General features: G+C 33.8%; 30 protein-coding genes across 39 annotated transcripts; 19 read left to right on the top strand and 11 right to left on the bottom strand.

Moving 5' to 3' along the window:
- Positions 1-3,792: 3,792 nt before the first annotated feature.
- On the top strand, positions 3,793-22,422 carry LOC120766279. Its single transcript, XM_040091681.1, has 8 exons — positions 3,793-3,868; positions 14,450-14,698; positions 16,744-17,819; positions 18,149-18,377; positions 18,451-18,645; positions 18,708-20,165; positions 20,256-20,444; positions 20,535-22,422. The coding sequence occupies exons 2-8, from the start codon at positions 14,596-14,598 to the stop codon at positions 21,953-21,955; spliced, it is 4,671 nt and encodes a 1,556-aa protein (XP_039947615.1). The 5' UTR covers positions 3,793-3,868; positions 14,450-14,595; the 3' UTR covers positions 21,956-22,422.
- Positions 22,423-23,543: 1,121 nt separating this feature from the next.
- On the bottom strand, positions 23,544-27,000 carry LOC120782832 (G-protein-signaling modulator 2). The gene is made up of 3 exons (XM_040115353.1): positions 26,009-27,000; positions 25,348-25,934; positions 23,544-25,284 (listed from the first exon to the last, which is right to left on the bottom strand). Exons 1-3 carry the CDS (start codon positions 26,673-26,675, stop codon positions 24,478-24,480), a joined length of 2,061 nt encoding a protein of 686 aa, XP_039971287.1. The 5' UTR covers positions 26,676-27,000; the 3' UTR covers positions 23,544-24,477.
- Positions 27,001-27,245: 245 nt separating this feature from the next.
- Positions 27,246-37,204, top strand: LOC120782833 (serine/threonine-protein phosphatase 2A 56 kDa regulatory subunit epsilon isoform). Of its 2 annotated transcripts, none has more exons than XM_040115355.1 (11): positions 27,246-27,945; positions 32,257-32,436; positions 32,496-32,830; positions 32,898-33,130; positions 33,273-33,473; positions 33,799-33,998; positions 34,060-34,254; positions 35,060-35,250; positions 35,319-35,652; positions 35,731-35,960; positions 36,034-37,204. In XM_040115355.1, the coding sequence occupies exons 5-11, from the start codon at positions 33,335-33,337 to the stop codon at positions 36,368-36,370; spliced, it is 1,626 nt and encodes a 541-aa protein (XP_039971289.1). In that variant the 5' UTR covers positions 27,246-27,945; positions 32,257-32,436; positions 32,496-32,830; positions 32,898-33,130; positions 33,273-33,334; the 3' UTR covers positions 36,371-37,204. The 2 variants fall into 2 exon arrangements, with proteins under 2 accessions (XP_039971289.1, XP_039971288.1); XM_040115354.1 differs by lacking the exon at positions 27,246-27,945 and adding an exon at positions 29,648-29,833 and having other exon boundaries at positions 36,034-36,370.
- A 7,530-nt stretch (positions 37,205-44,734) lies between these two features.
- Positions 44,735-51,156, top strand: LOC120766641 (solute carrier family 25 member 45). Of its 2 annotated transcripts, XM_040092260.1 has the most exons (6): positions 44,735-45,028; positions 49,973-50,085; positions 50,200-50,440; positions 50,512-50,626; positions 50,686-50,947; positions 51,014-51,156. In XM_040092260.1, the coding sequence occupies exons 1-6, from the start codon at positions 44,992-44,994 to the stop codon at positions 51,146-51,148; spliced, it is 903 nt and encodes a 300-aa protein (XP_039948194.1). In that variant the 5' UTR covers positions 44,735-44,991; the 3' UTR covers positions 51,149-51,156. The 2 variants fall into 2 exon arrangements, with proteins under 2 accessions (XP_039948194.1, XP_039948195.1); XM_040092261.1 differs by lacking the exon at positions 44,735-45,028 and having other exon boundaries at positions 50,000-50,085; positions 50,217-50,440.
- Positions 51,157-53,457: 2,301 nt separating this feature from the next.
- LOC120768750 (kinesin-like protein Klp98A) lies at positions 53,458-64,809 on the top strand. The gene is made up of 14 exons (XM_040095524.1): positions 53,458-54,323; positions 55,881-56,104; positions 58,661-58,974; positions 59,438-59,607; positions 59,675-60,095; positions 60,155-60,391; positions 60,444-60,956; positions 61,055-61,228; positions 62,583-62,705; positions 62,854-62,967; positions 63,035-63,219; positions 63,295-64,142; positions 64,224-64,399; positions 64,468-64,809. Exons 1-14 carry the CDS (start codon positions 54,277-54,279, stop codon positions 64,708-64,710), a joined length of 3,789 nt encoding a protein of 1,262 aa, XP_039951458.1. The 5' UTR covers positions 53,458-54,276; the 3' UTR covers positions 64,711-64,809.
- A 3,616-nt stretch (positions 64,810-68,425) lies between these two features.
- On the top strand, positions 68,426-71,816 carry LOC120778680 (putative gustatory receptor 98b). 2 transcript variants are annotated; one of them, XM_040110617.1, is made up of 5 exons: positions 68,426-69,019; positions 69,091-70,007; positions 70,495-70,571; positions 71,428-71,586; positions 71,654-71,752. In XM_040110617.1, exons 2-5 carry the CDS (start codon positions 69,125-69,127, stop codon positions 71,750-71,752), a joined length of 1,218 nt encoding a protein of 405 aa, XP_039966551.1. In that variant the 5' UTR covers positions 68,426-69,019; positions 69,091-69,124. The 2 variants fall into 2 exon arrangements, with proteins under 2 accessions (XP_039966551.1, XP_039966560.1); XM_040110626.1 differs by having other exon boundaries at positions 68,426-70,007; positions 71,654-71,816.
- Positions 71,817-77,042: 5,226 nt separating this feature from the next.
- LOC120766788 (putative gustatory receptor 98b) lies at positions 77,043-78,606 on the top strand. The gene is made up of 4 exons (XM_040092485.1): positions 77,043-77,913; positions 78,114-78,190; positions 78,274-78,432; positions 78,501-78,606. Exons 1-4 carry the CDS (start codon positions 77,043-77,045, stop codon positions 78,597-78,599), a joined length of 1,206 nt encoding a protein of 401 aa, XP_039948419.1. The 3' UTR covers positions 78,600-78,606.
- Positions 78,607-80,873: 2,267 nt separating this feature from the next.
- LOC120767030 (putative gustatory receptor 98b) lies at positions 80,874-82,873 on the top strand. The gene is made up of 4 exons (XM_040092876.1): positions 80,874-81,756; positions 81,809-81,885; positions 82,426-82,584; positions 82,654-82,873. Exons 1-4 carry the CDS (start codon positions 80,874-80,876, stop codon positions 82,750-82,752), a joined length of 1,218 nt encoding a protein of 405 aa, XP_039948810.1. The 3' UTR covers positions 82,753-82,873.
- A 248-nt stretch (positions 82,874-83,121) lies between these two features.
- Positions 83,122-85,434, top strand: LOC120776157 (putative gustatory receptor 98a). The gene is made up of 3 exons (XM_040106770.1): positions 83,122-83,973; positions 84,179-84,337; positions 85,429-85,434. Exons 1-3 carry the CDS (start codon positions 83,122-83,124, stop codon positions 85,432-85,434), a joined length of 1,017 nt encoding a protein of 338 aa, XP_039962704.1.
- Positions 85,260-86,715, top strand: LOC120768274 (mitogen-activated protein kinase p38a-like). Its single transcript, XM_040094877.1, has 2 exons — positions 85,260-85,363; positions 85,429-86,715. The coding sequence occupies exon 2, from the start codon at positions 85,550-85,552 to the stop codon at positions 86,636-86,638; it is 1,089 nt and encodes a 362-aa protein (XP_039950811.1). The 5' UTR covers positions 85,260-85,363; positions 85,429-85,549; the 3' UTR covers positions 86,639-86,715.
- A 558-nt stretch (positions 86,716-87,273) lies between these two features.
- Positions 87,274-92,172, bottom strand: LOC120768283 (NPC intracellular cholesterol transporter 2). The gene is made up of 4 exons (XM_040094889.1): positions 91,768-92,172; positions 88,340-88,447; positions 87,506-87,675; positions 87,274-87,418 (listed from the first exon to the last, which is right to left on the bottom strand). Exons 1-4 carry the CDS (start codon positions 91,919-91,921, stop codon positions 87,326-87,328), a joined length of 525 nt encoding a protein of 174 aa, XP_039950823.1. The 5' UTR covers positions 91,922-92,172; the 3' UTR covers positions 87,274-87,325.
- Positions 92,173-92,341: 169 nt separating this feature from the next.
- Positions 92,342-100,446, bottom strand: LOC120768265 (exocyst complex component 5). Its single transcript, XM_040094865.1, has 7 exons — positions 100,331-100,446; positions 99,577-100,272; positions 99,297-99,514; positions 98,081-98,674; positions 97,828-98,017; positions 97,330-97,647; positions 92,342-92,443 (listed from the first exon to the last, which is right to left on the bottom strand). The coding sequence occupies exons 1-7, from the start codon at positions 100,361-100,363 to the stop codon at positions 92,345-92,347; spliced, it is 2,148 nt and encodes a 715-aa protein (XP_039950799.1). The 5' UTR covers positions 100,364-100,446; the 3' UTR covers positions 92,342-92,344.
- Positions 100,447-100,787: 341 nt separating this feature from the next.
- LOC120776688 (hamartin) lies at positions 100,788-105,721 on the bottom strand. Its single transcript, XM_040107572.1, has 10 exons — positions 105,587-105,721; positions 105,313-105,503; positions 104,991-105,247; positions 104,477-104,920; positions 103,707-104,406; positions 102,820-103,637; positions 102,155-102,752; positions 101,932-102,089; positions 101,318-101,447; positions 100,788-101,259 (listed from the first exon to the last, which is right to left on the bottom strand). Exons 2-10 carry the CDS (start codon positions 105,404-105,406, stop codon positions 100,859-100,861), a joined length of 3,600 nt encoding a protein of 1,199 aa, XP_039963506.1. The 5' UTR covers positions 105,407-105,503; positions 105,587-105,721; the 3' UTR covers positions 100,788-100,858.
- Positions 105,722-106,119: 398 nt separating this feature from the next.
- LOC120769262 (glutamyl-tRNA(Gln) amidotransferase subunit B, mitochondrial) lies at positions 106,120-108,994 on the top strand. Its single transcript, XM_040096170.1, has 9 exons — positions 106,120-106,260; positions 106,324-106,468; positions 106,539-106,652; positions 106,711-106,877; positions 106,943-107,091; positions 107,156-107,580; positions 107,648-107,784; positions 107,870-107,993; positions 108,755-108,994. Exons 1-9 carry the CDS (start codon positions 106,181-106,183, stop codon positions 108,974-108,976), a joined length of 1,563 nt encoding a protein of 520 aa, XP_039952104.1. The 5' UTR covers positions 106,120-106,180; the 3' UTR covers positions 108,977-108,994.
- LOC120769237 (rootletin) lies at positions 108,995-134,695 on the bottom strand. 2 transcript variants are annotated; one of them, XM_040096140.1, is made up of 14 exons: positions 134,652-134,695; positions 117,638-118,135; positions 117,272-117,580; positions 116,265-117,185; positions 115,699-115,850; positions 114,955-115,636; positions 113,881-114,391; positions 113,619-113,802; positions 113,331-113,506; positions 112,839-113,269; positions 111,915-112,763; positions 110,619-111,746; positions 109,736-109,911; positions 108,995-109,673 (listed from the first exon to the last, which is right to left on the bottom strand). In XM_040096140.1, the coding sequence occupies exons 2-14, from the start codon at positions 118,133-118,135 to the stop codon at positions 109,613-109,615; spliced, it is 6,078 nt and encodes a 2,025-aa protein (XP_039952074.1). In that variant the 5' UTR covers positions 134,652-134,695; the 3' UTR covers positions 108,995-109,612. The 2 variants fall into 2 exon arrangements, with proteins under 2 accessions (XP_039952074.1, XP_039952082.1); XM_040096148.1 differs by lacking the exon at positions 134,652-134,695 and adding an exon at positions 120,749-120,777.
- On the top strand, positions 130,160-132,687 carry LOC120769255. Its single transcript, XM_040096159.1, has one exon. It carries the CDS (start codon positions 130,408-130,410, stop codon positions 132,058-132,060), a length of 1,653 nt encoding a protein of 550 aa, XP_039952093.1. The 5' UTR covers positions 130,160-130,407; the 3' UTR covers positions 132,061-132,687.
- Positions 134,696-136,266: 1,571 nt separating the features above from the next.
- On the top strand, positions 136,267-138,464 carry LOC120782513 (E3 ubiquitin-protein ligase RNFT1). The gene is made up of 4 exons (XM_040114821.1): positions 136,267-137,723; positions 137,790-137,897; positions 137,973-138,080; positions 138,140-138,464. The coding sequence occupies exons 1-4, from the start codon at positions 136,383-136,385 to the stop codon at positions 138,371-138,373; spliced, it is 1,791 nt and encodes a 596-aa protein (XP_039970755.1). The 5' UTR covers positions 136,267-136,382; the 3' UTR covers positions 138,374-138,464.
- Positions 138,465-138,489: 25 nt separating this feature from the next.
- Positions 138,490-138,948, bottom strand: LOC120782514 (ADP-ribosylation factor-like protein 6-interacting protein 4). The gene has a single exon (XM_040114822.1). It carries the CDS (start codon positions 138,899-138,901, stop codon positions 138,497-138,499), a length of 405 nt encoding a protein of 134 aa, XP_039970756.1. The 5' UTR covers positions 138,902-138,948; the 3' UTR covers positions 138,490-138,496.
- A 1,037-nt stretch (positions 138,949-139,985) lies between these two features.
- LOC120773848 (nucleolysin TIAR) lies at positions 139,986-144,144 on the top strand. Its single transcript, XM_040102989.1, has 5 exons — positions 139,986-140,195; positions 140,882-141,748; positions 141,814-142,707; positions 142,769-142,871; positions 142,935-144,144. Exons 2-5 carry the CDS (start codon positions 141,512-141,514, stop codon positions 143,096-143,098), a joined length of 1,398 nt encoding a protein of 465 aa, XP_039958923.1. The 5' UTR covers positions 139,986-140,195; positions 140,882-141,511; the 3' UTR covers positions 143,099-144,144.
- A 1,179-nt stretch (positions 144,145-145,323) lies between these two features.
- LOC120778184 (spastin) lies at positions 145,324-149,932 on the bottom strand. 2 transcript variants are annotated; one of them, XM_040109925.1, is made up of 6 exons: positions 148,917-149,932; positions 148,642-148,812; positions 148,147-148,419; positions 147,515-147,684; positions 147,121-147,385; positions 145,324-147,050 (listed from the first exon to the last, which is right to left on the bottom strand). In XM_040109925.1, the coding sequence occupies exons 1-6, from the start codon at positions 149,731-149,733 to the stop codon at positions 146,305-146,307; spliced, it is 2,442 nt and encodes an 813-aa protein (XP_039965859.1). In that variant the 5' UTR covers positions 149,734-149,932; the 3' UTR covers positions 145,324-146,304. The 2 variants fall into 2 exon arrangements, with proteins under 2 accessions (XP_039965859.1, XP_039965867.1); XM_040109933.1 differs by lacking the exon at positions 148,147-148,419.
- A 306-nt stretch (positions 149,933-150,238) lies between these two features.
- On the top strand, positions 150,239-151,029 carry LOC120766346 (39S ribosomal protein L11, mitochondrial). Its single transcript, XM_040091773.1, has 3 exons — positions 150,239-150,435; positions 150,490-150,774; positions 150,847-151,029. Exons 1-3 carry the CDS (start codon positions 150,301-150,303, stop codon positions 151,015-151,017), a joined length of 591 nt encoding a protein of 196 aa, XP_039947707.1. The 5' UTR covers positions 150,239-150,300; the 3' UTR covers positions 151,018-151,029.
- On the bottom strand, positions 151,003-152,218 carry LOC120766345 (ribosomal RNA processing protein 36 homolog). The gene is made up of 3 exons (XM_040091772.1): positions 151,911-152,218; positions 151,268-151,811; positions 151,003-151,207 (listed from the first exon to the last, which is right to left on the bottom strand). Exons 1-3 carry the CDS (start codon positions 151,962-151,964, stop codon positions 151,077-151,079), a joined length of 729 nt encoding a protein of 242 aa, XP_039947706.1. The 5' UTR covers positions 151,965-152,218; the 3' UTR covers positions 151,003-151,076.
- A 272-nt stretch (positions 152,219-152,490) lies between these two features.
- LOC120771545 (replication stress response regulator SDE2) lies at positions 152,491-153,485 on the top strand. Its single transcript, XM_040099604.1, has 2 exons — positions 152,491-152,691; positions 152,753-153,485. The coding sequence occupies exons 1-2, from the start codon at positions 152,602-152,604 to the stop codon at positions 153,386-153,388; spliced, it is 726 nt and encodes a 241-aa protein (XP_039955538.1). The 5' UTR covers positions 152,491-152,601; the 3' UTR covers positions 153,389-153,485.
- On the bottom strand, positions 153,400-155,030 carry LOC120771533 (beclin-1-like protein). The gene is made up of 3 exons (XM_040099592.1): positions 154,814-155,030; positions 153,709-154,753; positions 153,400-153,648 (listed from the first exon to the last, which is right to left on the bottom strand). Exons 1-3 carry the CDS (start codon positions 154,926-154,928, stop codon positions 153,543-153,545), a joined length of 1,266 nt encoding a protein of 421 aa, XP_039955526.1. The 5' UTR covers positions 154,929-155,030; the 3' UTR covers positions 153,400-153,542.
- A 603-nt stretch (positions 155,031-155,633) lies between these two features.
- On the top strand, positions 155,634-157,562 carry LOC120771523 (phosphatidylserine decarboxylase proenzyme, mitochondrial). Its single transcript, XM_040099584.1, has one exon. The coding sequence runs from the start codon at positions 155,872-155,874 to the stop codon at positions 157,189-157,191; it is 1,320 nt and encodes a 439-aa protein (XP_039955518.1). The 5' UTR covers positions 155,634-155,871; the 3' UTR covers positions 157,192-157,562.
- Positions 157,563-160,314: 2,752 nt separating this feature from the next.
- Positions 160,315-161,496, top strand: LOC120766587 (rhodanese domain-containing protein CG4456). Its single transcript, XM_040092191.1, has 2 exons — positions 160,315-160,463; positions 160,532-161,496. Exons 1-2 carry the CDS (start codon positions 160,418-160,420, stop codon positions 161,035-161,037), a joined length of 552 nt encoding a protein of 183 aa, XP_039948125.1. The 5' UTR covers positions 160,315-160,417; the 3' UTR covers positions 161,038-161,496.
- A 989-nt stretch (positions 161,497-162,485) lies between these two features.
- LOC120766329 (4-coumarate--CoA ligase 1) lies at positions 162,486-165,719 on the top strand. The gene is made up of 6 exons (XM_040091757.1): positions 162,486-162,776; positions 163,232-163,577; positions 163,658-163,985; positions 164,064-164,223; positions 164,373-164,527; positions 164,589-165,719. Exons 2-6 carry the CDS (start codon positions 163,241-163,243, stop codon positions 165,235-165,237), a joined length of 1,629 nt encoding a protein of 542 aa, XP_039947691.1. The 5' UTR covers positions 162,486-162,776; positions 163,232-163,240; the 3' UTR covers positions 165,238-165,719.
- A 160-nt stretch (positions 165,720-165,879) lies between these two features.
- LOC120766307 (unconventional myosin-Ia) lies at positions 165,880-174,352 on the bottom strand. 3 transcript variants are annotated; one of them, XM_040091728.1, is made up of 21 exons: positions 174,229-174,352; positions 173,859-174,127; positions 173,672-173,787; positions 173,548-173,618; positions 172,457-173,493; positions 172,321-172,384; positions 172,140-172,153; positions 172,001-172,085; positions 171,694-171,788; positions 171,477-171,624; positions 171,303-171,401; positions 170,960-171,183; positions 170,533-170,780; positions 170,338-170,474; positions 169,534-170,120; positions 168,840-168,899; positions 168,416-168,747; positions 167,829-167,964; positions 167,608-167,760; positions 167,426-167,553; positions 165,880-167,361 (listed from the first exon to the last, which is right to left on the bottom strand). In XM_040091728.1, the coding sequence occupies exons 2-21, from the start codon at positions 173,961-173,963 to the stop codon at positions 167,238-167,240; spliced, it is 3,963 nt and encodes a 1,320-aa protein (XP_039947662.1). In that variant the 5' UTR covers positions 173,964-174,127; positions 174,229-174,352; the 3' UTR covers positions 165,880-167,237. The 3 variants fall into 3 exon arrangements, with proteins under 3 accessions (XP_039947662.1, XP_039947670.1, XP_039947679.1); XM_040091736.1 differs by lacking the exon at positions 168,840-168,899; XM_040091745.1 differs by lacking the exons at positions 165,880-167,361; positions 167,426-167,553; positions 167,608-167,760; ... (8 more) ...; positions 171,477-171,624; positions 172,140-172,153 and having other exon boundaries at positions 171,744-171,788.
- A 537-nt stretch (positions 174,353-174,889) lies between these two features.
- LOC120770030 (leishmanolysin-like peptidase) lies at positions 174,890-203,553 on the top strand. 3 transcript variants are annotated; one of them, XM_040097153.1, is made up of 13 exons: positions 174,890-175,377; positions 175,498-175,720; positions 187,988-188,124; positions 199,006-199,036; positions 199,100-199,182; positions 199,257-199,368; positions 199,562-199,947; positions 200,010-200,235; positions 200,302-200,489; positions 201,325-201,354; positions 201,427-201,559; positions 201,650-201,809; positions 201,878-203,553. In XM_040097153.1, exons 2-13 carry the CDS (start codon positions 175,544-175,546, stop codon positions 202,363-202,365), a joined length of 2,151 nt encoding a protein of 716 aa, XP_039953087.1. In that variant the 5' UTR covers positions 174,890-175,377; positions 175,498-175,543; the 3' UTR covers positions 202,366-203,553. The 3 variants fall into 3 exon arrangements, with proteins under 3 accessions (XP_039953087.1, XP_039953079.1, XP_039953096.1); XM_040097145.1 differs by having other exon boundaries at positions 174,890-175,720; XM_040097162.1 differs by lacking the exon at positions 201,325-201,354 and having other exon boundaries at positions 174,892-175,720.
- Positions 203,554-209,267: 5,714 nt separating this feature from the next.
- LOC120782385 (protein hedgehog) lies at positions 209,268-248,424 on the bottom strand. Its single transcript, XM_040114628.1, has 3 exons — positions 247,779-248,424; positions 218,941-219,202; positions 209,268-210,355 (listed from the first exon to the last, which is right to left on the bottom strand). Exons 1-3 carry the CDS (start codon positions 248,403-248,405, stop codon positions 209,664-209,666), a joined length of 1,581 nt encoding a protein of 526 aa, XP_039970562.1. The 5' UTR covers positions 248,406-248,424; the 3' UTR covers positions 209,268-209,663.
- Positions 248,425-272,355: the final 23,931 nt, after the last annotated feature.

Raw genomic sequence — 272,355 nt, forward strand, 5'->3', positions numbered from 1 at the left:
AACGGCGGTTTAAAGAAGTTAGGCCAAGTGTACCGACCTAAAGATTGACTATGTTGAGAGAGAAATTGTTAAAAAAAAAATTTTTTTTATTTTTTAACTCTCCGCAGTTGAAGCTCGTGAGCTCGGCGACATTTGTTTTCAGACAGCGCCTCTTCCCACACATCGCATCAATCAATGGATTTATTGAGAGATTACTTTAGTGAGCAAATAATTTCACATTTTGGGGCGGGCGATTGGCCGCCAAGATCTGTGATAACACACCGTTAAACTTTTTCCTGTGGGGTTGTGTAAAGACTAAAGTCTGTGCGGACAATCCCGCTTCGATTCAGGCCTTGGAACATCACGCGTGCCTGTCAAACTTAATAAACGACAAAGAAAATTGATCTCAACGGATGGACCATCAAAAAGAGATAAACAAAATTACCCATTAAATGTGGAGTTTCTGTTTATTCTTTAAAAAAAGCAGGAAACCTCGAAAAAAATGTACTTTTTATTTAATACACTATGATTCATTTTGGATTTCCTGTATCTCGTAGTTGATTTACAGAAAGATCCTTGAAAATAGGTATCAGGCGGTGAGAAATGAGGCAGTCGAAAAACTCTTTTCGTATTTTGTCAATAGATGTCGTTGCAGTCGTATATCTCTAGTCCAACCAATCACATTGTGTCATACCATAAAGTGTTGGAAAAGTGAGATTTTAAACTTCATTTAACCAAAAAAAATAAATTCGGAGAAGTTGAAAAAAGTTACAGCTGTTCAAAAATGAGAGAAAATAATGAAGAAATCCGCTATATTTTGAAATTTTTGTATTAAAAAGGTAAAAATGCCACGCAAGCCACCAATGAAATTTGAGAAGCTTACGGAGACGATGCTGTATCAGTTCGGGTAGCACAACAATGGTTCGCTCGCTTCCGTTCTGGAAATTTCGAAATTCCAAATGGCAAAAAGTTGTCGACCAAAATGGTACATATTTGTCTATTTATATATTAGTATAAGTTTGGTTTTTGACAAAATGGCGGCATCCCAAAATAAAGTCGTTTTTTTCGTGAAAAAATTTACATTTCAGAGAGGCTTAAAAAATTTAAATTATTTTTCAAAGTTTTATTCCTTTGATCATTACCGTACAAAATTATTTAAACCGGTCGATCGGCCCAAATGTCCCACACCGACACTGAAGACAGTATTTCGAGAAAACGCGTTTAAAGTTTTTCTCGTTATTTCTTACAAATACGCTCATATCTCCGAAACTGTTTTGCTGATCAACTTCAAATCATAATATTCCCAAATTAATGTACATCCGATATACAAGTATAAGCAAAATCTCGTTTTTTTTAAATCAGAAGTGTACGAATCATATAGATATTCATAAATATTATATAATATCGTGTTAATATATTCATGTCTGTTTTATTGCTTCTTGGTCATCGAGGTGAAAACGAAAGTTTTTTCTATTTGTTTTTGTTTTTATTCTCTTTCACACTCAGAAGCTAATTTCGTTATGATTGGGAGCTTTATTTAAATAAACTTCGCTTTCATTTGGCTCACGAAGAGGTATGTAAATATATGTATATGCATACATATGTATGTAAATTTCAATATGTATGTGCCTGATTATTCAATATATAAATAAATATTTTGGCTATACATGTGTCGCCTAAAAATTCAAATACATATAAATCACTTTAAGGTAAGTAAGCTTACAAGCTCCGCACTGCTCTTTAGAGCCCTCGTGATTCACTTGCAAAGCCCCAAATCAAAAACCGGATTGTATTTATTCATTGGTTGCGTCTCGTAAGTAAACAACGGATATTTACTTTACTCATTATTAAAAAATTCATTGAAAATATTTTGGCATTGATTTGGCGGTATTTCAGAGGGTTATTTGTGGAGACATACATACATATATAAACAGATTTCTGTATTTCTATATATGCACATAAATATGTTTGAACATAATAGAGTCATTAGGAGTGACGAGGAAAAATAAACTTCTATCCAAACCTTCTATAAATGGCAGGCAAAATGCTTAATGCATACAAAATTATTAACTTACACACATAGATAACTAATCGTACATTCGTTATATTCATATGGACAGAATAAGCTTTTTTCTATTGGCCCAAAAGTATTTTTAAAACATACATATGTTTTTTTCAAATATGAATATGATATGAATAAAACTATTATTTCATGTGTCTTTTATTATTATTAGTAATAAAACAACTCTAGAAAAAAATATTACTTGCCCGAGAGAAGTATTTTTGAACCTTTAAATTGTAAAAGATTTGAAATCATAATAAAATTTATATACTGGCGCTTAAACCTATGTTAACCAAGACTTGTGCTAAGTCTAAATCTAAATATGCTTCTTCGTGCCAAAATTTCCATGGGTTCCATGTCATGTCATAACAGCGTGTCGACTGACTGGTGTAGACATCACGAATCCTTAATTGCTTTTCCTGCGGAATTCTGACAGAATTTCAATAAAAATGAGGAGAAACTGATAGTGATTCTTCTCGTGACTGGTGATTCAGATTTCAGCGATGATTATTTAAAAATTTAGCTTTACGTCACCACTTAACACCCAAAGAGTGTAGAGAGTATATAAGGGGTAGTGGAAAATTAAAAAAGAAAAATCGATTTTTTCCTATTTCGTTAGATTATAAATTAAAAGTAATATATACAAATTTACGTTGAACCGCAAGGTTCAATCAACTTTAGCAGTATACTATTAAACGGGTTTTTCTCAAAACAACAATTTCCGAATTTTTTCTATGAGACAAATGATCCCATCCATATCAAATTTTTTTTGCATTTTCTGTTTATATTTCTCCATACAATCTTCTACCTGTTTTTTGATCTGTTCAAAAATCTAAAGTCGAGCCAAATTTTGGCTAAAGTTGAACTTTTTTATGCCCCTTATGCTGATGAAAGTGGCTTTGAAGTCAAGAAGTTTTTTATAAGCAGGAAATAACGCATATTATCAAAGAACATAAGTTGGGAGACCACGCCCTTTTTAAAGGAAGTCAGTGGTCGGAAATAGAATAAAGGTACATCGATGTCAAATAAAAGTTTTAATCAATTTTCAAAACCGAGGCTGCTTAATTCGAAAAGTTATACTATAAACCAATAGATCCGAACAATCGTTTATGCTATAGTCGTCCAAACTCTTGGTTTGCACCAGATTCCCACCAGATATTTCTAAAACTGATAAACAACATTGTGAATGCGCTGTAGTTATTTGCTGCTTATTGGGCTTACAAACTTCGGACCGAGGTTATAGTTGGGGTCATATCATGTTTATGAGTTGCGCAATGTTAATTATTTTTGTTGTTGCTTTATAAGTTGTTTTATATTTGGGGTAAACCATAATCTCTTAAGTGACTCATTTAAAGGAAAAGAATAAAATCTGTGCACTCTATCCATGTAGATATGGACAAGAGCTATCAATCAAAGATTTGTGTACAACAATAACTCACTACAAAAACATTTTAAATTTACCTTAACTCTGTGAAATATATCAAGCCAACTGTTGCATAGCTTCAGTATATTTTTAAACTCCGTACGGCACGGTTGTCAACGCGCGCTAATGTAAAAATAAAATACAAAAAAGACAACGGAAATTAACTGCGGTGAAAGAAAACTGCAGCATCGTGTAAAGAAAGTAAAGTTCGGAGAGCTGAAAAAGCGCCAAGTGTTTGAGACGAACTCACAACTCAAACCGACGAAAAATTTACGAATTTTTTCTACTCACATCGAAATTGGCCAACGGTTTCACAGCGCTGTGTGTCGGGCATTCATTTATGAGTTGCGCGTTAAAGTGAGAGTTTGTGTCTTAAGTCTTTTGATTTCCCAACAGAGCTGCGGGTAGGTGCTTTCATACAAAATTAACGTTGATATAAATATATACATATATGTACATATATTTTAAATTTAAGTGAGAAAAAATTAAATAAATTTGTGTGAAAATGTGTTTAAAATTGTGCCTGCGAACGAATTGCTGTTTTTTTTAATATATTTGTTATGAAAAATTGCAAACTAATGTAAATAAGCTTTAAAAGTTAATGTGCGCAAAAGATATTTTATATAATAAAAGTGATTTGTATATTTTTTAAACAATAATAAAAAAGGTATTGAAGACGGTAAGAGTTTTGTAATAGCAAACGAATGTCTCAAAGCGTGAAAGTTTCAAATATGCATGTACATAAGTATGTATGTATGTACATATACATATTTAAAGTTGATTATGTATGCATAAATTTCGTAAGAAATGCAAATAAATTTCTTCGTCAAAGCATCGGATGTTCAATTTTAAAGCAATATTTGAAATTTTGTGTGTTTTTTCTAATATGTATGTATATATTTTATATGTACACAAATTTATAGATGATATGTCTTTGTGCTAAAGTGTGAGTGTATGCCTGTGTGTGCTCCAGCGAAAGTGGTTTTTATAATTGTAAATGTATACAGGCTTATGTTTGCCAGACATATACACCCTGATGTTAATGTATCGTATGTGTGTATATCTACTATTTTTAGATTGATATATAACAAAAAAAATTAAATAATTTATGCAAATTTTGATAGATAGATAATTTTTTTACAATTCTTTGAATTTCAATGCCTTTGAAGTGATGTGACTGTTTTGGCAGTCATTTGATGTTTTTGAGTAATAAAAAAATTACTTAAGTCGATTTAAGCCAGTTCAGCTCTTTTGAATTCTGGAATATTATTTATTTATAATTGGCCACAGTTTAAAAAAAGTTGCATTGAAACGTGTTCAAAATTTTGCTGTAAATTCGAAACTATTATTATTATTTCGAAATTATAAATTTATATATGCCTTCTATATGTAACAAGTACATGCAATATTATTATAAAAAAATAAATTTTAAATTGGTCAAAATGTAGTAGCAAAAAATGCATTAAAAATAATTGAAGTAACATTTAAATCAACTTTATTTTGTTTTGTAATCCTTGAAATCTTTATTAAAAATAATTTTCAAATTTGAATTCCAAATTTCGGATTGAACTGATTGAATAAAAAATGTTTACCCCAAGTTTATTATTTATAATTACAATGAAAAAAGTGTACTTGATATATTTTCGCGTTTCTGTACTTCGTTTTTAGCATTTTGAACTAAAACTCTCACATAGCCATATTCTTCAGTAGTAAATCAAAAATTAAAATTCTAATTTTTATTCAAAAATTTTCAATTAAAATATTCGCAACTCTGGCTATAAATGTATACATATAATAATAAATAAATATATATTTATATATACTTAATATATGCTTATTTATAGAAGAGATTTCTTTATTCGCAAGTGAGCGTGTATTGCATTATTTTCTAAGTTTTCGGAGCAAGAAAGTTTGGTTCATGAATATAAATACATATGTATGTACGAGTATATGGCTAAGATTGGTCTTTTTTAAAGCAAGTGTTAAAAAATGCCTGATGAAATAAAAAATTCGCTGAAAATATTCAAAAAGTTCGCTAACATCTGAGATTTCAAATATTAGCAATTTTTTGTTGGTTACTATTTTATTGAAAATTTTTGTTGAATTTACTAAAATTATTTAAAAATTGTGTTTTACATAATTTTCACAACTATATACGTAAAGTCATCTAGTTATTAACACACCTCGCTGAACTCGATATAAAAGTAGCCAAGTTTATGTAGTTGTTTTTCATACATTTTGCTTTTTAAACTAGTGTTTTTGCCACTCGCTCAATGAGAATGAGACAGAACTCAAATTATGTTATTCTTTTACTATTATACCATGAACAGGGTATATTAAGTTTGTCACGAAGTTTGCAATACCCAAAAGGAAGCGTCGGAGACCCTATAAAGTATATATATAAATTGAGCTGAGACGATTTAGCCATGTCCGTCTGTCTGTCTGTCCCTCTGTCCGTCCATCCGTCTGTCTGTATATATACGAACTCGTCCCTCAGTTTTTAGGATATCGTTTTGAAATTTTGCAAACGTCAATTTCTCTTCAAGAAGCTGCTTATTTGTTGGAACTGCCGATATCGGACCTCTATAACATATAGCTGCTATACAAACTGAACGATCGGAATCAAGTTCTTATATGGAAAACTTTCACATTTGACAATGTATCTTCACAAAAGTTGGCACAGGTTATTTTCTAAGGCAACAATGTAATCTCCGAAGAAATTGTTCAGATCGGATTACTATAGCATATAGCTGCCATACAAACTGAGTGATCGGAATCAAATGCTTGCATGGGAAACTTCCTCATTTGACGACATATCTTCACGCAATTGGACATGAATTACTGCTTAAGGTAATAATGTAATATACGAAGAAATTGTTCAGATCGGTTTACTATAGCATATAGCTTCCATACAAACTGAATAGGGTATATTAGCTTAGGTGCAGCCGAAGTTAACGTTTTTTCTTGTTTTTGTTTGTTATTTATTAAAAATCCCATAGCTTATTGAGAAATAATATAATAATGCATGCAAACATTTGTAGTTAATTCATGCGTAAGCGCTTTTTAACGGACCTCTACTAAAAATGAGTATATTAAAATTTAAAAATACATATTCCTTATACATACATACATATATGTATACCATATTTTCTTCGTTTAAACTAAATGAGTATGTCTTTTCTGCCTCATAAAAGTTGTCTTAACCAGCGAAAAAATATAACATAACGGTATTTTGGCTAACTGCCACTAAACCAGGAGTACACGATCCACTCACATGACGCAAACACACCGATGAACATACATACATATGGCGTACCTAGTGCATATTTGTTTGTCTCTTCATTCCGGTGGCATTGGTCAAAATATTAACGGCATGTCTTTTTTCTGAAACGCATGCCGCCCGTAAGCAGAAGACTAAAAGTTGCAAAATTTTTATTTTATTAACGTTAACTCTTCAAAGTTTAAACTACACATATTTACGCGTATGTTCACATGTGTACATACATACATATACCGCAAGTGTACTCAGCGTTGTAACGAAATTAAATGGAAATCCTATGACCATCATCTAACGTGGACTGCCACACATGCCTGCACATATATGTATGTATATACATATATATTTCTGCATACGCACATTTAAGACAAACATGCGAGTGCAAAAATACACACTTAAACACACACACATATGTACGTATACATAAGCGTCAAGACAAATTTACTTTTAGTGTTGGTCTTCTCTAATATGTTATTTTTGTTTTCTGAAACTACATACATATGTGTATGTAGTATGTAAGAAAAATGTTTCTCAATGCTTTTTGCAGACTCTAATGGAACGCTGTCACAGCAATATATACTCGTATACGAGTGAAAAGTCTAATGCCGTCAACTACACCACTTGAAGACGGTATTTTCTCCGCGTGTGTACCTGTGTCTGTGTTTCTTTCACTATACATTTCCTCAATTTTACTTCCTAGTTTGTAATTGCAAAATGAAGCTATTGTTTACTTCACTTTTGCATGGGACAAGGCGAAATCGGGGTCACTCAGCTGCTATACCGTTTGCATAGCCAAATAGCAAGTGACAGTAGATGTTGTCGAAAATAACGCGAAATAATAGTCGGTTGTGTGCCTTTATTTATTGAGTTCGCTTCTTCATCTAATTGATTTGTTGATTTTTTTGTTTTGATATTAGTATGGTCCGAAAACCAAACTGATTCACGTTTCTGAGAAAACCCATTGATTGCTGGTTTTTCATATAGCTTCACTTTAAGCTAAATCCATCATTAATACATAATTACTATTTAATATACTCTTCTTTAATTATAAGCTCTTAAAAGCTTTAATACTGATTATATACATTTTAAAATACCTGGATTCAATATTCTGGCAAATATTTCACGTTAGTCATTAAGTTGATTTATTATTAACAGGATTTGATAATAATATTTTGGCGTATATACCATAAATTTACGATAGTGCTGAACTCCTCTAAGCGATCGACAAAAGAACTACCAAGCATTCATAAATAAAAAACATTTACATAAAAACAAGAAAAAATGTCAGTTTCATCTACCCAGTCGCTATAATACCTTCATTTGTGTATTTTGGGTATAAAAAGATCTATATTTATACCCTGAACAGGGTATATTAAGTTTGTCACGAAGTTTGTAACACCCAGAAGGAAGCGGAGACCCTATAAAGTATATATATAAATGATAAGTATGTTGAGCTGAGTCGATTAAGCCATGTCCGTCTGTTTGTCTGTGCGTCCGTCCGTCTGTCTATATTTATACGAACTAGTCCCTCAGTTTTTAAGATATCATTTTGAAATTTTGCAAACGTCATTTTCTCTTCAAGAAGCTGCTCATTTGTCGGAACGGCCGATATCGGACCACTATAACATATAGCTGCCATACAAACTGAACGATCGGAATCGAGTTCTTGTATGGAAAACATTTGACTATGTATCTTCACAAAAGTTGGCACAGGTTATTTTCTAAGATAACTATGTAATATGCGAAGAAATTGTTCATATCGGATTACTATAGCATATAGCTGCCATACAAACTGAACGATCGGAAAAAAGTTCTTGTATGGAAAACTTTTGCATTTGACAAGATATATTCACGAAATTTGGTATGGATTATTTTCTACGGCTACAATGTAATTTCCGTTGAAATTGTTCAGATCGGTTAACTATAGCATATAGCTGCCATACAAACTGAATGATCGAAATCAAATGCTTGCACGAGAAACTTCCTCATTTGACAATATATCTTCACGAAATTTGGTATGAGTTATTGTTCATAGAAATAATGTAATATCGAAAAAAATTGTTCAGATCGGCTTACTAGATTGTTGACGCTGTCCTGGACGCTGGATATGTAAAGTAAAACCTTGCAACTGTAACTGCGTATTTAGAACCTAATGTATATCCGATTAAACTACAGAGCGGCATTCTGTGAAAGCTTTAAGAGGAAAGCTCCATATCGTATAGAAATAAACTAGCCGAAATCGGTTTAACGAGTATGATGTCAGTCGCAAAGAGGAGATTTTGCTTATTCAGTGTGTTATAATAGTATATAATGAATGAAGTACTGAATAAACACATGCAAATAAATTTAAGAGGAAGTGCTGTAGTGTTTCGCATAAAAGTAAAGCGCTGAACGCCAAATGATATGATGCTAATTGAATATTAATCGCACGACATATTTTGTACGTAATTAAAATAACATGTCATGAATACAAAAGCTTTATTGTGATTCGCAATAGGATTTTTTATAACAATTTTCTTATCAAAATATTCAATAAATTTAATTTTGGGAATTTAATTAAATTGAAACTTTGTATAGAAAAAGTTTAGAAAATTTATTTAAATTTATATGGGTTTGATTTATTCATACCTGAATTCGACTGTTATTGATGTAAGTTATGCTGGTTTGTCATTATTCTTATACTCTTGTCTGTCCGTCCGTCCGTCCGTGCAAGCTGCAACTTCAGTAAAAATTGAGATATCTTGATGAAACTTGGTACGCGATATAAGATATAGAACTGTTATTTGGCACAGGGAATCGCAGTAGTAAGGGGTACCTGTGGGCAAAAAGTTTTGACAAAGTGGGCGTGGCGTCGCAGTTTTATAAGTTTAAGGTAGATATCTCTTAAAACACTTAAGCTACAACAACCTAATTCATCTAGCGGAAATATTATAAGAACTCCTAACGACAGTGTGAAAATAGTTGAAATCGGATGCCCATTTTTAGGTGAAAACACATATTTCGAGACTCGCCCGACCGATTTCAATCTAATATGGTATGTGGCATTATTCTGACTTTGTTATATTCTTTACTGGCGTAGACACCGTTTAAGCGGTTATAGCCGAGTTTCGTCCATTCGGACGACATGACCTAGCCAGCTAAATCGCTGTTTTTTAATTCGCTGAACTATGTCAATGTCGTCGTATAACTCGTACAGGTCATCGTTCTATCGACTACGGTATTCACCGTTGTCAATATGCAAAGGATCATAAATTCTTTCGCAGAACCTTGCTCTCGAAAATTCATAGTGCCGCTTCATCGGATATTGTCATCGTGCACCATATACCATAGCAGGACGGGAATAATGAGTGACCTGTAGAGTTTGGCTCGTCGAGAGAGCACTTTACTTCTCAATTGCCTACTCAGTCCAAAGTAGCACCTATGTCTGTCTATATAAATGGTTTGAATAGAGTCAATACTGTCTTTAGCTCGCATATACCTAATATAAGTCATTGTAGGTGATTTAATACCGCATATAAGGCCAATATGTGAGTTCTTCTTCTTCTTTACTGGCGTAGACACCGCTTACGCGATTATAGCCGAGTTAACAACACCAGCGCCAGTCGTTATCTTAAGGTGTTATATACAGTTAGGAGGTCGAAAAAAAGGCATTTTTCAAGAATTTGTTCTAAGAAAACTATTTCGTTTATTGATTTGAAACTTGGCAGGTATATTACGACAACCTTAAACTATATTCACATATTTTTTATTGCCAAAAATAATGATCGGTAACGTTGATATTGCCAATTTTGCAGAGGTCCGCAAAAAAAAGGCCTCTTGCGGTGAGCACGATATCTCTGGACTGGATCATCTAAAATGCAAAAACCAAATAAAGTTCATTAATATAATAAATAATCTAGTGATTGATCGAAGGAATTAGCAAAAAATGGCGGCTACTCAAAGCAAAAGCTTCGATTTTCGATCAAAATTCGGGTTTTAATTGTTTATAAAAATAAGAAATTTTCATTGGATGAGCAAATCCTTCGATTAATTACAAAAAAATATAGTTAAGAAGCTTGTGTAAAAATTTCAGACCGATCGGTTAAGCCGTAAGAAATCTTGCTCACCGACTTTGAAAACACCGTTTCGAGAAAAAGCACTTTACATGTAGTCGGCGCGCCATCACTAATGTGTCTATAACTTCGAAAATATTCGTCGGATCGACTTGAAATTTTGTACGTGCATACTCAGATATATATATATTAAGAAAACGCAAAAAAAAAAATCGATTTTTTGAAAATCCTAACTGTATATAACCCCTTAATAAAATTGAGAGAGCGTATTTTTCTTATAACTATGGATATTTGTGCATAAAATCAGCTGAAAACTGGTCCTAGACAACATATAATTAACAGGACTTATGTACCTGGAAGTACTTTCCTGGCTTTCATTCTTGCAAGTTTCAAAAATATGAAATGTTCGATATACCCGAATTCAGCACTTCCTAACTTGTTCTTTTAAAATTTCTATATTTAATATTAAAAAAGAATTATTTTTCTGAAATAACATTTTTGTCGTTATAAGTTTATTTTTGTTAGTTTTATTTAACAGTAATGAGAAAGATTAAAGCTCTGAACTAAACTTGGCAATAAAAATAACAAATCCATATGGTATTTTTAGATCGTAACTGTTTATATGGGTTTATTAAGTTGTAACAAATACTAAAACAAATATTTTAAAATTATAACAAAATCAAGAAAAAAATATTAAGTACGCTAGTTTTTGTTCACACTTGACTGAGAGCTGCTGTAAGTATGTTTTTGTGTATGTATTTGAAATGCCGAAGTTGGTTACTGGCCAAAAACACCGTAATTTGGCATCGAGTTGCTTGATGCGTCTTTCGTATGTGGGGCAACTAACCGCAGACATTTCGGGCATTGATGATTTTTACCAACTTTGTTAGCGAACCGCTAAGTACATACACGTAAACATAATATCTATGTAATGTTGAGACACAACCACCCACACGCGATATAAGCTCATAAGCTCTTAAATTTAAAGCTATTACATACATTTGTACATGTATTAGGGTGGTAAAATCAAGTGTTGGATAACAATTTCACAACGAAATAGTAAACGCGAAAATTTGTCTGGCACCTTTAGTGGCTTTTTAAGTTGCAAGGAAAATATTTTTAAGTATTTAGCACAATAATATTTTATTTTTATATACCCAACAAAATTCTTAAAAATAAAGGGCACACCTAGTCTGTATAAAGGGAATTTTTGGAATTTTGTTTAAAGAAAATTATTGCATGAAATAATTCGAAATTTTGAGGATATATTTATATAAAATTAATGAATATACACAACTTCAAAAAAAAAAAAGTTTGCCAGTTATTAATTTTTTACCAAGTTACTGAAAAAAAGTTCTCCACTTCTGTAGTAATTGCGGCCTTCGCTGTGGATGAAAGCAAACCGACATGTTTCACATAATCGAAACACTGGAGGGTCATTGCAAAAAGAAACAAATATTTGTACAAAATAAGCAAATAACAAGAAAAAACGTTAACTTCGGCTACACCGAAGCTAAATACCCTTCACAGGTGCATTTCTGTTAGTAACTATGTGTTCAGTTTGGATGGAAGCATATGCTAAAGGAATCGGTTCTGAACAATTTTTTTGGAGATTATATTGTTACCTTAAGCAATAATCCTTGCCAAATTTCGTGGAGATACCACGTCAAATGCGAAAGTTTTCCATACAAGCCCTTGATTCCGATCGTTCGGTTTGTATGGCAGCTATATGCTATAGTTAACAATTTCTTCGGAGATTATATTGTTACCTTAAGCAGTAATCCATGTCAAATTTCGTGGAGATACCACGTCAAATGTGAAAGTTTTCCACACAAGAACTTGATTCCGATCGTTCAGTTTGTATGGCAGCTATATGTTATAGTGGTCCGATATCAGCAGTTCCGACAAATGAGCAGCTTCTTGAAGAGAAAATGGCGTTTGCAAAATTTCAAAATGATATCTTAAAAACTGAGGGACTAGTTCGTATATATACAAACCCTGTTCAGGGTATAAAAATAAAGGCGATTAGTTGGTTTGGCTTCGAGTTACAAATTTCGAAAAACTTGCCACCCCAAAAATTATATTCATGCAATATATTATGTGCATACATAGGGATATATATATAATTTAATACTAAATACGCTTATGTAAAAGTACTTAAAAAATATTTACTGCACATTTACGCATACTTAAGTGACAAAGTTAATGGAGTGTCAAGTTAAACGATTGATGAAAGGTCAAGACAACTGTCAATATATACATATACACACTCATAGGAGTTAGTAGCACAAGGTGCTCTCTTCAATAAAAATCAAGAACCTTAAAAATTATTGCGTATAAAGAAACCAATTTAGGTTAGAGCTTCATTATATTCTAGTATAAATTTTAAAGCTCGTATAACCTTAAGCCATAAAAGTAACTGGAGCGTAACACTATTTGGTTTCAGTACTTAAACATTTAAATTGAGAATGCATTTGCATAAAAAAACTCAATGAACACCCACTATGTACTTTTATACAGAAAATTTTTGAAATGATTATTTTTTTTTTTCAAAATGAGATTTTAAGTATATGTACATATGTACATATGATTTAGAAAAGGCTATACTGTTACCGTTCCCACAAAGGTCGGGTCTACGTAACCGGAACGGATTCAGATTTTTATCCGGCCAAGGTCTGTCAACTCGGCAGGTTTCTGCCTACACAACAACAACAGGAATAAGGTTTGGCACAATAAGATATTTTCCGTTCAATGATCCACGTTCGACAAATATAAAGAATTTAAAAAATGGCGTGGTTTAAAAAAAACACTGATAATTTTTCCACCGAGTAATCACTCAAGCTTATTTGAAAATTGTAGTTTTTGTACTACAAGTATTAATCATACATTTTCAGTCATAATGCCTGGCTCTTATAGAAACCCCTATATGTCAAACTAGCTTATAAATCGTCTACCGATTCCAAAATAGGTAGTTAATAGTAATAGTATTTGACAATTTGGTTTTACTCAATTTTAAATCGCAAACTGTTTTCACAAGTTCTTCTTCGCAGTGTATTGTGTGTGATCAACTGAATTCCGCTGTTAAAGTGAAAGCGATCTCTGCTCTCACTGATTAATCATCGCTTGCAATATATGTATGTATGTATGTATATCTTTATGTAAGTATGCAAGCAGTGGTGGAAGCGCTCAAGCCACTTATGGACACAAATTTGCACCTCTAAGACGCATGTATGGATATCTCTGAAGTTGTGGCCGAATATTTTTTTATTTCTAGGCATATCACTTACTATATACATAAGTATGTATATTTGTACATGCTAACATATGTACGTGCTTCCATTAAGGTGCCCACAATGGTAATTTGCGTAACCAAATTGTTTTTATTGGCCGCTTCGGCATTACGAAAATTTCTTGTAGTTTCCGAATTATTGTTTACTTTAAGTGTGAAAATAAATTTATATCTAATTTTTTATTCAGTTATTAAAATTGGTTATAAATTAATTTTCTTTTTATGTAATGTATTTTTAAGACACTAAGATAATACTGCTGATTTTAAGTATAATTTTCATTAAAAAATCTTTAAAAATTTTTATGATCTTTTGAATAAAAAAAAAAATATTTTTTAATAATTTTATTTCTTCTCATTGTATTTGTAGCTCAAAACTAAACAACTGTAAAGCGATTTTAGAGCAAAGTTGGTGGTTTCTCATTCACTCTGCCGACATAAAAACTGTGTACAAAAGCGAAAAACTTGTCTGCCGCTGTGGTTTCATGCTGTTGCCAAATTTTGAGTTTAACGAAAATGGCGCAGGTGAATGAACGAAAGCTGCTGCTTCAACTTGCACTCCTCACTGCATGTATTTGCGCATGCGCATTCAATGAAGTCGAGTCAAAACGATTGAATGGTGAGTACTAAATGCATGTGCATTAAATACCTGCACCTATGTACTAGGAGCATGCCTACATAAATATTTAGGGATTCATACAGTCTCATAAAGTTATAATTTACAACGAACCGAAAACAGCGTTAAAAATTGTAATTGTAATTGTAATTGTGTAAAATAATTTTTGTATGTAATCCAACAACAATTTTTTTCAACAAGTGTAAACATTTATGATTTTACATACATACACACATACATATGAATTTCCACCTAAGAGATCATCTTTACTTTTCACCAAGCATTTAACTCGAAGTGTGTACACTAATTGGCATACTCGTATGTATATTCAAAGTAGATTTTGCATTTCTCAAACGTGTTTGTTTTCCGCTGGCTGAACGAACATGTTGGGACTGCAGCGAAAAAGCGAGCATAAAAGATTGTGAGCAAAACATCTCACCCAACTGTGGATGTATCTGTAGCCATTTCCGTTATAATAAACTGTTAAGATTTTGGCTAAAAACATATACATACGTATGTATGTATGTACCCACTGTCAGCAATGAAAGAACGCAAGCAAAAAGAAACAATGAGATAGCACTGTGTCAGTCGGTCAATGGGCAAAAGTAGTAATATCACCTAGCATGCGCAGTGGTAGATGCTTCGGGTGTCGTTCGTTTTAACAACGTCGCAACGATACGCTTGACTTCCCATACAACAATTCTAGCAATTTTCGCTTTCATTTCAGGTGAGCTATGTTGGCTATGATATATGTATGTATGTACATATGCACGTAGTACATATATATTTAATATGAATACGTGTATGTATGTGAATAGTTTTGCATGTTTATATATTTCTTGGTCAATAGATCTTTCTGAAAACTGATCTTTCTGAAAATGGTTATATACATATGTACATATACATATACACAATGAATATACGAAAAAGTATTGTGCAGTGAATTAGATCCTAATTCGTGGTTCAACCAATAACGAATATGGCTATAATGTACACAATCTTTCAGAAGCTGAGACCCACTTTCCGTAGAGTGCATCTCGGTGCCTAGAGCAGACCTTTTACTGAGACTATCATTCAATCTGTGAGATGTGTTGTTGAAACTCACAAAGAATATTTTCCCAATAATAATATTCTTCTCTCATCAATACTTCCCCTAGTCCCCATATACCGACTATGTACCTTTCGAATTTCTAGTTGACTCTATACCGCGTACATCGGTCAATATACAGACAGAACGTAATTTGTGGTAATAATACGTCTTGGTGCCAAAAATAAAATAAAGTAAATAAAATCAGGTTCAAGTTGGCTTGATATCGAATATTTTGTTCAATAAATATATAGAGAGGACGTGATTTTATGGTAATAATACACACATATGTATGTACGTCTTGGTGCCAAAAATTGATAAAATCAAATTTCGGTTAGCTTTATACCGAATATTACGTTCAATACTCAGGTAAACGCATAATCTATATTTTTATTATGAGGAAGGATTTGATTGTTTGAATCGAATATACGTAGCCTCCGAAACTACATGACGGGTTTGAAAAATTATTCCACCGTTGGGAAGCTACATTATCTCCTTTGAACATAGACCGCTCGGCTATAAGCGTTATTGAGGCAAGAGAGTCAATGCAAAGAAATAAATTGCAGCGCGACTCGCTCGCCCAGTTGGCTACCTACTAAACGGTCGTGTGCGGAATTGAATAAAAATACATACATAATATTAAAAGTTCGAAGGTCATCGTCTATATTATATGAGGTCATCTTTAATTAAGTGGGATGGCAAATGGAGTGCTCTGCTAGTATTGAATATATAATTTAATGGCGAACATGTATGAAAGTAGTTTTATCAAGCTCTTAGCAGACTATGCTGAATTTGTCGAACAGTGTGTAAGGTATTTTCTTAAAATTGCATGCAAAATATTTTTTAACTTAAAAAGGGAATTTGTCATCCCCTTCAAAATGCGAAAGTATAATATGTTCGATTACACCTTAGATCTTCTTTAAAGTATAAAAATATAACTCTATCTATATTTTCTTTTCAGCAAACCTTACAGCTTGCCAGCATCTACGACGTGTTGAGACCAGGCGTGCCAAAGCTTTATTTCCCAATGAAAGGGCCCTTGCCATTCGTATACCACGCTGTAGCAAAAATGGAGATTTTGAGCAGATCCAGTGTCGGAACGAAAGAGCCGGTCTAGATTGTTGGTGTATTGATGAGTATGGCGTGGAAATACCCGGCACTCATAACGAATCGAAATCGGGAGTGCGTTGTGCCGAACCGTCTCATTGTCCAGCTTCTGCCTGTCGTATGTTCTGTCCAGCCGGTTTTGCGCGTGATCTCGACACAGGATGTAGTGTCTGTCGTTGCCGTGATCCATGCGAAAATGTGGTTTGTCCCAATGGTCAATCGTGCCAACCACAAGAGGTGAAATGTAAAGTTGAACCGTGTCCACCAGTCCCGACATGCAAAAAAGCACGATCTATGTCCACATATTGTCCCGCTGGCATGCCACTTGCCATTGAGGAGAGCATACGACCGTTCCTCTGTGGCAATGATTTGGGAAAGCCTCAATGTCCGCCGCTTTATCAGTGTATGGTGGAGACTGGTAATGAATATGGTGTTTGTTGTCCCAGCACGGTGAAATTCTCAAAACCGGGTATTTGTCCGGCGCAAGATAAAGTTGAATACAGTGAGCGTACTGGTTATATGTGCGGTTCCCCTTGCAATAGCGATCTTGAATGTGGTAATATGGACAAATGCTGTTTCACGAAAGGTTGCCAATTCAATTGTCAACAGCCATTCAATGTGACCACATGTCATCAAGCTCGCGCACTCTCCGATTTAATAGCGATTAACGAACGTGAGGGTCGCGGTTATCAACCAGATTGCAGCGGTCCCGGAGGCTTATTCTCACCTCGTCAATGCTCCCGAAACGGTTTAGTGTGTTGGTGTGTAGATCCACGTACTGGTCATAAAATTCAAGGAACAATGGGTCCAGCAAACGAAATCAATTGTGATGGTTGGGAGAATATGATTAGTCATTCACTGGCTAGAAGTTTCAATATGGAAAAATGTGATACGAATATTTGTGCAGCCGTCTGTGAATATGGTTTTAAGGTAGATAAAGATTTTTATGATCTCGTTGTTCTTTAATATGCTATGGTTCTATTGGACTTTAATATTAAATTTACATTAGAACATTGCATTTTTCAAAGCGGTTGTCATTTACTATATTTTCTAGCACCAGCTTGTGTAGTCGCTTTATGTTTGCTTTCCTAATGAAAACACAGACGATATTGTATTTTGAACTTAGATTAATGAATTTAAAATCCTTAGAAAACATACTTAATAAATTAGAGTATAATCATGGGTTCATAAGAGGTTGCAAGAGTAGTTTAGATTTGAAAATTTGAAAATCATCTATGTTTTTTTTTTCTTTTTTTTAGAACGATCACAATGGCTGTCCATCATGTGAGTGCTCCGAACCTTGTGAAGGCTTCAAGTGTGCAATCGGTTCGCACTGTGAAGTTGCCACGGATCCATTATGTGAGTCTGGTTCGGCTTTGTGTGCCTCTTGGCCTGTTTGTAAACCGGATTTAGTGTATTCCAATCCTTGCGACGTGGGTGCTCCACTAGCAGATAATATAACCGGCGAAGTTATGTATTGTTTTGAAGGTGCTTACATATATAGTCAATTACTTAGAATTTAATTTCAAAAAATATATAAATTTTGATTTTTCATCGGCAGAGCGGCAATCCCGAGCATTTCAGCCAACAGCGTTCTTCGAACAGGGACCAGAAATCAAGCAGTCACGTTCCATGACAAATCGCATTACGTGTCCGAACAACTATAAATGTTCGAAATTACCACGCGACACAGAAAGTGTTTGCTGTCCAATCCCAGAAGAGGTTCTCAGCAAGGATGAGCAGCACCAGCAAACCAGTAAGTATACCTACTTCATTCGTAATTCGTTTGAAAACTTGTTTGACTTACAAATTTCTTAGTGTGTGAGTATTTGAGAGACTTTTCCGAGCGTATGGAAGGTACCGAAGAAGGTATGCAATTGGCTATGCCAGCACCGCGCTGTACGGACGATGGCTACTATTTGGAGCGCCAGTGCACGATGAAGAAAATTCGAGTTACACGCGCTGAGCAGCGCCAGATTCTCGAAGAGAACACAATAAGACGGATGCGAATGCTGCTGAAGAGTGCGAATGAAAGGCAAATTCGTGAGAAACGACAAGTGGAGCGCTTGAAATTGTACCGTGTTAACGACGACGCGCTAAAAGTGCACATCGCAGCGCCCATACAGAGTCGTAATGCCAAAGTGATTGATGTTGGTGCTGATCGGGCACAAAGTTTGGGTCAACTCTTTGAGGTGGAGTTCAAAAAAGTTATGCCAGCACCGAAACAATCGTTATCGGACAATGAATTGGTGAACATCGAAGTAGAGGAATGTTGGTGTGTCGACAGTTTTGGTACTGAAATACCAAATACCCGAGGCTATAATTTAACCGACACCGAATGTGGAAGAGTACGCGAATCTATTGACTGTTTGGATCTGACTTGCCGTATGGGATGTGAGTATGGTTTTACACTGGATCCCAACACACGGTGCCCAGCATGTCAATGTCGTGATCCATGCGATGGTATTGTTTGTGGCGATGGAAAGGAGTGTCGCATTGTCGATGTGTCTTGTGACGAAGAGTACTGTCCACCAGTACCCGCTTGCTTACCACGTAAACCCGGTCAATGCCCATTCCTCGTACCACCAGGTCCCGACAATTTGGACGCCAATACTTGTGCTTATGAATGTCGTACCGACTCTCATTGTGAGGGTCATAAACGTTGCTGCTCGAATGGCTGTGGTACGCAATGCGTACTTCCGCAAATGAAAACGGCTTGCCAGCACTTAAATACAATACAGATGCACCAAGCCTCCGAACTAGGTATTCCGGCAATGAAAATGCATATTGCACAGTGTGACCCACGTACTGGCAAATGGAATGAGAAGCAGTGTTCACCCGATGGGTACTGTTGGTGCGTTGACGACAATGGTTGGGTGTTGGCTGGTACACGAGTCAAAGGGGCAATACCAATTTGTAAAACGAACTCGACGTTTGCGTGCGCAGAAACACAGTGCGATAAGAAGTGTGAGGCGGGCAATAAAATCGATGAAAACGGTTGTCCAATATGTGAGTGTAGAGATTTTTGCGATGAGATTAGTTGCGCCAGTAGTGAGGAGTGTCAACTGATCAACGTCGAGTGTATTGATACACCGTGTCCGAAAATGCCGATATGTGTGCCGCGCAGGATATCTGTTTGTCCCGAAGGAAGTCCACTGAAGCAGGGCGATCTTGAGGTGAGTTGCGGGCCGCACAATGACAATGAAGCTTGTCCCACGACACACACGTGCCAATTGAACCCGGTAACACATCGCGGCGTTTGCTGTTCGAAAACAAGTATGTATGTAATAATTTTAGACATTGTAGGCAAATTGAGTGTGTGCGAGGAATATTGGCTGCTTACTAAATCAACTCAAAATTTTGCAGGAGATGTGTGCTTTGAATCTATGGACAATACTTGTTTGGCAACTATGCAATCTGTACGAAATATAACGCGCTACCGATTCAGTCCGAAGTCTAATAAATGTTTAACCGTCACTATAGATCTAGACGCGAGCTATTGTCAAACCAAGAATCTATTTCACAGCGAACTAGCCTGCAATTCAGTATGCCCAGGTAGGTGTTTTATTTATACATCTCCTAATACAATATTTTAAACAAGGCTATTATAGACTCTAATCTTTGTCTTTTATCTTCTTTTTTCAGTCTTAACGTCGTGTGAACGTCTCAAGCTGAAGAACAGCTTGGCTGCGCAGCATACAGGCTACACATCTGTCTGGTTTCAGCCACGTTGTGACCCCATCACCGGCCATTGGAGTCCAGTGCAATGCTTAGGGGCACAGCCGTCGCTCCAGAAAGAGTCCACAACGCTAGCGAACAACTTGGACCGTGCAAGCAAGCAACAACGTACCAGAAAAGCGTTTTCTTCTACTAATGGTGTGTGTTGGTGTGCCGACAAGAAAGGAGCACCGCTCAAAGGTACTTTGACGCGTGACATTGAGCCCATTTGCAACAGTCGACAAGGTCGTCAAAGTAAATCATTTAATGTTGATGACCAACTGATGGAAGAAGTGATCAGACAAATGACAACAATGGTCGATATTGAAGAATATGAGTTGGAGGAAAACACTCAAGACATTACCGATGGTTTCCAGATGTATAGCAATAGAAATGGGGCAGGGCGTAGTTTGGATGATAATATGGCCGTAGAGAGCGAATATTATGAAACTCCAATTAGTGCGCGAACAAAAGCTTCTGCAGTGCCTAACACTGCCGCTGAAGCCTACGTTACTGAGCATATACTTGCATTAGCCAACTCTCTGTTGGACTCTCAGCTTAGTATTGAAGCATTGAAACCCATGCCTGTGAACACAACACGCTGCCGAGCTCTGGCTGAAACTGCGAACTTTCCTGTAGCTTGCGATGAACACGGTGCATTCCTTCCGACGCAGTGTAACAGCAAAACTTGTTGGTGTGTTGATGCGGCCGGAAACCAATTGGATACATCCAATATGTTCCAACAGGGCACACGCAACTGCCCGCAGACGCCAATAGCCTCGGTGGCAATTGAATTGCACATGGTCAATCGCACAAACAGAAACATACGCAACGCTTATGACACCATCCGTAGAGAGCTGTATCAATTGCTTGGCGACGCTGTTGAAAACTTACGCGTACAAGAGAATTTCGATGGATCTGTAATCGTACGCTTCGAACTGCATAATGAAGCAAAAATCGACTATGCCTTCGCTATTGAATCGGCTATAAATGCGAATCGCTTCAATTTGGTAGGTGGTCACTTCACACCGGATATTTCGCGCTCACACTTCATACACCGCAGCGTGAATCCACCTGTTGCAACAGCGGTTTCACATGAAAGCACGATTCAGTTGGTTTTATTCATTATGGCAACCAGTTCGGCGTTTCTAGTCAGTATCTTTGTCGTATATGTAATGCTGAAGCGAGGGAAGCGCAACAAGGTTCTAACCGATCACTACGGCTATCCAGTTTATAACGAAGAAAGTACCACTAAAAGCATTGGCGGTGGTGATAAGGCATTGGATTACACGGCACCGATCTTTGTTCTGAGTTCACACGAACATGACTCAATCAACGCAGCGAAATAGGAAACACGATAATTACGGAAGGAAATGGTTTGTTATTTAGTTTTCGAGTATTTGTGGCTCATCTAAGAGCCCCCATACGAGCGCTTTAATATGAAGTAGATAATCATTGCCTTTTTATTAATAAAACCTAATTTTTAAGGGTAAATATAGAAGACTTTACGAAAATAAGGAATTCTAAAACTTGTTTCAATAAATCTGACAGTTTTTTATTTTATAATAACGGTATGGAGGGGCCTCGATGTGAAAAAGTTGATAAATATGAAGGATAAATTAATTATTTTCAACGACCGTTATAACTGTGCATATGTATTGGCGAGTAGTTGGTACGAAAATAATCATTTTCTCCAGATGTTGTAAATATATTCACCTATACATTGTTTACTGTATTTCACGATATCATATACGTATGTATTGTATATATTTGTTATTTTATTGAGTGTAACTGTATTTATTTCTAATTATTTATAAAGTGCTGATAATGTTTAATTTGATTATATTTTTAAGACTTTTTTTAATAAAACGTAAAAAGCATTGCACGAAAGATTTGTTTTTTTTTTAATAATTTAACTGTTACGAAAAGGGAGGTTGTATCAATTTAGTTATTATACGTATGTAAATGCGTAGGACCTTAAATTGTATAGCGTACAATATTTTTTAAATTTGAGTTCTGTTCTAGTCAATATAATATAAGTTTTTTTACAATATCTCTTTTTATCGTAAATTAAATTTTAACCCTTGATTATAGTCTGGATTGAAAACAGTTTTTAAATTCAAAAATTTTGGAATATAAATTAGATTTTCAATTCTTAACTATAATTTTTGGATTAAAATTTCAATTTTCAATAAGAAAAACTATATGGTTAAAATATTAATTGGAAATTAATTAAATTTAAAATTTCAATAAAAAAAAATAAAAATTATATAAATTAAAATTTTAATTAATAATAATTTGAAGTTAATTATTAATTAATTTGAAATAATTTATTTAATTAACTTCATAAATAATAATTTGATATAATAATTAATTTCAATTAATAATTAATTAAGCCCAAATTATTATTAATTAAAATTTTAATTTATATAATTTGTAACCTTTTTGATTGAAAATTTAAATTTTAATCCCAAAATTGGAATTAAAAATTTAAAATCTAATTTATTTTCCAAAATGTTTAATTGAAAAGCTCGCAACCCTGCATATAGTTGATTTCCACTCTAATTACCATAAATACTGAAGCAGTAAAGGAGTCTTTAAATCGTAGAAACGGACATACATTTGGGAAACTTTAAAAATGTATTGTAATTAAATAAAATAAATATATATTAATGTGTTAAAAGCTGCAAAGAGATATTACTTTCTTTCGAACTATCGGACCAAATTTGCCTGATGAATCAACAACATTAGCAGGGTTATCTTAATATGTATGAGCGTTCAAGCGTTTGCTTGTAATCAAGTAAATGAATTATTTGCGTCCCGTATTCCCAGTTTTAAAACTTGTAAATATACACAATATTTATTAGATAAAATAATATTTATTTAGATTTAGTAAATTTATATTACAATAATTTGGCTTTTAAGTATGCAAAACTCGTAAATTTTCGTGAGCGTTTGCTAAACACATATGAATGTTGTTGTTGGTTTTTTTTTTGTAAAAATTCTTAATAGTATTGACAATATTTCATTTAAAATACTTCATAAAATGGTAGTCAATTTGTGAACTTGCAATACAGCTTTGTAAAAATGTTGTATTATATTTGCTGCAAAATGTTATATACTGTTTCAGAATTCCATTTTAAATGTATGATTCATTCTTATTCCATAATACTTAATACGGTTGGACTGAAAACGAACTTTTTTGGGTACGTTTAGGTATGCATGCATGTAACAACTAGCCATGGTCCAAAATATTGTGCAATGTTTTATGTTTGTATGATTTGAATGAGTAAATGCTACAAGTGGCTGCAATCGGGCCTATTTTTGAAATGCAAGGTAATTTATGGAATATTACATTTTTTTGTGAGTATGGATATTTTGTGAGTTAAAAATTAAATGAAGAGTAAATTTTCGATATGCAAACATTCAAACAAAAATGGCAAATTACGTTGCGTGTACAAATGTATGTTTTCGCAAACCTATTTTATCTAGCAATATTATATAATGTGCTTTTGAATGTGATTTCAAACAAATTTGCATATAATTTCCAAAAAAATTATTATATTTTCGTACAGAAATGTGTATCAGTAAAATACTGATATATGTATACCATCTTCTTGAGATATTAATCTTTGTTTTGACTGCTTCAAAATGATTGCTCTTGAAATGCATTAACGATTTGATCAAAAATCAAAAAAAACTTACTTTGAGAGATAACAAACTTAAAATTTTATAAAATAACGTATTACGCGTATATAATAAAAAGAGAGAAATGTAAGAAATTAACGCATCAGAAATCGAGATGAAAATGTGCTTTACGTATAACTTCCACCATGTTGCTACATATGTACATAAGTATGTATAGCAGCATTTACGGTTTACTCTGATTATTAGCGTTATTATTGATCTTCTCGCCAGTACCACTTGCGGTTCCGCCATTACCTGTATTGCGTTGAGGAAAACCACCAAAACCAGGTATTGCTGCCCTTTGATCCTCCATCCGGCCACTCTGTACCTTCATTATCAGCGAGAAGAAGTCCTCATCAGGCACTGTAGTGCCACCCGCGCCACCACTTCCTACTGCAGAGCGACCACCTGCGACGGCATTAGCACGTGTCGGTGCCTCAACGTCCATGGTGACATTCGATCGTGGTAGTTCAGAGCGTTGTTCTTCTAATCGGGAGCCTTGGCAGCGTACCAACATTTCCAAAAAGTCATCGTCAGGTTGTTGAGTAGTAGTAGCACTGCGTGCTAGCTGTCCATGCCCGTGGTTGTGGCCCGAATTGGTGCCAGGAGGGACATTCGCATTACTGAATGGCTTTACACTAATTGCAACAATGCCATCCCCACCGTTACCGCTGGATATGGAGTTTTGCTGTGCTAACGGCTTACGCGTGGCGCCCGAACTAGATGTGAGCGCAGATGCTCCACCTGCCAATAGGGCTGATGTATTTGATGGATTTCTAGCAATTTTAATTGAACAACGTTGGTCATCCATTCGTTTTGATTGTGAGCGTGATAAAAGATCAAAAAAGTCTTCATCCTGTGCCTTAGATTTTGGACCAATTCCTTTTGGAACGCGTTTTTCATCTAATATATTACTTTGACTCGCGTGTTTTCCATCTGGGGTAATTTTAATTAGATCTAATTGCTCCATGCTTTGACGCCTTACACGAACCTGAAAAATTTATTTAGTATGTAATCATGAAATCTTATGGTAGGAAATCTGTAAACAACATACCATACGACTTTGTGTACTGCCTGAACTGTCGGAACGTTGATCAATAATGGCTGAAACATCTGACGCAATCGAACGTTCTTCACAGTCAATTGGTGAATCAGGTAATCCAAGCAATTTTCGCAAGTCAGATATGTTTACCCGGGCCGTACTTTCTCCAATCGGATCTTGCAATTCAACGGCTAGTATAAGGTGAGCTTCGGCATACAACAGAGCTTTTTCATGGTTTCCGATAGCAGAATGTGCATTACCAAGAGACCAACAGGCACGGGCTTCTCCAACACGATCTCCCAGCTCTTGTGCTATGGCTAAGTGACGATGATGGTAGTCAATAGCTGTTGAGAATTCTCGTAGAAGAGTATATGTATTTCCAAGACTGTAACATGCTTGTGCCTCAACTTCGCGCTCTCCAAGCTCGATGGCCAATGCTAATGTTCTTTTATAATGATCCGCTGCTTCTTCAAATTGTCCCAGGAAAATATGTGAATTTCCTAAATTACTATTAGCACGTCGTTCAGCGGAGCGATCACCAAATTCCCGTGCAATGCAAAGTCTCTCTTGATGGTGTTCGATAGCAGCTTGAAAATTACCTACGATCAATAAAATTTTATAAAAAAATGTGTTAATAAAATTAATGTTACTACTTCTTTATAAGTAAACTTACCCAGTAGGTAATAAGTATTGCCCAAGTTTCCACACGCTCGGCCTTGTGCACTACGATCTCCCAATTCTCTCATCAACTTTAAATTTTCTTGATAAAATTCAACAGCTTTACTCAATGCCTCGCGTACATCATCTCCGTAGTCGCCAGGATTACCTTGACCCATATGTTTTCCCTTTGCATGATACACGTTTCCCAAATTGTAAAGAGCACGACCTTCTGACAGTTTGTCTCCAAGTTGTCGCGCTAGGGTTAGATGACGATCGCAACAAATAGCTGCTTCATTAAATCGACCCATAACTTTCAAAGTGTTTCCTAAATTTCCCGACGACTTAGCCTCGCCCAGCTTGTCATTCATGGTGCGAGCTAGTGTGAGATCAAGTTTATGATATTGCATGGCTTTGGTATAGTCACCTAAATAGAAGTACGCATTTCCCAATTGAGAATAAATCGCGGACAAGGTACGCAAATCATTTGTGCCAGCTTGAATAGCGGCTTGAAAGAATGCCACACCTGAACGGCAGTCTCCAGATTTGCACAGCCGTTCACCCTCTAATGCTAACTCCAGACACATACTTGAGCTTCCGTCTGATGCACCTGCACCTTGATCCATACCTCCGCCTGCTCCGGCGCTGGATACATTTTCTGCAGAGGCCGATAAAGAGGACATGACCCGTCCTTGCAACTTTCTTCACCTTGAGATTTAGTTTGCACAGCTAAAGTATTCTTTAATAAACTCTATTCTAACAAGTTTGAGCTTATCATTATTTTGTGTAGTTCACTACAATTCAATTGGACTGTATTTAACTTTAGGGAGTATATGATATTAATTTTTGCCTTTGCTTTTTATATCACTACAATTGAAAATTTACAAAGAAATTATTCATGGCTTATGGTGTATAAAGCTAAGGATTTGTGGTGAACTTTCAGGGTTGTATTTAAAGTTTCCAAACTACTTATAAAAAATTAGAAAATTTTTAGTTTCGAAGATAGTAATTACGAAATTTATAGTAAGACAAATTAATTTGTAATTTTATAAAAACGGGCAGTAACGTTTGTTAACACTGTGTGCCCTAATTGCGTTATTATATTTACTATTATTAGGAATTGAGCTGGCCACCTTATTCAAAATAGCTTTAACTCACCACAAAATGGCCGTCCGAATAGCTCAATTTGTTGTTGCAACTCACCAAAGAACTGTCTCGGTACGCACAAATGACGAAAGTAGCTCAATATATTCCATTTCTGAATCAGAGTGAACTAAAGGAAAAATTTGTAGAAACGTTCAAAGGCGCTGTCCGCAAATTCGTGTAATTTCTTACATTTATAGTAACGAAGTTTAATAAAATCGTAAAACTAGTTGCTTGATGTATTTTCCTAAACATATTTGGTGAAATTTGTTAAATTTTTCCATAATATCGCCTCTAAAAGAGAATTGAAAAAGTTAAAAATTGTGCTAACACGGAGAAAAATGCGAAGAAATTTTAACGGGAAGAAAAAGGTGTCCAGAGTTGCTCGGTCTACTTCGCAGCATTGTTGCTGTCGTTAACGACGTCGGTAGCAGAGGTTGTGTCTCTTTCGATTTTCTCGAGAGTGCAAAGGATTTTGTGAAAATATAAAATATTGAAATTTATAAAATTATTAGACGTTTGGTAAAATAATATAATCGCTTAGCTGCGTTAAGACCAAATAAAAAAATTGTATTAAAACATACAGCCATAAAGGTGTGGAATCAAAAACTTTCGGTTTATATCAAAAATGAATTAAAGTCGCCAGCAGCGCCGTTTCAACGTTTCGCTCGGGCGTTTTGACATTTGATGACATTTGCGCAGCAAAAGCGAGCGGTTGAGTATTTGCTTAAAGTGTGTAGTGGTTGAAGTGAAGCGCCCAACGAGGAATCGGCAAAAAGGAGAAAATCAATCGTTTTCATTGGCAAACAGGTATTATTGAATCGAAAAACGTCAAAAGTAAAGAAAACAATATTAAGAGTTTATTATAATAAATAACAAAATTACACTTTAGCCTTTAATTTGCACTAACTTTGTTGGAGGCTCGTATTAACAATATTCGCTCTTTTTTACAATTGAGAGCAGATAATATTTAATGAAAAAAGATTATAGAACTTTGAGATGGATGAAATAGAAACAAAGATATAATAGTCCAATTGATTGTATTACAATGCGTCTGACAATGAATTGTTTGTTAACATATGTATATTTATGTATATATGTATACATATGTATGTATATGCAAATGTTCTACCTTGTCTAAATATGAAATCCTTGTTCATTCTAAAAACCTCTCCAATGATTTTAGAAGCTAATAATTTGATTGAATTTAGTTAAAATTGTTTTTGTATTAACAATCATATAAAATTTAACTAATCTAATAATTAAAATAAAAATTTTTTGGAAAAGTGTGTGATGAAATAAGCTAATATAACGATGTAAAAAATTTAATTAAGAATATACCTACCAAACAGAATGAGTTATGCAATGATTTCAGATGATAGATGATATTCTCTTGTGATGTTAAGTGTACATTTCTCAAATACTACCATATTTTAGTTGACTTGGTAATTGTCACAATTTTGTACATTAATATAGACAACATGGGGTTTTCGTGCCACAAGTCATAATTTAATAGGTACATTCAGATTTTTGCAATTACATATTAAATGTTTGAAGTTATTTAACATAATTGTAAATGTTTCTTAATTAGCTGCAATCCTATAATACACATATTTTTACATAAACACTGCATATAGGCCAAAAACAAAAAGATCTTCATAATCTACAACACTTATCAAGTCAAGATGTTCAAATCGTCAATACTGAAAATGACACATATATATTTTAAAAGCATAATAGGTGAAATCTTTTTTTTTTTTTTAGATTTTGTTCACTTATGGATATTACTTTGTACGTAGTTGTTTTTATGTATTGTAAACAAATTTAACAAACACCTTAGTGGTCTTCTTATATTATGAAATGAAATTAAATTTGGGAGATTCTTTCTAAAAGTTTTTCTTACCATGCTGGGTATTTCATAAAGAAAAATAAAAAGAAAAAGCATTTTTGCGCTGAGCTGCGCCGACAGATGGAAGAGGACAAAGCAATGTTACAATATAAAACGAGCAAAATGGAGGGAAAGCGAGTAAAAATATCCAAAGTAACGAAAAATTGGGGTGCTAGTATAAAAATATATCCTTTATTTACGTATGTGCATTACTAACAATGAAAAATCGATCAACTTTAAAATAATGTTAATATTGCTACAAAGTAACATATTGTGTATAGGCAATGTAATTTAATTTTGTTGTTTCTTTTTTATCACTTTGTCGGTGATATTAACAAAATTATATGACTATATGTTAATTTGTGCAGAGAAATATAAAAAGTAATCTGGCAGCATTAGTTTTTAAGTAATAACAAGCGAGTCGAAAAGAGAATTGAAACTAATTTTTAGTTTTCGTTTTTATATACTGGGCAGGAGAGAAAGAAGGAGAAAGAATTAGACGAACGAGCGAAAAGGCCTCATAACACATGTGCAGAACGAAAAAATTAATTTGGTTCCTCTATCGTTGTCGTCATTGTCGGTAAAACAGTGAAGAGTAAATCTCTTTTCACGTATAATAGAGAAAATGTGTAGGAAAATATAATTCTTCATTTTATTTTATTCAAATCAAAACTCACAAAATTTGAATGTTTAGTTAACTGCATAAGTGTTAATTTTTAAGTGAAGCATTCCAAAGGCCGAACAAAGTGAAAAATGGCTTTGTAGCAATGCGTATACAAAAACTGAAGTTCAACCAGCTTTAACATAAACGTAAGAATTTTATGTCTAAAAGAAGTGAGGTGCATTGGTAAAAATTTCGAGCGTTTTATGTTTTATTAAAATAGGGGTTTTCTAGTTAAATTGAGTTTAATTATTTTTAGATTATTGATTATGTAGCATTTTTTCGTGTTTCTACGTCTTTCGTTCGTCGTTTTACTTTCATTCGTGAGTACGTATCATGTGCAGGCACGTGTGTTAGTGTGTTCGTGAATGTGTATTAATCTGTTAGTATGTGTACGTGATTTATTTCGATACGAGAAATATTAAAATTTCTCACAAAAATATTAAAAATAAACCGAAAGGCATTACATCAAACAAGAGCTATTATATTGAATTCCTTATGCTGGCTTTTTATGAAACACCTATCTTATGAAAAAGTGTAAATATTTATATTATTACTTCGCAAATCAAATATCGAACAATTAAACATACATTTATTTTATTAAGGTGTAATTTCAAATCAATATTGGTAATGTAATAAATTAAAATGATAGTTTTCTCATTTATATGTATATATGAATATTTCGATATATGTATGTAGTTATGGATATGTACAGTATGTAACACATTGAAGGGAAAAAAAACTCACGCGAACCTTATATTTTAATATTTAAATATAAATAAATTTCATTAACGTTGACGATTAAACGTTTACCGCAGTAAAAAAGATATGCCTATGGACATCTTAGTTTTTTTTTTATTTATATATTTTCCTTCTTTTTTAATTAGATAAACATATATTTTTTTGTAAAAAATTTAACTTAATGCCAGATATTATAAATACATGTTTAGAATGCTATTTGACAGCACTGGTGCATTGTAGTAAACTACACATTCCTTTTGTTTTCTTAGGTTTTAATGCTTATGTTATGTTTGAAAAGTTAGTTATAGTACTTATTTTCTATATATATAAACATACACATTTTATGTTCAAGAGTGTTTCTCGCTTTGAATTAGATCAATACATTATTTGTTGTATGTAATACATAATATAAAAATTGTACATACATTACCAAATATAGCCATATCGCATCTGGGCTGTTTGCACGGCCTATCATAAAATTTATAATTATATCTTATCACTCATGCTGACGATTTGGTATCATTTTGAAAATTTATTTAAATTGACACTTCATAGTATGTCGTATTTTTTTAAGCAGCATAGCATTAGCGGAATGCACTGTTTACCTAGAAGTAATTTTAATTCAGCCCAAAACAGAATAAATATTTTTTACTAAGCATTAAAAAATTTGCGTTCGTTTGCTTAGTCCATTCAAAATGTACTTTCCATTTGTGATCAGATAATTAATTACTATCCGAAGTATACGTATGTGTATGTATATAGTATATTTAAAATTTTACCCCACCTAAAGCTAATATTTAGTTGGATTTTTTTTAATTATGTAGCACTTCAGTACATCGCCTCGGCATTGTTTGGACTAAGAAGCACATTGGCTAGGACTTATGGTATATTAACAGGCTTTCAACTGTTACAGTTTTTGTAGAGTTCTTGGGTTAAATTCTCGCCACAAAATTCCAGGCTTTAGAGTCCTTCCAGAGACGGTCTTTAGAAAATGCTTCGCGTTTTCAATATTTTTTTCTCGAAACATGGCTGTCGCCTTCGTACAATTTCCGCTGATATTTGTTCACCATCATATTCCTTTATTTAAGCCTTGATTTCTGTGGAAATTAAAAACGGAACCAATTCGCTCTTTTGGCTTTTAATGTCGTAAATTTTCAAAAGCCTTATTTTTCATAACATTGAACAACGTTATTAATTTGCTTTTATGCCTCCTCATGGCGACGATGAATAAATTTAGTTAAAATAACTTTTTTTTTAGTAGAAAAGAACAATATTGATGAAAACTGTGTCGAAAAAAATTCAATTTACCCTTTTCAAACAAAATAACTAAATTATGTGAGCACACCTATATTGGAAAGAAATGAAAAATTAAAAAAAAAAAAACTCTCCGAAAGTAAAGCTCTTAATTGCGGTGTAAATCGCTAACGTTTCTTGGATAACTCAAATTTTTGTTCGCGTTTTAATATTGTAAAAAGGTACTGAATGAATTAATTATATGAGCACAAGCATATTAAAAGCATTAAATACATATAAATTTAACTATTCATTCTTTAATATGATATTCACATTATTAATCCGGATTACTCCTTATCCAGTTAGCTGCAACTCTTAAAAGAGGTCAAAATTAATCTGAGTGCTTGCAATGTTGAATATATTCATTAAAAATAGTATTATTTGTATTTTAAAGAACGTAATTCTTCACCATATCTTTTAAACTTTATTAAACTTTTACTTAATAATTCAAATCAGTTAATATAATAGCATTTTATGTCATTAGGAATTTCATACAATTAAATATGATTTTCAGTAATGTAATGTTTATTTCTTTCAGAGATGTACTGTCGTAATGGTTTCCCTTGTCCTATTTAGCTGAGAAGTATACCGATATCTTACGCTGTTCCGATATTATAATGCGTACAATGTCGGCAATAAAGTTGTATTGACATTGTGAGTAAAGAATTAGAAAATCTCCAAAAAGGACACACGGACGGTTCAAGTCTTATACTACCAAGTAAGTGGAAATAAAGTAATTTAACAAGTGAATGCATGAAATATTTTTAACTATTATAGGTAAACGTGTGTCCGAGCAGGTACCGAATTGGCAAACAATTCTATATATAACAAACAAAAAACCCTTTACTTAACCAATACAATAATAATTTAGTATAAAGCTTCAATAGAACTGCATTCAATGTGCCATTTCATCCGGAGTTAAGGTTCGCACTATTCCCCACATTTAATATATATTAATATATTTAACATAGATGCTTAAGTAAAGTATTATATACCAAAAAAAAGAGAAGAAAAAGATACGCAACAAAAGAATTCCCTCCACTTACTCGCGTCAAACAACAAAACTATTACAAACGCAGTTATTTAAATAATTGCATTCGCACCACTTTAAGGTAATATATAAATGAAACATTAAAAAATTATAAAACGTAGGTCTGATTTTGTTCTCTTTTTGTACAGATAATCTCTGTCTCGCTTACCATACTTATTCATAACTAAAGCTTACAGTTTTTGCATAAAGAATCAAAGTCGGTTAAAAATTACTCTCCAGAACTCGAATTTATAAGTTTTATAAAATTTGAGAACGTTAAATACAAAAGTCAACGAATGATAGTTCAACTAAAGGAATTGGTGGTGATTATTGGATAGCTATATGCTTGCTTGCAAAGCCACGACATTAACAACATAAAGCAGTAAGATATTGATTTGTAACATATTTATGTACATGTGTTTAGGGGATCGCATCAGTATAAATATCTTCACTATCTTAAACGTACTAATACTTCGTCATAAACTAAAACGTGCAATCGTTTATTTAAATTTTCTTGGGTAAAGAGTAAAAGCAGCAGTAGAACATAAGCAGGACGAATAACTGGCAATAAATACAAGGCAAGAAAATGTCATCGGGAACATTTGTTGATCGAATTGATCCATTCGCTAAACGCTCACTGAAGAAGAAAAGCAAAAAAAGTCAGGGTTCCTCACGTTATAGAAATTCTCAGGATGTGGAGCTTCAACAATTGCCGCCGTTAAAAGGTAAATGTGTGTATATCTTTTTCATAAATGTAGCAAGATTACAACATTTTTGGAATTTAAAATTATACTGCAATATAAATCGTTTGAATGTATAAGTTTACCAACCAGTGCTCTAGAGTATTAAAGAAGATGATGGTTCGAGCTCTTGTTTAAAATAGTAAAATACGAATTATGGAAATGCGAAAATATTTAAATTCAAAAACAATTTCTTTTTTTTTAATTTTTAATAATTTTCTTGTGAATATATTTTTATTTCAATTCGCTATTTGATATTACAGTTTTCCCCTATTTTAATTATTTTAATTAATTTTAATCTACTTACTAGCTGATTGCTCGAGTTTGGAACAGGAAGAATTATTCATTCGTAAATTACGTCAGTGCTGTGTATCTTTTGATTTTATGGATCCAGTAACGGATTTAAAAGGGAAAGAAATAAAGAGAGCTGCTTTAAATGACCTCTCCAATTATATAACACATGGCAGGGGAGTACTCACGGAACCTGTGTATCCAGAAATTATACGAATGGTATGTAAAATATTCTATATTCCTTCTAATTAAGTGTTAAGTCGAGTTTCGTTTGCTTTAGATTTCTTGTAACTTGTTCCGCACACTGCCTCCAAGTGAAAACCCTGATTTTGATCCCGAAGAAGATGATCCGACATTAGAAGCTTCATGGCCACATTTGCAGTTAGTCTATGAAGTATTCCTGCGTTTTTTGGAATCGCAGGACTTTCAAGCGACCATAGGCAAACGTGTAATTGACCAGAAATTCGTTTTGCAGGTGAGATGATATGGAATTATAAAAACTTCATAACTAAAATTTATTTCACACAAACTTTGTCGTCGTACCATGGTGAAATATGTATATATAAACTGTAAAATTTTTTACCAACGAAAGAAGTCGATGATGTAAACAACCCGGAAACGATCGGTGTGTGTTACTTTTGAATCCACATTCCTTGACTACACTTAAGGCGAAATGATTAATTTACTTGGCATAATTTCTGTTAAGGAACAGCATATTTCCGGGCATTAATGTTGTAATCTTATTTATCACGTTAATTATCCTAAATACTCTAGTAGGTTAAATTCCGACTTAGTTTGAGTTAGCAAGTTTCGAACAGTCTTAGCTGCCTATTTGAAAATTTCTACTTATATAAGTCCTCTTACTCAATGGGCAATGTCTTTATGAATTGATGTTTCTTTTTATTATTATTATTTTGTTATACTCTGAACAGTTTGTAACACTCAAAAGGAAACGTCGGAGACCCTACAATGTACATATATTAACCAAGTCCGTTTCTATGTACTCGATTAGTTTCCCAGTTTTTGAGATATTTTTCAGAAATTTTGTACTCGTCTTTTTCTCGCATTTTTCCTACCGGTGACCACTACAGAATATACATAGTTATCTTACAAATGCTTGATTGAACTCAAGTCCCTGAAGAAAAACTTTTTTTTTTGAAAATCTTTTATGATATAAAAATGTACCTGTGAAACTAGCATTTTTTCTTGTTTTTATGCTCTTTTAAAATATATATTTGAACTAATAATTATATCTTAACTTTTCTTTAATGGCAAAACAGCTTTTGGAGCTCTTTGATTCTGAGGATCCACGTGAACGTGATTTTTTGAAAACTGTTTTACATCGCATCTATGGAAAATTCTTAGGATTACGCGCTTTTATACGAAAACAAATTAATAATATTTTTTTGCGTTTTATTTACGAAACAGAGCATTTTAATGGCGTCGGCGAATTACTAGAAATATTGGGCAGGTAAAGTATTGATATCTCCTTAGACAAAAAAAAATTCCAATTCTAATTGTATATACGATCGCTTGCAGTATCATTAATGGTTTTGCCTTGCCTCTGAAGGCCGAACATAAGCAGTTTCTTGTGAAGGTGCTATTGCCTCTGCACAAAGTGAAATGCCTTGGTTTGTATCACGCTCAACTGGCTTATTGCATCGTTCAGTTTCTAGAAAAGGATCCATACCTGACTGAACCGGTGGTTCGAGGATTATTAAAATTTTGGCCAAAAACATGCTCACAAAAAGAGGTCATGTTTTTGGGCGAAATCGAGGAAATTTTAGATGTCATTGATCCTCCACAATTTGTGAAAATACAGGAACCATTGTTCCGTCAGATCGCCAAATGTGTATCAAGTCCGCATTTTCAAGTAAGTGTGCATTACTAATGTAACTTGTAAAAGCTTCATACTGATTCTAATTATTGTAAATGTATTTTTTTTGCGCAGGTTGCCGAGCGTGCGCTTTTCCTATGGAATAATGAATATGCAATGTCGTTGATCGAGGAGAACAACGCCGTCATTATGCCGATTATGTTTCCGGCACTGTACAGAATTAGTAAAGAACATTGGAATCAGACCATCGTTGCATTGGTTTACAACGTGCTAAAGACATTTATGGAAATGAACTCCAAGCTTTTTGATGAATTAACCGCTAGCTATAAAGCTGAACGACAAAAGTATGCCCATATCCTACCTGCTTACGTTTATTTATCAAAAATGTATTAATATTAATATTTTGTGTGTTTACAGAGAGAAGAAACGCGAGCGTGATCGTGAAGAATTGTGGAAAAAATTACATGAACTTGAAATAAATCGTGCAAAAAGCGGCAGTGCCGCTGGCACCTCAACGGCTAATTCGGTGTTAGGAGCTGGTATTAGTGGCGGCAGTGCCGCCGGCTCACAGCAAAATATCAACTCTTATCAACAACAATCGAATGCTAGCATTGTAAACAGTGGAAGCGGTGGTGGCTCTGGTGACAACAATCCTGCCTTACTTAGCGGCGGTGCACAAAGCGGCGGAACCTCAGTAAACGCCAGCGGTACGAACGCGTTTGCCAAGGTAAAAGGCGACAAGGCAGATAACTAAATTATGAGGCGATCACTGAAATGGATATCAAATAAAACACAAGTAATGCTAATCAACTTAATAATATAATTTAGCGCAGTTCAAACATGATTGGAAATTTTGGTGTTGTAAGTCAAAAAGGAGCTTGGCATTTTTTGTGCATCTATAACTTAGTGTAAGCCACAAAAAAGGAGAATATTATTAAGTAAACTTGAAGTCCCTATCGAAAAAATATAAAGAAAAAATACAAAAGTATAACAAAAGCACTACACCAACATGATCAAATGAAAGCGTTTTCACCATCATGATGTCACCGGCATCATTACAATAAGATGTAGAAGTAGAAGCTAAATGTTGATAATAGACGCAGATGCCGGGAGTTAATAATGTACGCCACAATGTGGATGAAAAGCAGTACACTTACAACTGGGATCGTGGTATTACATAAACAAAAGGAAAGCGTATGAAAAGCATAATTAATATTATATTATGAATATAAAAATACCTATTATTTTACGATAAAAAAGAAGTACTAAATAAAATAATTAATACAAGTATATGAGGAGGATGAAAATGCTAATAAAATAGTGAAGAAATGCTAGAAACTGTAATCTAACTGTAAAACAGCAATTCTTTCTCCTAAATAATACCAATTCTATAGAATTAACGAAAACACTTCGTCCTGTTCATTATAATTCTACTATCTGGCTAGTTGGACGAAAATGCCACTTGAGCGAATTGCATTTTATATGCTTTTTCACAACCAATATTTCGTTCGAACTAATCCATTTCTGTAGGTTTCAAAAGTAAAAATAAAACTTAAATATTCTTTATATGTAGGATGAGTAGTAATAACCATTGTGTTTCTTTATGATTTGTTTAAGAGTAAATCTTAATTTCCTCAACGGTTTCTGTGCAAATTAGTATATTGCTTGGATATATTCGTATGTGTAAACTTAAGTTCTTTAACAATAAATTCTAGGGATATTTATTAAGTAAAAAATGGGATTAATTTTTATTGAAACATTCATAACAATCAACACGCATTAATTAAGAAAAAATAAAAAGAAAACAAATGCGTATTTAACAGTATAAAACAAATTGAACGAAAAAAATGGTGTAAAAACTCAATAAAAGTATTAAAAAACGATTGTTATTGCGAAAATTCATAAAAAACACATACAAATTATGATCAGTCGTGATTTTATGTGACCGAGATTCCAGTTGCGAACGACTGCTAGAAAACACCGATTAACAAAATCCATGTGCGAAAAAAGCTTACACAGTTGAAAAATAACAATAAAGGTATATATTCTATATATACATACATAAGCGAAAAAAACAATGTCTACTTGACAGCTGATATTGTTTGTATGAGTGCAATAGATTTGGTAAGGCCTAATGCAAAACTTATCTGTATGTCAAAATGAAAATAATTACAAAAAACATAATATTGCTATATTTCTCACATTCATGCATATTCATACATTCGCACCTGCAGCTTTTAATAGCAGTAAAATAACATTTATATGTATAGAACAGACAAACAGAAAGCGTACGTGCCAAGTCAGTCATATTTAATTTGTACGCGCTTGTTTTCATTTCATTTCGTACTAAAATTTATTAGTTAATATAAGATTTTTCCTTTCTAATTTTTAATCTAACAAAATTTAATCATGTTGTATGTTTACATGGCATATGATTTAAGTTTAATTTCAACTGCAATAATAAAATTAGTAAATAATATATATATCTAAAGTTGCTAAAAATTATGCATTTAAAATATATCACTTTTCTTCTAGTTAAAAAAATAGCAACGAGATCAGATTAAGAGTGTTTGGAATTATTTGTGCATTATGAATTATATGTGAAAAAATAATTACACAGTGTAATTTTTTCTGGTTTCTCGTATTAAAAAATAAATTACATAACAATTATATACATACATATATACACATGTATAATAAAAACATTATTCATTTATTATATTTACTCGTTTAAGCTTCACATTATATACAATTATTAATGGTTAAATGTGTGGGTATGCACAAAGCGCTCTTTCCACAACACCATAAGGACGACTATTGTTTAAATTTGTTTATTCGATAAATCTGTTACCACAAATACGGTGAAATTTCAAGAAACGTAAATTTGCTGCTCACCAAAACAACTTATTTTTTCTTATATTATAATTAGTTCGCACCAAATCTACAAAAATAATATGTTACATTTGTGTTAAGACGTGGACTTGTAGCGCCAACTCGGTTGTGAACTTTGGCTGTTTATGCCTTGTAGCAACAGAAATAATATGAGGAATTGGTATGCCAAGAGATAGTGTGAATATTTTGAATATGTTTTTTTCTGTTGACCGTAAACTAAAAATTTGCCAAGTTTAAATTAAAACAAGTAACTATTTACTTTATATTTATATAAATAGGTTATTATCATAAATGATTGCAAAAATATAAATTCGATAATTTATGATTTGCGAAAAATTAATATTAAAAATTCAACATGAGAATTGATTACTATGCATTAACTACTGATAAAATTTTATTATTATAAAAAATCAATTGGTATAATTTTTGGAATTTTATTGTTGCTAAAGCGTTTTCTGAACTAATAAAATACAGTAATTATAGTATTTCTTAATTAAATAAATTTGCATTTTTGGTTTTGTAAAAATTAAATTTCTGGCACTAATAAGTTGCACTATCAAAACTTTAATTATATACATATAAATAATATATTAAATTTTTGCAAATTGTTTTATATGGCTCCATCTTTTTTTTTTTTAATTTTACTCTTTCATACTTTTTCGTAATTTCTTAAAGCGATAGTTGACCGATAGTTCTTCAATGGAATATTTATATATTTTGAATAATATTCTGTTTTCTGTCAAAAAAATTCACTTTTTTGCAAACATATTCGTATATAGAGTCTATTACTTGTACATACATACATATTTACATGATTTATACATTTCTTCACACAAAATTTAAATAATACTAAAGTGGAAAGAAATTGAAAAATATAAAAACAGCAACGCAGCTGGCAAGCGTAGTATAAATTGACCTACAATAATAAAAACTAGAGGTTTAGTGCAAAAAAAACATTTAAGAATAAAACAAAGTAAAATTACCTAGAAAAAAATGCATGCGCTGAAAAATACTATATACATACATAAATTAAAAACAATACGATTTTGTGACTATACAAAAATTTTTATGAAAGAAATGAATAAATAGGAGAGAAAAAACTCCCTTGTTTACAGCCAAATTCATAAAACAAAAATATCAAATGCTTTGTAAATGAAAAACTATGAAAATAACATTTGTAAAATATCCAAAATTACTATTTTTGTATGTATTTATTTGGTTAAATGTTAAATTAAACCCTTTCATACTCTATTAAGTTGTAAGCATAATGAGCGACAATTTCTGATTATTCACACAACTGCAAAAACACACACATGCATGCAAAAGAAAAATTATGATTTGCAAGTGAAGCAAACGCTATCTAATAATATTAATAATTTTACTTTAACTCACCCAACCTTGTACATACTTATATTTTATGCTCAGAAGTTGGTCGCCTTAATCCGTGTAAAATAAGTAATTTATGTGAGGCTTTTAGAGCTCTAAAGCCTGGTGCACACTTTTGTTGTGTGAAATGCAAATATTTAAGCGTTCCCTTATTTGCCGATATAGAATATTCATAAGAATTTTTCATGTAGTATATTAAAAAAAAATTCACACACATAAAAAAAACAGGAAAACTCTCCTTAGTGTTAAAACAAACTAGTTTTAAGAGAATCCTTAGTAAACAGCTGAAGCAAATTTTTGTAAGCAAAAATAATGTAACATTAAGGCATTTAAAAGAGGAAATGTTATATATGTTTATTTGGTAAAAAAATGCTGATAAAATGAGAAAATTATACAAACACTAAAAAAAAAAGAAAAAGCGTAGACATTTGCTAAACTGTTACATAAATATATACATATACATACATAAATACCAAACCAACTAGTGAATGTGCATGAATTGTTGTGGAGAAGTTGGAAATGGCATGATTGAAATCCACTTGAATACAAATGCAGGTAGTTATTAGAAATGCAGTTATGAATACATAAGAATAAAACGCTTAATCATTCGATATAAATATTAAAAAGAAAAAGGAAAAAAAGAACAAAACAAAGAATTATATAAAGTGAGATGATAAAAAAAAAAATAATTGCATGCATACATCTAAAATATAAATAAGTGATCATCCCTGCACTATTTTCATTAAACAAATAACGAATACAGTTATGTATGTACGTCAAACATTTTCAAATGCAAAATCGTAAAATCGTAAGAGCTATGTATGTATTTTGTAAAGGGTGGGAATATGAGCAAAATAGTTCTAACTAAATTTATATATGTATATACACACATATATATACAATAAATACATATATAAAATTATATAATTAAATTAAAAAAATAAAATATTTAATATGTCAAGCGTAAAACTGAAAACTACCGTAAATCACACAAAACAAACTAAGTAAAACATAACGTATAGACATACACACCTGCATACATACATACATATATGAAGTGTAAGCAACAAATTAATGAGTTCTGCATTAAGTCTTTTTGTTATTATTATGTACATCTTATAAATACTATACACTACTAATTAATACATATATTATAAAACTAGAAGTACATACACAACTACATATATAATTATGATAAACATATGTATAAATAACACTTTGTGCAAAATTTAAATTGACCAAAAGTGTACGCTATAATATTAAATTTTAATTAGGGGATGTAAATTTGTATGTAGATACTCGTTTTGGGCTTAAATGTAAAAAACAACAAAAATAACTTTTATGATTTTTAAGCTTCAAATTTCTTTTGATTATATTGGCATAATAAAACATAAAAATAATTAGTTATTTTTAAAAGTTGTTTATTATAATCAATTTAATAGATGAAAAGTTTAGTTCTTTTTATGCGGAATTGTTCGAAAACTCATTAAGCAGGACCAAGTGTATACAATAACAATAACAACAACAATAGTATACATAAATGATAAAATTGTCTTTCATGTCCCATTCTAGAACGGTAACCCACACATTTTTTGTAGAAAAACAAGGAGTATTTGTGCTTCTAGACTTATATTTTTTAACAAGCATAAAAATCAGATGCATTTTTATTAAATAAATTTAAGTTTAATTTATGATAAAGGTGCTCAGTAGCTTAAATTGTCTTGCATTTCTGCTTTATATTGTTTTTTCTTTTTTTGTTTTTACATATATACATAAATTTTTTTGTTAAAAATTTGCTAATACGTTTTATTTTTATGTTGAAAATATTGGGCATTTTAATTTCAACTACTATTATGCTGGCCAAATGCTGCAAATGTTTGTTCTGTTAGTTATTTACCTTTTTTGTATTTTAAAGTGTGCTGCTTTTTTTTAATAAATGGTTAATGTAAATGTAAGTCATTTCCTAAGCAGTTTTATGGAATGCTGACTAGTTGACAGCTATTGGCCTGTAATAATTCGGGGTCTGCTTCGGTTGAGTCAGCCGACTGCCAGGAAATCAGTTGAAACAAATGGTAGTGACAGATTTTGATACCGTATATATGTACATGTGTGTATGTATATGAACATATCTTACCACATCGACCGGTACTACCTCAAACTCAACTAATTTTGTTTAAATAAAATCAGTTAATCGCGTGAACACTTTTGTTTAGTGAATACATACCCTCTTAAATTCATACATATGTAAAGGAAAAATTATGTATATATACAATGGCGTATGTTCTTTAATTACGGGTCTTAGTGCTCTTAAAAGTTAACTTGCGAACAGGTCAAGTCTTAATTTTTTCATTGTTCGGTTACACATTTTTTTTCAATATTTGTTGCTATATGAGAGAAAGAGATAAAATGTTAAAAAATATATATAATTGCTCTCGTGATTTATTTTAACTTTTTAGCGAATTACACTTGTTGAAAGCATACTAGAAAGGTTTTTAGTGAAATTTATTCAATATTTTCAGGTTCTTATGGGGTTTCGAACTTATCCGAATGTCTATAGCAAAAGAATTTACCGTTAAAAAATGCATAGTTCTTATTAATTGGTTAATGTTAGCAATATTTGTAAATCTTATGTTTTATTATGCTAACATTTTTGAAAAATGTTGGGACTTAAAGTCAGATCAAATTAGACTCAAAACAATCACATATTTCAACTTCATGCTCATGACAAATACACCTTCAACCATGTGACACCTGGTCTCTCAGTTCTAACAAAACGAGCGTTAAATAACGGATCCTCGTAGCGCTTTAGTCCTGTATTTCTACCGCAGATTAGCCTTAGCCATTGGGTGATGAACGCCACTCAATGCCTTAGACCAAATAAGTGAATGTTAATATTGAATTTTTTACTTCAAATATTTAATTTTTATCTCACATGTACTAAATGCGGGTATGAAAAGTTCTTACAATTAAAAAGAAAAAACTTACTATTTTCTAAAAATGTTCGATTTCCCGTCTTATCCATTGATTTTGCTATCAAATTCTCTGGCACACACAGACACATTGATCCTTTCTCATTTACACGTTCATAGTGTAGAAAGTTGTCTAAATGCATCATCGATCATCCTCGATGGTTAATTAAATATGTAGATGTTGACATAAAAATTCATGAATAAGTGGTTCAATGCGGAAAAGTTGGACTCAGCCTTTCCCTTGAACCTTAATTAAGAAGAATAGGATGAAAAAATATATACTTATATATTTAGAATTTTCTGTTGTACATGTTTGTATGTAGTTGTATGTAGTTTTATATGTAAATGTGTTTTTACTAAAACAAATGAAAAATAAAAAAAAAACGTATAAAAACATAGACCAATTTTGTTTTGCTATGAGTTTGAAATAATAATATACATAGAAACAGTAAATTTAATTAAGAACAAAAAAATATATAATATATATAAACGAACGAAAAAAATAAAAATATATAATAAAGTTGATGTAGCAAAGACGAAAATTGCAAAATGAGAACAAAACCAATATAACAATACAGAGCAAGAGTCTAATTTAAAGTATATTCGTATGTTACGTTAAACTAAGAATTAAAAAAAAAATTACGCAAACAATTATAACAAATAATAATTGATATACTAGGAAGAATGCAAAAAATATTATATAGTATGAGAATATATATACATATGTATATTAACACAATTATCCGATTAGTACTAAAAGAAATATAAAAAATCGGAAAATCAGGAAAAAAGATATATATTCGTGTAAAGAAGATCAAACATGAAAGCATTGTAAACAACTGGTCTATCAGGCCCACTAACAACAAACGAGTAAAAAGTATCGAAGATAAATACCCTGTGCACAGGAGCAAGAGGGAATCCCAGCTATGGATGATTGAAAATGTTTTTGCTGAAAGCGAAACCTATCACATAAGAGAAAATCAATCAACAATAAATATAAAATTATTAAAAAAAATATAACACAATTTTTTGGAACGTTTTTTTTGAAAGGTGTCTGATAATGGCCTCTATGTGATGAGCTGTACATGGCGGTTGCTAATAATGCGAGGAATTAATAATTCATTTTTATATGATGATATAGTTAATGATACAATAAAGATCATAAAATTCAAATTCAAGTGGAAAAACGGTAGAATAAAATTCAAATTCACAAAGTTAAAAAATGGTTATGAAATTTCTTTACTAAATTTCCAACCTAATAAGTTTAAATTAGCTCAAAATTCTTATTGATTTTTAAAATATTTTTTACACATTCTCTTCCATGTAAATTATGTTTTAATTTGGTTGGTCTGTGTCCCGATCAGCTGGATAAAAAATGTTTACGGAAAATTTCCTTAAAACTAATTAATTTGATTTTAGAAAAGTACTAAGAATGAAAGCGTAGGTATGAATAGTTAACGTTTTCTAATAACATTTCAACTCACAATTTTTTAAATTGGAGTCCCAGAGCCACTCAAAATATTAGTATTCTGAAATGAATGTCATACTGGTGGGAGTTGAGAGGATTACACTAGCTTGCAGTCATTTTGTGACTGTGATGTTAGAGGATGTTTTGGGTTGCTGTAGTCAAGGAGTGTAGGAGCCAAACCACAATTATTTACTAAACTGTTAAAAATTTGATCATTTGGTTCATTGAGGCATATACGATACATACATTAGAAAATAAACTTGCCTCAGCATCGTGCACAAATATTCCTAAATTAGAACGAATTGATCACATATTGCGCGGCGAAAGCAGTTAAGCTTGCAAAGCTTTTGAAAGTTTGAAAAATGCATTGTGCTTATTTCGCATTTGTATTTGACATGTTGCAACAATCACTCTTGAATACCTGACAGTGCATCATTTATTCGCGTGCTCTGTAGGTTTGTGCGCAAAAATAACACCAGATATCGAATCGGAGCGAAGTGAAAATATTAATTAATGGTAGAAAGTCAGTCTGTGTACATATGTAATAGATGTGAAAGTGGAAAAGCGACAGCATTTATGGAATAGTTAGATGTTCTAAAGACAAGATTTTACTTGGTATACGCAAATTTAATTTTGAAATTGCTCAACAGCGCACTTACAATGAAATTGGACGATTTTGGCGCTGGTTGCGTCGGTGGTGAGTAAAATTGTAAAATAATCAATATTTGAATATTATTTATATTCGATAAATTGCTTACTAATTTATTTAATTTGTTGAATTTGCCCGATATTCATACAATTTTCGCTATTGATTAAATTATGATGCAATGTAATACATACATGTGCCGTTACACAAATGTACATATAAACGCACATACATATGGATATATGTATGTATGTGAGTAGGAGTGCAAACAATTAAATTGCAAACCTGCAATTACATTACATCCACAAATACACACATATGCGCTCGCTTAAGTTAATGAAATTCAAAAATTATCTAGCCTCCCGAAAACGATCCATCGCCGCTACACGTGTTCGGGCATCGTATTTTCAATATTCGCTTTTCATCCGCCTGCACACTTGTTCAAGTTCATGACTGGCGCCCCTGATCTTTTGGCATTTGAAACAGAAACCTACTTTCTCTGAGGCACTCTTCTAATTGCGGTTTCTACCCACACTGACATACATATGTACATACATATCTACCTACGTACTTACATCTGTTGATTAACATGTGGCCGCGTCGCATAAATAAATATTGTTTTTTTTGTTGTTTTTTTAACAGGTGCTAGAATTCGAAATGCGATTTTCTTGTGCACACTTGTAAAGGAAATTATGAATTAAACAAGTAAGGACAGGCTAAGTCCGGGTGCAACGGAACATTTTACACTCTTGAAACTTGCAGTATTCAAAGCCAGGGAAATACTTTATGGTATGGTTAAAACGTCAAACAGAGGACCGGAATCTAAGCAATTATATATATATATGTACATATGTACTTACATATATATACTATACAACTCATGCCGACATATTCGGCATAAGGTTTGTTAGAAAAACGAAAATCATTATGTGTCCTATCTGGGAGTTGGGAGTAATATCGAATCGATATTAGTTTTATGGGGGTTAGATCAAGTTTTCGCTCTATTTTATCTATTTTAGGCATAAAGATACACTGTTATGAGTAAAACACGCTCCCTTAATTTTGTTAAGATAACTAACATATTTGCCGATATATACGGTATAAAGTCACCCGGAAGTACGAAAATCTTTATATTGGGTATATGAGGGCTCAGGGAAGTATTCATTCGACTTAACCCATTTTTGATGCACAGAGTTACTATTACCAGGAAAGTATTCCCTCCGAAAATCAATTGTATACAATAAATACTGGGCTTCACTAGAGTATTGATCAGGTTCGGCTGGATTTGGCCAATTTTTGGTCGTAAGGTGGCATACTTTAACGGTATTATTATCCCGTTATTTTAATACCTTATTGATTTGTGTACTGGAAACTGAAAGAATCAAATGGAATTTCAAATTGTGCTATAGGGGAAGTAGGACGAAGTAGACTTCAAAAAGTGAGTGGTGCCACGTCCATCGTCTAATTTTTCACCGAATCCTATATATAAAGCCCTTTCATACCATGTTGGAGGTAAAATTTAATCTCTCTGGCGTATTTAGTTATTAATTTTTTGAGCCTTTGGTAGTTTTCAACAGTACCGTTATATGGACAGAGGCCATTTTCACACTGTCGGTAGGAGTTTGTGCTAGGCAAATTTGGTCGTTGTAGCTTTAGTGGTTTAGGAGACGATCCCGGATTTTAACTCGCCTCGTCATCTTGATCTTTTATATATATAATCCTATATCTATTTCGATTACTTTTAGGTGATACATACGTACAACCGTTAGGTGAACAAAACTATTATACGCTGCGGCAACATGTTACAAGAGTATAAAAGTATGCTGTGTTCATATGAATGTATGCACAGATCACTTAGAAATTAATGTTTTACAAATAGTTCGTGTTAATTAAATAAGGATTCCCATCTGCCTGATATGTATGTAAATATTGCCGCTGTAGGTGGTCGCACTAACAACTAGAGTCTAAATTTGCATTTGTAGAATATTACAAATAGTGAATATCTACAGTAAGCCATCCTTTCAAAACCAGTCTATGGCATAATCAAATACAGTAGAATCGCGAAAAAGTTAACCAAAATATCCCAAGAGTGTTTTACAATTCCGAAATATTACCTTTTCCAAAGGGTTTTCGAATTCAAAAAAAACTCGGAAATAAACATAATTTTGGTGTTATATTATGTTCAATTTATTGGCAGGACAGAACAACAAAAACAGAAACATAGGTTTGATTTGTACTTTTCACATTATACTTATACATACACATGTACATATTAATTTGTAAAGGCTGGTTTAAAGAAGCGGTCGAGACTTGTTTGTTTCTTTTCTTTTGTGTAATTTTGTGTAATAGCTCCGACAATTTTCGTGAGCATATTAATAGGATGTGATATCTGATTTGCATCAATATTGTTTTCATAGCACTTGTTGCATATTCTCCTCGATAACTTCGAAATCTGCATCATCTTCCGTATTTTGATTATTGTTCCAATTTTCGATGTCTTTACTGCGGTCGTCAACACCACCCACCTTGGACAATAACGATTGTACCTCCCGAAGTCGTCTGAATTCATCCAAGACTTTTGTGATTTAGCATATTCCAATGGGTTTTCAAACCCTTAGCTATTTTTCGGCCAGGTGGCGTCTTTTCGTAAATTTAATCTGATTTGCAATGCTTTTTTCTGTTTTGTTGACATTTTTTAATACCCTAACTATAAACAACTCACAATTTCAAACGCCCATGACAAACAATGTACAATGTATGTATGTATATACCTCGCGACACCGACAATAATTTTTTACATAGAAATTCGGGGAATACAAAGCAATTGTTTTTCTTGCCAAACAAACGGTTGGGTTCGAAAAAATAGGTTGGGTGAAATCTGGAGCAAGTAAATGTAGATTGTAAACCAGCCGTCAAATACGGTTTAGAAAGCGTAAAAGTTTGGAGAGTAAGTAAATTTTAAATAAGCTCTAAAACCTTTAAGGAAACCTAAAACATGAAAACATTTTTACTAGACGTACGGCTGCAACTAAGCATAATATCCTTCACTCGTGCATTTAATAAAGCATAAGATGTCAGACAGTTTGTGACACTGGTCTACAGTGGTTGTGTTGCCCTAGAAATGAGGACAGTTTTTGATATGCGGTCATGTTTTTTTTTGTCAGTATTGTTTGGCATTTCATCATGGAAAGACTTACGCCTGAACAACGATTACAAATCATTCAACTTTATTACGAAAATTCACGTTCTGTGAAGAAAGTGTTTCGCGCGCTTCACTCAACTTATGGTCAAAATAATCGGTTTACTGAGCGTACTATTCGCATCGGCTTTTCGCATTTTACGTCGGGATCTTAAATTGAAAGCGTACAAATTACAGCTTGTGCAAGAACTGAAACCGTTCGACCTTCCCAAGCGACATCGCTTCGCTCTAGAGGCTCTTGAAAAGTTCCAAGAAGATCCGACATTTTTGAGCCAATTTTTGTTTGGCGATGAGGCCCATTTCTGGCTTAATGTGTATGTAAACAAAAAAAAATCCCGCCTTTGGGATTATTTTGTGAAGAAAAAAATATAAATTAAACAATAGCTATTAAATTTTATTTATTGCTCATTTCCCCATAACTATTACGGACCCTGGTTTCACCCTCTTATTCTGGATATTTCACAATATCATTGTTTCTGAGTAGGGAAATTACTTTAGAAACGAATGCGAAATTTCCGTTAGGTAAAACAGAAAATTTTGTAGTCTGTAATTCTAGATATCTATTCACTTTTGATTAAAAAGAAACGTAAAACGTTCCACCAAATTTTTCGCAAGTAGCTGAGATTTATTGATTGTCCAGTGAGAATTTCATGACATTTCATTGATTAGAAGTGAAGTTATTGCGTTTTAAGTGTCAGTAGTTTGTGTTGTCGGTGCGAAAATGAGCTTCGAACAAAGAGCTAACATTAAATTTTGTTTTAAAATTGGTAAAACTTTTACCGAAACGTTTCAATTGATGAAAAAAGTTTATGAAGTTTATGGCGATGATTGCCTATCCCGTAGCAGAGTGCACGAGTGGTTTCAACGTTTGCAAAGTGGTCGTGAGGACATAAATTACGATCAACATGTGGGCCAACTAAAATCCGTGATCACCGGAAATTCCATCGAAACTGTGCGTGAATTCATCAAAAATCAGCCCAAATCATCATTGAAATTCATGAAAATGGAATTGAACATCTCCAAAACATCGATTTATCGATTGAATCGAAAGGTGTGTGCACGGTTTGTTCCGTACAAATTGACTGACGACCAAAAATTGCTCAGAATCCAACATTCGAATCATTAACCACTCCCAGTATTCACCTGATATGGCACCGTGCGACTACTTCCTTTTCGGAAAAATGCATTTGCCCATGAAAGGAAAGCGTTATGCAGACGTAGAGGCCATTCAAAAGGCTTGCACCGGCATACTGGCGGTCATACTGGCCAACGAGCTAAAACACTGATTCGACATGCTTTTTTACCGTGCAAAAAGTTGTATTGAAGCAGAAGGAGACTATTTTTGGTCTGTTTTTTTTAAAGTCCTGTTTACTTTGGAAAGCATCTTGTATATCGAAAAATTAGATATGCAATTATCTTAAAAACAAGAGCACATCCAACATTTGCATGAATAAGATCGTTATCTGGACTCTTCGAAGCATCGAAATTCGCTGGATCCCTGGATATATTTTTCATTTTTGCAGAGCTGCGTATTTTATATAGTATGCATATACTTTATAGTGTCTCCAAAGTTTCCTCCTGGATATTATAAACTTCATAGCAAATGTATTATACTCTGTTCAGGGTATATTATAGTCAAAATTCACACAGTCTTTACAGAGGATTTGGGCTTACTTTCTCTCATGTAGTCTTAATGACTATATTTTACAATTAGTATAGGCGAATCCTATTTATAATACAAAAACAGAGTAACAATGAAAGAAAACCTCTTTTAAATAAATATTTTAATTTGATAGGGGCATGCGGAGTTCTCATTGGTCATCCTTTGGACACTATTAAAACATGGCAACAAGCTTCGAATTCATCAGTACCAAAGGCTATACGTCAAATCTATAATCGTAACAATGGGGTAAGTTCCTGTGCTCACTTAAGTGCACAGCAATTACTATCTGCCATCAAATATACATATACATATACATATGTACGAGTAGAAAAGCTTAATATTCAAATAAACTTTTTAAAGTTAAATGGCTTTTACAGAGGGATGCTATTTCCGTTCGTCACAACGGGCGCCATTAATTCAATACTCTTCGGTATCTATGGCAATCATTTGAGACAACTACGCCGTGTTTGCCACAGTGATTATCAGCGCGAACAGTTGGAGTATCAAAATATGTTCATTGCTGGATCCATTGCCGGCTTTGTGCAATCTTTTATAGCATGTCCTATTGAGTTGGTCAAAGTGAGACTTCAGACACATTGTTGTAAGTACTGATCGGCTTATCTCAAAATAAAAAATATTAATCTGTATCCTCAATGTATTACACACATGTAGATTATAATGAATATATTTTCGGACAAAGGCGAACACCATGGGGTGTTTTTAAAAAAGTTATAAAAGTTGACGGAGTTTCTGGATTGTACAGAGGCTTGCTACCTATGATGTGTCGGTAATAACTAAATATATTTAAATTAATGTTTAAAACCACTAATGCTTCGATTTTTCCAGCGATGTGTTTCCTTACGGTATTTATATGATGGTGTACCGTCAAACTGTTGATTTCCTAGAAACTACACCGTTGGTCCGTAAACGTCGAAAGTCAAATGAAGGTTCTAATGTTGACTTTCTGGTGACAACATTGGCGGGCGCTTGGGCTGGCATTCTTTCATGGGTGTGTGTGATTCCTTTCGATGTGGTGAAGACTATAATGCAAGCGGAGAGTAATAAACAATACCGTAACATCAGGCATTGTTTGGTGAAAAATTTTAAAGTAAGCCTTTTTCGAAAAAAAATTGTGGACATTTTTATCAATCATTTAATAATGGTACGCTTGTAGCTATATGGATGGCGCCGTTTATTCCGTGGCAGTTGGATGTTAGTGGTTCGTGCAATGCCCGTAAATGCAGCAACATTTTTAGGATACGAATATGCTTTGGAATGGTTTCACAAATTAAATGACTCTTATATTTGAGATTGAAACCCAATTCTTTTAATACATTACACAAATACATACATACATATGTACATATGTGATGGCGCGGATTATGGAATCACAATATTGAAATTGGATACCGTGACTTTTAATTTTATTTTACTGTTATTTTTTCCAATTCTTCCTATTTATTTTCTTCTTTAATGAGACTTTTAATTTCGGACCTTTATATATTTTTACATAAAGATATAAATTGGAAAAAATATATAAATTAAATAAATCGAAAAATATAAATTTGTAAAAGTATATACATATATTTTTGGATTTCTGGGTGTTAGTAATGGAAACCGCATTTGCTTTTAATAATTATATAGCATCTTACTTTTGTTGATATACATATTTTACACAAAGGTCATATGTTGTTTAGATTTTTTAACAAGATGTGTTTGTTATGGAAAATACTCAGAAAGCAGTAGAGGGACAAATTTGGCAATTAATTTAAAATAAAATTAAATTCCCTGGTGTAGAATTCCTTGCCTGCAAAAAAACAGCTAATTGCTCCACACGAGTTTCTTTAATTGGGAATATACATACATATACATATATACACATATAAATGTATGTATATAAACACATAAAATATAAAATTGGTACACGTTTTAAGAAGTATGCAAATAATTTACAAGATCCAAATTTCAAAATGTCTGCTTCCTATCTTTAAATATACTCTTTGTTGTTGGGACAGCTTTTAAAAATTACTGACTATTAAACTAGTACATATGAAAGACTAACAAACTTAAATATACGATTTTCGTATACTATATTAGTGTTAATCATTGCCACTCGGTGGGTTGTAAGTTCTTGCTCTCTATATGTAAATCCTTAAACCTTCAGTTGCTTTAAGGATCGTTAAGCGGGAGTTTGGGTTTTTTTGATATAAATATCTCAAGAAAATTGTATCTTAATTTTAAGTCGACCCTTGCAAAATTGACGAAGTTTTTCTTATACTCCCTGCGTTACCTGATCAAAGCGATTGTCTAACGAACATGTGTATCGTGTATGACGTTGTCTGCGCACAAAATCTCATTTCTCTCGTGTCGCCGAACAGTGAAGATCGCGGACAATGGCAAGTGTTAAAGGGAGAGCCCGCTTCGAGGCAGGAGGGAAAGAAATAATTGATTCAAGCGAAATTTCTAGGCTTTATAGTTATATAATTGAACATCTTTCACACATTTTTTGGATACGAAATCTTTGATATTCTGCCTTTGGGAAGCAATTGCCCGATGCATCTCGCATGTACATTTTTCGGACGGCGGGCAGGATGCAGGTCGCAATTTCTATCGGAAACAAAAAATTCAAAGAGAAGCATATTTTTATGAATTTATCTTATAGTTAAACTAAGAAAATTCCAAAAAAAGTGTAAAATTTAAAATTTTTTTAAAAATTGAATAAATGGTGGCTTTTGACCAAAAAAATTTTACTTTATGATTTTTAAAAATATGGTAAAACTTGAATTTTCTTAATATTTTTTTAGTTTAAATAGAAGATAATTTTATGCCAATGATAATAAAGTTTGCCCTAATTCCATACGACGTTTAGTTTTTTTTCTATCCTGCCCGCCAATTAAGAATAATCGTAAAAATGAAAAACCGAGAAATCACGCTTCAAAGTAGAGATAATAAAGATTTCGTATCAAATTTATTGATCTTATAAAAAATGAATTGGAAATTTGGCAAACGAAAAGTGATAAATATAAAAATAAAATTGAGAAAAATAAAAGTTGGAATAACTTATTAACGAAATACAAAGAAATAGATAAAAATGCTACATTAGAAATAAATTCCAAGAAATGTTCCGCTTGCCTGCGCATATGTTAACTCTGTGAAGAACGAACGCAAAATGGATCTGTGTGTCGTGTATGGGCAAACGAATTCATACCGATCGAACGCACTTGTGTGCTCGTGTATGGGCACTTTAAAGGGCCATTGCAATTCAACTTTTCTATAATTACAATATCTCAGTCAGATTTTGATTCTTTATTTTTCAAATGTTATACAATATAACATTGGTATTTTTAAAAATCGATTTTACTATTTCATTAAAAAATTAGGTCTTGCTTTACAAGAATTAACCCTACTACCCCAAAGTATTTATCTGAGGAAAAAAAGAAATACTAAATATTCAATAGTATATGCAACTGGCAACTCTAGCGTACAGACGAAGTCAACAAATGTAAAAACAGCACACAACGCAACGAAACAAAAACCAAAACAAAAACGAAAAGTTGAGTAGACAAGTAGAAATATAAAGAAATACAAAGCAAATTGGCGTTAATAATATCAGCGAAGTTTGCTTCCGAAATGAATCCAAAGAGGCGGAGGAGCCGACGGAATGAATCATTTGTACAACGCGAATGTTGGGAAGTTTAGAGCATAGTCATCGTGTATGCCTTCGCGATTGAATCGTCAGTTAATTTTTTGGGTGGCGGTGAACGCCAGTGTATAGCGGAGTAACGTGGCTTGCATTAAATAAAAGTTAAAGTTATTTTTCTACCAGCTTCTTTTGTGTTGCTTAATTATGTAGAATGTGATTTGCTAATATTGAAATATTTTGCTAAATTATTTAGTGCGGTTTAAATCGATTTTGTTGATGAAATATAGAATCTGTGAAAAATGCCTATAGTTAGAGCACACGAAGGAGGGGTAGATAAAGATAATCAAAATATGAGAAAAGAAACCAAAATATATTTAAAACATATAAGAAGCAAGTGTAAAAAAGTTTTGTTTAAAACAATAAGCAAATAATCAAAAACAAATGATTATACAATAATATGCTTACGAATATTCATATAAAGATTGTTACAATAACCATTATTGATACCGGAATTGACAAAATAAGCCAATAATTATGTAAATTGATTTAAAGTTATTGCAAACCCAGGTTTTGCAAAACCCATTTTACCGTCCTTCCTTAAAAAAACTACTGTGCCTTTAAAACGGAATCTTCAGCTAATCATTACCCACATTTTGTTGAGCTGCGTTCAAAGACTTTATAAAAAAATTGTATAGTTATTTTTTTTTACTCTTAACTATACGTATTCCGCAATAACTCAGAGAAGTGTAAACTTGTTTGGGAAACCGAATCTTCTACAACAAAACAACTCAAAGATGTCGTCACTAAAGGTTGCTGTTCGTGTTCGCCCCTTTAATGCGCGGTACGTACCTTCATTTACATATTTGCATAGCTAGCCCGTATGTACATATGTGCTAATTTTTATACGTAGTTCCAATTATAAATCTTGCGATGGTCATTATTAAAAAAAAATTTAATATAGAGGTTATAATTAGGTAACGCATTACTAACGGAGAAACATGCCCAATGCACACCTGAAACAAATCTGTGAATGCTAATTAGGTATACTTTATTTGTTTGTCCGCACGTATTTCAGGTTTGTATACACAAACATCTTTAAGACTAAAAGCATACGTAGGAACATATGTTTTTTTAAATAAATCTTAATAGAAAAAATTGTGTTGATGCTTACAGATTTATGCTATTAGTAATAGTTATAATATATACATAATTCTTTAAAAAAATATTAATAAAAATATACATATTTGTACATTTAATTGAAAAAACTATGCGTATTTTTACCTTAAAATTGTATAGCGATATTTCCGCTTTTTGTCTACATGTACGGCATGATAAAGTCATATTAACATTTTATGTTCTCATTTGAAAAAGTATTTTGTACCAGCTTAGTTTATTTAGGTTATCATGTCTTTCTGAACTTTTAATGTATTTTATTTGTTTGTAATAGTTATTGACGTATTATTGATGTAAGATCTCAACTTTATCATCTAATGTAATCTGCATATTTTATAAATTGAGGAATACGGGTTTCAAATAAAAACAAATTGCATAGCATACAAATGTAAATAGAACGTTTAGTTATAGGTTGTGTTGCTGAACAAATAGATTTTTCAGATATTTGGAAATTCGGTTTGGTTCAGTATACGAAGCACTCACTGACACCTAAGGAACCTTTGGTTCGGACAGGTGATATGGATCGAGATTTAAAATCCCATTAAAAATTTGGTTTCAGAACACCAAAACCTATTTAAAAATATTTTATATTGCTTCATTAAAATAATAACGAAGTTATTTATTCCATTATTATATTAAGTTTTTCACACAACTTGTAACACAGAGAAAAAAACCTTGGAAGTTTATACATATTTATCTTTTTAGCCATGGCCGCTTTTGATATACCATATAGGAGAGCTAGTTCCCCAGTTTTAGAAATATCGAACTAACATGATGCACACACTGCAATCTTTCCTAGAAAGTGCTCATTTGTCAGAATCACCGATATCAGACCCTTAATCAAGTTCTAGTATATAAACTTTGCAAATTATCTTTGACATAGTTTGTTGTCCAAGGCAACGCTACAATCTCCAAAGAATGTGTTTTGATCGGACCACTATAACAAAAAGTTGTCACACAGTGTATTCTATTAGAAATGCACCAGTGAAGGGTGTTATAACTTTGGTGTAGCCGAAGTTAGCGAGCTATCTTGTATTTATCTAATTTTCCCAATCTATGAAAAATGTAAGTAAATATCATGAAGTACTTAAAGGTTTTTAAATTTTTAATAGCAAAAACGTTTGTTTATATGTTTGTACGTGAAACTATTTAAAAGTGAAAGATATGTTAAATATAAGTTTAGCTATTGCATAAATTTAATACCAGTTATCATGTTTAATTATAGTGAAAACGATATGGATGCTCAGCTCATTGTGCAAATGGATGGTAAGAAAACACGCCTCTTAAAACCAAAATTGCAATCCATACGCGACGTTGGACGCGATAATCATCATGACTTCACATTTGACTACTCTTACTGGTCATTTGATGAGCATGACAGTCACTTTGCAACGCAAGAGGAGGTTTACAGCGATCTGGGCACAGATGTCATCGACTGTGCTTACGAAGGTGAGTAAAACAAATGTTGAACATAGAAAGGAGCAGTGATTTATATTTTAATTGCATAACTATGTGAACAGAATTGCAATGTAACGCACCGAAGAGTCACACGCTGCACGTACGCTGTCGAAATTTAACCAATGTGCTTGTGAATATTAGAAAAAATGGCAACAAAATGTAAAAGTTATTTGTCGCCGTTGTTTGTACACATACTTGTATGTGTATATGTGTACACAAACTGTAATCAAAAACGTTATTGGAATTTGAATGAAAGCTTAATAAATTTAAATTTTTTTGTTTATAAAACCGGCATTATTATAGTCGGATCTACATAGTCGGAACTATTTTAGAGTTATTACAAAAACCTCTACAAAAATTATATGATTGGTCTTCGTATCTTAATGTAGTCAATTTTATAATAAATTTTGAAATGGAATATTTAAAAAAATATTTTTTTATTAGACAGTGGATAATAACGCCTAATTTCAATTGATTAGAAATTTAATTTAGGAATTCAAGAAACACTCTCTCGACCTTTCCCCCAATTGACTAATTTTGAAAGTTTCATATATTATTCAGTGTATCTACACAATGCTAGATGGATGCTCTGCAATTTTAAAAATGCCGGGCTCTATATAGATATATATGTTTGTATATATATAGTTACACAAGCATTAAGTATTCACAAAACCATGTTTTATTAATTTGAGTATCTATAATATTGTATTGATTGTCATATTTTTACTTTTTATTGTACTTCTAAAACCTCTCATAATTTAATATTTGGTGATCGCGTATATTTCGTAGCACCACAATGACAATGGGGAGAAACTCTCTCTCTGATGAGATCATACTATCATTAACAACAGCGCGTGATTGAGTTTTTCGTGAATTCAGCCGCCATTCAAAAAAGAATAACCATTCCATAGGAGACTAGATGAGAAATTAAGATAATATTTAAAATATATAGAGATATTTAAAAAAAACTGTAATGAATGTAGTCATCGTAACCATTTTTGTCGACTTTATATCTTGTTAGAGCTTTCTAGTATAAAAAGTAAAATAAGTAGGGTAATGAACTTGTTCCTCCTACTAACAAACAGTCATGGAAAAAGTAAAATATAAATTTCTTGTACTTGAATAACCTGAATATAAAAAAGCGTGTGACTTGAAAATTTTTGCGCTTTCCACTTCATAAAGAACAAAGCAAATTGGTTATGAGCCATTTAACTACAACTAAAACATTCTTTTTAGGTAGACATTGCTGAAAAATGTTTTAATATTTTTTTAATCAAAATTATTAAATATGTAATTGAACGAGCATGCCCTTTAATGCAAGAAAATAATAGTCATATGTTCAAAATAGGTAGCGTTTTTTTATACAACTACAAACTGTCATCCCACTACTATTTTGCATTACTATCACAACAAAAATATTACAGACCGAACATAGTCGCTAATTTAAACCTGTGATTGAAAATAAGAAGTAATGTTTTCATAACTTTACATTTACTTTTTAAAAGAGTTAATTTTTAGGGCCAACAAATTTTCAGACCAAAGTGTAAATTTATATAAACAAGGATTAACTATGCAATGTTAGACATGCCGGTGTGTGAAAGGGATCTCTCATCATCTAACAGTCCTTCCGAATTAGGAAGTACTTTTTAATTTAAGATTCAAAGGATTTCCAAAAGAAAAAAAAACGTTTCAAAAATTGGCTATTAGACTCAAAGAGAACATTTGAAAATTTGTCGATTATATAATTTATACATATAGTTGGCTCTTATTAACTTGTAATTTAGGTAAGGTTTTTAGCTTTCTTGTAATATAAAGTCTCCACACAAAGTGGTAGGTACCATATATACTGGGCTACAAATAATGCATTCAAAACGCAATCAAATTAATTTAAATGTTGAAATTAGTTTTTATATTTTGTAATGCCGAATATTTTACTTAAAAATAGTTTTATAATTTTAAATGACTCAAAATTTCATGTATGAAAATTTCACTGACTTTGCGATTAAAGAATTAAATTTTCAGTTTTTAATAGCGTTTTTAGGATTAAAAATTGAATTTGTTAATTAAAAAATTCGCAACCCTACTTATAGGTATATATGTACATATGTGTGTACAGATGCACGTTCATAGCTTATACCATTCATTACAATATTTGGCTATGCGAAAAAGCTGTGCGTGTTGGATTCAGTGCGTTGTTTTAAACACCGCCATGCTTCCGCACTTTCGCTGGCCCACTTGAAGCTGATATTGCAAATAATCTACCTATATGTATATACATATGTTATGTATAAACATACATACATACATATGTGTATGGTACATAGTACTTACAAATGTATGACTTGAGCGTAAAGGCAAATGCGCATGCGCAATTCGAGGAGGAGATTTTACGCTGCGCGATGTGATTGCAATTTTTGTTCGCCATACATATGTATTAAAGTGAACCCAAAAATTGTTTAAATATCTATATACACGTACGCCTACCTACGTACACATTTTTTTCTGTTATGTACATTTTTCTTAATTTCCATGTACTAAATTTCACAGGCTATAATGCATGCGTTTTCGCTTATGGTCAAACTGGCTCGGGAAAAACATTCACCATGATGGGTACACCAGACAATCCTGGATTGATACCACGTATATGTCAAGAGCTGTTCGCACGCATGCGTGTTGGTCAAGAGTCGGGTACAGGCTATAAGACTCACGCCAGTTATTTGGAAATTTACAATGAACGTGTGAAGGATTTACTAGGCCCACATAGTGCTGGGCACGGATTGCGTGTTCGTGAGCATCGCACATTGGGACCATACGTCGAAAATCTCTCCCAACACGCCGTTTCAAATTTTGAGGAAATTCAGGTAAATTACATAACATATGTATGTATATACATATGTAATTCTTCTTATACTTTATAAAAGTTTGTAGCGTTCAAACCATATGATAAGTCTAAAAAAAATTACCGGATTAAAAAGTTAAAGATAAATTAAAAAATTTAAATTGGAAAGTCTCGATTTTGGGACATAAAATTAGATTTTCAATTTAATCCATAATATTAAGTTTTAATAATTTTAATACCAACTATTATAAGATTAAAAATTAGATTTTTAATTTCTCGTCCCAAAACCAGAATTAAATTGAAAATTGATCTTTTAATATCAATATTACAATTCAAATTTGAAATATTAAATTTTATTAAAATTTTTTGAGTTGAAAAATCCGCAACACCGAATATAATGAACCTATTTTCATTAAAATTTGAATTGAAAAAAAATGATATTTTAATACCAATATTTTTAAAAATCATTATTGTCGTTCTCTCAGGAATGCATTGCTCGCGGTAATATTCAGCGTACCACTGCCAGTACAAATATGAATGATACGAGTAGTCGCAGTCATGCAATTTTCACTATAACTTTCGTACAAGCCGTTTTTATGAATGACATGCCGAGTGAAACTGTTTCCAAAATCCATTTGGTAGACTTGGCAGGCAGGTAAGTTTTGAGAGTTTGGCAACTAATACCATTATATATCTTCAAATACACATTTCCATTTGTTTAGTGAACGAGCGAATGCCACTGGCGCCACTGGCCAACGTCTTAAAGAGGGTGCACACATTAATAAGTCCTTAGTGACATTGGGTAGTGTAATATCAGCCTTAGCCGAGCAAACCAGCACCACAACAGTCGCGCTAGCGAGTAGCCCTGCGCAGACAAAACGAGTTTTATACATTCCCTACCGTGATTCAATTCTCACATGGCTTTTAAAGGATAGTTTAGGAGGTAATAGTAAAACCATTATGATAGCTGCACTCTCACCGGCCGACTGTAACTACAGTGAAACGCTAAGCACATTGCGCTATGCTAATCGGGCGAAGAATATCATCAACAAGCCTACCATTAATGAAGATACTAATGTAAAATTGATACGCGAATTGCGAGAAGAGATCAACAAACTTAAGTCCATGCTGAATGGAGACATTGTGAGTGTAAAATAACAGTACCGTTTAAATTTTTCCTATTTAAAAACTATAATCATTAGAACACTGTACAGCCTTCGTTGAAAGTCCTGGAGGATTTGCAAAAGAAGGAAGCTCAAGAGAAGGTTTTGACCGAAGAATGGACTGAAAAGTGGAAGGAAGCTCAATCAATTTTGCAAGAGCAGAAAAGTTTGGGTCTCCGAAAGTCCGGTCTCGGCGTCGTTTTAGACTCGGAAATGCCACATCTCATCGGCATACATAACGATGTCACCACCGGCGTAACCTTATACAGCTTAAAGGTATTTATTTGTACAAAATGTGTTTATTAGTCTATATTTGCTTTCTTTGTAGGAGGGTGAAACACTAATTGGTACTGATGATTCGGAAACTCCACAAGATATAGAGCTTATTGGGGATGGTATATGCGCACAACATTGTAGAATTGTGTTGCAAGAGGGTATTGTAATATTACATCCGTATCCTGGTGCACAATGTTGGCTCAATGCGCACCTCATCGATGAGCCAACCCATATTTCCCAAGGCGACATTATCTTGTTAGGTCGAACTAATATTTTCCGTTTCAACAATCCAGCGGAAGCGGCAAAGCTGCGTAAAGATTTGAGTCGCTCGCAACTCGACATGTCGCGATTGTCTTTGATTACGTCATCTCGTGAGAATCTGCTTACCTCCAGCTTTTATTCGGAAGAAGACTCGATGAGCGGTAGCATGAATGCGTCACCATTTAAACGCCCCGAACGCCAATACTATCCAACCAAACCGATGTCGCGCGATGATCCAGAATTACAAGATGAAAATCGCAAAATACTCGATACCATCGAGAATGCCTTAAAACAGTTGAATATAGTAAGTATGGGCAACAAAAATGCAATTGTATTAAAAAAAAAAATTGTATTAAACTTACAATTTAATTTGTATTAAAACAAATTCAATAATTTTAATAGGAGCGCGTGCAGATGCATGACCAATATAAGGCGAAAGTGCGAAAACTGACTGATGAGCTGAAACGCTTGGAAACCGAAGAAATGGACAAATTGGAGATATTGCGTTGTCAGGAGCAGGAACTACTTGCCAGAAAAGATATGCTGCTGTGGGAGAAAAATAATGAAAAAGTGCAGGTACGAAAATAATTTGGTTGAACTGTAATTCATAGGGAGAACTGTTGCGAGGGAAAAGTGAAAAGTTACTGGTATATTTAATCAAAACACGTAATATGTTTTACTACGGCATTTGTGACTTTGATTTTTAGGTTATTATTTTTATTAATTATTTTTGTTAATAGTTGCGGCTTTTTTTAATTAAGAATTCGGAAATTCTAAAAACTTAATTTTTAATACAAAAAAACAGAGTTAAAAATTGACATAACTTCCATCATTTTAAGGCCTTTTGTTTGATTTTTAGGTTATTAATTTTATTAATTTTTTTTTGTTAAAAGTTGCGATGTTTTTTTTTAGTTAAGAATTCGGAAATTATAAAAATTTAATTTTTAATGCAAAAAACAGAGTTAAAAATTATTTTGTTAAAAGTTGCGATTTTTTTAAATTAAGAATTCGGAAATTGTAAAAATTTAATTTTTAATCAAAAATTAGAGTTAAAAAATGATATGACTTCTATCATTTTAAGGCCATTTTCTCAATGTCTGGTTTTTCTTCTGATATTTTGTAGTATTATTTGTTTTTTATTTAATCCGCTATTTGAGGATTACAAAATAAAAAAATCTTAACCAGCGTAAACACCACCAACAATGTCAGCCTGGAAATCCAACGCAGGATAACTCTTGCCAATAGGTGCTACTTCGGACTGAGTAGGCAATTGAAAAGCAAAGTCCTCTCTCGACGAACAAAAACCAAACTCTATAAGTCACTCATAATTCCCGTCCTGCTATATGGTGCAGAGGCTTGGACGATGACAACAACTGATGAGTCGACGTTCCGAGTTTTCGAGAGAAAGGTTCTGCGAAAGATTTATGGTCCTTTGCGCGTTGGCCACGGCGAATATCGCATTCGATGGAACGATGAGCTGTACGAGATATATGACGACATTGACATAGTTCAGCGAATTAAAAGATAGCGGCTACGCTGGCTAGGTCATGTTGTCCGAATGGACGAAAACACTTCAGCTCTGAAAGTATTCGACGCAGTACCCGCCGGGGGAAGCAGAGGAAGAGGAAGACCTCCACTCCGTTGGAAGGACCAGGTGGAGAAAGACCTGGCTTCGCTTGGAATATGCAATTGGCGCCACGTAGCGAAAAGAAAAAACGACTGGCGCGCTGTTGTTAACTCGGCTATAATCGCGTAAGCGGTGTCTGCGCCAATTAAGAAGAAGAATTTGTTAATTTTATTTGTATAAAAAATCCAAATATAAATTTAAAATTTTGAAGTATTATTTAATTTATGTATTTTCGATTGTTTTTTTATTATTTGATTTATTTTTTTTATTTACTTTATAATTTATTTAACTTTTTCGTTTTAGATTGATATTGTCTGTAGACAAATTTCAGCATTTCAAACACAGCTTGATTCAAAGAAACGAGATTTTTCCGAGTATGTTGCAAAAGAGTTGCAGGAATTGCAAGACTGTGGAAAATTAGACGAGGTTTGTGCTCTAATAAAAATTTAAACTCTAGTGATATGGTTTAGTAGTATAATGGAGAAAAGTATAAAAAAGAACATAAGTTGGAACGCGGATATAAAATATTTTTATTTTTTATGAAATCAGTAAACAACTATTAATTTATTTCTAGATTGGCATGAAAATAGAAGAGTTCACTCCACTATCGGATCAATTATTACTACAAGTTGCGGACTCTCTAGACTTATTTGCATCACAATTTATTAAGGACACAGTTAAAAGAAATGCAAGTCCAATACACCGGCACAGTCTTATATGATGGTTTCCACTAATAATTTTTTGTTTGTTTACAGAATGACGAAATTCGAAAATTAGACGAAAAAATCATGGAAAAAGAGTGTATTCTGAATGAGAGTACAAAGAAAATTGCTCAAGTAGATGAAAAAATTTTACAAATACAACTACAATTAGATAAATTGCAGAATGAACGACATGAAAATGAAAGCAACTCGGAGTCTATGCGGCAGAAAAAGCTCGAGTAATTTAAATATATGAACTTAATAATCGAAATGACTTACATGACTAATTTATTTTAACTTTTTCTTGTTAACAGAATGAATTTAAATTTGACGAAAACTAGTTCCACCAACACCGATGACTCGAATATAGCTAGTGATACCTATCATACAGCTCAATCAAATATATCAGTTAATTCGCCAACGATTGTCGACGATCAGATTAGCCCACTAAGCACTCTCTCTGCGACATCAGCAGATTTAGATGATGCAAGCACCACAGAGAGAGGCATGTCTTCAAGTGTATCAATTATAAGCAACCCATCTGACACTAGGGAGATGGGCAACAACAATTTAACGCCCAATCCAGCATCTCCAAAGGCGATAATGAGCGATAGCGGTGTATATTTGGATTCAGTGAGAACGACTCAACAGCAACAGCAGTATTACAATGGTTTCGTTACCAGCAGAGCCAAGGACAATGACAATAGACTTGGCGAAGAGTCTGGCTTAAACGAGAGTGATTTAACGACCGCAAACTCTACATTCAATGGTGCAGCTGTACGTACATCCGATGAGGATAGCGCATCATGTTCGTCATGTGAAATGGGTCGCAACTCAGATGTGCCACGACCATATTGCTCTATGCATACGCTTAGGCGTAAAATTGCCAACCAGAAGGCCTTAATTATGAAGAATCTCGAAATGAATGTGAGCAAGTCGCAACTAGATGAACAGATCGTGGAACTACAGGAACTGCAACGCAGACTTATTGCGATGGAAAAGGAGTTACTGGAATCGCCGGGTGATGCTGAGAATGGTCAGTGTGGTACATACTTTCAACGTGATAATGACATGAGCTACGAGTTAAGTGCGAATGATTGTATGGAAGAGTCCTCCTATGTGCCCAGCATGACTCGCTCTTGCCCTTCAATGAGAGATTTTCGTAAGTAGAATACAAATATTTCAGCTTTATTTCATGTTAATGATGCTATGGTAAATTCGCCGCATTTTATTCTTTTTGCAGCCGAAGCAGAACACTTCATTACAATTCCGAGTTTTGTTATACGCGGCGCCGGAAAGCAAACACATTATGAATATGAAGTGCGAATCGCTCTCCCTGATGGTAAACTAAATATCTTGCGACGCTACAGCCGCTTCAGAGAATTACACTTGAGTATGAAGCATTGCTATGGAGCAAAAGTAAGTATAACTGTAATAAATATAAATGCTACAATTCAAAATATTATAATTCCTGATGTATATTGTAGATCAGCGCCCTACCTTTTCCAAGACGTGAGATTTTCTCATCAAACAGTGAATCGGTGGCTAAGCATCGAAGACGACTACTCGAACTGTATTTGCGACGTTTGTTTGTAGTCTGCACGAAAATTCCGCAATGTCCTATTTATGAGGGACCCGGCGGGCCGGGCCTCACCCGTGCTACTCTGTCTCAGCTGTCACCTTTTTTCAAGAAAGGTTTGTTCGAGAACGGCAAGCACGGGACGGGATAATAGTTACTCTACTGCTAAATTATATCCTGCCAATAGTATGCCTTTTAATTTATTTTTACTATTTGTTAAGTTATGTTTACTTTGAAAGATAGTTATACGTATGTCACAATCGAACTTCGATATATAAACTAAAGTGTTCCTCAATTTCATACTTACGCATATTTACTTTTTTCCTTAATGAAATTGTGATGCATGTATTTTTGAAAATTTTCAACTTGTAGTAAAACTGCAGGTTTCAAAATGGAAATCAAAAATCAACAAATTTACAATGTATGCCAATTTTTTTTGTACTTTTAGTAGAATATTGTATAAGTAAGAATTGTATTTGATAAAATTTTGTTTAAAACTTGATTAAGAAAACGAAGCAATAAAAAGCGAACATCATGAAATTACTCCAAAACAAATTGCTGTATATTCAGATCTTTTTTGTGAAAATTCTACACTGCAACTCAGCAACAGAATATGCCTTATGGGTCAAATATATTACGCCAATATCTGCAAAGCCGACCTTAATTGCTGCGGTACCTGATATGGGTGTAACATGTTGAGATCCTTGTAACTTTGAAAATTCAAACAAAATTCAGTAGTATGTTTAATGAAAAACATATTTGCGCAATAACCGAGTGAAATGAAACAATAATTTGTACATATTTATGCATACATATTTTATAAGATTAAACCCCAAAACAAACTGTGATTAATCTCTCGATATTACGGCGAAAAAGAAAATGTGTAAATAACAGTGCAAATACATATGAATATGTGCAGAGAGCATGTACATTTAGTTAAAAAACTTTCAAAGATATATTACAATAAATTGCGTCTTTATGGTTATTATGCAAATAATTCCACTGAAACTGATATTAAACTTTACTTGAAACGTTTATTGTCTTTAAAATTTTCTACACAAAAATATTCATAATTTAAACATATACTATGAAATAAAGTAAAATATCTATTCATATTAAAAGGTTAGGCAGAAAGGATTTAGCAGTAGAGTAAATAATACTATTAGTTAATAATATTAGAATAATAGTTAATAAAATCTACAGATGTATGAATTTAGATACCAGTAAAAACAGTGTACATACAGACAATTAGATATAAATCGATTGAAAATATTATGTAAAATAATGTATAATTGTTGGCACAGGATTTGAAATTAGCATGAAAACTACAAAAAAAATGTTTTCCTAATCTAAACTCACCATATTCAGAATATGCTCATTACAACGTTAAGCTTTCGCTTTTGCTTTCGTATTAAACGGTGATTAAAACCTGCGAAAGATTAATAATTTGTATATAAAAATTATTTTAAAGACATACTCCTAAGCGTAATTGGAATTGAACTTCCCTCGAATCAGTTTTATGTTTATTCATGAACATACAATATTTTTTGCTTGTTTGTTTCAGTGAAAAGAGATTCTAATCCGTTCAGTGTTTTGAAGTAATCGTCAGTTGTATTAATATTCGTATTTAAATCGTAATTTAAAATTACAAAGAAATGCGTCACATCATGTTTGGATGGCGGTTGTATAATTTCTTCTTCGGAATCCTAATCATTTTCTATGGGACTAAGAGACATATTCGTTGGCTCTGAAGTATTCGGTTTTACAATATCGTCTGTTATAAATCCGGCGGTGCAAATCGCATTTTCCCACTCAATATAATCTGTAATAGTAACATTTAAAGGGATAAATACACGCGGCACTACGTGTGCAATTGTTTACAAAGTTAGATTTCCCCAAAAAAGTCGACTTACCATAGAGTTCGATTTATGTAAGGAAATTTGTATGAAATTTTACTTTTAAACGCTCTTGCCAATTCAGGAGTTCGAGTTATAGAAACTCGAGTTACGGAAGTTCAATTTTATTTTTATTTAAAAACAAAAACAAAATTGTGTGTCTTACATTCGAAGAAGTAAGAATAATTATTGTATTACAACCTACTTAGAAGTACAATTCAATGAAACTTCCATCTACCAGTGCAAACTTGTTACATTTCATTAGAAATTAAAATGTGTATTAAAATAAAAATATATTTTTTTTGGTGAAAAGTTATGACATCTGTTCAATTAGATACTTGGGTATAGTTAAACTTTTTGCTTAATAGTTGGATAAAATATGTATGTATCTGTATAGAGTAAAGAAAACGTATGTATGTATATATACAACTAAATAAATACACACAAAATAGCGTTATTACACACACATATATGCCACAAGGCTTGTAAATATGTGTGCATATGCAATATATGTAGCAGAGCTCACTAGATGCGGCATGATTTCAAGCGTCAAATTGGTTAAACCATTTAAAGTTGATAACTTTTGGTAGCGTTCTTTATTTTTAAACCATTTTGAGGTGTAAAAAATCGATATTTTGTGAATTTTCAGATCACATTCTTGAATGGTAAGCGTGAATTCGTTTTTATTTTTTAATTGTGGCTAATTTTATTTCAATATAATACTAACAACGCCTATATTCAGCTTTCAAGACCTTGAATCGAAAATCATCCTTTTGCTATTTCAAAGTTAATGAGCTCTGATGTGTACTAGGGGGGTTCTTATTATGTGTTTGTTAATTATATATCATTAATTCCATTATACATTCATATCCCTATGTCTGTTAATTAAAAAGTAAAAGTTAAAGTAAAAAATATTACAGGTGACTGCCCGGAATATGTTTTTCGTTGAGACAATTGAACCCAACCTTCTTTAATTATTTATTATGTCAATTATTATATACCTTATATATGTATTATTAAATGCAGAGAAAAAAGTGTGCCCCTAATACATACATGCATATTAATATTAAGCTATTACTTTACAATCAACAATAATTGTATTTAGCTAAAATAAAAATAATATAAATAAAAACTTTCATATAAAAGCAAGAAAAATTAAAAATGTTCTATTAAATGTGCATATGTAAGGTTCGTATTTACATATTCGTGAGCAGCACATCTTGTTGGTATTTAAAATATTTTTTTTACTCGCCCATAATTTATTTGTCTGCATTTCAATCATGATTTCAATACAAAGCACATGCTCATGCACGGGTTTCAGTTTTGAATAAATACCAAAAATATAAGCAAGCGCGATCTAACGAAGAAATATAACATTGTAGACAAAAAATCCAATTCGTTTCAGATAAAATGTTTGCCAACTTGTTGATATTCTGAAAGTCGGTCGTGTAACACCAAGGATGGCATTGTGTAAAAAAGATTTTTCGACGATTCTGAAATCTCTCTCGAATTACAATTAAAAGTGAAAAATCATTTCAATGAAATTCTTGAAGTTATCTCAAACGACTACGACGTAGTTCCAGAAAAATTCGATCGACATACCAAAATCATGGTGAAACTTACATAGACTTGCATGACTGGCAAACAATGTCTCCTACAGTTCAGAAAAAGCAGCCGAGGCTAGAAGTAAATACTTCCAACATTTTTTGAGTGGAGAGGGACAGTTATAGCCTGAATAGGCTATTATTAATATCGACTCATTGAGTAAATAGATAACCGAACAATAGGAAAACTATTTCCTGAGGAGACAATATGCTCTTGATAATGCGTCCAAGACTCGTGACTTCAAGTACTGAATACAAATGATCAAACACTAATTATTTCTCTTGGGTTAAAAAATAAATGAACAAGCGTTATTATTATTTTTTGTACTATTGTAATACATGTATGTATGTATGTACAATACATTTGTATATTAAAGTTTTGACTATTTTTCTCATTTTATAAATAAATTTAGTTTATTTGATCTGTGAAGGTTCAGTAGGTTATAGAAACTAAGTTATGTCGTACTAATGAAGAGCTTTGGAAAACTCAACTAACTCCATGCCGCGAATACAGCCTGTTTATATATGTACATGTGAGGGCCATAAAAATAGAATGTATGCAATATGACATCGGATTAATTGGTTGTTCAATTTGCTAAACGCATTTATCATTAATTTGCATACAAATATACTTTCATAAGTAAATACAGTACATGTACATGCATGCATGTGTGGAGATAACAAATTGTTATACTTGTCGTATGAGTAACTTTAAATGCAGTTTTAACATATCAGATGAGCCGTAGGAATACCAAATGCAAAGAACTCAGCGCATTTAGTTAGAAATATTTTAGAATACAGAATAAAAACTAGTTTTATTTATATACTCTTATGTGGCATTCATCATAAGATTATTGCTGAAGAATTTTCCCCCTGCAGAAGCTAATCTGAAATAACTGAGTGTAGTTTTTTATAGAAATTCATAATTAATACCCATTTAAGAAGGATAAGCTTGGCCAAGGTAAATTTATGCGCGATTTTTGTAGTATTGATTTTCAAAATAAAGATTTTTTAAGAAATATCGTAATTTAGTTTCTTTTCAGTACAATTTTATTATAATCTTTACATGGGGCTGATGAAATTTTCCGAGTCAACTTTAATTGCCGTTATTGCGCCGTACTTATGGACGTTTTCATTATTTGCTGTTGTAATGCCGCCATATTATATACTTCGTGCGGTTCCAACAAATCGCCACTGGATTTTGTATATTATTCGCATAGTTTTCGTACTTTATATGCTAGCGCAATTTGTGATCAGCTTCTGGGTCACTTATACCTATAATGTGCTGCTCAGTGGTTTTTTGATGCGCAACTCTTTGGATATTATGACTTGTGTATTAAGTATTGGCATTAATATCGTACAGCTTGTAGTGCAAATAACGGTATATGTACAAGCGTTAACCAAACACAATTTATTACGCGACGTCCTCAATGATATTGTCCAACTAGAATCGGATATACGAAAACACTTAAGGACCGATTTTCCATTGGCATCTTTTCGCTGGCGTTTGGGGCTTCGTGTTGGCATTTGGTTCGTGGTGGTTTCGACTTTTGTACCTTACCTGAGCTATATGCTTTACACTCAATATTTTAATCCAATTAAGCGTGGAATTATTGTTTTTTTCGGCACAATAATCCATTTCAAAGGAGTTGAGTATTGTATTAGTGTACAAACGATACAGGAGCTCTTACAACTGGTGCAGCAGCAGTTGGTACATTTGAGACGAGAGCTGGTGCGCTGTGAAAGAGTGGAGCTGCGTTTTAGTTTATACGATGACTTGCAAACGAACCAGAAGCTTTTGGCACGGGTGTGGAATCTTCTCAATCAAATTGAACGCTATTTTTTCATTCCAATGCTTATGCTTTTCTTCATCAATGGATTCGCTATAATACAAGCTATACATTGGGCTTACATCAATTTTGAGCGTGATAACTTGAATTTGCGTTTATGTAAGTGTTATTATCGATGTTTAAACGCATCTTCTTCGAACCTGTCATTCAATTTATACAAATATGTGTAGTCAAATTATTTCGAACTACGAGTTTTTCCTATTGGCTTTCTATTTACACTTTAGGTCTATTTTGCATTCCAAATCGGTTCAAAAAAAAAACTCATTACTATCCCGTTTCTTATCAAAATAAGTACTTTTGAAATTAACTCAATAAATTTCGGTATTAAAGTTAAGAATATCACTATATTGAGCTTCTAAAAAATCGAATAAAAGAGGCAAAAAAGTCTCATTGAATATGTGTATACCATTCTCATACTAACTAAAACTGATTAATGTCATTTAGGAATGTTTTGTAGATTTACTTTTTGTGAAGAAACTACTTCACACGAAGATTCTAGATTTAAATACCAATAAATTTTCTAAAAATATTTTGAAACTTTATGCTAATTTGCAATATTTTAATTTATTTATACATACATATTTAGATCGCATAATATACACCGTCATGATAATTCTGGCTTTGCTCATACCCTGCTATCTAAGTCAGTGCTGCATTGATGAGGTATGTTTTTAATTTATTCACAAATATATAATTTTTCTCCTTTAAAAAAATAATCGAACGTAAACAATCTCTTTATTTTCAATTTAAAATGTACCTTAATCGCTTTACTTGTCCCATGTAAAATATTTCTTAAGATTTTTTCATCTTTTGCATTCAAGTTTTTATCTTTAAAGGAAAGAAGCAATATTGAACACAGGATACTCTAAAACAAAATTTAGCATTCTACAATAAAGACCTTCTAGGATTTTCCATAAAAATATTCACCTAAAATTATAAGTAGTTAAAGTTATGCATCAAATGTACAGAGCATTCATATACCTTATAAATTATTTGTTACTTATACGCCACGGAGCACTGCTTTGGAGATAAAAAAACTTACTTTAAAAGAACAACTCGTTAAATACGATTGACTCGTACACATGTACATATGTACTTTGTTAAATAATGACGTTCATCAAAAATTTCATTCATATTGGCGTGAGCTTTGGTGGAGTGGTAAAAATTGTAATAGTAATCAACTCAATATCAAATTTATCACAGGAATTTGAAATAATGATTTCGGTATTTATTGAACATACGATAATATCAATTAGGAGAAGCTACACGTGAAAGTACTTTACTATAGTAACAAGCACTCCAATTCGAAAAAGTTTAATCAAGTAAGATTAGACAGATCACGAGATCTAAAACTGTTTTAACCCTTATAGAAAAATGCATATGCCAATTTAAACTAGAAAATAACAACGGATTAACCTCTTTGAAAAATCTCAATTCAAAATCGGAATTTTTACTTTTTTCAGTTTATGCCTTTGTTGAAATGTACACACGTATCGATTATATTGAATTATTTTTACAGTACAATCGTTTCGGTACAATTTTGCACAAGTTGAAGACCATGGGCATTGATGAGCAACTCAATATGCGTTTACAGGAGTATTCGCTTCAATTGATGCATCAAAAGATGCTCTTCACCTGTGGTGGCTTCTTTGACATAAACTTGAAAAATTTTGGAGCGGTGAGCAAATAAGTATGAATGAAAAATTCTCAATTCATTAAACAAATTTATCTTTATAATTATTTAGATAAGTCTAACAATCACGACTTATATTGTTATACTAATTCAATTTAAATTACAAGCAGAAACTGAGAAGAAATCGAATATCGGAATTCGTTTTGAATAAAATGATTATTTTAAACAATTGATAACATGTACAAAGCACTAACTTGAAATAAAATAAATGCAAACGGAAAGAAATTTCATGTAAAAGTTGAATTAAATTATTTAACATTTCGCTACGTTAGGGTTGGGGGAGATTACCTCCAATGCACAAGCCTTCGGTATTTTTTGGTTCGATTTCTTTTCTTTACTATAATCACGCCTTTACTAGAGCCAAAAGTACTTATATATTTAGATACCTCTATATGCATATGTAATTTTACTGGATTTGGAGTTTTTGAAACTATCTTGTTTGATAGAATTTCTCAATATAGCAATCTGATATTTTCTATTTACGTTAACAATCTGCCTTTGAGGCGGGACTGACTCCAAACTCCATATGTATATCTACATAAAAAAATATTTTCCATATCATTATTGCTTTATGACCCAAGAGAGCAACTTAATTCTAATCATTTACTTAAAAATATTTAAATGATTAATCAGTGCATTTTATATACCCGCAAGATGTTCCGTAGAGCATAGTAGCTTTTTAACTCTTTAAATATAATTAAGATAACTCACTTATTGGCTAATATAAGATGTATAAAGTCACCTGGAAGTTCGAAAACCTTTAACCCATATGACTAAGTGATAAGGGCAAGTATTGACCCGATTCAACCCATTTTTGACACGCAGATATGCTACTATCAGGAAAGGATTCTCTCTGAATTTCAATTATACAAGTACATATATCTCGCACATTGACCGATGTTTTCGGTAAAAACTCAGCTATAAGTACTGGGTCCACATATTCGGTGCCTTTTTTTACGTAATTTTTAGTCATAAGGTGGCATACCTCAAATGCACTATTCATGCAAGGTTTCATCCTGATATAGTAATTCTTTTTTTATTTGTATACTGGAAAGTGGAAATTTCAAATGGAATTTAGAATTGTGTTATATGGGAAGTATGTAGGTGTGGGTGTGGTCCCATTTCGCCCGTTTTCACACTGTACATGTGTCAGGGAAATGTGACATGCCAAATTTGGTTGAAATCGATGAATCGGGACAATAGATATGTGATTTCACCTAAAAATAGTCTGTGCCACGCCCAACGTCGAATATTGATCTCGGCTCCATTAAAGCCCTCCTATACCATCTTGGTATGGTCGGACTGAGTAGGCAATTGAGAAGCAAAGTCCTCTCTCGACGAATAAAAGCCAAACTCTAAAAGTCACTCATAATTCCCGTCCTGCTATATGGTGCAGAGGTCTGGACAATGACAACAAGTGATAAGTCGACGTTGCGAATTTTCGAGAGAAAAGTTCTGCGAAAGATTTATGGTCCTTTGCGCGTTGGCCACGGCGAATATCGCATTCGATGGAACGATGAGCTGTACGAGACATACGACGACATTGACATAGTTCAGCGAATTAAAAGACAGCGGCTACGCTGGCTAGGTCATGTTGTCCGAATGGACGAAAACACTCCAGCTCTGCAAGTACTCGACGCAGTACCCGCCGGGAGAAGCAGAGGAAGAGGAAGACCTCCACTCCGTTGGAAGGACCAAGTGGAGAAGGACTTGGCTTCGCTTGGAATATCCAATTGGCGCCAAACAGCGAAAAGGAAGAATGACTAGGGCGCTGTTGTAAACTCGGCTATAATCGTGTAAGCGTAAGCGGTGTCCACGCCAATAAAGAAGAAGAAGATACCATCTTGGAGGTAGAATTTAATGTCTCTGGCGTTTTTAGTTATTGATTTATCGCGCTTTAAATAGATTTTAACAGTACATACAGTAACAGGAGTGAGCTGGGTTATCTTCCGATTTCATACATTTTCACACAGTCGGTAGGAGTTCTTATACTTGTTATATTACCGCTAGATAAATTTGGTTGTTTTAGCTGAGGTGGTTTAAGTGATACATACATTAAACTTATTAGAGGGCGGGGCCACGTCCACTTTTTCAAAAATTTTTTCCCAGACGTACCCTTTGCTACTGCGATACTCTGAGTCAATTTACAGTTTTATATCTGAATTTAGCTATTAGTTATGTCACGTGGCAGTGGCAGTTTATTCTACAACAGAACTTATTTCACATATCATGAGGTATTTCGTGGAGTGTATAAACAAATTTTTTCGGAATTTTTTGATGACATCTGTCGGAGAAGTGGCTGGATGAATGAGATGCGCTTTTTCACTGGCGGACACTATTTCTCATGTTTGGATCATCTGAAACACAAAAACCCAATTTATTCTTAAAAAGTACGTGAATGGTTATCGTCGCTACAAGAAATCATGTAAAAATGATAAACAAAAAAGTAATTAACGTTTTTTTTAATTTTCCCCCATGTTTTTTTACACACATTTTTCATAACACGACGAAAGCAGGCGTTTTGTGAACATTTAAGAAAAGCAAATCGGTTGAGTAGTTCGACCGGAATCATGTCCGCCAGTTTAAAAAAGTGTGTTTTGAGAAAAACGAGTTTAAAGTTTGAGGTACTGAAAAAGCATACAAAGATATAAGACATAAACGTTGAAAAATGCACATACCCCTAATCGGCTATGGCTTTTCGAAACCTTCTAATGAATCCGATCGGATTTGATATTTATGTAATTAAATACACTTGTTAACTTGTCTAGACATAATGACTTATTACTCTAGTTGACATTCGAATATGTCGAACCTTTCGGTTGGATTCATACCGCATATGTATTCGGTCAATAAGTAAGATTATTAAGAGAAATTAATTGGACATTTTTTGTTGCCAACCATATGATTTGGCGTCAAAAAGTTATGAAATCTGTGCAGATCTTGCTTCAGAATTCATATATCTTATAATAAAGTGTGATAGACACCGGATAAAATAATCATGAGGACTGTAACATTCGGCCACACCCGAAAGTAGTTTTTCCTTACTTGTTTACTTTATATTTATTTAGAATTAATGTGATATATTTCAATTAATTTGATGACTTCGCTCTATTCCTTTACATTATTGGTAGTCTCTATTAAGTGCTAGCTCCTACAACGACGTGCACAAATGGACAACTTGTGCCCTGTGATATTTTCGGGATCAATATTAGTCGTCGCTAATAGACCATACCTTTGGGTACTCACGTTTTTTGCAAATTTGTTACCACCTTATTACATATTACGCAGGAGTTCAACAAATCGTCAATTGTTATTATTTCTAACACGCATTATTTTTGCATTATATATACTGTTACAAGTGGCCATTAGTTTTTGGATTGCATATAAAAACAGATACTTTCTTATTCATTATGTGAGAAGAAACTCCCTGGACAGCAAAACTTTTATTATGACCGCTGGCATCATTATCGTGCAGGTTACGGTGCAACTAGTGATTCTTACTCAAGCATTGACTGGACACCAATTACTTCGGAGCATACTCATCAATGTAGTGCAACTGGAATCGGATATACGAAAAAATTGTACAGCCGTGTATTCGTTGTGTGTCATCCGCTGGCGTTTATTCTTACATGTAGGAATTTGGATACTAGTAACCTGCACTTTCGAAGTGTATGTAAGTTATGAATTGTGTCCTGCAGAATACACACCCCTTATTTATATGCTCTCGATATTTGGAGTTGCACTAATTCGAATGAAAGGAATTGAATATTGTATTAGTGTGCAAATGATACAGGAGCTGTTAAACCTGGTACAGCAACAAATGATACATTTGAAACGGGAACTGGTGCGCTGTGAGAGAATGGAGCTGCGTTGTTGTTTATTTGCTGAATTGCAAGCAAACCAAAAACTGCTCGCCCGTGTCTGGGATCTACTAAATCAAGTGGAGCGATATTTTTGCATTCCGTTATGTATGCTATTCTTCTACAATGGATGTTTAATCATACAAACCATACATTGGGGCTATATTAATTTTGAGCTTGATGATTTGAAGCTCCGCTTATGTAAGTTTTTTGGTATTATTAATTATGTGTGTATATGTATATTGTATAATACATTATTTTATGCAATTGAAACATTATGTATGCACATATGAGAGTCAAAATTTATGCTTATTTAGTACGTGGCATTCTTCTTAGATTCTTATGTCACATTGTGAAAATGGACGAAATCGGATAACAACCATGCCGACTTCCCATATAGCACAATTTTAAATTCCACTTGATTCGTATATTTTCCAGTACACAAATCAAGAAACAATTAATCTAACGGGATAAAACTTTACCAAAAATTGTTTAAATCCAATGAGAATTGCTCAACCCCCTAGTTACTGAATATTCAGACCCCGGTAACTATAGTTGACTTTTGATCGCAAATGTCGGTAAATGTGTGATATATATAAATCAAGAGATCCTTCTCTTATAATGGTATGTCTGTATGTCAAAAATGGGTTGAATCGGACCAATATTTCCCTTAGCACCCATATACCCCACCCATAAAAGGATTTTTGAACTTCGGGGTGACTTTGTACCGCATATATCGGCCAATATGTGAGTCATCCCAATGAAAATAAGAGAGCGTATTTTATTTATAACAGTGCATCTTTGTGCCTATAATAGATAAATTTGAGCGAAAACTTGGCCTAGCCCGTATATAAATAATATCAGGATTTTCGAACATCCGGCAAACTTTACTCTATATGATTGGTTTTTTTGTAAGTTGCAAGAGTATAAAATATTCGATTGCACCGAACTTAGCCCTTCCTTATTTGTTTATTTATAAAATAATATATAAAAACAACAAGAACCGACAACTTCGATTGCACCGAAGCTATAACACCCGTCTCTGGTATATTTCTTTTATCATATCCACCACTATAAGCTATATTGCTGCGATATCGGCGGTTCCAACAATCAGTTTTTAAAGAGAAAAGCTCGTATGTAAATCGATATCTCAAAAACTGGACCAGGTTAAATCGTTTCAGCGTGGCACGCTGATCTCCGATGTGGTAAACCCAGTTCACGACATAATTAGTTGGATTATCAAACAATAATAACCTCTAACACATTCACTTACTTGATATTCAAAGTACAACGTTGCTCCTTATTGTATTCGTACGTTTGCTATCAGATGGCTTATTTGAACATTTACTAATTAATTTTCGAAAATACATGCAAGCGTACATACACAGCTGTATTTGAATGAAGATATATATAAACTTATATCTGACATAACCTGATAACCAAACCAATCATGATAATAAATAGACATATTATTTGTTTAACATTGGCAAATATTAGTAAAAGGCACACCAGTGGCTATTAAAAGTTAACCGTTACAGTTGTTATTGAGTGCAGGTAACTCCAAGTTCACACAAGTGAATTATGCGTCCAGTGAAATTTGCCGAATCCGCGTTAATTGCCGTTATTACTCCTTACTTATGGACATTTTCATTATTCGCTGTTGTGATGCCACCATTTATGATGTTGCGCAGGACACCCTCCGATAGGCTTGGATTTTGTATAATTTTCGTAATATATATACTGTTTCAATTGACTGCAAGCGTCTGGATGGAATATTTTAACAGTGTGATGATCGGTCGTTTTGTGTACACAAACTCTATGGATAGTATGACTTATATTTTAAGTCTTGGCATCAATATCGTACAACTCATAGTACAAACAGTGATCTATACCCAAGCATTAACCGGATACCAACAACTTCGGAGCATACTAGACAGCGTGAACCAGCTAGAATCAGATATACGACAGCATTGTGCAGCCGTGCCTACATTATATTCTATGCGTTGGCGATTTCATCTGCGTATAGACATTTGGTTACTGATAGTTTGTGTTTTTCTGCCGCCACTGACTTACGCTCTCGCTACGACTACACTAACAACACTTTCTAAATTCATTATTGTATTTTGTTCCGTGTTGATTCAAATGAAAGGAATTGAATATTGTATTAGTGTGCAAATGATACAGGAACTGTTACATCTGGTGCAGCAACAGCTGATACATTTGAAACGAGAACTGGTGCGCTGTGAGAGAATGGAGCTGCGTTGTTGTTTATTTACTGAATTGCAAGCAAATCAAAAACTGCTCGCCCGTATCTGGGATCTACTAAACCAAGTCGAGCGATATTTTTGCATACCATTATGTATGCTATTCTTTTACAATGGATTTTTAATGACGCAAACCATACATTGGGGCTATATTAATTTTAAGCTTGATGATTTCATGCTGCGTTTATGTAAGTTTATTTAGTGTGTTTATGTATTAGAAAGACATTATATAGTTTCGGTTTAACTTTTCATAAAAATTCACCAGCCATTCTAAGTCGGCTTAGGGCTTACTCTTCTCACAATTGGTTAATAATTGTTAGTTCGTTGTAAAATCAGTTTAACAAGCATTAATTTCAAAATGGCATATAATTGGTTTACACTTTCTTAGGTCGCATTAGCTACATTGTCTTGTTGATAATTTCGTTGTTTATACCCTGCTACCGGAGTCAATGCTGCATTGATGAGGTAATATTAAACTCCTATAATTTTTTCATAAAATATTAAGTACGCTCTGGGTATGCTAAATTACTTTTTGCTTTTCTTTGCAGTACAATCGATTCGGCACAATATTACATAAATTGAAAACGGTTGGGATCGACGAACAACTCAATATGCGAGTACAGGAGTATTCGCTTCAATTGATGCATCAAAAGATGCTCTTCACTTGTGGTGGTCTCTTCGACATAAACCTGAAGAATTTTGGAGCGGTGAGAAAACAAAGTACAAAGAATAATAAAGTTTTCTAAAAGCTCGTTTTCTTTCCGTAATAATTTAGACTATCTTAACCATTGCCACTTATATTGTTATACTAATTCAATTCAAATTACAAGCTGAAACGGGAAGGAAATCGAGAATTGAAGCGCGAATTGAATAAAACTGTCATAAACGTACAAACTGTTATCGCAAATGGAATTGCTTTAATATTATCTGTACCAAAATTTGAAGAAAAGCTATAAATAAATATTTTGTCCTAAAGCCGACACTTAGCTTACTTCTTAGAGATGTGCAAGATTAACTATTTACTGTTGATAATTTGTATACCCTGAACAGGGTATATTAAGTTTGTCACGAAGTTTGTAACACCCAGAAGGAATCGTCGGAGACCCTATAAAGTATATAGATAAGTGATCAGTATTTCGAGCTGAGTCGATTTAACCATGTCCATCTGTCTGTCCGTCTGTCTGTCTGTCTGTATATATACGAACTAGTCCCTCAGTTTTTAAGATATCGTTTTGAAATTTTGAAAACGGCATTTTATCTTCAAGAACCTGCTCATTTGTCGGAACGACCGATATCGGATCACTATAACATATAGCTGCCATACAAACTGAACGATCGGAATCAAATGCTTGTATGGAAAACTTTCACATTTGACAATATATATTCACGAAATTTGGTATAGGCTATTTTCTAAGACAACAATGTAATCTCCGAAGAAATTGTTCAGATGGGTTAACTATAGCATATAGCTGCCATACAAACTGAACGATCCGTATCAAGTTCTTGTATGGAAAACTTTCATATTTGACAAGATATATTCACGGAATTTGGTATAGATTATTTTTTAAGGCAACAATGTAATCTCTATAAAAATTGTTCAGAACGCATTACTATACAATATTGCCCAGAAATATATTGTAAAGGGTGATCCATTTCGAGGTTCCCTACTATTGCAAAAAAAAAAAAATATTAAGTTTGCCCAGAAATATATTGTAAAGGGTGATCCATTTCGAGGTTCCCTACTATTGCAAAAAAAAAAAAAAAACACAGAAACTTCAAATTTATTAGGGAATGTTTATTATCATTTGAAAAAACATTCTTTGGCATTTATTTTTTAAAGATAATCTCTTTCAAATGTTGGCCGCCGCTACGTCTTAGATGGTGCATCCGTTGAGCCCAATTTTCAATGACTCATTTGAGCATTTTGAAAGGTAACTAGCGAATGACACGCGTAATGTTTTGCTGGAAGCTGGATTGTCCGCATAAACTTCAGACTTTACATTTCTAACAATCAGATATCACACGATCTTGGTGGCCAATCGACAGGCCCAAAACGTGAAATTATCAGCTTACTGAAGTGTTCCCTCAATAAATCCATTGATTGATGCGATGTGTGGGAAGTTCAATTTCAGGCATCAATTAGTGGATTATCATGGCGCACGGTTACGTTTTCAGTGGCATAATTTTTGAAAAAATATTGACCGATGATTCCATCGGCCCACAAACCACACTAACCCGTTGCCTTTTTCTCGATGAAATGGCAGCTGTAAAATCTCTTCATGTTGCTCTTCGTTCCAAATGCTTTTGACGAAAACGTCGGATCTTCTTGAAACTTTTCAAGAGCCCATAGAGCGATTGATCAATTTAAGATCTCTACTTAAAATGCGCCAAGTCGTTCCATACGTCAGTCAGAGTTGCTGCGTACTGCGAAACGATTCTCCACAATCTTCAAACTAGTCTTTCAGTTTTCGTCTTTTCGCCAAAAATGTGTTCAATTAGTCAGAAGAGCCGATAGCAGACCATTGTAGCGTATATCTGCTATTTAAATTGACCGCTAATATCATATTCTTGTATGGAAAACTTTTTTTATTTGATAAGACTATTTACCAACATATAGTATCGGCCACTCAAACTATCCCATGAAAATTGAGAAGGTAAAGAATTCGGTGCAGCCAAAGTTAATATTTTTCTTGTGTTATTTAAAACTTGTTTTATAAAAATTTCTTTTACCAAGTAAAGAATTTTCTTTATTTTAAAATACCTAGGGCTCAACTCGTAAAAACGTGAGGTTAACCACCAACATGTCGAATGTGGGAATATGTGTTTGAATTTACTATGCAGTACTATAGCTATCACATTCCATACGATAAACAATTCCTTTATAAACATACAACATACGTATGTATGTATGGTATATTATATGTGGACATTGGAATACGTGGCGTATAAGTGACATTTAATGCAATTTAGAATATCAAATCTATCTCAGATCGCTTTTATAAAGATTGATAAAATAAGCGTTTAGTAATAATTTAATTTGTAAAATGCCAACGTTTGCTATTTCATATTCACACTATATTTTCGTAAACATAGAAAACAGTTTTCAATGAGTGTTAGTAGCTGTGAATTCATAGAAGTCAGGTACAAAATGCGTCCAGTGAAATTTACCGAATCTGCGTTACTAACCGTTATTACACCTTACTTATGGACATTATCATTATTCGCCGTCGTAATGCCACCAATTTTGATTTTACGTAGGACACCATCCGATCGGCTTTGGTTGTTCCATCTATTTCGATTTATTTTCGCAGTTTACACATTACTTCAATTGTCTGTTGGTTTTTCGATAGAGCATATAAAGAATATCGTGGTTAGTAGATATGTGTGGGAAAACTCTGTGGACGACATGACTCGCATTTTAACCATTGGCATCAACGTCATGCAAATCATGGTGCAAATAGTGCTCTATACTCAAGCATTAACTGGACACCAACAACTACGCAGCATATTCACGAAAGTAGCGCAAATAGAATCGGATATACGAAAACACCATACAACAGTCTGTTCGTTGTGTGCCGTTCGTTGGCGGTTTTGTCTACGTATCGGAATTTGGTGGGTCGTAGTTTGCGTCTTCCTACTGCAATTGAATTATGCGCTCTCCGACCACAACCTGGCACCGCGTTTTCGTTGGATAAATGTGGTGTTCAGTATGTTATCACAAATTAAAGTCGTAGAATATTGTGTTTGTGTGCTATTGATACAGGAGTTGCTGCATTTGGTCTATCAACAGCTGGTGCATTTGAGACGAGAACTGGTGCTTTGTGAAAGCGTTGACTTGCGTTGGAGTTTATATGTGGAATTGCAAACTAATCAACAGCTACTGGCTCGTATCTGGCAGCTATTGAGCGAAGTAGAGAGATATTTTTGCATTCCTATGTCTTTGGTGTTCTTCTATCACGGATTTTCAATAACACAAACTATACTTTGGGGTTATACCAACTTAGAACAAGAGGATTTTAATTTGCGTTTATGTACGTTTAGTAAAACACTAAATACACCTATAATTAAATTTCATGCTTTTAGATCGTACTGCCATTGCCATTATGATAATTGCTAGTTTGTTTATACCTTGCTATTTGAGTCAATGCTGCATTGATGAGGTAATATTCAAAGGCTAAGGTAACAGGTGAAATATTTACATCGTTAAATAATTCTAAACTCAATATCAAAGTTGACTCGGACAGGCAGATTTAAAGTGTCTGCGCAAACTGAATCGATATAAATTTTTAAGTTCATGTCAAGTTTGATCTCTATATATCAATTAGTGTGTGTTTGGTTATTGAAAATGTTACAGAGGTGCTTTGGAGTTGTTCGGGGTTCTTTTGATTAATGTTTCGGTATGCCAATACCAGACTTGTACCAAAAAGATCTGCATGATCCTGACTTTGTAGCCAAACACGTCAGATTTGGTTTCCTGTGACTTGTTTTTTTTTTTTTTGAAACTGAAAATTCTGCACGCCATGAGTCCATTGATCTAAAATATAAAAATCGCCAGAAAAACTTTTGGCGTCGTAAACAAACGGCCTATTGACATACGGAAATCAAACTTCATACGAACATAAAAAGGTTGTAGCAATCCAGCCATCATTGTTGATCTTAAGTGAATATAGCAATATTTTTTTTATATTATTTTATGCTAGTATAACCGATTTGGCACTTTACTACACAAACTGAAAACTGTGGGAATCGACGTAAATCTGAGTATGCGTTTACAGGAGTATTCGTTCCAACTTATGCATCAACAAATGCTCTTCACTTGCGGTGGTCTATTCGATATAAACTTGAAGAACTTTGGAACGGTGAGCTTATATATTTAATATATACATATAAAATTGTTGAATTTTATATATGGTTTTATAATTGATTAGATAATCCTGACGATTACAATTTACGTCATTATATTTATTCAGTTCAAACTGCAAGCGGTAAAAGAAAGGAAAATCCAGCAAGGAACTAGTTTTGTTTAAATTTCGATTGAACCATTAATTGTTACCTTTAAGTACTAATTTTGTACATGACCGTACAATATTTGGAACACATGACAACAGAATGTTAGTTAAGTACTAAGCAACCTAGTTTAGACTCCTTTTTTTTTGTTACAGTTTATATTAGTTCACATTTATCAACGTATGTATGGTTGTGCATGTGCAAGAAATATAAACGTAATTAAAAATGTTTGATTGGATCACAATATAGTATTAAGGATTGATATTGAATGTAGATAAATATGCAATAAAGAGAATTATTACATCAAAATATAAATGGGTAAGGAGAGTTGGTCAGCACACATTCGTTTCCTTTCGGTTTATAGTGTGCTATTGAACTCGATATTTGAAATGGCGCAATCGGAGCTGACGATATTCCAAGTATCGCTGCAACTTTTCCAGCGTATAATGGTTATAATGGGAGTGATACCGTATTCAAATTACTGTAGCAGCAAACCAGAAATGTCTTGTCGAAAGAGTTTTATGTTGAGTTTACACTTTCTGGTAGTGTTTGCTCTGACTGGCTTCTTAATAAATGAACAATTAAAGCATGTACAAGAAGCAATCTACAATGTTAATGACGTCTTTTCATCGGTTATAGATGGTCTCGGCTTTAGCACTTTAATATTGGTTCAACTAATAGCACATTTGGAGAGCACCTACAAATCAAGTATGTATCCGGACATTTTCAGTAAATTTGAACAAATGCGAATGTTGTTATTACAAAAATTTGGAATACAGTTCGATTTGTCAAAGCTAAAACTGTGTGTCTACATGCTGCAAATTCTCTTTACACTCTACTGTGGTTTGTTATTAATGCTAGTGGTAATAATGGGTCTACAGTCAACACCAGCCGTCCGATTGATAATAAGCTTACACGCAGAGCTAGTGTTAAAGATCAAATTATTCGAGTTTATGTGTTTCATTATTGTATTCATAATAATGATCTGTAATGTATGTAGAGCAGTTAAGCAGCATTGCAAGCGGTTGGAGGCGACACGATTTGAAAGTAGCTTTCAGCGACGTGAATGCTTATTAGGATTTATAGCACTGCAAGACTTGCATGCTTTGCTTTGGGAGAATGTGCAGCTGTTAACGGACTACTTTGAATGGAGTTTACCAGGATTATTCGCAAAGCAGCTTATTGACTTAACACTTTTAGCATATTGGGCATTTTTAAATCTAGAAACCGCCACATCGATAGTAATTAAATATTGTAAGTAATCACTAAAACAACAAAGGCCATATTATTTTCTTGTAATTTACCCCCCATAGATTTAATAGTTATTTGGTTTATGCAAATATTTATTTTAACGGTTGCATGTTTCCTTTGCTCCATCTGCGAACGAAAGGTGTGTGTTATTACAATTTCAAGGGTTCATAAACTTATTTTCATTCTCCGCTTAAGGACAGAGAATTACGTTCGTATTTTAGAACTTGTCTAAAAGATCGTCAGAATCTGCTGCTAATGCGGTGCATGCATCGAATTTCAATGCAACTATGGCAGGAAGCAATTACATTTGTGGCCGGAAGTTTTGTAACGATTAACATTGGAACACTCGGTAAAGTAAGTAACTTCATTGTTGAGCGAAAATTGGTTTGCATTTCATATACATATGTTCTTAATTAACAAAAATATGTTTCAGTATTTTTTCACCGTCAGTATGTACATTGTAATTTTGATACAATTTCGGATGTCAGTATAAATAACACCAAATAGGAAAGCTTACATAAATAACTGTATGTATATAACGTGCATGTATGTATTCTGAAAAACTTACATTTCTTTAATTATTCCACAAATTCTTTTTCAACTTAATTGAGATCTTTATTTTATGTGTAATTTCTATAATTGAAGGTATTTGCATACTATACTAAGCAAACAACTTAAAAATGGCGGTTAACAAAAGCTTTTATATGGAGTATCCTGCTAATTTGACAACCTAAGATGGCCGTACGTATGTACATATATGTTAAATACTTGTTTAGTCTGATTAATGGCCGCCAAAAAATTACACCTCAAATTTTAAATAAATATTGAAGGTAAAATTGTTAAATTAACAAATAACAAACACAGACTAACACGACTCTTGATACTTCTACAAATCAAAAAGATATTAGCAGTAATTTTAAAGTAAATCAAATATTAGGCTGGCATCGCCATATGCTTAAACAGACGGAAATAAGCAATCAGCTGTTCTTTCATTTATTCATTCTTACCATGTATATTTTGGAATCACTTTAACCTACTGTATTGTTAAAACAATATTGCATATGCAATCCTTTGATTTTTCTGTTAAAAGTATACAATTCTTTGATTGGCTGCAAATTTTCTTATCTGTATAATGGTTGATGGTCAATAATTCCGTTTAAAATTTACTATTTTTCCAAAAAAATCGTTTTTTTTTCTATAATAGTTTGGAGATTTTTGGTTAGCGGCAACCCTGCATGTTATTATGATTACAAAAATAAATACACTTGTTATAAGTCATCCGTATCAGTAGCTACTAGTTGGATCATTTCGGAATTTATTAACTTGTATAACATTTTTATACCCATGTGGAATAAGAGTGGAAATATTAATATAAATACAGTAAGTATAATCGTATTGGTGTTTATAATTGCCCTACATTGTACTATAAAATTTTATCCCATTAGAACTAACCAACGTACGTACTTGTTGCACACACATCTAAATTTGTTTGTACATAAATATTTATGTGTAATACCACATTATACAGAATATTTTGTTAATCAATAACACAGCAATATCAGTAAAATGAACTTTTATAAATTTGATTATAACCGCACCGAATGGGAGATACCTGATATTTATCAAAAAGCTCAACCAGTTGGGTCCGGTGCATATGGGCAGGTGATTAAAGCTCTTGTTGATGGTACAGATATGAATGTAGCTATTAAAAGACTGACGCGTCCTTTTCAATCGGCTGTGCACGCTAAGCGCACTTATCGCGAGATACGTTTATTGAAGCATATGGATCACGACAATGTCATTGGGTTGCTCGACGTATTCCATCCCCATGATAAAGATGTAACACTCAAATCATTTGAACAAGTCTACTTAGTAACACAATTTTTGGATGCCGATTTAAATAATATTATCAGAACTCAACGACTTTCAGATGATCATGTGCAATTTTTGGTATATCAAATACTTCGAGGTCTTAAATATATTCACAGTGCAGGCATAATCCATCGCGATCTGAAGCCGTCCAATATTGCCGTTAATGAGGATTGTGAATTACGTATTTTAGATTTTGGACTAGCTCGTCCAACAGAAAGTGAAATGACCGGTTATGTAGCCACAAGATGGTATCGTGCTCCAGAAATTATGCTAAATTGGATGCATTATAACCAAACCGTCGACATTTGGTCCGTTGGTTGTATAATGGCGGAATTACTTACAGGACGCACTCTTTTTCCAGGCACTGATCATATAAATCAGTTGAATCTTATCATGGAAATATTGGGTACACCACCTGATGACTTCATGAAGAAAATATCATCAGAAAGTGCGCGTAATTACATAAAATCGCTACCACCGATGAAACGACGCAACTTTAAAGAAGTATTTAAAGGTGCTAATCCACTTGCTATTGATTTGTTGGAGAAAATGTTGGAACTCGATTCAGAAAAACGTATTACAGCAGAGCAAGCACTAGCGCATCCTTATATGGGAAATTATTCGGAACCAAGTGACGAACAAACTTCGCCTCTATACGACCAAAGCTTTGAAGACATGGATTTGCCAGTAGAAAAATGGAAAGAGTTAGTCTTCAATGAGGTGAAAAATTTTAAAAGGCCTGCATCGTTCACAAAAATGTTAGATGAAATCAAGAAAACATAGAAGCGAGGATGTACATTTTTTTGTATGTATGCTCAAATGGTATTAAATGCTAAATATAATGATGAAAAAAGTTAAAATATATATATATATATATATATATATATATATATATATGTATATAAATTAAAATAATAATGTTAATTGTTAATGTAAAAGTGTATTTTTGTAGTTATTTGTTCATGTTTTTGTGTATTTACTTTTAGCCATAAATTCAATGTCAGTGCCTTATTAATATCCTGAAAGCTAACAATATATATTAAATTGAAATGTATTATTTAACGTAGTACAAAAATATGTACATTATACCATATTTATAGTATTTGTTTATACATTTATGTAAGTTTTATATTATACGTATACGTGTGTATACTGATCCCATTTGTACAGAAAGCTAACTTATTGATATGATTGTTTTGAAATAAAAATTTGCTGTCACCTTTTATATGTGTATATTATATCTTTATTGCAAATAAAAATTGATAAAAGCCTTATGCGATATGGTATATGTCGAACTTTATACCCCTCTTTGAATGTGAAATGATACGCTTATAGTAAAATCAATGAACATAAGAACTTTGTGCACTCACGCAATCTTCAAGTCAGTCAATTTAGTACTTTTACTCAAAATACATATATTTATGCATACATAATATGTAACTTCATGTAAATTTATTAGATGAAACATTACTATTTGGTTGTGGTTACAATAATTGGGATTTTAAAACAAATAACTTCAGCATTGCTCGCGTTCTCTGCTACCCACATCATTGTACCACGTATCTGCAAAAAGTAATCCAGTATTAAACAAGATAATAAAAATAAGTAATTTTCTAGTATCCTGAAATGGACGAATATTTCAAAACTTACATTAGGAAGAGTGCTGCTTACAAAAACCTCAGCAAGATAGGATTTTCCATCGCTTTCATCAAGTAAACAGCTTTTTTTATCGTCACAAGGATCTGGAGTAATGACGGCGTTTGTTTTAATAGCATTAAATATCCAACGAACGTTGTGCCTTAAATACGAAGTATTTTCCCCTATAACAAAACAAAATGTAAATAAATATGAATGAATAAATAATAGTATTCATACTATTACTCATAAATACACTTAAATATATTAACTAATTATTTTTATTAAAAAAAAATTCGATTTAATTTTTTGGAATAAAAATTAAATTTTCAATTTTAAATTCCGATTTTTCAAGATGTTGGAATTAAAGATTAATATTTAAATTTTTGATTCTGATTTGATTGGAATTATTTTTAATCCAAGATGTTTGGAAATATAATTTGAAAATTTTAGTTTAATAAAATAGTAACAATTAAACAATTTTCAATCAAAACAAGATTTCACTTCGTACGAAATATTATAAGAATCACGTTTCCAATTACATAAGTGTCAATCACTGTTAACTCTATTACTAAGAATCATTACTGAGGTGGAATCTAGTTTTACGGTTAATTTCTTTATGAATAAACATTTATACTGGAATGTAAATATAAAACCATAAAATGTAAATGAGATTGTTGGCATTTCAAATTCACTCTACTAAAAATAAACACATATTGGTAATACTGGGCATTGAAGTGTATTCCAGTTATGTTTTATTTTGTATAATGCGTAATATCATTACTAAGTAAATGAGCTAGATTTTAATAAATATACATATAGCTTTATATGGTATATAATTGCACTCACCGTTGTCATCAAAAATAACTTTTACCGTCACAGTTGAACCTCGAGTCATTTGGCAAGGTATTGCAGAACAGCCTGAAACACTAACATACAGTACATCATATTGAGATCCTAAACGAATAAAGATATTTCAGATGTTGAGTTGTTTGGCATGCAATAAATTTTTTTATTGTATGTACATATACATACATATACATACATTTGTTAACAATTTTGTAAAATTCCGAAAATTATATTGAAAACAAATTTGAATAATTATTTCCTCTCAATTTCTATCTCATAACCGCTCGAATCGCTGAATTTATGTACAGTTTGGAAATATATGTATGTATGTAAATAAAACATAAAGTCTTTTATAAATTAAATTTATTACCTGCTTAAATAATTTAACTTTTGTTCACAGTCTATTCTTATTCTCCTTAATATTTGATGTTTTCAGAAACCAGTTCCAAAACACTAATTTACTAATTTTATGAGTAAGTATAATAAATTTTTGAAAGGCTTGTTAAAGTTAGCTTTGAAAGATTTTCCTGTTGGGTGTTTAGCTTGACCGGCTTTATCATATACCTTCGTAAACTATAAGTATGTGTATGCAAGCACAGATCATAACAATTAATATTAAAGGCTATTAAATTCAAGTAGGTAGCAATGAAAAGCATTGTTATACTTCTTTTTGTGTTTTCTTGATAAGCATAGGTAGCGTTCAGGTGAGCAAATACGTCAATAGTAAATAGCTGTACGTGTCGTTTTATCAGGGAAAAAATCTGGATTAAAAAGCAGTAAATCATGAATAACTTTGATTGAATATTTAATACATACACATGTGGTTATATTAATATGTATTCATATTTGTAAATTGTAAAAAGCTTTGACAAATGCTGCTTTACATACATCCAAGTATATTTTTAATGCTAAATAAATAAAGGCTCCAATTGTAATTCTATAAATATATACAAAAAGTAAGGAAGAGCTAAGTTCGGGTGTAACCAAACATTTCATACTCTTGCAACATGCCAGTACCAAACGCAGGGAAATACTTACAGCGGCATAAGGTTTGTTAGTTATATGCGGTCTAGGGCAAGTTTTCATCCTGTTTGTTATATGAGAAGTAGGCGTGAATTTGGCCAAGATGGGTAGAGTAGGTCCTGAGGTATGGATTTTCACAGAAATGTGGGTGGTGCCATGCACATCGTCCACTTTTGTTTCCGGCATGTTCAAAGTCCATGAGTCTCGTCTTAGTTGTAAAATTTAAAGTCTCTGACATATTTATTTAATGATTTATCGCATTTTTAGTAGTTTTTAACAGAACCTGAGTGAATTCGGATATTGTATCTGAAGTATTAAGCCTCTTCTTAAAACTTTTAGCCCACAGATGCTGCTGCGACCCCGGTGCCAAATTACAGTTTTATTTCTTAATTTAGTGCTTTATTATAGCATTTTATAGATTTTTAATGGCGTTTTGTGTACCAAGATGTCCTCACTTTTTGCCAAGGAACGCATGTACCAACTTCCATTAAAATATCTTATGTTTTACTCAAGTCATCGCTTGTACAGACGGACGGATGGTTAGGCAGACAATCACTGGGATTCCAACTCGTGTCATCATCCTGATTATTCATATATAACCCCTTATCTAATTCGATTATTTTCAGGTGATACAAACAATCTTTAGACGAAAAAAACTATTATACTCTGTAGCAACATAATTCAAGAGTATCAATATGTACACTTCTATACTTTTCTCTATCTATGTACATATGTATATTTTCCATATTTTTATTTCGAAAAGAAATTTTACAAATTATAAAAACAATAGCCAAGATATTTAATTAATTGGCATCAGTGACCAAATTTTTATCTTGAGTGTGGGACATTATCTTTTCGTTAAATTATTATAATGAATCCAAATATAATTTAATTAATAACAGCAGATAGAACTACAGTATGCGCCAAATATTGGATGCCTTAACATTTCGTATAGAAATTAGTTAAATTAGTTTAAAAGAAATGAGTTATCGCAATTAAATAGCATAGCTAAATATTCTTATTTATTTCATTTCACTTAATTGCTCATAATTAGTTTTGTGCTACTATTCATGAATTTTGCTCTCTAAAGACATGTTAACACAATAGAAAAGGATACTGAATCCTTACATATATGATCGTATAGATATGCGCTTTGTAATCGAAAAAAGATTAATATATATTTTACCCTGTTCAGGGTATAAAAAGGAGATAACATATACATATGTTTATGTCTAATCGCAGCATATAAGCAATGCCGCCTAAACTAAGAAATTCCCACAGCTTTGTATCATAAATTAAATACCACTTCAAAATTTTCGTAATTCTTCCAATTATTGTATTCAATTCGTAGGTTTATATTAATGTGTGTATGTGTGCAAATTCAAAATTTTTGTGAAATTACTGTTAGTCCTACAGATAGGTCGATTTTTGGTAGCAATTAAACGATAATGCTTCGTCATTGTTTATACCGACAATACAAATTATTATGAGAACACAGAATAATATTTTGAAATTTAAACGTTGATATATTTTAAATTTAGAGGCTAATTAATAGAATTCTCAGGAGATTATTTTCCTATTAAAAAAAACATAACAACTTTCGTATCTTTACATAAGCATTCACATTCGCGATCAATAATAAACTATAGTTAAAAAGGCTTAACAAAAACATTTGTTTGTGGCTTTGAATTGGTTTCTAAAAAAATTGTTTAGGTTAGTTACTCCAGTATTATAGGTCTGTACAAGTATTCTAAAATTATTACCCTGAACTCTTAGAACGAATTTTAAATGTTTGAAATGTGGACATCGCTTAATTTTCTGAAGACACATTTTGGAATTCCAATGAATTTTAGTATACTGCTTCTGAACTTTGATGCTTGTTCCATTTATCTTAAAGATTTTATATTTATACAATGAACAGGTTTATACCCTTTTAATCTATGTTTACCATGAAATTTGTAACACTCAAACCTTTGGAGACCCTATAAAATATATGTTTGTGTATGATCAGCGTGATGAGCTGAGCCGATTTAGTTATAGTATTTAGTCTGTTATATGCGAACCAGTTTTTCCAGTTTTGAGATATCGATTTTGTACAGGTTCTTTTCAAATAGTTCAGATCGGACTACTATAGCATATAGCTTCCATACAAACTGAGCGATCAAAATCAGGTCGTAGTGTTATAGTTTCGGTGCAATTTAAGTTAACGTTTTTTTAATTTTTTAATACATTATTAATTTTTTAATAAATATCTCTAACTTTGCTAACTCATCTTATCAAGATGTCCCTAAAAATTGTAATTTATCACGTTTGTTTGTAATTAAAAACGAGCTTTGTTCGTAATTAAAAAACTAAACATTAATTTATGCCGATACGCTAATTAGTTACTTGTTTTCTATACTTACCGCAGTCTTCAAAGGGTAGAGTACGCAAACTTAATAATCTCTTGTAAACTTCTTTTGATGCACTTTGTACATCTATTGGCTCTACAGCTGTAAATGTCAGCCAAAACACATTACATAAATACATTAATTTTAAATAAAAGAATTTAACGTGCATTTTTCTTGCTTTTCGATGCCGATGTCAATAATTAGTTGTCGATGAAGAAGCGTTTATTTTTTACTTAGCGTAACGTATAATGCTTGTATTGCGTTCAATATATAACTGGCGAAAGTAATTTGATTAGGCAGAAGGTAGCACCTGATATGGTAGCGGAATTTCTAACGATCATATTTGATTAAACGTTTTATACTTTTTTCTTCCTTTCTAACACTAATGCAATACATTCATTTTTCTTTGGTTAATTGAGCGTCGCAAATGTAAATTAAATTTATTTTAAATAACTTACCAATTTCATCGTTTGTGATTTCTCTTCGTCATTGCTTAGATGAGTTTTACTTTTATTTTTTTATATTTTCTTATTGCTATAAATATTTTGATTACAGTGCTTATAAATAATACATAATAGTATATACTGACGATTCATTCCATAATGCCCTTAAGATAATTCGTGTTCTTAATAAATCTAAAATCGGCGCGTAGCTGTATAAATTGTCGCACAACCGATTTGTCCAAATAGTTCTGAAATGAAGAAAGCACAATATATAATAACTGCAACATATTCCCTTGTGGTTATATTAAAACAACAGATAAATTAGCTATTTGAATGGATTATGGGTTATCAGAGGAGTGCGTAGAAAAAGTTAAGCGCTTTTGTTGCATTTATTGGTTGAATTAGTCAAAATACTTTATAGTATTACTAAGGCAATTTTAAGAAAGAATTGGTTTTACCCATAATCGATTAATTTCAATTGCATCATAAATTTAAAATGCTGTGAATGTGTATGAAAATAATTTAATTTAATTGATATGACATTTAAATTTATTGTCGTTAGACATTCGTTTATGAAGTCTTTTCTTAAAAAAATATAATAATACTAGCTGACCCGGCAGCCATTGGCCGGCGTGAAGTTATGTGTTTTGAAATGAAAAGAAAGTTAAATTTATCATTTCATTTTTTTTTCAATGTAACGCAGCTGTATAAACATTTTGGGTTTCTGTTCCGGTGTACAGAAAAGATGGTTTTCCAACTCGTGAGCACGCCACGTATATCTGGCCGTATGAAAAACAAAACATTTCCAAATTTATGCCACACACTATGCGACTATCCTTGTGTCCTGTTGAATGTCATCTCAAATGCAATTTTCACGGCAACGGAATACGTTTGAACTGAAATGGCAAATCGTTAGAACTCAAAGAAATTCGTAGAATCAAGCATTCTGCCCCCTTGTATTCGATAGGTGCATAACAATCAGTCGGGTTCCATTACACAGTTTCAGCGCATGCAGATTGCAAAAACATAATAACGACAGATCCAACTTTGAGACGCAAATGATGCGGTGACATACCAATCCTATCCAAAGAATTTAGAAATTCCACTGGATAATTCACGGCGTCGTCTTCATTGCCAAGACGATCGATCGCTTTGTATGAGCGCAAGTCTCCCAAATTTGACTTTGAATCTTCCAGCATAAGTCAACAACATCGGCATTTTTGGTAGCTAACATTGCGCGTGCACTTAAGGAATCGTAGTTACGATAATTTGGCCAATGTCCGAACATTCGTGATAAGTTCATCTTACGTGAATTGATAAACATTGATATAAAACCACCGGAAGTATCAACCGGAATTTTTAGCGAAGACAATGTACAACTTCGAACTTCATTTGCATTCCAGTGATTAACATGTTCCAGCAATTATAATGGCTGGCTTACTTCTCCAAAACTTGCACACACCGTACCACGCAATGACTCAAAAAAAGTGAACCGCGTACATTAATCAATAGCAACCGAAGGTAGAAACAATCGACTTTTTTCGGGTGGATTGTGTAAATTCGATAACACGGATATCCATCTACTGATTGGCATTGCTTTCTGCGTAACTATTTCCTCGACGATGCATTCCATGTATAATATCAAGGTATTTCCGAATAGAGCAATGTTCTCCCAAACGGATCACTGACGAAAGTTGAGCATAAACTCGTCAATGTTAATTTTGTTGCTGACGGTGTTTCCACTGGCTGTACTGTGTTCTCTGGGTTGAAATACACTCTTTGGTCATTCTCCAAATTAACTGCGAGACGCACAACAGTCGGAAAACGTTCATGAATTTCAAAAGTAATTATCCTACAAAGCGCTTTATTTCAGTTCACGTATCGACCGTATCGTTCAAGACCAATAACCGCCATGTTGCTTCCTTTGGTGACGTATGTACTTACAAACGTATTTTATCGATTACACCAAACTGCAATACTCAACATTGATATGAGTTTTGAATGTGAATTAGACAATAATGGTGAATATAGCACGATCCATGTGTTGTCAACTTCGATATTCACTCTTCTAAATTGAATGCTGAATGTTCTGCCATTGTCGTCTGGTGAGCGACGCCGATAGAGTGGATATCCATCATTTCTAGTATTTGTTTCAGAAAGAAAAGCACGTGGATAGTGTTTCGTGCATTTATTGTCAGACATACAAACCGAAGTGGGATTGTGGTGACCGCAAGGCCCATGAACCATATTGGTTTTCATCACTTCGTATAATACTCGATCTTTCTCTGCATTAGGAATTTCAGCAGAAATGATTTAATCAATTTGATCTGGTGTAACCACCATCCAAAAAGGAATGTTTGCGTGTGGCAAACCTCTCTTTTGCCACTCAACAGAGTATAATACATCTACCATCTAACAGCACCACATATACGTTGCTTCAAGATAAAGTCCATCAAACATCGTAGCTCTTGTTTGAAAAGTCGTGCGTGAAATCGTGACGATCACTTGCTGATTGATCGCGATCCATAATTCCGCACGTATGTCATCGCATGCTGGGAGTACTCGGTCATGTGCCTTGGGCTGCCAATGTATATTGACGCCAAAAAGAACGCGGAGCGATATTATTATTTCAATCTGTAATTGATCACTTTGTGTGAAACATACAACCTTTTCACTGAATAATTTTCAATCATTTTTTTTGAATAGCCGGAATAAAGAAAGCAAACGACAAATTTGAACGATTCAAATAATTGAAAGACAAATAAAAAAAATGAAAAAAAAATTTTGGATAAAAAAAAGTTAATTTTTGGAATCGTCCAATTTTCCGACTTTTCCTCAAGAAAAGCAACAGTTTTTTATTTCTAAATCTTCCCCGATCCACAGCGAACAACCTCTGAATTTCATCAAGATTGGTTCAGCCGTTCTCGAGCATTAGCGTTACTAACAAACAAACATTAATTCGTTTTTATGGGAAAAAGAAAAGGGCGGTTTTTAGGGGGTTTTCGGCAATTATTCGAATTTTTCTTGCCGTAAAAAAGTACGAACATTTAGAAAAAAGAATTGGCCAAATTGGTCCAGGCGATGTTGAGTTATGCGCTTAGCAACACATTTTCCGATTTATTTTTATATACTGTGGTGGTCAAAACATTTGCAACCAGAATGACTATTTTTTTTTAATACATTTTTTTTTAACTTTTGATAAAGTATTCCTTTATCTATATATATTTTTTTATTGGAGGTCTTGTTTATACAAACAATCATAAAAACTGAAACATTAATTCATTTGCTTATAACGGTAAAAAGGCATTAAATAAATCAAAGTCAAAATTCATGTGTTCAAAACATTTGCAACTTTTAAGTATTCTAAAAATATTCTAAATTTTTTTCAATTTTTTGTTGCATAGCCATTAGTTTTAATAACTTCAGCACATCTTCTAGGCATTGAAGCTACTAGGCTTTTAATGTAACTGTAAGGGATCGCTTTCCATTCCTTTTCCAATCTGGCGAAAGGTTCATCACCATTCTGTAATATTTCACTGACTATTTTGCGTTTAACCATCATCCACATATTCTCAACCGGGTTGAGATTATGATTTTACGATCCTAGATGTGCTTAGGGTCGTTATCGTGTTGGAAAGTCCATACAAGTGGAATTTCCCAATCGGCAAACGGCAGAATGACATTAGTTAAAATGTCCCTATAATTTACAGCTGTCATCGTGTCAGTTATACGATGAATTGGACCAATAACATTACCGGAAAAGCATCCCCACGCCATAATAATTACCCCCTCCGTGTTTTACTGTAGCAGTTGTGTACCTTGGGTTATATTTTTCACCTCGCGGACGCCGAATATAAGCTTTGCTGTCTGAGCCTCGGAGGTTGAATTTGGATTCATCTGACCATAAAATTGAGTTCCATTTCTGCTTAGTCCAATTTAAGTGTGATCGAGCAAATCTCAACCTCTCTTTTCTATTTTTTGCAGACACAAATGGCTTTTTCGTACATCTATAACTACGCAGACCAAACTCCAAGGCCCGTCCTTTGATGGTGGAGAGACTGATGTCGAGTTGAACTTCGGATTTAGGATCTCTTGGAACTGCTTTGGGGTATTTTGTAAAGCAATTTTTTATTTGCCGGTCTTCTCTTACGGTTGTAGCACGAGGCCTACCTCCTCTGTGAACTGTGTGGATGTTCTCAGTTCGAATAATACGGCAAATCGTTGATTTATGTATAGAATATTTTAACGATATTTCTTTTTGCGAAAGTCCATTTCTAAAATCTTCTTTTATTTTTGCTTTAAAGTCCGAACTGTATTTATTGCCTCCCATTTTCAACCGAAAATATTACAAAGATCACAAAACACGGAAAAATTTGTTAATTCTAGAAACGCGAAAGACTGAATGCAAACTCTTAGTAAAATAAAAACGCATGAAGTTCCACAAATTATGTGGAATGCGATTACCGTTATAACTTGCTTTTTGTTAAGTAGCAAAATAAAATAAAAATACAGCAAATAACAGTTGCGAATGTTTTGAATACTTGCATTTCATATTTTCCACTGGAATATTGTTTTGTTTTTGTTATAAGTCAAAAATAACAAACAGTACATATGTATTTAACAAATACAATAACTAAAGCTCGGAAAAAGAGAAAAACAAAGAACACAAATATTACTTTAGCAACAAAAAAAATGGTAGAAACGAATATTTGACTTTTGTTGCAAATGTTTTGACCACCATAAGATTAAAAAATTCGACAACGCGTGCTGTGGTTATAGTGAACATTAAAAACTGTTATAATAAACTATTTAATACGATGAAAATATTTTCCATACTATTACAATAATAATAATCCAAACTAATATTATAAATTTGAATGTATGTAAGTCTGTTTAACACCACCGCCACGAAGATGAACATCATGTATTTAGTTATTAGTTTGTGTTAATAAGCCGAAAATGTTATTGCCGGTATAAGAATCCAAGGATTGAGGATTAATTTTGAAAACAATTCAAATATTATTATTATTACTTTTTTTTGGAACACAGACATATTTAAGCTATGGCACGTAATTTTATGTAACCAGATAAATAATTTAAAATAAATTCAAACCTATTATCTTAATTTACTCACCAAAGTTTCTCCAGTACAAACTTCCTGCAAATTTTCTGGTTTCACAAGTAAAAGGTTACATAATGCGTGCAGGATATCGAAAAGTTGTGTAACTAACGGATTTTCCAATTCTCGTATGCATTTGCGATATTCATTTACATCACAGATGGCGCACATGGCACCAGCTGTATTGTATTGCATGGTTTGTAAATGGTCAAAAATCACACGATGAAAGCGCACACCGACTTCATGTAAGACATTTTGCAAGTTATCACCATCAACACAGCGTTTTGCTTGCTTTAGCGCGGGCTGTAAATTTTGAACAACTTGCAGACAAGCCTAAAAAAAAACAATAAACATAAAGTAAATACATATGTATCATTCAAAATGTATAAGTTAACAGAGTAACCGAGTTATAAATTTGAAACATATCTCAGCAATAAATTAACTGAATTCCTTTGACACTAAAATATGTATGTATAATTTATTAATGTGCGTATTCTTAGATCGTTGACTCACCGCTGATGAGATTGTGTCCATATCCGTTTCTGGTTTGTAATCAGTTTTCTTTTGCTCGCTTTGTAAATATAATTTTACCCAACTGATTATAGCATTGATAGACCGTTCGAGCCCCTGATCTAACGTTTTTTCAATTTGCTCCATTAGCAAACGTCTTTTGAACATAAAATCTGAATATTTTGGAGTGTTACTGCAATACATACAAACATATTTTAAATCCATTGTAATTGAGTTCAAATTTAAATGCGCTTACATAATGCAAGGGATAACTGAGCTGTTCGAGAGTTTTTCCAACAAATGCACAATTATGTTAGTTTTTTGCACCACATCGAAGAAATAAAGTTGTGGAAAGGCTTTGCCTTCTACTATCGGTATTGCTTGCAGACCCAGTTCCAGGGCATACACTACATGTTCGTGCATAAGGAAACGTAATAAAATATCATTTAATTTAATCACATTGGTGGGTAATTCGATCGCACTGGAGAGTAGACGACAACGTTTAAGTGCAGCCTTGGCCTCCTGCAGCATATTTATGGCTAATTCCTCGCAAAGAAATGTCTCGCCGCCATAGTCTTCGATCTGAGCTATATTGATATTGGCTCGTGTACCTATTAACGCCTGCATATCACGTCTCAGTTCCTGAAAACGTTCTGTTGGCTTTTTTTGGTGCTTTTTATTGACATAAAACCTTTCCAATTCAGTTGAGCATTTTGTTGTTAGGCACCTTGACTCCACTTCCACATAATTCGCTAAATGTTTTGTGAAAATTTGTTGGGTCAACTTTTGCAGCAGGTCGTCGTCCATAGTCGACATGTAAATTTGTAGATCTATAGATAACTTTAGCGTTCTGCCATAAGAAATCAAATATTAATTTATATGAAGTATTATTAGAAATATTTTGTATTTAATATAAAAACACTAAAAACAAAAAAACAACGTTTACAGCGGATGCACCGAATACCCTTCAAATACAAAATTGTCATACAAGAACTTGATTTTGATCGGTCGGCTTGTATGACAGCTATTTGCTACTGTTTATGGTCCGTCTGAATAATTTCTTACTGTAATGTTGTCTTGGATAATAATTTATGAAAATATCTCGTAAGATAAAAAAGTTTTTCATACAAAAACTTGATTTTGATCGGTCAGTTTGTAAGACAGTTATATTGAGTTTTGACATCGTCGGTTACGACAAATGAGCAGCTTCTTGGAGAAAATGAGGATGTTTGCAAATTTTAGATCGATACTTCAAAAACTGAGAAACGCATATATACAGAAAAACGGACAAGGATAAATCGACTCTTTACCCTGAGCATTTATAAAAACAATTTTTACAGGGTCTCCGAAATTTTAGTGTTACAAACTTCGCGGCAAACTTAAAAAACCCTGTTCAGAGTAAATAGACCTAGGGTACATATGTTTATATAAAAATCTTAAAGATGCCTCGACTGTTTTGACCAAAATCTTACCTTGAATACAATTCATAAAGTGTACGTAAATATTTCTCCTCGTCTTTTTTATCATCCAATTTCGTTAGAGCATACTGATTGAGCTTTAATTGATAAATGTTGAGAATAAACTTCGACATGACTTGTGCAGGATTGGCAAATACTTTTTTTATAATTTCATAGTGATGTTTGCACATAGGTGTTATCCCTATAAATATATCCTTTCCGCCATAAGGAGTCTGTGGCGAAAAAAGTTTGTTTAACAAACTTCATAAATACAAATGATAATCGTTCAACTTACCATTTGGCTTTGTTCTATATAGGCATCGATACACTGTGTATAGCCCTTGAATTGAGATAAAATCTGCGCCAACTTTTTCATTTTTTCTATATCTTCACACTTTTGTGCTGTGGCGAATTCTTCGATAAGACGACGCTCTACGTCATCATACATTTTTTCGATTTTCCTTTTGGAATCGGCAAACTTTTCTATTGGCAAATCTTGTGATATTGTGTAAAGTTTCTGGATCACATCTGCAGCTTCGTAAAGTCGTGCAGGATCGGAAAATATATCGTTGAGTATGGGCCCAGGAATGAGAAACTCAGACATATGGTTCAAAAGTTTTTGCGCCTCCACAGTGCGACTACGAGGCGTATTCACATTTTCTAGTTGTTCACCAAGGTGTATAATTTTACCTGCTACAGAATTGATCTTCTCGTCTAATTGACCAAACCAGTCGATTGCGACTTGATGACGTTCCTGCAATTTACATATTTGTTTTGTGTGTGTTACTTGTTCTTGACGAAGTGACTCTTCTAGCCGTTCGCATTTCGCCTGTTGTTTTTCTTGTAAAATTTTCATATCTTTTATAGTTTGTATAAAAGTTTCATGAAGTGCTACGGGATTAAAATCATCCGCATTTTTCCCACTGATGCCAACTTCATTATTAATTCGCCAAGTGAGTCGTTCAATAAATTCCGACACTTCAAATGGTTCCTAAGTAAAAATAACAATATATATTGGGGAAATTTGAAAATTATAATAGTTATTTCACCTGCTCAAACTCATCCATATACTGTGCTAACATTTTGGTGTTATTATGTCCTTTGAAAAGCAGCAATAACAATATTTAAGGAAATAACAATAGTGTTTGATTTTTCTTTACGCCCTTTTCTACTTACATATGTATGTGTAAAGACAGCCTAAAAATTTATTATCAGCTGATTGATGTTACCATATTATTAAAATGTATTTGGTAATTGTTATATTTTCGGGATTAGATTTAAGTTCCGCAGTTAGCATATGTAAAGAATTAAATTAATGTTGGAAAAAAATTAGAAATTAGAATATGAACTCACTTAGAATATGAATCCACAACTATAGAATCATCGAATTTCTTACTAATAAATTATTTTGGAAGTTGCATTACAATTTTCAAATACTTACCATATATGCATGTTTTTTGCAAATAAATTTTATTTTTATGAAAAAAATCTAAATAAAAGTAGGTATTGCTTTAATTTGAATCGCCGTAATACTGCGATTATAATTTAATATTCTCTTTACTAATTTTTTATCTTTGCTATTGTTGCAAATGTACATGTGGATGAATATGACTGCTTTTTCCACTCAATGATTCGTAGTTTTGTGCCTGAGCTGAGGCGGTCGATGACACTGCTGCTGCCGCTGCTGTACTTGTACTGGCTATAATGTTGATGGCACTAGCTGCAGCGGTCGACGAGGCCGTCATTGCAGAACTAGCCAAATCTGGTGCTGGTAAACGTTTCCCTTCAATAATGTTCGCACTACCCCTAACAACACCAGCGGAAATTCCATTTCCACCACCGCTTACCTCCATTGTTGGTGTTTCAACTAATTGATGCAAATTTCGCAGCTCTGTTGAACGCAAGCTTGCCGACAGACTTTCACTCGATGCTAATGAGGTCGACAAAGGTGAATTTCGATCCATAGACGAAGCTACATCTGTTATAAAAGCGTAAGTTGTAAATGTTTTTAAGTCAAATTGAATTATTGTATTTACCGGTCTTATCAGTGTCTGGAGAGCAAGTAGTTAGGAATACTCCACCCTGTGGTTTGTACACTGACATCATAATCTTTTCTTCCATTTGCATAATAATGCTTTTCTGCACATCGTACTTTTTGCTGAGCGCCTAGAAATTCAAATTTTCAAAGAAATATGAGTATTGAAAATTACCATATAAAAATATTTCTCTTTATAATTTATAGGACTAGATTACTCTAAATCAGGCTTATAATTTATTTGAATCCATTGTATGTATTTTTGATACTTTTTTGAAATTAAAAATTTAATTTTTATATTTAATAAAAAAATTTAAAATTTAATTTTTAATCCCAAAGTCAGAAATAAAAATTGATAAAATTTAAGACTTGTAAATATACATATATATTTACTGCCAGTGCTCTAGAGTGTTGAAAATGATGGCTCTGTGCAAGTTCTAGTTAAAAATGGTATAACAAAGTAAAAAACCGCGAAAAATTGTAAATCCTAAAGCAATTTTTTAATTATATGCTGAGGATTAAATTTTTTTCTATCGATTTTTGTAATATTCGGTATGCATAAGTAGGTATGCGAAAGAATCAAAAATATGCTTTTAATAAAATTTTCATAAGCACCTTAAACATTTCCTCGTATTCGTCCTTTACTGTTTTTAACAATCGCTTTTGATCTGTGATGACTTTATCGCTACTCTGAAGCTGGGCTTGTAGCTCGTTAATTTTATGTTTAGCACTATCCAAGAGCGAACTTTTTTCCTCTAAAACGTGACGCAAATCTATAACAAATGCAAATAATTATACATTATTAATTTATCATCAAATCAAAAATTGATATATTTACCTTTCAACTCTTTATTGTAGTTCGTTTGAAGCATATGGAATTCTTCGTCGCGTGCTTTGAAATTATCTATTTCTGATAATTTATCGCGGCATTTTATTTGCACCTCACTCATAACTATGAATTCTGATTCTAATCGCGCCAATTCCTGCTTACATTGAACACCTATTTCAACTTGCTGTTGCGCGAGTTGTAACTCTGAAGTTAAATTGAAAATGTGACCACGCAAAGATTCCAGTTCGTACGTGTCACCTTTTCTGTTTGCCAGCTCTTCATTCAGACGTGTTTGCAAATTTTCATTGGCCTGTCGAAGGCACTCATTTCGCTCTATTTCCCTTTGGTATTTCAACTTGATCTGCGTCAATTCATCTTCGTATAACTGTTCACGATTATTATGTTGCTTTGTGTTCTTTTCAATTTGCCGCACCAGTTCCCTGTTCTTAGCCGTGATACTCTTCACCTGTTCACGCAAACGATCACGTTCCATTTCCACACTACGCTTATCACGACTTCGTCCCATTAAACGTCGGTTCCTCTCTGCATGCATTTCTCGGCGATGACGTTCATATTGCAGCTGTAGGCAAATAAGTTGGAATTGTTCCTGCAAATTGATTAAAAAATTGCTTTTAAAAAGTTAGCAATTTGATATAGGTTTTCAACAAACTCACCTGATCTAATCCAGTTACCATGTCAGTTGTATCTTTTGATCGAATCGTACGCGAAACATACAAGTCGAGTATCTGCTGTGGGCCCAATTTATTAGGTTCATATTTGTTACGAAGGTTAACGCTTTCTAATAGCATTTGAAATAAAGAATATTCATAATTTTGTGGCACGAACTCTATTGTCTGCGTCGAAACGTTGTTACGAATTTTTACCCTATCGACAGTGTCAAGTATGTGCTCTTGTTTAGTCGGTATATCTAACATTTTTCCGCTTTTCTGCAAACGGTGCTGGGACTTGTCCGACTTTAAAGTGTTTCTCAATAATTCCGCATCAACATCATTTGGGGTTTGAAGTAATAACAGATTTATAGCAGGACACGATCTTGTTCGCCGAAAAGTTCCCGCTTCAGCAACATCAGCTTCCTTTTCTTCAGTACATTTATTATCTAGTCCAAAACCCATGCAACTTGAATCATTGTAACAATCGCTAAGCATGCGGATACGACGTTCAATGCCATTCGCAAGTAAGAGTTGCACAGATCGACTTGTCGGTATTTGAAGTCCTCCTTCGGTGCACATTGATCGATCCGTTTCGTTGCAATCACTACAAATTTTTGTAATACTCTCCAGTGTTGGATACGTGGATATTGGGGTCGGTACCAACGATCCGGATTGCGCGAAAATGTTTGGTGTAGGCGTTACCGATGGAGTTGGCGTTTGTGTCGATGAGGGGGTGGGGGTGGGTGTCGGTACAGTTGACATGCGCAACTGGTTGCTGCTGGTCACATCATTCAGATCAGTGTCGGGCGTTGCACATTTAGCTAAATGGAGACATAAATATTTAATCTACAACTTTTTCAAAAAAAGAAGAGTTTTGTTTAGAAGCTTACAATTTATTTCGTTGGGTGAACGAAAAGGTCTTTGTTGTTTGGCCAACATTGATTCTATTGTTTGAAATGGACTATGAGAACGGCTACGGTCATGTACGATTTGTTGTATTCTTCTATCGTATGTCGTGGATACGCGGGTCACAACTCGTGTATTAACCTCCTGCTCAATTACCGTCGTCGTCGTTGCAGCGGCACCGCCATCGGCTGCTAAGTCAGGGAAATTAAATTGGTTTTGATTTTCTTTTCGCAAAGGCGAAGATGGTTGACTAGCAAAAATGGCACGCACTGCATGGGGATTTGCCAGATGCTGTTTAAATTCTTTTAAGTCTTTCATGGGTGTAGTCTCCGGCGTGGCTTCCACAGCGGCTTCAGGTGGTGATGAGCCTGTGAGTCCGGTAATTTGGTTGGTTATTTTCGAAACAGCAGCACTCGCAGACGGCAGCGGTAACATATAAGAAGGCGTAGGTGTTAACGGCATTGGTCCAGATGCTGTTATATCGTTATAAGGGCTCCATATTGGACCAACACTTGTGCTTCTGTTTGATTCGTAATTATGTTGCCACATAGGACCATTGCTACCGCGCATATGATCCACATTGTACGCAGAGCTGGTGTCACTAGTTTTTTTCACCTCCAAAGTAAATCCGTCCTTGCTATTTGATTCTAGGAGCCCCCTTAACAATGCTATCGACTGGAAATCCTTTGCAAACAGTGAGTATGTATTCAAAAATTAATCAAATTTAATAAACGTACAAGTATGTGTTATTTACCTGATGAAACATTGGTAGCGACAATCGTGCGCACTCTTCGACAACGTCGTGAGGTTCTTTTTCTTTAAACCGATTGACTTGATTGACTTCGCTTTCCATTGTCGCTGTAACTAACATAGGATGCATACGCACGGTCTCTAACAATGGCTTGATTGTATGATGAAAAATTGCACCTTTTTCTTTTTTAACAAAATCACTTAAAAAGGCCATAAAGTTACAAGGATACATTCCGTACAGGCGATTAAATAGTATTTGTAGCCCCAATTGAAGGTGAACGAGCTTGTCATCAGGTAGATATTTTGGATTTTGACAATTCCACGAAGCTAAATGTCCAAACACTTCAAACAACTCACCGAAGAGGTTTGGAACCAAATTAGGTATAATAGGTAGCAACGTAATTATACAAAGCAATGCGCTCATTAGTGGCACGATGTCTTTCTCCGTCTGTAAGAGGTAAATTTATCATTTCTAACTAGTTAGTTTGTCCCTATATCATTCATGTAAAAATTTATACCATCAACAGCTTAAAGATATCCTTTATAAGGCGGTGTTTTTCAATTTTGAATAACCAAGTTGGATTGTTGCGTACAACAAAAAATAATAATTTCAGCGCCTGTAAACGATGTGTTTGCAATTTAAGCCATTCAGACACCCTGTCAAAAATAAATATATCATGTGGCGGCTGCACTTTTACCAAAACCTCCATAATTCGTTGGGAACCTGTTTTATAATAATACTCCATCATGTAGTGCACGGGCCATGTCTCTTTATCTGTGAAAGGATTGAAGCAAAATAGTTAGAAAACAAAATATTGTAAATATGTAAAACAAGCTTACTCTGTGTAAACAATTCTACAAGTTTTCGTTTGGATTCCTCACACTCATGACTTTGATTGGACTCCAAGTCGGCAAACACTTTTTCCACATTCATACTAATTGTTGACGTTGATTCCTATTAGCTGCGGCTTTACAACTTTGGTATTTTAATCCGACTACGATTGTTCATCTACTTCCTGTTTAATTGTATCCTACATAATTGTAAACATTTACAAAGATATATGTATATCTGAGCATAATAGCAATAGCAATAGTCTTCAAATATTTTAATTACATTAGGTAGTTTCGTCATATCCTCCAGAAGTTTGGATTTAGATTTACATTCAGATCATGCAGAAAATCACTCCCAAAACCTCATTTTAACTTTTCATTCACCAACAGCAGAGAACAGTGTAGCGAATTAAAGAGGAAGAACTAATTACCAAAGAACATAGAAAACAGATTTTGCAAATGTCATATAAAGAATAAGTTGATTAGAAATGTAACAGAAAACAGAATACGACTACAGCGGTGCCACCCAATAAAAAGCACATTCCTCCTGTTTTTTTTTGTATTTAATTTGTATATATCCGTATTAGTTTCACGTTAATATACAAATATATATATGCACTATAATTTATTCTTATCAATATATTATGTTTTACAAAAACATACAAGTGAAATAAATTTGTATTGGAAGTCCATAAACATTTATCAGCTGCTCCAAGTCAGGTGGTTGCATGACGGTTAATTTGGCAACTCCCAGCAGCTGTTTATCTATCAGCTGGTACAACAGCTGTATATTTTACTCTTATCTGTCATCTGGTTGATACGTGAAAAACTCCGAAACAACACAATTGGTTTTGCTAATATTGTTTAGTAAACAAATATGTACAAAAAATTATTGTTAAGTAAAAGCACTTCAAGGGGATTTTCCACTCAAATAAAAACAGCTAAAGCTAATTTAAAGTGAGTAATGTTATCTTTTAGTGATTACACAAAATATAAGATCATATTTTACTGTTTCAATAGAAATTGGAAAAGTGTTGTCGGCTTAGAGGTGCATGCCCAGTTGCTTACCGATTCAAAATTGTTTTCTGGTAGCAGCAATGAATTTGGAGCGCCGCTTAATTCAGCGGTTTCACATTTCGATGCTTCTTTACCTGGCACTTTACCGGTAAAATTGAACAATGGCTTATTTGACTTTCTCAATTAAATCAATAATTTTATTGACATACAAATATAAGGTACTTAATAGGAAATGCGTAGAAATTGGCGTAAAAACAGCTATTGCACTTGGTTGTCGGGTCAACGAAGTGTCTATGTTTGACCGTAAACATTATTTTTATGCTGACTTACCGGTTTGTATCATATAATATTGACTTCCGAATTGCTCTCTAATACACTTATTTTTGACAGGTTGGATATCAAATAACTCAACAAAGAGCTGCTTTAGCAAACGATGGCGAGTTGACATTTCCTGTTATTGTGCCGGGAAAGAAAACGTACTATAAGAAGGCACGTCTACTGCAATTACAATTGGAACAAGACAGTGGCAAATCTTTACACGACGAAGAATTAAAGAGGTAAAAAAACAATATATTCTTATAACTATAACAACAAAGCACATAAAGATGTATATAATTTTTAGAAGTCTAGTCGATCTTAATCGTGCTGGTGCACCACTTATAGAACTAGTATTTGCACCTGATTTAGAAACTGGCGAAGAAGCAGCATCATTAGTGAAAGAATTAATATTAATCTTAAAGTCCCTGCGTTCATGTTCCTGTAAAATGGAAGGTTAGTTAGTAATTTCCTTCCCTCCTTAATTTGCGGCTCTAATGTATTCATTGCAAAACTATAGAAGGTGCACTTCGTGTTGACGCTAATATCTCCATTCACAAGAGTGGTGAACCTTTTGGCGTACGCACTGAGGTAAAAAATATTGGGTCAGTTCGCAGCATTTCTCAAGCAATCACTTTCGAAATACAACGCCAGTTTGAAGTTATATTAAATGGTGGTGTTATTACAAACGAAACCCGCTCATGGGATGCAACAACGCGTTGTACAGTGCCTATGCGCGATAAAGAAGTTTTACAAGATTATCGTTTCATGCCGGAACCTAATTTACCACCCTTACGTTTAAATACGTCTACAACTGACACTTCCTGTAGCGATGTTATTTCTGTATCTGCAATCAGTAGTGAAATACCTGAGTTACCAGAGGATACTCGATCAAATCTAATAAAAAAATATCAGCTTAGTCAGGATGTTGCCGGAATTTTAGTGGTAAACTGTTAAAAAAGTGCATAACTTATTTGTTCTCTTTGTAAAGTCATTTCTCTTATTTTTTAAGAATGAGACAAAATTGTTACAATACTTTATAAGTATATTGGAGCATGTTCCTGGCATACCGGCGAAACTTGTTACAAACTTTTTATTAAATGATCTCTTAACTTTTTGCAACAAAGCAAATGTCGACGTCGAGGACTGGTAAGTACCAATCTGCGTAATTCCGTACTTATACAATTTTGTTTGAATTCACAACAATTCTAATGTTAATATATTGCTCTTCCAGTCAACTTAGCTATATGCACCTTGAAGATATTCTTTCAGCGCTTCATGCTGGCACCATAAATTTACAGGCTGGGCGAGAGCTGATTGAAATCATCCATGAGGATCCTTCACAAAAAGTCCAAACGGTAAGATCAAATCAAATATTTCTTATGTATGTGCATATGTATGTGTGCATTGTTCAAGTTTAAGGTTTTTTATAACCTTAAAAGTATATTCAAGTCTGATGGTCCCTCAGTTTTTGAAATATCAATCTGAAATCTTACACACGACCTTTTCACGAGGAAGCTGCTCATTTGTCGGAGCCGCCGATATCGGGCCAATATAGCATATAAGTATCTGCAATACAAATCGATGAAAACCAAGTCTTTGTGATAAAAATATTTTTTACAAAAGTTTTCTTCATAAAATTTGGCAAGGATTTTTGCCCAAAGCATCGGTACAATCTCCGAAGAAGAGACCGGGATCGGGCTACCATAGCATACAGCAGCCATACAAACTGATAAATTAAACCAAGTCCTTGTACGAAAAACTTTTTTATTTGATAATTTAATTTAACGAAACTTGAATTTAGATTATTGTCTAAGGCAATGCTACAATCTCCGAATATATTGTTCAGATCAGAGCACTATAGCAACTCAAATCAATCAAAATCAAGTTTTTATATGAAGAACTTTTTTATTTATGTAGGGTATTTGGGTAGGGTAATTGGTAGCTGCAACCTAATACATACAATGTTTTTTTTTTTTTTGATTTGATATATTTTTATTTAACCCCATTTTTTTTTTTTAATCTGTACCAACTTATTTTTGAAATATCTCTAATAGCTCACGATGCATACATGAAATTTTAAAAAATAAAAATAACTAAGTTATTTCTTCATTATTAGCTTATAAAAGACCACAATCTGGAACAAATTACTGATGAGGAAATGATCGAGCAATTCTGCCGGCAGGCGATTGAACAACAGGAACAAGCTGTAAAGCAATATAAAAGTGGTAAAAAGAAAGCGCTATTCGCTATTGTCGGCGAAGTGTCGAAATTGTCTAAACAAAAGGCTAACATGAAAATGGTCGTCGCTTTCCTAGAGAAGATTTTAAAGTCAAAATAAAGTAATAAAAAAAGTGTATACCAATCGTAATTTTTATTTGCTCAAAGTGTACATTATTTGTGTGGTTCTTGTAGTTAGTATTGTTCTTGTAATTATTGTTGTTATGTATATGATTTATGCAAAAGTGTTTGTGAAACTTGTTGAAAATGAGTTTATCTGGACCGTTTTAAAAGCTGTACCGCAATATTCTCCTAAAGGGAGGAGAAATGCAACAGCATCATAAGTAAATGTAAAAATAAATTAAAGTTTTTTTTTAGTTTTGTAAAAAAGAAAATGACTAATATGGGTGGGATGCAAGCATAAAACACACTATATTCTATTGTCTATCTTGCAGACAATGAAAAGCCATAGAGTAATATTAATCAATCGTAATACATAATATCTCAATGGAATAATGTTTAATGGATGGAAACAAATTCAATAATTTTGATTTATACAGGATTTTAAGTATGCATGTATGTGTGAGTGAGTATAGGTATGATTTGTATACTATGTGACTAATTTATATGCATGTAAATATGTATGCTAATAAATGCATTTAGTTTCTAAAAGGAAGCTATTAATGGCAGTTTATTTGTTTTGAATTTCGCCATCCTTTCGTTAATTTCTTTCGCGCACAAATCTACTTTTCTAGTTTTATTGATCGTAATCTCGACATGTTGATGGTGGCAGGCTCATAGAAACGGCGTTGTCCAAGCTGTAAAGAAATGTATGTGCTTTATAAAAAATATTTGTTTCATTTTCAAAGTTCTTTCTTACCGCCTAGACTCGCTTTCTAACAAATTGGGATCTAAAGGATGTTGGGAAACGTGTCGTAACGAATCGCCCAATGTATTTCGTAAGTGTTGCATTTCGCGATTGGCTTTAGAACTACGCAAAATGTATTGTTGACGTCGTTTGGCCTCTTGTGCCAATTGCTCACGCAACATAGATATCTGAAAATAAATATTTTAATTAATATTTCAGAAGGATTTTAACGATCAGCGTTAAAAGCTGAGTCGATTAAGACATGTCGATCTGTCCATCAATCGATCTATGTATGCGTGAACTAGTGCTTCAGATTTGAGATATCGATCTGAAAGCTGCTCACTTGGCCGAATCGACGATATCGGACCATTATTACATCTTTTTCTTCTTTATTGGTGTAGACACTGCTTACGCGGTTATAGCCGAGTTTATAACAGCACTCTAGTCGTTACTTCTTTTCGCAATTTGGCGCCAATTTAAGAAACCAAATGCTGCCAGGTCCTTCTTCTCCTGATCTCTCCAACGGAGTGAAGGTCTTCCACTTCCTCTGCTTCCCTCGGCGGGTACTGCGTCGAATACTTTCAGAGCTAAAGCGTTTCCACTCATTCGGACGTCGTGACCTAGCCAGCTTATCCGCTCTCTTAATTAGCTGAACTATGTCAATGTCATAGAGCTCATCGTTCCATCGCATGCGATATTCGCCGTGATCAACGCGCAAAGGACCATAAATCTTCCGCAGATCATTTCTCTCGAAAACTTGTAACGTAGCATCTAGCTACCATAAAAGCTCACCGATCAATATCAAGCTCTTTTTTTGTGAGGGGTGTTATTGCCGTGGTGTAACCCAACCTTTTTTCTTGTTTAAATAAGTGTTTAGAAATTCGCCCTAGCTTACCTGATTTTCCAAACGCAACACCTGCTGTCGATGGGACTGTTCACGAGCATCTAATAACTTCTCAGCATGCAATTGAGCAGAACGATAGCGCTCTGCATCTAATCCACCTTCCCCACACTTGGCACTGTCATGTACGCGTGCCTTTAGTCTTGCTAATTCGGACTCCTTTTCCGCCAAGAGTGTCTCTAAACGTCGCACTTTCAAACGTAAATCACGAGACTCTTGCTCAATAACGGCATGATCAAGTCCACAACTATATGAACCTTGAGCGTTTTCCATTCGATTCGAGTCGTAATCTCCAGAATCATAGAACGAAGTAGTTTTTTCTGCACGATCATAAGCTGTTATTCCACCAGCACCCGAAAACTTACTCTTGCGATCCGACTCTAATTGCTTAACTTTATCTTGTAGAGTTTGTAATTTGTTACGTAATTCGGATTTTTCTCTTTGTGACGATTTCAATTGTCGATTGAGCTCTTCCTCCTCACGTTTGTCGGCATTCGCCGTTATACCGCCACTATCGCCTGTCTCTTGATTCCATTTAGCAATGCGCAATTGTGACTCCAAAGCTGAACGTTGCACTTCCATGTCGGTAACCTGCTCCTGCAATCTCTGAATACGATCTAATTGTGCCTGTTGGCTGCGTCGTAACTCATTCAAATTGCCTTGAGCGTTATCCAAACGTTCAGCGAGAATACGTTTCTCATTTTCCGCTGCTTGTGATTGTTTTTGTAATAATTTTAGTTTCTCTTCATTTGTTTGAGAACAATGTCCTTGTTCAGAGAGTTCCTTGTTCAGCACTTTTATTTCCCCACGCAGTTCCGTTTCTGTGACAGCTGTCTTTTGCAGGCGATCTTTCATTTGATCCACTGTCGTCTTAAGTGAAGTACAACGTTCCTCTAATTGTACCATTGCTCTATTTTGGTTGTCTAGTCGTTCTTGTGCTTGCCGTACCTGGCAGTCCTTTTCTTGCAGAGCCATCTGCAGGCGATTTATATCACCCTCCATGGCGACACGTTGCAAGTCCAACTTCGCGGCACGACCCTCTGCTTTGGCTAACTCTTCTTGGAGATGACGTTTCTCATTTTCTAATTTCGAGCCATGAGAACGGCATTTCTCTAAACGATCCTACAAAGAAAATAATATTTTAAGTTAATTTGCGCATTCTTGGAAGGATTGATAATAATTTAATTTTAAGGTAGTCAACCATAAAAGTTTTCATTCCCAATAAATGGTAACCAAATCATCCTAATTTTGCACAAAAGCAATAGTAAACAATGATATGAGAATTCTTACCTCGATCTGTGAATTTTCCTCGTTACATGATCCTAACTGCATTTCAAGTTGCGTAATCTTTTCGCGCATTTGCTGACATTCGTCACATTTCTGCTTAAACTTTTCTTCCAACGCATTTAAGGCTGAAGCTTTCATACTACATTCAGTGTTTAGGTTACTCTTCTCCTCCTGCAAGTGTCGCAGCATTTGCTGAAGTTTACCGACTTTTCCATCGCAACGTAACTGCTGTTCAGCCGCATCCTGTAGTTGTTTTTTGGCTGTCGCCAATTGTACTTTCACATCATCTTTTTCACGCTCAATTTGTGCCACTTGATGCATTAGATTGCGCACTCCTTTACGTACCAAATCGGGATCTAGATCACAAGGTACCTCAGGACATTGGGACGTACTTCTAGCATCATAGTCATGGCAACTGGATGATGCTATGCCATTCCGTATAGGACTGTAACGTCGGGTTGGGCTGATGAGACGATAGGATAGATTGACACTACCGTCGGGTTGAATGCCGGCAATGCGGCGCAATGTGTGCGCTACTGAACTCAATTTATGCTCTGTATCGCGTTTGTGGAGCTCTACGCAAGCCAACTGCTCGTCCAGTGCGCGTATACGTCCTTCGGCACCACCTAGTCGTGCTTTTAACTCTTGTATTTGTTGTGTAGCATCAGCAAGGCATACTTCGAGATTATGTTTCTGATCTTCCAGACGTTTTTCCCTACCACGTGCCTCTTCAATGCGCGCAAGCAACTCCTGCTCACGATTGTGAAAACGATGCTCGTCTTGATTGGACTGACAACGAGCGCGTCCAAGTTCCGCTCTTGTTTCGCATAGGTTTTCTTCGAGATCGGCAAGCTTCAAAAAACAAGGAATGATTTTAGTAGTTCTATCATGGGAAAGACTAGTTGGAAGAGTAACTAAATAATACACCTGTTTTTTTATCTGACTGAGTTCCTGCTGACTGCGCTCCTTCGATTCGGTTTCCGCCACCAACTTGTTCTGCAATTCCTTTCCTCCTTCATCCTTTTGTGCGAAATCCATTTGGGTCTTTTGTAGTGTATTCTTGGTCGAATTGAGTTCTTGCACAGTTTTACTCATATTATTTTCGGTCTCCTTTAAAATCGTCGTTAATCGTGTACGTTCATTTTCCAGAGAACTTTTCGTTTCTTGTAGTGTATTAATTTTCTGTAAAGCTTCTTCGATGGCGCGTGCCTGTTCACGTTTTGCGCTCTCGACGTGCTTCACGTGATCGCGCAACTCCTTATTGCTGTTGGAATACTTATCCTTCTCAATATTACTGTCCGCCAATTGGCGGCGACAATCGGTAAGCTCGTTGCGTAAACTGTCTATATAGCCTTCACCTGCAAGCGATGGTTGATAAAAATTTTGCTCCTTTCAGATAAAATGATGAAGGAATACTACCTTCTTTTGTTTTTCTCAATGCGTCCTGCAATTCATTGTTGATTCCCTCCACTTTGTCTTCTTTTAGACGTATTTCCATTTTTAACTCTTCCGCAAGTCGATTAAGATTATCCCTTTCCTCTTTTATGCTTGTTATTTGCATTTCCTGTTTCCTTATACATTCTTCTAGTTTCATTCTGTCGAAAATTAAAGTTAAATTGTTATACATATTTATTTACATATATCCGATGCAAAATCATATACATACATATGTATATGTATGTCTGTGAGCAAAATTATAATGCTTACCTGTTTTCCTCCTCTCTTGTACGCATTGCCGAGATTTCATCCTTTAGCTGCGCAATCGCATTGCGTTGTTTTTCGTCATGCGCATTGTGTTCACGTTTCAGGCGTTCGAGTCCATCCTGTTCCACTTTCAATTCTCGCGCGACTCCTTCTAACTTTTCCATGAGCGCTTGTTTATCGCGATGTGCTTTATTTTGAGTTCAAAAAAAAAAAAAAAATTAAGTGAGAAAATTGCAAACATCGCACGATTAATCGCTATGCTTACCCATTAGCAAAGCTTGTTGCTTTTCATTTTCCGCGCGTATCATCGCCTCCTCATGTTGTTGCACTAAGCTTTCCAAGTGGGCTTGTAATGCCTCTAAGCGCTCCTGTAACTTTTCTATTTCGTCATCCTTTGCTGTTTGCAACGCCTGAAGCGCTTGTGCCATGCGCTTTTCCAACCCTGTTTTGAGTTTATATAACTCGTCCGCGTGTTTCTTAGCAGCTTCCTCTCCTGCCGCTTTCAGATTCGCAATCTTTTGATTGAAATCATTTTCAGCGGCTCGTGCCGCATTCATTAATTGAGTTTTAGTTTCTTGTGCTCGACGTTGGCATTGTTCTAGTTCTTTATTGAGACGACTAACGGTATTTTTCAAAGACTCTTCACGCACAAGTGCTTCCTGGTAATCACGCTCCAGCTGTTGACGCTTCTCCTCAGTCGCTTCTAACTGTGTATTCGTATCGAAGAGCACAGCTTCAAGAGATTCCTTTTCGGTACGTAATGCCGCCAGAAGTTCCTTTTTGCACGTAAAAGACAATGATCAATTAAAGGACTTACATTTATCGGTAAAATATCTAAACATTGGCTCTTCATCTGATAATCTTCTTACATATAAATTCAAATTTAAGTTCATTGCTCTTAAAATTTTATTGACTGGTTGTCCAACATCTTCTTATTGGAAGCATGCAACCTATTTTAAGAGCAGAGTAGGAGAATTTACATAAATCCTTGATTTTAAACAAATAATCATCTCGTGATAGGCAATATTCATGAAATGTTGTCTTTCAAGAATAACAGTAATGTAAGAAAGTAGTTATTTACTAATTTAAAACATAAAACCTGAAAACTTGACCAGAATATTGAGCCGGTAAGGCTAAGGTTACAAGTAACGGGAAGAAAGAGCATCTATATGGAATTAGAAAACCGTGACTATTATGATAATTTCTATTATCCAAAATTTCATTTCTTTAACGGGTCGGTTCACACAGACACTTATGTGATTTATTCAACTATTTTAAAACCGGCAACTGTCATTGATATTAATATAAAATTAAAACTCTGCGTATAAAAATAACCAACCTGTAGCCGATGTGTTTCCTTCTCATGCAAATCTATAACGACCTGTTTTTCCTCCACATCCTTTACCATTTCTTCTAGATTTCTATTCAAACGATTATTTGTTTCGACGGTTTGTTCCAACTTTTGACGCGTCCGCATTAGTTCTTCGTTAAGCGATTCTTTCTTGCGACATAAGGCGGTCAACTGATTATGAATATCACCGCGATCGCGAGTCACACAGGCCAGATCTTGCAGAATCTTCTCTTTTTCTAGTTGGGTACATTTTAGCTTTTCACTATATGACAAGTTATCTGTTTCCAATTCCAAACGAGCCTTTTCAACGCTGCTTAGCTCCTTGCGAACTGACGCTATTTCCTTATGGATTTCTTCGACTTCTGCTTTTAATTTGTTGCGCTCTTCTTGTGTTTGAACTAAATTAATTTGCAATGTCTTTAATTCATCGGAGGTGGACGTGCTACTATTCGATAATTTATCCAGCCTTTCTTGTAGATCGCATTTTTCTAAAAGGAGCTTATCCAAGTCATATTCCAAATCGGACTTTTGCTTTTCGATTAGGTTAATGATATTTTCGGATTCGATACGTTGTTGTTCAAGCAAATCTCGAGTAAGGCTTACGCTATTTAATTCCTCACGTAATGATATAGTCTCCTCACGCAAACGGCTGCCGCGATCCTCTTCCGACCTGTGCGAAATCCACAGCGCTAACTTAAGTTTAATATTCTTGGCATACAAATTTATACTTACCGCAGATTCATTTCGAGTATATTTTTGTCCTTAAGTATCCGTTGAATTTCCAGCTCCACCGCCTTTTTATCATCTTCAAGTAAATCGATTTTCTTCTGCAGTTTTCCATTCTTTATTTGCAGCTTCTCAAAATCTACACTAAGATTTTCAAACTGCAATTATAATTCGGGTGAAAAAAAGCAATTAAACATTTGCCTTTGAATTTGGAAATGAGCAATTATGTTAAAACGATATTTTGTAAAATGAATTTGTATTCTGTCTTTAGTGGGGCAAAAGCATATTAAAGAAAATGTTATAAAAAAACTCCAAGTTCGATGTCGAAGAAAGCGATTGTCTTACTCACAAAATAGAACTTTGTGAATTAGTTTACAAACTATCACCCAATGACCCTATAAATTGGTTTATGACCGTTTTATCGCTAGTAATTTTACTCTACATATGTTAAAAATACTTAAAAATGTTATTAAGAAACTGAAACTGAACTATCTCAGCATCTATCGATACCGAGAGGAATTTCCAACCTTCTATAAATTATAGTGTGTCAAAAAAGATTAAAAAAAACGTACGGCTGAATTCAAATCGAGACGTCCTTGTTCGCTTTGTTGTTTCTGTTGGCGTGTCTCCTCGAGCGTCTTCTGTAAACTATCTCTTTCTTTTAATAGCTCAGATAGCTTCGAATTGCTGGCGTCAAGTTTTTCAGTAAGTTGTTGTACCTTCGTAGTCAAGAGTGCTTTCGTGCCTTCGTTCGTTTCGAGTTGTGCTTTAGTATTTCGCAAATTTTCGTTAGCATTCTGAAATTTCACTTGCATATCATGCAAGGCCAATTGATATTTATGTAGTGCGGCTTGTACTGCTGATATAGTGCCTTCAGCAAAAGCTTGCGATGCACGAGCCGAGCTGCGACGCGGCGATTTTGTTGGTACGCTCATACCGGCACCGCTATCACGCGTCAAGTGCATGTGCTGCATCGACTCATTCGCCTCTGTAGCGTCCGCTTCGCGGTCGGCACTTTCGGCGTCTTGTACGACGGCTTGCGCAATTTCACGTATAGAATTGTTCAGCCTCTCGATTTCATCGTTATAACGATTGGCCAGCATCGCTTGCGATTCTGCCTGAGCGCAACGTTCTTCAAGTTTTTTCAACTGATTCATTAGGTCGAGTAACCTCTGATCCCGTTCTAAAACTTCTTGTCGTGCGCTTTCGAATTGGACCTTTAAGGTCGCCATTTGAGACTTCAAATCATTATTCTCACGTCTAGACTCACAAAGTTCTGCATCTGTTATGCGTTTAGCTTGCTGTAGGACAAATGACAGACCACCACATGAGTTCGTGACATCCTTAGTAACGCTACCTATCTCCAAGCTCATTTTGCCCACTTCATTTTTCATTGCAGACTGCATGTCTTTGAAAGCACGTTTAACAGCAACCACTTCACGCCACATCTTCAAGAGGCGATTGTGTTCACCATTGTAGTAATCCTTGAAGGCCTGTGGAGTAGAAGACATTTATATAAAATAACTTTTTTTTTTATTTTTTATGCTTTTGTAATGAAGTCTTTTAGGTCTTTACATACCTGTTCTTCTTCTTTGTATTCGTCCTCCTTAATAAGCAACTCATCTCGTAAGTTGGAAAAATCGTTAGTCAGCTTCTGTAGATCATTAGTTATGGCTTCGTTTGTGCGATTCGATTCTTCCAACTGCTGTCGCAATGTATTATTCTGTGCAATGAGTTGTTCACATTTGCTATGCTCATCCTCAAGCTTACGGCAAAGCTCACCACTATCTTCGTGTACAATAAAGTCTCGTCCACAAGTTAAAGGCGGCGAGTCCAAAGAAGATGAGCAGGGCAGGCTTGATTGACCTAAAGCCATTGATGTTGAACACTGAAACAAAACGACTATAAACAATATTTCGTAAAGCTATGGGCAGCAAATACGCACCATAACCTGACTAGAGGTTGGACCGGTGGTTATCTTCGGCGCACAAGGGGGCACCGGTGTGTGCTTAATCGAATCATGCATTCGATCCTCGAGATCGCTACAACGCTGTCGATATTGTTGTATTTTTGATTGTAAGCGACTAACAAGATTAGCTTGATTTTGCTGCGCCTGTTTGTAGGAGTCAATACGTCGTCGATAGCTGCTAGCCTCATCCGAGAGGCGTTGACGCAGCTCATGGTTTTGTCGCAGTAACGCGGCCGTGGATGTAGGCTCAACATTTTGTGTAGGACTTAGCATTCTTGGTGTTGTTAATACACCGGTTTCAGAAGATGGAGCAGCACCACTCGGATTGGCAACACCAACACAACCAGATGTTTTATCTATTGCGTTACGGTTGCGACTTGATTTAGAAAAAGGCAATCGACCCGCCGACGTACCGCTTGACTCAAACGAAGCTGGGCAAGGGGTTTGCTTGAAGTTATCACGGTATGCCTGCATCTAAAAAATTATACAGAAGACACTATAGTGTATATACTAGTTTACTTTAAAAAACTTGATTGGCGGTGAAAATACTGTCTGTCAGAAATGTTTTCAGTCAGGACGAGTAATAAGTAATTCTATTCTATAATAACTATTCAGAAAGAAACAGAGCCGGACTGATTCTAGTGTATCTCATTAACCTATCATGCAGTAGTCAAAATGTTGTAAGAGACTCAACGTTCTTCCTACTTTTTATTGACGTAGATACCGCTTACACGGTTATAGCCGAGTTTTTTCATCCACTCAAACGACATAGCCTAGCCAGCGAGCCGCTGTCACTTAATAGGCGAAACTATGTCAAAGTCATCGTATATCTCGATGTTCCATCAACTGCGGTGTTCGCTGTTGCAAATGCGCAAAGCACTATAAATCTTCCGCAGAACCTTTCTCTCGAAAACTCGTAACACTGACTAATCAGATGTTGTCATCGTCCATGCCTCGGCACCATATATCAGGACGGGGATAATGAGCGACTTTTAGAATTTGGTCTTTGACGTTTTTAAAGCAGCTTTTGAGAAGAGGAAAGAAGTTGCCTTTATTTCGCTATGTCTGAATTTGGTATCCCCGCAAAACTAATATGGTTGTGTAAACTGACGTTGAGCAATACCAAAAGCTCCGTCAGAATCAAGAATGAGCTCTCCGAATCGTTCTATACCAAACGAGGTTTCAGACAAAACGACGTATGCCGATGTCAGCGGTATCATTGGCCATACAGCCGCACCGTTGGTTCTCTTTTCTCCATGTTGGACAAAGAAGCGATGCAAATGGGTCTAGTAGTCAACGAGGGCAACACGAACTAACTTCATAACTTTGAAGTCGTAGATAATTTTGTCTACCTTGGAACCAGCATTAACACCAATATCAACGTCGGCCTCGAAATCCAACGCAGAATACTTCTTTCCAACAGGTGCTACTTCGGACTTCGACGAACAAATAGTCTCAACGTTACCTATTCACTATTTATGTGTGACTCTACATGTCCATTTCGAAATTCCAACATTATACTTACTTAGCGTATCTTTACAAAATATCGAAGGTTTTTTATTTCAGCTCTAAGTTAGCTACCTTTGAATAGAGTGAAAATGCGGGAATGGTTGCTTAGCAGAATAGTTATTATTTATAATTCATTTTATGATTCGGCATGTATTCCCATTAACCCGTTTGGGCGCAACATGTAACCATGACATAAGTCGATATGTTCAACATAATTTTATTTGTATTGCTTTAACGAATTGATCTAATAACTAAACATAAACTCAGCTAAGAGTGCGTGCAAATTCGCTATAACTGCAATATGCTCCAAATGTATGGATGAAAATGTATGTTTATGAGATTTACATATTATTTACATAAAAGTAGAGTTGCATGTCATATTTATGATTGATTTATGTATTTACTGAATATTTTCTATAAAAATATATACATTTTTATGATGTTGGTGAAGTAAATGAACTAAAATGGCATGCGAATAAAAATGACTATTATACTAATAATATGTAAATTAATCAAACTTTTAGTATTCGGTGACTTCATAACAACCAATCTGTTTAGCGACCAGTTACTTAGAAGTTAACTCCATTGGTAAACTCTGACGCGAACCATAACCCTAATATGGTTTGAGATCATAGCATAATTGCATCCCACTTCTTTTAAGCTATTAACAATTATTTTAGAACTAAGTTAACATAAATACTAACGTAACCAACGTAAAAATCTTTCAAATCATACTACAGAAAATTTCGGTAGAATTTTTGGCCGTTGAGGTCCTCGTAGGAAAAAGGAAGAATTAGGTAGATACATTTTTCAGAATTCTGAAAAAGTCTGTTTTTAATATGATTTCTTGGTATTTAAAGCTGGACTAAATGCGCCGTCTGTAAATGAATTTTTCTCTAAACTGTATTTTGTAGTCAGTTGGCATGATTTCTTGAGAACTACTCAACCGATCTTCAGAAAATTTTACACAGGTCTATGAGATACAATTCTTAAAGACTTAGACGAAGGATTTTTTATTTTCGATTATTCGATATTTGTAAAAAAAATCGTGTTCTGAGCAACACACTTATAGAGCAATTCTCTTGAACCGTATTTCTGGCGGAACGAAAACAGCAAAATTGTCAAAATTTGGTTCACTACGTTTGGGTTGTCCACATTAATGTTAATCTTCTAAATACTAACAACCGAATTGTGCCAGAATCATCTAATGTTTTTAAAAAATTGTTTGTGAAGTTGAAATCAGAGTAACTCTCAGTAATTGGTTACATCTACATATGTGGCTATCGATATTTGGATATTGGAATATTTAAACCAAAGACAAGGTCTATGAATATAACAGAGTATTTTCTATAAGTATATCTTAAAGTACTATGTTCAAACGAAAAAGTGGTTTTAACAAGAAATTTTGTATTAATTCACGTTTAGGCATTGAACTTTTTGTTTAACATTAAAATATCTTAAAATCATGTTCTTTTAGCAATTCGTAGAACGGCTTTTAAAATCACCAATATATCACAGAAATTCACATCCTAAATCCATGTTGTATGGTGTGGCAAGTCAAACTAGTGGCATATTTACCTCTCAAAACACATTTGTCTTCAACTCTTTCCGATTGTTTAGTAGCAAATCCGCGAACAAAATTTCTAAACCTTCACTAATGCCGACTTGAAAAAAACTAAATCAGCAAAGCTCCCCAACAAAGCCATGAAAGTTATCGGCAATGTGGTTATTCCCAAAAAGTTGGCGCAAAGTAAACAATTGAATTAACAAATTCCTGGTATCCAGGGACACGAACATTGATTTTATATTGTTGACACAAGTTTGTGGAATTATGAGTGGAAAGTAATGCTTGTCGTAGTAACTGCGGTTATTGGTTATTGTGATCTAGAAATTATTACATACAAATGAACCAGTCAATTGGCCAAGATATTATGAATTCGGGGCTTATTGAAGATTGTCTGTAAGTTTGTAGGCAATGAAAATAATTTATGATTTTTACAACTTGCATGACATAATGTCAACAGAAATACTAAGAATTGGCGAAATTGCATGAATACATGTAACCTAAAGCTATCTACGAACATATAGTATTGCTTGTTTCTTCACATTTATGCTCTAGATAGGTGAATTCGTGTAACAGAAAACCGGCATGCATACATACATATGCTTAGACATATTTCTCAAAAAAGGCCCTTTTTCGTTTTTTTTTCCGAATCGGCCGAGATTTGGTAAAGTTGCAAAAAGGCGACTCATTGTTGGGCGATTTTTTTTCATCTAATGCTGAATAAAATTTTACACAGGTGGCGCAGAGGCTTGGGCGATGACAGTAACCGATGAGACGTTACGAGTTTTCGGGAGAAAAATTCTGCGAAAGATTTATGGTCCTTTGCGCATTGCCCACGGCGAATATCGCATTCGATGGAACGATGAGCTGTACGAGATATACGACGACATTGACATAGTTCAGCGAATTAAAAGACAGCGGCTACGCTGACTAGGTCATGTTGTCCGGATGGATGAAAACACTCCAGCTCCATTCGACGCAATACCCGCCGGGGGAAGCAGAGGAAGAGGAAGACCTCCACACCGTTGGAAGGACCAAGTGGAGAAAGACCTGGCTTCGCTTGGAATATCCAATTGGCGCCACGTAGCGAAAAGAAAAACTCGGCTATAATCGTGTAAGCGGTGTCTACGCCAATTAAGAAGAAGAAGAAGAATGCTGAATAAATTTAAGATTTACCATCTGATCAAATTTGACAAGGACTAATTCATTTAAACGACGTAGAGTAGAGGCCGCAAAAGATATGATTAAAAACGTAACTCAGACCCCTACATTCATCAAATACACTCAGTCCTTTTTTTACGCGACCTCTTTTTACGCTATTTCACTTTAACGCGGTTATTTTTGCAGCGCAAATTCCTTTTTTTACGCGAATTTCTCACTTTAACGCGATTGCTTTTTTTCGTTTTTTGCTTGGTCTTAAACTTGCAGCAGAACGTGCACGAATTTTTCAAAAAGAATTGAGTGTATGCATGTTAAGATATAAAGAACTACTACATCGGAATTTATTGGGTCCAAAAAGAAGCATTCAAACAAAATTAACTGAATTTATGGTGGCAACTCAGTCGGAGACGCTAAGTCAATCAGAACATCATTCCATAGTTCTTACTATTGATTCTGATACAAATTCTAGTGATATCAGTGCCGGCCATCAAAATAAGCGGCTAAAAATAATTTAAACTACGGATAATGACAGTGATTAAACATCATTCAACGGTTTTTTCAATAAATCTACCCATTTTCTATTTTCTTCTCTTTTATATATGGTTTTTGTTTTGTATTTTTTATTTTGTTATGAATGAATAAATCATAAGTCTGAAATTTGAAACTTATTGCATTGTTTTTGAATATTTTTTTGCGCGTATATTTTGTTATACGCGATATTTTTTATATTCGGATCCAATTCGTCAGTTAATATTGGAAAACTAACCATTTTTACGCGATTTTTTTTTACGCGATTAGTGGCAGAACCGAAAATAGCGTAAAACAAGTAAGGAAGGGCTAAGTTCGGGTGTCACCGAACATTTTATACTCTCGCATGATAAAGTGATAATCGAGATTTCATTATCCCTCATTTACATATTTTTCAAATACCGTATTTGTGTAAAGTTTTATTCCACTATCATCATTGGTTCCTAATGTATACAGAGAAGGCATCAGATGGAATTCAAAATAGCGTTATATTGGAATAAGGCGTGGTTGTGAACCGATTTCACCCATATTTCGTACATGTCATCAGAAAATGGTGTTAAGAAAATATTATATACCGAATTTCGTTGAAATCGGTCTAGTAGTTCCTGAGATATGGTTTTTGGTCCATAAGTGGGCGAGGCCACGCCCACTTTCAATTTTTAAAAAAGGCCTGGATGCAGCTTCCTTCTGCCATTTCTTGCGTAAAATTTAGTGTTTCTGACGTTTTTTGTTAGTCGGTTAACGCACTTTTAGTGATTTTCAACATAACCTATGTATGGGAGGTGGGCGTGGTTATTATCCGATTTCTTCCATTTTTGAACTGTATATGGAAATGCCTGAAGAAAACGACTCTATAGAGTTTGGTTGACATAGCTATAGTAGTTTCCGAGATATGTACAAAAAACTTAGTAAGAGGCGGGGCTACGCCCACTTTTCCAAAAAAATTACGTCCAGATATGCCCCTCCCTAATGCGATCCTTTGTGCCAAATTTCACTTTAATATCTTTATTTATAGCTTAGTTATGACACTTTATAGGTTTTCGGTTTCCGCCATTTTGTGGGCGTGGCAGCGGGCCGATTTTGCCCATCTTCGAACTTAACCTTCTTATGGAGCCAAGAAATACGTGTACCAAGTTTCATCATGATATCTCAATTTTTACTCAAGTTTACAGCTTAGTTTTAGGACTTACAAACAACCGTTATGTGAACAAAACTATAATACTCTCCTTAGCAACTTTGTTGCGAGAGTATAAAAAGGACTGAGTGTACATCATAGCTGGTGGAGGTAAGGTTGCAAACAAGGCGACTCATTGTTGGGCGTTTTTTGCGTCTGCTGTTACGTTTATACCAAGCGAATAATTCAGGGTTTGGCAATTTTGAATCCAGTCATGTAAGCGAAATAAAGAGAGCCTAAAAATTTAAAATAAAACCACATGTGCAGATAAGCGTTATTTTGAACTAAACGGCCATTTTATAAGTCAAAGTCTGTTTCGATGAGCCAATTTGCACTTTACAAGTGCCTCGACGTGTCCTTATCCTAATACATACATATATGATATAGAAACATAAATAATGGCGGCATCCGATGAGGCGTCTCTTGTTACCGGATTATGCTAACGATTTACATATCTATATATGTATATAATTGCAAATATGTGCTTTAATATGAACTTTTCTTCAAATTATTCAAATAATTTTTGAATAGTGATTATTTATCATAAAAATGTATGAATAGAGAAAGTATGAATATTCAAACACTATGAAGATTTGTCTTTCATTTCCTCGGCTTTTCAAAAAGATGACGATTTTAATGTAGAATTGAGGAAGGAATGATAAAATAGTTTATGTTTATGTTTACTAAACTATATTGATTATGGTTAGATATGTATTTATACTACATAAGTATGTATGTATTGCGTATAATTGATAGGGTGTGTAAAAGTAAGCTTCATGTAATAATAAAGCAAGCCAGAAGTACTAATAATCTCATAATACTACTGAAATGAGACACACTTAGAAAACAAAGTTTGTTTTCTATTTATACTTTTATTTTTTTGCAAAATAAACAAAATTCATTGGCTTATTGATTTCTTGCACGGTTGCAATGTGTTTTACGAATAAATAAGTATGTATGTATGTATATGTATTAGAAAGGTTATCGCACTAGGTGAATAAAAGAACTTTTGTACATATACCTTTGTATGCCCATGTGTAAGCATTTCAGCCTACAAATAAGCTCACATGTGGACCTGTTAATATAGTCGAATTTTAAGTTCGCTATATTTGCATACAGATATGTATGTATAGATTTATGAATCTTTGTACTTAACTGCATGCAAACAGGCTTATAGCTATTAATCAAGAGAGGGGGGAGATCGGGACAATTCCTCCCAGACTCGGAACTTTCAAGACGGCTCAGTGCTCTGCAACATTTTTAAGATTTTTTCTCCAACAATTTGATGGATCAGGTGCCAGCGTCCTAAATCATCCCCGGGCCCGTTTTTCTCTCTCCGGCTATGCTAATAGCAGCTCAAAGCTGCACTGCTGAGAGTTTGCATCTCCAATGTGCGAGTTTAAAAATAATCCAATCACGCTTGCACTTATTTCTTTTATACTTATTTCACATGAGCGTTTGAATTTACTAAAACAAAATCAATGATAATTGGTATATGATTCTTTGCTTATCACAAAATTCACTTTTTTTTCTTAATGCAGCCGAAGTTGAATAAAAAATCTCCTCACCCCGGTGACCTTCTGCAGATACCAGCGTCGAATGCATATAGCATTGTCTGCTCAAGTATTAATAGGTACATCAATAAATATACGCTTATTTGACATTTAACGTATTCTTATATTTACATAGATAGATATTTCTAAGTTCCATCGTCGAATATGCAAATGCCAAATGCAGAAATTCCTGGATTGCCCTGAATTGGTAAATTGGTTATAAAAGTGTACTAAAGACTTTAAACTCAACATGCATTGGACAAGTGTACAAATTTTGTAAGCATACGATTATTATTATTATTTTTTTTTGTTTTCAAATTAATTTTTTCATTTTACTTAAATATATGTATTTGATTTCAATATACTTGTACAAATACTAATAATATTAACAACGTTACACTATTACTACAAATTTGTTTGCTCGGCTTTTGCCTCATTTTATATGTCATATGGAGCCATTTTGGAGAACACGATGATTAATTTTTTGCATAAAAACAAGAAAAAAAGTTAACTGTCCCTATAGCTTACCTTTTCCAGGTCCATTCTTTATTGTAACTATATATGTATATTAAGGTGTGCCATTTTGAGACAACCTTTTTTTTTCAACTGAAAAACAGGCTCAAAACTTTCGAAATGTGTAAAAAAAAGTCACTCAAAAGATGAGCTCTTAATATTAATATTAAGAGGTGCCTCTTCCAAATTTTCTCTTTTCCATATAAATTACATGGAAAAAAAATCATATTTTTTGTGGTGGTTATTGTGCGGAGGTTATTATATGTGCACGCGATGGCTGCCAGTAGGGATGGTAAACTCGATTCCGATTCTACTCGAAAATCGAGTTTTCTCGTAAAGTAATCGATTTTTCAGAATCGATATTCAGTAATCGAAGTCGATTAAGAATCGATTCTTGCCTGTTTTTCAGTTAAAAAAAAAGGTTGCCTCAAAATGGCACACCCTAATGTATATGTATGTTTAACCAAATCTGAAAACGTAACCGACCAACTGTTTGTATCCCACGGAAAGCTTTTTGCCAGTTCTTTCTAGCCACCTTGTTTGATATAAACAACCTTCAGGTCGGATTAAGTTTACTTAATAAGGAGAAAATATATTTTATGGAGATTTTTATTTGGATTTGGATCGATCTGTTTGTATGGTAGCTACATGCTATAGTGTTGCGTTCTGAACAATTTTGACAATTTTGTTACACAGTAAACTTTTGTAAATACTGACCTACTCCGTGTTCAATTTTTCAATCCATATGCTTCTTTCCTGTTTTCATTTCCTACAATTTGCTGAGTATTTTATAATTTTTTTTTAATTATTGCCAGAATGCTCGTAATGTTGTATTATTTCTTCAAACCCATTTTCTGTTTCTACTTAAGTTTTCATATTCATCTGATCAAAATTGACCCGGGCTGACAAAAAAAAAATATTTTCACGTATTTTAATACAAATCTATATAATCACCTTCAAAATAGACCGCTGAGCCAAACAAGCAAATCAACGCTTAATCTAATTTTCCATAAAATTCTCATAAGCCTCTGCTGCCATGACCTTTAGTGTTTTCAGCAAATTTTGTTTTTTTTTTATTTCGGTTAATTTTTGGAGAGTCAGAGAGGCGTATTCATAAACCCATGTCACCAAGTAACCAGTAAAGAAGCGTTTGATAAATCTACATATGAACTCAGTTACGTATCAAATATCTCCTATGCGACCTTTATTCGACATAGTTTTTGCAAAAGATTGTGGTATTTTAATGCGAGTCTAGCATTGACGCGCTTCATATCTAAAACCTTAACAACAAGTAAAGAAGGACTAAGTTCAGATATAACCGAACATTTCATACTCTTTTAACTTGCAAGGATTAAAGCCGGGGTAATACCCTGAGGTACATAAAGCCTGTTAGTTATATGAAGTCTAGGGCAAATTTTCACCCGATGCACCGTTATTAGGAAAAAACGATGTCTCAATTTTATTAAGAGAATTTATATGTTGGCGTTTTGTGGGCGTGGCAGGTGTCCGATTACGAATCATCCTCACTTTTTTGCCAAGAAACACTTGTACCAAGTTTCATCAAGATATGTTAATTTTTACTTAAGTTATCGCTTGCACAGACGGACAGACAGTCACTCGGATTTCAACTCGTTTCATCACCCTGATCTTTTATATATATATATAACCCTACATATATCTAATTTGATTTTAAGGTGATGTCGATTCATACGAGATGTAGAAAGCCTCTGCTATATCTTTTATGCCAATATTTCCTTAACTTTTTCGATGCTATTGTCATTAAATGAATGCTCTGTGCCGTGATAGAGTAGTCTCCCCAAAACACTTCTGCAACAAATTCAACCATTCTTTAGAAAGAAGTGTTTGCACCAACCTAGGATAATTTTCTTTTACCTATTCGGATTGTGCGCGCAGTTTACAAAATGGGCCAATCCAAGACAAATTTGATCAGACGACGTTTTATATATTCTAAGAATCTGTCGAACATATGTACATATGTATATGAATATAACATGGTATTCGAAAAGTCACCGACATATCAAACTCCCTTGTGTGAGCTTGTATATGATGCAACTCTGGAGAACTGCAAGTACATTTTTCTTACAAACAACAGTTCAAACATAATCGCCAATAATTTACTGAGTTAATCATTCGGATTGGCTTGGATTGGAAATCCTTATCAGTGGCGGCACAAATACATGCTTCAAGTCGTGACACTAAAATGGCTTTAAGCGACGAGCAACAACAGTTTCTGTCTAGAATTGAATTTAATGTCAAACAACAAAATAGTTTAAAAAATAGACATATGTATGTATGTACATTTATAAATAAATAATTATACTTTAGCACGCTAGCGATAGTTATGTGGGCGTTTTAATCTCATCAAATAAAAACAAATAGTAAATCGTTTTAGCAATATTAGTATAGCTCATGTGATTAAAATGTGATATTTATGAGTATTCGGTGGAAACATAGTGCGTACACAGGAGCATACATATCTGAGTATTCGTATGTCGAATCAGTAATGTTTCGAATGAGCACAAAGTCCAGATTCAATCAAAAACTAGGTAATATTCAAAATGTCGGCGACAATACAAATGCGGGTATTTCCGCTTGCAAATATCCGCATGGAAGTTCTCAGCACCGAAAACCACTAAAGCTTACAAACATACATATGTATGTACGCATACAAAGGTACTTGAATTGTGTTCTCCAATATTAGGTCTTTAGAAAACTGCATACAATCGCAGTTTCCGGTACCAAATCAGTTCCAAAGGTAATAAAAATGTTCTAGCGAATCAATCCGATTTGCAATTATATATTTAGAAACACGCGCAAATGCATATATGGTTGCAAAGAACAAGAAATGCTAATATAGATTTTGAGAAATTTCGAAAGTGCACTTAATGCCTTGAACTTTAAGCTTTAAATCGCGTATTTTACAAATAAGATCTTACATTTTGTCTAGTAAATTTTGATTTGTTAAAAAATTAGCAATAAACTACTAATTTGGCATAATTGTATTTTAAGATGGTTTGGCGGTTATTTCTGACGGCCGCATACATTTCTCTTCGATACTACATCTTTAGGAGTCCGAATTTTGTACCCATACTTACTACTATGTTATATTGCATTAGTATAAATGTAATTGTACATACAGACACATAAACATTATCTGCCACTTCACCTGTTTAATTATACACATAATAGAACTTCGAGCTTGTTGTATATGTACATAAATATAATATGTATATTCAATATTTCACATTTGCCAATACAAATATCATATATTCATACATGCAAATTTGAGCAGAAGTTAAGACTTCTTTTAAATAGCTGGGTAATAAATACCATAGAGTAAACGTTTCATTTAGAAAAGAGTGTCTCATAAAGTCCTTTAGCCATGCGGACTCCGACTCAATTTCAACAATATATTCGATCTGAAACTAAATATTATAATTTGCATTTCGTTGTAGTAGACGCCGCAAGATCGGTTGGCATTTCTGAAATGAGAGTTTTGCATCGTGCAAGTGAACCGTCTGAATCTTATCTTAGACAAAAGTTCTTGCATCAAAATCAACACGTTCGGAAATAATCAAATAAGAACTGTACCAATGCTTCCACGCACTTCCTTTCAAATGTATCGTTACAATTGGGCCTGATGATGAAAAAAGTCGGTATTGAAATCCCGACTCGACGAAAAAACTACAGAATATTCCAAACAATATTGTTGATGCGAGGAAAAAATCAGTGTGCATCCAAAAACTAAAACTCTGTAGTAGTAGTATAGCCATTTAATGCATAATTATTTGTTTGATAAGGTAAACTAATCAAGAACCCAAGGTGTAGTGCCATAAAATAAAACACACTTCAAGTGATGATGAAAATTGATAATACGAATTTATATTGAAATAAAAAATAAGCACAAATCATCATCACCACTACAGCAAAAGGTGCTTGAATATACATACTTGTTAACAAATGTCTATGGTCTCGTGGTTAACGTGTGCCCATGCAGTGGCGGATTCAGCAGAGCGTAGTTAAGGCAAGCATTCGCTCCACAACTATACTTCAAACGCCGTGACTATACAAAATATAAGACACATATGTACCTTATCTGAGCTTGAGCTTCAGCTTGATGTTATGTCTTACAAGTTTTGGGTTGCGATGATAGTCACTGCATAATTTTATATATAATATACGAGTATATAGAGCATTTATAAAAAATTCGAAAAAATGTGTGTAACCCAAATTAAGTTGAAATGATCCGCCACTGTATTCCCTAGAATTGGGTTTTAGCCATACATTCACATATTGGCACACGGGTTTGCATGTGTACTTCTGATTACATTGACATGTGTGTTCTCTTATATACTTCATTCCGGGAGGGATTTGTTTAATTAAAAAAAGAGATACAGAATTGTTGACTAGGAGATGAGCTCGTATCAACACAACGTTATTAATTCTTTGAGTTTTTATATTAATGGTGAGATTTAAAAGATGAGACACTATTTAAGTGGTACTTAGTAGCTTATTGAGTTTTGCCATTATTGCAAATCCGTCGGGCATACATTTATTAAATTCAGTCTTACGGTTGCAGTTCAATTTGCCAGTACCTCAGATAAACCTTCAATTTATTGTCGGATGTCAACTAGGTTCAACTACTTTGAAATAACTGCAGCTGTGGAAAATTCCACCAAAAACGATTTGTTAAACGTAAATTAATTGATTAAAGGAAATAAATATGGCGATCGATATTTTAAAGAAACAGGAACAAGCACGTCAAATTCGTTATTCACGATCAAAATTTCGCCGCATCAACTCTTTGGATCAAATACCTGAAGATCCTGGCCAGGAACAGCTCGCGCATTCAACCAATACCAATACGAATCCAGCTTTGGGTCATCAATCACAACTGGTGCGCCGATCACCGCGTACGATTTCTGCTTCTATGCGACAAGTTTTACTCTTTTGGCCACAATTGCTGATCAATTTAACTTTTACGATCATACGGTTTATCCTTTATATACCGCTATCGATAGCGGCACCCAGTTTTTGGTTGTCAGCTTTATTGTGGATCTTTTGGAAGTTCGTTCGTATACCTGTGGCTTTCATTAAGTGGATGTTAAATGTCGACTCTTTGATGGATGTATCAACGGATGGCCCGCAACATCATAGACGCACTGTACTAATTAGTTGTGGAAGTACAATTCAAACATTACATCTGGCACGTAATTTTTATTCCTCCGGTTCTCGTGTGGTGGTGTTCGAGTTCGAAGGACTCTTTGGACTGGCACGTTTCTCCACCGCCGTCGACAAATTCTACATAGTCCCACGACCAAGCCCAAATAATGTAGACAGCTATATAACTGCTTTGTGTCAGATTGTTAGCAAGGAGAAGCCTTCAGTTTATATACCGGTTTGCGCAACGAGTCCTGCCTATTACGATGCACTTGCTAAACAACATTTGGAACTACTCGGCTGTGCCAGTTTCATACCGGGTATGAATGAGACCAACGTTTTAGACGATTGTTTGGAATTTTTCAAAAAATGTACAGCTCATAATATTGTTGTGCCACCCCACTCTGTACTCACTTCCCCAAACGATCTTCAGCAATTGTATGAGAACAATTTCATCAGCAATTTTCGAAATATCCTAATGGCGGTGGGTTTTCAAGGCTTAGTTGAACGTTTCAAATACTTACTACCAAATAATAGAGTGGAATTCAAATTTAATCATGAAATAAGTGAAAATGAAAAGTGGATTGTGATACGCGATTTGCCGGGTGAACATTATATTACTTGCACAACCGTCAAAGACTCACGAGTTGTTTCGAATGTTACTTGTAAAGTAGAGCGTGAAACGAAAAATTTGATACCTGTAACGCCATTACATGCACATGGTAGCCCCGTAGTGTCCGACGAAGCTCAAATTGATTTTTGGCTGAAAACATTTTTCGCCAAAGTGCGCTTCCAGCGTAGCATCAATGGGCACATGAGCTTTCGTCTGATTAAGTGTCAAGGCACAACGCAGTTCATTCCACTCGGTGTACGTGTCGGTGTCTCATTGCCATATATCTGCTATAATCGATCTCACGCTCAAGTACTCTGCCGCACTATGAAATGCATTCATCGAAGACAATTAAGTTTTACAAGTCCAGATGAGGAGTCGGCACTCGGTGCGTTGACAGCTAATTTCCGCTGGAGCTCTATTGAACGCTCCACTCCGACCACAGTACTAGATAAGAGGGAAGCTCTATTCGCCTATTGGGATCCATTGCCATATTGTGCTTACTACCATTTCCAATTGCCTCTTAAATCCGTCAAGACGTTTTTGCAACGGCGCCATCGATCAACGAAAACTTTATCGCCACGCATAACAATGCCAGTTCATTGAACGTCGTGCCGTGGTGTGCACCGTGTGTGCACCCAGATGATGATATGCTGGAACATTGATAAGCAATAATATTTTGCTCTGTTTTATAACAGTATAACGGTTATACATTTAAAGGCGCTGTCCCTATTATTACGGATCGCGTTCATTGCAAAAACGAACGAATAAGAGAACTTATTCCTGAGTAGTTATATATTAAAGCATATGTATGTCGTGATATGTGTCCGTATATTTGTATTTTAACAACAATTTCTGATACGAATCCAAATGATGATTAAGGTCATTTTGGGTTAGGTACGTAAGGTAGAAAAAGTCGGCAAAACAATAAATTTGCTAGAAATTCTGCGCAGGGGGGCAGAGTGAGAGAGATGAAATAGACTGAAGGTGCTGATGAAATTAATTGTCATAAATATAATGGTGATTTTTATATTAATATTATAATTTCAAATAATATACGTATGTTATTTGGAGATTAGTATGTAGTATGTCGTAACGCTATATACATATGTACATACATCTGTATGCATTTACATAATACCCTTTATTTTCATAATATTTATTTTTACTAGAGTATAAGTCACAGGGTTAAGAATTTAGTTTTTAACAAATGTGTATATCTTATTTTTTATAAGCCAAATAAATCGTCTTTGAAACATTTCAATATATTATTTTTTTCTATATTAAACTTGATAATAGTCTTAGCTTTAAAAAAAAGGATAATACTTTCAAACAATTTGACTCGGACTGGACTAATTAAGGGGCTATACCAGTGTGACACTTTCAAAAAAATTTTTTTTTTTTGCTTTTTCGATAGTTTATATAAATATTCAAAAATATCCTGTGAAATCGGCAAGGTCGTATCTTGAATAGTTTTTGAATGGCAGCGTTCTAAACATCGACCGCTCAGAGGTGCAAACATACATATATATATGTATAATGTATGTAAGTAAAACTTTAAACGCGTTTTTCTCGAAACGACATTTTTCAAAATCCGATCGACTTCAAATTAAAACTGGGCTTAGTTGAGTACATTTGCTATACAATGGATTGAAATTGTCAATTTGGCATTAAAAAAACCGCCATTTTTTTCGTAAAAAAACGATTTTTTTTTTTCAAAATTTGGCCATTTTCTTAATTTTTGTTATTTTTCAAAGATCGTAGTTCATTTGTATAGAAAATATATTTCAGTTTAATAAACATTTTGAATTTTTTTGTTTCAGCTACTCATTCGACCGGAATCATGCCAGCAGTTAGGCACTTTTTTTCGGCACTTCCGCAGACAGCACAAAAATTTTTAATATAGCTATACGTCCATAGAACGTCGAAACATTCAATCTAGTAAAAAAAAACTTAAAAAAAAATTTACGAAAATCGCCTAATTGTTCATGCCTCACACTGGTTTAGCCCCTTAAACTGCACGCGCAAACCAAAACGATCAATTTTTTTCTATAATGGTACAACCTTTTTTATATATTTGATCTTTTTATGTTTTCAATGGAAACACGGCTACGGAACCGTTGTAAATTGGCATTACAGAGATAGGAGAAGATCTTCACGTCTCTTCTGAATCAACTCAACATATTTTCGTTAATCTTTTGGGCCTGAAGTGTACAAACGCCTGAACCAAAAGACCTGAATCTTTTTTTCTAATTTCGTGGAAACTATTCAACAATCTAGCGACTGGCGCTCCAATAGTGAGCTGAAACCAAAATAAGCACGTCAAAGTCGGTCAAAAATCAATCGTTTTCTTTGATTACAGTGGTGTGGTTCATCATGCATTCGTTAGTAAAGAATAATACTTGGCCGTTCGAGGCAATTCGTCGTAACAACCGTATTAGTGGGCAGCAAATACGTGGATTTTTCACCACTATAATACGCCGTCTGGTTGTTAATTTTCATTTTTTACGTTGCGGGTCCCATACCCAGCGCCTAACCCATGTAGGGAATGTTTCGCCTTCTCACTTTAGCTCGCCTTCAAACGATAAGTCGTGAGCTGCTTGAGCCATGTGTAAAAGAATCGTTTCTGGCCACTCCCAAGTAAATGGTGGAAGTAAAGAAGAAGAATGTGTGATTTTTTTTCCTCTCTTAAGTGAAAAATCCGCTTCACTGAAGGGCATTCCAGCCTCGACTTATAACAAATGTATGAATAATCGGATTGAGCGTTGACATGCTTGTATTGTCTCAATAGGGGTTTATACGATAATACAGATTTGTATTACGATACTTAAAAATTTTGATTTTTTGTCAGTCAGCCAAATCACCAAAATCTTAATTAACTCGAAATAATATATCAGGATTATATCACTGTAATTCTGTGTATTAAATACGAATTTTAGGCCTTGATAGAATCCGCCAAACATTTGTGCACTTCGGGCATGAAAAATCCATGTATTCCTTCAGCTGTTCTGCGGCATTACTTAATTTTTAGAAGAACTTCCGCCAAATAACTATCATTGCTGCAAAAGCCACTTTGTTTTTATTGTTATTCGTTCTGAACAAATAATTAACTTCATTAGTTCGTGAATAATAGAGTATGACGGTTTGATTCCCATATTAGCTTTAAAAATTTAAATTTATGAAAATGAAATACTCACACATTTGCATAGTTGTGCAATTTTCTTTCTTATAATAATTAAAATTCATATTAATATTTTTAACACGCAAGTTATTCAAAATATTTACACATTCATTAAGTAAAATTTGCTTATTATAGAGCACTAATAAATTTAGACCGCATATGTACATACATATGTATATGCGTATACACTGAAGAAAAACATTAGAAACTAAACAAAGTGAATTTAGTTTTATTTTAGTTTTATTGTTGTGTCAAATGCTTGTGGTAAAGTTTCCATGGCAATATGCATTTTTGTTGTTAGTTTTGGGTTGTTTCTGAGGCACCACCATAGGTTCTTCCCTTGGGATGAATAAGAGTGCACTACTAACCGGCTTTGTAAGCTCACCTGATACGAGTAAGGGTGAATGCAGTGCATGTATGTGCAGTCAAATACAATATGAATGTACGTATATATATATATGTTGATACGAAACAGAATTGGCTTGTAACCAACGTTAGATTCGCTTTATTTATTTATGGCATGTGTCTTGATGAACGTTCTTCCGAATATGAAATTAATTTTTATAAGGAGATTTTCTTTAGCGAAAACAATGTTCTAAACGTTTTGCTAGTCATTTTTAACCATATTGTTTGATATAAACAGCCTTCATCTCGAATTAAGATTCTTAATAAGAAAAAAAATCGTTTTTGAAGATCTTCATCTTGTATTGATCGGTCAGTTTGAACGGTAGGTACATACATGTTTTATATTTTGTGAAGATATATGTACATACGTACTTATATCAATTAAAAAAATTTTCTATACCAGAATATTTTAATCGGTCGGTTCGAAGGACCTCTATATGCTATAGTGATCTGATATTGGCTGTTTCGGCAAATGAGCAGCTTCTCAAGGAGAACAAAACATGTGCGAACTTTCAGATCGACATTTGAAAAATTTAGGGTCTAGTTAGCGCATCACGATGATCATTCATATAAGTACATACATACATACTTTTAAGGATCTCCGATGTTTCCTTCTACGTTTTACTCTGTTCATATAAGTAAATTTTATGTACAAACATTCTTCTTAACGAAGAACTGCTTACGTAGATTGAAAATCAGAATTATTTTACCTTCAACTTTACACAAATCACAAATTTAATTCAAATTCTTTATTATATTTAAAATGCCCTACTTATCTGTAGTACTGAAGACTGGAGTGCTGAAAATACAAAAATAGCATAAGTCAATTCAAATGATTTCTTTTCTCAAATATGATTTCGGTAGTTGAAATCGGCATATATGTATATATCAAACTATTTAATTCGTCATTCAATGATACAGTTTAAATTTACAAATATTAGAAACCTTGTTTATTAAAATAATTTTTTTTTTTAATTTTCAATCTTTTAAAAATTTAGCCGTGTTAAACTTTTGCAATGCAGAAATTTTCGGATACCTTTAAAAGCTGCTAGGTGCTGGTTAAACCCAAAAACTTACAATTTTTTATATTGTTAATTAAATAATGTTTATGAAAAAAGTATCTAACATACATATGTATCTGTACAATTGGAGTATATGTAAATAAAGAATTATGCTTAATTTTGAAAAGAAAGGCAACCCTGGACTGGATAAAAGTACTTAAACGAAACCATAGTTTCAGATTATTCATCTTAAGTGCAATAAGTTTGTTCCTTGCTATGCAAACCAAAAATAAATCAACATTGTTTTTAAAAAAATATCTAGAAAGTATTTGGTCGGCGTAATGAATAACAGCAATATAAATAATGAAACGGAAGCAAATAGAACTTTGTTCCGATTGCAAGCAAATGATATTGAGGTCAATGTTTCCAACGTAACTTCGCCTGATGTCCACAACGTATCATCACAGAATACACCTTTAATTCAACAGTCTTTCGAAAATATAAGAATAGATATAGAAGAAAATGCACCAGAGAACTTAGAATCAACTAGTGAGACAAGAAATTCACATAACATCATGGAGCATTATGCCCGTTTTATAAGAGATCAAGTAGCAGAAGTCACTAGGAGCCGACTGGGAAACATTATTGCAGCATCAGGAAGTGGCATTCCGTCGCACCAAAATACGGGCGGAATAAGTTCCGGATCGAACTATAATAGAGTCCATTCGCTTCCCAATTCATTAGGAAATTTAAATAACGTTTTTTCACCTGAAGTTTTACGTTCTTTTTCTACAACAAATAATTTCGATGAATCTGCTCGACATTCCCATGATAATGATATCAATAGTCCAATTATGTTTAATCGTAATTCTGATGGTCAAATAAACTCGGTTTCAGCAGGACCGCATGCTGCGAGATCATCAAGTTTAGTATTTGACCATCATATAAATTTCCGCAATAATGTTGCAGCAGGTGATATCAACAACTTTACAACTCCGTCAAATGCATTGCATCAAACAAATGTAAGAAGGGATGGGTTAGATTTAAGTGGAAATGTTTCAACGGATCAACAGACTCATAGTATTCCTGTAATTCCAACAAGAGGTACAGAAGAGACAGCAACTTCAACCAATGAATTATATAACACCAGTTTCCAGGATATAGTTATACCAACCATTCGCCACTGTCTTCACTATATACCTTTCGCATGCATACTGTTCGTAAAATTTATTTATGATCATTCACTTGCAATTTTGGATATAATAACATTACAATTCGTTATGTACTGCGTTAACAAATCTTTGCAAGCTCAAGTTATAAGGCTTGATCAAAAAAAGAACTTAATACTTATACGGGACTTACTATTGGTTGCTGCCGTAATTACGTTACGTTTATTGGCATCATCGACTTCCCCAGATCCTTTTGGTTTGCTATTATCGCCTCCAACGAGCGAACGGAATACGGTTCATCAGGTAATACATAACCTTCCCCAGGATACGTATACGCCTACAACCGATTCACCAAATACAATTGAGAATACAATTATTATACCGAAGATAATATCACTAACAACGGTTATATACTATATCGCAGTAAATGATCTTCTTCTTAAATTGATTACTATTTCAATAAAATTGGTCGTTACTTTAATACCACTGCGAGCCATACGACATAAGTCAAGGGTAACACAATTAATGCATGATTAATTCTAACTCCCAAGTTTGATTTTGTAACATACTTCATTTCAGACACGGTTTTATGTGTTCATTGAATTTTTCTCTCAATTTTATCGGTCTTTGGTCCCCATTCCACAATGGCTGTTATTCCTTTTCGAATCGTATTCCGGTTTACATGCTGTGAGTAATTTTCTGGAAATAATTTCTCATTTGCAATAATAATGAAAGATATGATTTTCATTTGTACATATATAGATTTCTGGTGTGATGTTTTCATCTACTTACATAGTACTTAAAGGATGCGAATTAGCAGACCGCGGTAAAACACTGAAGAAGTCATTTAACAGTTTATTGAAGGATGTAGTAAGTAATCTTCTTCAAAGACTGTTATGTTTATATACGTATATTTTTTTTATTTAAAGAATAAGTTCGGAAAACCAGAAAAAGATAATTTTGATACCTCCGAAGAGCTATGTGCCATATGTCAAGATGCGTACGTCTCGCCTGTGGTGCTAGAATGTGGACACATTTTCTGTGACAGTTGTGTTACCACCTGGTTTAAACGAGAGCAAACATGTCCAATGTGTCGAGCAAAAGTAGGAGATAACCTGGCCTGGCACGATGGCACCACAACGTTCTTTTACCAGCTTTATTAATAATCGATCTTATCAGAGTGTGAAATAAAATTTAAGTTAAAGTTAATTTTTTTTATATTTTAAAATGCTAATTATGTAAAATATTAAAGCTATGAAAAAAAAGGTATTTTCTTTAATTCATTATTACGGTTTTTTTATTTTGCCAATGGTGTGTTTTTGAAAAATTAGTCCATCAGTTTCTGTTGCTAAACTATTAATTTTAGCATGTCGCTCCTTGCTCACAATTTCTTCCATTACTTCTCCTTCCCCTCTGATAAGGCGAACTCGTCCTGTTGATGGGTCAACAACACGACGCATTTCACTTTGACGCTTTTGATGCTCCTTTGGTGTGACAGGTGTATGGGACTTTGTATTCATAAGTTCCACTGGTATTTCGAAGCCACTTTCATCATTGTCAGTTTTCTCTTCTGGATGAGTGACCACCGTAGCTTCCGATTCCTTTTTAGCTTTTTTATGTTTCCGCTTACTTTTATTGTGTTTATGTTTATGTTTTTTAGATTTTTTCTCTCGTTTCTTAGTTTTTCCCATGATAGAAGTCTCCAAAGTATTATTTACAAGGTCTGTTTTTTACAATGTTGCCTACTCTACATTATGAGCTAAGGCAAAAATATTGAACAAATAACTCATATATAATATATAATATTTTACTAATTCATTTTAAACAATGTTGACAATAAAAATTATTTCATCAAACAAAAAAAAAAATATTTCAAAGACGCAATATACTGGTTAAAAGTTTATAATATTAGAACCTAGAAAATTCCCTAAACACCTACGGGCATACAATTTTTTGTTTAAAATAGAATCTTGCTTTGGGGAGCTATATTTGTTATACTATTTTAAATTTTAACCCAAAGAATTGAATAATGAGAAAATATTGAAATTTATTGATAATAAAAACCTTCATATACCAGTAGTAACAAAATTTTTTTCTAAAATGTGGCCACCTTATAGTTTAGAAAGTTTTCAGTGATGAACTTTTGGTAAATGAGTAAGACAAGGATCACATGAACTCACGTCAGACATAGTCACTTCACTTGAGCTTGCATTAACAAGTAGTAAAGCAAAGATTATACGACGCTACACAAAGCGGGGTCTTACTAAAAATAAGTTGTGTTAACGCTGAAAATTGGTAAATTACTTAATAATAACAAACATAGTAGTAATGTGAATAGATAATGTGTATGTGATTGTAAAGAAAAATACAGGCCACGTCATATCAGTGAATTTATGTTCACGTTAGTTTTCCAGGGGAAAGGGATTTGATGTGCGCTGTAAATAGATGAGAAACAAAAATGGCTATCATCGACTTGCCAGACATGGAAAGTTCCATTTTTGATAAACGGCAATAAGTTAAACATTGCGCTAGTTGTGTATTTTGAACTTGAGCATTTGATTACAAAGACAAATTATTGATTGTTGTGCCGTAGTTTATAGTAATTCATCTTTATTTTTAATGTGCAAATTTTTTTGGTTAACTAAAATGCAACACTGTATTAACAGCGCGGTTTTCACTTTATTCTCACTTTCATTTTGCTTTGAGTGTGTGGCTTGTAGTATTCTATTGCTTTTTACGATGTATATTGTAGCTTCTTTCTGAACGTTGTGTGAGAGTAAGCAGGATAGATTAATTATTCACCCGGTTTGCAAATTTGTTTCGTTTCGTTTTTCTACGAGACCGATCTCTCATTCCTGTTCCTGTCATCGTTATTCATTCTCGTTGATTTCGTTCCGTATTAAAAAGTTTTCCTGTAGATTGTGAAGCCGTTGACTGTCTTTTTAGAATAAAGTTTTGCATGGAGGCGGGGGAATTAATTGAAATGTAAGTAAATTTGTGGAGATTGATTCTCATAGCTTATCCAAGTTATGTTAACAGCTCAATTACCCAAGATAACAAAGTGAACATAGACATCATCCTGCGTTTCCTTGTGCAGCTGTGCCTGTGCTAGTTTTGCGGTTTGGCGTGCTCGCTATTGTTCATTGCACGTATGCCTATGAGCAAATTCGCACAGTCGCCAAATTGATCTTAACATGAATAGAAACGCCATTCAGTCATAGTACAAAACAATTTGAAATTACAATCATTTGTTTGTGATGGTTCATCTTAAAAACTTTTTCCGTTGTGACATTGTATTGACATGAAATATTCGGTGTTAAATTAACATTACATTACTAAATAGGTAAAATATAGTAACATTTTGCACTATCCTTGAAAATACAAAAGAATATTTATGAGTTAGTTTAGGTAGTCATAGTTTGAAATTAAGCGATCTTCCAAAATAAATAAAATTCGATTAACCGGCATATTAATAATGTATATCGAGTTCAAAATTTAATTTTATGGGACCATTCACAAGCGAATCGACATCTTAAATATTTACATATTCGGTGCACACATGCTCAGTTAGTTAACATTTTTTATAAAATTTATATTTAGTACATTAATATTTACATTATCTTTATAAATGCATTTAACTTTTTTTCTTTTTTTTATTTATTTGTATATAGATTACGAAAGTTCGTCTTTATCTAGTTTTCTATTTACTACGATTATTTTCAAAGCCAGCTCTTCGTACTAAGCATTTCAACGTCTATGCCATATGTAATAACTAATGGAAAATACTTCTCCAAGAAATATATAAACATTCATCAAATACCAGATGTATAAAAGCTTTTAAGCGAAATCTAGATTTCAGTCCAAATTAGAATCTTGAGTTATGGAAACATTTTCAACACTCCATTAGAGTAGATAGCTATGATTTTTATAAAAAAATATAAATAATATACATAGAGTTTGGATTCATCTTGATATAAATCTTTGTGTTAATAGAACGGTTAAAAGAAAATACTTCAGTCAATACTGAAACGCCAAATTATTAATTCATAATATAATTGTGTACTCAGACATGATTGATACTTAAAACAGCAAGTACTGTATTATTTAGCACATACAAGGCCATGATAAAATTACTATTCTAATATTTCGGCAATCGATTTTTAACGAAGTTGGTTAAAGTTATTAAAATTGCATAGATAATTTGACAGTGCTGGCAATTTTTGTCTCTGTGATCGCAACAACTGACAGTATCAGTGTGGCAAAATAAAGTAAACCAATTTGAAGTTAAAATAAGTAAACAAATGTATATGATGGACGAGTCTCAACCAAAAACGTTGTATGTTGGCAACTTAGACGGTTCAGTTTCAGAAGATTTACTTATCGCATTATTCAGTCAAATGGGTCCCGTCAAAAACTGCAAAATCATAAGAGAACCCGGCAATGATCCATATGCATTCATTGAATACTCAACTTATCAGGCGGCAACTACTGCACTAACTGCAATGAATAAACGTTTATTTCTTGATAAAGAAATAAAGGTATGTATTACTTAAATGTACAATGATCCTTAAATAATAAATCTAATTATGTTAATATGTTTTAGGTGAATTGGGCTACTAGTCCTGGGAACCAGCCAAAAACAGATATTAGCTCACATCATCATATATTTGTTGGTGATCTCAGTCCAGAAATCGAAACAGAGACATTACGTGAAGCTTTTGCGCCTTTTGGTGAAATATCGAATTGCCGAATCGTAAGAGATCCCCAAACCATGAAGTCGAAAGGGTACGCTTTTGTTTCATTTGTAAAGAAAGCAGAGGCGGAAAATGCGATACAAGCGATGAATGGTCAATGGATCGGCTCGCGGTCGATTCGAACAAATTGGTCAACACGAAAATTGGCCCCACCCCGTGAATCTACCAAATCTGGTAGTGGAATGGGCATGAAAGGAAATGTACGACATACCTTTGAGGAGGTATACAATCAATCAAGTCCAACCAATACCACCGTTTATTGTGGAGGTTTTCCTCCGAATGTAATTAGTGACGAAGTTATGCACAAGCATTTCATTCAGTTCGGACCTATACAAGATGTACGCGTTTTCAAAGATAAAGGCTACGCTTTTATTAAGTTTGTTACAAAAGAATCAGCCGCACGCGCAATTGAGCACACTCACAATTCGGAAGTGCACGGTAATCAAGTCAAATGCTTTTGGGGGAAGGAAAATGGTGGCGAACACTCGATGAACAATGTGGCGGCAGCGTCCGCGGGCGTAGCAGCTGCCGCAGCAGCTGCGGCCGCTGCCGCCGGCACTATCATATCGCCTGGAGTACCGACCACACCACAACAAGCAGCAGCGGCCGCTGTCGTAGCTAACGCTGCTGCGGCTGGAGCAGGAATCCCTGCACAAATGATGACTCAACAGCAGCTAGCTGCCGCTGCCCAGTATCCATATGCAGCAGCCTACCAACAAATGGGTTATTGGTACCCACCTACAGTAAGATTTTTAAAATATATACATAAAGAGCGATTAAGAGAAAGTTTGAATAATTGCTTAGTTGTTTACACCGTTACAGGGCTATCCGGCCGCTCAAATGCAAACGCAATATATGCAACAAGGATACTATCCATATGCCTATGCTAGTGCTCAACAAGCCGGAGGTATGTAATCTTATTTAAATATTTTGTAAAATATTTTTTTTTTAATAATTTAATAAAATTTAGCTGCGGGCTACCGCATGGTACAACCGAATGTGGCATGGGGTGTACCAGGCACAGTTGTGCCGAGCGTAACGGCAGCGGCTGCCACAGCTGCAGCTGCAGCAAATGGCTCATTGGCTCCGCAAATGATGTATAGCGCTGCCATGCCTCAGTACCAGGGCCAATGAACCTGATATGCCCGTCATAGTTGTTGCAGTAAGTGGGTGATACGGAAGATTAATATATTAAAAGGCATCAAAAGCAAAACACCAAACGAATAAAATAAACCGAAAACAAATACAAATATAATGAGAGCTCAAGTTGTGAATTAGAGTACCTAACTACTTATCTTCCCACTTGGTGCTGTATTCATGGTCAGCAGTATTGTCATAAAACCGCAACATATAATGCTACCTACCAGCAACAACTGTAAATTCGTAAAGCAACTAACGTGACGCTAAACTCTATACAGGATCATAGCCATTTTTGTCTTTAATATTGGATTGACTGCGAAAAAATTAAACACAACTAAAATGAATAGGATTAAATAGGAATGTAAAGATGACACACGGGGAAAACTTCTGCAGCAGAAATGTTAAGTATTGGAAGCAGGGCATTGTTCTTGCTGTCGTGCAAAATAAATAAGTTTCTTATAACGAAAAAAAAAACCATCAACATACAACGTAAAATTCAAAGCTTGTAATATTCGCTATAATCTCGAAACATAAAAGAAAAAACACAAACAAAGATGATAAAGAGAAGTTAGAAATTAGGTCGTTGTTAAATAGATTATATTTAAAATAAAGAGAACTTAATTATATAATGCGATCGAAGATAACTACGAAGAGTTACAGGATATTTCAAATACAAAAACACCCACACTTTGCTATTAACTTAACATTTGTAAGCAATTTACTTAATATAGCGAGAGAATTTTTTTACTTTTCAATAGATTAACACAGCTTCAGAGGACAAAACACATTACTTCAAAATGTGGCAAGAACTCCATCAATCAGGACATCAACAACAAAATATTGTAAGAAACTACTGCAAGTGGAACTTGACGGGCGGGTAGAGTAAATGATCTAATCCATTCTACATTTAAAGTAACAAGTTAGGATATTTAATTTAATGGAGGAAAGTAAAAAAAAAAAAAAAACGGTGTGACAAGCTTTACAGTAAGTACGATTGCTACACACACCATTTTTGCGAGTTTGTAGTGATCCGCAAGAAATACAACAAACCGTAGCTATTAAGTAAGAGGTGAACACGTTGAATGGATGCAACAGAAAATAACAAAAATTGAAATAATGTTCTTATTTCAGTGAAAAAGTGAATGCGATATACATATGTACATGCAAAATATTGAAAACAAAAATAAAATAAAAAAATCATGCAACACAGATTATTTCATTTATTAGGAAAATTATTCAAGTGAATGACTCAATTTGTGGCTATATATGAGTCTCCACGCTAACACTTTACCGAGTGCAACGTAAGAATGCTAGAATACCATTATTCTTGGCTACAATACCTGCATGCGCACATAAATGTTTGGGATTATAAAACATTTTCAAAAAAAAAAAAATATTTTCAGTGAAAACTGGTTGGATTGGAAGTTGTGTTATAATCAGATAATATTTCATAAAAGTGTAAGTATTTCAAAAACTTCTGAAAACTGTACACTGTTTGGAGACGCACGAAATTTTATTATTAGAGTAAGCAAGAATAAGGGTTAACATCGGTTGCACCAAACTTGATTCTTGCAGAAACTTTATTTTGATAGACTAGTTTTGTTTGGCAACTAAATGCTATAGTGGTCAATAAATCGTGCTTTGTACAATAATCCCTGCCAAAGTTCGTGAAGGTAACTTGTCAAATAAAAAAGTATTCCTTACAAAGACTTGATTTTAATCGATCAGTTTATATGGCAGCTATAAGCTATAGTATTCCGATCCGAACAATAATGGTCCGAAAATCGGCGGTTCCGACAAATGAACGAATTCTTGGATAGAGAAACACCTATGCCAAATTTTAGATCAATATCTCAAAATCTGGAGGACTAATTCGCGTATATACAAAGGGCCGGACTCAGCTAGTCACGGTGATTATAAATGTATTTTATGGGGTGAAATGGAAAACTTAATATACCCTGTTCAGGCTATAAAAATTTAAACAACTCCGTATCACATCGATAAGTCACGGATATAGAGAATGAGATCCCTATGAATTCTAAAATATTTTCTCTAAATTATATATTATTTCCCTTTAAAGAAACATTTTTGGTATGAAGAAAACAATCAAAAAAACATTCAGTAATTATGCGCAAATTATTGAAAAATCATAAATTGTTTATATAACAATCAATAATTTAAAGATGAGTATTTGTTAAATTAAACAAAAAGACAAAAACTTGTAGCTTGCCAAATTTTATTATGTTTAAGATTGAGTATCTTCTTATCTTATTTTACAATTACTTATAACTAACATGTAGCTTATCGCAGTAGCTTTTCATTTGAGATACAATTTTTTCAAATACTTCAATGGAAGTTATTTTTTACTTGCTATTTAAATTCAGTTATTTTTCAAAGCATAGCTAAGTGTTTGGAATGGCATACAAACAATATAAAACAACGTTATATTAAATACTAAATAATATTGACAGATAACACTAAACATAATACAATAAAACGTACATATATATATACAAGTATGAAGATGTAAAGCGATTTTTATGTGTTTTTAGCGAATAGGGAACGTTAAAAATTATGTTTAATATTGTATTCGCTTACGCTTGTGTACTGTTAACTTGGCAAAAGTTATTGATTATTTGCTTATATTTGTGCAAGTTAAAAATAAGACAGTTAATAATTCTTTTTGCGAACATTTTGCACCTTTGAAACCTCATCACGTTCAAAATGAAAAATAGAGCTATTGAACATTGCAACATGAATAACATTGCGTTATATCGATTATATTCCATTAGCATCTTTTTCGCTTTTATTTCTGAACAGCTCATAAATTTCTACAACTCAGGACAAATTGCGTACGCGGTTAAACAAGAAGAAAAAAAAAACAAGTATATTAGAGATTTCATACAGTTATATAAGTTTTGCATTATTTGACATTAATTAAATTATGATTTTGTTTTTATAAAAAAATAGTTTGATGAAAACAAAACAGATACAATTAGAAAAAACCCATCAAAGACTAATACAAGTATAGTGGCATTAGCAAAAGCATTATTATAAGGCTTTAAACCCAGCTGCGAAGAAAGCAGCTTAAATTTAATTTGTGTTTAGGTGAACTTCCTTAAGCATTTAAGTTCGCAAGTGAGAACGCTACATATATGTTATGACACAAACTACACAACTTAGTAATAGTTTTTGAATACTTAAATTGTTATATCACCATACTCTTGTGACCATTTTTCATACGAGTTCAAACTCTGCGATGCTACCGAACGGCGAATTCGTTTCAATGAATTCTGAAAATCGTTTTCAGTGATGGAGCGCATTGCACTGATATCTAAACATTTGACTTGCTCCATGTTAAGTTCACGTATCGGTTCAAGTGCAGCATCTTTGGCTAAAGCCGTTAGATCAGAACCAGAATAGCCATCGGTAAGCTTTGCCAAGCGGCGTAAGGCTTCTGTGCCGAGTGGACTGCCTTGTTTTTCAAGTAAACGACTCAACAATAGTTCACGCGTATCAATGTCCGGCAGCGAGACATATACACGCTTTGTAAAACGTCTCAAAGCGGCTTCATCCAGCTCTTGCGGCCGATTTGTAGCGGCCAATACGACAATGCGATCACCTTCCGGATTTCCCGGCAGACCATCGAATTCGACTAAAAATTCTGTTTTGAGACGACGTGAAGCTTCATGCTCATTGCTACTACGTTCTGATAGCAATGAATCAACTTCATCGATAAATATAATAGATGGCTGCATTTCACGTGCTACAGCGAATAATGCACGCACCAATTTTTCGCCATCTCCAACATATTTACTCGTGAGAGAGGCCGCAGAAATATTTAAAAATGTCGCACTACATTCCGTTGCGACAGCACGCGCCAATAGCGTTTTACCATTTCCTGGTGGCCCGAACAATAGCAAACCCTTAGCAGGTGCACGCAAACCTGCAAATGAGATTGAAACGAAGAGTATAGTCGCATGTTTATAAAAACACATTTTCATTTCGTTATTTACCAGTGAAAAGTTCAGGGCGCACCGAAGGCAAAATCACCATTTCCTGCAAAGCCTGTTTAGCTACTTCCTGACCGGCTATATCCGACCATTCTACTTTTGCTCCGCCCTCTACAATCTCATCCAAAATTATTTGCACCAATTTTTGTTCTACCCCTTTGACAGTTACGGCTGCTGCAGTGCCACTACCACTGCTTTGATTACCATAATTGGAACTGGTATTGATAGGAGTACGAGCTCGTTGCGGTGGCGTATTTCTTCCCGATGTCTAAACGAAAGAAGTTATAGATTTATATTACGTAGTTATTATTTATTGATTTCATTTCTATCTATCTTTTAAGAATTACTGCATGTTTATAATGCAAAACGTCTATATACATATGTGCAAATTACTTACGAATTGTCTGCGCACCGCGGGTGGTGTGGCCGCAGTTTTTACTGGTTGTCTTTGCACTGCTGTGCTACTTGCATTCTTCGAACCCAAGTTGCGTGGTAACGTTTGGGATTTGTTAATTACCGCCAGATTTCCTGGACGTTTTGAGCTAACGGTCAATTTGCGGCCCGAAGCTACAAAATAAAACAGATTAAAATATTATTTAAGAATTATAAATTAATATTTTAGTGCTTACAGACATAAAACATTCGTCATTAAACAAATAATAAAGGCAAAAGATAAATGACTAAATCAAATTTGTTAAAATAAAAAAAAAATTTTGAAAAAATAAAGACGAGCCGGCCTTCTTAAAAATAATTACTGTCTTATTTCCAAATCCGATAGTTTTAACAGTTAATTTCGACGAATGAATATAGTTAATAATTCAAGTAAATCTAAGCTATACTTGATTTATACTTTTTTTTACTTATTCTGGATATATGCATATGTAATTGATACATAGTACATACATATGTATATGCTAGATGCTCATTCATATATTACTCAAAATCTAGAATCAATTAAAAATCAAAATTTTTTAATTGGACTTCCAAATAACCATCAAGGTTACAATTTGCTCAATTGTTTCAACTCACCTGTCGAAGACACTTTACCTCCTGTTGTGGTAGAAGCACAGCTAATAGACTTATGACTATCCGTAGCTAACTTTTTTGTAGTTCTTAATTTATTTTGAATATTATAGGAAGGCAATCTTGAATCAGTCTTCGTTAAAGACGTGCGTGAGGTTGCAGAATTTTTATATTCAGTACCATTTACTACCATTGGTGGCACAACTAATACTTTATTTGTTTGTTCATCAGAATCACTAAGCTTAAGCGCATGCAATTTTAATTCTTCTTCTCGTAATTCTGTATAGGCCGCATATCAAATTTTAACACATAAAATGAATAAAACAAAAATAGAATAAAAATATAAATAAAAATAAAAAATAACTGCAACTCTTAATTAAACAAGCAAAAAGCAAAAAAAGGATTTTTGTAAAAATAGAAAATATGTTAAAATACATACTTATATGTATATTTAAGAATAATATAATATAAAACATCGAAATATCAACATTGTACAATTACCTAAAAAGTGTAAGCGATCTCGGGCCATCGAAAGATTTGTTTGCATTTTGTCATGTAGACGTTGTGCTCGTTCCCAAACATCACCACGACCACTCCAACAATCAACTGCAATTCCATCCTCCAATTCCTTAATTCCTTTCCTATACAGTTCGATGGCCAGTTCTTTGTGACCTAACAAAGGTAAATACTTTCTAGTGAAGTCAATGCCTCTAATTGAATAATTATCAATTCATTCTACTTCAATATAAATATAATCAGGTAACAACGTCATTTACCTTCGTTTTCTTCATCAATTTTTAGTGCTTTTGAAATATACTCAAACGCCCTACGGTGGTGGTGTTTTTGTTTAGCCAGCAGAGGATCACCAGGCCCTGGAGAACTAGATGGGTTTCCTCTTCCCGACATATCTAACTGTTGTGCGGAACGATAACGCTGTTGGCTACTTACTATAGAATTACTTCCAACACCAATTCCAGTTCCTCCAGCTAGTGGATAAGTAGCCAAAGATGAATTACGCGAATGATATTGTACGAGCTGATTTTTGTCGCTTTCGCTTATTAAAGAGTTTTCGTTTCGCGAGTTTTGAAATGATTTATTAGAACCAACAACAATTTCAATGTTACACTCTCGTTTGTGAGGCCGATAGATCACTTTTGTGCTAGCCCCGTATACATATCGAAAAATACAAAACAATTGATAAATCAACGAACGCAATATATTGAAGAGGAAAATTATGGGAAATGAAACGATATAAAGATTTTGCTTGTGCACTGAACTGATCGATGGGGCGCCGTCAGTAGGGGTTCTGTCATATTCTGCGTCCGTCTCCTCGTCGGTATGAGAAGAGGTATTATTGTTAGATTGTGGTTGTGAGCGCCGACTAGATGACGATGCTGGCTTTGAGTCGTCGGCTAATGCAACACTGCAGGTACTAGAAGATTTACGGTGTGTACGCGCTCCACTGTTTATATTGTTGCTGCTGGCGCTGTTCTGGCGGATAGGAGATTTAGTGCTACTGCTACTATTACTTGCACTACCACTTGCATTGCCCGAGGATGACGAAGAAGTCGATTGCGTTTTGTTACGCACCATCGAAATGTTTATACTTTTCGCGCGTCTACCGCACAGTTTGTATAAATTCAATGTATGTTTATCTTTTTAATACGTATCTATTTACTTTTGAAACAATAAAATCACACTTTTGCATAAGAATAATTTTCTATTATTTTTTTCTTTTGTATTTATTTAGAAATTCTGTTTTAGAACCGTGCCGCAGTTCTCTTTTTTCAATATATATTGAACAAAATTGGTTTCATTTGTATCATCCCTTGTTGCAATGACAGTTTTGTTCTTTTTAGGAAGTGTTGCATTCCGCTTAAAATTTTACAGTCAAACCTCCTAGAGAAATTACTTTAACATATTGTTTTTTCCCCATATAAAATTAAAGGAAAATTTTGAAAAGATAAATAAACTTATGAATAAAAAATTCTTCTAATTGGCTTTTTCTTATACAAAAGTGTATATTAAGATGTGTTTTGGTTAGAGTTTGTTGTTTTTACTGAATACACCCCTGTCCATCTAATCAGCTGATGGTCAGTTTCCTTTCGTTGTTCACTTTTTGCATAACAAAAACTGATTTGAAAAAGTTATTTATTAATAATGTCGAAAGCCGCAGGTAAACTTAAAATTTTAAAGAAAACAGCCGATAAAATTACACACACAACCAAATTAAAAACTAACATACCTGCTGGTATGGCAGCTGCTGGTCCCCCGCTAGGTCCAATGCTTGGTCAGGTTAGTACTGATATATGAAACATTATCATATTTATACTCATATATATTACATAGCGTGCTATCAATATTGCTGCATTCTGCAAAGATTTTAACACACGGACAGCAGAAATAAAAGAAGGCATTCCACTCCCATGTCGTATTTCAGTTAACAGCGATCGCAGCTACAACTTGGTTATACACTCTCCACCTGCTACCTTTTTGCTGAAACAAGCTGCAGGCATTCCTCGCGGTGCTATGCAACCAGGCCGGGAAATCGCCGGTATGATCACTTTGAAGCATTTATACGAAATTGCCGCAATTAAAATACAAGACCCACCTAATACCTTATTAACAATGCAGGTGAGGCCAACAAATTATAATTACAGCATAATATTTAATTCAACTAAATGTGATTTTGAAATATTTTTTTAGCAAATGTGTGAAATGCTTGTAGGTATTGCACGCACCTGCGGAATAAAAATTGTACGAGAACTGAATCCAGAAGAATATGCTAAATTCTTGGAAGATCGACAAACTATTGTTGCAGAACAAAAACGTGAATTACAAGAAAAACGTGAAGCAAAGATGTTGAGGACAGGTTAAGTTTTGATTTACGTTTATTTAATAAATACTTTCTATATGAAAAAAAAATAAAAATAATGCTATGCAATTCCAAGTTGTTTTCGGTCCTTGGCAGCATTTTTCTTCCGACGCTTTTCTAAATGCTTGTTGAGTTTACCCGATTCCTTAAGCTTTTCGAACTGGGTGACCAATTCTTTAGCACGTCGCTCCTCTGAAAAAGTATGTTAAATAGCGGTTTTTAATGAACTATTTCTGTAATCGAACTACTCACTTTTTGTTTTATAATGCGGCTTAAGTCCTTTCTGAATCGCGTCTTGAATCTCTAATTTTTCACGTTTCAGCTCCTGTTGTTTTATGTGCCATTTTCTTTCTTCAACGTTTTTATTAACTAGCTTTTGTATCTCTGTTTGCAGACTCTTACGATCATCGCTGTTAGTCGTTTCTCGTAACTGTTTGCGTAATTTTATAATATCCTTTTGGCGAATTCTAGAAAGAAATTTATAGTTTTCTTTGAAATGTTTTACATTAAAGTCTCCACAATTTTCATCAAATCGAGGATCACGCAATTTCTCGTCGGTTTTATTTCGTTTCATCTGTTCGATAGATACAAAAGGCACCTGTCTTTTAGCAGACAATTCGCGTGGACGGTTTTTATTTAATCGCTTAAATGATTTAAGTTTGTTCCTGCTTGACTTTTCAGCTTTGTCATTATCTACTCCCAAAATTGCTTCATTGTATACTTTTGCACCCAACTCCTCTTTTAATTTCATAATTTCTTCAAAGCTCATTTTACTAAGATCATCCCGAATTGAGTCCTTTATAAAAATATTAACAAATTACATGCATTAATAAATGTAAATGAATATTGTCTCATTGGCACATATGTATATTTATTAATAAAAAATTCATCCTACCCTCTGCTCTTCAGACTGGACTGAGTCCTCACTGTCTGAAGATGATGACAACATTTAAGTATATTTAATTGGATTAAATGTTATAAGGTAACAATTTGAACACTGAAGTGTTTTTTTATATTATACGCAAAAATTAGTTTTTACTAGAAGATATAAATCACATTTGATTTTTGACCCACAGAATTGTTACAGCTGTCAAAATAAAAAATATATCGCAATATTTTCCCCTTATTGATAGTTAAATAATCGATTAATTTATGAAATCTGAGTTTGAACAGGTTACTGCAGAAAAACTTTTCATTCTATACGTTTGTCGTTCGATTTACATTCAATTCATAAGATCTTTGTTATAAGTACTTGTAAAATATTAGTAAAAGTATTACTGCTATATAAATCGACATTACAAATACGACAAACAGAAAAACGTATTGCGAGGACAAGTGTTGTATATAATGTTTAGAAAGTTCAGGTGGTTGTGCAAACTTTTTGTGTTATTATTTAACAACACTGTCACATAACAGTTTCTAAGTTATCGATAACTATTTTTATTGTCAATGAATCGAAGCACATATGTTTGTAATGACAGGAAAAGTAAATAAATATATTTTATAATTTACGGATCATTAAATTAGCAACAGTCGAGAAGAAAAACGGAGAGCTAAATTCACTAACTACCATAAGCTAAGAAAATATGGCGTTTATTTATTTAGACAAAGAACTTCTACTCAAAACAAATGTGGAAAAGTGCTTAGAAATTAAAGAATTGATTTCACAAAAATTTGTAAGTTTTACTTTCTTTAATATATGAAACCGTTTAAAATACGTGTGTTTATGTTTTGCAGGGCTTGTCATCAAATGAAATATATCTCGAAAAAGATGGACGTCGACTCTCAGCTAATGACAATATATCTGGTGTGGCACAATGTCGGGTACGCGTTTTAGGTGGCAAAGGCGGATTTGGTTCTATGCTACGTGCCATTGGTGCACAAATAGAAAAGACAACAAACAGGGAAGCGTGTCGAGACCTTAGCGGGCGCCGTTTACGTGACATCAATGAAGAAAAGCGCCTCAAATCTGTTTTGGAGAAAATGGGAGACTTAGAACGAGAATCTCAGGAACGAAAAAAACGGAAAATTGAAAAACTACTGTCAGTTCCAAAGCATGATTTTAAAGACGAAGAGTATGAAGACGCTAGAGCGAAATTAGAGGATAAAGTAAACAGCGCGGTAGAGGAGGGACTTAAGAAGAGTGAGGATAAACCAGGTACTAGTAGAGAATCGCTGAAACGTAAGCACACAAAATCAAGTGTAGCAGACCCCAAAAGGAAGAAAAATGCTCTATGGATTGACGACGATCTTTTAAACTCTGATGAAAGTAGCAGTGAAAATTCTTCTGATGAATCTACGTTACAAAAAGTAATAGCCACTAAAGAAATTGATGAAAAATCGAACAAGATCCAACAAAATCCAGGAAAATAATAGGAAGTTAGTTAATTTTGGTATTGCCTATTACGTCTAACTCGTTTTTATTTAGTACAATTTTGAACAAATATATATATATATTCAGGGAATATAATACTATAGTTTTATATTTGAATTGTAAATATAGTTTAATACGAGAAACAAAGAGAAATTAGTCATTTGCAAACTGAGACGAGACCCATGCCAAACCCCATTTTAAGTTTGTCAACATAAATTTCAAAGCCTTGGTCCACTGTTCCTCCGAGTTGAATTGTATTCTGAAAATAATCATATTTAGTCATATCGTAAAAAAAATTAATAAACAATGGGAAACTTACTTAATTGAATAAGAATTTCCCGTGGACGGATCTATGATTTTTCCTTTCTCCATTTTGTATGGCAAAAGAAATTCAGTGTCACGTTTTTCTACTTCTTGCCTAAATTGTGTTAAACAATCTAGAAAAGCTACCATTGCAGCGTCGAATTTTGTATCCCAAAAGAACTTGAATCCTCCGGTTCCATACAAAGGCAGTTCACGGTTTTCTCCAATCACTTCAACGTATGAATGATTTCCAAAAGGTACAATTCGATAACGTTCAAATGTTAGTCCTATTTTTCTTGCAAGAGCACATAGTAACAAAGCTGTTTGTCCCCAGGCAGCATTTATTTCTGACCAATCCACAGAGGCAGAAGGCAATCGGCCAAGTCTAAAATTATTTATAGTACCAAAATGGCCAGCATGCCATATATGGAAGGTGATATTAAAAATATTTGCATCCTTCAATTTTTCAAGTTGCTGCTCTGCATAACTTATTTGGCACTCGAGGCTTCGTTTCTCATCCTCTGTGAGCATTAGTTCTCGACGATGCTTCGTATATTCACGCCAGTATATTGCCTCTTGTTGTTGAAGTTTGATCTTTTCTTCTTCCTCTTTTTTAACTTCTTCATTCAAAGTTTGCTCCTCAAGTTTTAGTTTTTCTAACTCTGCCAACATTCGAGACTCGTTGTCTTTCAGTTCATTCAATTCTCGCTCTAACTCTGCGATGTTTGGACATTCTTGTTGCTGTTCCAGATTTTCCAAGTAGTTTTTATAATCACGCCATTCTTGCTCTGCTATTTTTAGTTCCTGATCCATTATTTCTAACATGGAGTCAGCACAATCTCCACATAATGGGTGATCAATTTCCGAATTCGAAGAGAGGCAATCAAATAATTCGGCTTTTAGTTTAAAAGAAGCACTCATTTTCTTTTCGCGACCATCCGAAACAAGCATGAAACCAGTGCCATTTATTGAATCCGACAATCGGAATGGAGGTACAAAATGATCGAAAACATTGACGTCATGAGTGTCTAGCACATTTTCATTACCCGAATAAATAGGTACTATAAAATATTAATGATTTTATAATAATATTGATAAATAAGAAAATTAGTTATGCTTACATTTAAGTTCTGCCATGGAGTGCACATCGATGTTATCCAGGCTTTCCTCCAGAAAGATCGGTTGCATACAACTTTGGCAAGCAAAAGAAACGGCCACTTTATCCCCCTCACTCATTTTTATATTCTGCTAATAAAACTGTAAATAATTACGTACTCAATAAACTTCACCTACATTGCCTTTGTTACGATTATGCATTCTTTGTATACGTAGAGATGGAACTATTCTGGTAAAGATGTATATAAATTAATGCACGATACTTTTTAATCGAAACTAAATTATGGATGTGACCATTGGCTACTAAGCATTGTGGACACATATACATTTAAAAATCAATATTAATGAAACTGAAAGATAATAAAGGCACTATTTTTTAATATTATTCGCCGTCAAAGATTTTGCTGACTACAATTTGTCAATAAATTAATGAATTTACATATTTTGTGAAGCAGGCTTAAGTTCGATATTAAGTTTGATAGCCTGCAAGCCAACTATCAGTTAAATTTTAGCCCTCAAGGTCTCTAGCGGTTAACTCACCTGTTAATTACCTAATAGCGCTACCAGGCATTTCTAATATCAGCTATTCGACTTATATTTAAATTCGCATATAAATTGATTTTCACTAGTTTCATGAGATAAAATGTATTAACAGTACAACACAACAAACAAATTTTAATTGTTATCGCGATATGTTAGTAGATTCAGCTTTACGCATCGCCCACGCATGTTATGTAGTTCCGCCTTAAAGCCAAAACAATTAAATAATAAATTTGAATGCTGCGGACGGTGTTTAAAAATTTGCTGATTCTCATGTTTCATTTGAAATTGACAGTCCTTAGGTGACAGATTGAGTTTAATTATCACTCCGAGAAATCAGCTGACTTTAATCGGCAATAGTGTATGAAAAGATTATACATCAAAAGCAAAATATTCAGGAAATTAATTCTCTTAAGTCTTTGAAAGAAATAGTTGTCTAAACAATAAACGATCATTCGGATTGGTAATCGTAAACAGTTATTATTTAGCTAGTGGGACACAGTCAAAGTAGTCGTACAACAGAATGGTATCATATTTTGTACCGCGTGGGCGCTTCCTTATTAAAGCAGGCAGTTTGAGACAAGCAGCTCATTTGAAGCAAGTTCAACAACAACAGGAACAAGGAAAATGGCCCATGTTGCGTCATTTTCGTCAAACTTTTTCAACAAAGTTAGCTAAAGATAAAATACCTAACGATTCGAAACAAGCGAATATAAAACCAATTGTTCGTTGCAACAGCACCTTGGGAAAGGCCGGCCATAAAACAGAAAAGAAATTCAATAAACAAGATCTTGTGAACCGTAGTGTTTGGACAAAATGGACCGGCTTTCTTTTACGGTGGACACCTGTTGGCATCTGTCTTTTTGGGGTTATAGAGTGGCAGCTACACAAACAAAAACGTGAAAAGGAAAACTTGCCTCGTACTGCATCGTCTTTCCAATCAAAAGTATACTGCTCCTTACCACTCCGAATAATTAGTCGGTGCTGGGGCTGGTTAGCTGCGTGCTACGTACCTGTTTATTTGCGGCCATATATTTACGGTTGGTACTCAAATATGTTCGGTGTTAATTTGGATGAAGCGTTATATCCTGATTACAAATACTATAAAAGCCTTGCGGAATTCTTTACTCGACCACTAAAAGAAGGTGTGCGTCCAATTGATCCCAATGCTGCCATTATATCTCCTGCAGATGGACGAGTTTTGCACTTTGGAACTGCGCAGAACAAGTTAATAGAGGAAGTGAAAGGTATCAAGTATAGTGTATCGTCATTCTTAGGACCAGTAACATGGCACAAACGGTTAACTGGTGAATTTACGGAAGAATTGAAAGAGAATAAGGATGGCACAACTGAACTTTTTCAATGCGTAATTTACTTGGCACCTGGTGATTATCATCGTTTCCATTCGCCTGCTGATTGGCAACCAAAGTTAAGACGTCATTTTGTCGGCGAACTGTTATCAGTTAATCCACGCGTAGTTACTTGGCTTCCCGATCTGTTTTGTCTGAATGAAAGAGCTGTATATTTGGGCAATTGGAAACACGGTTTCTTTAGTTATGCAGCAGTGGGTGCAACAAATGTTGGTTCGGTACAAATATATATGGATGAGAATTTAAAAACTAATCGTTGGATGGGTTTAAAATTTGGAGAACATAGAGATCGTCATATTTACGATGAAATTGAATTAACGGATAATAAAAAGTTCGGGCGAGGTGAATTGCTGGGACAATTCAATATGGGTAGCACAATCGTGTTACTGTTTGAAGCACCTAAGAACTTTAAATTTAATATAAACATCGGTCAAAAAGTACAAGTCGGCGAATCTCTAGGTATCTTAGAGTAAGTCAATAAAGCAGCCACAATCAGTGGACTTTGGCTGATGAACTTCTTGAAAAGAAGTAAAAATGTGCACACGATCTTTATATAATCGTGATGACAATGGAAATGTTTGAGATGATGATATACGTGCCAGTAACTGAATGTGATTCGCATACACGCGTTAAAGCGTTGTCAGAGTTAATATTTGTTTGTATAGTGTGTTTTTTGTCATATTCGTTCGCTACTAAAGGAACCTGCTAAGTTAAGCTTGAAGCTTAATATTCGTTGTAAACATTAAAAATTTTATAAGCAAGTTAAGTATATTTCTAGTACAAAACTTGTAAGCGGTTTCTTATTTCTCTATCGAACAGAAATATATATGATAAAAGTTTAAAATTTTTGTTTACAATTATTCAAAACTAATTTAGTTGCTCGTTTATTTAATCTATGTTTGTAAAATGTATTAAAAATAATTCTTTATCATTTATGTTTGGATATTATCTGTCATCTTAAACCTCTCAAACGTTTGGGGTAAAAATCGTCTTTTATGATCAGATATTGTAATATTTTAAAGAAGCTAATAAAAATACATTATAAACAACATACATATTTATGCTTAGACTGAATTATTTTACAGATTCATTAGAAATGTTTAATAGTTTCTTGAAATAAGCAAAAAAGGAATTTCCATAGTCTGAACTGGTAAACAAATCAATAATAATGAGTTTTTTGAAAAATGGTGAAAGAAATAAACAACTTTTTATGCTAACAGACGTGTGTCGTATATGTACATATGTATATTCAACTTGAACAGCCGATTTACAATAGAGAAGCCAAATCCGCTTATGAAAATATTTGTACTGATAAGAAATCCAAAGCGGAACTAAGAATATATGAAGTATATAAAACATCTAATAACAAAATAGTACATAAATACTGGCAAATAAATATGTGTCAATCAGCATTCCAAATGACCTATAGCATACCACCCACTAAGATTTTATTTCTAAGAGCAATTACATAGTATGCTAATTTCAATAATTTTTTTTTGTTATTTACCCATTTCATTTTGTATTCTATTAGCGAAAAAACAATTGCGAGTAAGTACATATTTATGTACATTCCACTACGAGTTGTTCTCAAATCAGAGTCATCTAAGGGCAACGTATCAAACGAAAGTATTAACATGTTAAAGAAAAACAGATAATTTTTTAAATGTGTATATGTTCTACGATTGCTGATAACGAGCCCACAAATGCGTAGATTTATAGTTAAAATATAATTCACGTAAATTTTCACGGTTTATTATCAGGAAATTATTTTCTGTGAATTTCAATTGTAAATCTGTCACATTGACCAATATTTGCGGTAAAAAATCAACTATTGGTGCCGGTGTACAGTTTTTTTGTGATTTGGACAATTTTTGGCCATAATTGCTTCCTGATTTATACAATCCAATGAAAAGGATCAGATGGAATTTAAAATTTTGTTATATAGGAAGTAGGCGTGGTTGCATGTGATTTATTTAAAAGTGGGCTCGTATAAAGTTCTCTCATACCACCTCCAGTGTAAAATTAAGTGTATCTAGCGTATTTTGTTATTGATTTATGGCGATTTTAGTAGTTTTTAACATTACCAGTGACATTATATGGGGAGTGAGTGGTTAATGGCGTTTTGTGGGCGTGTCAGTGGTCTGATTAGGCCCATCTATGAACTCCGCATTACAAAGAACCAATTGTGTGTACCGAGTTTCATAAAGATATCTTCATTTTTACTCAAGTTTCATCTTGCACGGACGGACAGACAGTCACCCGGATTTCAACTCGTCTCGCCATCCTGATCATTTACATATACATATAACAGTTAGGCGAACAAAACTATTATATAAGGTGGCGCAAAAATAACCTTCCGATGTTTTTGGCTGTAATTTAAAAAAAAATGAAAAACTTTGATTCTGCTTGTGGATTATTTTTATTTGGTCTTTTAAATTTTTTTACATCAAGTCGAGAATATGATATCATGTAAATCTCAGCCGCCACAGTTGATTGTCATTTGAGCCCTGTTTTCAACTTCCGATAGGTCTCAGGCTTGTTGACATAAACCCGCGGCTTCATAAAGAAGTCTGGAGCGGTCGAATCAGGCGATGTTGCTGGCCAGAGCAAATCGGGGATTAGGCACCCGGGAAATCCATCCTTCAGCATATCGGTTGTGGCACGTGCAGTGTGTGCCGTTGCACCGTCCTGTTGGAACCAAATGTTTTCCAATCCCAATTCATCAAGTTACGGCAAAAAGAACTCGTTGATCATTGCTCTGTAGCGCTCACCACTTACAGTAACCGTTTGGCCCGCGACGTCTTCGAACAAAAAATGTCCGATGACTCCTCCAGCGAAAACAGCACACCATACTTTGAGCGGGTGTAATGGCTCTTCGTGGGTTACACGCGGATTTTCAGTGCCCCAGAAGCTTTCAAATTGGATGATTTATAAAATGTTTGTTAAGCATCCTGATTTGAAGATCTTATTTGTCTCAGTAGTGTGTGCGAATAAGTTTTTTATTTAAATGTGTAGCTCAAAGTATGTCAGTTTTTTTTTGATGCCGTTAATATTTTTCTATAAAATTTGATGTACATACTTATGTACATACATATGAAATTACATTTTTATATTTGATTCACTACTGATTTGTGACTTTTTCCACGTTGCTTTCTTAGCTCGTTGCAACATTACCCCATCTTAGGAATATGTTTCTCAAAATAGCTCCTAAAGTGGTCTTACCATATCATCTTTCTTAATCTCGATGATCTTAATAAATTCAATACGTCCGGAATAACTAGTAAGAAAATTTCTTCCTCCGAATCACCAACATTATTATTATTGTAATTAAATTAAACACTTCCATTTGAAAAAAGATATCTTCTGGGCGATGCATGAATATGAAAAATATTAAAATCACTTTTTAATATAAAATATATTTAAAATGGTTATCAACTGATAACGATGAAGATTTTTAAACATGATTACATTTGAACGAAAAATCGATGCCTGATGCCACTCCTTCGATTTCGATAAATTTTGATATTTATTTTTTTATACTTTATATAACGTCTCTGTTTTTATAGTGGCGTAAATAAACTACAGAACCATTTGGCGCAAGTAACTAACGTCATTTCAATAGTATATTACCAGCTGCAACATTTAGTCGTTTTATTTATATAATTTGTTATTTTTGTCCATTAGACCTATATAAGGAAAATGATAACTAAAGTTATAGGAATCTCTACTACTTTGGGAATGCGAAGTAACAAAAATTGTTTTGCGTTTTCTGAGCTGTTGCTTAAATATGTGCATAAACATTTTATATTACAGATTTGGCTATACGTAATTTGGCAAGGATATCTAGTAACTTATACCACCTTAATATAACGCAGCGAGAAGTTCTTCAATCTTCTATCAAAACATACCCGGTATCCAAAAATTTTCACATCGTAAAGTTTAGCACGGAAAACTCACACCGAAAACCAATACCATCTGTACAGTATAATGATATTAAGGAGTTACCGAATCATCCTGAAAAATTATTAATTGACGTACGAGAGTTACAAGAACTTGAAGAAACAGGAAAAATTCCAACAAGTATAAATATTCCGTTAGACTCCGTGGTGCAGGTGTTGGCAGAAGACGTTAGACCTCAAATGTTCCTGTCCAAATATGGTCGTCGAAAGCCAACTTTTGATGATGAAATAATTTTTACATGTAGGCTTGGAAGACGTGCCTTAAAAGCTGCAGAAATTGCAAATGCCATGGGATTTAAAAATGTAAAGTTTTATGAAGGATCATGGGAGGATTGGGTCAAAAATGAACAAAAAAATTAGAATTACAAGATTGTTTTAATGAATTGCTTGGCGCTTCTAATTGACCAAAAATGTTCTTTTCTGCATAGCCAGAATGAACCGGTCTGGGTCTGTCGCTTCCGTTGCTATGCTGTAAAAATTACAATAGTCTACTTTTGTTTAATACAAATTTTTGCCTAAATTATACGATATTATCTGTTAAATATTTCAACAAAATAATGTACTTATGTATATTTACTAACGGCTCTCTTTCGTTACATAACGTATGAAAAGCTTGACTATGGATTTAGATAAAGACTCCTTAAGTGCTGAACACAGTTTGTGTAACAAATGAAGTGCAAGCTTATGAAACTGGTATATATAAGAATTTTGCATTTAAATGAACAATCTTTGCATTTACCTCTAAGAAAGTTTTAAAACTATTATAAATTATGCACATTTTTATTATGAAATAAATAGCATTGCTTTGCTTTCAAATAAGAATAGACTTTAATTTTTGGTTTGAATAAGTTACTGAAATTTTGTACATTCTAAGCGAGTTGGTATCATATAACCACACATTTATCTGAATGCCAAATAATTTACTTTTAGGACTGATCAAACTTCATTTATATTTGTCCGTGCTTTGTCATTCATTAACTTAACCAATAAAAAAATTTATGTTAATAGTTTAACATGAACTAATTTGCTGCTCATGGCTTTTATACAAAAATATTCCTTTATAAGAATACTAAGAATAAAATAAGTGCGAAATAGATGCCAATTTGTTTACATAGAAATAGCATTTAGCGCAAACTTATTAAAATAAATATATATTGCCCAAAAAAATAGATACAAATGTATGCACAGAGAACGTTTATCATCATTATAAATATGATAAACGTTCTCTGGTATGCATATACGATATGTACATACATAAGTCTGGTATTGTAGAATAATAAGCACAGATTTGAGGTAAACAACTTATTAGCAATGACAGAAACCTACAACAACAATATGCGTCGGTCTTATTAGTTTTATTTTGTTTTGTTCTAAAGATGTTAATGAATGGCAAAAACAATAAAAAATAGTACAGCTATCACCTGTTTAATGAGATTTAAAGTTACTCTTTTCTGTTTGTTTGTGATCATAAATTGAGAGAAATTCCAATAAGAATTAAATGAGATATTAAAAACTCTAGCACAGTTTACTGTCCTGTGAATGGTTATTAATGAGGAAGAAATAAACTTAGTTAAATTGGCATGACTAAATGTTTCCATATGTACCCCACAGGTTCCCACAATACACCGAGCATTATAAGCTTTTAATAGCAGAAATAGCTTATAGCCCATTCACATTGTCGGCATTTGAACTAACGAGATTTATCGGTTGGTAGTCAATAGCCAATGCACCAGCCCGGTGCCCGATGATTAAAAGTATCGACTATAAATGCAACCATGGGCTCATCGTTATTGGCTCTTCTTATCAAACTTCAGAAGAAAACTTTTAAGTAATAAACACTTCGTGTGTCTGCTTACTTGTACAATATTTAGCATTGTAGATGACTAGCGTAAAAGTAAATAAAGGGGAATTGAAACTTTTTAATCAGTTGAAGCAAAGGTAGTGGTCGCGTCAGTTGAAATTTATTTTAGTAGTAATTAACAAACGGATGATCCAATAATATACGTATTTTGGGTATACATATACATCTGGCCGGTTCGACAATATAGTACCTGTCTGATAAGAAAAATATTTGATTTAGCACACTTTAAAAAACAAGAGTGAGTACATATACATACTTTTAACCTACTTACATTTATATTCACCTGCGAAATAAGCCGACCTTTGATGCGTTGAGTGGAAATTTTGTATTAATTATACATGTATACTATATACTTATATATATTTATTTAATAGAAAAAAAATTACAAAACCTAAAGGTTAATTGAATATTGTCAATATATAATTAAATTATTTATTTTTTAATCGAGATAAGATAGTTACTATCACAAAATCTGTTTATTAACAATCTACAGCCTAAGTTCGATTTGGTCCAAAGTGCGTCAGTGTTTTTATTTTAATTTTTTTCTGAAACTATGAACCCATTCATGTGCATATACAAAAATTTTGGAATGATTCTATTATTCGTTATACATACATATGTATGTATGTATAGTACATATCTGGGTATGTGTTTAAATAACGGCTATAATGTTTATTTATGTCAATTTTGTAGTATACCATCATGACTACCTTGCTTCCTGGAAATATCGTCTATGCCGGACCAATTACTTGCACTGAAACTCATGCATACAATTCTCTAGGACATTATATTCTGGAAAAATACAAGAGTTATGGTACCCAAACAGTAATGATTGACGCAGTAACCGGACAAGAGTATACTGCTAAATATATGTATGATTCCGTTGTGCGCATGGCTCATGTATTACAGCATTTAGGTATCAAAGCAGGAGATGTTGTAGGATTGTCCAGCGAAAATAATGTACGTTTCGCTATTACCTTGTACGCTTCATTTGCCATCAACGCTACGGTGGCTCCCCTAAACATAACTTATTCTGAACGTAAGTAAATCTTATTTTTAAAATTATTTAAAAAACTTTTATATTTATTTATATCAAAATATACCAAATCTTTGGTGCAGGCGAAGTTCATCACGCAATTAACTTGTCTAAGCCGAAAGTGATATTCGCTTCCAAGCTGACAGTAAATGTTATTGAAAAAGTGGCAAAAAATAATAGTTTCGTGAAATCAATTGTTGTATTTGAACCTAGTAGTTCAAATGACAAAATTTTGAATTTTGACGAGCTTATGAAGAGTACAAAAATTACATCAAAAGACTACTTTGATACGGCTCCAGCGAATAAAAAAGATGATGTCGCACTGATAGTTTGCTCCTCTGGTACCACCGGCTTGCCGAAAGGCGTGCAACTAACACAATACAACGTTCTTACTACGCTGGATTCGCAACTGTTAGTTAAAAGAAATTTTATTTTTTTCTCATAAAAGACTCTTTGTGACCTAGATATCATTTTTGTATATTTTAATAGTGAACCAACATCAATTCCAATGGGCGAGGTTACATTACTCACCGTTATACCTTGGTTTCACGCATTTGGCTGCTTAACATTAATTACAACAACAGTTTTAGGAACCACCTTAGTGTATTTACCGAAATTTGAGGAACATCTTTTCTTGGGAGCCATTCAGGTGAATAACGACTAGCTGAATTTTAGTTAGTGTATGATATAGTAATTTCAATAGAAAATTATATGATTTGAAAAATTGATTTTCCTTAAGCTATTTTATTTTTCCCTTACCTTATATTAACTCACAATTTTTGTGTATTTATATTCTAGAAATATCGCGTTTTAATGGCATTTATGGTGCCGCCATTAATGGTGTTCTTGGCTAAACACCCACTTGTGGATAAATATGATTTGTCATCACTGATGGTTTTGCTCTGCGGTGCAGCACCACTAAGCAAGGAGACTCAGGATTTGATTACAGAGAGGTATGTGTCAAATAAGAAATTTGCATTAAAAAAAAACTTCATATTTTTGTATGCACTTTAGGATTGGCGTGCCCATCATTCGTCAAGGTTATGGTTTAAGTGAGTCGACGCTTAGTCTGTTGGTACAAAATGATGGGGCGTGCAAGCCGGGAAGTGTCGGCAGCATTAAATTGGGTATTTACGGTAAAGTTATTGACACGGAAACTGGTAGAGCTCTTGGTCCTAATCAACGAGGCGAATTGTGCTTCAAAGGCGATTGTATTATGAAAGGTTACATAGGGGATACCAAATCTACGCAATCTATGATAGTTGACGGATGGCTGCATACCGGTGATATTGGTTATTTTGATGACGATTTCGAATTTTTCATAGTGGATCGAATTAAGGAACTCATTAAATATAAAGGTTTCCAAGTGCCTCCAGCAGAAATTGAAGCTCTATTGTTGACAAATAAAAAAATTAAAGATGCGGCAGTCATTGGAAAGCCGGACGAAGAGTCTGGAGAATTACCGTTGGCATTTGTTGTTAAACAACCGAATGCTGACCTAAGCGAAGATGAAGTTATTAAATTTGTAGCTGAGCACGCTTCGCCAGCGAAACGCTTGCGTGGTGGTGTAATTTTCGTCGACGATATTCCAAAAAACCCGAGTGGTAAAATTTTACGTCGCGAGTTAAGAGAAATACTGAAAAATCGTCGATCAAAATTATAAATATTCTGCTTTGTTTATAGATATATGTACGCAGAAATACAACCACTTGCATTTAATTAATTTATAAGATTTAAGGTATAGGGAGAAGCCCTTTTGCAAGGGCGAGAAAAGGAAACAAATGTTTTCAATTATACATATGGTAAATTCGTTTATTGGTTATGGGGTGAAGTTGAATTGTAAAATTCTGTACTAAAAACGAATAATTATGTGAATATTTTAATATTGATTAAAAATATAACAGGACGAAAAAGGAATACTACAAATGTTTATTTACTGGCAACTATGGCAAAGCAAAGTGTATATATTTATATATATGTATAAGACGTGTTTGAAGACAGTTTCACTTCTTTATTTGATCAGAGCTATACGTAATTCTAATGAAATCAATTGGACCCAAGAAAATTTACGCGAATAGGTTCATTAATACTGTAAATTATAAGGAAATATAGCATTATAGCCACTTGCTAGACATTATTATTAAATTTGGCAACTAAGTTTTAATTTGTATTTTAGTTTTTTAGCTGCCAGAAATCAGATATTCCCAGTAGAATTGAACTCTTTAGAATAAACAGGTAAGTTATTTTGAAAGTTCGAAATATTTACAAGAGATTAAATTAAGATAATAATTAAAAAATGTATGAATGAGCACAATTTGTTATAACTACTTTATTTCGACATTCCTAAAATTGAGTTTACACATGAAAAAGAATATATGCAGTTACAATATGAATATAACACTGTAAACTTTTATTGAATCTTAAACACTTCTGCAAATGATGGATTGTTTTTTCTTTTCTTCCTTCTGAGGTTTTAAATAATACTTAAGACAGTTTGGAAGAACACTGATTGCATGTTGCCCAAGGTGTTAGTTTATTAAGACACAGGTAGACAGGTTTTCTACGTTAATTTGCTTAAAATTAATTTGAATCCACACAGGCATATTCAGAAAATTTACTTTATATATATGTAATATGTAATTTTGTATATATGAAGGTATGTGTGTAATTTATTTATTCGTTTTTTAACAATTTCATCCGAATTTTACGACATTACATGCTTTAAAATTCTTATTCTCATAACAATTACAAAGCTTAACATTTTAAGTTCTTCATTCGAACTACAAGCATAACAGCTACGATGATACATATATACATACATACAAACATATGTATATATAAAAAGCAGTCCGAACCAACTTGCATGAAATAACAGAAAAAAGCGAGAGAAAAATAGCATTTATATTACCTGATGCTTCGAATATTTCAATATAATGTTCTCAATTCGTATACAAGGACATCTGTTTTTGTAATAAATGCGTTTCCAATTAAAAATTACTGATTTAGAATTCTATTGATGTGAATTCAATAAATTTAAAATCATACATTTCAACATTTGTGAGTATTTTTTCATAACTTTTTTATATTTTTTATGAAATATTTATATTATTTCGGCTTTAAATTGAAAGATCTATATTTTTAGAAAGCGGTTTATCCTCAGGCAAGTACAAAACACTTCTTGAAACTAAAATACTCGTAAATACTTGCTGGTGCACTGAAAACTACTTTTTGAAATAGAATATGCACGAGCCAAAGGCTTTTTTTGGGTACCAAAAAATCTTAAATTTATGCGTGTGTTACATATAAAAAGATTTAGCGAGTTTCTAACGATTTAGCGCGAGTAAATAAAGAAAAATTAAAAAATAAAATCATAGAGGACAAGAAACATGAAAAATTTAAGAAGAAAAATGTATATCTGTTGTCATTCAATAATACCTATGTGAAGTAAATAAATAACCGGCATTTAAAACACACAAACCAAAATGTTTACTTTCATTAATAACAGATAATTTTTGTGTTTTTTAGTTTAGCTGATTGTCAGCGATCAAAGAGGAGTCTATATTATAACATCTGGTTGAAACACTTCGGTCTTCTATACTACCACAGTTTCAAATCACATTATGAAACTTTGACAACATTCACCTAAGCTAATCCATTATATGATTACACAGTAATCTCCATGCGATTCGCTTTGCGTGTAACTTTCGGTTGAGATTGCACCAAATCGGACATCCCACCATATTTAAATGAGAATATAATTGTTTGTTGACCGAAATTGGCTTCAAATCTGTAATGTAAATTATATGCTATTTAACTTGTTTCTCTAAAGCATTACATAGATCACAGCTTACTCGGTGCTAATGTGTATTTCTGGTGGTTTTCCTGTGGCATTTTGTATGACAAGAAACATTTTGGTTACAATCTCGATGACATGCCCCGTTTGAAAAACAAAATCACCCTTTTTTCGCCCAAATTCAGACTATACAGAGGGATGGTTAGAAATTAGATATTTGTAAATTTTATAAATAACTACCGCTTTGACGTGAAATACTGCAATGTCATCCAGATACGGGCTCAAGGACATGCGATAAATCTCCGATGCAGGCACACGATATTTGATTTGTAACGTGCGTTGGTCAAGCAGGAGTAATGACGACGTTGACAATACTAATAAAATTGGCACAAACTACGATTTTAACGAGATATTAAAATATATTGGATTGGTTGCATTTATTTAAATACGCGTGATTTTACCTTCCCACTGGAGCGCGTTATTTTATTGATAATGTCAGCGAATACCACATATTGATCATTTGTTTCCACACACATTTTTTTCCATTGTTGGTTATGCCGCAGCCTCACATAATCACCAACAAATGGGTGACCCACACTGCATGAAGAAATTAACATATAGGTTCGTATAAAAACAAGAGAAATCGTTAACTTCGTTTGAAGAAGCTATAACACTTTGTTAAGAGTTTTCATACGATAACTTGATTTCGATCTGTCGGTTTGTATGTCAGCTATATGCTATACTGTTACTGTCTTTTACAATAATCCATGTCAAAATTCGTGCAGATGTCTTAACAAATAAGAAAGTTTTCCATACAATGACTTGATTTTAATCGATCAGTTTGTATGGTTATATCCTACAGTTCCCTCAAATGAGCAGCTGCTGGGGAGAAAAGGACGTGAACAAAATCTCAAAAACTGAAGGACAAGATCGCGAATATACAGACAGACGGACATGGCTATATTTTATAGGGTATCCAACGTTTTCTTCTTGGTATTACAAACTTCGTGGCAAATATTACCAGGGTCTAAATATATTTGTTGCTCACCTTCGCGAATATGATGCTTTGCGATCCTTAAAGATAATACTGGCAGTAACTTTTTCGCGCATACGGTTGCGTGAGGTCTGATCGAAAGAGCTGCGATAAATATAGCATTTCCACCGATGGTATATGGCGCGAAGTAGACGTGACGTTTCAGCAAGAAATTTAGGCGCTGTTGGCCACTCTGTGGAGAGCGGACTTAACGTGTTTGGTGGCAAACGCATCGGTATGGTTAACAGGAAATGCCTAATTTTCCAATGCCGGTAATATCTGGATATAATATCGACAGCCCAATGCACTTGGCGTTTATACTTCATAACCGTATATTCTTTGCGTGCCTGAAATTAAAGAAAATCGTTCAAAATGCTGTTGGGATGCAAAGTGCATGTTGTTTTAATTTGAGACCAAGTTTTGCTGGTGTTATGCTTACACTTCGATAGAGGCTCCACAGGTGTTTTCGGCCCTTAAAGGGAATGCTAAAGCGACATTCCTTTATAATTAAACAGCACATGCATCAGAAACAATCAAAAGCGAACAACGAACTATTAACACATATGTATGTATGTATGATTACAAGTATTTACACATGTATCTACGTAGTACATAGATACATATGTATGTATATTGTATATATATATATATATATATATATATTCAAATATGCTGTAGATAATAAGCAATACTTCAACTACCATATAACCACAACGCATAAGCTAAAAACAAAATAGTTTATCAAGGGACTCACAACTTCTCATAACGCATCGTAAAATGATGAATTTATATATTTTTACAAGTTTTAAAAATTTGTTGTTGGATTTACAAATAGAAATGAGTTGAAGCAATTACAATTCTCAACGCTATGTTTTTGGTTCGTTTTAACTTATAACTTTATGAGACTATATAAATAATTACAAAAGTGCAGTTATATGAAACTCCTCTATATAATTACAAAAGTGACTATAAACAGCCATATTAAAAGCTAATAATAATTATTAGTAATTTTATAATATAGTAATACAGGGTAGTTATTTATTTCCTTTTTTCTTAATTTTTGCTACAAATATACGCACACTCAACAAACTACTGCAAAGTTATACTAACATGAGAGTACTCAATTTACTCACCCGCCATGTGCGCCAGGCGCTCGCGATTATAATCTGGCTTTGACGCATGCGCATAAAATGTTTTCGTGCCACATACATACGAAATTTTGTCTGGATCAATATGGCTAATTCATTGATGCGCTCCCTGCGAAATTGTTCCAATTCATATTCGGTGCGTGGACTGCGTACAAACACGTTTTTCGTGCCGATTGTAAATTCCGCCGCTGGTAGTGGTAAGTTGCGTATGATAAGCGCAACACCTTCCACAATACTGCAACCAGGAGCATTGTCCGCACTCACATTGCCACGATAATGCGGCCAAGTTGAGCTATTCAGCAGTTTGTAGCGATTGTAGAATTTTGCATGCGGCAAATGGAAGCAATGACCCGTGCGGCAGAGGTGCACCAACGGCATTAGGGACATATAACGCACCTGATGCTGCACCAATGCCAAATCAAAGGTAAGCGGTTGCTTGCATTCATTCGGTTTTATACAGAACACATAATGGGAACGTCGATTCTTTATTATGGCTAATAACGTATGCAATTGTGTACGAACGTTGGAACTCAGTGTTATCGGCTTACGGTTCACTTGTCGTCGAGGATTGCCTGAAAAAAAGTGCGTTACAAATAAATTGCTAGATTTTATGGTAATGAATGAGAAATAATACGGAATAACATAGACATATTTTCTCTACTCAGCTCGTTACACTGATTTTTTTATAGATATATTTCATAAGGTATCCTGTTCAGGGTATAAAAACAAATATTTGCTCATACAATAGCAAAATAAATATTTTTCTTACAATTAATTTATTTTATTTACCTTCTGGAAAGAGACTCTGAACTAAAGGAAGTTTACTTTGGTGCATTGCCCCACTAACATACTTTGGCAAAACGTCCGAATTCTTTTCTAAAAAACGATGTATCGAGTAACTAACGACATTGGCAAAGTGGCGTATTCTAAAATGAAAACATGTTACAGATATTTTTTATTTGCATAAATTAAGGCTTAACTCACTTGAAGCACAGTGAATTCTGACTGCCACTTATAAAATTCGGGTGCCCTGCACAACACTGCTGAATGCGTAGCAAAAGTGATTCATTGCTGTTAAGATGCGGCTCATTAATAATTGCTAAAATACCATAACTTGGCTTATCGATAAGTTCACAAATTGACTCATTATCAAAAAAGTCGACGCGTGCCCATTCAAGGCCTTCGCGTATGTAAAGTTCCTGTTCTAGTCTTAATACGTTGTGAACAAAATTCTGAAATTCAGAAATAAATCAGTTTTCAAGTTCATATTTTGGCTGTAATAATTTAAAAATTTAAACTGTTAACACGCTGATCATTTATATTTTTACTTTTTGGCTCTCAGTTCAGGGCTATAAATGTCTATCATAAATAATTTAGGCTTTTGGATATACATATGTATGTATATGTTTACCTGATGTATCTTTTCAGCGCTGTAATTTATTGCGAATTGCTCGAAGGAGTTGATTTCAAGCAACTCGAAACCGTAAAAATCGAGTAAAGCTAAATTCTTTTCACGTTGTGTAGATTTTAGTATTTCATTGATTTTATTCACCAACCAAGTAAATAGCCGGCCATAAAGTGTGCGACAAAGGGTGTTACGTGCGTTGGCTGCTTGACGAGCATCTAATTCGCAGCCTGTAGTAAATATTAAAAACGTGCAACACATCAAATTCATTACTTATTATTTATAGGTTAAACTGCATTTAAAAAGGTTATGTTACTTAGTGTAAGCCGTTTTTTTAAAGGATACTTACCGACATCTTCCATAGTGCTATTTGAGCAATTGGCTCGAGTAAGGCAATTTATTAAGATTTGAGCTTCTAAACTTAGTAAGTGTGCTGTCTCTTGCACTTCTACAGAAAAAAAGCAATTTATTATTAAATGTATATAACAGCGCTGTTTAACTATATAAAATTATGAATAAATACCGTAAACATTTGATATTTGACAGCCTTCAGTTCCGTCGATATTTGTTATGGGCACAAAAATGAAGTTTCCTAACTTTAAAACGATTGCAATGACACGAAGTATAGCGGTAACCTCATCACACGATAAGCCAAGAATTTCAAGAGATTTCTAAAGAAAAAAAAATTTAGTATTTTACAAAATTGTAGTAAAAGTTAAAATATTTGTATTTACACATACTTTGGTGTAGTGAAAATTATCGCGATCTTCTTCAATGGCAGTTGTATTCCTTAAGATATCGTATTTTTCCACATTCCTATACAGTTTTAGGGATTCTATAGAAAAGAATTAGAGTTAAGCTTGTTTGTGAAGATACCTTAATGGACATAACTAACGCGATAAACCAAATTATTAAAGCAGATTTTGTTGGAAAAAAAATCCTAGGAAATCTTTAAACTTCAAGAATATCTTTTAACTTTTTTGTTAAGTAAAGAGCTTCGATAAAACTTATAACCCTATTTTTACTTTCTTTTGAATACAAACTCACTTAACAATGGCAGATCAGCTCCCAACAGCAACTGGTAGAAGATGTGAAAATTTCGTTCCCCAATACCGGGATTGGTAATGCGGGTCTGAAATAATTTTATTTTTAGTCAAATTTAAGTAAATAGGTAAATAGTGATTACCTTTTCCAACATGACTTATAAAAAAATTGACAGACATGAAACGAATTATATTAATTTAAATATTTTTATCAAATATTAAGATTAAATTTTTAGATTATGTTGTAAATATATGTAGATGATAATAATATTCAGCTTTGTTTTTAGTCTACAGTCTAGAAACATTTTTATTTTTTTTACTTACAATGAGTTATGTGCACGCCCATCGGATCACCCTTAAAGTCGATTTCAATGTCGAACAGCTTGCCCTAAGGGAAATTTAGTTGTACATAAGCAATAGATAATAAAATTATATGTAAATTTATTTGTATGCAACCTACATAACGACTGGAATTGCTGTTCTTTAAGGTAACCGCGTTCCCCATGGCTTCGAGAAAAACATCGGCACAAGTGACACATTCTCGTAATCTTTGACTAGGCGACTTTCGACGCGATTTTGTGTTTGGCACATTCATTGTCCCTGAGAGTGATAGTGATGAAGAAGTTTGTGCACCAGTTGCAACACTACTTGGTATGGCCGTACAAGTGACGCCGGCCATCTGATTCTGTTTGTGTGCTTCGTAAAGAGAAATACGTTGTGTTGAACCAATCAGTGATGAACGGTCGGTTTGGCTTTCTGTGGAATGTTGTCGTAATAAATTACAGAAGCTACCGCGATGCATGGCTCTAGAAGGACCAGCTAAAAAGCTATGTGTAGTGGTCGTTTTGAATGGCATATTGCGAGAATCCATTTCAAGAGCTAAAGCGCGTGTACATTTACTGTGGCCACACTGGCGACAACCTCCGCTAGACACATTTCCAGAGTGGTGGGCACTATGCAGGTATTTTGACGATGTGGCAAAGCTTGAATTCATTAAATTGGCAGTGTTAATAGGGGTTGTTTGTGTTGGCTGGTGCTTAAAGCAAGACTTTGACGGATGTTTTTCAATAGTACGTGATGTAACCTTTCCATCGATATATGAAATATTTTCAGTACTTTTGTGATGAGAGAAATCGAAATCAACAATTTTCTCTCGCATATTACGCCGACATTGACTGCGATCTGAACTTTCAGCGCGAATGCGTTGTGCGGAGGCATTTGCAGTGCTATAACGCCGTGGTCCTGGACCAGGCGAAAGCGACTGACGACGGGCTGTATTTGTTATTGTCATGGCACTATCAGATTTTTTATATAAAGCAACATTTGGAACCGAACAATTGCTAGATGTACGTCGATGCATTTGAACATAACCACTGCCAGTACTACTATTGGATAATTCTTTTTTAAATAGTTGCGACGTCGTGATTTTATCTTGAATATGCGTGAGAAAATTAACGATCATTTTGAAGGATTCCGTCTTCCCTGCGCCACTTTCGCCTAAAAAATAAAAAGTTTACTTAAAATATTGCCGTATTGAAAACAAAAACCAACCTGTGAGTACAATACACTGATCTTCTCCCTGATCTTTCAGCGATTGAAATGCTAAATTCGTCAAACCGTAACTAAATAGAGAACGCTTATTAAGAAATTATCAATAAGAAATTTGTAGTCTTACATATGCGGAGGCAATTGAAATATTCCTTTGCTGCCATAGTTTCGTATGGTGTCTGACGTTCGTTCTGATATGTGATGATATGGATTCACAGCGACAACAGATGTTCCAATGTATGTCTAATAATAATAAAACATACATATGTAGATACATTATCTTAACCTTAAGAAATGTTACACGGTATACTTACGTATATGTGGTCACGTTTGTAGCGAAGGTGGATATTGTTAATAAAGCTATCTTCAGAAAGATTTTCAAGAAGAACTGAGTCCCATGTTCCAATTTCTTGTTCCATTATGCGCAATGATGTTTTTTGTTTTTATTTTCAGAGTTTGGTCAGCGATCGGGTTCAACAATTTATGCTAACTTATTTGCCAGAAATCAACAAACAGGCCATACTGGTGGATTAAAATACCATCGCCAATACAGCGCAGCGTACAAATGAATGCGTTTTCACAACTATACAAAAAAATGAATTATTTTGTTTTCTAATATAATTCTGTTTTGATATCGAACGCTCTAGGTAATCGCTATTAAAATCATAAGTAATTTTTACTTACTTTCAAAATAAACGATAAAAACTGGTCAACTTTGATTTAGAAGTGCATTTTGATATTGTATTGTTTATATTTATTTTGTATTAACAATTTAACCAGCACAATTTTCACAGTTACCCTCAAGCATTTTCACATTTTTCTACATTTTGCTGTGTTGACATTTATTGCACTTGACATTTGAGCCACAGTGAAGCTGTTTTAGAAAATACATATATATTTTTAAAAATGCACCATTGGATATATTAGTTTGTACTCTAACACAAATAAATAACAAAAAATAGAAAAATAAATGTTATTTTATTTTCAGTTATTTTTGTTAATATGAGTATGCATTCTTTTAATAAATGTTTTCAATTAAAATTTCCTAAAATCGATGAATAATTTAGATAATTTTTTGAACCGGCACTTAATGTTGTCTGAATATACCTAAATACATATTTCAATATAGGTATATATGTATATTGGAGTTAAGTCATGATTTTCTAAAAAAATTTCAGTTTTTAAAAGCGGTAAACAGGTAATTTACATATTTTAGCTTGTGCTTGACTTGGCAACTCAGTTATTTAAGTATGTCAAATTAGCGCAGCTGCGTTTGCAGTTTTTTATCTTGGCCATTCATTCGTTTTCTATGGTTCAAGTTAAAATGTTGTTTAGTTTACATATTTGTGTCTAACGTTGTAATGCTATTTATTAATTTAGTTTATATATTATTTCGTGTTTGAACGATTTATTTGACTTGTAAAAATATTGGATGTGCGGTCTGAAAAAAAAAATTAATTAAAAGTAGTTTATTAAATTAAATAAACGATTTCAAAGCGACAAAGTATACAAATAAAGTTAAAAGTTATTGTAAAGTGCAGTGTTTGATAGCGCTTGTAGCATACTACTTCTAAGTAAACTAAATAAAGTGAATTGGAATTCCCTTTGCGGAAAGAACTTCAACACAACCAATAAGCTAACAATTATTTGTTCAGCGACAGTGAATTGGAAATATGTATATTGATGTCTTAAGCAGTTACCATTGTTTGGGTCGCACCCATTTTAGTATTAAATTGGTTTTGTTTTAATTTTGTATTTTAAGTGTCACGCAAATTACGAAATTACGGTGTTTTTGGTGTGAAATTGTTAGTTTGGCTGTGCTTCGAAGTGAAGGTAAAAAATCGATTTGTAATTCCTGCCCAAAAAGTGATTGCCAAAATATCACCACCATTCTTCTTGTTCTGTTAAGAAAAAAATTGAATACAACCTTACTTACACTACTCCTGCATCTAGCAAATGAATCTTTTGTGAAAAATATACGAAATAAAATTTGTAAGAAATGTGGCACAAATTTAATCAGGGAAGGTGCTACAAATATGTGATTATACCAAAGAAAAATTATTTTTCAATGGTTCCAACGGTTTATTATAAATTACACTATATTATTGGTTTACTATTATTGCCGATGATAACATCTGGTCATAACTGTCAGCATTTTCATCCTAAAGCAGACGAGGTAAATATCAAATTTTAACAATACAATTGCATCGCAACATTTTTAAAATCATTTTTATTTAATGAATGACATTATATTGAATTATGTGTATACAAATGTACATATATGTACCATAAATACATTAACAGACGAGAATATCAAAATTTTATTATAGGAGTTTTAAGCGTTTTGTAATAATTTATTTAGTAAAATCTCGTCTCAAATCAAATCAAAATCAAAATTGTGTGTGTGTTAATTTGATTAAATTTGAAAACAATAGTAACGCATTAGTATTGTCGCCATATGACCTACACAATATACAGGTATATATTCATTTGTAAAATTCCCAAATAGTGTGGCGTTAATTATATCTTTAAAATGTCTTCTCATTTTCTTTTCAACATTACTAATGCAGTTTTTTGAAGGTCAATAGTGATTTGGTAATTCATAAATATTTATGACTGTAATTTAACGCCTTACCAAAAAACAAAGACAAATCTAATACAATATCCCAAATTTTGTCATGAATAATATGAATATTAATAAAATACTATTTTCCCTATACCCAATTTTTTAAATGGCCATTAACATTTCGCTGTTGCACAATTTTAATAATGATGACATAGACACATACCTACCTATTTAACTTGATAATTGAAAATTTATTTCGAAGGAAATCTTTAACCTATCTATAAAATCTATGCAAAATAGTATAAAACTAGTATCAAACTGGTACATATTTACATTTTTATATGCAGATAACCAAAATAAATATATAATAAAAAAATTAATAATAAAATACAGAGGTTAGAGGATTAAATTTTTACTGAATTGTGCTAATATAACTTTTTATTAGTATTTTCTTCCTCAACTGGTAGCAAGTAAATATATTTATAGAAAAAAAATAGTTTTCGATTGAACATTAATCAAACACTCAAATGTATATTTTCTTTCTTAGAAATGAACAAGGCAAACGGCTGCACCGAAGTTATAAAAATCTTCACGGGTAAATTTCCTTAAGCATAAAAGGACATATAAATATTTTTATCTCGATTTTAATGAAAGAGTAGCGTTGCCTTAAATCTATGCCTAATTTCGTGAAGATATTTTTGTCAAAGAAAAAAGATTTCCATACAAGGACTAGATTTTGTTCATTCAATTGGTATAACAGCTGTATGCTTTTCTTGTGTGTGAATATCGATACATAAAACATACGGACTAGGTGAAATTGGCTCATCTCGTCGCGCTTTTAATTTACATATACATTTATAGGATCTCCACCGCTTCCTTCAGTGCTTTGCATAGTTAACATACCCTATTCCGGGTATAAAAATAATTTTATGCCAGTTACAATAGCAAATACACCTGCAATTCCAATAAAACTTGTGTTGATATAATTTAACTTATAAATTGTTTCTTTGTTCAATTTGAATTTTTTAGTTGTGGAATAACAATCGTATAAATTAGCCGTGACTAATTTAATTGAACAATTAAGTTGTCCAAAGTGAATGACGAATCCAATGAAGTGTGAAAGTTCTTGTAATTGCCTGTTTCACAGACAGAGAAAAAATAGTTACAAAGCATTTGAATGCTTGATATGTGTACACATAAGTAAGTGAATTAAAAGGTGAAGTCAAACACTTAAATAAAATTCATGCAAATCAATGTAGCCGGTTTGCTGAAACAGTAAAATGTGTTTGCATTTGTTGGTAAATAGTAGAATTTGGCTCAGTTTGTGTATTTTAAAGATGTACATACATTCGATTTTTTACATTTTAGCTGAAGAATCGCAGCGGAAATTAGCATTCAAAGATACTGTTAGGTGTTTGTTATGCCCTAATTAAATGTATGTGAGACTATTTCTATTTAGGTACAGATAAGTTGTACAATTTTCTATAATTTATGCGCATTCAACGAAGAACAAAGAATAAAATCGTAACGAAGCCGGATATTCCAAGTTCAGAGTTTCTGGTTTCATTTATTTGTTATTTATTATTGCAACAGAAATTACGAGGGTTACCAGTAATTAATTAGCTTAAAGTGACTTACTTCTATAGGAAAAGTTCGCAATGTGTAGTGCTGTTAAAAAATAAGAATTTTTTATGGATAATATATGTTTGTACATACATATATGTGTGTGTTTAACCTTGATTTTAAGAAAATCGTCAGTTTATGCGTCGTATTATTGGTATTCTTCATTTAATTATTTTTTTAATATTTGATCGTAACGCAGAAGATAATTATGATCTTTGGTTACACAACCACATTTTTTAAATTTTAATTGTTATAATTGCATTTACATAAGTATTAAAAATACACTAAAAACATTGTTGTCTTTATGGCTTCCAGTCCAACAAATTTGCAAATATTAAACATAATTTTTAAAGCTTGGACATGCAAATATTTGATCAAGTTAATAATGATATATGTATGTATGTGCATGCGTTTACATTTTTTCACAGTGTCTGCCTCAGATTTGTTTATGGTTATACAATTTTATGTATATTTAACCATTACTCGAAGTACATACCTATGGATTTACGATTGTATGAGCATTTCACGTTGTGCATGCTTACTCATTTCCGTAATATGAAATTTGGAATCTACATACATACAGGCAAACATAATCCATTTTTTGTAAATAATTAACCTGATAACGAAAACAACGCATTAACAGTAATAACAAGGCCTTAAGGTTTTCAAAATCAAAATTTGTATGCAAAAAAGTAAATTGACCGCGTTTGAACTAATTACTACAAATCTGTCGTAGACCATATTAGGATGGATCGCTTCGAAAAATCGTGTGTGTTTCAGATAAATATACAATTTGAAGCTTAAGCCCATATAAAGTTATATTTTCAATAATACTCAAGTTTTAATTTTGATTTTAAATAGGGTTCACTAAAGCATTATGTAAATAACTATAAAAATTTGTGAATTCCATCTCAAAAGAGTTTCGCCGCCTTGGCTGCGAAGAATGTACCAAACCCTGTTCTGATGTGAACCGTACTCCATTGAGTGTGTTCTGCATCGACTAGAACAAATGGTAGTCAGAAGGTCTGGGCTATAACGCCGGTGAGGCAAAACTTCCAGTCGCTGTTTCTGTTTTCAAATGAATTCTAAACGGTTTGGTAACGTGAAGCCGAGTGTTGTCATGATGGAATATTATTGCCACGTCTTTGCGTTTTTCGACAACCGCTCGCTTCAATTTGCTGAGTTGTTGTCGATAGTTTTCCTCATTATTGGTTTCATATGGTTTTAGAAGCTCATAATGCAGCACTCCCTTTTGAACCCAATGATCATGACGTCAAGGTAATCGGCTTTGACGTTGATTTGGTGGGTCGGCCTGGTTCACTACTAATTTTTTGCATTTAGAGTTGTCGTAATGAATCCATCTTTCATTAACAGTCTTAATTCAATGCAAAAATGACCTATTTTTATAGCTTCCAAACAGCATTTCTGACATGCAAAATCGCCTTGCTACGTCTCTTGCTTTGAATTTAAATGATACCCAATTTACTTGCTTTTAAATGCAGTTAACTTCTTATAAACGTTTTGAAATAGCTGCTTGATTGTTTCCTTAAGATTCTGGGAGCTCTACTTGTATTTGACAAGACTATTTATGGAGTTATCTTAAAGTTCCTCATCTTCAAAGTTTTTGCACTTCCTTCGTCTTCCTAGCCAAAATCACCACTTTTAAATTGTCCAAACCACTTTTGGCACGTTCTATCAGCTGGAGCATGTTCACCATTTTGGCTAAGATTTTTATTTAGAACGGGTTTTTTCAATAGGGACGCTACAAACGTTGACCGATAAGGACAGCAAACGACGGCGTATTTTTTCCCGCTCTTTTGGAATCTACATCTCTTTTGACATTTCTCTTCAGAAAGGTTTCCGATTTCATCATGGAAAGATTTACGATCCAACAACAAATTATTAAAATCGTAGTCAGTGGACTCAACTTTAAGAGCGCTACGTCCAATTTACGATCGCCATAATCGTCCTGTCAGATCAACAATTGAGCGTCTAGTAGAAAAATTTGAATCCATAGGAACAGTATAAAATTTTCCCGTGCCAGTGATAAGTGCGCATAGAGTCGAGAATATTGCTGCCGCTAGCGCATCAATTGAGGAAGACCCAAATCAGTCTCTCGCACGTCCTTCTCAAGCTTTGAGCATCTCTGTGACGCACGAACTGAAGCCCCTTGACCACCAGAATCATCGTATGTTCGTGAGTTGAGCTTAGCAACAACTTGAAAATTAGCCGGTTTTCCTCGAATAATCATCTTCAGCGTTGAGGTTCATTTCAGGCTGAATTGCTTCGTCAATAAGCAAAATATGCGTTATTGGTCAGACGGCAAGCCACACATACTCCATGTGTCACCATTGCATCTCGAAAAAACTACGGTTTTGTGCAGTTTATGGGCCGTACTTCCTCCGTGATGATCAAGACCCGCACGTTAATGTGAATGAGAATCGCTACCGCACAATAATAACCGAATATTTTTGGCCCGAATTGGATGTTATGGACTTGGACAATATGTGGTTCCAACAGGACGGCGCTACAAGCTACACAGCGATTGTCACAATCGATTTATTGAAAACCAAGTTTGGCGAACGTGTTATATCACGAAATGGCCCAGTCAATTGGCCGCATCGGTTGTGAGATTTGAGCCGTTACACTATTTCCTGTGGGGTCACGTCAAGTCTGTGGTCTATGCCAACAAGCCGACGATTGATGAACTTCGGACGAATATCGAACGTGAAATTGCAGGAGTATCGGCCGATTTATGCTTGAAAATCGTTGAAAATTGAGCTCAGAGTCTGGATTTTTGCAAGAGTGCCCGTGGTGCCAATGCAAAAGAAATGGAGTTCCATACATAATGCCATTTCGCAGGAATAAAAAATTTCGTTGATAACCCAAACCGTTTTTGTTTTATGTAAAAAAATTCTGTAGCGCTCTTATTGAAAAATATATAATCACTGTTTCGTTAGTAAGCAGGACTTTGTACATTATATTCAGTTGAAAGAATCTGTGGTACTAAATAATATATGGTTTGCTTTCCTTAATCCTTCCGCGTCACTCCTTTGGCTGATCGTTGTAGTTACCGATTCAACAAATATAAAATGCCACAATTATTGCGGATTGTCTCATAGAATCATAATTAGACTATTACAAGTTCTTTTAATCAACAATATATTTATCGAAAGCGATTTTCGATCAGACAGTTAGCAACAAAACTATAAGAAACTTATTTTTTATTTTATTGCATTACATGGATTTCTTAATACTATTCGCTTTTAAGTGATTGATCACATTTTTATATTACATCTGAGCCATACACGTTCATGTTCATTTTACTTCATGTTTTCATTTGAATATTAAACACTTTCCGACCCACTTTAGTGTTTACATGTGAACATACCAACATATACATACATACATAATTTAACGTCAAACGTTGAGCACGCACCTCATCGATGAAGCCAATGAAATCCGATGAAAACGAAAGTGAAAGCCCGCTGCCGACTTGGGGTTGAACAAATATGGCAGGTGGCAAAAGAAAACCAAAATCTATCGCTGTTTATTTTGGCCGCAAACTTCTTAATCAATTTCGTTGAATCAAACAAATTTCATAATTTTTCAACGCATACCCCGCACTTGGTAAACAAAACTTTTGTATGTACATATGTATTTTATCTGTGTGTAAATAATAAATTGCGCAAACCCTGCAGAGAAAACCAGATTTCCAAAAGCTGCTATATGCAGATAAAGTTTCATTTCTAATACAAATACCTGTGGGGTATACTTAACATCTATATATGGGGCATCTACAGTGCGTACACGCTAATTATTACTCAACAAAACTAAGGTGTAGACTTTAATAAGTTGTTGCACTAATAAATGACGAAGCATCGGACACTTCACTTTGCAAGCGATTAGCAGTGCTTCGCCACTTAAGCTCTATTGAAAAGCTTCAGAGTATTAAAACAGCATGTGAATCAGCCCAAATGAGATTTTCGGCGAGGTAACGTCCATTTTAGATGAATTAGTATGTCTCACAGCCTGCTTGACGGCTAAGAAAAATTTAAGGTTCTCGTGATGCTTATTGGATATATGTATAGTATGTATGTATGGCTTGTAAATTTGCTACAATGGTTCCCAATCATGCATTTTGAATCCTTTCAGGTGATTAGGTTTTACAATAGATAGCTAAAACGTAAACAAAGAGCATCATAACTGACCATCTGGTATAATTTAGCTTGGACTGGTCCATTTAAACTGCACCGGGAAACTGAGTCGAAAATTTTTCTCAGATTGGCACAACCTTTTTGACATTTGTGTGAAGCTTGATCTCTATATGTCAGTGCGTGTCGTCCATCTATCTCTGTTAATGACGATAACATTGAAAAGGTTTAAACAACACTGTTTGAAAATCGTCGTAATGGCATCAGAGGGTTAGCAGGGAATCTTAACATCTTTTAAGAATCCACCTAACACGTTTTGGTTATTGTTTTACGTATGAAGCGTGTCAATACTGGATTCGTAACAAAACAATTGAATCTTTTGCAAAAACGACGCTGAAACCATCTAGCGAATGTCGCACTAAAAATGAGCGAAACTGAAAAAAAAACAAAATTTGGTGAAGACACTAAAAGCCATCGCAACCGAGGTTTATATAAAATTTTATGTAAAATTTGTAAATTTTATGTAAAATTTTATTATTTGCAAAGCAATGAAAAAATGATATATGTACATATGTATATTACTTGAAAATCTTTTTTGTGATACTTATACCGATTTCTGTGGTTCCTTTATAATAGGTATTACGGACATCTTGAAATATTTCCAACTGCTTAAGATCCTAAAATTTTCCATAATAATTAATATTGCGATTGCGCATAAACTGAGGTCTTATTTCATTATAATTAATTAAAGTGACGCATATCGAGTACTTACTGTAGTTGATTATCACCGCATGGCACATGTGCTTTTGCGTGCATTAGTTTAAAATTTAAACTTTACATGAGTGTGTTGTTAATTAGTTAGGTTTTTAATCGGCAAAAATAAAAAATGTTAAACTAACGAGACGTTTGCGTCTAAATATGCACATACATATGCACATAAGGAATGAATTATGTGCGCCTGTACTTGCCTACAAACGCATTATGTATTCAAGATGCAGCAAATCGCATTTGTCAGTGGTGCAATCGAGCTGAAAGCCATAAATTTATGCATGTGTGTAAACGTTTTTAAATATAAATAATGCTATTGTTATACGCTAGCCATACATACATATAAACAAAAATATACACTGACCATACGTATTTTTTTAAATAGCATTTAATTGAATAAAAAGTGATAGAAAAATGAAAATATAAATTTATTCAATTCCGCAATCAATAGGAAAAACTTACAAATCTTACATTAGTGGAACACATGATCAGCATGTCAAACCTTGTACAACGCTTATCACGTAAACTTTAAAAGTGCACATGCATTCAAAATGCGAGTGGCTTGGCGCATCCAACTCGTTATAACCATAGCAAATCCATAGAAAGTATATGCGCTTGTGATCATCTCAAGCTTTGAAGCAACGTAGTCGGAATGAACCTGAACTTATATACGGCCAGTGACTTACAAGTCAACAGTAATAATTTACACTGCTGCAATAACAGTAAACGATTAAAAGCAGATCCATCACGCTTAAGCCGTTTAATAAGAATTGGATAAATTACGGGAATCTACAGGGTTTTCCAATAGTGATGATATGATCCCTATGTGGCGTTTTGGTCATTATTAATACATTGCGATAAAAAAGTACACGGAAATTGTAAATAAAACCCAAAATATTTAATTATTCGTACACTTATGCCAGCGATTTTTTCAGTCCACAAAGCACTTTTTGGGATGGCCTTCAGCTCTTTCAGCGAATTTTGTTTTATCTCTTCGATCGACTGAAAACGGGTTCCACGGAGCGGCAAATTCAGTTTGGGGAACAAGAAAAAATAACATGGTGCCAAATCTAGTGAATAAGGTGGTTTATTGATGGTATTCATTGCGTTTTGGCTTTAAATTCGGTCACAATCGTACTCTTTTTGAAATAATTCAGTTTTATCAGAACAAGTCGAGCAAGAACGCTATACCCAAAATATCTAGCAAAATTAGTCGAACGGACTCGCGTGAAATGTCGAGCTCTTTTAACAATTTCCTGACGTTTTTCAAGTACCATATCCTTCACTTTTTCAATATTTTCATGTTTCAACGATGTCATGGCATGTTTTCAGCGATCTCTCGACCGTCTTTGAAGGCTTCTCATCACTCGTAGGCTTGTGTTTTTGATAAAACTGAATCACCGTAAGCACGAAATTAGATTAGAAATACTAAATTTGGGACAAAAAATTTGTTCGATATTTTTATCCATTGTAAAAATCTCAACGCACTACTGAGGTGTACTGACTTAAGCAGCGGTAGTAAAGGACAGTCCCACCAACTTAGCAAAATTTTTTGAAATATCACTTACCCGGGGAATTTAATTACAATTTCCGGGTGCAATTTTTATACGAAATGGCGATGGCCAATAACAAAATTTTTTTTGTATCATATTTTTTATTGTTGCCAATTTGATAAACATAGATACATATGTATGTATGTCTTTAAGGAAGACTAATAAAAAATCGGTCCAGTAGAAACTGAGAAATCGTGGGTATCGTTTGGAAAAAGCATGTTTAAAGTTTCGCGAACTGATCGAACTAGTTTGGATGACGCGTCAGCAAAATACCTATATCTCAATAAATAATTGGAGTTAAAAAAAATCATCTTCTAAACATATGTTATTCTTGAATGGTTAAATTCAGGAAATGTAAAAAGGAAGAATCGATTCAAATAAATTTTTTTTATTTCTCGACTAGAATACATACTACCTTAAGCCTATAGAATCTCAAAATTATGTTGAATTCATTATTGCTACTCTTCGACGATTTGAAGCGGAAACGTTTATTGTTTACACGAAGAAGTCCAATATCTTGATGTACTCGTATCCTGCTATAATTTAAGACTTCTGACGTATTATTTGTTTGATTTATACTTTCACCGCTTTTAATAAACGGTGCAAGATTTATCTAGTAAATAGTTTTCATCATATGAAATATCCAGACATGCAACAGCAGCGACAACTATGCAGTGATTTCAACGTAACATCTTTACTCATATGTGCAGACTGAAATCAGAATCTATAAACTTAATGGTTTGAGGGTTAAATTTGATGGACTTCCCATAGCCTTTTTTCCTTGTTTCTCATGATAATTTTTACTACATAAATTTCACTCAACTTCGAAAATAACACTTGCAATAATTTTATTTCATGTGCAGAGTATATGTATGTTTCAAAGCAATACGTATTAATTCTACAAAGTTTTATTTTTCCATATTTCCGCTGAAAATAAAAATTATTCGAACTCCATGGAAAACGAAAAGCCTCTTTCCACTCGTGTTTTATAATTATAGTTACGACTTTCAAATAAAGAAAATATCCCGTAATATGCGTACGTTAATAATTTAAATTTAATTTAAAACACCGCAACGTTAAATAAAAAATTATATAAAAGTGAATGTGTGCAATACCGTTATATTCATGCTCACATTACACAGCAGACGTAAACGCATTGTGCATAAATATTATAGCAGCGGCGACCATTTATCATTTTTGACGAATACTTCGGCGTTTGATTACTAATTTACCTCAAAACCCCCAAAGCTGGCAATAATTTTCGGCGGTCTGTTGTAAAAACAAACGTTTTCAACACTTGTGTGTCATGTATGTGTGTATAGCTAGATAAATGTTTGTATGTGTGGATTTTCTATGCACGAGTGTGTGAACAAATTGGTTCGTGTGCAAATTGCAAGTCATGTGTAGACAATACGAGTGTATTTCGCAAAAAAAAAATAAAATTTTAAAGGTTATTGATATTATTGCAAGCGGTTATTTGGGTGCCCTTACCGGTATTATTTATAGTTACAACTCAGTCGCCACATATTACTGTAAATCAAGTAATGCTTTCTGTGCACAAGAACGCTTTGGGTCATGTTTTCTGTATTATTATCAAATGTTTCTCGGTTGACGCTGAGTAAGTCGGTAAAAGGTTTACCGCTAAACACTTGTAACCTAGTTTGCTCGTTCTCGCAGCTTTTAGCGCCCACTTGTAAAGCCTGAAAGAACGCTTTCGTTGAATAGAAATATGACATTACTCTGCGACATAATCTCCATCTGAAGTACTATTAAATTGGTTATAACGATTAACAAAAGTTCGATTCCGTTCTATAGTGTGAAGTTCCGAGGCCATTTTAGTAAAATTTTTTTCCAGTAACTTTTTAAGTCAGGCTTAGTTATTAGCATAATTTCCTCAATTTATCGTTTATCACGTTTTGAGTAGTTTAATTGACGAATGATATGAACTCTAAGCATTCCTTTATGTTACGGTTTCGTCGAAACTACTGGACCGTTGAATATATTGGCACAAATTTGACATAACACTTAGCCATTGCTTTGCATAAAGGGTTTTCCAATAAAGACAAAAATTAATTTTTTCATTGTAAGCAATTTTAAACCAATAATTTCAGTTCAAATGAATAAAAAGCAATAAAACTTTTGTTAAGTAAAGTATTTACGGCAAGGATAGATATTTTATTTTCATCCTACTGCCATGCCTACAAAATGTCATTAAACGAAAGCCTATGAAGTGTCATAATTAAGCACTAACTTAGTGAGAGGCACTTGTGGTTTATAAATTAAAAAAAATGGTTAAACGTACATAGTATCTTCCAAACCACTCAAGTTAACTCAACCAAACTTGCTGAGAAATCCTTTTAGCCTGTTTTCATACACTGCAAAAACAGGTAAAATCACTAAAGGTGCGATAACTCAATGAATACATGAGCCACCAGCATTAAATTTTACAACCGGAATGGCAAACAAAGGCTTTATGAGAGCTGGAGTAAAAAGCTGGGTCAATGGCCGTGGCACTGTCTACTTTTGGGGAAGGGAAATCCTATATCTCAGAAAGTACTTGACCAATTTTTTCCAAATTTAGTATGTATTAAACGTTGTATAAATGGGCAAAATCGCACAGTAACCACGCCTACTTCCCTAAAAACAATTTTTTAAATTTCATCTGACTCTTTCACTTTACAGTATACTAATCAAACAATAATAAAGTTGTTGGAGTAAAACTTTGCACGAACAGTGTCCTCAAGGCATTTTAACTTACGCCAAAAAATTGTCGAAATCGGTTTACAACTTATGCTAAGAATGGGAAAAATAGGCTCACACTTCTCATATACATATGTATATGTATCACAAAATATTTTCAAACTTTCGATTCACTTTATACCGCAACTATCGGTCAATATGGAAAAACATTGTAATAAAACTCACAAAGAATGGATGAAATCATGGTGATACTATTAGGTTCAATTTCAAAGTTTTGCCAACATCTGAAGATTTTCCAGTTTTTGATCTTTGCAAGTTGTAAGAGTTAAAAATGTTCGGTTATTCCCGAACTTAGCACTTCCTCACTTGTTTCTCTTGACTTGACATTAAAGCACAGTTCAATCGGCAATTGATTAAAAATTTTTTTTTTGTAATACCTTGCTCCTGTAACCGATCTCAAACACCTTAAAATTATCTTAAATTATAAAGTTGAAAAAAATTGTTATTACTGTTTATGCAAACAGGCAATGATCGATGGGCTAGTCAAATTTTTGATTTTCAATTCGACGTTTGGCTTCTTGCCAAAAAAAAAGCCCTTCAATGTGAAAATGAAAAAATGTGCGCCTCGGAGTGGCTTAAAATCGAACCGTGAGATACACCCCTCAAAACTAAAATATTTTTTTGTGTCTTTGCATTAAAAATTATGATAGGGTAGCTATCCATCAGCATTATAACAATAAATCGCTCTCCAATAACACTCTCTGTTTCATATGGCCTTACATATGACAGCGTCTATTTCCGCTGCAATGCTCCATTTCTCATTATATCACTTGTATGTAATTTTTGCAATTCTTTTATGTCATTGTCGGCTGCCAAAATCAGAGCGAAATGTGATCATATTACTCATGCATGTCGAATGTTCGAAAGACGATCCCTGAAATCAGTTGAAAAATGAGATAAATATAATATCTAAATATCTATATAAGAGTGTATGAGTGAAGCGTGTGTTTTTTCTTGTGTATATAATTATGAAAGTATACTTACACCAACCTATTTCATTGTAATATTATCCATTTCAGGTTGTCCATGGCGTTCGCATCGAGACGGCGGATTCGATGCATCCACACCAGAGTACTCACAGCATACACAAACGCAGCACAGACGCCGCTGACCAGCCATTACGAATTTTACTCTTCTACGACGAATCTGTTTTCAGGTTAGCGCTCTTTAAGTATATCTTTTGTTATTTTATTAAATTAAAACGTTGCATAAACGAGTACATACACAAATATCGTACATACTTATGAATGTACATACACAAGTTGAAATAATAATACTAATTGCATTTAATAGAATAATAACATTGTTAGCTCGGTTCAAGCGTAGGTTGTGCCAAGCACATTTCTTCATGGAAGGCATTATTTTTTTAGATAAAACAAATACTACACATTTTTTATGATTTGTAAGTCAATGTATTTGTTTGCTCCGTGAGCATGGCTCGTTTTAAATTTCAGCCATGAAGTTAATTATAACGTTGAAAACCATTGAATTGCGCAGCTTCATAAAGAATATGCCTTCTGTAATTAATGCAGGGACTGAATATTGATAGATTAAATATAAATGCAATCCGAGGAAAACTCTACTAATCTTAATGGATAAATATATATAAAGGGTGATCCAATTCGAGGCTTTCTACTTTTTTAAAGAAAAAAACACAGAAACTTAAAATTTAATGGGGAATGTTTATTATCGTTCGAAAGAACATTATTTGGGATTTATTTTTTGCATATTATCTCTTTCAAAAGTTGGCTACGGCTACGTCTCAGATGGTTCGTTGAATCCGATTTTCGATGACTCGTTCGGGATTGTACGCATAAACTTTAGACTTACCATATTCCCACACGAAAAAGGCTAACGGTGTGATATCGCACGATCTTGGTGGCCAAACGATCGGCCCAAAACGTGAAATTATCTGCTCACCGATGTGTTCTCTTAATAAATCCATTGCGATGTGTGGAAAGTGGCGCCGTCTTGTTGAAACCAAATGCCGCCGAGATCACGAGCTTTAATTAAAGGCATTAAATAGTCGGTTATCATGGCGCGGTAAGAGTTGCCATTGACGGTTAACGGTTAAGGTCTCACCGGCATCATTTTTGATGAAATATGGACCGATGATTTCATCGGCCAACAAATCACACCAAACCGCTGTTATTTCTGGATAAAATGGCAGGCCTTGAATCTCTTCAGGTTGCTCTTCGTCCCAATTTTGCTTATTTACGTACCCATTTAGCCAGAAATGGGACTTACCACTGACCAAAATTTGGCTCGAAAACGTTGGATCTTCTGGGAACTTTTCAATAGCTCATATATCAATGCGATGTCGCTTGAGAAGGTCGAGCGGCTTCAGTTCTTGCACAAGCTGTATTTAGTACGATTTCAATTTAAGATCTCGACATAAAATACGCCAAGTCAGTCGTTCCATCCGTCAGTCCTAGTTGCTGCGAACGGCCAATCGACTCTCCACAGCCTTCGTGTACACTCTCAGCTACGGCTGCTATATTTTTTTCCCTGCGAGTTGGAAGTGGGCTATTTGATCGAATATTATCCAATAATGAATGCTGGGTCTCAAGATGGGTGATGGTGTTGTGAATAGGATGCTCAGTAGGCTAATTATGTTGGCCATAAGTTGAGTGATCGCGCGGAACACATTCTTTATAGTTCATGAATTTTCGTAATACAGTTGAACGATTTGTAAACATTGTTTAGGAATAAGTCTTTCCATGATGAAATGCTAAAGATACTGAAAAATATAACATAACAGATTCACACGACTCAGGCGCGATCTGTAATTGGGTAGTAGTACTAGTCTCACGCAATTTGAAATAATAATACCATCTGTTCCGATGAATATCAGGTCTACGCAATCTTAAGGAAAACGAATTTATATCCTGTTGAGAACTATCTGCTCGGCTTCATACAAAGACACTTAGTAGGAATGCTGTATGTTGCAGGGGAAAAAATCCTGATCTAGATGTCTGAATTTAGCGCTTCTTGATTTTGTTTTTTGTGAGGTCATTTGAAAAGCAAAATATACCAAAAAAAAAGGTGGATCACCCTTCTAAACTCAATGCAATTTATATTACTGATTCCTCTAGTTCCTAATTTAATTATGTAATTTTAACATCAGGTCTATTAAAAAGAAATCGATTACGTTTTCAATATATGTCTTTAGTAATCTGTATCTCTGGTTGAATAAGTGCAATCTGCTTAGGCTATATAATATCAGATATCGTATATCTGATACAGTTTTTTGATTGCTTGAGTTAGTATTGGCCAATTGTAGAAATTATTAAAACTCTATAAAGTAATCGAAATCGTCGGATTCAATCGTCATGCAAGTACTAATCATTGCACAACAAACCATTTGGAATCATTTAAGGAAGTCTTGATAAAAAATTACATCGGTGCAGGGGTTAAAAGAGTTACCTCTAACCAATAGAAAAATAATTGCACTCCATCAGGCCATCGGGCCAGATACCCATCGATAGTGACGCGTCACTAACTCCCGAAACTTAGTTGCGAAGCAGTCACCTTATAATCCAAACCCAAATGTTTACTATCTGTTCCTGTCTATAGAGAATAATTGCGATGGTGAAAATTTCTCCGCAAGAGAAGGTTGGTATTATGAAATTAATTTCATTCTAACTTAGCTGAATGAAACCTTCAAATTAATGCAAAAATAATGGTTTACGTTTTACTATGTTTTTCCTAGACTAAATTTCAACTCTTCAGCTATGTATATAATATTTTAATTATGATATCTACCATATCTGAGTAAATTGCAAACGCTTAAAAATATGTGTAAGCCTTTCGATTATATTATAGAAGGAAATTTCGTCATTAAATTAATAAAAGTCCATCCTGAAAGTTTAGACTTTCGAAAAAGGTCGCCAAACACTTCGCAATGGCCATGCTGCATAAACTTGTACTTGCGATTATGTCTATAGAGTAACGTACCATGCTGTTCATGCGTAGCTTTAATTATAAAAAAACTATTTTGGCAAACTTAATGCGATTGAAATTAAAGTTAAATAAAATGGCTCGCTTTATCTTAATTGGCTAAACAGTGATTATTGGTAAATTGGATACTGGATAAAAGTGTAGGCTAATATCCCAGTAGTGAATGTAAGCAGAAAACTTTTACGCATAACGGTTTCGAAAGTAATTATAAATTTGATGAGGTGTGTTAAAGAGCTGTTGTAAGTGCAGCATTCGAATAATCCATTTTGGAAAAGCATTTACTTTAAAATAGCCTATGCTTATAAGGTACAAACTAAGATTTGCAAAGTGATGCATTAAACAACTCGGCTAAATCTGCATATCAGCTTTATATTATATATATACATATGTTTATATAAATTAAGTGTTACGTTGTTTGTCCGCGATGGACTCCTAAACTACTGTGCCGATTTTAGCAAAATTTAGCACACTGTGTCCAGTTTGAAGCAACTTAGAAGATAGGATAGTCAAAACAATTCATAATTAAAAAATACAGTGAAAGCTGTATCAAATGGATGCTCTATTAAGCGGATAACTCTAATAACTGGACAGTAAGGCTGCTCGTCAGTTTGTGTTTATAGGAGATTTCATTTCTAAACATACACATGTAAACATACATACAATCCCCAAAAAAGTATAATACAGTTAAACTTTTATAATTCAAACTTCTATAACTCGAAGTTATCCATAACTCGAACTCTTGAATTGGCAATAGAACCTTTTTTTTAACTAGAACTGACAGATGCTGTTAACCCAGCTGAGAAAACAGCATTAAATTCGTTATTTTTTCCATTGACATTTGTTTGTAAGAACATATTCAAAATTAAACCTCAAGTACAATTCCCTGGAATCTTATACGTTATACCGACAAAAACGTTTTTGCCTTTAACGTTTTTGCGGTATGTTAGAAAAGACAACCGAAGTAGCTAGGCTTTGGAAATTACTATCAAAGCAGCAGACTACTCCTAGGCTACTAGGAATCACTAGTAGATCTAATCACTACTCATTTTCCAGGGTGTACAGACGCTATATATCTCCAAACTGTAAGGGGTACAGGTATCATAACAAAAGGCAAAATAATTCGCGCAATCAACAGCTTCGAACCGTTTAAATTCCCTGGTATGGACGTTATATTTTTAGCTATGATGCAGAACGCATCAAAAGCGCTGGTTGCTTAACTGATCATAATATAGGAAGGATTTTTAAAGCTTAAGTACGTACCTATCCAAAGGAGTCACCCCCTCCCTCCCCCTATTCGAAAGAATATAGACCAATAAGTCTAACCTTATTCCTTCTGAAAACATTTGAAAAAATCCTATATAAAGAAAAGCTTTTATGGGCCACTATGTCAAAAGCACAGCAGGCCTATACGAAGGGTAGATCCACAGAGACTGCACTTCACTCGTTACCCTTAAATACAGAAATAGCACTAGAGCACGACGAATACACTTTACTGCCCAAGGCAACGCTGCAATCTCCAAATAATGGGTTGTCAAAAAAGTCTTGCGGTATTTTTATAAAATTTTTTTTTTTATTGAAATTGAAATGAATTTTTGATGATTCATGCTTAGCTTTTGACCGATGCTACGGCTGCTACTATGCCGGTCTATTTCGACCAATTCAGCGATTTATCGCAATTTTCGACGACAGGCTTTCCGGAGCGTGGCGCATCTTCGATCACCTCTACACCAGAACGAAAACGTTGAAACCATCGTTGTGCGGTGGAAATGGTACCGATACAGTTTGTATCGGGTCCATAAACTGCACAAATTTTATTGGCGGCTTGAGATGTATTTTTGCCTTTATCGTAGTAGTACTGTAAAATATGCCGTATTTTCTCTTTATTTTGCTCCATGTTTGCGACGCTGTAACTCACGAACGACTTAAAAGAAACGACAAACAATCAAAACCGTGTTAGCGCGTGAAATGAGCTTTCCAAAAAGGTATAGCATGACCCGATGCGACGAATAAAACTAGAACTACGAGCTTTCAGCGCCAACTAGCGATAAAACCGCAAAACCTTTTTGATAACCTATTATATGTAGCTGTCATTCAAACTGACCGAACAATCGAAAACTCCTTGCAATTTATCTTAATAACCTTTCAATTTCAGTGCGTAAATCATGGAAGAGTTACATAGTTCCAATATTTGACGAATGCAGTGCACGTTTCTCTACTGGGTTCTTGAATGTACTAACGCATTTTAAGTAGATTTAATTATTTCCTTATTGTACATTTACGAGTTGTAAATTATAAAGCGCAGTGTTCAGGTGTTGTTTGTGGATTTCGATCACAAACATCGTTTCCCGTGAAAACTAGCAACTAACTTCCAGCATCGGTCAGCACTCCACGCGTTCAATTAATTGTATACATACAAACATGGAATGTAATTTCTTTTGTGCAAATTTGAGTAAGTTTCATTTGATTGCTAATTTTCCGCAAACTTATTTTGCTGCTTTGCGTAGTTGAACAGGTTTCTTGCAGTTGACGCATTAGCGCTGGTTGCCCTTGATAATTCCGATTACATTTGACTCTTGCATTAGGGTAGGTAGGGTTTGTTGCTATAGTTTGGTAAAAGATTTCATGAAATATTTTAAGTTATTTGAAGAAGAGAAGTATATAATGGAAATTCTATGCATGAATAAAAATATATATATTTTCTCTCAAAATATGTATTTTTGAAGGAACTTATGTTTATCTTATGCCACTGCAAATATAATTATACCTTTATAAAGTGTATTTGCGTATGTTCCTATGATATATAATATGAAATTTCAAGTCCTAAGCAAAACTTAATTAAATCTTTAATTTTAAAGAATAAAAAAATTCCAAGAAGTTGTGTTGAACATTTTAATCTTTCGTACTTGCTTAGGTTAATGCGTGTTTTTTTAACTGAATTTTCAGTACATTTCAGTATTTTGTGTTTTTTTTTATAATGTTGGTCAAATTGAATTGCTTTATTATAAATATGGTAGTCATAAAAATCCATAATATCAAAATTTTAAACAAAGTCGCCATTTTCAAAAAAAAAACCAATACCTTATGTTCGGCTTGAAAAGTGTCACCTTAATGCTCGAGTTGGTAAAGCTGTCATTTGTGCATGTGAATGACTCCACATATTCTCAAGATCGATTTGTACATTAGTTTATAAAAACAACGTGCTCAATAATTACATACAGCTGCGGCCAAATTGATAGTGAAGAAACGCTTCTCTTCGATTTTTTACCCGAATTCAAATATTATGGATGTTATATTATTTTCTATTTTTATAACTTTAAACAACACAAAGATGTAAATATGAACACTATGATGTTTTTAATAAATTAGATGTTATGATCATATGATCAAATTTGAACCGGACTGTCAAAAAAACTACATTATTATTTTTGTTAATAATAATTTGTATTATCGCCTTCAAAGTAGGTTCCTGAGCTCCAATGTTTCTCAACCGAGGCTTATAGGTTGAGATGGCCTTCAGTGCCTTCAGCGAATTTTGGTTTTTCGGTTTCGGTTAATTTTTGAAGCGCCATTTGCTATATTGTTAGATATTTTCGGCGTCATATTCATAACTCCGCTTTCCATCTTCAGTAGTGTTGGGCTCCATGTATGTCAGATCCTCAGCTATGTGTATCTCTTGTGTGACCCCGCTCGCCTTCGTTTTTGGAAATATTCATGCCTTTTGGCACTGGTCTCTAGCTTCATACTCATTAACCAAAATCTGTTGAGTCGATCTATAAGAGATGTTGAGATCCTCTGCTGGCACTGTTTCTTTAACCTTTTCAATGTTATCGTCATTAACAGAGGTGGGTGAACTATCGCAAAAGACAAGTTGCCGATGACCTCACGACCTTCACTGAATGCCTTGTACCATTCAAATGTTCGCAATGAAGTAAACTCCGTAAAACACTTCTGCAACATTTTCAAAATAAGTAATTAATGAATCCATTGTAAAAATAGCCAGACTTTATCGTAAACGAAAAACTGAAAAACACTAATTGACATATGGAAATGAAACTTTACACTTTATGTTTGTGTGAAGATTGTAGCAATCTAGGAAAAAAGTTTTATAGAATTGGTTTGCGTATTTATATGGACTGGGTCAAAATATAGATGTTTTCAATAGGGCACTGAAAAAGTAGATCAATAGACCCCATATTTTTTCTTGCTCTTTTGACATTTTTCTTCAGTAAGGTTTGCCATTATATCATGGAAATATATATGATCCAACAACGAGTCGAAATTATTAAAATTTACTACCGAAATTTGGAGTCAGTGGCCTCAACTTTAAGAGCGGATTTTTAATAAGAGCACTACAAAAGTTTTTTTTAAATAAACCGAGAACGGTTTGGGATATCAATGAAATTCTTTATTCCTGTGAAAGTACATTCATACGTACTCTATGAATCACCATTGCATCCCGAAGAAATAATGGAATCGCTACGGCTCAATGGTAACCGAATATTTTTGGACCGAATTGGTTAATATGGACCAGGACAATATGTTGTTCCAACAGGACGGCGCCACAAGCCACACAGCGAATGTCACAATCGATTTATTGAATACCAAGTTTGGTGAACGTGTTATCTCACGAAATGGCCCAGTCAATTGACGCCCCTATGGGGCTACGTTAATCTATGGTCTATGGCAACAAGCCAGCGACGATTGATGAACTTTGTACGAATATCGAACGTGAAATTGCAGCAGTATCGGCCGATTTATGCTTGTGAACCACCGAAAATTGGACTTCTGCAACCGTGCCCGTGGTGTCAAAAAAATTCGAGTTCCATACATAATTGCATCGAATGTACTTTCACAGGAAGAAAAAACCCGTTATACATATCAGGTGGTATTCTTCAATTCGATCGAACTTAAAGTTGACACATTTTTTCCGGATTAATTCCTGATTTATGCTAAATTATAGTAAGTAATTCCATTGTACTTCATTTACAGACTGGCGCAATTTAGAAGTTATAGCTTATTTTTCATATAAATTCAGATTAAGCAGCGAATTAAGCTGATATGCCCATAGAATAAGTCAGATATTATGAAAGAATGTGCTTGGGTTAAAATATTTTAATAATCCATTTGGAATAACCCACATTATTTCTTCGTTTTCATAAATTTACAAATATTAGCATATTTGCAATAATAATACGCAATAATATTTAATGAAATGCAAATACGTATATACTAAACAGATTAGAGCTTAATGTCAGAAAGTAAGAAATTTACCCCACTTACAAGATTAATTAACTACGAAGTGGGCAAGTGGGTAAGTGCACTTACAACCCGCCACTGAAATCGCAGACATATCACATAAATTTCCGCTGGAGCCTTTATCGTCCCACCTGAAACGTTTTATTTGCCTTGATTTATGTGTTACCGTTGTGTGTTCACTATAAGAAATTATTTAATACTACTGACCGTAATCTGATGTAATTTTCTAACTATAAACGCTAATATATATTTAAATATAAGTACATATATGTTAGTTCTGCATAAATACAAAAAAAGTTGTATTTCTTACAGTGGGGGTATTCACTAAGTATTCATGTAGCATACATACATGTCTTGGATTTGTAAACTTTAGTAGTAATAATATAAAAGTTTAGGTTATTTAATAAACATAATATGTATGGTTTTCAAAACTTATCGTTAAGGATATAAGTTTTTAAGCTATTTATTTATTGTCTTATTTAATTCTATAACTTCTTTAGAATATTGTTCTAATAGAAAAATACAGAAACTTCAAATTTAATGGGAAATATTTTATTATCATTCGAAAGAACATTCTTGGGCATTTATTTTTTGAAGATTATCTTTTTCAAATGTTGGCTGCGGCCACGTCTCAGATGGTACACCTGTTGAGTCCAATTTGATCATTCGTTCAAGCATTTTGATTGGTAACTGGTGAATGACACATGTGATTATTTGCTTCAAGGTCTGAATCGAAGCGGGATTATCCGCATGGACTTAAGATTTGACTTATCCCCAGAGTAAAAAGTCTAACTCTGTGATATTACACGATCCTGTTATCTCAATAAATCCAAAGTCGTTCCATACGTCAGTCTCCACTGCATGCTGGACGTATTCTATTCAGTCGAATATTATTCAATAATGAATGCTGGGTCTCAAGATGAATGATGGTGTTGCGAATAGTACTCGTATGCTCAGTAGGCCGAACACGTTGACCATAAGTTGACCGAAGCGCACGAACTTTGTACAGGCGTACAATGAAATGCCAAACAACAAAACTGAACAAAAATAACATTACAGCGTGAAACGACTCACTCGTGGTCTGTTTAAAAAACGGCTATTGAGAAAAAATACAATTATTTGCTCTTCCTTCGTCCAATACCTAGTTTATGGTTTTAACCAAAGCATTTTTCTTTTTACTTTTTATGAAGTATATAGTTCTGCTGTAAACGCGGTCTCTCTGCGAAGGACTGCCGGAAATTAGAACCTATGATTTTTTTGTTTCTTTAGAATATAAAAAGTTTAAATAAAATGTTTAGTTTCTTGTAAGAAAAAAATTATTGAAAATAGGCGGTTTTTTGCTCGACGAAACCCATGTTACAATTGTGATTTTCGAAATCTGTTCATAAAACGACTTATATTTTCGGAAGCCGCCATTTTGTCAAAAAAAAAAAACAAAACTTTAATTAGTCCTTCATTACTTGTGTTCATCTATCTTGTAGTAATACTCTTTTTTTTGGTTTTTGGATTTGAGATAATCTTAGGCAGAAAACTCTTTCTCACCACCTTTCTCACCTCTTTTTGGAAGTCCTCATAAAGATCGTCTACCGGATACATGGTATCTAAAAATAATCAAAATGAAAAACATTAATTGCATTAAATATATTAAATTTTGTCAATGGACATTGTTTTTATTTATTTATCAAATAAAATGCCCTTTAAAAAATTCACAAACAAAAAACGCTTCTGTTTCGGACGTGCAAGTGGGTGTAATCCTTACTACATATTATAATAAAAATTTTCACAATACTTTATGTATATACTATATAAGAACAAATTTTGTCCATCGAAATTAATATTAATTAAATTTTTTAGGAAGTTTTTTCTTCCATGTAGTATAAAAACAATTTATTTACCACAGTGAATGCCTCTATTGTATGGAAGTGTAAAAAACTATAACAGTTCTTCGAGCTGCAATGCTGAAAGTGATGCAGTGCACTTGTTTCGTTAATTAGTTCTCAGCAGATTAGTTCATTCCATGCATATGCACGCATACAAACATACAAAGCACATGCATACATACATATGTATGTACATGTAGGAATGTAGTTTTAATTATTCTTTGCTCCTACAGTTACAGTAAATAACGTAATAAAAGATAAATCTTTAAATCAGCGGTTCTTAGAAACACAATACAATACTCAGTTCGAGCAAGTTTCCGTTTATTAAGTCACATAATTTTTTTTAATAATATTATATATAGAAAACTAATATTTCTTGTTTTGACACGACTTAATATCGCAAATCATAGCTGACTATTGCTTAACTGTAAAAATGTGCTTGTTAAATGAAAAAATTTACATTTTTCACATTTGAATTTTTATACTCACACAACATGTTGCTACAGAGTACATACGTAGGTTGTCTTTTATATTCCGGGATTAGAGAACTAAAGCAAATTTTATTGATTAAAACATGCTTTATTGTTTTTCACAATATTCTCAATTAAGATCTATACACTTTTGCATGCGTTTGAACCAATTGTCGAAGAAGCCCTTTTGCCTTTGATTCCAAAACATGCGTTCTGAACGTATCTACCGCTTCTTCAGATGTCGAAAAACGTTGACCTCTTAGTTTACTTTCAACGCAAGGTGAATGAGCCTAGAAATGTTTATTTATTATGAAATATTAATATATTAATATATTTCATAAATATAAGTATTTGTATTTCTGGGCCTAAAAGTTGAGAATGAAACTATTAGTTTTCAATATATTTTAGAGCGTGCAAAATATTTCGTAAATACCATACATTCATTTAAAATGTTTTTTTTCCTCTTTAAAGATTGGATGAAGACAAGTTCGAGTTAATCAATGTAAGTAAATCTCACGATTGCTTGTTCTTTTCAACGTGTCTCTAACTTATATCCACTTTACAGAACACAGTATTACCAGAGGCTGTGCAGTTTTGGGAACAAGCGCTGATGGTGCGCGAAACAAAGGGTGTCATTAGGCTAAACAGGTTAGCACAAATAATTCATGCAACTGCTCTACAAACTTAAAATTCTCATAAATTATGATGTATTTCTATTCTAGAAAATGCAATAGTACGCAAGTATTTGTTAAAAATGGTCTGACGCACTGCATCGACAACTGCAAAAAGGTGACAATGTGCGGCGAGGTAGAAGTTCCCAAAGAGCACTTAGATGTGAGTATATTTTTCGATAGATGTCGCTCAGCAGTCTTTAAATAATTAAAATAGAATTGTTAGGTAGATCGTGGTCAAGATCTTTTTAGATTTAAAGTCCTTCAATAATTTTTTTTTTAATTTCTCTCTGAGTATTCCATTCATTTAATTCTTACCGACTTTATAACATATTTTTTTATTTTTATTTTATTAGGTGTGTCGCGTTTGTAATGCCACCGGGCAAAATTGTCGGAATGATGAGTCCACACAGGCGGGTGAGGGCATTGAAAATGCCGACTTTATATTCTATGTGTCGGCACGTCAAACGGAGCGTTGTCATAAGGGACTAACGGTTGCTTATGCAGCACACTGTCAACAGGAAGCGCATTTAGATAGACCAATTGCAGGCCATGCCAATTTGTGTCCAGATAGCATAAGTACAAAGCCACAAGAACTACAAACACTATTATCCACCGTGAAACATGAGATTCTGCACGCGCTGGGCTTTTCGGTCAGTCTTTATGCTTTCTTTCGTGATGATGAAGGCCGACCACGTACTCCGCGTAAACCAGATACTGGGAAACCCTACTTAAACGAGAAGTAATTAAACATTTTATTTTATATATTATAAATCTATTAAACGCACTTTTATCATCCGAAAGACTACAAATCCATCAGTGGAGCAATCAGACAATACGAAAGGTGGTACGCGAGAAATGGGCGGTGCGCGGCGGTCATGTTCGTAAAGTTGTCGATATGATGGTTACACCACGCGTTGTGGACGAAGTGCGCAAACATTTTGATTGTCCTCTACTGGAAGGTGCTGAGTTGGAAGATCAAGGCGGTGAAGGCACATCCTTAACGCATTGGGAAAAACGAATTTTGGAGGTAAGCGTTATAATTTGTATTCATTGTTACAATACATTGAGTCTTTTGCATTTATTTTTTATGCAGAACGAGGCGATGACAGGCACGCATACACAATCGCCAGTTTTTTCACGTATAACGCTGGCGTTGATGGAAGACTCCGGCTGGTATCGTGCTAATTACAGTATGGCAGCACCCTTATCTTGGGGCAAAGGACTGGGTTGTAATTTTGTTATGAACAGTTGCAAAGAGTGGATTCAGGCAAATAACGGCAGGTGCGTTTCAAATAAAATGTTAAAAAGCTTTATTTAATATTTTAAAATAATATGCCATATTATATAACTATACAATATATTTTATTGGCACATTTTGGCCGCATTGCCTATTGCGACTAATTTCTATAGTATGGTAAATATTTGTATATAAAGGATGGCCTTTGCAGTAATAAATCGATGTAATTAAACAATTTATAAAGAACACACAGTAAAATTTGTTAAAAAAGAAAATTCCATCATTCTCCGTGGATAAAACCAAAAAAAAGTTTGCTTTGGAAGATATTATCCGTACAATGGCAAGCCGTCGAAAAAAATTAAGAATTAACAATATTACACAATAGTTGCCATACCTATCTCATACCTTAAATTTTTTCCTCATATACTGCATATAATATATATTAATGCAATTAATATTATTTTCTATAAGGAAATCAAATTATTATCAGTTTTTGCTCCAAAGATTTTTCAAAATTAGTTAAGATGAGGGTCAATTGAGGTTATTTGAGTGTCTTTCGAGAGCAAACCGAACTTTTTTGTACGTTTCTGGATTTTTTTAAGTTTTTTAATATTTTGTTTTATGGATAAAGATTAAAAACAGTAATTCAGCACTTCAAATTTATTTTAAACATTCGAAATTACAGATAACAAATTCATTCTAATTTGTTTTGATTTTAGCTTTGGCGACACTCCCATAATTATAATTCTCTTAAAATATATAAATATTAATACTCCGTTATTATATGCAATTTGCATAAATCAGTAGTAATAAGATTAAATATAATCTGTACTAATTGCATAAATCACTACAACATTCTTTCCATTATGCCCACAATAGTACGAGTAACGAACGGGATAATTGGTTGCGGTATGCGGGAAATCAAATCTAATTGAAAGCACTTGCAATATTGATAATTAAGCGCATTACTATCTATTACAGAGGCCGTTCAATTCACCCATTTTGCTCGAAAGTAAAACAGGATCCCTTACAAACAGAATGCACCGACGATCGCAATTCAGTGGCATTGTGCAATTTAATACGACACGATTACGAGTTGCCAAAGAAATATCAGGTAATTTGCATATTCAAGTAGTTTTTATTGTAATTGAATGAACTGTAATTCCACAAACTCTGATCAAAAAATCACTTTGTATTTCTAAAGAATTTCGATAGCATAAATCATGTGAAGAGCGGCGAAGAAGGCTACTACGGCGGTTCGGTATCACTGGCCGATCATTGTCCCTATATACAAGAATTTACATGGCGCAGCAAAAACGTAATTGTACGCGGTTCCCATTGCCGCTTTGTCGAGAATAATCCAAGTAAGTCAGATGTATGCCAATTATACACAAAGAAATTAGAATTCTAAATTTTTCTTTTATATTTTTAGAGCCTGAAAAGAACTTTGCGCTGGAGAGCTACGGCATTGGTTCAAAGTGTTTCGATCACAGCGACTTTATGTGGGAAGAGCGCTCATGTCACCAGACACGCGAATGGCAACACTGGGGCTCAGGTTGCTACAAATACGAATGCTCCGACGGGCGTTTGCATATTTTAGTGGCGAATTACACATACACTTGCTTCTATCCCGGTCAGACGCTTTCGATACGCATCAATGCGAACGATTGGCTGCATCGTGGCGCGATCATTTGTCCACCATGTCATGAGCTTTGTGGTGAAGTATTCGCTGAAAGAGGGGAGGAGTGTCGTATGCGCGAGGAAGCGCCACCGGCTAATAAGTATCCGCGCGATACATTGACGTGTGCGGCGTGTGAGAGTGCGGCTTTCTGCCGAATATTATTGCTTGTTGCCATAATTGCTGCATTTAGTTGGCGTCGTACACATATTTTTTTGGTTAATATTTTTGTTTTGGGTTAAAACATTTTTTCACACATTTTTTTGTTTTGTTCTTCTGTGGTTATACCATATAATGTATGTAACGATATGTCCTTGTTGCATAAACTATAATGTATATAGTAACTATATAATTCAACTAATATTAAGTAAATGTGTTATAAATTGATTGTAAGCATGTTAAAGTGTATTCATAAGCTGAAATGTTTACATCTTGTTATTAAGTATATTACGTAATTTGAAATGTTGGTGGTTCATCCGCCAAGTATGTCCACTGGCAATAATTGAACTAATTAGATAATTTTTTCAAAATTATCTAACAAAAATTAATATAATGCATTTTAAAAAGCTAAAGACTGAGCTCACCATATTGGGTACTCAAACATAATTATTGCCACTAATTGGCATGCAGTAATACGCAAAGGAATAACTATTAATTAATTTGGCACTAGAGCGAATCAGATTTAGTTATTGCTTAGTTTAAGTGATTATCGATTTTCTGATATCTAATAATGAATTGCTTTTCTATTTCTCTTTTTGTATTATTGAATTAATTTTTTGTGATAAATTCTGTGCCGACAAGGGATTTACACTTCCCGATATCGGAGATGAGAATTATAACTATCATTTAATGCAATATGTTTATATCTAGCTACTTTAAATATGTATAATATATAGAGTATATATAAGCGACGGGAAGTGTAGCCATAAACATGCTTGGTTATATGGTATATAATATTTGGTTATTTTAATAGCATCTTAGCATTTAATCTTGTCGGGAAAGAGTTATCTGCGTTTGTGTATTAATTAAAAAAGCACAAAATCACTGAAGTTTGTGCAAGAGCTTGTGAAATGGACACTTGATATTATAATGTTGTTCTTAAAAAAGCAATTAAGCAATATTTATTGTCAATGTTATGAACAATATAAGAAGAGTTTAGACAATACTTGTTTTTACATCGAATCGAATTTTATGAAATTATTTCTATAAGTTTAGGAATTATGTACTGAGGATTATTCATACAATTTCGCCTACATGGTTAGTGTTCCGCATAAATTTACTGTTCTCTTGATTGGACTGGTTGGAGCGAAATCTCACCTGGGTTTCCTTTGTTTCATGCGCCGTATTTTTCCAGCCCTACAGTTAGTTAGTTACTTATTATGAGGGAGATCATGTGGCAGAGTCTTCAAATTAAAAAGAAAATCGAAAAATACAGCCGAGTTGTACGGTCGAGTCCGTTTCTGCTCCAACTAAGTACGTATGGAAAATACGAAAGGCGTTGGAAAGCTTTTAATACAATATATCGATCTGAAATCTAGCAAACGACACTGAAGCTGTTTATTCGTCAGAACCGCTTACATCGGATCTATATACCTGTCATACAAATTAACAGATCAAAATAAAGTCCTTGTATTGGAAGTTATAGTTGTCGGAATGTTGTTGTTGTTGTAGTAACAGTATTCTGCCGAGTCAGACAGACTGCCGAGTCTGTCAGTAGATAGAGTCCTTGTCTAGATAAAAATCCGGGTCCGTTCTGGTTATGTAGACCCGATTGTCGTGGTTATCCGAAGCGCCTATGTCGAATCATTACAACAAATACCTGTCATACAAATAAACCTGTCAAAATAAAGTCCTTGTTTGAAAAACTGATTTATTTGAAAATATATCTTCCCGAAATTTGGGGTATAAGGCAATGCTACAATCTACGAAGAGATTATTCAGATCATGCCACTATGCGATATAGCTGCCTTACAAACTGTTCGATGAAACTCAACGTCCGTATACTTGTAATACATACATATGTTGTTTAATTGCTTTTTTATCTCACATACATACATATATACGAGTAAAATGAAAATTATTAAATACAATGACTTTTCTGCCAACAAGCAATTTGCCGAACTACTATACTCATGTATAAAATATATTTATATATATATATGTACATATATACATATGTATATATACCACGGCATTACTCATTGTTACTCTACATACATACATACATACTATAATTCAAATTGTGATTTATTATTATATATAAATTTTAGACGAAACATTACTTTAAAGGCTTGTTGAAATTGAATACCATACATTCCCGTTATATCACGTTCCCCACAAGGACTTGCCCTACATATGTCTCTATGTAAAATAAGACTACTGTTTTTGAGGCAACTATATATGAACATACATACCTACATATGTGGTATGCAAACCTTATATGCTCAGTGTAATTATATGTATATGTAATGCATTTTAAACGCCTAATTATAGGCTCAATACTTTAGTATAATAAAATATATAATTCGATGTCCGAAGGTGTGAATAAACATATAAATAACATGAATAAATAGACATATTTTAGCGATACTAATTAAGGGTGCCACATACAGGTTTTAAAGTTATCATTAACTATATTTAAGCGATCACGAATTTTAATGAAATACTACATACATATATACATATAAATAATTAATGATATACTTTTGATTTAGTAGTAAAGATATTGTTTTCGAAAGATTATTCATTTATATTAGTTGTTATGTTTTGTTTTGTAAATATATTGTTTCAAATCTTTTCAGTTTTATGTAAAACATCAACTATTCAAATGCGCAAATTGAAACAAATATATAAAAATGAATATGTATATAATAGTTAATAATAATAAAATTGTGTTTTAATTCAAAATAATTTTGAGAGCAAATGCAACCTGGGGAATGAAATTTGTGCTGATCTTCTTAGGGAAACATGTAGTGATTGGCAATATTTGAAATAGAGCTTTTGGTTGAATCACTGCCATATCACTGTGAGCCAAAGAAAGCTAACTAAGAAATAGAATATGCTGCTCTGATCGAAACCGTGTCTACAAGTAAGTAATTAAGAGCTTTACAGGTCCAATATCAACAATTGAAAACAATAAAAAAAAATAAGCAACTGGATTTACATTTACAAGCTTTCTCTTTGATTATTGCTATCTTGTAAGTTTAAGACACTTAGCTGAACATTAAAAAATTCCATTCAGAAGTTTCTATTCCTTGAAGTATGGTATAAATAGTATCAAGGGTATGTTAGTGTTTTAGTGGCAGCTAAAACTTACCTGAAGAAATTTCGAAGAATGGTGCCGATTTGACAGTCCTTGGTCGGTTGAAAAACTGGGTCCGTTCCGATTACTATCGTGGGAACGGTATCAAAGATTATCTCCATGGGTTGTACAAATGGTAAAGTTAGCTTAGGACCATCCTGTCTCAGTCGTCAACAGTCTCACTTGGGCAGTGTAGAAAGTTGTTGTGATACCTCAAGTCCCACATTATTATCTTAAAGACCCTCATAATTAAAATTCACAAAGGGGTAAAGTTTGAAAAAGAAAAAAACAGAAACTTCTTGTGGCGGATAAAATCAGTTTAGGTTATCTTTCCTGGTTCACCGACGAAATGACTGCCGTTTCAAACTCGGTCTTGCAAATGCTGATCAATGGAGGAAAAAGCGCTTGGATGTTTCTACCTCACCTTTCTCCATTGAAATTTGACGGTTTTTATGCGATAAGATAATTAGCTTACCGCAAGCATATCTATTAGACAATGTACAGTAAGAACTCCTACCATTGCTACAAGATAAACATTGCTAAGAGCAAGTAGTTTCGTTGAGATGCATTCTGCACCAGACCAGAAAAATTTCGCAGTCATCATCCAACGCTTGCTAAGCTCACTCGAGGTCTTTTAGCCCAGTACTAGAACGCAGGAGGGCAATGAGTTTTCGCCGCTGGAACTTTAAACTTGCAGGATTTATTTTCTTACAAAAAGTATCAATTGAGCAAACATCTAAGCTAAATATTTAAACTCCACTTAGGTTATGAAAGTCGTTTTAATACCGAAAATAAAGGTGCCGTACACTATCTCGTGTTAAATTTGTTGAAAGTGCTCGAACAGAAGTCATCTCAAAGCACGATACGACTACGAATACCAATCTCAACCAAAAGATTACTTCATAGCAGCGTTTAACGCTGTTTAAGCGCAATCCAAAATAGATAAACTGGTATACAACAGAAATTAAGTAATATCGAAAATGTGGGTAGTGGAAAAAGGCAAATGCTGACTTTCCACTGGAGGTTTCAACAGCTCAGACAGACTCACAAGGTGTGACCTACGTCGATTACCTGTAAAAGGCAAGTGGCCGCAATTGTTACTTGGTCTTGCAACTTCTTTTTATTTCCTGACTTGAAAAAGTTACTCACCGAAATTGGAGTAGAATGAGGAATTCATCTCATCCAAGGAGGCTTTTTTGTTGACTTCCATTAAGTGTTTGTTTTCAGGCAAATCATAAGCAATATGTTGACAAATAGTCCTAAAATGAATTATCTTGAGTAGATTAATTATCACCAAACTTGACATTTGCAACTGGTTAAATGAGCTAAGCCTCAATATACACATACCACTTCACCAGTAAAAAACTGGCGCACTTTAATAAAATACGCCACATCTCCTCAAAGGATCTCGCTTTACACGAAGTCACCACCACATTCAACATCGGAGAATCGTCACAAATTAACAAAACGGCTTGGAGTTTCATCTCTAGCAACTCATTCGTTTCGACATTTGCTTATATATTTGACTGGACATTTAGCGCTCCGCTCCGTCCGAACCTACAGTTGATATCATCTGATACCATCATTTCGCGCAATCAACTGGTTTGCACAGCTCAGCAATATTTACTGTGTTTATACACTTGCAACATGTTGCTACAGAGTATAATAGTTTTGTTCACCTAACGGTTGTACGTATCACCTAAAACTAAGCGAGATAGATATACAGGTATAAGTATAAATGATCAGGATGAAGAGGTGAATTGAAATGATGGTGACTGTCTGTCTGATTTATATAGACAGGTCTTTAATGGAATAGTGGTCAAAATTGGACGATGGGCGTGGCACGACCCACTTTTAGATGAAAATACATATTTTGAGGCCCGCCCTTACCGATTTCAACCAAATTCGGTACATGATGTTATACGAATCTTCTAATGTTACAGTGTAAATCTGAGTTAAATCGTCTACTTCCCATATAACACAATTTTCCAATTATTCTTTCACTTTCCTGAGTACAAATCCAGAATGAAGTAACGTAACGTGATAAAAAGAGCCGTTGAAGTAATCCACCTTATGACCAAAAATTGTCCAAATCGAACCCCTTGGCTTCGACTGTGTGGACCCCAGAGCCTATAGTTGAGATATATTGGTAGTCGAAAAAGTATTTTAGCATTTTGTCAATAGATTTCGTTGCAGTCGTATATCTCCAGTGCTACCAATCACATATAGTGTTGGAAAGGTGAGTTTCTTTAACCAAAAAAAAAATTAGATTCGAGGAAGCTGAAAAAAATTACAGCTGTTCAAAAATGGTTCGCTCGCTTCCGTTTTCGAAATTTCGATTCACACTGATGAAAGTTTTACAGTGATAGAATGTCTCTAGCGGAAAAATACATATTTGTTTATTTATTTATTAGTATAAATATAAAAAAATAATAAGTTTAAGTTTGATTAGTAATACGAAAAGACTTTTTCGACTACGCAATATTATTAAAATTTAGAAATAATCATTTCCTGATAGTAGTACGAGTATATCTGTGAGCTATAAATGGGTTGCATCGGGTTAATACTTTTCTTAGCCTCCACATATAATATGTACCTAATATAAGGATTTTCGAACATCAAGGTGACTTTATACCGCATATATCGGCCAATATGTTAGTTATCTTAATAAAATTGAGAGAGCCCATTTTACTAATAATGGTTTTATGCTTAGAATTTATAAAATCGGGTCAAAATTCGCCCTACATCCCACATATGTAACTACAAGCCTTATGAGCTTGAAGATACTTCCCTGCCTTGCAAGTTGCAAGAGTATGAAATGTTCGGTTATACCCAAACTTAGCTTGTATGAAAAATTTGTTTATTTGACAAGATATTTTTATGCGAATATATTGTGTAGATTGGACGCCCTGGCTATGTGTTAGACACCATACAAACTGCCGGGGAAGAACTTTTTATTACCTTTCATGCTTTAAGAAATACACTTGTATGTGATAGCTTCGGCGCAGTCGAAAAGTAAAAAACAAATTTTAGATTTTTTAGTTTTTTTCGAATTTATTTTGATTGTATTTTCAAGTATTTATAAATATTTCATTTATTCGTATATATGTATGTATAAATATATAATATAATCAGAATATAGTCACAATATACATACATTTATATAAAATATAAATACAATATATAATACATATTATTTAAAAAAATTATTTACTAATTCGTTGTTACATATTTACATTAACAATAAAATAATATAATTACTATTTATATTAATAAAGAATTTTCACATAATTTTACAAATAAATTATATTAAACAAAATTCAGTCGCTAAGCACTTGTCATTATGCGGCTCCTAGTAAACTTTATTGCTTATATTTTTCGAATTTTTTAGTAACTTGTAGGTGCAAAGAAATCTGAGTATTTTATACTACAACTGGTGAGTTAGAAAGGTTCGTTCTTTTAGAAAAATAAAAGAAAACAAATTAAGGTTACCAACAAAGTCAAAATAAAAATTGTGTCGAAGGGATTTCCACAATGGGTGTATGCACCAACAGCCACATCATCGGGGCATTTATTAGTTGTGAGTGTTGGCATGCAATTTTTGTTGCATTAACACACGAAGAGTATATACAAATATAAAATTTCCATATTTTACAAGCAGACGTAGTGCGTACAATAAATATTTTAAGCTTATAAATATATGATGATATACATTTTTCATAAAAAAAATATTTTTTTATTGAAATTGTTAAATTATATTATACTTTTATTCAATAACATTGGAATCTTTGCTCTTTTGGCTGCTTAAATCTAAATTTATAAATCGCTATTTATACACACACACACATACATACACATACATACACGAATAAGTTAAATACCAGTAAATAGTTAGTTTAATTTGCAATTAAAAACTAAATATTTTTTGCATGACATAACACTGACCTACTTTCACACATTAGTTAATTGATTGTTTAAATAAAATAATTAAAAGATTTCCTACTTATGAACTAATTAATCAATAAACTACTTTAATAAGCATGTGGGGTCAACAATTTTTCCAATAAAGTACTTAAATCGCTTACCAAGTATTCATTTTTAATTTAATGGTGATGCCAGATTGCGCCTAAGAACGACACTTCGCGAGTGGACGAAGCAGCCGTTAGGCCAAAAATGACACCGAAACCTTGCCATCACATCTTACATATAGCCAACAGTTTAAGCAACGCGTCCACCAGGTCATTGGTAACGCCACTCCTGCGGCAACACAATATCCTTAAGGGCATACAAGAATCGCGCATACCAATGTATACCTTTCGTCCGCGTCGTCGCCGACACCGTTGAGTTGCCAGCGACACTCTTCGCTTGCACCGGCGTCACATCGTTGCTGTCGGGCAGCCACGCACGCATAGTCGCCAACAGACGCATGGGCGCTAAGCCCCAATGTGCCAACTTTTGGCTATTCACCACAGCGTAGCAAGAAGCCGTCACCGAGTCGACGACTATTGTACCGGTGCGTGTAAGTGGCGCCACCACACCCGGCCGATGCGCCACCTTCAAACGCTGCACCCGCTGTGGACTCAAGCGGCCATACTGATCGTGCACCAACACATAATCATTCTCCTGCACACGATCGGCGAACATATACTCCAATCGCTGTTCGGTCGGATGCCAAACTAATACTAAATGTGCCGGCGTCACTGTCAACGTGGCGCCACCAACTGTATGTATCTGTACGAAATTCTCCACTTGCTCCAAATTGCGATCCAAGAAGAGTATCACTTCGCTGTAGACGGGTTGACCCGCAGCATCCATGGTGAGCACACGTTCACCGATATTCAAGTCGCGCAACGTTTTGCGTTCTCCATTCTCGAGTAGTACGCTGCTGTCGGCCGCAAAGCAACCGCTCACGTGTGGTAGCTGTTGTGAATCTGCAAGGGATGGAGAAAATGGCGAAATTAGTACTTGTAGGCACAGTTGAATGCTTGTAAGTGCAAATATTATTAATATTGTTTAGTGTTGCTCAAAATCTTATTACTTCACGCTGCGTGTGGATTAGCCACAATTCGTGTGCGCAGCTAAGCAGCCACGAGTCACACGAGTCAGCTCGTAGTATTATAATTTTCTTAATCCCAGCTCAGCTCACGTTCTATTTTCTAGCCCCTATAAGTTAATCCCACTGTATATTTGTTAGTGTATGTGTACGTTTGCAGGTTGTTAGGTTCATGTTGGCTTGGAATTACCAAACTAACTAAGCATCGTCAGCATCTAATCCAATTTCTTGAAATAAATTGACGTGTGTGTAGCATCCAAAGGCAAGAAAGGTTATAATGCAAGTCGAGATTAGTTTTCGCAAAGATGATTTATGACCTTTCATATATAAAGCGCTCAATGTTTGATGTTTTTTTAAATAAACAGAAAATTTCTTAAGTTAACATGGAAGGTTAATGCTAATTGGATTTAGACTTAGCTAGTTGATGTCGAAGTTTTAAGCCGCAATGCCGTAATACCTTTCTTTTTAGATTTTAGAAGAATTGTTTTTGGTACTAAGTGATTGAGAGACGTGATTCGGTTTGAATGGTTTCAAAAAACAAGTGTTCCTGGGTGCGCATTTCCAAATAACGTTAAATAAATTCAAATATTCTATAATGATAGTAAAAATCTAACCAAAAAAATTATGTTTGCTTTGTGCGAAATTTTTCAATCTTATGCAAGTAGTTTCTGGCAGTGAGAGAAAAATCTCAAAGAGTTCTAAAGCTCAAGCATAAACAACTTCTTCCCTTTTAGCTATAGGCTTTGCGCCCAAACAAGCGGTTTTATTGAGGACAAATGGTCGATATGTATTTCTTTTTTACGTATTTTTGTACCAACTTGGCAGCAGTGCTAGATTTGTTCAATACTATTTGCGCCTAAAAGATGCTAACAAACATGTGAACTAAATATCAAGCTATGTTGTTTAGAAAAAGTATTTTCTGTGGTATTAGAAAAATAACATAAAAATAGGCCGAAACCCAGACCAAGTTAACCAATGCGGAAAGACCATAAATAGCAACCAATATGAATCTATAAGCATGATTGTGTGTGAAGCAACTTTACAGTCTCCACACACGCCCTATATACATATATACTTATATCTAGGCATATGTACATATATATATTGTACAAGAATGACAACAACAATGTACATATAAAGGTAGACAACGCATGCTTCAAGCCACAGTTACAAGCCGAGTATGAGTATGAAGCGTAGAGCCGTTTGAAAGGTCATAAATTAATAAGCCATTAAAATGCCTGAAATTATTTTTGTGCGCTTTTGTTGTTGTTGTTGCTATGTACCGGGTGGATATACATATATGGACACGGTGGTATGTTCTGTCTCTGGCATTTTATCTTTACTGCTGGTAAGACTAAACTGATAAATTATTACAAAACAGAAAACAGAAAACAACAACAATAATAATAACAACTTACAACAATGAAGAAAAATGTACGCAACACAGATTCAGCATTCAAGAATGGTCATAACAAGCAACGGACACGCATACATACATATATCTCTGTAGGCCAGTCGTTTGTGCGTTAGCATTTACATATATACATATGTATGCATGTATACTTTATATGTAAATATAGGTGTGCATAAAAGTGGCGCGCTTGTATGCAACTATGCAGCATATGGCAGCAGCCGTGGCAGCAACTTGTGGCTACTTGCCGCTCATGCCTCGGCATTGTGGTCGAAATTGGTGTTAGTTAATATTAATGGTGTTGCTGTTGTTGCTATTGTAGTTGCCGCTTAACGCAACTTCAAAGTTGCTACTTTGTTTTGGCCCTTTGTTGCGCTATTGTTGTTGCAACTAGCACGGCCAAAGTGACATTTTGCTGTCATAGGACAGCATACACTCACAGGAATGCATGTGGGTGAGGTTGCGAATGTATGTATGTGTGCGGCTATTTGTTGCACTTGCAAAATTGTATTTTTCAACGCTTTGTTCGACTTGCAAAATGCGTTGCGCATAAGTCAAACGTGCTTGTTAGTATAATCTGCGATAATCCAGATCCACATCCAGATTTGCGCTTGTAACATAAACTCTGCAGATTTTTATAGGCCACGCTTTGTTGGTAACATATATAGTGTTATTGTAGCGGCATCGCTAATAGTAACCAATAGTATGAATACTTTCGTTATCTGTATTCGTTTATCTCATGATGTTGAATGAGTTTTTAGGTTATGTTTGGTAAATACCCCGCACATTGATTTTTGTGAGAATTTGATACCCTGTACAGCGTATATTTAGTTAGCCACGATGTTTGTAAGAAATGTTGGAGAACTTATAAAATATTTATATTTAGAAATAAGCAGCGTGACGGGTTGATTTGCTTCAGCCCTGTCCATTTCTTTGTCTGTCTGTATATATGCTTAAGTGTTTACATGGGTTGACGGGTTTCAAAAAATCGATGTTTTATTATCTTAATAAATTCTAGAACATTTAAATTTTCAAGTTGATCCGTGTCATAGTTTCGCAGATACAGCCTTAAGAACTTGTGTGCTCGAAGCTAGCTAGGCTAAGTGCGCCGTCTTTAAACGCGTTTTTTTCGAAACTGTGTTTTTGAAGTCGGTTGGCAAGATTTCTCAGGACAACTCAACCGATCTTTGTGAAATTTTATACAGCTCTTTGAGATACAATTCTTCATGACATGGAAGAAAGACTTCTTTTCGATCACAACTATTTGAAAAAAAATGTCGCAAAATTTTCATTTTATTGTAAAAATGTCTGCCAAAAATCCAATTTTCAGATTTTTTTCCTTCGTCCAAGTTCTAAGTTAAAGTTTTTATGTAAACACGTATTTTTCACTTTAAATGAGCCTGTAAGAAGCTATCCTGCCAACGGGAGCGCATATTTTTTCCGAGAGGTCATCGGAAATGGCGTCGCAATGTTCGAGTTTAAAATAAATTTTTCCAAAAATTTCAGAATTTCTCTGCCAATAGTGTATGTTTGTAACAATAAGAAATTCTAATAAAACATTTCATTTTTATATGAGAAAAAATTGTTGAAAAAAAGCTGTTTTTACCCGAGGAAACCCATGTAACCCCTTAACAGAGGTGGAACCACCAATTTATTTCAAAAACATGGCTTTCATCGTCCTTTTTCTAGTGCATGTGAAGACCGAAAATAGGTGCCGCCATTAACAGTTCAGCGTCTCACTATTTGCTTTGCCTCAATTACACCACTGTGCAGGCAGCTGGTAATTGATTCTACCTAATTCGTGTTCAACCGATCGTTATCCAATTAATTTAATTCGTTTGCTTAATACACACGCACATAAACATATACACAGCTACATGTTCACATTGATACCTTGAAGTTTGTGTGGCAAGTATAAGCAAAACTCCTTGCGGCACGCCTTCAAAATACGCCTAAGCCGAAACGGTAAAAGGTAAAAAGGCAGTTAGATAGACAAAAGCAGCGCCAAACTCCAAGTCAGGAAATGCACACACGCACACACGCACATGTGTATATACATATGGATATTTAAGCAGCCGTTTGAGGGGTTGTGCCGATTCTCAGTTTCATTACATATCAGCACCATCAATCTCGGTAATATGTTTAGTGTGGCATATTATTTCACCGCAAGTGCTCCACTATACACTCCTTATCGCACAGTTCCTCTCCGTTTCTGCCACTCCAATTGCGTGTGGCTCATGTTGCACATTGCAAACTAATGTAACGCGTTGCTTTCATGCCATCCGTCTGGTCTTGTGTGTTGTTGTTGTATTTGTAAATGCAGAATATATCGGTATTTGGTTACCCAAATAAGCGGCAAAATCGAAATCATTCACAACAACAAAAACAATCAGTATCTGATGAGGATAATGCCAGCGCTCACACTTAGCCGAATGGGCGAGCGCACAAAGGTTAGACCACACATTGCACGCCGTCACCTACATACGTACATATGCGTGTGTGTGCGTGTTGTTGGCGGTGTTTGGTCATAAAGCGCCGAGCAGCGGGAGTGAGAGTGTGCTGTGAAATTTGTTGATGTACAGGCATATTGATAGGGATGATCCTGTTGCCTTAAATTATTTTCGATTTTATTCCTTCATCCTTGTTAGGTCATTTTATTGTTATTGTGCATTTTTTTTCAAATCTTTCTTCGGCGGCTTGTTTTTTGTGTTGCTTGTAAGCAACCTCACGCAATTAGATTAATAAACCATAACAATAGAAAGCAACAGCAAAGGAACAGCGTTGAGAAAGGATCAGCTATTGGCGCGTATGTGTATGTATGTGTGTGTATTGTGGTAGGTATGTGTATATGTGTTGTTTGCCATAACTTATAAATTTCTCTGACAGTCGACAACAAGGACACTCTATGTGCAGGATTTTTGGTCACTTGATGTCGGTGCTGTTAGTGAGCAGCGGGAGGGGCCACTGCGGCAATACTTTGATCCCGTTAAAGCGCATTTATTGTTAGTGTGTTGTCGGCATTTGCGTGCGGTGACATTTAAAGTCAAAATATTTGGTTCTTTTGTGGTTGGCCGATCGCTAATGTTATATATGGCTTATAACTTCATACATACACATGCATATACATACATATACATATGTACCATTTAAGGAGCGTGTATGTTAGCTATGGAATTTGATTTTTATTTTTTGTGAGTTGACTTTTTAAAGCGGCTTTTAAAAATTTATTTCTAGTGTGGGGAATATAATATGTAAGTATATGTATGGTATAAATTTGTGTGCCCAAAAATTTTTAAAATTCTGAAAAACAAATTTTTCCAAAAAAAAGTAAAAGTTTTTCCAAAATTTTAAAATACAAAAATTTGCATATTATTGTACATACATACATATATTATTTTTTGGAAAACAAATTTTTCCAAAATTTTGAAAATTTTAAAACTCAAAAATTTATATTGCGAAGAGATTTTTCGTAAAATTGCTAGTAGAAAATGATTACGAAAACGTACTTTTATTCAAAATTAATTTTAAATAATACAACCCGTATAAGTGAATATTGAATGGGTTTATTTTTTAATATATTATCAAAAAAAATTAATATAAAAATATGTTTCCTTAATTTTGTTATTATAATTTACATGTAAGATTTTTTTATTAAATTTTTCTTTTTTTCAAAAATTTGTATTAATTTCGAAAATGTTGTTTTATAAAAATTGTTGCAAAAAAAAAAATAAATTTCATGCGAGTCTTTTCGAAATGTTAGTTGATAAAGGAAACATTATCCGTTACACATCAATATTTTTTACGGTCTTTTTGAAACCAAAATCTTAGTGATTTTGAAAATGGTAGCTAGAATCGGATTCCACACGATCCATACTATACAAATTTATACATTAACAAACAAAATATCGAATATTTTTACAATTTTTTTTTTTGTTGCTTCGGAAATTGTATTTGCATTAAAAAGGCGCCGTATTTTATATAAAAAAAAATTAACAAAAAAAACTGAAATTTAATGAATGTTTTCCGAAATTTTGTTTGCTTAAAGAGAATTTTTCTGACTCGCTTTAAATTTTCTGACGATTTTTACGTAATAAAGATCTAAAAAATATTTGAAAAAGCTTGCGAGGGTTAGGTTGGGCCCAATGTCTTAACTATATATGTAAATATATATGTACATGCATTAACTAAACGCCAGGTAAAAACATATGTAAATGTGTAGACTTATGAAGCTAAGCAGCAAAGAAAAGCATCACCGAGTTCACTTAAGTGCCTTCATAAATATATTACATCTATAAAAGTATATAATACGCATGCATATTCCATATATGTATATATGTATATATTTATACAATGTAAGCCCCTATATGCCGACATACGTGTGTATGTAACTACAACACAACTGACGAAGACATGCCGCGCGGCGCTTTTATCCAGTTAGTAGCCATTCACTTTTCTCTTTTTGTCTCTAAACACACACATACACATGTACCGTGCCACTGCCAGTCCGGTCTGGTCTACTCCGGTCCGGTTCGGCTGCGTACGGCCCATTGGTGTTGGCTTTGTTCGGCTCTTCACACTCGTTGATATTAAAACAGGCGCGGGTTTTGATTGTTTGCTTGCCGCCACGCACATACACATGCACATATGTATATCTTATGTAGAAATTGTTGTTTTTGCTTGCGCTTGTTGGCCATATTCTGGCTTTATATTCGACAGTTTAAGCACTTTTCGAAAATTAATTGTTAACGTGATTTGGTTGGTTAGAGTGAGCACCTCGTTGCGCTTGCGCGCCTGTGTGTATGTGTGGTTTATAGGAACGCGCGTATAGCAGGGCTGCCTTCCTGCTTTCTACACATATTTTCGTTGCACACGCATGTGTGCGATGCACCGCAATGCAGCAGCGTGTGCTTGTGAGTAGCTTTTGGACAGCGGCTTTTGTGTTGGCCAATTCGAAATTTGACTTGTCGGCTGCGCGGCTGTTGACTGTCGGTAAACCAGTATTGATACCTTTTTCCGGGTCAACCTACGGGTGCGTGGACAATAAAAAGGCGCCCCAGCGCTTTGACTATCGCCAGTTGTCCGATTTGCATGTGTAAGTGTGTGTGTGTCTGGGGTTATTTTGAAAGATATTTTTCGATTTCTCTGCAGTGATAGATTTTTAAAGCCACACTTAACTGCTAATATGCACATAAACATATACATACGTACATATATAAATGCATGTAGCAGCAAGCTAAGCACTTTTTTGACAGTTTCAAGAAATAAAACATCAGAGTCGTTGACACTTACTGTGCTTCAGAAGTTCATAACAACAATAAAAATGCAGAAAATATATTAACTGTTGTACTTTGTTGTTATATTATAGCTTTTTTGTTTTTGTTTTAGTTGTCGCTGTCACCGTTGGACTACCACATTAACCGCATTTATTCCATTTCGAAGCAGTTTGGTTATTTTTATTGTCTGTGTATACATATACAATATGTATGAATATATATGTATAGATCGGTAAGTCGCCGCATCCGCAGGCAATATATACATACATACAAGCACACTTATGTATGTGTGTGTGCCTACCTTTGTTTTGCCTTAAGCATTATAGTCACCGCAAACTAGCGTTGTTATTGCGGTTACTCTTATTCTGACTGGTTATTCTTATTGTTGTTATTGTTGTTTTGTTCGGTGTGTGACTGCTGTTGTTGCACAGCTTCCGTCCCTACCAAATTTCCCATTACTCCTGCTACTCTTTAGCCATATTATGGATACTTTGTTGGCAGCCTTTGGTTTCGGCTCGGTTCGGTCTGCTTGTTGTTTTCGTTGGTGTTGTTGTCGTCATCGTTACGTTCATGTGAAACTCAGCGGAGGTCGCATCATCAATTCGTTTAATTTGACAGGCGCAACCCTAAACATGTCAAAGCAGTAGGATGCATACGCACCTACTACTTAAAAATACACTATCTTCTGAGTCTTTAGCTTTCCGCTTTTGATTTCTTTTTGGCCATTTGTATTCGGCGTAAGACTGTCTTTTGTTAATTCATTGTCTTTGTAGGCCAATGCAATTTTCGGCTGCATATACATACATATTTATGCATACATATTTGTGTGTGTGTATGTGCGTGAATGTTTGAAGGAATTCGGTTTTGCGTGGGACTTAGGAGCGGGTGTAGTTGGCAGAGGAGAAAAAGAGATGTGCTTATAAGGGGTATATGGATATACAGCAAAATAAACGGTATAAAATCAAAAGTTTTGACTCTAGCAATTTGAAGTGGAAAATACGATTATGCTTTGGAAAAATCAAGGTTTTGGAAAAATTAAATTTTTGAAATTCTGAAATTATAGATTGGTTAAGAAGCCTTGAAAAATGATAAAAAAGAAAGATTTTCATAATAGCTTAAAACTTATTGGAAATGAAAGATAAAACGATAAACATTAAAGGAAAAATAATTTACGGGCGTTGTAAAGTCGGGAAAAGGAAGGGGAGGTACGTTGAATTTTTATGGGTTAAAAACGGTTTATCTCGTTAAACTAACTAAAACTACGAGTGCTATAGAAAAAGTTTTATGGCAATGTTATAGGTAATGAAAAGATCTAAAACTTTTGCATTCACATAACCTCAAAATTTAAGTGAAAAAATTACATAACCCAGTTTTTGGCTTTTATTTATAGCATTTTTTGCTTTCACGAAAACTTACTTTCTTATGTCATAAACGTGCATAATTTTTTTTATTTAAAATATTTATATTTTCTCCTTTTATCGGGCAAAAGTACAAAATTTCAATCAAAAAATCGCAAGGCAGAATTTCAGATATTTTTTTAATGTGTCCTACTCACATTATGACTGCTGAAATTTCTACTTTCTGATAGTATTCAAAATAATATAGACATATTCCAAATTTCCAAAATATTCTAGCTAAGTTTTTTCCTATTAATTATTCACTTTGACACATTTTGTTTACGTTTTCTATATTTTAAGCAAACTGAACACAATATTTAATAATATTTTAACTTTTTTTTGCATTTTCTATAACAAATGTAATTAAATTTCCTATGCTTACCTGACTTCACTGAGCAATGTATATGCGCTCGACTCTCATAGTAGACCCAATCAAAACCGGCTTCGACCGCCAAACGCGCCAACATGCCATATTTACTGGTATCACGATCGGATGTTGTTATATCGACGGCACGCCCCTCATAGTGTAAGGAGTCGACGTGATGCGCATTATCCTCATCCCAACTTTCGATGACGCGCAAACGCACGCGCGGCCATTGATTCATCACAGAAACGGCGAGTATATTGAGTTTTTCTTTGCAGCGCTGCAATTAATTATTTAAAAATGTAAAATTAGTAAAATATAAAAATTGGTGAAAACCAAAAACTACTGAAAAAAAATATATTTATATAATATAAAAAAAAATTCAAAATAATGTTTTTTTTTATTAAAAATATAGTATCTAGCATTTCGAAATGGAAAATGCGATTATGTACATAAAAGCAATACGGTAGTAAATACATTTCCAATGTACAATAATAAGTAAGTTTCGCACATTTATTATTAAAAAAAAATCTGCTCAAAAATTTAAAAATATATATATATGTATATATAATATAGGAACTATAGCTTTTTAAATTTATAAAAGCATTGTCTCATATTTCATATTTCATTTATGAAATGGGATGTGCAACTATTGAAGCTCGAACTATTTGATTTGAATAAAAAATTTATTACAAAAATTTTAACTTTAAAAATATTTAGAAAATTATAAATTTAGTATTCAACCGAATTTTTTTCAATAAACGTGAACTATTTATTCAGTTTTTGAGTTACCGACTTAAAACTTTTTCTCTCCTCATGAAAGTGTCAATGTTTTCGGAACCGCATACGAACTGATTGATCAAAATCAAGTTCTTGTATAGAAAAAATTTTTATTTGACGAGATATTTTTAGGAAATTCAACTCGAACTATTGTTTAAGACAAGGCTATATTCGCCGCCTTTATTGTTCAGTTCGGACTAATATAGCATATAGCTGCCATACAAACTGTGCTATAAGAGACAAGATCAAAATCTATTTATAACTTTACTCAAGGAAAATCAAGATAAAGATCTTTTTATATCCTTTATGCTATACGAAATTCTGTTCTGAAGGGTATTATAACTTTTTAAACAGGTTTAAATATCATTTATTAGTCTTTATCAATATTTGCTAATTAAGCGTCAGTTCACGATAAAAAAAGGCCAACTAAAATTTAAAAATATCTATTTCCCTACTACTTATGTATATGTGAATTAAGAAAAAAGTGCAAAAAATTATTTTAAAATGATTTAGTCTAAATTCAGAACCAGTTATTTGAGCAGCATAATGAGTTATTACGCTTGAGGTGTCCAAATTGAATATACGAAGTCAGCGAAAACTCAAAGCAACCGCCGAAAACTTACAAATAAAAGAAGAATATACCATATATGTATGTATGAAGATAAGTATGTATTTGTGTTGAATAATATTCCAATGTGATAATATTTAAATCAATTTCGGTGCGATCATAAGTAACAACGTACACTTAACGGCGATTGTGTCCAACAATGTTGCAGTTGTCTTTATTAGTGCTTTTGTACTTGCGCATCAAACTATTTGAGCACACTTGCACACACACACATGCACATGCGCGCGCATACAAAGTACCAGTATAATGGAATTTACCAAACTTATTTTGAACCTGTTGTGCTGTTGTGCTGTGCAAACAGCAAACCATTTACATACAAACACGGTTATTTAAATAGGCAAATGGCGTGGTTGTATGCGCACATGTCCTCCGCCTAGGCATGGCCTCTCGTTATTATTTTAACAATGGACCAAAATAAATAAATGGAAATATAAGAAGTTGTATTAAAAATCAATTTTCCCCATTTTGTTGTTGGACGAGTGCAGGTCCGTTGTTTACAACAAATACACGCTTGAAAGGTGTTTATTTAAACGCACAACCTCGAATGCCTCGTTCTGCGCGATTGCGAAAGGTCGAAATACAAATATTGATTTTCGCCGACATCAATAAAGTGCACGTACATATTTACATAACTACGTGTATGTATGTATATGTGAGTATATGAGTGTATGTATGTATGTATGTATTTGTGCAACGCAGACCTTTCAATTTGTAATTATGGTGGGTGCTTGCTCGAGTCCATCATAGGACATGTAACTCTAAAGGTACTGCCATAATGTACACATATACACACACATACCTATAAATAAATATATTGACTCTTTGTATGCATGCTTTTGTGTGCATAATACAACACTTATGGCACGAATGATTAGGTAAATATATGCTTGTGTTTACCTGTGAGCCTGCGTCTTATTTCTCTGCCAGGGTAGGGTAGGGTACAAAAAGGATTCAAAGGCTTTTTGCCGCAAACAGTCAATACTTTTTTATTTGAAAAGTTGGAGTTTTTTCCTGTATTATGATATTTGCATTCCAATAGCAGCCAGCAGCAGCGCGTACAACATTTTGTAGCGTTGGAAATTTTACAGGCCAGCCACGTTGAGAGAAGAAGAAGCAGCAGCAGTTAAAATTGAAAAATAATTGAAAAACAGACACTAGCTGTTGTTGTAGTTGTAGCAACTAGCATGTCTCAAGGTATTTTCACTTCTATTGTGGAATTTTTGAAATCAGCTGCAGCAGCAGCTTCTTCTTCAATTGCCCATCGAGAATCGACCACAAAATCAATTATCAACGGCTGTGCAGCAGCGACACTCTGTGCGCCCGTGTGTGTTGGTGTGCCACCAGTGGGGCGTTTTGTGTTTGTATACACGACAAATATGCACGTGCATGTGTGTGTGTGTGTGCACGGTGCGTTTGCAAACAATTCGCCACCAACATTTGCGGTGATTGCTGTGCGGCGGGAAGTGAGCGTAAAATTGATTTTGTGCACCTTGTTGGTTTGATTCTTCTAAGGATTTCACAGCGCAACAATTCTGTCACACATGCCTTTGCTTTGCATGCAACCAACTGCATGTATTGTATATACACGTGCGTGTATGTGTGTGTATGAAACACCTATTTCGCTCGAATTATCTAGTTGCTGAGCGTAAATAGACACGGCCGCACTCACACATGCACCACATGGTCGTGCTTGTGTATTGTTTGTTAATTGTGTCGCTTGTGCAATTTTCGAAAATTCAATGTAAAAATCAACTGTTTATTGTGGGCGTGCCGAATTTGCTGTTATTTATGCGGTTTTAATGCGGCATACAAAGTGTAGAGAATCGATGTTGTCTTTATGCTCTGTGTGAATTTATGCTTGTAGCACATAAAGAAGAACGCAAATTTCGCTGTAAGTTTGTCGCTTAAGTCTATTGTTCTGTATGTGAAGTGGGCAATATTGGTGTAATATGGGTATACATATGTAAAACGAAATGGGTTAACTGTAATCGAATTTCGATAGCGTAAGCGTTCGCATTTTGAGCTTATTGCGCGATTTTACTTGAAAATAATTGATATTTGGTTTATTGAAAAGTTTTGTGGTGTAAATTTTGCTTAAAATAAATATTGCTATAATATGAATATTTTATCGAGGAATTATTTAAAAATAGTTTATTTGTAAAAATTTAAATTTTGCTAAAAAAATCTTTACTTACCTATATTTACTTAATTTTGTCTCAAGGATATAAAAAAATATTTTTCGATAATTCAAAAGGGTATATTAAATTTTTATGAAGTGACTGATTTTGTATAGAGAATATTAAGAAACAACAATTTTTAAAATTTTGAAGGAAATAAGCACATGAAAAAATTAATGTATGTTTCTTATTCATTATCATAACTTTATAAATGTTCTATGTAAAAAATATAGTATAAGATTTTTAGTTAAAAATTTCAATTTTTTATATTTATGCTTCAAATATACAATTTTAAAATAGTTTTCATGTTTAATAGCGTAATTTATGACAGAGCAAAACAAAATTTGTATTTTTCTAATACATTATCATAACTTGATAAGCGGTCTATGAAGTAATAATGTACAAGATTTTTATTAAAAAAATTTTAATTCGCTTTTTACCAAATGGCTTTCACGTTTAATAGTTTAAATAATTTACGGTTATAATCCATAAAAATTCTATCCGAATTGAGCAAATGTACAAATATTTAATATTATTATTTAACAAAAAATGTTGTAGTTCGGGGAAATATTTTGCTTCAAATTTATCAAAATTAAATCTTAATTTATTTTTTTTTTAATATTAGGAAAAGTAAGTTTTTAAATCATTATAAATAATATAAATAATTTTTAATACAATTTTTATGATAAAAATGACAAACAAAGTATTATTTAGTTTTTTTTTTCTTAAAAAAATACAAAAATCTTTTAATATAATTTTTGTGTTAAAAATGAACACATTTTATTTTATAATTTTTTCCCTAAAAAAATTTGTTGTTAGTTTGTAATCAGTTTCCCCAGTTCCATACATACATATGTATGTATGTACATATATGTATAATTTGACTGATTTGCATATGTAGCTTTTCTGATCTTGTTTTATCTGAATTAAGCATATTTAGAAATAAATCGGTTCAAAATGAAAATTTTCATCAGTAAATACATATAGATATTTTAAATATTTGAAATGCTTTGTCTGTGTTTTCGAAATTGTAATATTGTCTTAAAAATATTTAAAAAAAAAATCAATATGGGATTATCATACTAAATTTCAGAAATGTTGAAAAATTATTTTTGTGTAAAAAAAAAGAGAATTTAAAAATTTTGTCGATTTAAAAATATATATTTCCAAATCTTTAATCAAAATCGCTAACACATTTTTTTTTTTTTGATTTTGTGAGAAATTTATTTTTCTGCCAAAAAATATTAAAGTTACTTCCAATTATATGTTAAACTGGCGAAAAATCGACAAAGTTGCATACAACACTTTCTACCTTATAATTTGGTGAGTGCACATAATTCACCCAGTAAAAGTAAAAAAATATTTACATCGCATATAAATATACATATATGTATGTGCATACGTATATTAAAAATCTAAATAAAATTATGAAAAATTCGAAAGGTCCTGAGTTTATATTAATTTTTAATTCATTTACTTTGTCGCATTACCGCGAGTTGAAGTGCAAATAGCTAGACCAATAGCTACAACATACTACTCTATGCATGTGTATGTATATGTATACTTGTATATGTATGTACTTCTTCTAAACATTCACGAATTATGCGCAACTGCGTCACAGCCTGCGTTGTTGTTATTATTTCTGTCATAAGTTTAGCGCCCAGTCACTTAAGAGATCATTTATGTACATTATTAAAAGGCTTAACCACTCAAGTACCCACTGGCTGCCGGCACACCAGTGCGCAGACGCATTGACACTCAAAGCACAACAAATGTATGCAAATGCGATCACGAGTGCTTGCTTACAGCCAGCAAAACTGTTCGGCTGCAGCGACAAGCACTTAAGTCCTCGTACAACATGCGTACAAGCAATGCTTAAAGCGCCTCGAAAACACTCGAAAGCGATGCGGCATAAATGCGACGGACACACACAAATACGCATGTGTATATGGGTGTGTGTGTGCGCGTGTCAAGCTGTTGATTATGATGGTCAGTCAACTGCTAATGAGCGCAAAAGCGTATCAGCGGGCCAAAGTGAAAATATTATCAATAAATGCAACACATTGCTGACAAAAGCCACTCCAAAAGGTTTAAGCGCATTTAAAAGCAGCCATACACGCACACACATACGCACACTGTGGCACCCTGGCACCTGTTGGTTGGCTCTGGCTCAGGCTGGGAGCTTGCTCTTTCGCTAAATGCCCGACGACGTTCATGGTGGCAAATACATCGAATTGCTTTTGTCTTAACGTTTGCTTGTTGATGAATTCCACTATTTGCTCAACTAAGTATGTGCGAGCGTACACATGTACATATCATATAATATATATGTATGTATGTGTGCATTTGTGACTTGTGTACCGCCAAAGTTGGTGGCCGCTTACTGGCCTCACCGTTGAAGAGGTCACGCCGTCGACTGGCCGCCAATACTCTTTCATATTGTTTGCGGCTCGGTCTACTGGCTTATTGGTCTTTCGTTGTCGGCTTTTAGAACGGCAGCGGCAGCGGCATGCAAATGTTTGCTGTTTGCTGTTTGATGCATGGCAAAAGGCATTGTTGTTGTTGCGTCGTCGCACAGTGCAATCAGTTTTTAATTTCTGTTTGGAGTGCAAACAACAATGGGTACGGCGAAAATCTCTACAATTACAAGTACACAGACAAACATATGTACAAGTGTATGTGTAAATGTATGCCCATTAAGGCTGGAGTGCTTCAACTTCTGCGCTGAGGAATTTGTTCTAACCATTCATAGCTTATCAACGGCGACACAGGCAACAAAACCAAGCTGTGTCGCTCCGTTCGATGATGAGGATCATTACGATTCCCTAATCAAATATTTGCCAATTACTATTCTCATACTCTTGGCATTTGGCAGGCTCTCGCCTCTCGTTCAGCCTTTGCCTTTTTGCCTACTTTGGTTTTGGTTTTGGTTCTTTTTGTTTTTGTTTTGTATTTTGTTCTAACGTTTGATTACTCCACACTAAATATTCGGCAAGTTGCTTACTCATACACAAACACACATAGTACATACATACTTGCATAGAAAGGTGAATATTTGTATACAAATGCTTTGGTGGCATGAGAAATGCCGACGGGTGAGTAAGATAAACATTTCACCTCAATTAAACAACGGTTTGTGTGTATAAAATATTCATGCAGAGTTGTATTTATGTACTTTGAAATTAACATACTTATGTATGTGTCTAACTATGCTTTTGTATGTTTGTGTGTGGTATGTTGAGGAGCAAGTGCAACAAGCAGCGCGGCAAAAGAATTTAATTTTTCTTCACTTGCTGCAGTGGTGTGCTCTAAAACTTAAAATTATTGCTTAAAATTGTTTAGACATATTCAGAAATATATCTACAAATATTCAATAAATATTTTTTTTAGGAAATATGAATTGTTAGCACGTTTTCGATTTAAAATATTTTTATATTTAAAATTATACAATTTTTTTATTAATTTTATTCGTTAGAGATTATATTAAACTTGTTAAAATTTTTTTTTATTTAAAACTAATTTTTAAAATGTGTTAAAATATTTTTGAATTTTTTTATGAAATTCTTTTTGTGAAATACGAATTTTTAGCAAGTTTTCGATTTAAAATATTTTTTATTTAAAATTATTATATTTTTTTATTAATTTTATTTGCTAGAAATTCTATTAAAATTAAAAAGAAAAATGTTTGTAATATTTAAAAGCAGTTTCTTAAATTTCTTCAAATATTTTTTATTTTTATGATAAAGCTCTTTGCAGCTCAGTTTTGGAAAGCTTTCTATTTCAGAGTTGTGGATTTTTTAAATACAATTTTTTGTTAAAAATTTATTAAAAATAAGCTTTTCTGTTGCAAGGATTATCGAAATGGTAGAACAGTAATTACGCAAGCACGAAATAATTTAATTTTAATTAAATTAAACATCTTCTTTTTTATTATATACTTGGGATTACCATTTTTCAAACAAGTTTTAAAGATCAATATTTACATTTTAATTCAATTTTTGGGTTTAAAAACTCATTTTTAATTTTTATTTACTTATTTTTGATATTTCAATCCGTTTTTTGGAATTTGAAATTTATAGTTTTTTTATTTAAATGTTCAGAACCACAAAAAAAAAATATAAAAAAATTAACCCTTAACCCAGTATTAAGCCATTGGTACTGTTCTTATTTTTTTGTCCGACACTGTATCTAGTATATGCGCTTTCATGTGAATTTACAAGCATGTATTGACAGTTGCTTATCTCAAAAGCATTCCTGTGGTGTTTTTCTACTTTTTTCATGTGTTTACATGCATATATAAACAACAACAATTTTTCAACACTTCGAAATCAATTTATTTTGACAGCTTATGGAGCATACTTAGCTTTAATGTTGCGACTTTTGTTGTGTTTATTTTTTGTGCTTGTATTTTTTTAGCTTTCAAGTGAGCAATAATATGCTATAAAGTTTGTGGCAAGCTCCCAAGGGTGGTGTGTGCGGCAATAAGTTTACAAACAAACAAAAGCACAGCGGCTAATAAACATATACAAATACAAAAAATACATACATCCATATTATGTGTGTGAAGCATGGAGCTTTGGTAAACTTCGGCGCATAACGCTTACATAAATGCTTGTGAACATTTACATATGTACACTTATGCAGTTGTGCCTGCGAAGGTGGCGACTGTGCTTGCATCTCGCGTACACGCAACAGCCGCAGCCTGTGCGCCCGGTCCGCAGGAGCTTGATCACATTTTAATTACGAACATAATGCGACTTGACAGCGCGCAGGCGTGTAAGTTTGTAACATTTTTTCGCATTTAATTGATTTAAATCGTGTCGATTTGCGTTGCAACTAATGACAACACTGCACTTGCACAAACACACACACGACACACATTCATTTGTAACTGTGCGCGTGCAGCACACGCCTGTCAGCTGAGACAGGCATCGTTTGCAGTATTTTTATGTGTTTTCTTTCTTTCATTTATATAATTAATATACACGGACAATTAATATTCTTGAGCGAGCCTTACAAAGGTGAATTAAACAAAAAATATCTCCACATCTGTTTGTATGTGTGTATAGTTTGTGAATTTGTAGTTTTTGCTGCCTTTCGTGGCTCATTAAGTTTAATCACAGCAACATTCTGATCCAGTGTGTTCACATAGTATATTGTATGGATACATATATATATAGGTGTATGTGTGTTTATATATGACGCGCGGCACATGCGCCTTAGCTGACACACTATTATTACTCGCTGTTGGCGCTGGTCATCATCATTAGTCGCGCAACTTCATTGTAAATATAATGTAAATGTGATTAAAGTGATGTGCTTTTGATGTGTCTACAAATAAACTTAAATATATGTGTCGCGCTTGCCAAATTGTAAAATGTTTGTAAGTATGTATGTGTGTGTACTATATGTGTAAGTAAAGTAATAATAATAATGGTTGTTGGTAAAAGGTTAAAAATAAACGGCTTTTAAGGCACTTTTTCATATGTTTATATTTATTCTTGTTTTTGTTATTTAACATTTTACACTTTTACTTGTTTCATTTCAAGTTTTTTAATTTTCACATTTCAACCATACATCCCTTAACTATGTATTTTATATAGTCTCACAAAGTTATAAGTTATAACGAACCGAAAATATAGCTGCGGACTGACTCACTTTTTATAACGCGTCTTAAAATCATAAATTCTAACACTTGCTTCAAATAATTGTTGTTGGATTATATGAAAACCCTAAGCGTTGAGAATTGCAATTGCACAATTGACTATTTTAAAAAATGTTATGAATTTACGATGCGTTATAACAAGTTGTGAATCCCCTAAGTCTATTGAAAATTTGGATTTTTTTCTTTTTCAATATTTTATTTCGGCTTCACGTTTAATTTTTTATATTTATTTCTATATTTTGCTTTGTATAACGAAATTTAAATGTACCAGGCAGTTAAAAAATTAAGTAAGAAGGTTGATTATAATTAAAACTAAGCAAAAAGACTAAAACAAGTTAAAGAAAATTATTGGTATTGTATATCGTCAACTAAAATGCAAAATAACGTATCATAAAAAAAACGATATTAAGATTTTTATTTAAAATTTTCAGCTGCCGCCGCCAGATATAACCATTTTATAACCGAAACTCAATTTTTTTCATTATGAGTTGATTCAATTATATCTTTTTTCTTCGCTTGTAAACTTATGAAAAGTGATGTTCGGTTATTTTGCATTTTAGGTGACGATATATTTTACATTTTCTAGTATTATTTTCCGAAACACATTAAAAAAATTATTAAACACGACAAAAAAATTTTGGATTTAAGCTGAAGTTGCAAATAACACTTAATTTATTTCGATTTTCTTCGATGTTAAAAAATATTTCAATAGCTAAAGAAATTAAATAAATAAAATAATTTTAAAATTTTTAAAAATATTTTTCTTTCACCTATCATATATGTAGTTACATATAAGAATTTTTTGTTTTTTTATTTTTATTTTTTACTATGCAATAATTTTTTTGTGTTTTTTTTATTAATAAAAACAATTTTGTTGTTTATAATTTTTGATTTTTTGTGTTTTTTTAATAATGTAAAAAAATTGTTATTTATACTTTTTAATTTTTATTGTTTAAATTTAATAATAAAAAAATTGGAAAAGGGAAAAAGTGAAAAATATCTACTAAATGGTTATTATTCCTTTTCCTACTTTTTGCAAATTTATTTTTTTTTAATTATGTTAAAGCAATTAAAATTAAAAATTATAAATAACAAAATTGTTTTTATTAATAAAAAATCACAAAAAAATTTGTAAAAAATGGTAAAACTAAATAAAAACAAAAAAATGTATAATTTTTTAATATTAAGTTAAAACGATTAAAATCAAAAGTTATAAATAACAAAATATATGTTGTAATAAAAAAAATCTGAAATATTATAGAATATTTAAAATATTTTGCGGAAGTAAAATTACTTTAAAAGCAAGTTACTGCAATTGAAATCAAAAAATCCCAAATAAAATATTATTTAATCAATTTTATTTGCTTCTAAAACGTTTCTGTAAAAAAAAATTATAAAAATTTAGTTTTACTTCTTTATAAAGCGCCAGATTTTGTAAAAACCACTTTTATTTTCAAGCCCCTCTTTTTAAGTCCCGATTCATTCAAATATTCAATACTGCTTATAAAAAACCAATAATGTTACCATATTTTTACAAGGAATTGCGTATTCCCTGAAATTTCTATGAATACTTAAAAGTATATTACTAAATAAATACAAATGCAAGTATTACATATGTATGTACATATGTAAATAAAATGCAGCCACAATGGCTATGAGCATGTTTATAGGAGAAAATCAGCGGCCATATAGGTAATACTTGCATTAAACTCCAACACTACTTGAGTATGTTGAAAGAGAAGAGACAGGAGAAGCCCTTGGCATCTATACTTAAATGGGGCCACACACACTGGCATTTGTTGTTATTTGTTGTTGGCGCTTTGATTGGAACACTTGTAAGTCCACTTGAACGCCATTTTCGAACACACATTTGATATAGTGTACATATGTAAGCATATGTATGTATATGTAGGTGTGTATATGTATGTGATGGTGTGAACTGTAAGTATATACATACATATGTATGTATGTACAAATAAGGTGTGGCACACTACAAAGTCTTTAATTTCTTTGCGCGCAGCTAATTGCCATTCTATGAGTAGCTATTATTTCATGGAAATCTTTAACTGCTCAAGATAATGATGAGGCATGTTGCTGGGCAACAAAAATTTTATGGAAAATTAAAATTTAAGATGTTTGCATATTGTATTTTTTAAAAACGACTTTTTTAAATTTATTTGCAGACGTCGTTGAGGTGGTTAAATTTTGATTTAAAGCGCTTGTTTGAGAAAGAGAAAGATAGAAACTGAATTTTAATATAATATATAGATATCTATATTTACATATATGTATAAATGTACGCATGGGTAAGTATATTTGTGTTTATAGCGCTTCGACATATTTTATGGTAGATATACATATGTATGTACATACATATATTAACTATTTGTTTTTCCAACCTTTCCGTCAAACGCCTTCATATATGCTACCCCTTAGCATACACAAAGCATTCACAAATTCATATGCATACAAAAATCAGACTGCTGGAGTGTCTGACACACAAGTGTCAGAGTGTAAATGACACACAAAAATATTACAGTAGTGTCCATTACTCATCACCTAATACCCTCAACCCTAAAATGTCATATCCTATGCCCGTTTAGCTGAGCTTGAAATTATCTACTTCCTCAGTTGTAAGATTTCGCATCCGTTTTCGATAAAAATCACTGCGAAAATCACACGTTATGAGCGATTGCAGCCAAGCTCCGCAAGCCGATAATATATGTACACATGTACATATGTATATACTTGTATAGGATATGCGGTATTTGATTACGCAGCGCCCTTGCCTCAGCTGGCTAACTTGCCACACTTGAGTGCAGAAAAGTGCGCAGTTATTGCCAAAAGTTGAGAGGGACAAGTGCATCAGTGGTAGTACGTATAAACGAGCATTGTATTTATATACACTTGTGCGTATGTGTTTGCGTGTGTGTGCTTTTAAAACTTTAAATTGTGCTGGGGATCAACGAAACAACCGGAATTATGTAGTAATATCCACCTATATACATATGTACATGTATGGGTGTATGCGGTGCATATTGCGTTGTTGGTGTTATTGCATTTGACAAATATAGTGTCGTATCCGTTTACATACTTAACATGAGTTACCGTTGAACCATAATGAGGGATAACAAAAGAACAACAAAAACAAAAGCATAACAGCCAACGTTGCGCGTGCGCATAGTAAACATTCCACACACGCATTCACACACACTTACATATACGTTTATACGTATGGCACTTGTGGTATGTATGTAAATGAAGGCGAGTGAAATTCTTGACGGGCATGATTTGTAGTTGAAAAAATTATTACCACAGGGCGCTAAGTTGTCTTGAAGTAATTTAATAGCTTTAGCCCTTATATTTTTTAATTTTATTTTCTTTTGTCGCTGCGACAAATTTAAAGGGTATAAATGATGTGCCTGCTTGACTTGGAAGTAAACCGCTCGTGTTCAAGAATTAATTGTTTTTTGTTTTTTTTTTCGTTTTTATTTTGTGCTTGTTTTTGTTTTTTATCTTTGGTGGTGAGCAAATTAATTTTGGTTATTTTGCCTTAATGCTTGGCTGTTACTGCTTTTCTGTAATGCCACCGAGGTTTCATGTCCTGTGTCAGCAAAGCATTCAGGGCGGATGCGAAGCGTCATTGAACAGGTGTGCTAATTTGTTGGGTAAATACGGAAGCAATTTTTTGCATAAAAATATATATGTATAAGTATTTTTAAAGAGGAATTTTAAATGTTTTGAAAGGCGGCAAGTAAAGTTTTTAAAGATTTTTAGTTTAACCACCTTGGTGAAGGTCGTCACTTTTTGCATCGAATGCATGACAATTTCTAAAATATTTTTTATTCTTTATTTTTTTAAGCAATCTCATATTATCATTTTTCAGTTTGTGGTGGTGGTTAAATATTACTATTTTTTTTAAGGTTGTAATTTTAACTTCCAAAATAATTTTTTTTATTTTACCAAATTTTTAATGATAATTTCTAAAATTTTTTGTTTTATTTTATTTAGCAATCTCATATTATTAGTTGATTTATATAGTTTGTTGTTAAATAATATTATAATTTTTTTTTACTTTGTAATTTTAAATTCCAAAAAAAATTTTTATTTCCCCACATTTTTAGTTAGTTTTTTTTTTAAACTGCGCTTAGCAAATTGCACTGAAAGTATTTTTTTTAATTTTTTTTTTAAATAAATATAATTTTCAAACCTTAAGCCTGTTCGATATTTAAATAAACGTAATTCTAGATTCCAAAATTTCAAGCAGAGCAGCTGATTCCATAAGCAAATTTATTTTTAAATACAATTCCATTGTTTTTTATTATCCAAATTTTGTTTCTTCTTGCTAATAACGGTTTCTTAGTAATTAAGCTAGAACATATTAGAAAAGTTTTAATTTAAAAATTAAAAAAAAAATTTATTCAAAAAAATTTAAGAAAAATTTAAATTAATTTTAAAATTCTTTTCAAAACCTAAGGCAATTTGATATTTGAATAATAAAACATAAAAAATATAAAAAAATTTCAGACTGCAAATATTTCATGCAGATTATTCATTTCATTAGCAAATATAATTTTAAATTGCAAAATATTTTTTATTAATAATCCATATTTTCAGGAAAGCAATGTAATTTTTTAAAATGAATTTAAAAATTTAGTTTTAAAAATGTGATTTAAATTTTTTTATTTCAAAATTTATAATAAAAAAATTTAATTTTAAATTTGCAAAATATTTTTTTTATTTTATATTAATATTTCTTTTTTTATTAATAATAGAGAAAGGCAATGCGAAAGAAAAAATTTAATACGAGTTCTCTTAAAAAAAATATTTTTGATATTTTATAAGTTACATACAAAGATTTTAAACGAAAATCTGATTTCATAAGCAAAAATATAAATCAAAAGTATTTCTTTTTGTATAATATTATTTTTTCCAAAAAAATTTCATAAAATAAAAAACCTATTTTTTCGTTATTAGTAATCGATATTTCCAGAAAAGCAATGCGAAAATAATAAAGCTTGAAAAGTCAACTTTCTGAATATATCATGGTTATTTTTGAGAAACGAAAATTAATTGCTGTAATTTTAGTTTGTATGAAAAAACGAAAATTCCTATGTTAAATGAATGGGAACCTAAAAAAAACAAAGTGAGTTAAGCTACAGCGCCTGGCTTGAGGGAGGATTTTTTTTTTGACAATCACTAGCATTTGAGGGGGTAAAAGTTAAAAAAAAAAATTAAAAATTTTTTTTGAAGCACCCTAATACATACATATATATCCATATATATTTTTTAATAAGAAAACTCTTCTGAAATCTACTTTACCTTTAAAATCTTTAATTAACAGCTAATTGAAATTATAAATTCATAGTTTATTTAAATAATATAATTTGTTTATTCTTTAATATTCACCTAATAAATATTTCGCTGCAGTCAGCTAATTTGCATTTTAATATTTAGATGGATGATCGCACACTGTACTTAACTTATAGACACAGCAGAGATGATTTTACGAAATTAGCACAATGAGATCACCTTTAAAATGGATATTTTATAATAGCTTAATACTGTTAAAACGCCGCAAAACCCCTTGCACGCTTCCAAACCAAATTTTCGCTGACAATTTTTCACTTAAATGAACGTGATTTTATTTATTTACTCTTCATAGTGAAAATCAACTTTGCCTTTATTGCGCTAAAGTTTATTTATTTAACTGCTTTTAACCGCTACATACACATACCTATAAATATACATATACAAACTGTATATTTGAGGGCATGACGCAGTCGCAGATAGGGTTTAATTTGCATGACTCACAGGGAAGATGAAGCAAACTGCACACATACTCGTATTTATGTATGTTTGTATGTGAGTATGTATTGGGTTAGAGGTATGCAATTAAATCGCCAGCGATCGTCCATCAAAAGCTTTGTGGATCATTCTTTTACCAACCGCGTTTGATCGTTTATCTACGCTTGTCAATTATGCCACATAATGTGGCCCCATCACTTGTGTTCTGCAGCAGCCAGTCCGGCAGTCGGCAGCAGCATTACTGTCGATCATAAACCCAATGTTTACTTCGCCACAGTTTTGTGTGTGTGTGTGTGTGCCTAATAACCTCCTTTGATGGACAGTTAGATAGAGTATTCGCCGCATGAGAATTGAATGTTTATTGTTTTGACAGTTTTTCCTCTTCTCGCGAAATAATTAATTGAATTTGCATGCCTGGCGGCAAATTAGCTCAACAGCAAGCTGTTGAATGACATTGATATTGAAATTTTATTGGATTGATTTTGCCCCTGAAATTTATTTATTTTCATAACGTTTTCAATAAAGTTGGCAAAAAAATTATTGTGAGAAGAAAGCGGCGAAGCTGAGTTTATTATTTTGTGAGTAATTCTTGCAAAGTTCTTAATAAAGGAAAGCGATTCATGAGGATTGTGTGGGCGGGTTCGAAAGAAATATATGTATGTATGTATATACTCGTATGAATGTAAATATACTTTAATGTAAATTTTTGTTAAAATTGATTTTTGAGGTTATGATCTATGTATATTTCTCTACCCTAAACAATATATCCTATAGTTTGTCACTATGTTTATAGAACATAGAATGAAAAGTCGGAGACCCTATAAATCATATATACTTATAAGTTATGTAAACATTCTAATGATAAGTGAAATCTCAGCTTCTTCTCTATAGGCATAGGCTTCGCATACTCGTTTAAAGGCGAGTTTAACCTAACAAATTAGTTCCTTAGTTTTTGAGATATCGTTATGAAATTTTGCATACGCCTTTTCTCTCCTTAAAACTGTCCATTTGTTGGAACCGCTGAAATCGGCCCACTATAGGGCCCAGCTGCATACAAGTAGATCGATCAAAATCAAGTCCGTGTATGGACTACTTCTTTATTTGAAAAATCTTTTAGAGAAATATTTTATAAATTATTGTCGAATAGAATACTACAATCTTGGAACATATTATTGAGACCACATCCTGCTATAGAGGTAGCTGGCATATAAACTCATTTTTCAAAGTCAAGACAAAGACAAAGACCTTTTATTGCCTTTTATGCTATAAAAAATTCATTTGTGAAGGATATATTAGCTTCGATTGTCGAAATTAACGTTTTTTCTAGAATTTTTTTTTTTAATTTTGAGATTTACACTGTCTTACGAATACATTTTTATTTGAAATTTTAACATTTTGCGCAAACTACTCATTTTTAGTCGCTTGCAACGAGAAAACACAAAACTTTGTAATAAATTGTTTCACACTAACAAATTCACCTATAGCATGCCTACAATCTCATTACTAGGGCTTTCGCATTATTTTTTAAGCTTTATGGTCGGCTTTTTGCTTGTTGATTAATTAGCTGTCGCTTTGAAAGGTATTAAAAACTATTCAAAATTGTATTATACGTAAATGCTTAGTTGTTCATTGAGTGTCTCAAAGAGTTATACTTTTTTTCTTTCTTATAAAGCAAATGCACACATAAATATGTATATATGTATGTATGTAGGTATTGACCAAGCCGAAATGTCACGCGTTGACGTATTACCCGCTCCAATTGTAAGTCAAAGTGACACGATTTCGACTGCCACTGACCATTTGCCAGCCCGAACACACACACACACACACACATACAAGTGCATACAAACACACCTTTTGTGTAAAGGAATGTTTCATTGAGCGCCGCGTGTAAACCTTCCTGCAATGCACACATACATACATACATATACGCGCGCTTATAAATGGGGATAATAACGCTGAAAGTGGTCTACTGTGTGTCATCTTGTTACAAATAAATGTCTATTTGTCCGGCTGTCAGGTCGCTCTGTCCGTCTTTTTATTCTTTTTTTTGGTTTCGTTATTACACATTGTTTGTTGTTGTGTTTTGGTTATGCGCCTTGTTCGCTCATTGAGTTCGATCCTGTTTTATTATTTGTTGCTGTTGCTGTTGTTGTTTTTTCCGTGGGACCCGCTTTGTTTGTGCTAACATATACAAATATTTTGATTGCGGTTGAAGATGGCTTTTAAAGTTTATTACGATTATTAATTGTATGAAGATTTTCTAGATCTGCGCGAGCTGAATGCGCGAGTTTATGTTACCCCCAAAAAAACAAGAAAAGCATGTCCCTGAAACCGTCTGGGCACTGTGGAGCGAGCTCTCTTATTTTGAAATATACTATGCGTTTTATGACTTCTGCCGCTGTTGCTGTTGTTGGGTTCGTTGTTGTTGTAGCTGACTGGTAGCGTGTGTTTTTGGTCGGGTTTTGCTTGTTGTTGTATTTAATGTGACAAAGACTAATGGAAGGATTAGCTTATCTTAAGTATGTGTGGACAAAAATTTGTACTTATACCCTTTCGATTGACTCAGACGGGCATAAATTTTAACGCATACAACACACACACACACACATATAGCACATGTGTACATGTGTAGATATGTAAATTGATTGTAATAAGAAGAGATTATAAATGAAATGCCCGGCTATGCGGTAGGAAAGAGAAGCTTAAACAGGTAACACAGTAACTTTGGGGGCTTACTGGGAAATATGTGAGTTTAGGTGCATAAAAACAGCTGATAATCACTAATCGAATTATCAGATAATACCGTGGCTCAAAAGTGAATTCATACGAAATTTTTATGTAGCTTTAATGTGAGCTTGCTGTGCCGGGTGGTGGCAATGTTGCCACAGATAACACGCTTAAACGTCATTAATTGAATGCCAAGTCATTAAACGAAAGAGAATAAAGGGAAAACAAATAGAATGTGAAAAGGAAATTTCAAATTTACATTGCCAGAAAGAAACCCGCATCAATTCGCTGCTCAGGCGTTAAACGTTGAACATCATAAACCACCTACCAACTGGAGGCAACTGTGGTCAGCGTCCAACCTTGTCAGCGGTCGTCAAAATTTCTCAACTTTATGAGGTGTGATTACGATTCACCACGTTGAGTTATTGGTCGCTTATTTGCTCGTCGCTGTGTTGGCGTTTAACGCCGACAAACTCACGGGAATGATTTGCAGGAATGCCGCGGCGCGAACGCTTAACCTGCGCACATATTTATATACACACACATACATATGTATGTATGGACATATGTATGTGTGTGATGATACTTAACCTACTCGCATGTGTAATGTGATAGGCGCCGCACGAATGACGGCTCACAATAAAAGCCAAAACCAAAAAAAAAAAACGGGCTGTTGTTGTTGGCAAACAAAAACAGTTTGACAAATGATGCGCCAAGACGTCTTCGGTTGTAGGCAAATTTGTATGCGAAATATCATAAAGCGAAGTATCAAATTGATTAATAAAAGTCTTAAAAGCCCATGGTAAAGCAATAAAACAATAAATACTAAAGTATCTCAGCATAAAGTATCAATAACCATCAAGCGGACGGCCAAAGCGCTCGCGTTTTTGTTGATATTTTTTGGCATAAAGACTGGCTGGCTAGCTGGTCGAGCACAAATCGATATACATACATATACGCGCATCCATGCAAAACATACACATACATATGTACCTATACATATGCACGGAGATCCAAATGTTTCATGCGAGTAAGTTTTATATATGTATGTATGTATATACACATAGTATGTATATGTATATCAATATGTGCCATACTTATACATATGTGCCTACAAAAGTGAGGTTTGGCCAATTTTTATGTACACACATATGTAAATCGCTTTGCATATACCAGCTTCAAGCTTGGATTAGCTAGCGCTGATGAATTGTTTGACTTTTTATTAACTGCAAAAACTCGAATTTTGGTTTTTTCCGATTTTTGTTTGCGGCGTAACGACGTCGACGGCGCATTTGGCTTCTCGAAGATGTGTTAAGTATTTATATGAAAAATGGAAACATGTTGCTGTTCCCACGCCAATATGCCGCTTTGTATTTTTGGTCCTAATCAGATGCTGTATATTTTTGATATTTTTGGCTTTCAGCCGGTATCAGTCCACCATAAATTGCAAATGCCGTCAGAGTGATTTATGTCATAGGTGATACAGCGGCTTGATATGTGCAGTGTATGCAAATACATACGTACGTATACATTTATGTATATAAAAAGCAAAATATAAAATTTAAAATATTTTTACGATTAAATAAGAAGATATGACTTATTTTGCATATCTGAAGAAAAAGTAATTATAAGTAATTACATTACATTTCAATCATTAGTAGCATTACAGATTGGATTTTATTTTTGTCGAAAATGTAATTATTAGTAATTACATTAAGTTTAACCAATACTTGAAAATGTAATTACAAGTAATTGCATTACATTTTAACCATTACCAGCATTACAAATCGAATTTACTTAATTTGAATATCTGGATAAAGAGTAATTATAAGTAATTACAATACATTTTGACCATCGCTGCAAAATGTTATTTGAAGTAATTACATAACGTTTTAACGATTACTATCATTGCAGTTCGCGCTCTCATATATAAATACGTACATTTCATGTATCCCCAAGTACTTTACGGTAAATACACACACCTAAATGCATGCACCGTGCAAAAAAAAAACTGCACCTGCACTCACAATATTGCACATTATTCATTCATTATCTATATCATTAATGTTACTGTAATGTAATGTCAAAAAAAAAACACATAAATAAGTAAAAATTTAAAAAAAACACAAAAACATTTATGTACTAATTTCTTTAGCATTTTTAATAACAACAAATACATGTCTGACATTCCAAAACTATAACAAAATATGCTTGAACATCAACACATTTTCTCGCTAGGATTATTCATATAAATTTGATGTGCTTATGAAGCATGTCAATAATCAGATCATATTACTTCCCCTCATTCAAGTCAGACTAAGCATACAAATCGTGTAATTTTAGACGTTTATGTGGCTTTGTGCCTTTTTTCATTGGTTTTGTTTGTTTTCGGTGCGTTTTTTCGTTAACTTTCTCGAACATACTTTTTTCTTGTGGAAAGAATGCTTTCGAGTTTACTGAAGTGAGCGCAATGAATTGAATTTCTTATTGATTTAAACTGACAGTTAACAAATCATATGGATTATGATTAGAATTTAATTATTTAACCGGCATTTTCGGGTGAGATTTTCGTAGGAGATAAATTGTTTGTACTTATTATGGTTATTAACAAAAATTGATGGCTAAAATTGAAAAAATAAAAATAAGAAAAAAGATTATTTGATTTTAGGGAAAATTATTTAAAACATTTAAAAATGAGCAGGTTAAAAGTTTTATTATTTGCTTTGAGAAAATGAGATATCTGTTTTTTAAATTAAAAATAAAAAAATTTAGCTGGCCATATTTCGAAAAAATCTGGTTTATGTTATATTTTTAAATTTAAAATTTATTTTACTTTAATAAAAGGTTAATTTTTCATATTAATCTTGAAATTTTAAATATAAATATTTTTACAATATTTTTGAACGGCAATTCTCATAAAATGGTTTACATCAATTAAAATAAAAAATAAGAAAATGAAATATTTATAATTAAAATTTTATTATTATAATTATTTTCCTATATTTACTTTTATTATTGATTAAAACAATACAATTATTTGTAATTATTGCATATAATTTTACATTTTATTATTGATTAAAAAAATGTGTGAAGTTTTAAAAAATATATTTGTGTTTTGATTTTTTTTTATTTTTTATATTTTAAAATTTTAGCTTTTATTATTATTAAAAAAATATTTTTATTTGGAATTTTAATATATATGATATTATTAATTTTTTAAGTAATATTTAAATATTTTTTTGAATGATTCAAAATGAAAAATATACTTGTATAAATATTTTTAAATTAAATTGAAATTTAAATTTTTTTTAATTTCTTATAAGAAATAGTGTTTAAATTTGTAAGAAAATACTATGTTGTATTACTATATATCTATGTTTTATATTTTGTTTTTTAATTAGAATGATCGCTTTTTGCTCTAAAATTCAAAATTTATTCAAGAAGTTCAGAATAATAATAAAAATAAAATAAAATTTAATTTGTTTTAATTTTTTTAGTGTATAACTGAATTTTTGTTACAATAAATGAATTAGTAGTTGTATTTAAAAAAGTTCGACTATAAGATATCAAAAAAAAATATATATATATACACACACATATATAATATTTCCAAACCAATGTGCGTGTTTATTGCATCAATAAATAGTTATCCAAAATTTGAATATTATGCACGTTTAACAAATTCCTTATCTACATTTAGTAGGAAAGCTTCTGCGCTACCGTTACGGCTACACACAATTTTAAATGCTATAAATCGTAGCTAATGCAGCTTAGTTGCGCTGCGGCAGCACCAATACACACAACCACACTCACACGCAAAAATATATGCGCGCAATGCTTAACAACTGACAATTGGTAGGTGTGCAGTAGTTTGTTTGCTATAAATATTTAAGTCATTTTCGATTTTCTACTTCAACTCTCTATCCTCGTCCTTGACTACACTCTCCGTTATGTTTTTGAAGCTCCTGCTGCTGTTTTTACGATGCGACACCTAACATATCGCTGTGCTGCTGAATGTTTACGCACACATACGCGTGCACACGCGCACATTATATATTGTTGACCTTGTAATAATTTCTCTCCCACACACACACATGCACACGCAAACAACGCAGATTAATGCACCATAATACGTTAGTATCCTTCGAAAACCTAGTATGGCGTCGAATTTGTGCGCTGAGTTCCTTGGCCCATCCATTATGGGGATGCTCAGCGTCTTAACATTGATAGCGGCCTTGACTGCGATCATCTGATGGCAATGAAAAGTCGTTTGGACAAACACACAGCAGTCGTAGCTCCTTGCCGTTTGCTATTTTGCCAATTGCCACTTGCCACTTGCCACTGATCGCTACTACCATTAACCTTTTGACTGTCAGTTGCTAAACAATTAACACAGTTTTATTATTTATTTATCGCTTGCATTTATTATGATTCCACGCTTTAGTTGTGCTTTATTGTTGCCGTCAAATCGGTAGCATTTGTCAACGATTGTTGATGTAAATATGCTTGACTTGTGTATTTGCTGCTTTCTAGCGAAATCTCTCCCGAAATTGGCACACCCGTCGTCTTAACGACTAATGCTAAATAAATATCAACAAAAGTCCGTTATTGTTGAGTGAGATTCCCAATCAGCAGCGCAAATTCGAAAAGTTATTGGAATTCTTAGAATTGTGTGCGAAAAAGTGGTGATTCAATAGAATTTCCTGTTAGAAAGTTGAAATTTTATTCATTAACTCATTGACATTTGAAAATCTACAGTTTTGGCTACCGTTTGTCGGATTCAAAGAATGGACATTTGAAAATTTACAGTTTTAGTCACCGTTTGTCGGCTTTCAAAGAATTTGACGGCATCAGCTGTTTAGCTGACGTCACATTAGCTTATTCTGCTTTATATTTGTGTTGTCAAATTTGCTAACTTTTTCTCAACATTTCATGTTTCACATTTGTTTATTATTTTTTCTGTATGTGGTATTCTAACCAGAAAAAAATGCAACATTTTCTATCCCTCTCAAAACCTAAGAGAGAGAGAGGCTTGCACGGTTTCACGGACGCCACACAGACAAAGCCCATGAGGAAAACTTCGGAGAACGGACGGACAGACGGACGGGACGGACAGACAGACATCCGGATTTCAACATGGAAGACTACTTTCCGTCAGGGCCCTGAGCGACTTTTTGTTGAGCGACTTTTTATTTATGGTTTTTGTTAATTATTTTTATATCAAGTTTTTCTATTAATTACTTATAATGAATCGGTAAATTTTGTTAAGTTGAAGATATAATATTTTTACATTTGCAACATTATATCATATTGAGGCAACATTTTCATCAAGAAAAGAAAACGCCAAGCGTTAATAAGCTACATTTTAGCACGCGCAGGGGTTTCTGTGTGTTTCATCGCACATTTTTATGGTTGTCGTTTCCAAGAACGTGAATAACTCTTGACCTAGACTAAAAGCAAATACACCTGTAAAGATAAACTGGGAAAAGCCACCTTTCTCGGAAAGTTGACTGTTGTTCACCTGTTAGAAATTGACAACTAATCTAAGCCCAACAATCAAGGCAAGATTATAGGTAGTTTATAGCTTTGAAAAATAGTTGTAATAAAAAGCTCTTTGGTCAGCACTTTTCAATCGGAAATGCATATTTCGATAAGAAGCAATTGTAAAACTGCGTAGTAATAATATTTTGCCGGAAATTGCCAGCAATTAATTAATAAAAATTTTCTGAACAATAGAGGTATTTCGAGTGGGTTGAATTATGGGCGGCTATTAACTCAAGTGTTTTGTATTAAAAGCGAGATAAACATTTAGGAAAGCGGATTTGAAATATGAAACGTTATATGTGGTAAAATAAAAATGAAAAATAAAAGAAAATAAATATGAATAAAACTAAATAAGCAGAGTTGCATTTTGCATAAAAAACTTACAAATGTTTTAGGCATGTTTGATTCAATCAGAAATGATGAATGCGTTTGAAATGCTCAATTGAAGTTGACTTAAAATATTTTTGAATAAAAAAAAAATGTTTATAAGGATTTAGTGCGGGGTATGTGAGCCAAAATTACCAGCTAGAGTGCGCAAAAATATTAAAAATTTCACTGTTCAGTGATTAATAAGTTCGAACACAGGAGTTCTTCTTCTCTATAGCTTCTCAAAAGACTACATAAAGCAGCCCATATGCGATTTTTGATCAGCCATCTAACCTAGCCTAACCCTAACCTAACTATTCAGCGATTTCTTATAATTAAAAAACAAATTATTTTGCAATTTAAATAACTAAGCGCTTATTAACTGATTAGAATATTTTAACGACCATATGTTTTTGCGCATGAAATGCGCGACTTGCGGAAACAGACTAATATGGCCGATAAGCTTTGCATATTTGTAGATATACATATGTATGTATGTAGGTATGTGTATGTAAAGTTCTTCAACGACAATTCTTTCCATGGCATTGAAAACAGGAAAAATTAATCACGTGCATTAGACAAAGCTAGAAATTAGGCTAGCGTAATCGGCATTAAGTTTTTCGTAAAAACAAACAGTTAATAAAAATTAAATTTTTTATTAATGGTTATTACCAACTACCGCTGGCGATTAAAATTTTTCGGCAAATTGAAAAAAAAAGACGGGGATTTCAAGCAAAAATAGAACGCTTACATTAACCGTTATGTTGATAAAGAATAACGTTTAAAAAACAGCTTAGCGCGTGTACTTAATATACTCATATATACATATGTTTATATAAATATATACATATGTATGTATATACAAATATATATGTGTGTATGATTATTCAATTGCTAGCTAACACTTGAGCGCCGCTCACCGCGCACCGCAGCATTTTTGTGGATTTTGCCCGACACAGGTGGCAAAAAGGGCGCGATGCGCTTAAGTACCCATGTCCAGCACAATGCACGTAACCGTTATCAGTCGCGTACGTACGGCACACTTTCTGAACGCATTGACCAGATAAGATAATCGCATACAGCTGTCAATGCTTGTGAGTATATGACATACTATATACAGGTGTAAAAGCTATGAGCCATGTTGGCAATAATTTATTGAAACTATTTTATTACCATTTCAAATGCTTTGTAATGGGAACATTTGCCGTTTTTTTTTATTACTATTTTTATTATTTTTAACACTTTAATCAGCTATTAGCTTTTCACGCTTCCTTATCAGCTCGTGCGCATTGTTGGTCGTATTCATTAAGTAAATGCAGTTAAGCGGGTGGACATACCCACAAACCAGCAAAGCGTGTTAACCAGAATTAAGTTAGGTATGTGCTGGCAATAAATAACGGATGTGTGAAGTATATATTGAAACAATAAGCTATTACAAATATGCCGCGTGTTTTATCAACTTACACACACACGCACACACATACAAATACCTAACAAGCTTAATAAAATCGCAACAAGCTAATAAATCAAAATGCTAGCAGTTATCAATGTTTAATTAAGTTTTTTGATTATATATAATATATCATTATCGGCACATCGCACGTTGCCCTAATGAATCATATACGTGAGCTTCTGACTACTACAACAAGAGCAATGCGCTTACCGTCTATACTGCTATTATTTATAGTACAAATATACCTAGTTACATTACGTTTATTGCCGCTTTGTATGACTAAATATCAAGCTAAAACGCTTTTGGCCTACATAAACACTGCAAATGGTATATATTTGTATACTCGAGAGTTTATTGCACTGAATACTGAATTCGATACGCCTAATCAAGGGCGTGCGCAAAAATCGCCCGCGTCCACTTTAGGGGGTGGTGTGTCGGGCATAACGTCACCGAACCGCACTTCAAACTAGCCGAGCTGATAAAATGTGTCAGTGTGTTAAAATAGCGATGCCTTTTACTTTTACTTTCAAGTTGAGGAATTTTTTTCAAATTGCTAGAAATAGCGAACACTCCAAAAAACCATATCTGCACTTGAAGTAAGCACAGTTTTAACCCTCTTTCATAATATTCGCTCTACACTCTATTTTTAGTGGCTGTTGCTCGATAACAGAAATATTTATTGCTAAACAAGTGCATTTGCTTATTTATTTAGTGGATATTTTTATTTATTTACGATTTTATTTTATTAAATAAGCACTAAATATAAAGGCGTAGAGGCAATTAGCAGGTAAACATTCATAAATTGGTTGGTTATTGCTCTTAATGATCGTAAACACCGTTCTGTGAACGATAACATGCTAGCAAATAGAATTATACTAAATATATGTACATACATATATATAGATTTAAACATACTTTTGGTACATATGTATGTGTATATAGTAATAAGGTGATGTTTATTTTGAAGGTGAGACTCTCTTATTATTAAAAAATTAAAAAAAAATTAAATAAAAAAATTTTAAATTAATTAAAATAATTACTATTTGTTTAATTTTCCGCATTTATTTACTAAATTAATATTTTATATCACTATTTCAATTTAAATGCTTGTATTTTAAGTTTAAATTTATTTAAGCGAAAAAATTTCTAAATAAAATTTTTTACTAAAATAAAATAAAAAAAAATGTTAAGGATATTTTTTCCAAATTTCATTAAGTTTTTTCCTAACTTTAAACTAATGTTAAGCTCAATTCAAATTAATCATTTATGATTGAAAACTTTTTTTTAATAAAATCTTGAAAAAGTTTTAGCAAATAAATTAAAATTTTTTTATGAAAATTATAATTAAATATTTTTTATAACCTGAAATTCATTTTCAATTTAAATTACACTAATTTATAATTAACAAAAACCTGTAACATGTCTAAAATTTTGAAACTAAATTTTTATTAAAAAATAACACAAAATATTTTTGTTAATAAAATATTATTTAGGACAAGAAATTAAATATTTTTCATAAACTTATATTAATTTATACTATTTTTAAGCTTAATTTAAATTCATCATCTATGATTAACATTTTTTTAATAATAAAATCTTGGAATAGTGATTAGTTTAAAAAAGTAATTATTTTTTATAAGCTGAAAATCGTTTTCAATTTAAATTAAATTAATTTATAATTAATAAAAAATTATTAAATGTCTAAAATTTTAAAATTAGAATTTTTATTAAAAATAAACAACAAAAATATATTTTGTTAATTAAAAATTTAATATGAAGAAAAAGGAAATAAACTTTATTTTCTTAAATTTTTTAACATTAAAACTATTGTGAACATTTTTTTTAAGAAAAAGTAGTGTAACTGTATTTATCATATAAGTTTTTCGAAAGTTTAAATACGATTAATGATCGTTCATAACCTAAAACTTTCATTATAAAAATAATATTGAAAAAAAAATTTTCTTAAATTTTCGACATTAAAAATGGTATGAACTTAAATCTATTTATGAAAAAATATCGATTAAATAACTTTCATAACCTAAAATTTGCATTTTAATAAAAATAATGAATAAAACATGTTGTTCTCAAATTTCCAACATTAAAAAAGATTTAAAAAATAAAATTTCATTTTAAAATAAAAAAATTTACAATAAAATTGTTCTGAAAATATAAAGCCAATTAACGGAGGTTTCATATATTCTCATAGAGTTATAAGTTATAACGAACCTAAAACATAGCTAGAGAATTCACAATTTGTCATAACGCATCGTAAAAACATAAAATCATAAACTTTGACACTTCATTAAAAAAAATTATTATTGGATTATATGAGACCCCCTAAGCGTTGAGAATTGTAAATGCGCAAACTCATTTTTGTATGTAATCGAACAACAATTTTTCTACAAAAGTGTAAACATTTACGATTTTATAATTTTACGAAACTTTACGACAAGTTATGAGTCCACTATAAATATTTTTCATAAACTGAAATTTCCAAAAATAATCAAATATTTTCTCACCTACTTAAACAGCCTAAAAAAACTCAACCGAATTACGGTTAATTTGTATAAAAACGAATTGATAATTCCGTATGCGCTACATACACATAACGGTATATATTTATATGATGCTTTCTTCAAAAATATTCATAATATTTTTTTGGAGATTTTCTCGCAAATTTTATGATATTTCGCGTACTTTGTGAAATATGTTTGCATGTACTCAGAAATAATTAAATGAAAAGCATTAATCATTTGATTAACGATCAGTTAACGTCATTTGCTTTCCCCAATGAAAATGGACTTGAAAGAAGCTCATTTCGCTATCTTTGACATTTAAGTGCACGTCAATTGTTTTATAATCTTTCGTTTTGTTTATTTGTAATTGATTTGAATATTTCAAGGAAATTTTTGAATTATGTACGTAACGTTTAGCATTCTGCCAACAAAATTTATGACACTGTGAAGTGCAGTTAGCTTTACTCGTTAGAAAAATTGCAACGTGTGTGTGTGTGTGCACATATTTATGGGTATAAATGACATGCCATGGGATGACAATAATAAAAAAAAACGCATAAGAAAATTATCCATAAATATTTAACAGTAGTAAAGTGAATGACTGGAGTTATTTGAAAAGCACTAAAGTTAGTGTTTAGTGCACTTCTCATTTTCAATTTGTTGTAAATTACAGTTGAATGTTTTTACACACAAACACACATACACTAATTATGATTACAATTTTTTTAACATTACTGTATTTTTAGATTTATTGCAGCTCAGGCTATTTAATATTTTCAGTAAATCCCCGAGTGCGCGTTGGCGAAAACACTTCCACGCCCAGCTAACGCATTATGTGATCAATTCATATAGACATATGTATGTATGTAAACATATGTTTGTTTTTGCAGCTGCTTTAGCGCTCATATACATAAGTATGTACCAATCAAAAAATCAAATATTAGCTATTAGCCTAATAACGTTGTCTAAGGTTATTGCTGAAAGTCTCAGAAATTAGCAAAGTAACAGTTATGAAAACAGCAGTAATTAATTGTTTTCGTTTGTGTTTAGCTTGTAATTCTCAAACCGTTTATGACACATTAAATTGCGCTTTTATTTTTTTTCCAAGATTTTCTTATTAAATCACCGACAATCAACACAATTAAAAAACGTAACAAATACTCTATTAAAATAACAACAACCAACTTACCCTTGACATCAGGCGATCAGCGCCGGTGCCTTCATCATCCTTAAATATAATATCGCTATTGTAGTTCGGCACCAAGTCCTTAAATTTCGGTGAATTTTTCTTAATGGGGCCCTCGTTGAGACCGGAAGCGCCCAACGTGCGCTCGGACATATTCGGTACGTGCTGTTTGAAAACCAGCGGCGTCAATTTGCGATATTTACGCGGCCCACCAATACCCCGACCCGGACCACAGCCCTCCGCAGCGGTGAAGAGCGTGCAGATTAGCAGCACAGCGCATAGGCGACGCAGTGTTAGGCGGCGGCTTTGCGCAATGTCGGCTACATTAATAATTGGTGTGTTGTGATCTGCTTTGTGGGCGCTGTTGACCCGAGTACCGGCGGAAACTGGCAGCTCAGTTGCGGTAATTGACAGCCTTATATGAAGCGCACTGGCTGCGGGCGGTGCGACCTGCGGTTGTTGCACGGTGTTGCTATTGTTGTTGGACATGATCTGCTTAGCCGCGCGACTGCGCTTCTTGCGTTCCGGTAGTTTTTTGCAAATTTTACAACACTTTTCGTTAGTGTTGGGCAGTTGCAGGCGTTGCTCAATATTATAAACGGAATATGGCATGAGAGCGGGTTCGAACATTTTTATTTTATGAAATATTGTTATTATTGTTTTATTATGTTGCGTTTTCTTTCAACTTCGTTTAATTTAATTTTTTTTTTCAAAATTACAAATTTTGTTTTTTGCAAAAATATTTATTGAGATTTAACATATTCTTTCATAACACTAAAACAAATGCATTTTCACACAGTATATTCGCATGCGCATAAATTGTCACAATTTTGTTCGCAATAAAAAAAGAAACAATTTTCAAAAATTTTGTAAAACAATTTCAGTTTGAATTATTTTATTATTATTATTTTTTTTAATGTGCAAAATTCGGCACTTTTTCTCTCATCTCGCGTTTAAATTAGCAATGGACTTGGCACGTTTTTTTATAAGCAAACTGTTGGCCGTCTTGTACGCATGCACGTTTATTTATTTTGGCCACTAATTAGCTGCAATTTGTGACTTTTACACTTTCGCATGGACCGTGTGCACGATTGCGACTAACAAACCTTCGCAATTGTGCTATTAACTTCAACTGTGGCCGGTACTCGCAGACTGATTAACAAATGACATTTCGCCGCTGTATCGACGAAGTTGTTGTGTACTACAAATCAGCCGATGGACGTCGTCGCTGCCGACGTCGCCGATAGCGCCGTTACTGTGGCTGCTGCCGTTCGCATGCCTACTTTCCTTCGTACTTATCGTGTTCATCCCGGCAGCGTTCACTAAGCGCCCAAACACCAACACATGCGCAAACGAGCAGCACCCTCACCCACACAAGCACACCTCGAGCTGACTCGAAAGAAATTCATTTTCATATTCGAGCGCTGCGCATTTACTGATAAACCGAAGAACGAAGCGGCGTGCGCAAGCAGGTAACCGAAACACACATCTACGTGGTGAACACTGAGCCTAAGCAAACACACACGCGCATTCCAACGCGTATATATGTGTGTAGTTGTGTTGGTGCAACGAGCGCTGCAAGTGTCGGTAGTTAAGTGCGTAGCGCAGTGTGCAAGGCATGCATGAACGGCAGTCATGGGCGACAAATACACACACACACACGCGGCAGTGCTCCCACACATACACATGCTTCCAATTCGGTTTGGCCGCGCCGTCTCATTGGACTCTTTGCTTTGCCTTTTGGCTGCATGTTCATCAGCGCGCATTGTTGTTGTTGTAGAAGTTTTTGGCCATCAGCAAAGCATCTTGTTGTATGGCCGACGTAGCGCATGCGCGTAAAAGAGACGAGTAGTGTGTCTACAGAAGAAGCTCAAACACACTGTCAAACATGCAAATAACGAAGCTACCAATTGGCACTCACACACTCGAGTTCGTTTACACAAATACCAATGCAGAAATGTATATGTAAGTGTTTGTGGCTGGTGGGTAAGTGTGTGTGTGGGTATTTAGCTTGTATATAAGAGACCAGTGAAATTGGTCCAGCGTCGTCATCTGTGAAATTAAGCAAAGTCAAGCAGGCAGGCTGCCTTTAAGCCCAATTGGTGTTGTAGCGCTTTGGTTTGGATTTTTTTCACCTGCCTGGACGGTGCGCCGGCTTCTTACAAATGTTAATGAATTTTAATGAAAACTATTTCAATGTTACTCGCAATGCAGACAGACGAGGTTCCGCGTAAAGTATTTATTAATGGTTTTTGGTGAAAAGCAAAAAAAAAACACATTTAAGATTTTAGAGTTGCCATTGAGAGCAAATTACAACTATAGACACATTTTCATTCATATACATAAGTACATAATTTGTGTATAAAAATCTTGTATGTTTATTTATACATATGTATGTATGTATGTATGTGTGTGTTAACATGTTTTTATTTATTTGATTTATATATTATAATACATATATACATAAGCATTTGCATATTTATATTATTTGTTAAGCCTTTTGGGATTTCCAATGTTGTCGTAAAATTTTTATAGGTTATGTTAGACACCCATTACTCCCGCGGTATTCATTTATTCTTTCGAATCTTAAGTATTGATTATATTATAATAATTGGAGGTGAACACGAACACTACGAAGGAGCTGGCTACCGTTGGGCATTAAAGGACGTCCCCAAGCAGCCAATGAAAAGCATTGGCTAGCCATTCACTGATTCTTACAAAGAAATCTAGCTGCCATAACGCAAACTGGAGAATCTTTGAATCGTTGGACTTCAAAAATTCTACAACTGCCACTAAACATCTTGTTAAATTCTTATGTTATCTGTCTATGAATATCCTAACTTTAGTAGCTGAACGAACTAAAAGATAAACTATTTTTAAGGCAAATTAACACTTACATACTGAGTACTGTCTTCTGAGTTCCGGCAAACGACTGACTATCCTATTTAATTTTTTTAAACAAGTCTATATTTTTTCTCATTTTTTTGTTTATATCCTTCTATACCATAAACCACTCAAAGACTGGTGTCACAGCATTCAAAAAAACAGAAAAATCTTCGGAAATTTCATATTAAAGCTTTAATAACTGGTAGCTACAATTTGAATCCTATATTCTTTAAGTAATATTAGTTTCTTTGAAGCCACAAAATTTCGAAAAAGTTCTTATGGTAATCAAGTGGAATATAACTTTTTACTGAAGCTCAGATATTGGGCTTTTGATCTTAAAATGGAAAACGATTTTTAGTTCAATGTCGTTTAAGGGTTATTCTGGCCCCTAAATTGTATGCATTTTTCAAACTAAGATAAAAAATTAAAAACATTTTTACTGACCATATTTTTCATATACACAATTGTAATCGACATTAAAAAAATTAAAAAATAAAATCTGAAAAATATTCGGTGGAGTGGAGTGGAGTTAGAGCTACCAAAGAAAAAAAATTCACAAAATGGCGCCGACAACTAAAAAATTAGTTTCGAGAAAAACGGATTTACCGCTCCAATTATCACGACACGAAAGGGTTATAACTACGGAAATGACTTGAATTTTGAAAAAAAAAAAGATTTTTGCGATGTATTTTTGAATATCTAAACTATCGAATTATGACAAAAAAATCGTTTTTTATAATTTCTAGAATAAACTTAAAAAGGGTGAATATATTATTGTCCGAATTGAAACAAAAATTAAATTTTTAATTAAAGTTAATTTTACTCCCATACAAATATTTTTCCAATAAAGAAGTTGACTATTTTTTTCTCTTTTCTTCGTCAGCTCAGGGAATATACATATGTATATGAGATAATATCAGCAAAAAGTTTTATTATTGAATTTTCAAAGTGTCTTCTGGACCCTAAAACATTTACTATGATGCAGAAAGAAATTAAAGATACTCATGTGCATGCCACTGAGTTTGTCTTATTCAGATTATTTTTGTAACTTCGGTCATGGTACAGGGCTTAAAAAAGGAACAAATGGTTTTTTCGGCAAAATTAATTTTTTTTTTATTCAAAATAGTCTCCTTCTGCTTCAATACAGCTTTTTACACGATCCAAAAGCTTGTCGAACGAGTGTTTTAGCTCGGTGGCCGGTATGGCCGAAAGTATGCCAATACAAGCCTTTTGAATGACCTCTACGTCTGCATAACGCTTTCCTTTCATGGGCAAATGCATTTTTCCGAAAAGGAAGAAGTCGCACGGTGCCATATCAGGTGAATACGGGAGTGGTTATGGTTAAAATGTGATTTTTGGTCAAATAATCGGTCACAATCGGTCCTTCGAATGTTGGATTTTGAGCAATTTTTGGTCGTCAGTCAATTTGTGCGGAACAAACCGTGCACACACCTTTTGTAAGCCCAAATTATCGGTTATATATCGATAAATCGATATTTTGGAGATGTTCAATTCCATTTCCATGAATTTCAATGATAACTCGGCTGATTTTTGATGTTTCGATGGAATTTCCAATCCAATTTACTTTGTAGTATCCGGCAATTATATTTGCAAGGGCGCTTAAATCTGCCAGTATGATTCCCTTAATATTATTTTAAATACAACCGTGTGCTAAGCTTGAAATCACTCCAGCAAATATCGTTTCGAAAAAGGTAGGAAACCTTTTTTAATGTTTTAAAATCTGGAACAAAATATTTTCTATCTCTACAATGTAAACACGGTTTTCAGCAATTAAGTATATTGAAAAATAATCCGTTTAGAACTGAGGTTACTGAAACATAAGTTCATCTGGTGGAAAGTAATTGTGATTTTTCCAGATTGTTTTAATTTCTTCTCAGAACTTAGTTATTTTAAGAGGTTATGTACATTTGAGAATTTAAAAACAAACAATTTTTTTACATATACGGATATGCAAATATTCTTCGAAAGTTTTAAGCTGCTCCGGCATAAACACGTCTTTCTCGAAACACTGTTTTTAGAGTTGGCAATGAACGGCAAGCCTAATAAACTTGAAATTTTCAGATAACCTTCTAAGATATACATATATGTTAGGTAACGACCCTAGCAATTCGATTTTTGTATCTGAAGTGTCATTTTCCACAAGTATGTTTTTTTTTGTTAAGCTGTTATTTTATTTAAAATTAAAACTGACTACTTCTTGGAATATTAGGAAGGTTAGATGGCTGATGAAAGGTCGCACGTGGACTGCTAAATGTAGCCCTTTATGAAGAAGGAAGTACTGAGTTGTTTCCACCTCATTTTATTCTATACAGTTTTTGCAGATAGCGTCTGGTAAGATTCCCAACCTTACAACATGGACGCCAATAGGGCAATGGCCTGTTAAAAGCACCACAGCTAGGGAGAGCCTACTTGGAATATTATCTGTATTAAAAAACAATTCACAATTAAACAATTTCTTTTATTAAATTTTAGTTAATTAGTGATTAGTAATTGCAAAAAAAGATATCATAAAGTAAACCCTGTATATTTGGAGATCCTGAGAATTATTATTATTTAAATAAAAATTGTATAAATGTGCCTTTAGTCAATAAGACGCCGACATTTTAGACCGCGCTCGTACTTTTACTCCACAATTTACTAGGTAATAAATATTAGTAATCAATAAAAAGTATGTATTTGTTTTAAAAAATTCTGTATATACAAATATACATACATATGTATGCATAGACTACATATATCAAATGGCATACGAATGCGATGCATAACCTTTTAACGGTTATATTCAGAGGCCATATATTGCCATTGATATGTTATGTTGGAATTTATGTGTGTTAAAAGTATGCTTTTATTATAACAAAACAAACAAAAAAGAATAAAAATTTAAAATGGAAATCATAATTAGCCACTTTGCCATCATCGCAAGCTGCATTCTTCTGAAGACTCTGTAGAATCTGCAGCAGTTGCACGTCCACCTTCGCCGTGATTACTACCACATACGCAGCACGACAACCACCATAACTGCCACACATGCACACACGCATACACAACACTTAAATTGCCATCGATCGGACGATCAATGCAGTAGAGCAAGCAAATGAATAAAATGGAAAAATATGTAAGTGTTCATACGTATTTATAAGTATGTATATGTGTGTGTGTTGTTGTTGATGACGGTGATGCGCCAGGCTATGAGTGTTCCTGCCCATTTGCTTGTGTTGACGCTACCGTTGTGTCTGTAACTGTGTCTGTTACTATGTGACGAGGTGTGTGTGTGTGTGTGTATCCATTCGTGGCCAAGTGTTGGAGTGAAGGGGCGGAGCTGCTGTAGGAGCATATTTGTGAATGGAAATAAGAATGAATTCACATGAGAGCCAACATAATAAGCAGCAAAGAAAGAAAAACCGAAAAAAGAAGCAACGCACACACACACACGCGCGCCACTGCAATAAAAATGAAAATAAATTAAAAACGAACGACAACAAGGTACCGTGAGAGCAGCATGGAGGCCGCAGTTAAAATCACATTCGATGCTACGAAACTTTATACGAGCCGAAGATAAATGGAAGCGCATATGCTATAGTTGTTTGTTGGGGCTGCTGTTGTTGCACTTTTTGTTGGCTCGCTGTTGTTGATACTGGCGGCATGCTGTAAGAGTCCATATTTAAGTACATACATACTTATGTGTGTGTAGTTGGTATTTTGGGCTCCTGCCGCTACATTTTGTGTTTGTGGTTAATGCTCAGCAACGCAAAGTATCTACGAAAATATTTCATGTTCGCATGCTCGCTGTGGCATGAGGAGTGAACCATTTTAATTTAACATTGCCGCAATCACGTTGGCTTATATATTGTTACAGCTATTGTTGGCATATTGCTTGATTGTAAGTATATACATATGTATGTGTATGTATGTAATTGTGATTGCATGTGTGCGCGTCTAGTAGTTAATGCCATTGTTATCTTAACCTGTTGTCATTATATTCCTGTTTTCGCTCGATAATTGTGACGCAAATAAGGCAAAGTCGCTGTAACGCCAGCAAATGTTCCGGAAAATTGAGACAATTATTTCATTTGCACAATTACTCATGAGAAAAAACTATACATGCATTAGCTAGAAAGAGACTCCGCACTGATTAGCAAATGATTATAAATTAAATTAAATACAAACAGCTTTTCAAATCATTTTTTGTACCCTGAACAGGGTATATTAAGTTTGCCACAAAGTTTGTAACGCCCAGAAGAAACCATCGGAAAACCTATAAAATATATATAAACGGTCAGCAGTACGAGCAGAATCGCTTTAGTCATGTCCGTCCTTTCTCAGTATATACGCGAACTAGTCTCTCAGTTTTTGCGTTATATTGACCTGAAATTTCGCATATGTCCTTTTATCACGAAGAAGCTGCCCATTTGTCAGAATCATCCATATTGGACCCCAACAGAATATAGCTGCCATAAAAAGTGAAAGATTATATGGAAAACTTTTTTACTTGATAAAATACAAGTATCTTCACGAAATTTGGCAATAGACTACTGTCCAGGGCAACGCCACCTTCCATACTGCCATGCAAATGTAATAATTAGAGCGTCACGAATGGAACAAGCAACTACTTATTATAAATCAAATTCACGGACATAATTGTGTAAAAATAGAGAAATAGGCGATTAGATAACTTTAATAAAATACCAGCATACTCGCTCAAATATAAATTAGTTTGATTACGCTTTGAAGCTAAAATTTAAACATAAGAAGTAAGGAAGGGCAATGGTCGGGTGAATTCGAACATTTCGTACTCTTGCAACTTGCAAAGCTAGGGAAATACCTTAAGGGGCTATGCCATTGTGACGCATGAAAAGTTAGGCGATTTTCGGGAATTTTTTTAAGAGAAAGTATGCGTTTGAATATTTCGAACTTCTTTGACCGTAATAAGGTATATTTTCAGCTATATTTTAAGATTTATTTTTTTTACAAAAATGTTAAAAAATAACGGAGTTATAGGCTGTCTTCGGAGGTGCCAAAAAAAAAGTGCCCCAACTGCTCGCGTGATTCCGGCCGAATGAGTAGCTGAAACAAAAAACTTTGAAAAGTTTATTAAACTTAAAGATATTTCCTATACAATGAAATACGATTTTTGAAAAATATCAAAAATTAACAAAATGGCGTAATTTTGAAAAACAAAAATCGTTTTTTTTAGGAAAAAAATGGTCGCTTTTTTAATGCCAAATTGATCATTTCCAACCAATCGAAAAGATCTTAGGTCATTGTATAGTAAATGTATTCAAAAATACGCAGTTTTAATTTGAAGTTGATCGGTTAATTTCTCGTTGAGTCATGACGCCAGCAATTTTGAAAAATGTTGTTTCGAGGAAAACGCTTTTAAAGTTTCGCTTATATATGTTTGCACCTCCGAGCGATCGCTCTTTAGAACTCTGCCATCCAAAAACTATTCAAGATACGACCTTCCCGATTTCACAAGATATTTATGTAAATATAAGCTATCGAAAAAGCAAATAAAAAAAATGTTTTTTTTTGAAAATGTCACACTGGTATAACCCCTTAAGGGGCAAAAAGTCAACCAGAGGATCGAAATCCAAGCAATTTTATATTTATGTAACTCATACACTGACCAACATATCCGGCATAAGGTTTGTTATTGTATCTCGTTATATTATTTGCTTCTTGAATGCCGGAAAGTGAAATAATCAAAAAAAGTTTCATTAAAGATATCAACCGTGAACAAAACTATTATACTCTGTAACAACATGTTACAGTAGTATAAAAACAGAGCTCGATTACTGCTTGAGTAAAAGTGTTGAATCGAAGACGGGTTTTATAAAAAAACCTTTTGACATGCCTTCAGCCTAAATGCATTTGATACATTTGCAACAACTTGAATTAAATTCTGAAACCACGGAAATATTATAGAATCAATAATCTTTTCCTATAAAGTTCGTAACGTTTCAGGTCGTGTCGTGGCTCTAAGAGCCTTATAACTATTTATTGGAACTAAAATTAAAAAAAAAAAACTGAAAATAAGCTATGATAAGATAATGAGTTACACAATAGCTGTCTTCGATTAGCCAAGCGTTACTCTCCAGCGAATCGAACAAACTATAGCAGACGTTCAAACAAAAGTACAACACTTGTGGTGCAACCTTTAGTGGAGAAATTATTTTTTAACGCGTTAAAATAACGTTGCTGTAACCCTTTACGAATCGAAAAAGCTAATAAGAACTATAAAAGAAAACTGATTGGGTGTCACCGCTTTTTTTTCGTGGACAAATAGAGGTCTTCTATTTTCTGCTATCAACATGCAAGAAATGGAATACCCATAGAACTGGGATGGTGCTGAGCTTTAATTCACTGAGCTATCTTCAAGTTTTCTCAAAATTCGTATAGCGCCCATTGAAGCAAATTTGAAATATGTATCGAGGAATATTTTATGAATCTTTTGCAGAATCTCTCACTGGAGCACATTAAGAACAACATAGGCAGATTTTAACATCATACGCCATTTTATATTGGTATGTATTGGTATTTTGTTTCCTTTAAGTGACGCTAAAACTGAATAAAACTCCTGATCTGAAAATTGAGTTATCTTTTCTCTCTCATTTTTGGTCGCAGTTCAAGCTGATCTAGGTTCTTGAACCAATCCCTTACTCTCAGCTATAAAAATTTCATATCTTCATTTCCATATACATAAATAATATATGTGTTTATTCAATGCAGTTGCCCGACTGTGCTAGATTCCAGTTACTCACACAAGAGACCATTGCTGCGATGTTAACAGCTCCCACTGAACTAAAGCAAGAAGGCACTAAGCGAAATTAAAATGGCGCATCCGCTGAAAAATGGACATAGTCGCAGCACACACTTGCGCACATACACACGCGTATACATATACAATAGTAATATCGCGCAGTAAACTTGATTCGATTAAAGCTTGCGTGCAGTCATGCCCATAAGCGAGGGGGAGGAACGTTCGTGCAATTATTTACTAACCTTGAACAGATCGCCAATTTCCAAACGAAGGGCAAATGACTTTGTGTGTAAATATACAGATATACATATATACTGTTATATATACATATGTATATTATATACATATACACAAATACATAAAAACGTATGGAAAAGTAAGCATTTAGAGATATTTAAAATATATTTATGGGAGGCATATGGTGCATGCGTCCGAATGTTCTATATTCTATACATACATATGTACATATGTATGCATGTACTTGTAAGTATGTATATATGTTTATTGCTCTTTGAACATTTCCGGTTTTCAGCAGAAAATCGCTGATGTCGTTTTATTACTTTGTTTATGTGGTCACAGTTATGGACTGACCACACATACTGATGTAGCTATGTACACACATACATAAACTAATAGTGAAAAGAAAACAAAAGCGTGAAATCGATGAGCAAAGTAATTCAGCAAACCAATGATCGCATACTTGCCAGCGACAATAACTTTTCTTAGAACCTAACTTGTCTACAATATACATACATACAGTATAATACATATATATGTAAGTATGTATATTATGTACTATGTATAATGTTACACCATTTGGCACAACTTCGTACTAAACATTTTCTCATGTCTATCAAAGTCGAAGAAGCCAATGCAGGACTGCAAACTGGATGATGCCACAAGCATAGCAAAAACACCAACACTACAAGCAGCAGCAGCAGCAGCAGCAGCAGCAGCATGAGCCGCATCGACAACAGGATCGTACTTGAATCGTGTATCGGCTCAGAACAAAGGCAACGCGAGCAACACAAGACACAAGCTTACCAAATTCTGGCAGACAGGCGATCGGAAGGTCAGAAGATCGGCCAAGTGAGCAACAGTTAAACCTAATCGAACAACAGCAATAGCATCAACAATGATGCAGTCCACAGCAGGAGCACCGCTTCCACCGTATAGCATTGGTTTGTGTGTGTGAGAGCACGCAAGTGAACTGGAGAGTGCAAGCCTAATGGTCTATGTTGCAACTTAAAAAAAAAATTAAAAAAAACCACAACAACAACAGTAATGGCAGCAGGTAGATCGACATCATTATGGTTAATGAAAAATTGTAATGACCATTATCGTAGAAAAAAAATACTAGCTGCCATTTTTTTAGTTAATCAACGAAACGAGATTTTAAATGGCGATTAACGGAAGAATATAAGTTTGTTTGTAAGGGCCAAAAACTGATATGTGTTATACATATAACAATATATACATAAATATACATATATAAATATGTATATTCATTTTTATAATACCTACAACTTTTTGCAACAAACAATATTTTTTTTTTCAAATAGAACACATAATTCTCAACACGAAAATAGTATTTCTCAACAGTATCTCAACAAGTATAGTAAATTATACGACAGGTTATCTTTAAAAAATAGGAAAATTTTGTTTTATTTCTCAACACACTTGGCGCAGGTAAGCTCTAACTCCTTGAACCCGTCTGAAAAATACATTTCCAGGAGATCTACGTCGAATCGGCGCATTAACTCTGCAAAGTAATTGACGTAAATTGGCGTTTTTTTCTCTAGGTAGACGAGCAACTGTTACTTCGGGCTGAGTAGGCAGTTGTGAAGTAAAGTCCTCTCTAGAGGAACAAAGACCAAACTCTACAAGTCACTCATCATCCCTATATGAGGCAAAGGCATGGACGATGACAACATTTGATGGGTCGGTCTTATGAGTTTTCGAGAGAAAGGTTCTGCGGAAAATTTATGGTCCTTCGCACATTGGCAACGAGTCGATTCAATAGAGTGATGAAGAAACAGCGGCTACGCTGGCTAGGTCATGTTGTCCGAATGGATGAAAACACTCCTACTCTGAGAGTATTCGATGCAGTACATGCCGAAACAAGAGTAAAACCTCCATTCCGTTGGAAATACTAGGAGGAAAAGGACCTGCCTACAATTGGAATCTCCAATTGGTGTCAAAGAGCGAAAAGGAAGAAACTGACGCGCTGTTGTAAACTCTGTTATAACGGCGTAAGCGGTGTCTACGCCAATAAAGAATAAGAAGTCGATAACTACTTTTGCGGCCAATAGAACGGTCGACGCTTTCTTAGGCACGATCTTGTCTACTTAAGTCCATTATTTCTGGCTGTTCCTTGGTCTCAGATGCGCATCAGTTGATCCTTATTTTGCCGATAGCAAGGCACGACTCTTTCGGTTTGCGTTTAAAGAGCGTCAAAAACTGCTGAGGAGCCGTCTCACTGCTGCATATGTTGTCTGAAGTGAGCAAAGCCGCCACTCATCGCGCCGAAAGCATTCTCATAGCCACTATGGTATTTCATGCAGAAAAATCCACCTAGTTTTTGACAGGAAACTGTGCTACACGACAGTGAATTTTTTTCGTTTCTTAGTAGAACAATCATATTAAAACTACTTACCATCCACTTCACTTCTACTGGGTGCCAGGCCACAAAGGCATCGAGGGCAATGAAATAATGGATGAGATTGCCAAGAATGATGTATGGCTAACATCCGAAAACGGTATCAACATTGGGAAACCCATGCATTGCCTATATGATGATCTCGATAGAACCGTGGTAAAGAAAATCCAAACCCGATGGAACGAGTTACCTGGGAGCAAAACTGTTAAAGTCATCTGCAAAACGGTAGATCTTAAGTAAACAAAAATCGTATTGGCACTCGATAGAAGAGACTGTGGGAGCATGATGGGAATACTAACATGGCACCGTCTGGTGGTCACACACGCCCGCAAGATGGGGCTGACGGATCGAGAAGACTGCAGAAAATGTCTAGAACTGGGCACCAGGGAAACAATGGAGCATCCCTTATGCACTTGTTCCACATTGGCAAGATTACGCTGTAAGCCTTTGCGGTCCCCACAGTATGATACACTGGAGGAGGTATCGAAAGTCTGTTAAAACTCGCGTCAAGCGCAGGCATCATAAACGCTGACTACTCCTCTTGTACTTATCTTTGAAGAACAATGGCAATAATAATGCTTATTTTGTGAATAGCAAGTGAACTCCATCTGGCAACGCAAAGGACCAACCTGGTCTATGCGTGGCTTATTGGCCTACCAGATTAGCCTAACCTAATCTAACCTTCAATAAGTATTTCAAGATTCCCAATTGTCCCAAACATAAAACTGCAAAGGTAAACGGATAATTTTCTCAGATATTCAAGTGTGCATATACATTGTATATGTAAACATGTAAATATAAATACATGGCACAGTTATTTATCCCAAAATATAGTTTGTTTTTGAATAGGTGCAACCTTCACGTCTCCATGTTATTTATGCATCTATCCATTTACTTCACAGACTTCACGTCTGATTTGGCAAATGACATGTTTATAGGGAACTAAATTCTCTCGGGTGCATTGCGGTAAATTGGAATCGTACGGGAAGGGCGTGAAATAAAAATTGCAAATCATTTTATTTGTTTGTCATGTAAATTGAACAACGAAAATATTCGCAAAAAAGGAGCCAGAGAGAAGAAAATTATAAATGTATGAAAGAAAGTAGGGAAGAAAAACGGCACAAAGGCGTTAGAATACATTGTGGTAGAAACATTCAAAATATTCATAGATACTAGTGATTGTTAGTCAGAGCACAAAGGTGGACATCAAATGGCCAATAATGGCGGGATCACAACTACTGTTTGCCAAATATGCGCCACATGAGGCCCAAACAATGACGACAACAGCAGGACCGGCAGCCGCAAACCACGTTGGAAGTATGATCAGGCAGGCGATTGCCTTTACAGCGTCTCGCTTTGGTGACACAGCATTTTCGGCATTATTGATGACAACGGCGGTGCGGGGCGGGGTGACGGAATGGCACGGTCTGTGGGCACTGGTCAAAGATCAAAGCAAATTACCAGCTATTTTATGTGCACAACACCACGGGCACCAGTACATACTAGCACACACGCACATGCAAGCGTGTACATATGATAGCGTTAGATGGCAATACAACAGATGTTATGTTTTAGGTGTTTTGTTTTTTTTTGGTTTTTATATAATTTATTTTTTTTTGTGACTTTTTGCCTTTCACTTGAAATATATTCTGCGGAAATCCTTGAAGATCAATGACAATAATAATGCTTATTTTAGGAATTGTTTTATACAGGCATGTGTCTGTGTTTGTTATTGGTAAGAAAAAGTCAAATTTATTTCTATGATTACAGTTATAAGACGTATTTATGTATATACATATATATGTACATATATATCTATACATATATATCCGTTTAACGAATTAATGACAGCACAACTCCACTTCTTTTGGATATCTAACGAAGCAACACAAAGTAGAATAGCGCCGAATTCGGTAAATATTGGGATGGTAAATATGAGGACTATGTTGATTTACATATGTATTATTGGGGCCATAGCCTTGAAGCTTTTAATACCCTGATCATTAGAGTGGATCAAACAACCGAATACTTGGTACTCTGAAAAGCAGGTTCTTGGACACCTACGAGAATCTCTAATAGTATGAGTTCTTGGTTGTAACGGAAAGGTCCGTGCCTTCATACATTTAGATTCTCTCATTTTTTGCCTCATCCTACTGAACCCCTATATTATTCATTAAAGTATGAAAAAACGTCGGATACTCCATAAAGTATATACAGTCAAACCTGGGTAAGTGAGAACTGGATTAGTAAGAAAACTCTATAAGTGAGAGTGAGAGCCAGGACCCGAAATTTCAAGCTCCCAAAACCTCTATTAGCGAGAAACAGCATTCTCTAAAAGAGAGAGTCGTTTTTCCCTCATGGACCTTCGTAAGTGAGAATAATACTTATCTATACCTCTATAAGCGACAGTCAAGCTTTATTTATTTATGTATATTATTTAGGAGGAACTATAGTTACAATAAGAATACGTACATACATAAAAGATACACACATATAGTAACAAATGACAAAACAATTACAAAATTTAACATCTGCTATTTTATGGCTCATTCTTAACTTTCGTGAAAATTCCTACAATTATTTTTGTATTGTTTTCTTGTCAATATTGTGCCTATTCTATTGCGTGGAACTAAATAACTTTGCTATTTTATCGCACTCGGGTTAGCGAGAAACCTCTATAAGCGAGAATGAGATTCTCCTGAGCTCCCTTGAACTCTCGCTTATCCAGGTTTGACTGTACATATATATATAATATATAAGAGCTCAGTCTGACGAGTTATATACGCGACATAGTCCCTAGTTTGTCATAAAAACTGATCGATCAAAATCAGGACCTTCTATGGAAAACGTATTTATATGGTAAGATATACATATTAATGGAGTTGAGCACAGATTATTACCTAAGGCATGGCTTTACTCGTTCCAAAGAACGAGATCGGACCACTATACTCTGCCACTGAGACTGGCTGAACAAAATCAAGATAAAGATCTTCCTCATTAAGTTATCTTAAATCGAATTAAAGGTTGGCTTTATGGATCTTCTTCTTCTTTATTGCATAGACATGCGGTTATAGCAGAGTTTACAACAGCCCGCCAATCATTCTTCCTTTACGCTGTTTGGGAACAATTTTAGATTCCAAGTGTAGCCAGGACCTTCCGCGCCTTTTCTTTCCAACGGAGTGGAACTGTTCTTCTTCCTCTGCTTCTCTCGGCGGGCACTGCGTTGAATACCTTCAGAGCTGCATTGTTTTCATCCATATCAACGACATGACCTCGCCAGCGTAGCCGCTATCTCCTAATTCGCTGAACTATGTCAATGCCTTTGTATATCTCAAATAGCTCATCGTTCCATCGAATGCTGTATTCGCCGTTGCCAACCCGCAAAGCACCATTCATGTTCCGCAGAACCTTTCTCTTGACATCTCGTAACGCCGATTCATCAAATGTTGTCATCGTCCATGCCTCTGCGTCATACAGTAGGACGGGGACTTGTAGAGTTTGGTCTTTGTATAAGCCTCTGGACATAACTAAGGTAAATACATTACCTGGAGAAATATGTAGATTTCAGAGACGACGTACTTATAAAGATTTGCTATAACATGCTTATAGTGCAAGTATACAAGATCTAAAAATTTATGTTAGAGAGACGAGGATTTGATCTGGTGTTTCGACTAGGCCTCGAAGGAATCCACCACTGAAGTGTAAACATTATCTAAGGGATTATATTGTGTATTAAGAGCTGGAAGAAATCAGCAATACCTAAATATAAAAAAGTGTAACTGTTTTATTGACATTTCCAGACTTTTCGTGGTTAGTCGACTTTTTGCACGCTTCGCTATTTCGGACACACTTGCCTTCACTTCGTCTCAAGAGATTCATATATAAAAATATATGTACATCTACAATATGTATGTATGTAAATAAATAGGTGTGTAACGTTTAACGCATTACATACGGAAAAGTGGATCAAAGAGGTTTTATGCAAAGTGAACAGTACAAACATGTGTAAGTATGCACCACATTCTATGAATGCAGCGCAGCGCAATCGAGAGACAAAAATTAAAAGTCATTATAAACGCGCTGCAAGAGTACAAGTATTTACCACACGCATTCCTCGGTAGTTGCGGTTACCGTGGTAGCCACTTCATTCACTACCGTTCAGTTGATGGTTTACACATTCATCCACTCATTTGTTTACAACACCTTGGCACATAGAGTTCCTGTGAGATATAGTGCAGCGGCGGCACAGTGTGTCATTCTGTTAAAAATTACAAATAAATAATTATTTTAATTATTATGTACATCGGATGTTTCACTATGAAAATGACAGTTTCTATTTTCGGAAATTCTCTTCCAAACTAAAAAAAATACGACAAATAGTAAGTAAATATGAAATATTGTTTAGTGAACTTCATCGTAATTTTGATTAATTTGATAAAGTGGTATAATTTTACGGCGAAATCGACATCGAAGCATAGAAGAAGTGCTATTCCGTAATGCTAGAAGATCTTTTGGACCCAAACATTCATTGTTGCCTTGATACCGCTCCGCTTTTAAGGGGTTACATGGGTTTACATGGGTACACCTCTAGAATATTGTCGTAAATTTTCAAGTTGATCCTAGCATTAGTTTCGGATATAGCTTTGATAACTTATGCGCCGTCTTTAAACGGGTTTTTCTCGAAACTGTGTTTTTGAAGTCGGTTTGCGAAATTCTCGAGAACTACTCAACTGATCTTCATGAAAATTTACACAGATCTTTGAGATATAATCCTTAAAGACTTGTAAGAAGGAATTTTTTTCGATTACAACAATTTGAAAAAAAAATGTCGCAAAATTTTCACTGAAATTTTAATTTTTTTGGAAAAAAAATTCAATTTTCAGTTTTTTTGTTTTTTGGTCCAAGTTCTAATTTAAGGTTTTATCTAAAAACCATTTTTTTTTTACTTTTGATGATACTCTAAGGGGTTATCCTGCCAACGCGGGCGTATCTTTTTACCGAGGGTTCACCGGAAATGGTGTCGCAATGGCCGAGTTTAAAATATATTTTCTTCGAAAATTTCAGAATTTCTAACAATAAAAAAATCAAATAAAATATTTAAATTTTTTATAAAAAAAAATTGTTGAAATTGCTGTTTTTTACCCGAGGAAACCCGTGAAACCCCTTAAATACAGAATGCTTGTAATAACATGACGAATGGGAAGAGCTAGTCCATTTTAAACTTGTCATGCCTAAAGCCACAAGATCAGGGCTTGTAAGTTAACTGTGTGTGAACTAACAGAGAATGACTTGTGTTCATACAAATCCTGTTTGCTTTAGGTAGCAGTACAAGGTTCCTTTTTTGGATAGTGATAAAATATTTGATCTATGGTCCATATCGCATCCATCTTTGAACACTTTCTTGAATGTATTGGAAGTTTAACATTTGTGAGAGCGCCATTCACACCTTACAATGTTATGTATTACCTTAAAGGCGTCCTGCTCTCGAGACAACTATGCTCCAGTCACGGGTTTAATTGAGCAGCCTAAGTTCGTTCTTAAAATTGTGCGAATTATGGAGTCGAAGGTTTATTTTTGGACATTAGGTAGCAGAAGTAATGAATACAGCATTTATTCGAACTGTAGCGGAAAAAATTTTTATCGACTCAGTGGTTTCTTCTATCTAATTCTTATACGAAATTTCGCTTCTTTCCTTGATGACTATAGCAAACTTCACACGATCACTATATGTATTTTTCAAGAATTTTCTGGCGTTTAATCTATGAACTAGCAGAATATTGATAACTCTCTTTAGTAGTTAATAACGTTTTCTTAGAATATAGTCCTTATAATGTTGTTGGTAGATGTCAAAATAATTAGTTGGAGAAGTAATTTTCATTTCACCTTTCTTTTTGCAGGAAGGGTCCCAATATCCGTAGAGAAAATTCCGTTCTAAGACAGGCGCTCACCAATTGTTACATTCTAGTCACTTTAATGTAGGTTTAAAGCGAACATATGGGTGTCGGTAGATTCAAAAACTCCACTAGGGTTGATGAGCGCTGAAATAGATACACGAGTAGGCATTGATTGATTATCATATTTTCCAATTTTGCCTATTTTAATGCAAACATTTTGACTTATTATATATCGGCATTGCACACTGCGCACGAATCAAGAATATGACAGACAGACAGACAGACATAAGCGCATCCAGCGCACAGAATGAACAGCGTCAACAATGACGATAACAAAAGCGACAAAGAGGAAAGGAAAGACATACAACCGGTTGCACTGCCGACTTAGAGAGGGTTAATATTTGTTTGCTTAGCATTTTGGATTTGACAGGCAAGTGGCGCTTAAAGAATCAAATATGTACGAGCTTGCATGTAAGAGGATTCAAGTTGAATTACTTTTACGTCCATACCTTTATGCGCGTTCTTTTTTTCTGTTTTTGAACGAATAACGCTTGTAAATCAGAGTCATTTAAATACCAAATGTGCCAATTGAAGTGCAGTGTCAAGTGACTGCACAGCACATGGAAAAGTGTGAGAATTTCAATAAAAGATCGGTGGAGTGATGCACCACAGACATTTAACATTATGCTGCGCATGCGCCAATGCGTTCAGGCGCATGAAGTGATTAGTGCCAATCGGAAGGAGAATAGTGAATCAGGTAAACCTTAAAACAAAAACAAAAAACGCTTAATATTTTATTGCAACTTTTACATCGAAATAAAAAAATCACTTTCAAGTTGGAGCTTGATGTGGTCTCCGATTTTCAACTCACATTAATATACTAAGACAAAAAATTACATGTTGTGAGTAATGTCATTTCATTCATCAAACAGAAAAAAATGTTTGAAGAATACGAAGATTCGTATCACCATTATGTTCCTTGAGTCGTAGAAAACACGGGACAGCTCTTTCGGAAATTGTTGTTGCTCTCTAAAGAAATAGAGATCAATACATATGGTCAACGAGCATTTGAGATAGCTATAAGTCTAAATGATATATGGTATGGCCATTCTGGTTTACGACTTAACCAATATTAGAAGTAAAACTTTCATGTCGCCTGTCAGGATATACATATAGTAATAAGAAATATAGAAATTGATAAACTTCTTGTCTTGCTGTGTGTATTCTGTATCTTAATACAAACATATCAGGAATTCTTTTGAATAACATTCAGTTTTCGGTTGTGATCGTAATCCAAATTTGAAAACGCATAGAATGGGTATGTATTGCCTGCTTCATATCTTCTTCTTTAGCCGAGTTTACAAAATCGTGCCTGTCGTTCTTCCTTTTCGCTGTTTGGAGATTCGAAGTGTAGCTATGTACTTCTCCACCAGGTCTTTCCAACGGAGTGGAGGTCTTCCTCTTCCTCTGCTTCCCCCCGCGAGTACTGCGTCGAATACTTTCTGGAGTGTTTTCGTCCATTAGGACGACATGACCTAGTCAGCGTAGCCGCTGTCTTTTAATTCGCTAAACTATGTCAATGCCGTCGTATATCCAGCTCATACAGCTCATCGTTCCATCGACTGCGGTTTGCCGTTGCCAATGCCCATAAATCTTCTGTAGAAACTTTCTCTCGAACACTTCTAAGGCCGACTAATCAATTGATGTCATTCCCCATGCCTCCACGACGAGTTACTTATAGAATTTGGTCTTAGTTCGTCGAGAAAGAACCTTACTTCTCAATTGCGTACTCAGTCCGAAGTAGTACCGATGTTCGAAAGTTTTTCTACGTTGGATTTCGAGGCTTAAATTGTTGTTGGTGTTAATGCAGGTCCCAATATATACGAAATTATCTACGACTTCGAAGTTATGACAGTCAACAGTGACGTGGGAGCCAAGTTGGGAATGCGACGACTGTTTGTTTGATGACAAGAGATATTTCGTCTTGGTCTCGTTCAGTATCAGACTCATTTGCCTCGCTTCTTTGTCCAACTTGGAGAAAGCGGAACTAACGGCGCGGTTGTTATGGCCAATGATATCGATGTTATCGGCGTACGCCAGCAGTTGTACGCTTTTGTAGAAGATTTTACCTTCTCTGTTCAGCTCTGCAGCTCCAAATATTTTCTCCAGTAGTAGAGTGAAGAAGTCGCACGCTAGGGAATTGCCCTGTTTGACACTTCGTTTGGTATCGGACTGCTCGGAGAGGTCCCTCTCGATCCTGACAGTGCTTTTGGTACTACATATACTAGAGAATTATCAGCAAAGACGTTGGATCTTTGCGGGTGTGTTTGCTAGTCACAAAAAAATTCTCAATTCTGGCATGTCAGTGAGTTGGAACGCGTTTGAAAAATACCTCAATTTCGAAGTCAGGGTCATAAACCGATTCTCAAAAAGGTATTGGATATTGATAATATTATATACAAACCAGCGAAGTAGGAGTGAGTTCTGTGTTCAAATTAAAGGTGATATGTTCACCCAGAGACAAATAAAACAACAACCAAAAATTCAACCCAAATACGGCAAAGTCGAAACAGTGGAACTGGTAAATGAAACAAAAAGAAAATAAAAGAAATAACCGAAAAAAATACAATGTGCACAAACATAATTAGTCTAGTTTATTAATTATAACAAAATGTTATCAATATTTCGTACAGTAAGTATGTTTTTTTCAAATAAGAAACATTTTTTTGATTACAAAGGAACGAGAATTCGCAGAAATCGTTGTATTGCAAAAAAGCTTAATTAGTAAATGTCTGCCATCACTTTTTTATATTTATTAGTAAAAATTTGACATTGTTGATGTTATATATATGTACATACATACATATGTACAGTATGAGTTCTGACACGTGAACAATGGTCTCTACATACAGTCAAAGAACTTATCAGCGTTCTTCTTTTTAAAGCGTCCGCATTGGCGAGCTTTCACTGTGCTTGCTTTCCATGACGAACGTTAGGCGAATTCACAGAATTTTAAGTGATCATAAATCTTGCCAATGTTCTGTTATAAAATTTCTTTAAATAATTTTGCTCATTATTAGAGCTTTCTAGGAAATATTTAATTGTAGGAAAGGTCAATTAATGTATAAGTTCAATTCAATTTATGGAATAAACAAAACGCTAACAATTGAATGACACTTTCATTATTTTTTTATGAGCTATTGAGCTTAACCTAGTCAACATCTAGTTAGCATGCCTGTATTTATGGTATTTCTATTTTTGGCTCACAATTTTACTGCTAAATGTCATACTCAGACAGAGGTAAAAACAAAGTACTTAAATTTGTGTAATTTGTGATACTTATTGGAACAAAGAAAGCCGATTGCCTACTTAGCGCTGACAACACGATTGCGAAAATTGCGTAGTTAAAGTTAGGATTGGCAATTGCAGTTATATCATTATTATTGGTCTGAAAGAAATCGTTTCATTGGGAAATTTTTTTTTGAAGATTTTATCTAGCAAGAAATACTAAATTCTTAAAGTTTAATGTATTTTAGTATTTCGTTCATTAAAAAAAATTATTTGAAAAAAGGTGTCTGGCGGAGAGAAAGATTTTTTTACTTGAACTTATCTCAAGACAAAAACCAAAAAAGTTATTATTACGATAGATGAGTAGAGGCAATGACCGAAGTATTAGTCCAAATATTGTTTTTTTTTTTGGGAAAAAATTTACCTGATGTGAGTTTAAAAAACCGAAAATATTATTTCTTCAGCCATTACCTGGCAAATATACATTGTGACAAAAAAGCACCCGATGATGATATTTCAAAAACACTTACTTTGCTAAGTTGGTAGGACTGTCTTTAATTACTCTGCCAAATATGGGCGTCATCGATCTACCAGATTTTCTAAATCTCAAATTTTGTATTTCTAACAAAATTTCGTGTGCGGAATTGTTGCAAATGTTGGAAAAGGCCTACGGTGATAAAGTTTTATCAAAAACACAAGCCTGCTAGTGGGTAAATACCTTCAAAGACGGTCGAGAGTTCGTTGAAGACCTGCCTCGTTCTGGGCGACCTTCGATCCCTTAACTGATGAAAATATTAAAAATGCGAAGGGTATGGTGCTTGGCAAGTGTTAGAGAAATAGCAATAGAGCTCGACATCTGTCGCGAGTCCGTTTGAATGAATTTGGTGAATGTTTTTGGTAAGAAACGCATACTTGCTCGACTCGTCCCAATAAAGTTGACCTTTGTTTTGGAAAAGAACGCCGTAAAGAGGTCCCTTTGGACATGCTTGATCGCGCGAATTCGGATACCACATTCATGGAGAGAGAAAAAATCAAACCCGTTTTCAGTAGGTAAAAAGAGATAAAACAAAATTTGCTGAAGGAGCTGAAGGCCATCCCAAAAAGTGCTTATGAAAAGTGTTTCGAGGACTGGAAAAATCGTTGGCATAAGTGTATTGCATCTGGATTACATAAATATTTTAAAATAAATATTGATGAATAACTAAATAGTTTGCGTTTTTTTTTTACAATTTCCGGGTACTTTTTTTTACGAAAGTTTCAAGTTAGCCGTCATTAAGAAGTTTTCCTTACCGACTCTAAAAAAAGACTAGAAAAACTCCCAAAACAAGTAAGGAACGGCTAAGTAGAGTGGAACCAACTGTTTAAGCCGAGAAAAATTCTCTTTGAATTTAAATAATATAGCTGACAGATTGACCGATATGTTCGATAAAAGGTTAGCATTGGGAAAAGTCGGCTACATATTTGGTATCTGGGGTTTTGAATAGTTTTGTTGGACTTGTAGAACTTTTGGTGTCAAAGGAGGAACACCGCAAAGGCTTTATTCGTGCAAATCCCGAACATTGATTGCTTCTTGATTTGTATACTGGATAGTGAAATAATCAAATGGAATTTAAAATTGTGTTATAAGGGAAGTAGGCATGGTTTCTGTCTGATTTTACCTATTTTCGCATTGTAGCATAGAAATGTCTGTACAATATCAGCTACAGAATTTGGTTGAAATCGGTCGAGAAGGTTCCGAGATATGGGATTTCACTTAAATCTAGGTTGTGCCACGTTCATCGTCCAAATTTGACAATGGATAATATATTAGGAGATATGTGCATTAAACTTATTAAAGGGCGGGGCCACGCTCACTTTTAAACAAATGTTTCAATTAGAGATGCCCCTCGCTAATGCATTTCGTATTGTAATTGTACCTTGTGGATTGTGGGTTTGGAGTTTAGTAATAGTACTTTATTTTTTCCGATTAATGGCGTTTTGTGGACGTGGCAATGGTCTGATTTTCCATTCTTCCTCAATATACATATATCTCAATTTGTACTCAAGTTATCGTTTGCATGGAAGAACAGACGTATGGAGAGACGGACTGACGGGCGAACGGATAGATAGACAGTCTCTCACAATTCTACACGTCTAGTTATCCGGATAATTTTTATATGTGCATACTTACAACCCTATATCTGACTCGATTACTTTTGGCTGTTATAATCAACCGTTAGGTATGTACAGCTATTTTACTCGGCAGAAACATGTTGCGAGAGTTTAAAATAACAAACATAAAACCTATATAATACATATGTATACATATACATATGTATATACATGTTGACACACATACACCCAGATACAAATGCATTTCTAATTTACTTAAGCAGAGAGTGTAAGCTTAATTAAAATTTGTTCGCAAAAATCCATACCCATGTTCAGTGTCGGCTATAATTCTTTGCTTTGCATTCATACTTAAGAACGACGGAATAACAAGAAGACAAAAACAAAAAAATAAAATAAAAAAAGACAAAATCGTAGTAACAACAACAAACATTGACATGAATGCCACTCTCAAGCCGTTCGAATAAGTTCCCATGCATGATTTCGATCAGTAAACTTCTACTTACTTCATACTTCGCCGCGCCAGCACTCTTCCCCCGCCACATACAACATTTATGGTCTTCACAGCTTCCACGCTCATATAAATAGGAAAGTGGAAGCAAGGCACGGACGTGAAAAGAGGCAAGGCGGGGATCAAAGGCAAGGTGTGCGCGCAAAGCTCGTAAGAATTTTAAAATGCATGATAATCATTCGGTGATAGCACAGTGGTCGACGCCACTACCACAAGCGATTCCGGCACCACACTCACACACACACACATACATACTTACACTCGCATAGCAGTGTAGTGTAACAGCCGCAAGCGCCCGGCCACGAGCAGCTACGTATAAGCGTGCGTGCATGCGCACAGCACCGTGTTCGCAGTCACAGCCACAATCGCGCGCAATCACACTCGCAACAGCAACAAGGCAGCGCTCGCTCGTTTGTCCGTCCAGCCCGTTCGTCCGTCTGTCCATGCACCGG

Source organism: Bactrocera tryoni, chromosome 1, assembly GCF_016617805.1.
Source record: "Bactrocera tryoni isolate S06 chromosome 1, CSIRO_BtryS06_freeze2, whole genome shotgun sequence".
In the NCBI taxonomy this organism is placed as follows: Eukaryota; Metazoa; Arthropoda; class Insecta; order Diptera; family Tephritidae; genus Bactrocera; species Bactrocera tryoni.

Coding starts and splice junctions, on each gene's coding strand:
- LOC120771533 (XM_040099592.1), bottom strand. CDS start 154,928: ATGAGTGAGGGGGATAAAGTGGCCGTTTCTTTTGCTTGCCAAAGTTGT. Junction 154,754..154,813: donor CTCCATGGCAGAACTTAAAT/GTAAGCATAACT, acceptor AATATTTTATAG/TACCTATTTATTCGGGTAAT. Junction 153,649..153,708: donor GGAAATTCTTATTCAATTAA/GTAAGTTTCCCA, acceptor GATTATTTTCAG/AATACAATTCAACTCGGAGG.
- LOC120769255 (XM_040096159.1), top strand. CDS start 130,408: ATGGCGATCGATATTTTAAAGAAACAGGAACAAGCACGTCAAATTCGT.
- LOC120766346 (XM_040091773.1), top strand. CDS start 150,301: ATGTCGAAAGCCGCAGGTAAACTTAAAATTTTAAAGAAAACAGCCGAT. Junction 150,436..150,489: donor TAGGTCCAATGCTTGGTCAG/GTTAGTACTGAT, acceptor TATATTACATAG/CGTGCTATCAATATTGCTGC. Junction 150,775..150,846: donor ATACCTTATTAACAATGCAG/GTGAGGCCAACA, acceptor ATATTTTTTTAG/CAAATGTGTGAAATGCTTGT.
- LOC120766329 (XM_040091757.1), top strand. CDS start 163,241: ATGACTACCTTGCTTCCTGGAAATATCGTCTATGCCGGACCAATTACT. Junction 163,578..163,657: donor AAACATAACTTATTCTGAAC/GTAAGTAAATCT, acceptor TCTTTGGTGCAG/GCGAAGTTCATCACGCAATT. Junction 163,986..164,063: donor ACTACGCTGGATTCGCAACT/GTTAGTTAAAAG, acceptor ATATTTTAATAG/TGAACCAACATCAATTCCAA.
- LOC120769262 (XM_040096170.1), top strand. CDS start 106,181: ATGTACAAAAAATTATTGTTAAGTAAAAGCACTTCAAGGGGATTTTCC. Junction 106,653..106,710: donor ATTTTTATGCTGACTTACCG/GTTTGTATCATA, acceptor TATTTTTGACAG/GTTGGATATCAAATAACTCA. Junction 106,878..106,942: donor CACGACGAAGAATTAAAGAG/GTAAAAAAACAA, acceptor TATAATTTTTAG/AAGTCTAGTCGATCTTAATC.
- LOC120773848 (XM_040102989.1), top strand. CDS start 141,512: ATGTATATGATGGACGAGTCTCAACCAAAAACGTTGTATGTTGGCAAC. Junction 141,749..141,813: donor TTCTTGATAAAGAAATAAAG/GTATGTATTACT, acceptor AATATGTTTTAG/GTGAATTGGGCTACTAGTCC. Junction 142,872..142,934: donor TAGTGCTCAACAAGCCGGAG/GTATGTAATCTT, acceptor AATAAAATTTAG/CTGCGGGCTACCGCATGGTA.
- LOC120770030 (XM_040097145.1), top strand. CDS start 175,544: ATGTGGCACAAATTTAATCAGGGAAGGTGCTACAAATATGTGATTATA. Junction 200,236..200,301: donor GGGAAAAACGAATTTTGGAG/GTAAGCGTTATA, acceptor TTTTTTATGCAG/AACGAGGCGATGACAGGCAC. Junction 200,490..201,324: donor ATTCAGGCAAATAACGGCAG/GTGCGTTTCAAA, acceptor TGCCCACAATAG/TACGAGTAACGAACGGGATA.
- LOC120782833 (XM_040115355.1), top strand. CDS start 33,335: ATGTCATCGGGAACATTTGTTGATCGAATTGATCCATTCGCTAAACGC. Junction 33,999..34,059: donor ATCCAGAAATTATACGAATG/GTATGTAAAATA, acceptor CGTTTGCTTTAG/ATTTCTTGTAACTTGTTCCG. Junction 35,961..36,033: donor TATAAAGCTGAACGACAAAA/GTATGCCCATAT, acceptor GTGTGTTTACAG/AGAGAAGAAACGCGAGCGTG.
- LOC120768750 (XM_040095524.1), top strand. CDS start 54,277: ATGTCGTCACTAAAGGTTGCTGTTCGTGTTCGCCCCTTTAATGCGCG. Junction 60,392..60,443: donor TAACCTTATACAGCTTAAAG/GTATTTATTTGT, acceptor CTTTCTTTGTAG/GAGGGTGAAACACTAATTGG. Junction 62,968..63,034: donor AGGACACAGTTAAAAGAAAT/GCAAGTCCAATA, acceptor GTTTGTTTACAG/AATGACGAAATTCGAAAATT.
- LOC120782514 (XM_040114822.1), bottom strand. CDS start 138,901: ATGGGAAAAACTAAGAAACGAGAGAAAAAATCTAAAAAACATAAACAT.
- LOC120766587 (XM_040092191.1), top strand. CDS start 160,418: ATGATAACTAAAGTTATAGGAATCTCTACTACTTTGGGAATGCGAA. Junction 160,464..160,531: donor TACTACTTTGGGAATGCGAA/GTAACAAAAATT, acceptor TTTATATTACAG/ATTTGGCTATACGTAATTTG.
- LOC120766641 (XM_040092260.1), top strand. CDS start 44,992: ATGAAATTGGACGATTTTGGCGCTGGTTGCGTCGGTG. Junction 50,441..50,511: donor GAGACTTCAGACACATTGTT/GTAAGTACTGAT, acceptor ACACACATGTAG/ATTATAATGAATATATTTTC. Junction 50,948..51,013: donor GTTTGGTGAAAAATTTTAAA/GTAAGCCTTTTT, acceptor GTACGCTTGTAG/CTATATGGATGGCGCCGTTT.
- LOC120782385 (XM_040114628.1), bottom strand. CDS start 248,405: ATGTTCGAACCCGCTCTCATGCCATATTCCGTTTATAATATTGAGCAA. Junction 219,203..247,778: donor CTGATCGCCTGATGTCAAGG/GTAAGTTGGTTG, acceptor AATTAATTGCAG/CGCTGCAAAGAAAAACTCAA. Junction 210,356..218,940: donor ACATTGCTCAGTGAAGTCAG/GTAAGCATAGGA, acceptor CATCCCTTGCAG/ATTCACAACAGCTACCACAC.
- LOC120768274 (XM_040094877.1), top strand. CDS start 85,550: ATGAACTTTTATAAATTTGATTATAACCGCACCGAATGGGAGATACCT.
- LOC120771545 (XM_040099604.1), top strand. CDS start 152,602: ATGGCGTTTATTTATTTAGACAAAGAACTTCTACTCAAAACAAATGTG. Junction 152,692..152,752: donor AATTGATTTCACAAAAATTT/GTAAGTTTTACT, acceptor TATGTTTTGCAG/GGCTTGTCATCAAATGAAAT.
- LOC120778184 (XM_040109925.1), bottom strand. CDS start 149,733: ATGGTGCGTAACAAAACGCAATCGACTTCTTCGTCATCCTCGGGCAAT. Junction 148,420..148,641: donor AGATCGCTTACACTTTTTAG/GTAATTGTACAA, acceptor CGGCCTATACAG/AATTACGAGAAGAAGAATTA. Junction 147,386..147,514: donor CCGCGGTGCGCAGACAATTC/GTAAGTAATTTG, acceptor TCTTTCGTTTAG/ACATCGGGAAGAAATACGCC.
- LOC120767030 (XM_040092876.1), top strand. CDS start 80,874: ATGCGTCCAGTGAAATTTACCGAATCTGCGTTACTAACCGTTATTACA. Junction 81,757..81,808: donor GGATTTTAATTTGCGTTTAT/GTACGTTTAGTA, acceptor TCATGCTTTTAG/ATCGTACTGCCATTGCCATT. Junction 81,886..82,425: donor GTCAATGCTGCATTGATGAG/GTAATATTCAAA, acceptor ATTTTATGCTAG/TATAACCGATTTGGCACTTT.
- LOC120766279 (XM_040091681.1), top strand. CDS start 14,596: ATGGCGCAGGTGAATGAACGAAAGCTGCTGCTTCAACTTGCACTCCTC. Junction 17,820..18,148: donor TCTGTGAATATGGTTTTAAG/GTAGATAAAGAT, acceptor TCTTTTTTTTAG/AACGATCACAATGGCTGTCC. Junction 20,445..20,534: donor CTGCAATTCAGTATGCCCAG/GTAGGTGTTTTA, acceptor TTCTTTTTTCAG/TCTTAACGTCGTGTGAACGT.
- LOC120766345 (XM_040091772.1), bottom strand. CDS start 151,964: ATGTTGTCATCATCTTCAGACAGTGAGGACTCAGTCCAGTCTGAAGAG. Junction 151,812..151,910: donor TCCAGTCTGAAGAGCAGAGG/GTAGGATGAATT, acceptor ATTTTTATAAAG/GACTCAATTCGGGATGATCT. Junction 151,208..151,267: donor GCCGCATTATAAAACAAAAA/GTGAGTAGTTCG, acceptor ATACTTTTTCAG/AGGAGCGACGTGCTAAAGAA.
- LOC120766307 (XM_040091728.1), bottom strand. CDS start 173,963: ATGGAACAAGAAATTGGAACATGGGACTCAGTTCTTCTTGAAAATCTT. Junction 171,789..172,000: donor AGCTGATCTGCCATTGTTAA/GTGAGTTTGTAT, acceptor TCTTTTCTATAG/AATCCCTAAAACTGTATAGG. Junction 170,781..170,959: donor GCGCTGAAAAGATACATCAG/GTAAACATATAC, acceptor TCTGAATTTCAG/AATTTTGTTCACAACGTATT.
- LOC120769237 (XM_040096140.1), bottom strand. CDS start 118,135: ATGCAGGCATACCGTGATAACTTCAAGCAAACCCCTTGCCCAGCTTCG. Junction 115,851..116,264: donor GTCTCGATTTGAATTCAGCC/GTACGTTTTTTT, acceptor TTATAATTGCAG/TTTGAAAATCTTAGTGTAGA. Junction 111,747..111,914: donor AGGAAAATTCACAGATCGAG/GTAAGAATTCTC, acceptor TTTTCTTTGTAG/GATCGTTTAGAGAAATGCCG.
- LOC120778680 (XM_040110626.1), top strand. CDS start 69,125: ATGGGGCTGATGAAATTTTCCGAGTCAACTTTAATTGCCGTTATTGCG. Junction 70,008..70,494: donor TAACTTGAATTTGCGTTTAT/GTAAGTGTTATT, acceptor ATACATATTTAG/ATCGCATAATATACACCGTC. Junction 70,572..71,427: donor GTCAGTGCTGCATTGATGAG/GTATGTTTTTAA, acceptor TTATTTTTACAG/TACAATCGTTTCGGTACAAT.
- LOC120782513 (XM_040114821.1), top strand. CDS start 136,383: ATGAATAACAGCAATATAAATAATGAAACGGAAGCAAATAGAACTTTG. Junction 137,724..137,789: donor CCATACGACATAAGTCAAGG/GTAACACAATTA, acceptor ACTTCATTTCAG/ACACGGTTTTATGTGTTCAT. Junction 138,081..138,139: donor ACAGTTTATTGAAGGATGTA/GTAAGTAATCTT, acceptor TTTTATTTAAAG/AATAAGTTCGGAAAACCAGA.
- LOC120776688 (XM_040107572.1), bottom strand. CDS start 105,406: ATGAATGTGGAAAAAGTGTTTGCCGACTTGGAGTCCAATCAAAGTCAT. Junction 104,407..104,476: donor CGCTACCAATGTTTCATCAG/GTAAATAACACA, acceptor CTGTTTGCAAAG/GATTTCCAGTCGATAGCATT. Junction 101,260..101,317: donor TCCAGACACTGATAAGACCG/GTAAATACAATA, acceptor CTTTTATAACAG/ATGTAGCTTCGTCTATGGAT.
- LOC120768283 (XM_040094889.1), bottom strand. CDS start 91,921: ATGCACGTTAAATTCTTTTATTTAAAATTAATGTATTTATGTAATGTG. Junction 88,448..91,767: donor TCTACCCTTTGAAGACTGCG/GTAAGTATAGAA, acceptor TTATTCGTTTAG/GATCTCAATATGATGTACTG. Junction 87,419..87,505: donor TAAGCAGCACTCTTCCTAAT/GTAAGTTTTGAA, acceptor TACTTTTTGCAG/ATACGTGGTACAATGATGTG.
- LOC120771523 (XM_040099584.1), top strand. CDS start 155,872: ATGGTATCATATTTTGTACCGCGTGGGCGCTTCCTTATTAAAGCAGGC.
- LOC120782832 (XM_040115353.1), bottom strand. CDS start 26,675: ATGTCCTCTTTATCGGCCTCTGCAGAAAATGTATCCAGCGCCGGAGCA. Junction 25,935..26,008: donor CAATACTTATTACCTACTGG/GTAAGTTTACTT, acceptor TATTGATCGTAG/GTAATTTTCAAGCTGCTATC. Junction 25,285..25,347: donor GCAGTACACAAAGTCGTATG/GTATGTTGTTTA, acceptor TAAATTTTTCAG/GTTCGTGTAAGGCGTCAAAG.
- LOC120768265 (XM_040094865.1), bottom strand. CDS start 100,363: ATGTTAGCACAGTATATGGATGAGTTTGAGCAG. Junction 99,515..99,576: donor ATATAGAACAAAGCCAAATG/GTAAGTTGAACG, acceptor TTTTCGCCACAG/ACTCCTTATGGCGGAAAGGA. Junction 97,648..97,827: donor TGGACACAATCTCATCAGCG/GTGAGTCAACGA, acceptor GTTTTTTTTTAG/GCTTGTCTGCAAGTTGTTCA.
- LOC120766788 (XM_040092485.1), top strand. CDS start 77,043: ATGCGTCCAGTGAAATTTGCCGAATCCGCGTTAATTGCCGTTATTACT. Junction 78,191..78,273: donor GTCAATGCTGCATTGATGAG/GTAATATTAAAC, acceptor TTTTCTTTGCAG/TACAATCGATTCGGCACAAT. Junction 78,433..78,500: donor ACCTGAAGAATTTTGGAGCG/GTGAGAAAACAA, acceptor GTAATAATTTAG/ACTATCTTAACCATTGCCAC.
- LOC120776157 (XM_040106770.1), top strand. CDS start 83,122: ATGGCGCAATCGGAGCTGACGATATTCCAAGTATCGCTGCAACTTTTC. Junction 83,974..84,178: donor TAGAAACCGCCACATCGATA/GTAATTAAATAT, acceptor TCTCCGCTTAAG/GACAGAGAATTACGTTCGTA.